The sequence below is a fragment of the Callithrix jacchus genome, chromosome 11, assembly GCF_049354715.1.
Source record: "Callithrix jacchus isolate 240 chromosome 11, calJac240_pri, whole genome shotgun sequence".
In the NCBI taxonomy this organism is placed as follows: domain Eukaryota; kingdom Metazoa; phylum Chordata; class Mammalia; order Primates; family Cebidae; genus Callithrix; species Callithrix jacchus.
In genome coordinates this window covers 69,268,715-69,557,072 of record NC_133512.1, presented here as the reverse complement: position 1 = coordinate 69,557,072, position 288,358 = coordinate 69,268,715, and the positions used below count along the sequence as shown (strand labels likewise).

The window sequence follows — 288,358 nt, the reverse complement described above, 5'->3', positions numbered from 1 at the left end:
GGAAATTAAATCATAAATTTTGTGTTTAATATTCCTTTGCTTTGCTTTTTGACTTTTACCATATATCCATGCCAAAACAGCATATTGTTTAATTTTTGCATAGTTTTAGTAGAAATTACATTGCATGCAATTATGTATTATTTGCTTTTTAATTTTATTACACATCATGTTCCTGAAATTCCTTCATATTGTTGTTTGAGGGCAAACACATTTATTCTCACTGTTGTCTAGTGTCAACACAATGTGAATATACCAAAATCTTTTTATTTATTCCTTTCCTAATGTATACTTACATTAGCAAAAGCTACTTCTGTAACTATTCAATTCTATTATAAATATTTTTGTTCAAATGAACATGTTTTCGAAGCTCTCTAGGGTAAATACTCACATGTTGAATTACTAAGTTACAAGTTCAGCTTTGTTAAAGAATATAAATTTGTTTTTCATGCTTGAAGCAATTGACATTCACATAGTTGTTTTAGAAAAGTTTTATTCACATCACATCTTACTAACCCTTAATATTGTTAGACTTTTATAGTTGTCAATTTTGTGAATCTGGAAATGTATTTCATGGTTATTTCAATTTTCATTTCCCCAAGTAATGTTTAGGTTGAATGTAATTTTATATGTGTATTTGTTTTTCATGACTCCTTTTCTGTGACATACCTTTTCATGGCTTCTGCTGCCCCTTTCTATTAGGGTGTATGGTCTTTTAATAGACAATATTTCTTCATGTATTTTGGATGCTTCTTCCTCTTCTTTCTCTCAGTTCGTGACTTGTGTTTTACTTTATCAATGTTATCTTTTGATGCCATAAAATTGAATTAATCATTTCCTGTGTGTGTGACTTTTTGCATCTTATTTATCTTTCCCTAACCGACAACATAAAGATAAATTTCATATTATCGTTTAAAAGTTTCATAGCTTATATTCCACATTTCTTAGACAACTAATAGTTTTAAATATAATGTAAGAGTTTAATTTTTCACCTTTATAACAGTAAACAGTAGTCCCAGTACCATTTATCGAAAACTCCTTTTTCACTAACCTGTAATGCCAGTTATGTTATAAACCAAGTTTCTGAAAATGTGTGGGACTCTTTTCTCTGGAGGGGAGAAAAGGAATGTCTGTACTGTTCAATTGGTTTACACCTCCAATACTAGGTTATCTTAATTACTACAAACTTTATATTACATCTCAACGCATGGTATAAAGAAATTTTCCCCACATTTTTATCTTCTTTAACAGTATTTTACCTATTCTTGGGTCTTTGTACTTCCATATACATTTTTTATTCAGCCTTGAAAATTCCAAAAGAATAATCTTTTGGAAGGTTGACTGACTCTGGTTTCAAACTATTGATCAATTTCAGAAGAATTTATATCTCTACAATATTAAGATTCTGAATTCATTTCTTCAGACTGTATAAAGACTATACAAAGTGTACAGTCTTTAGGCTGAATAAAGTCAAAAATTCAGACTGTATAAAGACTGCATATTCTTTATACAGTCTTGTGCCACACAGTGACATTTCAGTCAATGATGGACTGTATATATCATCATGGCCCAATAAGTTTGTAATAATGTATTTGTACTGTACCTTTTTAATGTTTAGATACACTTAGATACAAAAATACTTAGTATTGTATTGCAATTGCCTTTAGTATTCCATACAGTAACAGACTTCTATCCTAGGAACAAGAGCTTATCACATAAAGCGTAAGCGTGCAGTAGGCTATACCATCTAGGTTTGTGTATGTTTGCTCTATGATGTTTGCCTAATGATAAAATCGCCTGACTGCACATTTCCCAGAACATATATCCGTGTTGTTAAGTGGTGCATGACTTTATCTTGGGTTTTTAAATGTCTTTCAGATGATTATGTAACTTTGTTGATAAAGATTTTATAACTTTGCTAAAGTTTTACTATGTATTTCACATTTTTAATATTATAAACAAAAATTACACTTTTAAAATAATGGAGTATAGTTTTTAGAACACTGTTAGATTTACAGAGAAACTGACTAGATAATAGAGAATTTCCATCTACCTCATCCTCACTCCACAGTTTTCCCAGTCATGAACATCTTACATTAGTGTCGTACATTTGTTCCCATTAATGAGCCAATATTGATATAGCAGTATTAACATATCAAATGAAATCTGAATAAAAGATGATACTTCCCCTTTTATTCGAATTTCATTTGATTTCACCTAATGTTCTTTTTCTGTTTCAGGATCCCACGGAAGACACCATGTTACATTCAGTCATCATGTCTTTATAGGCTCCTCTTAACTATGATACTTTCCCAGACTTTCCTTGCTGTTGATGACTGTGGCTATTTAGAGGATTACTTATTGGTCAGGTATTTTGCAGAGCGTTCTGCAGATAAAGTTCATCTGAGGTTTTTTTCTCATGAATAGACTGGGGTTGTGAATTTGAGGGAGGAAGACCACAGGGGTAAAGAGTCATTTTCATCACGTCATATCACAGATACTTACCTTACTCTCTGCATGATTTGTAACTGTTGGTATAACATCTATCTGAAGTAGTGTTTGCCCTTTTTATCCATTGTAAAATTATCCTCTCTTCCTCTGACCCATCATTTTGTACTTTTAGAAGGAATTCACTATACATAACCCATACTTCAGGATGGCGAGTGATGCTGCCTCTAAAATTACATTTTCCTTTCTTTGAGACAGGGAAGGAAAGCCTGGCTGAGTGCAGTCATGCAATCATGGATCACTGTAGCCTTGACCTCCCAGGCCCAACCAATCCTCCTGCCCCAGCCTCCCAGGTAGCTTGGACCACAGGCATGTGGCACCACACCCAGCTAACTTTTTAAAGTTTTGTAGAGATGGGGTCTCTCCATGTTGCCCAGGCTGGTCTTGAATTCCTGGGCTCAAGCTTCTCAAAGTGCTGAGGTTATGGGTGTGAGTCACAGTGCCCAGGCCAAAATTACATTTTCTAAATTTTATTAATATGATTTTTTGCTGAACAGAAATTAGTATATTTATGTTTTATATAACCAGAAAAGTTGCTGAACTCTCTCATGATTAATGTTTCTTTCTTATGTGTTTTAATATAGACAATAACATCCTCTGCAAGTAGTATTAGTTTTGTTTCTTGCATTTTGATACTTCTTTTTTTTTTTTTTTTTTTGAGGCGGAGTTTCGCTCTTGTTACCCAGTCTGGAGTGCAATGGTATGATCTCGGCTCACCACAACCTCCGCCTCCTGGGTTCAGGCAATTCTCCTGCCTCAGTTTCCTGAGTAGCTGGGATTACAGGCACGCGCCACCATGCCCAGCTAATTTTTGTATTTTTAGTAGAGACGGGGTTTCACCATGTTGACCAGGATGGTCTCAATCTCTTGACCTAGTGATCCACCTGCCTCGGCCTCCCAAAGTGCTGGGATTACAGGTGATACTTACTTCTTTTTGTTGCTTTACTCTGCTGGCCAGATGCCCCAGTATAATTCTTAACAGGAATGTTGATATTGAATATCCTTGTATTTTTCCTGTTTCATCCATATATCTGCTTTAATTTAAAGTGTATCTTGGTTGATTGTGTCCTCAAGAAGCTTGCAAAAGCAAATTTGGGAAAACAGATTTTTTTAACCAAATGTGGTAGATTATATTATTTTGCAGTGATTAATTTCTTTTCAAAATTCAGCCTCAGTAGCATCAAGCTCCGGTTAAGTTACCTAAAACATAACTGCAGTTCAATTTTGTGGCACAGCTAGCAAGTATACACCTTCGTTTTTGTGCAGCTATCACCTCTCCTGCCCCCTGTGTATCCACAATACACTTTCTACTGTTTCATTTTCTCTTTTTAATTCCTAACATCCCTACCAAGATTCAAACCTGCCTTAATTCTATTTCTGCTCTGTAAACAGGCATCCTGTCAATTACATACTGAAGAATAAGACTGTTTTCAAAAATTGCAGCTCTAGTAATATTTTTTATCTTACTAAAACATCTTAAATGTGTTGCCTTAAAATTCTGACCCTGATGTTCAAAGGCGTCTTCAAATTAATGTCAATGTTTATTTTTTCAACGTGTATCAGCATTGCTCTCTTAAATTTCCAAAGATATATTTATTAAATTCACAGTATGACTTGATAGTAAGGTGGAATTTAAAATGAATTTTAACCTCATGCAAGGAATGTTTTTCAGAAAATAGATAGGATATCAGCCTTTTAAACGTTCTGCAGTAATGCATTAATCTGCTCACAATGTTTAACACAGTTATCCCACTAAGGGAAAACTGTTTTTTTAACCTGCTGCTGACCTATTGTACTCTCCTGTGAAAGTCCGCCTGTTCTTGTTTGCTTGCCTGTAAAACAGTAATCATAAAATGTTTAATTCTCGAGTATCAACAGGTGAATTATATTCATTGTGGATAACCTTGATTTAAAACCCTTTTTGGCTTAATTGCACAGAGTAGAGCGAACTATCTTTAGCTGAAATTATATACTAACTGCTGTTTACTTTCACTCTTTCTCCAAGCAATTTACTGCCCAGCAAGAAGCACCTTTTATGAAGAAATTAATATTTTCTTATTTTCAGCAATCTCTGAACAATTGTTTCTTAGTTATATTTTTAAGCTGATATATTTTGATTACTTTGAGAGGCAATGCTTATTATCTCTAGCTTGGTGTGAGGAGTAAGGATGAGAGGTGTCAAGAAAAAAAGATTAAGTAATGTTTTCTCATCTAATCAATAATTTTAGTTTTTAAAACAGAAGTGCCTTGATACTTAATGGTGGGCCTACCAAACTATACATATTGCCATGGGATAATTTCTAATTTAGTTTGAATGTGGATTACAGCTTTCCTATTTCTGTCACCTTGGTTATATGACTTAATCTCTCTCAACCTCTGCATGCTCATGTATAAAGTGCGTATTATACATTTTTGGTTTGTATGCAAAATACCTTAAATAATGACTATGGAGTGCTTAGCATTGTGGAGAAATACTGAATGTTTGTTCAAGTGTCAACTGTTACTATTTGCCTAATAAATTAAAGTTCCAGGCCATTAAACATACACATAATCTCATTTTTAGAAATACTCAATTTCTGTTGATTCTTTGAAGAGACAAAGGATGACAATTACTTCATTTTCCTTGGAAGGACTGTAAACCTCTGAAGTATGAAAGATTTTTGTTTCACCCAAACATATATATTATGTTTTATGTAAGGAATTGACTTCTAAAAATTCATGTACAAATTGGCATTTTTTACTTTTAAATGAATTTTAATAAATAGAAGATTTCACCATTTAAAAATGTTTTATTATACTATGTAGCCACACATCACTTAGAAGATGCATCAGACACGTGGACTAACATTTGGAATAGTCGGAGTTATAAAACATGAGACCAGAGCTTCTCAAGTGTGGTTCTCCAACTGCATCACCCTCATCATTTGGGGCCTTGTTAGAAATACCAAATCTTGGGCCCCATACGAGACCTACTGAATCAGAAACCCTGTGGTTGGAACCAACTGATCCGTGTGTTAACTCATCCTCCACAGGATTCTGACTCTGCTGCTTTCTGGGAACAATTTCATTAAATATAGAAAAAGATTAAGAACAACACTGGGGTGCAATTGTAGGAGAAAGGAAGGAGTGATCATATCTTCTTTGCTTGATGAAAATATGAGATAGACATTATTTTTGAGCTGGTAGTTTGTCCTTAAACTGAGAGGTAATGCAGAACAGAAACATTTAGTCTGGAAAAATTAGGATGTATTTCCAGAAAAACAAGGTGGGGATGAGAGTTAGGTCTCCACGTCGCTTTTAGGGAGTTGGGAGTTCTTCAGAATTCACAGAGCAGAAGACAAGAGAGAACTTCAATGTATTTAATTTAAAATATTTCTATAAATTTCTAGGCTACAGAGTTGGTTTTAAAAAAACTCAACAAGTCACTTTGTGGTTCACCATATAATTAGGAACTTTCCAGCACCTAATGTTTCAGTAGTGGGACTACATCATCAAAAAGCAGGTATAAAAAACTCAAGATGGGGTGGGGAATTGCTATTCTCAAGTCTTGGGATTTTTAAATTACTAATTAAAGTGAGATCAAGAAAAAGGTGAAGTCTACATCCTAACAATTAAGATAGGTGTAAATTTTTTAAACTCAGCAATTTATTATTCCTATCTCCTGATCACTAAATATGTATTCCAAACTGGGTGGATTAGAACTAACTTACTTTTAAGATATTGCTTTCTTGAATGAATTATGTGAAGGTCAGAATTTAAAACAAACAAAACCCCCAAAATGCTACTAACAGACAGCCCTGTGCATTTCAACCAGAATGTGCTGCTTGGATTCACTTAGCAAATTTGTGATTGCCCTGAGGCAAAGCAATTCCCTTTCACTCCTGACCCTTTGCTCTCAGCCCTGCTTTGCCTGCTATGAGGTTTTTTGGATTAGAAATATGTAATCCTGTACATATGTTTGGAAATAATATTATTCTGTCTTCAAGGCATAAATTCTGTTACTTAAATTGTCAACTTGAATGTGCATGTTAAGACAGAAAGGTCTAGGAAGTATTCCATCTCATTCAGCAGCCTGCTGACCTGTTCTGCTAACACTGTCACCTACTAAGGAGAAAACAAACCCAAGGTTTTGCTTTGGTTTTTAGTATATTTTTATCTTCTTCTTTTGTCTTTAGTAAGTATTCATCTTTCTAATCAGGGTCAGGGAAGTCACCAGGGTATAAGACCATTAAGATCTCGTTAAAGATTTGGGGCTTAAAAATATCTTAGATGTCAACATCAAATATAATCCTTGAACTGCATTAAAAATAGTTTTCCCCATCATTCATTTCTAAAAATTGTATTTGTCTGTTAGTTTTTTTCAACATTCTGTTTTTTTTTTAACTGTTTTTTAATCTCCTTACAGTTACGTGATTCTTCCACATTTTTTTCTCATTGATTTCACTCTTGAATTTCTTTGGGCTAACTTCTCACCATTTTCAAGCTCCTTACACCTTCTCTAGTAAACTGGCACTAATCCTTTTCATGATTACACCTGCTCCTCAGAGGCCCATCTTGTGGAGAATGCTCCTTCTCTCACCTTTCATGTGCCACAGAATCTTGAAACAAGGGTGGTGCTATGATTTGAATGTGTTCTCCAAAGTCCATGTCTTAAAAGAATAATTTCTAATGCAACTGTGTTAAGAGGTGGGACCTTTATGCAGTGATTAGGTCATAAGGACTCTAACCTTATAAAGGAATTCATGCCATTATTTCATGAGCAAGTTTGTGACACCATTTCAACTGGCAACTGGAACGCCTGGGAGACAGAGTCGCCCATTCAACTGAAAAAAGGGGGGCTGAAACAGGGAACCAGGTGATCTGGCTCAGTCAGTCCCACGCTCACAAAGACCAGCAATCTGAAACTCTCTGGATTGAGATTTTCACAGCAAGCACAACTGGACCTGGGATGATCCAGCTCTGTGGGGCAAAGGGCATCCACCATTACCGAGGCAGTCCACCATTACCAAGGCAGACCACCATTACAGAGATAGTCCACCATTACTGAGGCAGACTGCCATTACTGAGGCAGTTCTAACTATACTTCTATAAACAAAACTGCAAGGAAGTTCACACAGCAGCTAGGCAGAGCCCAAGGCAGCTCAGCAATGCCTCTGCTGGCAGACTGTGGCTAGGCTACCTCCTTGCTGGACAGGGCTTCTCTGAAAAAAGGCAGCAGCATGTCAGGAACTTATAAATAAAGCTCCACCATCCCAGGACAGAGTATCTAGGAAAAAAAGCTGGTAATGAGTTCTGTTGCAGCAGACTTAAAAGTACCTGCCCAGCAGCTCTGAACAGAACAATGGAGCTCACAGCTCAGCACTTGAGTTCCTATAAGGGACAGACTGTCACCTCAAGCAGCTCCCTGACCCCTGTATATCCAAAGAGTCACCTCATAAAAGAGAGCTCAGGCTGACATCTGGTGGGTATCCTTCTGGGACAAAGATGACAGAAGAAGAAACTGGCAGCAACCCTTACTGTTCTGCAGCCACTGCAGGTGATCCCCAGGCAAGCAGGGCTTGCAGTGGACCTCAGCAGTTCTACAGCAGAAGGGCCTGAGTGCTATAAGGAAAACTAAAAAACAGAAAGAAAGAACTTTATCATCAACAAAAAGGATGTCCACTCAGAGACCCCATCTGAAAGTCACCAACTAAAAAGACCACAGGTAGATAAATTCACAAAAGGGAAGAAACCAGTGCAAAAAGGATGAAAACACCCAAAACCAGAATGCCTCTCCTCCTCCAAGGGATCACAATTCCTCACCAGCAAGGAAACAAGGCTGGATGGAGAATGAGTCTGATGAATTGACAGAAACAGGCTTCAGAATATGGATAATAACAAACTTCTCTGAGCTAAAAGAACATGTTCTAACCCAATGCAAAGAAAATAAGAACGTTGAAAAAAGGTTTGATGAAATGCTAATGAGAATAAAAAGCTTAGAGAGGAATATAAATGAATTGATGAAGCTGAAAAACACAACACGAGAACTTTGCGAAGCATACACAAGTTTCAATAGCCAAATCGATCAAGCCGATGAAAGGATATCAGAGATTGAAGATCAACTCAATGAAATAAAATGAGAAGGCAAGATTAGAGAAAAAAGAGTAAAAAAAAGTGAAGAAAGCCTCCAAGAAATATGGGATTATGTGAAAAGACCCAATCTACATTTGATAGGTGTACCTGAATGTGACAGAGAGAATGTATCCAAGCTGGAAAACATTCTCAGGATATTATCCAGGAAAACTTTCCTAACCTAGCAAGGCAGGCCAATATTCAAGTCTAGGAAATACAGAGAACACCACAATGATATTCCTCAAGAAGAGCAACCCCAAGGCACATAATCATCAGATTCATGAGGGTTGAAATAAAGGAAAAAATGCTAAGGGCAGTCAGATAGAAAGGTTGGGTTACCCATAAAGAGAAGCCTATCAGACTCACAGTGGATCTCTCAGCAGAAACCCTACAAGCCAGAAGAGAGTGGGGGCCAATATTCAACATTCTTAAAGAAAAGAACTTTCAATCCAGAATTCATATCCAACCAAACTGAGCTTCATAAGTGGAGAAAGAAAATCCTTTACAAACAAGCAATTTCTCAGAGATTTTATCACCAACAGGCCTGCCTTACAAGAGCTCCTGAAAGAAGCACTAAACATAGAAAGGAACAACCAGTACCAGCTACTCCAAAAATATACCAAATGTTAAAGAGCATCAACACAGTGAAGAAACAGCCTCAACTAATGGGCAAAACAACCAGCTAGCATCAAAATGGCAGGATCAAATTCACACATAACAATATTAACCTTAAATGTAAATGGGCTAAAAGCCCCAATCAAAAGATAGAGACTGGCAAATTGGATAAAATGTCAAAACCCTTTGGTGTGCTGTATCCAGGAAACCCATCTCACATGCAAGGATACACACTGGCCCAAAATAAAGGGATGGAGAAAGATTTACCAAGCAAATGCAGAGGAAAAAAAAAAAAAAAGAAAAAGAAAAAAAAGAAAAAAGCAGGAGTTGCAATCCTAGTCTCTGATAAAATAGACTTTAAACCAACAAAGTTGAAAAGAGACAAAGAAGGGCATTACATAATGGTCAAAGGATCAATGCAGCAAGAAAAGCTACTGATCCTAAATATATGTGTACCCAATATAGGAGCACCCAGATAAACAAAGCAAGTTCTTAATGACCTACAAAGAGACTTAGACTCCCACGCAGTAATAGTGGGAGACTTTAACACTCTACTGTCAATATTAGACAGATCAATGGGACAGAAAATTAACAAGGATATCCAGGACTTGAACTCAGATCTGGACCAAGCAAATCTAATAGACATTTACAAAACTCTCCACCCCAAATCCACAGAATATACATTCTTCTCAGCACCACATTGTACCTACTCTAAAATTGACCACATAATTGGAAGTAAATCACTCCTCAGCAAGTGCAAAAGAATGGAAATCATAACAAACAGTCTCTTAGACCACAGTGCAATCAAATTAGAACTCAGAATTCAGAAACTAACTCAGAACCACACAGCTTCATGGAAACTGAACAACTTGCTCTTAAATGTTGACTGGATAAACAATGAAATAAAGGCAGAAATAGAGATGTTCTTCAAAACCAATGAGAACAAAGATACAACATACAAGAATCTCTGGGACACATTTAAAGCAGTCTCTAGAGGAAAATTTATAGCAATAAATGCCCACATGAGAAGCAAGAAAGGATTTGAAATTGACACCCTATCATCAAAATTGAAAGAGCTAGAGGAACAATATTAAAACTACTCAAAAGCTAGCAGATGACAGGAAATAACTAAGATCAGAGCAGAACTGAAGGAAATAGAGACATAAAAAAAAAACCCTTCAAAAGAGCAATAAATCCAGGAACTAGTTTTTTTTAAAAGATCAACAAAATACACAGACCACTAGCCAGATTAACAAAAAAGAAAAGGGAGAAGAATCAAATGGATGCAATAAAAAATGATAAAGGGGATACCAGCACAGATTCCACAGAAATACAAACCACCATCAGAGATTACTACAAAAAAACTCTATGCCCATAAACCAGTAAACCTGGAGGAAATGGATAAATTCCTGGACACTTGCATCCTCCCACATCTAAACCAGGAAGAAGTCGAAACCCTGAATAGACCAATAACAAGGGCTGAAGTTGAGGCAGCAATTAATAGCCTACCAACCAAAAAAAGCCCAGGTCCAGATGGGTTCAAAGCTGAATTCTACCAGACATACAAAGAGGAGCTGGTCCCACTTCTTCTGAAACTATTCCAAACAATCCAAAAACAGGGAATACTTCTCAAATCATTTTATGAGACCAACATCATCCTGTTACCAAAACCTGGCAGAGATTCAACAACAATAGAAAACTTCAGGCCAATATTTATGATGAACATAGGTGCAAAAATCTTCAATAAAATACTGGCAAACTGATTGCAACAGCACATCAAAAAGCTTGTCCATCACAAACGAGTAGGCTTCATCCTGGGGATGCAAGGCTGGTTCAACATACACAAGTCTATAAACGTAATTCGCCACATAAACAGAACCAAAGACAAAAACCACATGATTATCTCAATTGATGCAGAGAAGGCCTTCCACAAAATCCAACAGCCCTTCATGCTAAAAACTCTCAATAAACTAGGTATTGACAGGATGTACCTCAAAATAATAAAAGCTATTTACAACAAACCCACAGCCAATATCATACTGAATGGGCAAAAACTGGAAGCATTCCCTTTGAAATCTGGCACTAGATAAGAATGCCCTCTCTCACCACTCCTATTCAATATAGTTTTGGAAGTTCTAGCCAGAGCAATCAGGCAAGAAAAAGAAATAAAGCATAATCAATTAGGAAAAGAGGAAGTCAAATTGTCTCTGTTTGCAGAAGACATGATTGTATATTTAGAAGACCCCATCGTCTCAGCCCAAAATCTTCTGAAACTGATAAGTAACTTCAGCGAAGTCTCAGGATACAAAATCAATGTGCAGAAATCGCAAGCATTCCTATACACCAACAACAGACTTAAAGACAGCCAAATCAAGAACAAACTGCCATTCACAATTGCTACAAAGAGAATAAAAGATCTAGGAATACAACTAAAAAAGGATGTAAAGGACCTCTTCAAGGAGAGCTACAAACTACTGCTCAAGGAAATAAGAGAGGACACAAAGAGATGGAAAAACATTCCATGCTTATGGTTACGAAGAATCAATGTTGTGAAAATGGCCATACTGCCCACCGTAATTTATAGATTCAAAGCTATTCCCATCAAGCTACCTGTGACCCTCTTCACAGAACTGGAAAAAAACACCTTAAATTTTATATGAAACCAAAACAGAGCCCACATAGCCAAGTCAATTCTAAGCAAAAGGAACAAAGCTGGAGGCATCATGCTACCTGATGTCAAATTGTACTACAAGGCTACAGTGATCAAAACAGCATGGTATTGGTACCAAAACAGAGATACAGACCAACCGAACAGAACAGAGGCCTTGGAGGCAACGCCACACATCTACAACCATCAGATCTTTGACAAACCTGACAAAAACAAGCAGTGGGGAAAGGAGTCCTTGTTTAATAAATTGTGCAGAAAGCAGAAACTGGACCCCTTCCTGACACCTTACAGTAAAATTAACTCCAGATGGATTGAAGACTTAAACATAAGACCCAACACCATAAAAACCCTAGAAGAAAACCTAGGAAAAACCATTCAGGACATAGGCATAGGCAAGGACTTCATGACCAAAACAGCAAAAGCATTGGCAACAAAAGTCAAAATAGACAAATAGGATCTAATTAAACTCCAGAGCTTCTGCACAGCAAAAGAAACAATCATTAGAGTGAATCAACAACCAACAGAATGGGAAAAAATTTTTGCAATCTACCCATCTGACAAAGGACTTATATCCAGAATCTACAAAGAACTAAAACAGATTTACAAGAAAAAAGCAAACGACCCCATTCAAAAGTGGGCAAAGGACACGAACAGACACTTTTCCAAAGAAGACATATATGAGGCCAACAAACATATGAAAAAATGCTCATCATCACTGGTCATTAGAGAAATGCAAAACAAAACCACATTGAGATACCATCTTATACCCACTTAGAATGGCGATCATTAAAAAATCTCCAGCAGATGCTGGAGAGGATGTGGAGAAATAAGAACACTTTTACACTGTTGGTGGGAGTGTAAATTAGTTCAACCACTGTGGAAGACAGTGTGGCGATTCCTTAATGACCTAGAAATAGAAATTCCATTTGGCCCGGCAATCTCATTACTGGGTATATAGCCAAATGATTATAAATCGTTCTATTATAAGGACATATGCACATGTATGTTTATTGCAGCACTGTTTACAATAGCAAAGACTTGGAACCAACCCAAATGCCCATCGATAATAGCCTGGACAAGGAAAAAGTGGCACATATACCCAATGGAATACTATGTAGCCATATAAAATGATGAGTTTGTGTCCTTTGTAGGGACATGGGTGAACCTGGAAACCATCATTCTCAGCAAACTGACACAAGAACAGAAAATCATAGTCAGGTGCTGAACAATGAGAACACATGGACACAGGGAGGGAAGCATCACACACTGAGGTCTGTTGTGGGGGACTGGGGGGGACAGTGTGGAGTAGGGAATTGGGGAGGGATAACATGGGGAGAAATGTCAGATATAGGTGACAGGGATGGAGGCAGCAAACCACATTGCCATGTATGTACCTATGCAACAATCCTGCAGGTTTTTCACAGGTACCTCAGAAACTAAAATGCAATAAAAAATATTCCATTGGTCTATATCTCTGTTTTGGTACCAGTACCATGCTGTTTTGATTACTGTTCCTTTGTAGTATAGTTTGACATCAGGTAGTGTGATGCCTCCAGCTTTTTTCTTTTTACGTAGAATTGACTTGGCTATGTGGGCTCTCTTTTGGTTCCATATGAAGTTTAAGGTGGTTTTTCCCAGTTCTGTGAAGAAGGTCATTGGTAGCTTGATGGAGATAGCACTGAATCTATAAATCACTTTGGGCAGAATGGCCATTTTCACAACGTTGATTCTTCCTAACCATGAGCATGGTTTTACCTTCTGTTTGTGTCCTCTCTTATTTCCTTGAGCAGTGGTATGTAGTTCTCCTTGAAGATGTCCTTTACATTCCTTGTTAGTTGTATTCCTAGGTATTTTATTCTCTTTGTAGCAGTTGTGAATGGGAGTACGCTCTTGATTTGGCTCTCTTTAAGTCTGTTACTGGTGTATAGGAGTGCTTATGATTTCTGCACATTGATTTTGTATCGTGAGACTTTGTTGAAGTTACTTATCAGTTTCAGGAGATTTTCAGGCTGAGATGATGGGGTCTTCTAAATACACAATCATGTCTTCTGCAAATAGAGACAATTTGACTTCCTCCTTTCCTACTATGAATACCCTTTATTTCTTTTTCTTGCCTGATTGCTCTGGCTAGAACTTCCAAAACTGTATTGAATAGGGGTGATGAGAAAGGTCATCCTTGTCTAGTGCCAGATTTCAAAGGGAATGCTTCCAGTTTTTGACCATTCAGTATGACATTGGCTGTGGGTTTGTTGTAAATAGCTTTTATTATTTTGAGATACGTTCCATCAATACCTAGTTATTGAGAGTTTTTAGCATGAAGGGCTGTTGGATTTTGTGGAAAGCCTTCTCTGCATCTATTGAGATAATCATGTGGTTTTTGTCTTTGGTTTTGTTTATGTGGCTGATTATGTTTATAGACTTGTGTATGTTGAACCAGCCTTGCATCCCCAGGTTGAAGCCTACTTGTTTGTGATGGATAAGCTTTTTGATGTGCTGTTGCAATCAGTTTGACAGTATTTTATTGAAGATTTTTTTCATCTGTGTTCATCATGGATATTGGCCTGAAGTTTTCTATTGTTGTTGAATCTCTGCCAGGTTTTAGTAACAGGATGATGTTATAATTTTTATATAATAGGGCAGTTCAGTTGCATGGTGTAATGGTTAAGGGCAGCAGCTGAAGAATCTGACTGGCTGTGTGAAAATCAGGGCCCAGCTTCATATTACCTGTGGAATTTGGGGAAAGTTATATAAGTTAAATATGACTCACCTTTCAAATGTGTAAAATTGGGACATTCATTGCACTTATCTCATAGGTTGTTATAATTTTTTTAAATTAAGCTTTTCCATAATGCTAGGATCATGTTTTGGTACCAAGTAATCTTTCAAAATTATTCTGCTTATGAGTCACATGATTAATTATTAAGGAATAATTAATAAATTTACATTAATTAAATACTATTACATTAAAGATATTTGAAATTCCAGCTAATCTAAAAGATGATCAAGCATTCTATCTTATAAGAGTCATTTATTTTTGTTAACTAGGAATCTCTTTCACAACATCTCTTACAGAAGGTAAGAAGAAACTGAAATATCAAAATCCGTATATGACTGGAATGAAAATGTATTAGTCAGTTTTCACACTGCTAATAAAGACATAAGTGAGACCAGGTAATTTATAAAAGAAAGAAGTTCAATGGTCTCACAGTTCCACATGGTTGGCCGTGCAATCATGCAGGAAGACAAAGGAGAAATAAAAGCATCTCTTACATGGTGGCAGGCAAGAGAGAGCTTGTGGAGGGAATGCCCATTTATAAAATCATTAGATCTCGTGAGACTTATTCACTACCAAAAGAACAGTATGGGAAAAACTGCCCCTGATTCAGTTATCTCCGCTTCGCCCCACCCTTGACATGTGGGGATTATTACAATTCAAGGTGAGATTTGGGTGGGTTCACAGCCAAACCTTATCAGAGAATAATTCCAGATTCCTAGAATCAAAGTTGTTAATATATGTTATATAGACATTTCCTTTTTATCATTATTATTCTTTTATGGTTATTTCACTACTACCTAATACATAAAAATTAGTGTAACAAACCAAATTTAAACCTCTGTTGCCAGTATTCAAGATCACAAGAAGCCATATTAGCATATGTAACAGGATGACATAAGCAAACCCCAGCATCTAGAGTAGTTCAGGGAAGCATGGACGACTGATTGATTTTTGAAAAATTAAGGATAAAATGTTGGGAAAGTAGAGCAAGGAGAGTATGCATGCCTTAAAACAGGTGGGATTGATTTAGAATGCCTTCCAAAAGGAAGTGTTGATTAGAAACGAAATTCTTTTAATGTCCAAATCTGGTGGTAGCTTGTTTTTAAAACTGATTCTTTTAGAAAGCAACATGATCTAACTGACAGAAAAATAATGAGTTGGCAGCCCATTCAAATGAAAAAATTTTGTTAATCAAAAATTTTTTTTCTTATTTAACACATAGCAAAATCTTGCTGCAATGTATTTTTCTGTCTGTTCAACTAAAAATAAAATCAGGATGGAGACTGCAGTTAGTTTTTTCTGTGTATAATCTGAATCTTTAGATTCTAAAATACTGTAGCTTTATTTCTGCCATCTGGTGGTAGAAAATATTGATGTTATTGCAGTCTGTGAAGCTATATTAATTCTACGTACACATGTATTATATACATTGCTTCCAAAGGAATAATTTGTCATAACTGAAATCAGCATGCATTTTGGTATATTGCACATGGAAAAATAGAATACATTTTCTGTCTCTGAATTCTTCAGTCAAAATGTATGATGACTTATTTATTAAATTATTTGCACACAATTATATTTTACTTATATTAAATCCTATAAATAGATTTTTTTTAAAAAAATACAGCTTACAGAATAATTTAACATGCTCTAAGGCAGTGGGCCCCTACCTTTTTGGCACCAGGGACTGGATTCATGGAATACAATTTTTTCCATGGTTTGGGGTGGGGGTGAGGGGGATGGTTTCAGGATGAAACTGTTCCACCACAGATCATCAGGCATTTGTTAGATTTTAACAAGGAGTGCACAACCTAGACTCCTCACATGCACAGTTCACAGTGGGGTTCACACTCCTATGAGAATCTAATGCCACCACTGACCTTTCAGGAGGCGGAGCTCAGGCTGTAATGCTCCCTAGCCTGCTGCTCACCTCCTGCTGCGCAGCCCAGCTCCCAACAAGGCTGTGGACTGGTACTGGTCCACGGCCCAGAGTTTGGAAACCCCTGTTCAAAAAATATTTTTCTCCACATTCTTCTATGCAATGCATTTTCAGAACATCATGACATTTTCAAGTAGCTTTAGGATAAATTATTAATTTTGGTTAATGTTTATTCAAGAATGGGTAAGTAAAATGGAATGCAATATATAAAAGCAAAGTGCAGTTATCAGTGGAGTCAAAAACAAATAGCTGGAAGATCACTTTTGAGCATTTGGTACTTCCTTCACTTCTGCAAAGCCCAGTTTATTGTATACATTTCTGATTATACACAGCAGGTAATGCAGTGGGAGTGTATGTAGTAGCAAAGTGGGGAGTGAGAGATTACAGACATTCAAGTCATTGCAGTAGAAATAAACTTAGGTTAGCTCAGGCTATACAGTCTCCCCAGCTTCAGGTCAAATGTAACTGCTTATCTCTTCTAAGAACCTGACTGTGCTTATGACTGCCCTTAAAATGTTTTGCTCTTAGTAGGTTATTGGGAACCCCTACTGTTCTGTGGCTACCAAGAGGACTTTTCAATACTTCCTCTTAGAATGGTGTTAGTCCTGTGTGGCTTATTTCTTTGTTTAAACCTTTGCAACTACATATGCAAGAGGAGTGGTTCAGCCTAGACAAAACCATGTTCAATATTGACTAAGGGTTTATTTTCTGTTTCCTTTTAGGCCTGCAGATCATTTTTCTTTATTTATTTTATTTTAGTTTTTGGAAGGGTGGGGAAGAACATGGAATTGGAAGCAAACTACCTAGATTCTAGGCCTAGTTCCTTCTCTTACCTGATTTCATCGAATAATTTGAATCTTAGCAAATTCATCTGTAAAATGGGAATAATGATAACACATACCCTACCTGCATCAGTCATTTTTTTTGATGATCTATAAATATTCTTTTTCATAAAGATTTTTAAAATTAGATTATTAAAAAATGTAAACAATATTCTGTGTCAACATTTGTTCTATTCTACTTGCTTTTTTCTATCACTGGTTCCAGCCAGTTCAAAATGAAGGAAGCAATAATATTTATTATAGAAGGAGAATATTGTTTGCAAGAGAAAAATTTTCCACAAAGGCCAATTTACAAGGTAGCCTGAATATATGAGGAGCTACAGAATGTGCTTTGAGAATAACAACGATTCCCTTTCCAAATAACAGCCCCATCTATAGCTGCCAAACTCAAGTGCAAACGTGCAATTAATGATGTAAACTTTTTACATTTTCATGACACCTCCTCTTCAAAACATCTCTACCACAGCGAAAACACTTTATGGGGGTCCAGAATTATTAGTTATCAAAAGCATCTTGACAGAAATAGACATTGGGGTCTATGGGTCAGAGGCCAAGCAATGTGTGTTGGTAAGAAAAGGAGAAGAGATGCTTTTCCTTCACCTTCAACTTCTTATTAAATTTTCCCAAAGCCAAGCCCTATTTCCAAATTTTGTTTTCCAAAAAATTACACGGGTTCACTAGAACATAATTAAAATAAGTCTTCACCAGAGATACAGATGCTTAGATGTATTTTCCTTCAATATTTTCTAAACTTTCTCTGAGTTTAAATTTGTTTTCTAAAAATGTAGTTTTGAATTTGTACTGTGTGTAATTATCACTGTGGTAACCCTGGAAATAAAAATCTCCCTAGCACATACAATATATCTAAAAACATTTCTGTAGATAACCTTGATATGTTGGGGCTGGCACAGAAAATTTTCCATTCTCATTTAAGAAATCAGGGTGATAATTTTTGTCTTCCTAAAATTATTCCCCACCAAATATATTGTGTTCACCATCATAAAAATTATGTTTAGTATGGTGACAGGTTGTGATCACAATTTTCTCTGTGCCAAGGATAAATTTTTAAAAATACCAGTCTTGCAAGATTGCCAATTGTCATTTTACATTTCTTTCTCAATGTATTTTTGAGAACTAGGTCTACAAAATAGATAAGATAAAAAGGAAACAACTACACCTCAAATGATATTCTCTATGTAGTAAAGTCCTCTTAATCCTTGGTATTAGAAGGGCATACAAGTTACAAATATGATTCTTTGTTAAATATCAGTAGAATGTCAGTTCATTCATTCACTGCAAGATCTAAGCCAAGAATTGTGCTAGGTGCTAAATCTGAAAAATGAAATAAGTGGTAGGTGCAAAGATGCATAAGTTGCTAAGTGCTTTGTGATATGTATAAATATTCAACATGGACTCTGCCTTCAAGGAACTCATAATTTCAAGAGAATGTAGGGGAGATAGTTTACTATCCAGCATAATAAGAGCAATATGGCAGTAAAATCAGAAAGAATGACAAATTCTTCTGGAGAATAAGAATGAAGAAGGCTGCACAGAATAGGGAAAAAGATAAAGGCTGTACAGAATAGATAAAAATAGAAGCTGAGACTTTAATGAGAAAGAGCATGTATATTTTATTTACCAGGTAAATAAGGTGAGTAGAATGTGGGTAAGAATTGGCATTCTGAATACATAGGGTAACATATATAAGAGCTATGTATTACATAAACTAATATTTAAATAATAGATTCCAAAAGAATAGAAAATAGTGAATATGACATTATACATCTAATGACTCATTTAATATTTTTAAAATTCCCTCATTGGAGTAATATCTACAAATAAAGTGAAAGTATTGTAAAACTTAATCTGTAGCCATTTTATCTATTTTTTTCTGATCTAATATCTTAAGAGGTCAGTAAATCACACATGGTATAGTCATATTTAAGAATGTGTTTAAATGCTAAGGAAGCATATGAAAATTTCTGAATCTTATATTCTTTTCTCAAGATATGTTACTGTGTTATAAAATTAACTTTGATATTTTTATATTAAAGCATGAGACTATTTTAGTATTTCAATCATTTTGAAGTGTATTTTTTAAAATTTTATTTAGGTAAATATGAAGACTACAATGAGTAAAGATTTTGTAGATGAATAGTGACTACCACATATTGCACACAGTACTAAAAAGTCTAATTAATTAATTATTTATAATATTAAAATACTAAAACTAACCTCAATATTCAATAGTAGTGAAATTACTAAGTAGATTAAGGTATATCCATAAGCTGGAAATACTATGTAGCTACTAAATGCTGATTTTTAACAACAGCTTTTGGGAAAATTGTCAGGGTTAAATATAAAGTGTGAAAATTGAACAAAACAGTTAAAAAACTTATTTAAAAAAATCACTCTTTTGTTGTTGTTGTAGACACCAGATAACAAAAGAAGGAGCCTGAAATAGCATTTTACAGAGCTGAAACTCAGCTGACAGGTTGACTCCAGGGAGATGCTCTTAGCCACTATCCAACACTTCCTCCCTGGCAAATTACTAAAATGTTAGTGATCATACTATCTTAATGTACAATTATAGTTGCTTTTAACTTTTTCTTTTTCCTTCATATATTGGCTTAACTCTTTATAATTAATATGTATTAACAGTTTTACTATAATATACTTTATTATTTTTTGGATAAACAAAAGTATGACAGAGAAGTTCATACTGAATTTATCAACTAGACTAACTAAAAATTTCTCTTTGTCTTTCTTACCTATATTAGTTACTCTTGAAATAAACATGAGCGTTGATTGCTTCTATTCACATAACCGATAAAGATAGATGAAAGATATCTCATTAGTTAATTCATTCATTCATAGTGATAGCTAAAACTGTGGCCAGTGCATTTTCAATAGTTGTCTAGTGAATGATATAATAAGATTCTACTTTCAATGTACGTTTTTTGAAGAAAACATGCCCCTTGTTCTTGGTAGTATCCTTTCGAAGTGACACCATATTCTAACATACTGGGTTTAATAGTTTAAAAGCAGTTACATTTGGAATAGCTAACTGCAAAGTTAACCTAGGTATATGTTAACCACCAATGATTGAGAGTGATAAAACTATACCAACTTATGGAGTGCTAGTTGCACCTTAGACTTATTAATTTAATTTTATTCAAAACTCTAATTTTCACAGATAAATAAATTACAGCCCTAAGGCTTCTGTGAAACAATAATTCTAGCTAATTAGTAAAAAAATAATGATGAGATTCATTCATATTTAAAAACTTCCATATCAAATTCATTCCACTCTGTAATATTGTCTCCAATTATTCTGATGTTTTACATATTTGTTTGAAAATATTTTAATAATTTATTTTTCAGTCTTTTAATGAAGACATTAAAAATCTGAATGCAAATGTATTTGTTAAATGAAAAAAATCCTAATGAAACCTGTTCTGCTTTGAGTCATTTTGAGAGAATATAATGTTTTTACAGTCTGTATTATGTATTGTAAATATATTATGTATATGCTGAGTGAATTTACAAAGCTTCTCTGTGATATTAACATAAGTTATTTAAGATGCTTATGTGATAGAAGATATTAAACTATATACATAATTCTTAAATCGATATCAGTTTAAGGCCATTAACTGGAGACATCAAATGGAGAATGTGTTTCATGGGAATTTTTTTATAAAAAGGAAACTGAGTAGCTATTATTTAGAATAGGTCTGTATAGCTTTTGAAAATAAATCGTATATTTTTCTTCTTAATAATTTGAAGATTCTGTCATGTTATAATCTACCTCACTTTTTAAAACTGTGTTTCTCACCCACAGCATCCTTAAATTTAAAACTGTGAAAGTATGCTGGAACTATTTCTTATACTATGTCTCAATACAGACCAACCTATTATGCAAAAGAATGGTTCACTAAAAGCAATTTGGGAAAAGGGGGAAATAATAAGCAATTCAGGAATCCATGAGAATCATTAATGATCTGACATAATCCAAAGGTTAAATTTTTGAGAATCTATGAGAATACTGTATATCCCCTGGGTAGTATTCCGTAGTTATTGGTTTGTTCAACTGAGCATTGAAAAATATTTAACAATGGCGTATTTTATTTTTCTTCCTTACTGGTACATAGATTGCTAATTTTCTAGCTGCCAGTTATCTAAGTGAAATCATGTTGTAGCTTGATGGCTATAGAATACAGTTGTGTAATGCAGGATTGACTTCTGATATGGCTTGGGTCCATGTCATACCCAAATCTCATGTCAAATTGTAATTCAGAATGGTGGCAGTGGGGCCTGGTGGGAGGTGATTGGACCATAAGGGCAGATTTCCCCTTTGGTGCTGTGATAGTTAGAGACTTTTCACTAGATCTGGTTTTCTAAGTGTGTAGCTCCCTCTTCTCTTATTCCTGTTCTGGCCAGGTGAAGATGCGCCTGCTTCCCCTTTGCCTTCAGCCATGATTGTTTAAGTCTTCTGACACTTCCCCAGCCCTGCTTTCTGTACAGCCCGTGGAACCTTGAACCAATTAAATCTCTTTTCTTTGTAAATTACCCAGTCTCAGGTATTTCTTTATAGCAGTGCAAGAATGGACTAATATAACTTCTTATGGAAATTAAGTCCCTAACAAGGCTAAGTTTCTAAATAAAGTTTACCCTGTTTCTCCCAAGAGATGAGCCAGGTAGAGAATGAGATAAAGATGAAGAACTGACACTCATTGATTCACAGGTGCTATTAGAGCAGAGTTGATGGGATTATTCAGAGAAAGCCTGAAAAACAAAAACAGAAAAGTGCTACATGAAGTGTACTTAGAAGCCAGAAGTTATACAGGTAGCATGAACAGCAGAAAAAAAATCGTGCTTGGTAGTCAAGGATGAAAATATTTCAATAATAAATTGGAGGCCAGGTGCAGTAGCTCATACCTATAATCTCAGGACTTTGGGAAGCTTAGGTGAGTGATCACGAAGTCAGGAGTTCAAGACCAGACTGGCCAACATGATGAAACCCTGTGTCTACTAAAAATACAAAAATTAGCTGGGCATGGTGGCAGGTGCCTGTAGTCCCAGCCACTTGGAAGGCTGAGATAGGAGAGTCATTTGGACCTGGGTTGCGTTGGTTGCTGTGAGCAGAGACCACACCACTGCACTCCAGCCTGGGCAATAGAGCAAGACTCTGTCTCAAAAAAATAAAAAGTGAGAATGAATTGGCCTAAAATATAAAACGTAAAATGTCAAAGAGGAACCAAATGAGATTATACTGAAGGTTAGCTGTTATTTAGACAATTAGAATGTTACTGTTGACATTGTTTTTGACAAAGACAGATTGACCTGCACTTAGCACTACATGAGATATCAGAAGGTTCCCAGTCTTCAGAGAAGTCTGACTGGCAGATGATCTAGAGTGGATTTAGGATATAAGAAAAGAAAATATTTGTAGTCTCAAGAGGGGAGGGCTTTATAAAAACACAAAGATAGAGAAGATACTTGATGGAGCAAGTCCTGAGGAGGTGAAGGAGGATGAAATCAAGGCTACAAGTGAGAGTGTACTTACTAGAGAAAGTGTACTTCTAATCTTAGAAAATAGAGAGTGTACTTACTAGAGAAAGAATGGAGATTCTAACTACCAGATAAAGTAATAATAGTGGGCGTAAAATAAAGATTTGCAGATAGTGCTCAAGATTTTAAATAACTACTTAGAGATCAGAGTTTGGGGGGTTGATTAGAATAAATAACTACAGTTCTAAACAGATTATGGGCTTATTCAAAAGAAAAACATATCTTAGTAATCATGAGGAGATTCAAGGCTTTCTGATTCTCCCTAGGAATGCTTGGCAACCAAGGATTTGGAGTAGAGGAAGGAGACAGATTTTTATAGAAGTGGGATTATTAGGATAGTTGTGGTAGCAAGACAAATAGACCAAAGAGATAATTGAACTGAAGAACGAGGCTCTTTGGAAAATCTGAATGAAACTATAAGTATTGGGATGACAAACTAAAGATGGATTCACGAAATCTTTGGGACTCACAGTGTTGCTTCCAATTTATTTTCTATGTAGGTTTATCTCTAAATTTTTGTCAAAATTTACAACTGTAATAAGTTGAATGATTTGACCGCAATTACTTCAACTCTACTTATTTATTTATTGAGACAAAGTCTTGCTCTGTCACCTGGCTGGAGCACAGTGGCACCATCTCAGCTCACTGCAATCTCCACCTCTCAAGAGATACCCTGCCTCAGCCTCCTGAATAGCTGGGATTACAGGTGCACACCACCACGCCCAGCTAATTTTTTGTATTTTAGTAGAGACGGGATTTCACCATGTTGGCCAGGATGGTCTCAATCTCCTGACCTCCTGATCTGCCTGCCTCGGCCTCACAAAGTGCTGGAATTACAGGCATGATAATTATTTATTTTCTATAAACATAGGCCAAAGGGAGTAGAAAAATATCAAGCTCAAAATGGCATCCAGTAGTTCAAAACTTTTGCTAGTCTATACATATGGTTGATATTAAATAATGATGCAGAAGGCAACTTCATTATATAAGTATTCACCATGCAGTTGTAAAGCTTAATGAAATTACAATGAAACTTTATTAGAATGTGTAATTTAAATCCTAATTGCCTCTGAAAATGACAAGAGCCAGTTACTGTTGGTTAAGAATGCAGAATGATATTTGATACATTTTGTTTTTTCACAGTAGATTTCTTTCTACTCAGGGAGGCATAGAAGAAGTGATGAGATAAAATGACAAGTTAATATATTCAGCTCATTTTAGCCTTAAATGTGGCCTAGTGCCAGCTGGAAATGTTATTTTCTGGCTTTAGCCATTCCTTTATGTTTAATCAATGACATTTAGAAATGTATTTCTCCAAATAGGTCAATATTATACATCTCTCATTGAGAAAATTACTCATTAATTTACTTCTTGGTTATCTCACTTATTCTGAAAGGTATTATGTTATTATCATAGATTACAAATAGAAAAACCGTATCTTTTTCTCTCCTTAAAAAGCTAACATTTTCTGGGCACAGTTGCTCATGCCTATAATCCCATCACTTTGGGAGGCCAACAAAGGAGGACTGAGCTCAAGATCACAGACCAGTCTGAGCAACATAGTGAGAACTTGTCTCTACAAAAACGTTTTAAAATTCGCCAGGCATTGTGGTGTATGCCTGTAGTCCCAGCTACTCTGGAGGCTGAGGTGAAAGGATCACTTGAGCCCAGAATGTTGAGGCTGCAGTGAGCTATGTTCATGCCACTGCCCTCCAGCCTCAGTGACAGAGTATGACACTCTCTCAAAATAAATATATAAATAAATAATAGCATTTAAGAGTCTGGATTTTTGAACTCTGGAGTTGTTGTGAAGACTTAAGTCAGTCAAGAGGGTAAAGATAGGCTTTGATCTTTAAATATTAATCTTTATCAATTTTATCTTAAATGTGTGCATGAGGTGTTCTGGATAAAATACAGATTATTACTATTGATTTAAGAAGCAAATAATGATTATGTAATTCCCTTTACTCTGATTGCTACCCCTGGTCAATGTGATGAAACCTAATTTTAACTCAAAGAAATGCAAACTTCTATCATAAGAGAAAAAGGGAGACAAGCTGATTTCTCTGCTTCTGTATGGGCAAAAGAGATAGCTGCCTTCTCCTACCCTCCAAAAATAGTGGAGAAAAGTCTTTCCTTCTTAGGCATGGATAAAAAAGAACCCATATTAGAACCCGTGTTCTTTAATCTTTTGGAATGTAAATACATCTCTCCAAGGCCCCTGGATTTTGTGACAGCAAGATGTGTACATAATTTCACACATCTTTTTTTCCCCTTGAAATATAGATTCATACCTTTAGAATTTGGTCAGTCTCTGGAGTTCTTTTACTCTCTACAGTTGTAAATAAACTTCCCTAGTCTTGCTCTCATTTGAGATCCCAACTTTCAGCAAAATTTATTTAGAAGTTTCCACTCCCCAGAAACACAAAAACATTTTCTCTTTCTCCACAATAGATTATCTAGCGCAATTTTGGAAGAGGTGATAGGGAAATTGCAGTACAAGTTATAGGCAATATGCAGATGCCCATGACCACTTAGCTGGGATATCGGCTGGGGCAGTCCAGAGACAGATTCTCGGCAAAAGTCCTCATGTGAAAGAGGTCAGCATCAGGTATAAAATCTTGTAAGATAAACTTTGATTCAGAATTCAGAAAGATTTTTTGAAAATGTATAAATTGCAAGGGAGTAAAATCAAAAACAAAGTAGAGAAATAGGATAAAGTTGTATGTTGAGCAGGTATGTACAAACCTGTCCCCAAAGGTTGAGGGAGCTGGAAAGCCGAAGAAACAGGCTGACAAATTCAGTTTCTCAGTAAGAAATCTTTAATAGGGACTTAGGAACAAAGGAACTTCCAGATCAGCCACAAGATTGGATCTCTGTACCCACTCTCCATTAAGAACCCTTTAGTTAGCAAGCTTTTAGGGTTAAGACATGTGCAACTGGGCAAGGAGGGCAGTTAGATAAACATCGTTATGTGGGTTATCTATGCTCCAGGCGTTGCTTAGAGACGTTGCTGCAGAACAGCTTAGCATGCTGTTCAAATATTGGTTATCATAGCAGTTTTGCCTTTAGATGGTGTCATTCTTGCCTTGCAGCAGGCTGTTTTCCTGCAGATAAGAACTTGGTTCTTTGTTATGAAATTTCTAAATTATATACCTAGATGGGTCATTTTAAAATTTATTCTTTCAACTCTTGTATGCCCTTTCCTTTTGAAGACTCATGTCTGTGGTCTTCAGTCCTGGAAACTTTTCCTTCATTATTTTTTCAATAATTTATTTCTTTCTATATTTTCTATTCTCATTTTTTCAAATTTCTATTAATTAGGTGCCAGGTTTATTGGATTAATATTCTGCCTCCTCTTTTATTTTCTGTATTTGTTTTCTTGACTTTTGTTCTATATTCTGTAAGAAATCCTTGACTATTGTTCCCTTATTTCTAATATTATTAATTTATGCAAATATATATTTAAGTTATAAAACCTCATTATTATTCTATTTGTCATAGTTTAATGTTTTATTTTATGAATAAAATATCTTCACACATATCTGAGGGTAATATTTAGAATATTTCATTTTTTATCTTTCTTTTGATTATCTCTTTTCCCCAAGGTTATTTTTCCCTATGAGGAAAAAGAAAGGAACTCAGAGCTGTCTGAAGAATGTCAAGTATGAAAATTTACCAAACTCAGAGAGAAATGAGAATGAATCTTCAGTTATGAGGTTGGGGGAAACCCACCCAACCATGTCTCATTGAGGGGAATGTTTCAAGGCGATTTGTGTTTTCTTTACTTCCCTGTAGTTTCCATACTCACTGATAAATTACCTAAAATGCTATCACAAGTTGCACAATATGACCCTCATCCACTGTCTTCATGCTCCTGGAATTTGCAATGCAAAGAACAATGTATACGTAATCAATAGTTTATGTTCAACTTAAAAGCTGCCCCTTCATGTTTCTTTTAAAAGCCAACTTGTAACTGTTGCTAATCAGAGCATATAATCATGGCAATTTGAACCTGTCTCTCAAGTGGAAGGCCTCAAATTTGGCCCGAAGAAACCCTCTACTTATAATAACGTTGCCTTAGTTTCTTTCTTTAGGTTGATACCTGTTTGACTATGCTTTTACAATAAAGCTTTTTTTTTTATATATCATATGATCCATTATTATCTGGCCATATTTATCAATAAAAAGTGTAACTAAGGGCTTTGGAAAGTAGTTGAGACTTCCTAACAGACAACTTCAGTTTGGAGTGAATGTCATGGAGCCAGTAGTTCTGATGGTGAAGGTGCACCCTAAATGCCAAAAGGAAGGAGTTTCTGCTCCATGATGCTAACTTTCACATAAGTTTTCCTGGTTCTTCTAAGACACTTTTTATAAAAAGAAAGATTCCTGACAATTTTTGTTTAAACTTAACATGTGAGAGTAGGTCAAGTATTGAGGTATTCGGCAAAAGGATCTTCCTTATAGACTTCCAGTCAGTACAACTCTTCACTGCACCAACCCTCAGTCCAGCCCTTCTTCAATTTACACTCCAAGTTCGTAGTTTTTCTGGAATTCCCTTTTACTTTATGGCTTCTCCAGGTGTAGCACCCATTTATAATGCATTAGGTGAAGTTTCCTCTGCCCTTTGTCAGCTGACACTCTTCCCTCGGCTTTATGTATTCTGCAACTTTATTGTAAATTTGAACCTGCTAAGGCCCCCTTTCCTCCTGTTTGTATTGCTGTGATTGTAACCATTTTTATTAATTTTTAATCAATTTTTGTGTTACCAACATTCTGAATGTAAGCTCATGCACTTGGTCACAGGCTAGGCACTAAGGGCAAGGTCTAACCTCTATAGCTGAATAAAAATATTCCATGAGGTGCTTTGTTAAAGAATTCAGAGGGAGGAAGCAGAAATAAAGAAGCCAGATCCATGTTATCTATTTAAGCCTTAAACCAAATTTCATTGAGCCTGAACAATAAACAAAACCAAAATACACTCCAACAGGAAGAAAATGGGATGAAGCTGAATATAAAATCTTTAATATTCCATTAACAATGTGATAAATGTGAGTGTTTAACAACTAAAGATAAGTGAGGCAGTCAACAGATATGCTAACATAGTCTCTACTCTAGAAATATTCTGGCTATGAGACTCTTAGAGATTAATCCTGTTTCCTAGAAAGTAGCTACTTTGGATTTCACTGCTGAGTTTTGGTGATTATCCCACTTACACGCTTTCCTAATAGACCAACCATTCCTTGTAAACATCTGCATGCTACAGATGTTGTCTCTGATAATTCCATCAAATCAAATGGAACAAAGCACAGTAATAAAAACCAGGATTATTCTACATTTTATAGGATTTATTTCTTCCTAGCATCTGTGAGAAATCCTTAGATTAGGATAATGCTTTTATTATAGTCTCAAAAAAAGTGAATTATTACTGATTTGAATGAAAGTGCATTTAGGCACCTTGGGTGTCAACAATTAATGGTTTGGTTCTCTGCATGGTAAATCAATATGTACTTGGAATATATAATTGGTATTAAAAAATAAAATCTGTGGCTTCAATATATATTATAATTGAATTTTACACTTTTTGAAATGCTATCATTAACACAGAGTAGATTATTTTCTAATTGTGTGTATTAAGTCAAAAAAAGTACTTTGCAAAATAAGTAATACTTGGAACTATATCTAAAAGTTTTGCTTTAAAAAATCAAACAACCGTATAATTTTTAAGTCATAGTACTAAAGCAATTATAATAAAATATTTAATGAAGTTTAAAATAATGAATATTTATGTAGTGTTAAAATTCATAATGCTTAAAAGTTTATAATGAAAAATAGTGTTGCTTTCTTCTACATCCTCCAATATAATTCCCCTGGGGCACTTAACAAGCTAATACAGACATACATTAAATTTTTTATCCTAAAACACATATAGGCATATTCATTTTTAATGAGATAGATAGAATTCACAAAACTAACCAACCTAAAGTGTACAATTGAGGATTTTTAGTCTATTTGTACGTCTATCACATAGTTCAACAATCACCATTACCTAATTTCAGAACACTTTAATCACCTACCCCACCCACTAAAAAAACTCACATACCTATTAAGCAGTCATCTCTTTCTAGCTGAACAAAAATATTCTGAGATACATGTACAGAACGAGCAGGCTTACATAGGTATATATGTGCCATGGTGGTTTGCTCCAATTATCAACCATTCATCTAGGTTTTAAGTCCACATGCATTAGGTATTTGTCCTAATGCTCTCCGTCTCCTTGCCTCTAACCCGCTGACAGGCTCCTGTATGTGATGTTCCCCTTCTGGTGTCCATGTGTTTTCATTGTTCAACACCCACTTATGAGTGAGAACATGCAGTGTTTGGTTTTCTGTTCCTGTGTTAGTTTGCCGAGAATAATGGCTACCAGCTTTATCCATGTTCCTGCAAAGGCTGTGATGCCATTCTTTTTTATGGCTACATAGTATTCCATGGTATCTATATGCCACATTTTCTTAATCCAGTCTATCATTGATGGGCATTTGGGTTGGTTCCAAGTCTTAGGTATTATAAATAGTGTTGCAATAAACATACATGTACATGTACTTTTATAATATAATGATTTATAATCCTTTGGGTATATGCCCAGTAATGGGATTGCTGGGTCAAATGGTATTTCTAGTTTTGGATCCTTGAGGAATTGCCACATTGTCTTCCACAATGGTTGAACTAATTTACATTTCCACTAACAGTGTAAAAGCATTCCTATTTCTTCACATCCTCTCCAGTATTTGTTATTTCCAGACTTTTTAATGATCACCATTTTAACTGGCATGAGATGGTATCTCATTGTGGTTTTGATTTGCATTTCTCTAATGACCAGTGATGATGAGCTTTTTTTCATATGTTTGTTGGCCACATAAATATCCTGTTTTAGGAAGTGTCTGTTCACATCCTTTACCCACTTTGGGATGGGATTGTTTGTTTTTGTCTTGTAAATTTGTTTAAGTTCTCTGTAGATTCTGGATATTAGACTTTTGTTGAATGAATAGATTGCAAAAATATGTCTCATTCTGTAAGGTGTCTGTTCACTATGACAATAGTTTATTTTGCTGCACAGAAGCTCTTTAGTTTAATTAGATCCCATGTATCTATTTTGGCTTTTGTTGCTGTTGCTTTTGGTGTTTTAGTCATGAAGTCTTTGCCTGTGCCCATGTCCTGAAGGTACCGCCTAGGTTGTCTTCTAGAGTTTTTATGGTTTATGTTTTACATTTAAGTATTTAACCCATCTTGAGTTAATTTTTGTATTACATGTAAGGAAGGGGTCCAGTTTCTGCTTTCTGCATATGGCTAGTCAGTTCTTTTATCTTTCTTGATAGTGTTTGTCTATGCATGAAATTTTAAAATTTTGATGAAGTGTAATTTATTTATTTTTTCTTTGTTGCATGTGCTTTAGATGCCATATTTGAGAAACTTTTGTTTAATTCAAGCTCATAAACTCATACCTATTTTTGCTAAGAGTTTAAGTTTTAGCCCTTACATTAAAGCATTTGATTCATTTTGAGTTAATTTTTATACATGGTATGAGACAGGGGTACAACTTTATTCTTTTGTTCATGCCTAAGTAGTCATCTTAGCACCATTTGCTGAAAAGACTATTTTCCCCCATTTAATTTTCTTGGCCCCATTGTCAAAAATTAATTGATTCTGTATGAAGTTAGAGTTACTGGTTTAGTATCTTAGATTCTAGTAAAAAACTTCAGAAAGTCCTTATCACTTTTATTCTCTATCTTTTATATTTGATTTTGTTTTTCCTTTCTAGAAACTTTTAGAAATGTCTATTAATTCTAAATGTTTTGATATTTTACTATCAATTCATTGATGTAGGAAATTTTCAAATTCTCTATGCTAGACCTTTATTCTCACATTCAAACTGCAGCAGTTTTGAAACATGTCTAAAAATCTTTGACACTCCTCCACTCAACAGGTGGGATCTGTGTTCCATCTGCTTAAATCTCAGCTGAATGTCACGACTTCTTTATAACTAAGAAGATTAATTGGTGAGAATATTATGTGCCCTTCCACGGCAGGATCATTAAATATAATGAAGCTTCCATGTTGCATGGCTGGGACATTCACACCGGCTGCTTGAGCTTCCATGAAAGAAATTGCCTACCTTATAATCTCCATTTTATGTGCCCAGGTCACATGAAGATTTCAGACACAGTTCAAATGGCTTTAGCTAAGGTCATGATGAAAGTCAGCATTGGCCAGATGAAGTGGCTCACAACTGTAATTCCAACACTTTGTTAGGCCAACTCACTTGAGCTCAGGAGTTTGAGACCAGCCTGGGCAACATGGCACAACCCTGTCTCTACAGAAAAATTAGCCAGGCATAGCGGTGCACACTGGTCATGGCAGGCTGAAGTGGGTGGATCACTTGAGCCTGGGAAATGGAGGTTGCAGTGAGCTGTGATCTCATCACTGCATTCTAGCCTAGGTGATACAGTAAGACCCTGTCTGGAAAAAAAAAAAATCTAAGCATCAATCTCCAGGTAGATGAGCGAGGATGAATCTACATGATTTCAGTACCCTATCATTGAGTAACGTATGGCCATCGAGTGCTTCCAGCTGACAGTCCTGAAACTGTAACAGAATCAAGCCATTCTTCCTGGGACCGGTCCAAATTCTCAATTCCTTTAACCATGAGCATAAGATGAGTATTTAAAGAGCTAGATTTTAGAGTATCTTGTTACTTGGCAATTGTGACCAGAGCACCAGTCTTTCAATTTTGGACAATAATAATTTCCTCCCTCTCTTCTCTTTTCTGAAACTCCTTTTAGTTGGATGTTGGTCCACCTAGAATGATTCTCTGATGGGCTTATCTTTTGTTCTCCATGACCTCTTACTTTGTCTTTTTGTTGTTGTTTTCTGTGTGTGTGTGTGTGTGTGTGTGTGTAGGAGAAAGATTTTCCTGAATTTTTTCAAATTATTTTGTTAAATTTTAAAATCTTTATCATAGTATTAACTTACAATAATTTTTATTCTAGTGTTCTGCTACTTTTTATATATCCTACTTTTTTGACATGCATACATACAGTATCACATCCTCCTTCCCTGAAGATATTAATTTTGAAGTTTTTGTATTATATTTTCTCTGGCTCTTCTAGTTTCTTTTCTTCTGTTGCTTCCTTTGCCTTAGTTTTTTTTAATCTTGGAGGCATTCCTTAAATGCCCAGTGATCCTTGGCTATCTGTTCACATTTGAGTAAATTTGTAGCTACACATGAATGGTAAGTATTTGCTGACTTCCAGGCTTCATGTGAAATAAACCCAGGAGGCGGAGGTTGCGGTGAGCTGAGATCGCGCCATTGCACTCCAGCCTGGGTAACAAGAGGGAAACTCCGTCTCAAAAAAAAAAAAAATAAAATAAAATAAAATAAAATAAAGTTTTTATTTGTTTACTACCTAATCCCAGTATTTAAAAGTTATATTTTGTGAGGCCATTTCATTTTCCTAGGGAAGAATCTATGATCTCTTGCCTGTGGAAATAATTAGGTAATGTTCACTTGGCTGTAGTTCATACTAAAACTGGAATGGGGGCAGGCCCTTGGAGTTTCAACATTCATTTAATTCTCCAATCTTAGCCTCTTGCCCCCTGCTACTCTCCTGCTTCTCCTATACTAGTCTTAAACCAGTCTGACTCACTTATTCTAAACAATGAAACCTTAGGCTGTTTGGGGATCAGGAGGAATGTAATGATTCGGGCAGCAAATCTGGAAGCTAACTACAGTTAACGTAGCCCCTCATAAATCTCCTAGTGTCTGCTCTGTATTTGAAGTTGCCTTCTCCAAGACTTTGAATTCTCAAGAAATTATGGTTTCGTTTTTCATCAGAATAGTACTCTGATTGTAATCTTCTTTGCTCCCAAAGGTCGGGCATCGCCCATCTGTATGTTTTCAGTCATCAAAAACATGTTGCAATATTTTATCTGCTCTTATCTCCTTTTTCTCTCTGCTTTGTGATTGTGGTTTTATACTTTCTTTAAAAAATATTTTCTTTATTTTAGTGGAGTTTGGGAAAAATAGTTTTAGCCATGCCGAACTAATATTTTACAATTAGCTTTAAAAACCCTGCAAGTAAATTATCAGTTTTTATGAAGGAATATCTTTGTTTCAGTTATTTATTTTTTCAAGTTTATTTGTTTAAATTGACTGATAAAATTGTGTATATTTCTTGTATACAACACAATATTTAAGGTATATACTCATTGTTACATCTGTCTAATTAACATGGTTCCATCTGTCTAATTAACATATGCATTACCCCATATAGTTATCATTTGTGTGGTGAGAGCACTTATTCACAGTCTTAACATTTTTAAGGACACAGTATATCATCATTAGCTATAGTCACCATGCTGTATAACAGATCCCTTAAAATTTTTTCTCTTATCTAATGTAACTTTGTATCCTTTGACTAACATCCCCCAAATCCCCACCTGCTCCCCAACTAACCTAGCCTCTGGTAACCACCATTCTTTTGTCTACTCTATGAGGTCATCTTTCTTAGGTGCTACATGAGTGAGATCATCAGGTATTTGTCTTGCTGTGTCTGGCTTCTTTCACTCAACACAGTGTCTTTCAGAATTATCCACATTGTTGTATATGACAGGATTCCCGTAAAATGGCTGTACCTCAGTTTTTAGGACACAGCACATGCAACATAATGGGAATAATATGATCATATTAGTATAAGTGATGATATCAAAATATTTAATATAACTGAGCTATGACATCTAAAATTGCACTATACTATATAGAAGAACATTTGTTTTCTTTGCATTATATTCTTTGAAAATATATATATATGTACTTTATATAAACATACACCACAGTGTATGTTTCCAATTACATATGTATTTGTATTCCAGAATATGTGGAAGTAGTTTTTTGGTTTTTTCTTTTTCCTAGAGACATTGGAGTTTGGAACTTGATAAAGAGGAATTGTGCAATTCTTTTACTCAGAATGCATGGTTTTGACTGATAAATTAATTATGATACTTTCCATCTACTGTACACTTGGGGAATTTACTTAAATCTACTCTCAGAGCTGACTTCCCAAGAGAATACAAGTCAATTATGGTTCAGCTCTTCTTGTCTCATTAGCTACTTGAATAATAATACATTTGAATGATGGCACAGGAGACCAGCATTAGGAAGTGCTTGTCTCCGTCCCAGATGAGTTTCTTGGATAATCCTAAGTGTCGGTTATTAGTTCAAACTGTGCCACAAGACTGACTCAGTAGTGTTCTACTTACTTCCTGAAAAACTGGTGGGATATAGCTTTATCTGGTTTTAATATATAAAGATCCAATTGTACTAGACATCTGTAGTTTGGTGAATTATTTTTAAGTCATCAAAACTACTTCAAGAAAAGAACCTAGTAATATGTCAGTTTTGCTTATTTTCCACTTGTAAAATAGAAAAGTACATTGTTCCAAAAAGGATTGAGTGTTAAAGGTTTTTAAAAAAATTACTCTTTTCTAGGTAGCCAAAAATTACACCTAGCACAAATCATTTTATTATTCTCATGGCCAGCCATGTTTTGATGCTTGCAGTGAAAATAATCTATGGACCTGTCTATAAAATTTCACAAATAATTATGACTTGGGTCATTATTTAAGTAAGTCGTTTAAGAGAACTTATTACTTGGTAAATTGTTCCCAAAAGTTTGAAAAAGGAGGGCTAAGTACAACAAATACAGTATGATTGAAGTCAGAATTTGTTAAGAAAAAAAAAAAAGGAAAGAAAAGCAAACCATTAGTAACAATATAAACCACAGTCTCAGAAGAAATGTGCTGTTCCCTCATGAGGTATATTATTAAGTATCTATATGTGTAAAACTAGAAATAAAATCAATTGGCCTTTGAATTAATCCTTGTAACACTTTAGAGAAGGTGATATCAAAGAACAAAGCCCAGCAATGTTTTCCAGTGCCTGAGGGGAAGGTGTTTCCTATTTGATTTGTGCTTCATTTTGACGATGGATTTAGCTGAACTGGAACCATCATTTTACAGCACATCTTTCATCTTATAAAGTGCAGATCCTCACTATTTGGGACATTCACCCTTCTCAGAAACCCCAGAGTTTAGAGATAATGTGAATATAATTTTCCTCTAATTCTATCCAAGTTCTATATTATCGTTAAATCTTTCCATTATATGTTAACATAAAATCTCTTATACAGACATTATTACTGGAAAGTTCTGGATTTCCTATAAAGAGATTTCTGCTTACATTTATCTAGGGAATTCATAAATTCGTATATATGTTCATGCACATGCTCACACAAAGTATGTGCAATTGACTATATATTGGATGTTTTGAGTTGACAGATTGTTCCATGCATGTGAAATGACTAGTTTATAGGTGAGTTAACTTTCATATTGGCTTCTTTGTTGATAAATGAGGATTAACACATAAGTGGATACCTGTGGTGACTAATATTGATCAGCAAATGAATTATGAAATTTAGCATGCCTTTTGCAAATTACTCATCAACTGGAAACTTAATTTCAATTAACACATTTCATTTAAGCATAAAGACCCCAACTAAAATGGAGATGGGATTTTTTTAGAAGAGGTTAGTTAGCATCATCCTTATATGATGAAATATATTTAATTCATTTTGGTACATAATATTTATAAACAAATGTGGCCTGGGATTGAAAAACTTTCCTATAAAGTTTCAAATATTAAATAGATCCTTAATGTTAAACATTGCGACATAACAGATAGCCCCCCTCCTCCTGTCTGTTTCATGTTACAGCTTGAAAACAAATTATCTTGGTCTATGCAGATGAATGTTTTCTCATGCTAATGTAAGGATCTCACTGATCTCATTAAAGAAAAGAGCATGCTGAATGTATTATTATTCCTGTACTTCTCTGCTCAGTTGAGTACTCTGAAAGCATGCTGCCTGTTTATCAAAATATAGTGACAATTCTGTCTAATTGGGATTGGCAGTGACTATGGACTGAATGATGTCACCACAAAACACATATGTTGAAGCTTTACCCCACAATTTGTCTACATTTAGACATAAGGTCTTTAGGGAATAATTAAGGTTAAATGAGGTCAAGGGTAGGACCCTAATCGATAGGACTGATACCTTGTAAGAAGAGATTCTCTCTCGCTGTCTCTCTCTCTCTGTCTCTCTCACGAGAGAGCTTTCTCTCTCTCTCTCAAAGTGTATTTGTGGCTCTCTCTGTTTCTGCCATGTTGGACACAGCCATAAGCTGGCCATCTGCAAGCCAGGAAGAGGGCCCTCACGAGAAAAAGAACCCTGCTAAACCTTGATTTGGACTTCCCAGCCTCTGGAAATGTGATAAAATTATTTTTTGTTGAGCAGCCCCACGTATATTTTGTATAGCAGCCTGAGCTGACTAATATAACGGTTTACAATTAGGGTACTTTCATAGAAGGTCTGCTGTCACATTGAGCAAGATGCCTTACTTATTTAAAAACAAACTGACTGATTATAAATTGTAACAAATTAGACAACTGCTATAGAGAAAAATAGCACTTTTGCTTATAATTAAAGGATAAAAAATATCTTTTATAATTTCACTGCTGTATTTAACAAAAGTTCTAAAATACTATGGTAATTATATGTATGTCTGCAGGAATGTTGGAATATTTGGAACAGCAGTTACAAATCCCTAAGTTTTATAATTGTATAATAATATCAAAAATATATCGTATTTGTTGAGTACTTACTATGTTCTAAGAGACATAATTACATATGTTTTAAACTTAACACTATGAAGTAGATACTGTTATTTTTCCCATTTCACAGATGATGAAATTGACCACAGACATTCAAACAATGGGAACATAAAAATTTCATTAGAGAGTCTCAATGTCTTATTAAACCACAGTGCCCAGTGCTGCACCTTGGCCAGGAAGATGTGTGTGCAACATAAATCATAGGCTGGTATCTATGGGACAAGGCTGCCCTAAATAACTCTGGAGATAAGTTGTCAGTTTTTTCACTCTTGTCTCCATTTTTGCAGATGATGTTTAGACCATTTTTCTTTCTCAAGAACCCATTTTTTACTTTAGACGGAAAAATTTACCTAGACAAGAGCTTTCTCATTTGCCCTCACTTTCCAGTTTTGTATCCTTAAGCTTATACTCAGGATTAGTTTGATTGAATCTGAGGTGTTCTCAAACACTTATGACATCTCTTTCAAAGAGCTAAACTTATTCCTTACATTTTGAGCCTTTTAAAATTCATTCTCTGAGAGTAATCATAATTTCAATTTTGGAAATGTCTTATTTATATCCCTACTTACAGAGAAAAAGTAAAAAAGAGCATGGAAGGAGAGAAAGCTATCGGGCTCTTTGGAGCCCAAGACATTTTCAGAGCAAATAAACGGTCTCCCCTTTTCTTAGATTCTATCTTTTGTAGTGGGTCCAGGTCCAGTAAAAGTTTCTGAAAATTTTTGAGAGCCACCAAATAAGTAAACGAGTGATCCTTTTCAAGATAATGTCCTGTCTCTCCTGCTTTTCCTAGACCATTAAAATGAGAGAGAAAGGGGCACATATTCACCAGGAGAATTCTCTCATGAAGCTATGGAAAAGGGAAGCGAGTGAAACTGCTAATAGATACATCAGTAGGCAGCAAATGCATGTACTTTCCTCTGTTTCCTGCTGTGAATGTCTGTTGGGAGGATCAGTACCACCTGGTCCCTCATCAACTAGATAGGAGTTTCCCAGCCAAAGCAGATTGTTATCGCATTTTCCCCAAAGCCAGTGTTTAGTACATCACAGAAGAGGCATTAAACAAACACAAGCTCATTATGTAGTGAAATGGATGTATTTTAAATTATTGCTATTTGACATCATATATTCAATATATTAAAAATATTGCCATTTGATATCATATCAAATGTTACCAAAGACTACATTGAGGGAATACTTTTCTCTATGAGAAATAACTTCTTGTTCTTAAGAGTTGATTAAGAACTTGGTTGGCTAAACATTCTTTAAAAACACAGGAAATCTATCTAGTTGTCAAACAAGTGGCTACAGGGACAGCTGAATCAGAGAAGGCTTCCCAAGACTGATTTGTTGTGTGGATTTTGTCCATATGCCTAACACATGGCCATAATTATTGTGACCATCATAAAATAATTTATAAAATAAACTAAAATAGGCAAAAATATAAAAAATTGATACAAATTAATACATGGAAAGCAGACAGTTAAAAAAGGATTACAATGAGAAAAAATAAAATAGTTCAAAATAAATTAGTGTATTTTAAAAGAAGTGACATGTTTTTTTCAAAAAATGAGAGAATTGGAAATCAGAAAAATAAATGTTTAGGAGTAAAAAATAGAGATAAAATTACATATAAGATAAAAGAGATAAAATGCTAAAAGTAAAAAGTTTGTAACATGTAAAAACTTGCATAAAATATATCTCATACAAGGTGCAGTCATAAAAGCAGGTAGATTGTATAATGAGAATAAGAATTAAGGATTAAAAAAATTGAGTATGGATTATAATATAAAACTATGGAAATAAAAGCAATAAAAACACAAAATGAAAGTAATAATTATTAGACAATTAGTACAATTAAAAAGCTATAGGGCTGGGCGTAGTGGCTCACACCTGTAATCCAAGCACTTAGGGAGGCCAAGGCAGGTGAATCACCTGAGGTCAGGAGTTGAGACTAGCCTGGCCAACATGGTAAAACCTTGTCTCTACTAAAAATACAAAAAAATTAGCTAGGCATAGTGATGTGAGCCTGTAGCCCAGCTACTTGGGAGGCTGAGGCAGGAGAATGGTTTGAATCCAGAAGGTGGACATCACAGTGAACTGAGATTGTGCCACTGCACTCCAGCCTGGGTGACAGAGCTAGAATCCATCTTAAAAAAAAAAAAAAAAAGGACTATAAAAAGCAAGATGATTTTAAAAACTTTTTAAAAACATATCAAGATATGAATTTGGGTATTGCCAAGATGTGTGAAACCTTGACAAAGTTCTAACATGGATCAGCAAAGCCAATGTCAATGGGATGACCTTAGTATGGTGATAAAAATAATTCTTTAAAGTAGAAACTGCTAATTCTAAGGAAGAAGAAACTAGTTTATACTTATCTGAATGTGCTTATCTGTCTATATTTCAAAGATTAACATTTTGAACTACTTAGAAAAAAAACTTTATAAACTCTTGCAGTAGAGTAGAAAGAAAAACATTATTTCCACTTTAAAATAAACTGAAGTATAAGCACATGATTACCCATGTCAAGATAAACTATCTCAGTTTGGAAAAACTTTTTTATGATTCTCTTTTAGAAACTAAGAATAGGTTTCAAGAACTAAAATAATGAACTCTGTGAGTCAAACAAATGAGCATTTTTATTATGATATGACCTTTTATTCTATTTGGTCCTGATACTGATGTGACGTCCTTTTCTGGATAAAGAATAAATAGGTCAGCTCAGTAATTTCTGAATACCAAATTTAGCCTTCCTTTTGTTTTTAGCTCAACAGAGGAGAATGATATGGCAAACAGCCTTGGGAAGGTAGTATAATGAGTCTGTGTGCGTTATTAATACCTACATTATTTTGTCTATGCAGGAGTCAGACCCAAAGAGACAGAAGGAGGAGTAGTAGGTTGAATCACAAGGGAAGAGGCTTTGGGGTATAGTTGGGGACACAAAATGAACAGATGTCTGAAGGATGAGATGTGTGGATCCAGGAACTGGTCATCAGGAAACTTCAATGTTGCTCATAGAAAATGAAGAATTGTAGATGAGAATGCTTATTTTACACCTCACTTGTCCCCTCAGAACCTGTACCCTAGGGAGACTTCAGGATAGTACAGAGTGGCTTTGGCTTCACCCTGCTTTTCAGTAGCTGAGGTCTGTTTATAGCACTCTCCTCTCCCCTGCCTTGGTGCTCCATGACTTTTTACTGTCCAAAGCCTCCTGGCGCACCAAGAACCCACACACAACCACCTTCTCTGTTCCCTTCAAAGTACCATGTGCTAAATTTTTGATCTTGGCTCATATTCCCAGTTTTAAACTGAATCTGATGTCAACTGGATTGAAAAGAAAAGCAATTAGATTATACTAATTCATACCAGATGTGTGAATAACTGATAACCCCACCCACTTCCAATCACTTTGAGAAAAATTTGCATTGTAGAATAAGACATGTTAATTCTAATAAATATTCAATTAATAGTTCCGTCAATATGAGAAAGTGAAAAAAAGATAATAAAATGTCAGGGATTATGAAAAAAATTGTGAAGAGAACGAACATATTTAATGACTTCTAACTGTTTATGTACTTTATTTCTAAATTCTATTCTTGAATCTTGGGATATACTTTTTAGTGCCTGGACAAATATGGTCTGTGATTTTTCCACCTTTCTATATATTAATTAGTATAATGTTTTAGGCACGAGATCCATCTTGGTTACTGCCTTGACTAAAGTCTTAGTGCTTTTTGACAATACAAATTCTGAGTATAATCCTTGTCCTGCTCCAGTTTCTTTCTAAGTCATAAGAATTGAATTCCTAAAAAAAAAAAAAAATTAAAAAAAAAGAATTCCTACTCGTTAGAGCTATTGGTTATGTTTTACTTTTTGATAGAAAAAGTTCTATTTTGTTAAATGAATAGTTATAAACAAGGGTTAAATGACCTCTTTAGATGAAACAAACAAATGAAACTCAACAGAACTATCCCCCTCCTAAGAAAGACATATGCTTGTATACCTTTAATTGTCTGAAGGTTATAATATGCAAATCTCTAATACACATATTTATCTCTAATCTTTTCCATAATTTTGAACATCCCCCACTAAATTATGAAGAAACTCTAGTGTGCAGCAGAGGTCAGATGTTTCCTGCTGATATATCTTGTTTTCCAGGTTAGTCTTTTGCTAGGAATAAAGGCATAGTCTGGAGTGCCAAGTCCAAAGAAATGGATACAAACTTGGAAAGTTACTATATCTGAATTTGAAGTGCATTGGGAAAGATGCCCGGGAAAGAAAAGGTGACACTGGGCAAACAGGTATAGATGCAGTCGAAAAAGGATTCTGGGAGCAAAAGCTCTAGGTTGCAAGTGAATAAAGCAGTTTGTACTTTACAAGCCTACCTATTTCTTTCCTGCTTTTGTAAGTACATCAAAGAAAATAAGTATATTACCCACGAACTGAGTTTTAACTCTATTTCTTACTTGAATGTGACTTTAGACAAGTATGTTTAACTCTCTGCTCTAATTTTCTAATATGTAAAAATAATTTTAAATATGTTTACTCTGATTAATTTACATAGTCCTTGGAAGAATCAAATAAGATGATAGACATAAAAGTTCTTTTTTCTCTTTGACAACCGCTATGTTGGATGAAAAAGTTCTTTATACTGCTAACTTAAATTTAAGTCCAAGATTAACATTCCTTCATAGAATTTCTCTGAATAAACAAATATTCATAGCAGTACTATTTCAATTGTTAAATATTTATATCTGCTAGTGTGTTCACTTATATCTATAAGAACTGCCAAGTCAGGTGAACAATGATACAAATAAGAATATTTGGTTTTTTTAAATCAATATTTTTGTTTTTGGAGACAGGTCTCCCTCTGTCACCCAGGCTGGAGTGCAGCGGCATGATCTTGGCTCACTGCGACCTCCACCTTCTAGGTTCAAGTGATTCTCCTGCCTCAGCCTTCTGGGTAGCTGGGACTACAGGTACCTGCCACCATGCCCAGATAATTTTTTGTATTTTAGTAGAAATGAGGTTTCACCATGTTGCCCAGGGTGGTTTTGAACTCCTGAGCTCAGGCAATTCACCCGCCTCAGCCTCCCAAAGTGCTGGGATTACAGGCATGTGCCACCATGCCCAGCCCATCAATATCTCAATAAATAAACTGTTTTACTGAGTCTATATGTTGAACTAGTATGTGGCTATTCAATAAATGATACATTGCTTTTGTACTAATCAGAGAATATTTTCCAAATATAGTTTAATAATTTGCAGGAAAGTATATGTTATTGTTATGGACTGAATGTTTGTTCTCCCAACTCCAATTTATATGTTGAAGCCCTAACCTCCAAAACAGTTGTATGTAGAGATGGGATCTCTGGTAGGTAATTAGATTAAGATGAACTCATGAGGGTAGGGCCTTTACAAGAAGAGACAACAGAGAGCTTGCTCTCTTTCTTTCTCTCTCTATACATTCACAAGGAAGTCATGTGAGCTAACAGTAAGATAGAAGAATAGACCTCAATTTCCTAAAAATGGTTAGCATTAGAATTTAAGAATTCAGAGCTCTTCACATTTTTACACTATACATTTGTGTATTATAGTAATATTTTTAATGTGCATGTAATACCCTTGTGATTTAAAAAAGAAAAAAGATACTTTATGAAAGAAATAAGAATAAAATCTTAGAAAGAACATTTAAGTTTACAGTCAAATGACTGATATTTTTCTTGATCGTTTTACTTAAAAAATATATAGGCAAAAACTCTAGTTCCCTAAACCTCAGTCCCTTCATCTGTAAATTATATATAACAATATTTGCCATACCCAAGGTCTGCAAATTTTGTGGGGAAATTTTGTAAGAGATAAAGCATAAGAAACATTTTAAAAACCATGGAAGTACTTTTCATAACTTATCATAAATAGGTTAGTCATTAAATTTCTGAAGGAAACATTTCTGAATAAGAAAGAGAAAAAAACTTTAGACATGAGAACATTAAGAACTAGCTAGCAATACACAAAGATGCTTTTGAAAATGTTATTCATCCATATGAAAAGGAGTGAAAATGAAATTGTTAACATTGCTGACCATGTCCAGGAACAAAGAGAACCAGCCTATTATTCTGAGATGTCACATATTTCCAATGAGAAAGTTCTTTTTTTTAAAGCATTATTCTGATATTCTCTCTCTGTTAAGCTTATCTTTTTTCTTCTTTCCAATTTCTTTGCATTTCTGTCTTTAAATGTGTATTTCAGAAAATTGGGAGAGTTAACATCCTTAGCTCTGATCAGACTAGACTAATTCAAGGTCTGTATTTTTTCATCACTTTCAATAGTTCAGGAAGACCTATTGACCAAAAACAATACTCCAAATTTTCCTATGAAAAATAACATGTGCTATTAAAAACAAACAAATGACTCATTTCTGTCTGCTGCCTTGGTTGATGCTGAATTAACTTTAGCAGTGTCTGCAGTAAGATATTAAAACAAGCTAAGCTTGACGTTGAGCGGCTTCACTGTGTATTTGACAGATCATTCTCTTTGAAAAAAGTAGTTCCATTTTCCTGTCACTTACCTTCGCTGTATTGTTGGGAGTAAAAAGCTTGGTGAAACAAAGGTCATATATAGTATTACATTTAAATAAATCTGACATTGCTATCTTAGAGGACATGTTTTCCATGGAATGACTGGCAACCATGGTTAAAAATAAGTCTTTGGTGTCATCCTTTCCTCAACAAATAAATACATCACCTTGTTAGAGGTCTATGGTTACTCATATGTATACTCATATGTACATGATCACAAACATCTAACACTTCATATTTTCCATTTGTGGATTCGAAGAATAGAAACGTTCCAGTAAAGAAAATTTAATGCTACAGGCTTTGATTGTCATTCCAGTTTTTTATTTGTTTGTTTTTTGTCTGAGATGTAGTCTTTCCCTGGAGACTCCAGGCTGGAGTGCAGTGGTTGCTCACTGCAACCTCTGCCTCCCAGGTTCAAGTGATTTTCATGCCTCAGCCTACCAAACAACTGGTATTACAGGCATGCACCACCATGCCTAACTAATTTTTATATTTTTAATAGAGACGGGGTTTCACCATGTTGGCCAGGCTCATCTCAAACTCCTGACCTCAAGTGATCTGCCCGCCTTAGCCTACCAAAGTGCTGGATTACAGGTATGAGCAAATGCACCTGGCCTGCAGATTTAAAAAGAAGTATGTACTGTTTCACATTAAAGTATAAAGTTGATCTGGTATTCTATGAAATTTCCTTAGTCTATGTTTCTTTTAGAAGAAAGTAAATAAGGGCAGAATTCTCTCTAGGTTCTCTACATTCCAGATTAACCGCGAGTGCCAGATTAACTAGATAAAAAGTAAATATATAAAACACAGGAAGATGTGAATGTCTAAATTAATAACTTAGAAATAAAAATAGAGTTAAACCAGAGTAGCTATACTTTCAAAATAGTAATCTTTATTTTAAGAAAAATCAATTTTCTGAAAGATTATTTAAATACTTAGTGGATTTATTGTTTAATTTTATTTTGGTATTTGTATTGTGATGTAATTCACATACCAGATAATTCACCCATTTAAAGTGCACCATATCAGGCCAAGCCTGGTAGCTCATGCTTATAATCCTAACACTTAGGGAGCCTAAGGCAGAAGAATCATCTGGGGCCAGGAGTTCAAGACCAGCCTGGGCAAATAGTGAGACCCTAAAAAATTTTTTAAAATTAGCCAGATCTGATGTTGTGTACTTGTGTTCCCAGATACTCAGGAAGCTGAGGTGGGAGGATAGCTTGAACCCAGGAGGTTGAGGTTGCAGTGAGCCAACTTCATACCACTGCACTCCAGCCTGGGTGACAGAATGAGACCCTGTCTCAAAAAAACAAAAATTAAAACTGAAAAGTGTACAATTCAGTATTTTTTCATATATTAATGCTTTCACAACCATCATCACAATTTAATTTTAAGACATTTTCTTTCCTGCTAAAAGGAAGTGCCATACTTTACTGATCAATTCATCAGTTGACGGACATTGGCATTTTTTTCTACTTTTTGGCTATCGAGAATAATGCCGCTGTAAACTGCTGCCTATATCCACAATAGGCAAATCTATGGAGACAGAATGCAGATTAACAGTCAATCCTGCTAGAAGGTGGGAGTGGGTGATAATGCTGATTGGCTGCTAATCAGTGCAGGGTTTCTTTAAGCAGGGAAGAGAAAATATTCTAATATTAAATTGTGATACTGCTGTAAACATTAATACACAAGTTTTTGTGTTTGCTATTCTCTTGAGTATGTAAATAGGAGTGGAATTGTTGCATCATATAGTAACTCTATGTTTAATTCCCAAGGACTATCAAACCATTTTCCACAGTGGTTACATTATTTTACATTCCCACTAGCAGGGAATGAGGGTTCCACTTTGTACACTTCCTCATTAAAATAACGAGTTATTTTCTGTGTTTTTTATTATAGCCAGTCTAGTGAAGTACCATCTCAAAATGGTTTTGATTTTTATTTCTGTAATGACTAGTGATGTTGAGTATTTTTTCATGTGCTGCTGATTGATCATTTGTATATCTTTGGAAAAATATCCAAATTTTTTGCCCATTTTTAAATTAAATTGGGTTATCTTTTTTCTATTGAGTTTTAAATGTTCTTTATTCTGAATACAAGTCTCTTATCAGATAAATGATTTGCAAACACTTTCTTCCATTCTGTAGGTTGTCTTTTGTCTTTCTTGAAAGTGTCCTTTGATATACAAACATAAAATGTTGATTTAGTCTAATTTATCTATTTTGCTGTTGTTGTTGTCAGGTTTGCATTCAGTGTCATATCTGAGAAGTTATTGCCTAAGCCAAGGTCATGAAGATTACATATATGTTTTTCTAAGGGTTTAATAGTTTCAGTTCTTAAATTTTGGTCTATGATTTATTGTTAGATAATTTTTATGTATAATCTGAGTTAGAAGGACAACGTTATTTTTGCATGTTAATATCCATTTCTCATTAATATTGAATTAAAAATCTGAAAGCTTTCTTCAGTAGTCTTAACATTTTTTACTTTTTAAAGTCACCTAGCCATGTTCCTATTTTCTATTTTAAATAGTTTATAAATCTTATTTGTAAGAAATAGTCTATCATTCAACTGTTGATAAAATAGTATTTGGCAACTGTGAAGTAAAACAAAAAAGTTCTTCATGAATATGCAAATATAAACAGAATAATAAATGTCATAAAAGGTCTATGTCAGGACAAATATACTTAGCTACATATATTTGCATGGTAACTGACAACATATAATCAAAAACAAATATGATTATTTGAAAAATGTATGCTTGAAAATAGTCATGAATAAGCCAAAGTATGTCTCGGAATTGGTTGATTTTCTTTCTAGTTAGCATAAGTGAAACATTTTACCTCGTGAGAAAGCCTAATCCAGTTTTCAAGTTACCAAAAAAAAAAAAAAAAAAAAATCCAAACTGATGTAAGCAAAAGCTGAATGTGTTGATTCACATCAGTGGAATGTCCACGGGTAGGCCTTGCTTTAATTACAGCTGAATCCACAAGCACAGTAATGTCATCATGACTTACTCTTCTTCTCTCTCAATTCTGTTCCCTGTGCAAGGCCAATTTCCAGTCTGGCAAATGCTACCATGAGCTGTATGCTACACTTCAATGTCCCTAATCCATTTGATAAGTAAACTTTATTTTCATTAACATTTTTAACAAAATTTCTGTGCTTGTTTGTGACTTGGATTGGGTTTAATAGTCACCCCTAAACCAATTCCTATAGCTAGAAGGATGTGGTGACCTTTCTGTTATAGGACCAAGTCACAAACTGACTCTTGAAATCAAGTGGAGAGCCCGTTCTATACAAAGCTCACATAATGGTTAATTTTATCTGTCAACCTGGCTAGGCTATGGTCAAACAACAGTCTAAGGGTTTTGATGTGGTCTTTTTAGATGCATTTAGCAATTTAGTCAGTAGAATTTGAGTAAAGCAGATTGCCCTCATACTGTGAATGGGTCTTGTCTAATCAGTTGAGGGCTTTAAGAGCAAAGACGGGAGTTTACCCAAACAGGAAGGAATTCTGCATGAGTTTCCAGGCTTTGGACTCAAGACTGCAACACTGACTCAGACTTTTCAGCTTGCCAGCCTACTCTCAGATTTTCAACTTGACAGGCCCCACACTCATGTGAACCAATTTCTTAAATATCTCTGGGTATATATCCAGCCTCTTGACCTGTTTCTCTGGAGTCCTATCTAATATAACACATGATTTAAGATTGAGGGAGATGTGATTTCACACAAGACATCAAGGCTCTGGTAGAAAGGACAAGAAGTACAGAATATACTGTTCAGATAATGAAATCAATGTGGATACTACTAAAAATCTTCTAATGTTTTAATGTAATATTCAACTTGCTCCAAAAGGTTCACTTGCAGTGCCACTTGCTGTATTAATATACAACATAATAATCAAAGTTTTTTTTGTTTTTGTTTTGAGACAGGGTCTCACTTTGTCACCCAGGCTGGAGTGCAGTGGTGTGATCTAGGCTCACAGCAACCTCTGTTTCCTGGGTTCAAGTGATTCTCCTGCCTCAGTCTCTCTAGTAGCTGGGATTACAGGCACCTGCCACCACGCACAACTAATTTTTGTATTTTTTGTAGAGACAAGGTTTTGTCACGTTGGCCAGGCTGGTCTCAAATTCCTGACCTCTGGTGATCCTGCTGACTTGGCCCCCCACAGTGCTGGGATTGCAGGCGTAAGCAACCATGCCTGGCCAACACAAATATGTTTTTAAAGGTGGAGGAGAGCTCTGATGAATATATTATGTTTCTTTCTCTGCTCTATTAAGACATTATCAGCATCTATTAATTATTTTCCATCTTGGAATTTGTGAAGAAACACAGTCATTGGACAGAATAGAACCAATGTTTTAATGTATAAAATAATTATGGTATATGTCAGGTCTATGAGTCTGGGTATAAGCACTTCATAGATAATGCCTAGAACAGGAAGTCTGAGGTGGAAAGTAAATATAGGCATACAGAGAGAATCCTACAAGGAGCAGTCAAATATTTCTCTAATGCCAATCTCAGAAAGGTTTTCATTTATTTTATAGTTGTACAGATTCCCAAGGAATCCCAGGATTTGAATTTATTAGACATTGCAATAATTATCCTCTAAAAATTACTAGGAGTTTGTCTACTAAGTAACAGTATATATACATATACATAAACACACACACACATTTGATCTGAGTCTAATGGGAACTGGCAAGTGCTAGGTGAATATGTTCAGAAGCATTTCTAGAAGATACCAAGAAATTTGAAAATATCATAGGAATAATAAAGCATAGCATATAAACCTAAGCTAATGACAACAAATGTTATTAAATTCCCATCATGGGCAACACTTTGTGCTTGGCACTTAGGATAAAAAGGTACGGGCCGGGCACGGTGGCTCAAGCCCGTAATCACAGCTACTCAGGAGGCTGAGGCAGGAGCATTGCCTGAACCCAGGAGGCGGTGGTTGCGGTGAGCCGAGATCGCGCCATTGCACTCCAACCTGGGTAACAAGAGCGAAACTCCGTCTCAAAAAAAAAAAAAAAGTAAGTGAGACTGATGTCATTGCCCACAGATGTAAAGTCTTGTTGGAACAGACAACAGAAGCATCATTTCAGTTAGTATGTTTTACTCTATGAGTAGCCACACATCCAAATCACTTTGAGTTAAACAAAAAATAAATATATCACAATGTCACATCCTAAGGTCCTAAGGTAGGGAGGATAGGACAACTTAATCAGCAAGCCCTGCCTCTGCTTCCCTTGATTCTCTTGACTTTGTTTGTTCTCATGTTGCAGTGGTATGGACCTCATATCCAAGGTTTATGCTTTTTAAAGAAGGAGAACCTGATAATTCCAAGTGGTAGCCTTCCAAGTCAGAGTCTTGGATAGTACCTGTCCTTGAAACTAAAAACAATCCCTGAAACCACAAGGTTGCTATACAATAAAAAGGGAGAAGAATGAGTTACTATGGAAAAAGCATCAATTTTCTTAATAAATATAAAAGCACAAATTGCATGCCAAATTTAAGAAAGAAAACACAATTGTTACTACAATAGCTCAGAGAAAATAATTAACAGATTTGGAATTAATGAGAAGTCTTAATGGAAGATGTATGTGAAACTGTTACAGTAAAGGTAAGAGTTAGGAGAGAGAGTTTCAGACCAAAATATATGTATATATATTCTGAGCAAAGACACAGATACAGCTTTGTGTAGGTGTGCTTAAGAGACAATGAATAAACCCAGTTGTCTGAACTGAACACAATGTGTGGAGAGTTTCATAGAACCCAGATTATGAAAGATCTTAGGTACTAGTCTGAGGAATTAGTATTAATCTTTTGGCAGCAAATTATACAATTGTGCAGAAAAATCAACTGATGCCATCTGAGGCCTAAATTCTAGTTTGCTACTAATTTTGCAACTTCTGGCAAACTACTTAACATTGCCTAGATTTAAATTTTCTCATTAATAAAATGAGTAGGTTTGAATATGTGATTCCTATATTACTTTACAAACTTAATTTCCTTTTGACTCTTAAACACTCTGAAATGACATCAATGTGAAAGTTCTTGAGCAAAAGAGGAATATAGAAAGCACTGGGTTAGAAAGACAGGACTTAGGAAAGTGTTTGAACCACTTGGAATGAAGAGGATGTAGCTTCAGGGAGTTCAGGTAGGAGACAATTATTGTTTGGGATCAGGTGATAAGAACCCTAACTAGAACTGAAGCTCTGGGAATAGAAACAAAAGAAGAGTGGATTTTGAAAAGAAAAAATTTTTGGAGATTTAAGACTTTTGACAGGCTTGATGATAGAGAAGAGGAAGGTGAAATAAATCAAGATCAATCTAGGAACGTGAGCCTACGTAAGGTGCAAAACGTCAAATATTAAGAGCCGGAGACAGTTTGGGGAAGAGATATCATTGAGTTCTTTAAAAAAGATGGCCATCGGGCTTTAGAACACATGCTGAAATGTGGCTGAGAATAATGGATGTGAGACTCATTCACCGAGGGGCAGTGAGTGATAAGATAAAAAAGATAAGATCACAAACAACAGTACAGAACAAAATGGAAAAGGGAAATGATGATTCAAGGGTATGTCCATATTTAAGCAGTCAATGTGAAGGGGAAACTTAAGAAGGGAGGAAAAGATAGCTGTGTTCTGAAACTGAAGAAAACCATGTCAAGGCTGCAAATAGCTCATGGAGAGCAAGAATAGAGACATGGATATTAAATATGGCAAAGAGGAGACCAAACGTCGGTGACCTTGAAAATATGTGTTCCGGTAGGGTGAGAAAAGTAGTCCTATGTAACAAGGAGTAAGAGACATGCAGACTGGTATTTAGAAATTTTGGTTTTGAAAAAAAGAAAGGCTCTAATAGGTCTATATCTCAAAACAGAGGAGGATGTTTGTGTGCAGGGAGGAAAAGTCAGTATATAGAAAAATAAGGTTAAAAAGGGAGTCATTAATAGAGAGAAGTAGCAGGTGATGTGATAGAGCTTGAGACAAAGAACACACGTGTGAGTGGAGCGTTCTAGAGAACATGACACTGTTCTCATAGGTACATACTGAGGCAGGGAGGGAAGTTGCTTTTGGAGAATTTTCGTTTTGGTTGCAGAAAATATTGAGTTGCTAATTGAATTATTATTATTACTTTGTCACCCATTAAGCATGTATTATATTCCAGGAATCATGATAAGTGCTCTCTGCATGGAATTTAATTTTCACAGTAATCTTATGAGACTACCAATATTTTATGGTATAACTTACATTTATAGATGACAAAATGTAAGGCTTAATGTTTAGGCAACTTACCTCATATCGCGGAATAATCAAGGTATGATTTAAAGCCAGACCTATCTAACTCTGCTAAGAACAGAACACCATGTGTGGAGAGTTTGGTAGAACCCAGATCACAGAAGGTAAAGTTTAAGGTATCATTTAAAGCCAGACCTGTCTAACTCTGCTAAGGAGATGGTTTGGGGAAAAGATGTCATTGAGCTCGCTAAATAAAATGGCCATCAGGCTTTAGAACACATGCTGAAATGTGGCTGAGAATGATGGACATGGATACGTTAAGAACACAGTTAGACAGATCTAACTTTAAATCATACCTTAAACTTTAAATCATACTCTGTTCTTTTGTTATGTTGCCCTGAATCTTTTCCATAAATTAAAAGAGAACATCAGCTGGGTGTGGTGGCTCATGTCTGTAACCCCAGCATTTTGGGAGGCTAAGGTGAGAGGATCACTTGAACCTAAGAGTTAGAGACCAGCCTGGCCAACCTGGCAAAAACTTGTCCCTACAAAAATGATAAACGCATGTGCTTGTAGTTCAGCTGTGAGGGAGGCTAAGATGGATGGGAGAATTGGTTGAGCCCAGGGGATCCAGGCCACAGTGACCCATGATCATGCCATTGCATTGCAGCCCGGGGGGACAGTGAGAGCCTGTCTCAAAATGAATAAATAAATAAAGTAAAAGAGAACATCATTTGCTGACATTTAGAGTGAGTGTGGCATATGTTCGTGGACTATATTCGTAACCTATTTTAATACTTAGAACCATAGTCTGGCGGCGGGGGGAACATAAAATATGAAAGCTTAAATATGTCTGAGTCCTAAATTTCTATCTTGAACAGAGCTGGGTGAACAATGATATGAAGGCTTGGTGTTGCCTTACTCATGAATTTATGGCTGTGCCGTTCTCCAGTAGGGAGCAGCACTCAACCACCTATGCAACCATCTACTCTATTGCAAATAAAACAAGACGAAGAAAACCTTTTGAATACTAAGTAGTAAAGAAACAGAACCTGTGGTAATTGAGTCCTGCCTTCAGAAAGCATTTAATGAAATATGTAGATTATAGTTTTGCTCCCTATTATATTATATTATATACACATTAGTTAAAAGAGCTGTTTTATCAATTCTATTTAAGAATCATAAGAGAGCTGCTCAGAAATGCTCTTGATTATAGATTGATGTAAAGAGCAAATAAATTATATTTAATATTCTTAAAATATTATTCTTAACATTCAGAGTAATGAGAAAAGTATTGGAAGTTGATACATAAAAGGTATTTCAGCATGTAAAACTTTGGAGTACAAATAAGAAAGTACTATTTGTCATTGACTAAATGAAAGAGGACATAATACTATAAAACGAAGTTTTTCTTTTGTTTGTTAAAAGGCCCCTGGGCCATGTCACATTTTTGTTATAAATATAATACATCCTTTGTTTGTAATTTTATGAATTTGGTTCATAACACTGTTATTAGATTGCTTTGTTTTAAAAATTATTTTGGGGGTGTTGAACGTATAAGTATTAGCAAACAGAAGAAAATTATAGTTGTTTTCATTTCACACAGACCAGAAATGTAAAAATGGAAGAGAAATTCACATTATCTAGTGACCAAGCTTTTTGGTTAAAGATAAATATTGTTTCTGGGCAATGTTAAATTTTTTCACTAAGTAAACGTAACATTTTTAAATTCAATACACTAGTTCTAGCTTTAGAACGTTCAAAATTACCCCTAAGAAATAAGCTTTGTTGTGTAGGTGTCGAGGTCTTTGGCATTCTGAATTTTCAAAAATCCCTGACATGAGGCAGATTAATAGGAGAAAGGCACACACATTTATTTGGCCTGTATACACAGGAACCTTCAGAATGAAGACTCAACCCCCAAGCAAGGTACTGAAGCTTATATGCCACCTTGAGGTTGTGGAAAGACAGTTGGCTCAGAGCATGGGAAGAAACAGTTTATGTTGTTAAATCAGGTTTTTGTGGCAAGATAGGTGACAGGAGGGGCAGAATAGAAGGCTTGCCCAGTAAAGGTGGTCTTGTTATGTAGATGAAACTTACAGGAAAGGGGTCCCAATCCAGTCCCCAAGAGAGGGTTCTTGGCTCTCACATAAGAAAGACATCAGGGCAAGTCTGTAAAGTGAAGGGAAGTTTATTAAGAAAGTAAAGAAATAAAAGAATGGCTACTCCATAGACAAAGCAGCCCTGAAGCCTGCTGGTTTCCCATTTTTATGGTTATTTCTTGATGATATACTAAACAAGGGGTGGATTATTCATGCTTCCCTTTTTTAGACCATATAGAGTAACTTCCTGACATTGCCATGGCATTTGTAAACTGTCGTTGTGCTGGTGGAAGTGTAGCAGTGAGGACAACCAGAGGTCACTCTCCTGGCCATCTGGGTTTTGGCGGGTGTTAGCCGGCTTCTTTACTGCAACATGTTTTATCATCAAGGTCTTTACACCTGTGTGTAGTGCTGACCTCCTATCTCATCCTGTGACTTAGAATGCCTTAACTGTCTGGGAATGCAATCCAATAGGTTTCAGCCTCATTTTACCCAGCTCCTATTCAAGATGGAGTTGCTCTGGTTCATATGCCTCAGAGGTAGCAGCCCTCAGAGAGATTAGGTGGTGTCTCTTTTTGGAACATTAAAGGTATCAGACTCTCTCAGTTAATCTTTCCTAGATCCAGGAAAGGCCTAGAAAGGGATCTAGGAAAGATTAGCTGTATTAATGGAGATCCTCTACAGATGCAAATTTATGCCATGAAAGACTACTTCGCAGGGTCACATCAGTCTGATGACCCTGTGGCAGCCATTTCAAAATATGTCAAATAAATATATTTTGGGGTAACAAAGTATGACTTCCTTCAGTTCAGCAGCCAAACATGAGTTTTATGTATATTACTATTATAGTAGGTAGCTAGAACACAGCAGGAGAGGGACCAGGAATGTCGGGTGACCATCAGGTGATGGTGAAGTGGTTGTTAACTCTCTCTTTAAAATAATAATTGGTCACAGACAGCACCAGGAAAAGGCAGTCTCCCGATTAATATAAAAAACCTGAAATTTCTGATCAACATCTTCCCGATAAGACCTTAGGAGTTGGAATGAGTGGGTACAAGCATGCACAGTCAGAGGCAAAATGGTGGAGTTTAACTGATATATGGCCTTCTAGGGATATTCAGCTGGTAAGGGAAGAATGTCTCAAATGAGCATGCATGTAGCTTCACTAAACACACTGTGGATGCTCCTCTCCCAAGTACAGGCCACTGTGCATGTGGACAGCCCACCCCAAGGGAAGCATAAGGGGAGAAGGGACACATGACCGTAGATGTATGCCAATATATAAAACCCCAAGTCAAAGGTCATACAGGGCCCTCGACTCTCTCTAATCACCTGCTCGCTCTCTTTCCAGTGTAATGTCATTCCTTTTGTCCCTGCTCTAAACATTTTAATAAACTTTCACTCCTATTCTAAAACTTGCCTCAGTCTTTTTTTCTGCCTATGGCCCTCAGTCAAATTCTTTCTTCTGAGAAGGCAAGAACTGAGGTTGCTGCAGACCTGTATGGATTCACTGGTAATTGTTGATAAGTTCTTCTTACTACCTGTGAGTTAACCACTTTCTGTTGCTGAGGCTCTGATGCCTGGCCTGGCACCAGTGACACAGCCTCAGGAGGTTCTGACACGTGCTCAGCGTGACTGGGCTACAGCTTGGTTTTATACATTTTAGGGGAATATGAGACATCAATTAATACATGTAAGATGCATATCGGTTCAGTCCAGAAAGGCAAGACAACTCAAAGCAAAGGCTTCCAGGTCACAGGTGGATTCAAGAATTTTCTAATTGGCAATTGGTTGAAAACGTTAAGTTATCGTCTTAAATCAATAGGAAGGAATGTCTGGGCTAAGATAAGAGGTTATGGAGACCAAGGTTCCCATTATGCAGATAGAATCCCTAGAAGAGAATGTTTCTTACCAGGGAATGTTTCTTTCTTTCCTTTTTTTTTTTTTTTTTTTTTTGGAGATGGAGTGTCGCTCTTGTTACCCAGGCTGGAGTGCAATGACGCGATTTCGGCTCACTGCAACCTCCGCCTCCTGGGTTCCGGCAGTTCTCCTGCCTCAGCCTCATGAGTAGCTGGGATTACAGGCAAGCACCTCCTCAGTAGCTGGGATTACAGGCAAGCGCCACCATGCCAAGCTAAGTTTTTCTATTTTTAGTAGAGACGGGGTTTCACCATGTTGACCAGGATGGTCTCGATCTCTTGACCTCGTGATCCACCCGCCTCGGTCTCCCAAAGTGCTGGGATTACAGGCTTGAGCCACCACGCCCGGCCTGGAATGTTTCTTTCTTAAGGAGACTGTTCTATCAGTCTTAAGGTCTCTTTTTGCATGTTAATGTTGGTTAACTGTGCTTCAATGTCAAAGGTAGTAGGGTATAATGAGTCATGTCAGATCATCACTTCCCATCATGGCCTGAACTAGTTTTTCAAATTAACTTTAGAATGCCTTGGCTATGAGGAGGAGTCTGTTCAGTTAGTTGGGAGGCTTAGAATTTTATTTTTGGTTTATTTATAATACAGTTTTTGGATTTTTTTTTTTTTGAGACGGAGTTTCGCTGTTGTTACCCAGACTGGAGTGCAACGGCATGATCTCGGCTCACCACAACCTCCGCCTTCTGGGTTCAAGCAATTCTCCTGCCTCAGCCTCCCGAGTAGCTGGGACTACAGGCACACACCACCATGCCCAGCTACTTTTTTTTTTGTATTTTTAGTAGAGACGGGGTTTCACCTTGTTGACCAGGATGGTCTTGATCTCTTGACCTCGTGATCCACTCGCCTTGGCCTCCCAAAGTGCTGGGATTATAGGTGTGAGCCACTGCGCCCGGCCAATTTATGAATTTTTTATAATTTAGTTGAGGTATAATTGAAATGAAATAAGCTGCATATATTTAAAGTATATAATTTAGTTTGTTGTGACCTCACCTTAATGAGGATAACAGAAATTTCCGTAACTCTGAAAAGTTCCATTGTGCCCCTTGCAACTCATCCCGTCTTCCACTTTATCCCAAGGCAATCAGCAACTTGCTTTCAGTCATTACCACTTTCTTTCTTCCTTTTTTTAAAAAAAATTATTTTATTATACTTTAAGTTCTGGGGTATGTGTGCAGAACATGAAAGTTTTTTACTTAGTTATACATGTGCCATGGTGGTTTGCTTCATCCATCACCCTGTCATCTGTATTAGGTATTTTTCCTAATGCTATCCCTCCCCTAGCTGCACAACCCCCATCAGGCCCTGTGTATAATGTTCCCCTCCCTGTGTCCATGAGTTTTCATTGTTCAACTCCCACTTATAAATGAGAACATGTGGTGTTTGGTTTTATGTTCTTGTATTAGTTTGCTGAGAATGATGATTTCCAGCTTCTTCCACGTCCCTGAAAAGGACACAAACTCAACTTTTTATGGCTGCATAGTATTCCATGGTGTATATGTGCCACATTTTCTTTGTCCAGTCTATCACTGATGGGCATTTGAGTTGGTTTCAAGTCTTTGTTATTTTGAACAGTGCTGCAATAAACATGTGTGTATGTGTCTTTATAATAGAATAATTTATAATCCTTTGTGTATATACCCAGTAATGGGATTGCTGGGTCAAATTATATTTCTAGTTCTAGATCCTTGAGGAATTGCCACACTGTCTCCCACAATGCTTGAACTAATTTACACTCCCACCAACAGTGTAAAAGGATTCCTATTTCTCCACAACCTCTCCAGCATCTGTTGTCTTCTGACTTTTTAATGATCACCGTTCTAACTGACGTGGATGGTATCTCATTGTACCACTTTCTTTATGAGAATTTTTAAGTGAATGCATACAATTTGTAGGAGGTATAAGAATGGTGAATAAGCAGATGAAAAGTTCAATGATTATAGTTATCAGGGAAATGAAAATTAAAACTACAATGATACTAATATGTAACTTATTTGAATTAATAAAATTTAAAAGGTTGATGACCAAACCATGTGTTGGCAGGGTGAAGCAATTGAAATGTTTCTACATGGGTGTGGGAATATAAAATGGTACAGCCACTTTGGAAAACAGTTTGACCATCTGTTCAGAAGTTAGATACACCTGTCATATGACCCACTCACTCTACTCCAGGGCATTTACTCAAGATAAGTGAAAAACATGTCTTGTACAGGGATATTCATAGTGGCTTTATTTGTAATAGCCCCAAACTTGAAACAACTCAAATGTCCATCAGTAAACAAATTATGGCATATCAGTACAATGGAATATTACAGAGTGTTAAAAAGAATGAACTATTAACACATGCTGCAACAGGGCTGAATCCCAAAGGGTGTACATTTTTAAAGACACGTCCTTGCCTTTAAATCAGAGGCAAAAAAGGAAGAAGAGAGATCAGGGCTTATTGTAATCATGAAAAGACTTTTTCCCTAAATGTACACACATTCCCTAAATGATACACATGGGGTGTATCAGTCATAGAAAAACGAAAGGAATGCTAATATATTTGCAACTTCTTTCCCTGTCTGCCTTCCTCCATGCAAATGTCAAACATGGGCAAAGGGGAACTAGATATATTTAACTTTCTTGGCATGTCCTTTGTCAAACTACACAGCTCTCAGTGTTTCTTAGGCCAAATGAAACCTAGATATTGACAGCATGAAAATATCCATAATTTTTAAGTATTTCTCCAAAGTAGGTGAGACCTATGGTGAATGACAGATAGGAAACCCTCTTGAGCAAATAGAACTACTGGAATTTCCAGGCCCAAATAGAGACCAAGCAAACCTGAGAGCCACAGAACACTTTCTATTGGGTACTATTACTTCGTAGTTGTTCTAGGAAGTAATATTACCCAAAAAGAAAAAAGAAGCACATTATGAGTTAATGCAAAATCTGAGCTATCTAAGGGATAACAAAATCATTCTAGTCTTTTTATTAAGACTTTTTCTTCCTCATAGCCTAATTTCTTTATTAATTGGTCAACCCGATAGTGACAGGAAGGAACCAAATGCCTAGGCAGATAGGGGCAGGTACCCAGTGAAACCGACCTCTAAACTGAAGACAGTTTAAAGCCTGAAAGCCAAGACACAAGTTAAATCCTGGGACCAGATTGAAAACTTGTCCTCCTGCTTGGTATGCTTTCCTCTGATTGATCCCCAGCCTTCACCTGTTTTGCCTATACTACCCTTTCTTAATTGGCTTTCTATCCTCTTGTGCCCGCCTTTGAGTAGTGTTTTCACTTTACCTTTCTTTCTATACCACAAACCAATCAGCACACACTCCCCATCCTGGGCCTATAAAGACCCCAGACTTAGTCGGTAGAGGGAGAAATGAACTGACTTCAGGAAAACACAACCTGATTTTTGGGAAGATGACCGATATACCCTTCCTGTCCCTTCAGCCTCCCTCCTCTGAAAGCCATTGTTATTGGTCAGTAAAATTCTCTGCCTTCACCAACTTTCAACCGTCCATGTCACTTCAATCTTCTTGGATGCTGGATCAGAGCTCAGGGCCCACGGAGTGCGGGTACCCAGAAAGGCTGTCATACCAGCCCTTTGCCCTCATTGGAGGAGGGCAGCTGCCTCGTGTGATGAGGCAAAGGGCCAACTGAGCTGCTAACACACCACCATCCGTGGACAGCAGAACTAAAAAAGCACTGGAACACCCATTTCTGGGGCTTTGGGGTCACGGGCACCCTCACCTAGGTGTTGCTGCATTCCCCTTGAGGCAACGTGCCTAGTCTGGCCACAGGCTCTGCACAGAGCTTGTGTCTGTATCCGCACCCTGCGCAGCCACCCAGGTCCTGCACTCACTCAGTCTCAGGCTCCCTCCCACAAGGGGTTAAGTGCAGCAGGCCAAGTAGGGAGGATGCCCCTGCCTTGAGTCCAACAAAGGGACTGAGAAAAATCCTGATCTATCCTTTCATAAAGCTCCTTCAATTTCAGATATCCTCTCACTATATATTCAGTCCTAAGTTTTTTTGTTATTCATTCTGAATGAACGATTGCTGTTTTTGTTATTATTGAAAGTTCTTGAGTATGGATTTTGATGTGGTATGTGTGTCTTGCTCATGACTGCTGTGACCTTTACTTTTTCTCCCCAATAGCAGTCCCCCACTCATCTCAGGTTTGTAATTAGAGCCATTATAAAACCCATGCTTTTCTCTACCCTTTTCCTTTTTCCTTTTTATCTTTCATTGTTCCAATAAAGAAATCTGCTATTCTTATTTATCAAGTTGATAATATGGCACATATTCAGTGAATCCTATATCACTATATGACCTAGACAAGGGTCCCTGTCCTTCAAGCTGACCTTCCACATTTGCATGCATTCCCTGTGTCTTGTTTCTATATTTTTGTTTTCTCCAGATGTTTTATAATTGCTTCCATTGTCTCTCTTACAAAAGAAGACCCCCCCATAATAATATTAAAAGCAATCTTCTGCTTGGATCAGCTAGACCAACATATCACAAGCAAAACCTCTTAATAATAGGACCAGAATCTTCCTCCAAACTTGGAGAAGGCAGATTTTGGGGAAAATCATGATCGACATATATATATCAGAGACTGAAAGACATGTTAGTAATTGTAGAAATTTGAAGAAAAGTAGAGGGAAAACAAACAGCTCCATAAACTTCACAACAAATAAGAAGATAATTATATTTTGCATTTTTTTAAATACAGGAAGCATTTTAATCTTATTGAAGTATTTATTTCTGTAAAACATGCTATCAGAAGTTTATAATTTAGAGTTACAAATTAAGTTTTAAATATTTGTAATCAAATGCAATTAATGCAAAAAAAGTGATTTTTATGTATTAAACTAATATGTATCAATTATAGTAATTAATTAATTACCATTAATAGCCATAATGTCACAACCTTTCACAGAATCCAAAAATATAGATTCTAGTATTATTAGAATTCTATACATAGGAGACTGAAGCTCACAAAAGATAAAGTAAATTGCAAAATATGCACAAAGTAAAGCAAGGACAAAAATTCAGTGTGAGAGTATTCTTATGCAATTGAATGCATAACAATGCTAATCCCCTCCCAGAAGAAGAGAGAAATGTCTCTTACCTACTGTTCCGGAATGTTTCTGGGAAGAAAGATGTCTCTATCCATGGAAGTAAATGAAAGTATATAAATTTTCTTCAGAGGAAGTCTATCTCCATCTTTCCCTGGATCTCTGTTTATAAAAGCCTTCCTAAAAAGATGGTTGTAGAGCAAATTGGCTGTGCCTGAATGTGGAATAACAAGAGTCTCATTGAGAATTGTCTCTCAGTAAAAAGCAATTGGACAATCCTTAATGTATCTATAAAGGTGACTAAGTTCAGAAAATTAAGGATGTTATTAGAGTTTGTGATACAGTTTGATATTTGTCCCCAACCAAATCTCATGCTGAAATGTCTCCAGTGTTGGAGGCAGGGCTGTGTACGGGGTGTTTGGGTAATGCAGGCAGATCCTTCATGGTGGCTTGGGCCATCCCCTAGGTGAGCTCTTGCTCTGAGTTCACATGAGATCTGGTTGTTTAAAAGTATGTGGCTTCCTCCACCCCCACCTCCTTTCTTTCTTGTTCCTGCTTTTGCCATGTGATATGTCTGTTTCCTCCCACTTTGCCTTCCACTGTGATTAGAAGCTTAATGAGGTCTCCCTAGAAGCTGAGCAGATGCCAGCACCATGCTTCCTGTAAAGGTGCAGAACCGTGAGCCAATTAAACCTCTTTTTTAAATAAATTACCTAGTCTCAGGTACTTCTCTATAGCAATGCAAGCATGACCTAACATCATTTCAGTTATCTAGCTCAAGGTGCTAGTTCTGGTAATTTAGCAGGGCTACTTGCAGGACTTTAGAGTATAAGGAGATAGAAAGACCAGCTCAAGTGATACTGAGGCTATTGCTAGTTTTCAGATGTTACAAGAAGGGTAGGTATACCATGAAGCATAAGAGAACAAAATAAAACAAGAGAGGGAGGAGAAAGTAGAGGAAAAAGAAAGAGAAAGAGACAGAGAAGGAGAAAAGGTAGCGTAAATTTATGTAGTCACCCAATGGATTGATTTTGCCCACTGCCATGATTTATTAAGACAGGGAAATTGCAATGAAGAAAAAGTTTAATTCATTCAGGGCTGGCTGAACTCTTGGTGTTGTATATTCTATGTCTTTTGACAAATGAAAAACTTGTATCCGTGATTATAAAATACAGAGTCAGTTCCACTACCCTAAAAATCTGTGTTTTGTCCAGTCATCCTTCCCTCCCTTCAACCTGGCAACCATGGATTCTTTTACTGGTTCAAGTTTTGCCTTTTCCAGAATTCCATATACTTGGGATCATACTGAGTATAATCTTCTTAGATTGGCTTGTTTCACTTGGTAATATGGATTTAAGTTTCCTCCATGACCTATCATAGCTTTATGGCTTTATTTTTAAGAGCTGAATAATATTCCGTTGTACCTCAGTTTGCTTATTTATTTATCTGCTGAAGGATATCTTGGTTGCTTTCAAGTTTTGGCAATTATGAATAAAGCTGCTACAAACACTTGTCGATGGTAACTTATGCCCTCACTTAAAAGTACATTTGTGTACATGTACTTATGTCCACACATAAGAACGCTGATGAAAAACCAAATAACTAAATAAATAATGAGACGTTGCATGTTCATGGATAGGAGGACTCTATATAATCAATATTCAGTTCTTTCTAGCTTGCTTTGTGGATTGAACACAATTCCAATAAAAACTCGAGTAAGTTATTTTGTGGATAACAACAGATTCTAAAATGTATATGGAGAGGAAAAAGTCTCAGAATAGCCAACTGAAACTTTACTTCTTAGGGTAGAGTGACCTCATCTAAGCTCCTTCAATGTCAGACTGGAAACTGGAAGACTTTCAGAGGCTTTTCAGTGTAGTTTTTGCCACTTCTGTATTTGTAAAAAAGCTGCAGTCACAAAAATAACTAGTACCCATTTGATGTTTAATATGTACCAAACATTGTGTTATGTACTTGGTATACATTAGTATACTACTTATAATAAATCAGTAGATTAGAAAACCATTATTATGGCCATATTAACAACGAGGAAACCATGATGGCTCACACCTGTAATCCCAGTTGCTTTAGGAGGCCAAGGTAGGAGGATTGCTTGAGCCCGGGAGATTGAGACCAGCCTGGGCAACATGATGAGACATCCTCTTTACAAAATATTAAAACATTAACTGGGCATAGTGGTGTGTGCGTATGGTCCCAGCTACTCAGGAGGCTGAGGCAGGAGGATTGCTTGAGTCTGGAAGGTCAAGGCTTCAGTGAGCCATGTTTTTACCACGGCACTACAGCATGAGTGAAAGAGTGAGACCCTGTCTCAAACAAACAATAAGAAAACTGAAGGTCAGCATTTAAGTCACAGAGTTAGCAAGTAGTAGAGCTTGGGTTTGAACTCATAGTAGGGCCTGGGTTTGAACCCAGGGAGTCTGGCTTCAGATCTTACCTTCCTGAGGAATAGGCTGAGTTGATTCATATCACACAATATTACTTCTTTCAAAGGCAGCAGGTGAGAGAAGAAGGGAGGAGTAAATAACAGGATTTCTCTCACTTAGTGTCTATGATATCTCTCAGGATTTCACTGAATAAGGGCATCTCTCTTATAGAAAGTTGCAGTTTATTCATCATAAGCAGAATCTTATAATTTTTTATCCTTATGCTTATTTATATCATGTTGTACTAATCTGTAGAATATCAAAATTACCTTCATTTATTACTCCTGCCTCAACTTTCTTTTTCTTTTTTTTTTTTTTTAACTTTTTCTTACATTTTTTTTGTTAAAGAGATGGGGTCTCACTATGTTGCCCAGGCTGGAGTGCAGTGGGTATTCACAGGTGGGATCCCACTACTGATCAGCACAGGAGTTTTGACCTGCTCCGTTTTCGACCTGGGCTAGTTCACCTCTCCTTAGGCAACCTGGTGGTCCCCCACTCCCAGGAGGTCACCATATTGATGTCAAACACCAAATCGGCATAGCTCACTACAGCTCAGAACTCCTGGACTCAAGAGATCCTCCAGCCTCAGCCTCCCGAGTAGCTGGGACTACAGACTCGCACCACCATGCCCGGCAACATTTTTTTTCTGGAATTATTGCTTCCATCTTAGAAAACTTATAAATTTATAGCAAAAAATGAATGAGCATAAAAAGGGAAGTTTCTTTCATTCTATTTACTTTGCCAGGTCACCTCCTTCTTATTTAGTTCTGTTTGAGATATCAAAGACATATCCTCACAGCAATGCAAAAGGTTCACTGTGGGCTTTAAAATTCATGAATAAGTCTTTCCCCTCCTTTGGTATAATGGCTCTTGGATATTTGTCTTCTGTCATTCATCTATTCCTCCAGCTATATGCTGCTTTTCTCTTTTAATTAGCAAACTCAAAGAAGTGAGTCACAATTTTATCTCCTTTCTTATGTGTAAAATATTTTTGTTCATTCTTAATATAAAAAGTAAAAGTGATAAAGGCAAATTATAAACATGGATTGTTTTGCATCTCTCCTTGAAAAATTATTTCTAAACCCTTCTTAAATGAAAAATATCATGAACTAATTTAACACAGATGATTTTAAAGCCAGTACATTCAACCCTTCAGTAAATAATGATAGGAATGTTATTGCACGTTACTTGAATTAGTGTACCTTTACCTGGGTTAAAATAGCACACCTTGTATCTTCTTACAGTAATCTGATGGGGAAGATTATAAAGTTTAGAGCACTCTATCTTCATGATTTTGAGCTAACCTGAATTTCAATTCAAATGTTAATTTTCTCTCCTGGATTTTATGTCATTCTTATTAATTTTTACATGTAGATATGGAGTGGAAAGCCATTATGCTCAGATAAGTCACACTGAAATTTATTTGATAATCATTGATAATTGTGATGTTCAGGAACTCTAGTGAGCACTTTGAATTCACTGTTTCACTCAGCTTTCATGGAAATCCATGAAGGAAGGTATACTCTTCCATTTTAGTTGAGCAAATTTTGCTTTTTTAAAAAAAAGTTAAATTATTTATTGGAGGTTAAGTTTTTAACTAAATGGTTATAAACTATGATTGTTTTGCATCTCCCCTTGAAAAATTATTTTTAAACCCTCTTAAATGAAAAATATTATAAACTAATTTAACACAGAGATGATTTTAAAGCCAGTACACTCAACCTTTCAGTAAATAATGATAGGAATTCACCAGAGTGAATCATCTGGTGATATAAAGTCACATACTTATTGAACAGAGGGGAAAGGAGAGATACTGTCAACATGCTGTGATGATGGACAGGACTTCTGAAGTCTTGGTAGAGAGGTGTGTTAGAGCGGAGCTACTAGCTTCATTGACAGAGAAGCTCAGGGTGCATTTAACTGAAAATAAATAAATGTAAAAGAAATTTAAAAGGAAAAGAAAGTAGGAATGATCACTATTTTAAATTTGGGACATAGAATGTTGAAATGTTGAATGTCATTTGAAATCAACACTCCCTTTAGCTTTCTCATCTAAAAAAGAAAAGGTGCCACTCACTGCCACCATTATCCTCTTATTTCTTAATTAAATCATGACTGTTATTTTGCTGTCACTGTCAGCTGCATTGCTTTGTAAAGCTTTGTCAGTGACATCTGCATTATTAATTCCAATGTATATTTTCCAGACCTTATCTGAACTGACCTTTTTCCATATTTACTGTAATAAATTGCTCTTCTTTTGAAAAATTCTCCCATATTGTATCATTTCACATTTCCTAGTTCGAATCTTACTTTGTTATTGCTCTTTCCTTTTCAGTTTCCTTTGCAATATCCTCCTCTTTGCCAAATAACTATTACAGTTCTTCAAGGTTATATCCCATGCTCTTTTTGCTTTCTATTCTATATCCTTAGACAATTTCATTTGCACCAGTTTCTATTACTCTCCTCCTTTGATGATTCACAAATATCTGTCTCCAGTCCAGATTTCTCCTCTGAGCTCCAAACCAGAATTTCCAATGGCCTGCTCAACTCTACTAGGATATATTGAAGGCCTCTCAAATTAATCGTGTCCAAAACTACTCTCATGTGCTCTTCTCCCTTCCTCCAACAGGATCATTTTCTACTGTTCCCTGCCTTAGCACATCACAACCACCTCTGAAACAGCCCACCATCCCCTACCAGATTTTATGGTAATGAATCATCAATGAGATATGTTAATTTGGCCTCCAGAATACATCATACTTCTGTCTGCTTCTCTTATTCTCCTCCCTTAGTGCCCTCATTCAAGTTGTTATGTCCTTTAGAAGCATTTTGAATAGTTGCCCAGTCATACATACAATCACACTGTCTCCCTTTAGTCATTTTCCACAGTACCAAGTTATCTTCTCAAATTTCAAATTTTATTATGCTATCCCCTGACCGCTTGTTTTTAAGATAAAGACATTTCTAATGTATCTAAAAGACCCCGCATAGTCTAATCTTTCCAACTTAGCCTCACTCTATTCTCACTCTTCCTCTTTGAGCTCTAGCCATCTCTGATTTTTACATGCTCTGTGATTTTCCTCACATTAGGGCCTTTGCTCATGCATTTTATATACCCTTGAAGAGTTCTCCTCTTTGATGTCATAACTGAATCCTCATTCTCAATTCAAATTTACCTAAAGAAAATTTCCTAACCCCTCTGACTAGATCATCATTTACATGCCATGCACATGTAGGATAATATCTACTTCTTTCATAACTTGTACATTTTATATGTATTATGTTATTAATTTATGTAATGGCTTTCTCCCTGCTAGACTAGAAGTTCCGTGAAGGTTGAACTCATACGTGTTTCTGCTCACCACTGCAGCCCTGTAATTTGGCATGGTGCCTATTTTATAATAGGTGTGTAATGTATATTAAGTTTCTGAATGAATAATTGAATGACTTAACCTAGTCAAAGTTGGAAACATAACCTTTATCCTACGATTCAGCTTGAGATACATAGTGTATAACCTTTACTACAGTAACTATTTTAAAAACAGACACTAGTGTGATCCACTCGCATTTCCTGCAACTGTCTAAGTTTGAATATAGTAAGTGCTTTGTTCACAGGTAAACTGAAAAAATATAAGCGGCAATAAAACAACACAAATAAGCATTTTGTTTAGATGTTTAATGTTTAAAGCAATGTCTCCCTTACTGCCTAATCATTATTAGAATTACAAATTCTTGAATGTTCCTCAGAGCAATAGAATCGGGGTGGAAACCCAGTGATTCTGAAGCTGTAAATTTGAGAAACAGCAGTCTAATACTGCTAATGTATTTATATTAATACTAGACATATTGATCAGAAAAAATGACATTGCTCACACATGTCTTAAGGAAGCTATGTTCTTTTCTTCCTTATCTTCCTTTCTTTATTTTATCCATTAGTTTATATTGATTCAGTCCAAAAATCAAGTTTATTGATGATAGACTTACAAGTGTTCTCTTCTTATTTCCTGGTTCATAAGTACATTTTGTATTTTATCTTACCAGTTTTTTGCAAAGGGCAGAGACATGTTTGTCCTCCTATGTTATAAGGGAATTGTCACTTATGTCTCGAGTTAGGAGAGACACTAGTTAAGGTTGAATGTTGATGGTGTGGTTGTACCTAATAATATATGATTAATCCTTATCCACAATGGTGCAATTATGTCTCATACATTTCACTGCATATTGTTTTGGGAAATCTTAATCTAAGTGCTAACATTTTTCTAGGTTCAACTATGGGCTAAATTGTCTGGAAAGTAGTTAGGCTGAGGAAGCCATGTTAAGATTATTACAACAGCATTTTAGTGAAAAATTAGAGTGTCAAGGAAGAAATTTGCTCAGATGAATAACCTCATATTGATTTTTTTACAAAGAGACAAGTAGTTTCCTAGAGAAAGGGAGAAAGAATCTTGTATTTTGTTTGTCATGTTAAAATGATGATAAATCAGATTAAGAACATTCTAATGGCTCCAATTTTGGAACAATCAAGATTTCTGACTCTGTAGAATTTGGGTTTAAACATTACAATTTCATATTTTAAACATAGCCATCTTTATCTTTTATAACTTAAAGGTAGCTATCTTTATTTCATGATCAATTCACCATGTAGAGTCAAAATAAAAGTCAAGTCCCTGAAGAACTCCAAGGACTTCTTACCAGGTGCTTTTTTTATTTCCATAAAGAAAATGTCAGTACAAAATATCTTCCTATGTTATCTAAGTTCTGTTCAGGAAAGAAGAGGGCTAGCTGCTTGCCAGCAGCTAAGCCTATTATCCACAAGGTGGCCTTCCCAGGTTCAGGACAATACTCTCTCCGTGAACTGGCCTTAGTCAGTAATCAAAGCTGCCCTTTAATGTGAGAAAGTCTGTTTCCCATGTATCTGATCTATCTACAGGTATACAAATGGTCCCCCTATTTCATTGAAATTTAATTTGGGACCACTTTACGCTGAACAGAATTGAAAATGACGAAGTAGAAAAGTTCTTTTCCAAAAAGCATTCACAAAGTCCATGAGATAATGTTGTCAATGTTAACGTATGTAATATTTCCCAAATCAAATTTTCTAAAATAAGAGTTGTATAAATATGAGTTCAAAAAGGAAGGAGTTCTTATACTGTATTCCTTTCTTGAAGATGCATAGCAGTAAAGAAATATGTTGAACTTTATTTAACCTTGTACGTCAAAAATTGTTTGAAGAAATTAAACCCTTGAAGAGTACCACAGAATGGGTGGTTTATAAGGAGCAGAAGTTGATTTCTTATAGCTTCGGAGGCTGGGAAGTCCAAGATCAAGGTAGTGGCAGATTCGGTGTCTGGTAAGGGCCCATTTCCTGGTGTATACTAGGCTGCCTGCTCTCTGTGTCCTCACATGGTGGAAGGGGTGAGGAATCTCTCTGGGGCCTCTTTTATGGTAGCATTAATCCCATTCATGGAGGCTCCACCCTCATGACCTAATCACCTCCTAAAGACCTCACCTCCAAATACTGTTTCTGTGGGGATTTGGCTTCATCATATGAATTTCTGGGGAACACAAGCACTCAGTCTCCAGCATGTTAGGTTGAGTGTTGTCTCAGTATGAGAGGACAGATACCTCATATTGAATCTTAATCATTACATAGTAACTTTTAAGGTGCCCATTCATATTTGTTGAAAAATTGAATGAATAAATGAATAGATTAGTGGATGGGTGGATGGGTAGAGGATAGGTGAACAAATAAATTAATAAAAATAATCCATAGGCCTAACACATAAATATAATTATTAAATATAATTATGGCAAAGATGTAATAAGAGTTGCTAAAGTCAGATGTTACTGGTAAAATTAATATTTGCAATAGATACAAAAAATTCTGTCAGATCATCCTTTTAATCAATATGTTAACTTTTAGAGGATGCTTCTTCCGAATCTCTTTCCATTTTACCTCTATTTTCTTCAAATCCTTCCCCCTTCCCCAGCCAGGTCATCTGAATACTACAAAACCTCTTTATATTTTGGCTGGGAGTGATAGCCCATGCCTGTAATTCCAGCACTTTGGGAGGCCGAGATGGGCAGATAACCTGGGTTCAGGAGCTTCAGACCAGCCTGGATAACATGGAGAAACCCCATCTCTACTAAAAATACAAAACATCAGTTGGGTGTGGTGGTGTGCACTTGTAATCCCAACCACTTAGGAGGCTGAGGCACAAGAATTCCTTGAACCCAGGAAGCAGAGGTTGCAGAAAGCTGAGATCACATCACTAAGCTCCAGCCTGGGCAACAGAGCGAGACTCCATCTCAAAAAAAATTAAAATTAAAATTTAAAAAACCCCCACAATCCTCTTTACATTTTTAGCATATAACATTATAATTACATGTTAACTGCCCCTTACATTAATAATTATTAATTTCTACCATGTACCAGGTACTCTTCAAAGCATTCCACACATATTATCTCATTTCTTCCTATATTCTGATCTGTAGCTGTTATTATTTTCCTCATTTTATAGATGCAGATACTGAGGAGTTAAGGGCCTCACTCCAGGCTGCACAGCTAATAAGTGAGACCGCCGAGATATCATCTCAGATGTCTAACTGAAGACTCCTTACCTGGTGCTACTCTTCTCTATTTATATTCTCTCCACACTGGAAAGGATATTTCTCTTATTTTTTTGTCTTTAAGGCCAAGGGCTTTTCTGCTCCTGTTAACTAACATTAGCTCCTCATATACATAAGTTCTATAACAATGAATAAAATGAAACCCACATGCCTAAATTGAAACTCAGACTATCATTGCATTACATAGTAATTATTGTTCAACATAATGATTACAAGACACTAAGAAAGGAATAAACTGAGTTGAAAATATTCTGCCTCAGAAGACAGAATAGTCTATAATACAAGTCGAACTATTCATTATGATTTAAGATACCAGGGTTTAAAAGGAACAAATCCTCTTATAGTCTGAAAACACCCTATTTAGTAAAAAAATCCACATTCAGCCAGATGTTAAATAAGAGATAATGTTTGAGTTCTGGATCCCAGTTTTGTTATAGTCTGCTTACACAGCTTGCATATCTGCACTGAATTTTTACTGTCAGAGTTTATACTCAGTTGTACTTCCTCGCTTCGTGACATCTCCTGTTGGAATCTTAATAAAATATGGCCCTACATGAGCTACTTGATGAAGTGATTTGAACTAAAACATGTTCCCATGCAACCCTACCATCCTTCATCAGTTGATGGTTAGAGATTAATGTCACAATTAGCATGTGGGTATTTAATATTTCAACCTCCTGTGTTTGGAACACTCATAAAATGCTATGAGCTCAGCTGGGCATTTTGTTATCATAGATCACAAAGTAATATAAACAGACATCTGGGTCTCTGCCAAGACAGAGTTTGAAGATAGGCCTCTCATGGGGTGAGATTTTATTTAGCCTTAAGAAATAATAAAACTTTCAAAGTGGAAACATTATTTCAGCAGGTAAACATCACAATGCTTTTTGTAGACTATTAAATGATCATCAGAAATTCAAATTGTGTACATTCGACATTCATGTTCTGCATGTGTTTAATAAATTGCAAGCTGGTTGCAATTTGGTCTGGTCATTTTGCATGGGTAAAAATTTGCCTCTTTAAACCTCTTTTAAAATAGAAAGTGATACTGTCTATATTTTTGGAATTCAGATACAACTAAGAGATAGCACAGATGGAGTATAGAAACAGTAGAAATTTATTGATTCTGTCAAAAGTTTTAAATTCAATGTTTCAATAATGAAACTCCATGAATTGTGTACAAAAAAGGTACAATCCTCAATCAACTGGACTTAAATTTGTGAGCTTGAGAAGGACTAAGCAAATGGTAGTTTTTGCTAGTTAATTTTTTTAAAAACACTTCTATAACTATGTTTGGCAAAAGTGTTTTAGATTTTCTGGAAGCATGAGATGACGTAGTTGACTATATTCAGCAACTTGATGCTTTACAGCTAGAAGACAAAACCTTTAAAAAAATTGCTAGGCTTGATGAATTTATAAGTTTAAGGAAGGATAATAGAAGAAACTTGAAAATTTTACAATGACTTACCTAAGTTATACACACATGCATGGTGTGCACTCATACATACATATATCTACATGTATGTACATATATGTAATATTTTCAATAACAAAAATGATCATACTCTTCAGATACATACATCTAAAAATAGGTGCACAAGAAATTCTTATTGAACTTGATTTTTTTTACTTCTTTTAGCATGAATCCATGAATATTCATTCATAATTTTAGTATTAAAATCATAGTTGTTAAATTTCTTCCAGAGTCTATTGAATCTCAACAGAAATCTCTCATAAATGGCTAAATATATTCTTGTACATTTCATTGAGGGAAACTCTTTTATATAAAAATCTTTTAGGCCAGGCATGGTGGATCATGCCTGTCTGTAATCCCAGCACTTTGGGAGGCTGAGGTGGGTGGATCACTTGAGGTCAGCAGTTTGAGACCAGTCTGGCAAAAATGGTGAAACGTCTCTACAAAAAGAAAAAATACAAAAATTAGCCAGGCATGGTGGTGCACACCTATAGTCCCAGTTACTTGTGAGGCTGAGGCAGGAGATTTACTTGAACCTGGGAGGCGGAGGTTGCAATAAGCCTAGATCGCACCACTGCCCTCCAGCCTGGGTGACAAAGTGAGGCTCTGTCTAAAAAAAAATGCATAATATATGTATAATATGTATGATATAAATGTATATATTTGTTATATATGTATATAATCATATAATATATATTATACATGTATTATATGTTATATATAATATAAATGTGAGAAATTCAAAGGAAAACAAAATACATTCATATTATTAAAAGCTACAAATAAGAGTTCTCCTATTATCAACTTAAAACTAGACATTAGAAAGCCATTAACCTATTTATTAGTTATCCAAGTTATATTGCAAGATTTAAAATACAAGCAGTTTACAAAGCTCTGTGATAGAACTTTAATCAGATATATGCCTTGTTATCTCTTGGAATGTTACAGACAGTTGTCATTTATAGTAGAGGTTGTTACTAGCTCTAATTTAGTATAATATTTTCATGAAAATATGTTTTAGATTTGTAAAGTGGTTGGGTAAACAGTTCAGAATCTGTCCTGACGTTAAAGAGGCAAAGGCTGTCCTTGGAAGGCTCAGAGATAGTAAGGGAAAAAGACTATTAAAAATAAAGTAGTATATTTAAATAGGTTACACTGTACTTATTGTAAAAATAACATTTAAAAGTTATACATCAAAAAATTTAAGGATTTTGAAGGTCGATTCCTTTACTATTGTGTTTTGTTGCTATAAGGACAGTGTTTCATGTACCCTAATTCTGCTTTTGCAAGCAGTTAGTCTGAAAGAATGCTCCTCAACATAGTTCAAGATTCGTGTTTCTTATATAATAGACAGATAAATAGTTACAGACCTTTCTAATGTGCTGTGCTTTGTTATCAAAAGACTCAAAATCCATTTGATTTGCAAGTCTGCCCTCAGTTCAGCAATCTTACCTCAACCCTTCTGAGACACTGAGATGGATCTCTGTTTACAGAAACATCTATCAGGTGGCAAAGGCAAAGGTTGTGTTGCTTTCTTTAACATGGCTTTAGAATTCTATCATTATTTCCTTGAATAGTGAAGGGTCTGGTTTCCTCTCTAGAAACATGTATAACTCTTACACTAATGAAATTGGTAAATGGTTTTGGGATAACAGATATTGCTAACATTTATGTAGCTTTATTTGGAATATAAAATGCATGTGTAAAGCTTACCAATTGAAAATTTTACTAAATGCACTCAAGATTGTTTAAAAGTCTGAATTGGGTAGAAAAAAATGATGGCCTTTTACTCATAATACATCATTTTCTTTAGACAGTTTTATTATTTCTCCCTTTCCCACCAGGAGCATTAATACAGAACTGGAAAACTTAACACCTACATACATGCAAATGCTCTGCTACACACAGAGTAACAGAGTATACACATACTGTGCTTATTTAAATGTGGATTATCTATTATATGTTCTATTCACAGGGATTTACTTGACTCTGTTATAGTGATAAGGCTTCTGAAGAAGGAAGTACAAGTTGGTCAGAGGTCACATAGGACAGCCAGGCAGCCAAGAACTGGCAGGTGAAAGGAGCACTTCTTAAAAATGTAAAAACCTAAAGGTTGAGTGAGTGAGTCAGCCAACAGGGAGAAGAAGAATGTTCTGGGAGAGAGGGTGTTTCTCATTGTATTTATAAAGAAGATAAAAGATTGGGCTAGCAAGGTAAAGAGATGCCAGGTCATTAAGAACATTTAAACATTATGGCAGCTGGACATTGTTCTTATAGGCATTGGAGAACCATGGAAGCATCTGAAATTGTGGTGTGCAATCATTCTGCATTTTAGAAAGGGCATCTGGCAGTTGCATGAAAACATTGGAAATGGCAAGAGTGGAGCTTAAGAAGGTATTTCAGGAATCTCTGCAGGAGAGACGAGCAAGACAAGGGGCAGTGATGATAGAGAAAAGCAGATAATTTAAAAAATATTTAGAATGAGAATGTAGAATGAACAAAACATGTTGAATAATTTGAGATGTGAAAGAAAAGAATAGGTGAGGCTCAGTGGCTCCTGCCTGTAATCCCAGCACTTCGGGAGGCCAAGGTGGGTGAATCACTGGAGCCCAGGAGTTCAAGACCAGCCTGAAACAGAGTCTCTACTAAAAATACCAAAAAAAAAAAAAAAAAAAAAAGCCAGGCATGGTGGTGCGCACCTGTAGTCCCAGCTGTTTGGCAGACTGAGGTGAATCCCCTGAACCTGAGAAGCAGAGGCTGTCGAGGCTGCAGTAAGCAGTGACCATGCAGCTGAACTCCAGCCTGGGCAACAGGAGTAAAACCATCTCAATTTTTGAAAAAAGAAAGAAGGATAAAAGCTAATCCAGCTTGAATAACTGAGAGGAGGAATAGCCTTGGTGGAGCTAATAAATCATGGTTTTTTTTTGGTTTTGTTTTTGTTTTGGAAATGTTGAATTTTATTTGTCTACCTATGTTTGGAGAGCTACTTAAGTTAGGCACGTAGGGATCAGGAGACTAATCTTGCCAGGAACGAAAATGAAGCCATGAAAGACTTGAGATTTTTCAGAATGTATGGAATGAGAAGAGAAGATGGTCTAGTGAATGTAAATATTTTTAATAATACTAATATTTACATGATGATCAGGAAACCTGGAGGAAAAGAAACATGAGAGACAAGAGAAAAAACAGGAAAATATGGCATTCTGGAAGTCAAGAGTAATAAGGAAACTCTCCAGGAGAACTTGGTAAATAATCATTGGCTCATTGGTTTGTTCATTCACATTCATTCATGTTTCTACCTTGCGTAAAGAGCAGTTGGGAAAAACCCCTATCTGGTCTCTGCTCTCAGGGAGTGTGTAGTAAAATGGAGAAATAACTATAAGTTGAAAAATTACACACATAATATTTCTTAAACTTTAGGAAGCAGTAAAGAGTAAAATTATGGGCCAGATGTGGTGGTGGCTCACGCCTATAATCCCAGCATTTCGGGAGGCCTAGAGGGGCAGATCACTTGAGGCCAGGAGTTTGAGACCAGCCTGGCCAATATGGTGAAACCCCATCTCTACTAAAAATACTAAAATTGGCCAGGCATGATGGTACATGCCTGTGGTCCCAGCTACTTGGGAGACTGAGGCATGAGAATCACTGAATCCAGGAGGTAGAGGTTGCAATGAGCCAAGATCAGAACACTGCACTCCAACCTGAGTGACAGAGAAAGACTCCATCTTAAAAAAAAAAAAAGAGAAAAAGTAAAATTATGAAGACCTGTAGAAGTACATAAAGGTGAATGAACTTCTATTCCATGAAGTTTGAGAACCCTATCTTAAGATGTGAACTCTAACCTAAGATTTGAAAAATGAGTAGGTGCCAGCGGGGCTTGTGGAGAAGAGAGCAGTCCTGGCAGATAATCCTGCAAGTGGACTTCGATCCTGCAAAGGTCTGAACTTGTGAAATCAGGGCCACTTTCCCTGAGTACCTGCACTCCTGAAACTTAATTTTAACCTAGGAGTGATCTCAGCTTCTGCTAGTTTCAAAAAGTAAAACTTAACTATTACTTTTAGGCAACCAGCTACGCAGGAAGTGCAGACCTATATTGACAGGGATATTGAAGCTTGGAACATTTCCAGTTCAGGCTGAGAGGTCACTATGGGAAATATGGACTCATCATTTATTAATTTATCAAATACTTTTTAATTCTCTTACATAGGTGAGACATTATGGATATGAATGAATGCCATATTATTCCTTTAAAATCACCTTTATTTTTTTTCATTATGATTTTTTTGGAGCTAACATATATTGGCTCATTTTATGTATGCAGGTTGGTGATGTTTGGTAACTTACCAAGTTTTCATATTTTTCTTTAATAAAATTTTTATACCTTAATTCGTTGTCCCTCCCTTGGATGACAAGAGATGATCTACCAGGCTTAACAATGAAATGTTGGACTGTGAAATCTTTACTAGGAGCGATATTAGATATCTGGTTCTTTTCCTCAGGAATAAATAACACTTTTATGCCTTCAATTTAAACCTAAAATGGAAAGGGAATCACAATTTTTAAACATAAAAGTCATATTTTAAATGTTCATTGAAAATCTTTTGCATGCCGTTCCTCTTCTGCTTTTGTTTTCTTTTAGTAACTATTAAGCTTACTCTGGTATCCGTTTTCAAAAGAAATTGCTGACTCAGAAGCTGAGTTTATGTTGGTCTGTGGTGGTTGTTTAATCTACTCTGTTTATTCATGGGTAAGAAAAATGATCACCTAAGATAAACAACTGTTCAATGTCTCACAGCAGGTTGGTGCTCAAACTGAGATTTAAAATAAAGTCCTTAAACATAGCCCAGGCTTCCCTACAGTGACCATGTCACCTGTCCCAGGAGGGAAAATACAGTTCAGGAGAATTCTTTGCCACAGATTTACAGTGAAATACCATATTAGTGATTGCTGTTGGAATCTAAGTTTAATGAAGCCTTCTGGGAGTCCAGAGTCCAAAATATAAGTGTGTAGGTACGTCCACCACTATATTAAGGTAAAAACATCCTAGGAAAAACATAGCAAAACATCCTGGCTGTGGATTTAGATCATCAAGCAGTTGTAGGGGAGAAAAGCAGTATCTTTTCCTCATCTGTAGCTAGGTCCAAGGCTGAAACCCCCATAACAAAAGAAAAGCTAACAAGAGAAAGACATGCAAGTTCAGTACAAGATGTATGTGACACAGGAGTCTTCAGAAATTAAAACCCAAAGAAGCAGAGAAAGCTGTGTGTTTTAATTCCTAAATTGAATGAAGACTGGACAGTTGATATGGTTTGGCTGTGTCCCCACCCAAATCCCATCATAAATTGTAGCCCCCATAATCCCTACTGTGTCATGGGAGGGAGCCAGTGGGAGGTAATTGAATCATGGAGGTGGGTTTTTCCTGTGCTGTTCTCCTGATAGTAAACAAGTCTTATGAGATCTTATGGTTTTATAAAGGGCAGTTCCCCTGCCCACGCTCTTTTGCCTGCCACCATGGAAGACATATGTTTGCTCCTCCTTCACCTTCTTCCATGATTGTGAGGGAATGTGGAACTGTGAGTTCCAGCTATGTGGAACTGTGAGTCCGTTAAACCTCTTTCCCTTATAAATTACTCAATTGTGGGTATTTCTTCATAGCAGTATGAAAAATGGACTAGTAAAATAGCCATGTGAAAGGATGATTGAATGAAAGAGGGCATGATCTAATGGTAATAAGCTGGGGGGACATAAGCAAGGTCTGTTCAAATTCTTCTTGGTGTCCCTATGTCTTTCTTTCTTTCTTTTTGGTATAGAAAGTATCCCTTTGGAATGAGGGCTTTCTGGCCTACTTTAAAGGAAGGTCAGATAATTATTTTATGACCTGCTTCTGGGAAGAATGGTGAGAGAAAGTCAGAGAGACCTTCCTATTTAAGCTGTCTTCTCAAATGCCAAAGTGCTACATTTTGGGGTACATGTACTGAACCCTGTCACAGTGTTCCTTTTATATTTAAAAAAGAACACAATTGTGAAAATGAAATAAGCAGTTGTGTCTGTTTTTGATATATATATATATATTTTTTAAAGACAGGGTCTCACTCTGTTGCCTAGTCTGGAGTGCAGTGGCGTGATCATAGCTTACTGCAACCTCAAACTCCTGGGCTCAAGCTATCCTCCTGCCTCAGCCTCCCAAGTAGCTGGAGACAACAGTCACATTCCAACATGCTCCGCTAAGTTTTTGTATTTTTAATAGAGACAGTGTCTTGCTATGCTGCCCAGGCTGGTCTTGAACTCCTGGGCCTGGGCAATATTCTCACCTCAGTCTCACAAAGTTCTGGGATTATAAGTGTGTGCCATTGCACCTGGCCTATGTATGTTTTTATTATCAAATTCTCTAACTTTTGTCTCCAAAAGTATAGATGATTATGCTATTCTGCCACATGTGTCATTGAAGCGCACACCATATGTGGGAATAAAAATGTAAGTGATTATTTCTTGAATAGAGGCTAAGCATTTGTGGTTTCAGGTGGAGGGTCAAATTCACAGGCCTCTGATTTCCAGGGAAATGATTGTTTCTTTTGCTGGTAAATTATCTCACCTACCTTGTGCTTTATATAAATTTATGCTTGTATACCAATATTTTAAGTGTAATAAAATATTCAGACTTTTAATGAATAAGATAATTGTAGTCCAGATCATCTTTTTCTTTGGCATTTGGGATGGAATGGTTTATATGATGAACTTTCTAATGCTAATTCTAAATGAATCATCTACTTCTTTTCTCCCAGCTAAGCCTTTTAATGTATTAAATATAAATATTCTCCATCAATTTTGATATTGTACTGTAATTAATACTTGATCATTTTTCTTTTTCAGAAAAGAAAACTCACAGCAGTATAGTTTGAAAAAAAAGTTATTTTCAATCACATATGTGTGCTTGGTTTTGTTCCAATCTGACCACTTTAAAAATATTAATGTCTTTCACATAAAATACTGGCTTTGCCTGTGTCTCATATATTATTCCTTGTCTGAAAGGTGTAATCATTAGAAGGCCATTACTCTCCCCCATGAAGTAAATTAGGGTCTTTTTATTTCCTTTTTCTTTATTTGGCTCTATTTATTACTTAACTAGTGTGACAAATGTGGCTTAAAATAAAGATGGTGCTATTATTAATGAAAAACCTGTGGCTGCAGCAGCTGTGATAAAGAAATGTCACAGAGCACTGATTTTCTTCTTGATTTGGTGAAGTGGTCATTGGGAAAAAGTTGTAATAAACAGAATAATGGAATGGCTAATGTTTTAGTGGAATGGGATTTTACTATGATTTGCTAAAAAGATATACATTAATACACAATCAATTGATTAGAACTCACAAAACACAGTAGTTGTCAGGCATCAAATTATATTTCTCCTACTAGTCACTGTGAGCAAATCAAGATTTTAAACACAATACAGATCAATTGGCAAACACACTTTACAAAATTAATAGTTACTTAGATTAAAACAGCAGTTAGAAAATGACCAAAAAAGTAACAAGACCATGAAAAGAGCTTTGTGTCTTTGTAACACTGCAAATTTGGAGCGGCTTCAGTAGCTTCCTTAATTATAAACTTGACTAAAATGTTACATATTATGATTTTCAGAATGTTATCATATACTACTGAGTTAAAAGCAAAAAATATATGATTCATAACAAGATTTTATTATTTGTTTCATTAAAGTTATTGGTCATCTAGATGTATTGTTTTTAATAGTTGTAGGGAAAAAGCTGTGATGTAAGTGTGCCCCCAAGTGGCTAGAGATTAGTTGTAAGAACATCAGAAGGCATTAATGGAAATAGGACTTCAATTGGTTATATTAATATTATCTTGTTAACCTTTACTTCATCCCGAGCAGAGAGTTGTTTTCCTATTTTAAAGGTTTTCTAAGATAGAGGATTCTCAGTTTCTTCCATAATTCTTACAAGCATTTTATTTTTAGTACTCATACATTTTAACTAATGGGTCTGCTTCTAATTCTGAAGTGTATAATATAGTAAAGACACATAAATCATCATAAAAGATGTATTTTTTCTCATGTCTAAAGTGTTTGGTTGAGTCAAGTTTAAGTCATTCTCTGCAAGTGTTTAAAAACACATTTTGTAATTGAATAGGATGGTATCTGGTAGGAAATTTGTATTACGACAGGCCTATGGCCTGAGAAAATAGTTTGCCTATTTATGTGATATTTTAATAAGACTAATATTAAGTCTATTATTAAGAGTATTATTTGTTCATAACTTTTTTAACCGATAGGATATTGGATACCATAGTAAATGTTGGCGATTCCACAGAATTTGAAACCCCTTTTCTATACAGCATTTTTGTGGAGTTGCTGGCTTCCATACTGTGTGTGTGTGTGTGTGTGTGTGTGTGTGTATTATTATGATTTCTTTTTTTTTTAAGACAGAGTCTCACTCTGTTGCCCAGACTGGAGTGCAGTGGCACAATCTCAGCTCACTGCAACCTCCACCTCCTGGCTTTAAGTGATTCTCCTACCTTAGCCTCTTTAGTAGCTGGAATTACAGGTGTGTGTCACTATGCCCAGCTAAATTTTGAATATTTAGAGAAGGCGGGGTTTCACCATGTTGGCCAGGCTGGTTTGGAACTCCTGACCTCAGGTGATCTACCCGCCTCTGCCTCCCAGAGTGCTGGGATGACAGGCGTGAGCCACCGCTCCCAGTCACTGCCATAATATTTGACACAGAAGTCTATCTTTATTTAACTCTCTAGTGTCTAGTCCCAGGATCCAAAGTCTAATCTATTGGCCAGTTGATGCTTCTAGAAAATTGCTGTGAGGATTGGCTGTTAATGACCCTACTGTATATAAGTGCGCATCTTGTTTCTGAGGCAGTGCAGTGTGTTGGCATTATAATCATGTTTGACCGAGTTTGAGTGGCATTCTTTTTTTGTTTGTTTGAGCATGTGACTGAGCAGCAGCTGCCAAAAGCGAGAGCGCCGACTGCACAGGTAGGAGCCTGAGCTTCAGCTTGAAATGGATGTTTTCATTTTAACCAACATTACTGGTCTCAGGGTAAATGCAAATTTTTTCATAGCCCCAAATACTGTGCTACTACTCTAACTTTCTATATTAAACTTTTAAAAGTGAAATCTGAAATAATTAAATTTCAGGGTTGCAATCACTAAAGAATTAATGCAAACACATATTTAATTTTTTTCTTTACTAAAATTTCTCTTTCCTAATTTGAAATCACGTTTAGCATGGCAATATTTGTGATGATAAAAAAAACTTCTTAAGTAAAAACATAATTTTGGGAGGAGTTTTCTTTTTTAAAATTATTCAAGATAACTTCCGTTTTCATTTTGGTCATTTAACGTACTGTTTAATGTTCTCAGAGAACAATCTTTCAGAAATAAATATTGATGCCTGTCACTTTGCACAGGTCAAAATGAGTTATGTACTTTTGAAGGCAAATTGAACCATTTGAGACCCCACCCTTTCCACCTACGTTGTCTAAAAAATGAATCTTAAACTTAAGTCAGTAGCATTTCAAATGATATATTTTCCTTTATGGAAGACCCTCTTCACACTTATGGAAGAAAACAGGTTAAAATAGAGTGGGAAGGGAGGAAAGACAGAGCAATGGATGAAATATAGTATTTGTAATATTTATTTAAAATCTCATATTGAACGTTTCCTAGCAAAATGTTGAGTGGTTGCTGTACAGATAGTGGTTCTCAGCCAGAAAACTTTATGGAATTCCTCAACTAAATAATTTCTCATGCTTTCTTTCCTGTGTGATTGATATATTGGAATTTCAAATTAATTTTCAATATAATTTTTTAAATTTGACTGTATTTGTTGATAATTGCTTTGTGTTTGGGGAAAAAAGGCCGCAGGCACTTTAGTGAAGATTATTTATTGAGTTATGATTATCTTTATGTGTTTAGAAGTAAAACATGTCATAGATAAATGAAATAACAACACTGAGAGAGAGAGTTACCTAAATCCACCCAAATGAAGATTGGCAAATTGTTTATGTTCCCTACAACTCACCTAACTTATAAAACCTTAATTCAATATTTTTAAAAGAGTCATTATAAATCTAATATGCTGACCTAATATTGTGAGTGTGTATCACTTTCCAGAAGTATAGAAGGATAAATGATATTCAGACATGATTTTTTTTTCTTTTTTCTTTTTTGAGACAGTCTTGCTCTATTGCCAGGCTGAAGTCTGCAACTTCCACCTCCCGGGTTCAAGCAATTCTCCTGCCTCAGCCTTCCAAGTAGCTGGGACTACAGTTGCCCACCACCATGCCCAGCTAATTTTTGTATTTTTTAGTAGAAATGGGGTTTCACCATCTTGGCCAACTTGGTCTCAATCTTCTGACCTCGTGATCTGCCTGCCTCGGCCTCTCAAAGTGTTGAGATTACAGGCATGAGCCACCACACCTGGCCAAGACATGCTTTAAAAAGTATGTTTGCAAATGGTAGACAATTTATAAAAAGAAAAAACATCACCTTTATTCTTCATAATTAACATTATTTCATTTGTAAAGCACCAACTTGGTTTTTTAAAAAGTAGACGTTGACCATTATAAGAGAATATGATAGAATGGACCATATGGTACCAATGGAGGATCTCAATATTTATCTTCTAAAAATCTGTTTGTTTTTCCTTCCCACTTCTTATTCACAAAACACAAAACATACTAGTGCTAAAACATTAAATTATTTTTCTCTCCTGAAGTCCAGAGTTATCATCCCAAATTTATGTTCTAAAAATCTGCTCGTTTTTCCTTCCTACTTCTTATTCATAAAATACAAAACATACTAGTGCTAAAACATTAAGTTATTTTTCTCTCTTGAAGTCCAGAGTTATCATCCCAAAGCCCATGTGGTCATCACTTGTCATAATGTTCCATGCCAATCTGGAATAAAATGTGGGGAATGGGTGTTCCATTAAAAACGATTATTCACTTATAAAGCCTTACATTACATATTTGACCATACAATTCACCCTGTCTTCAACCAGAGTAGTATAAAAAAATAAATTATTGAAATTTCAACTCCAAGGGAAATTCAGCATTAATGATTTTTTTTAAAGAAAACAATGTAGGAGATAAAATTGAATATATTTATTTTGCAAATGTAATTTCCCATTAACAAAGAAATGTATAGAGAACGTTTCATTTGCAGCTGCCTAACAGATGGGGTAATTGACTAGTAAATGCCTCACACCCTTTTAAAGTAGTCTCTCTAGGCCAGGAGCCGTGGCTCATGCCTGTAATTCCAGAGGTTTGGGAGGCCCAGAAGAGAGGATCACTTGAGGCCAGGCGTTCTGGGCATGGTGGCATGCACCTATAGACCTAGCTACTCAGGAGGTTGTGGTGACAGGATCACTTGAGTTGAGGAGTTCGAGGCCATAGTGAGCTACAACTGTGCCACTGTACTCCAGTCTGGGCAATGCAATGAGACCCTGCCTCTTAAAAAAAAAAAAAAAAAAAAAAAAAAACCTCTACAGTACTAGCATGGTTACATTATCAACAAACATGAATGCTTCTCAAAATCTGGCCAATGGAAATAATAATGTTTCATATGTTTTCATTATCCTATGACTAAAAACAGTTCACAAGCAGAAGTTTATTTCCAAGAAAATTCAGTGTCATTGATATATACTGTAACCATTACCAGAATATATCAGTTTTTAGATATAAGGACATCAAAGGCACTCCCATTCCCCATGACCCAAAGAAATTTAAACTTATCCAGATACAGATGATAATACATAAATATTTTTGTGGGAAAACTTTTTGCTTTACCATGCTGCTTATATGTCTAGATAAATTAATGTCTATTCAAACTAAACACATCATACAGCACCTTTTCTTTTATATCTTGAAAAGCATACATGAGCAAGAGTGGAAGAAAAAATGGTTGATTAGAAAAGCCCACAGTCTTTCAGATTCTCTTTGATGATTATATCTGTAACTGCATCAAACACAAACTTGACATTTTGGGTATCAGTAGCACAGGTCATGTGGGAATAAATTTCCTTATCTTCTTTTTTTAAATTCAGGTCTAGAAACTGGTTCTTGATGTAGTTTCCTGCATCTTCAAATGTATTTGGCCCTTGTTAAACAAAATATTTTAAGAGGTAAAGATTAATTACATGTTAAAAAGAATAGGCTATAAATAATATCAGTAAGTTTTAGGATTTTACTTTGATATACTAAGTACTGCAAAATCATAAAGGCAAGGGTCAATTATCAGGGTGCTGGGAACTATGCTTGCCCGGTTGGGAGCTCCCAGTGGCTACAAGGTAAACTTTGTATCAAAAAGCTCACAATAGGCTGGGCACGGTGGCTCAAGCCTGTAATCCCAGCACTTTGGGAGGCCGAGGCGGGTGGATCATTAGGTCAACAGATCGAGACCATCCTGGTCAACATGGTGAAACCCCGTCTCTACTAAAAATTACAAAAAATTAGCTGGGCACTGTGGCACGTGCCTGTAATCCCAGCTACTCAGGAGGCTGAGGCAGGAGAATTGCCTGAACCCAGGAGGCGGAGGTTGCGGTGAGCCGAGATCGCGCCATTGCACCCCAGCCTGGGTAACAAGAGCGAAACTCCGTCTCAAAAAAAAAAAAAAGCTCACAATACAGTAGAAATGCCAAAATATTAATAAAAAAAGAGTGAGTGATACAAACATAAACCTCAAATACCTTGTGTGTGTTTGTGGGTATGGGCGTGAGTGTTTATACAAGCTAAGAAAGAAAAAGAATGGAAAAGCGAGATGACTAGGGTGCAGAGGAGTTGGTATTTGGGCTGGACGTTGAAAGGTAGCTATAACAGAGAAAAGTAAGTGAAAGCGAGAATTATACCCGTAGACTTGAGGGAAGGGAAGGGAAACAGATCGAGCTTTGAAGGATCTAGTTGGATAAAAATCAAAGATTTTTGTAGAGGAATTGTAGGAAATCAAGTAGAATAGATGCTATGGGCTAGATTATAGACTATTACTTATAAAACAAAGGAGTTAGGATGAGACATAAAAGGCTATAGAGAGGTAGTCTTGACTGATGTGTTATAAGCACTAACACAATGAAGGCTCTGCTTGAGAAAGTTTGGTCCAATAGCAGGTGCACAATGAATCAGCTGAGACAAGGCAGAAATATAATAAGTAGGCTAAAAAATACAGGACAACTAAAAATCATCTGTTAATGGGCTTTAAAATAGAATATGCTTTGTGGGGACTTGACACGGGATGGAGCAGTAGCATAAAGATTTTCTAAAGAAATAAGTCTTTGTTTCCTACTTTCTTGTTACTAGAAGCAAAACTCCATAAGGGACAAGCTTTAAAGCCATATAACCTGGCTAAAATCCAAAACACTGGCAGTACCAAATGCTGGTAAGGGTATGGACTTACAGGAGTTAATTGCTTGTGCAAATACAAAATACTACTGTCACTTTGAAAGGCAATTTGGCAGTTTCTTACAAAGCTAAAGATAGTCTTACTATACAATCTGGCAATCACACTTTTAGGCATTTACCTAGAAACTTACGTCTACACAGAATCCTGCACATGGATGTTTATAGCATGTTTTTCCATAATTTTCAAAAATTGGGAGCAACCAAGATGTCCTTCTGTAGCAGAAAGGATAAACTGTGGTTCGTTTAAGGAACAGAATATTAATTTAAAAATGAAAAAATAGCTATCAATCCATAAAAGACATGGAGGAAATTTAAAAATACATATTGTTAAGTGAAAGAAGACAGTAAGAAAATGCTACAGGTTATATAATTCCAGTTATATTGCATTCTGGAAAGGGCAAAAGGATAGAAACAGTAAAAAGATCAGTGGTTGCCAGGAGTGTGGGGAGGGAGGAAGCATGATTGGGGGACACGGGATTTTTAGGGCAGTGAAGCTGTTCTGTATAATACCGTAATGGTGGATACATGACCTGCATTTGTCAAAACGCACAGAACTATGCGACATAAAGAGTGAACCCTAATTAAATGATGGACTTGGCCGGGTGCTGCAGCTCGCACCTATAATCCCAACTATGCTGGTAACTCTGAGGAGGGTGGATCACCTGAGGTCAGGAATTCAAGACCAGCCTGACCAACATGGTGAAATCCCATCTCTACTAAAAATACAAAAATCAGCTAGTTGTGGTGGCACAGGCCTGTAATCCCAGCTACTCGGGAGGCTGAGACAGGAGAAAAGCTTGAACTTAGTAGGTGAAGGCTGCAGTGAGCCGAGATCACACCACTGCACTCCAGCTTAGGTGACAAAGTTAGACTCCTCAAAAAAAAAAAAAAAAAAAAAAGTACATGGGAACCCTTCATACTTTCTGTTGAAATATTTGTCTATAAACTAAAAACTGCTCTAAGATATAAATTCTATTATATATAAAATGTAAAACCTTTAATGAGTTTATATTTAATTAGTAATATTCAATATATGTGAATATTATTTGTAAAATGCAAAATGTATTTAGTCACACGATAAATGTGTGATATATTATAGATATTTATAATTACAGAAAAAAGATACAAGCCCTGATTGTAGACTGACCAACATATGTATCTGTTTTGACAGGATGCCTTGCTCCTAGTAACATCGGGTAACCTTACGTACCTAAGTGGTGAAACTGGATTTGTATTTTTGTTTAAATCATAAATATGGCTGGGTGACATGGCTCAGACTTATAATCCCAGCACTTTGGGAGGCTAAGGTGGACAGATCACTTGAGGTCAGGAGTTCGAGACCAGCCTGGCAAACATAGTGAAACCCCACTGCAACTGAAAATATAACAATTAACTGGGTGTGGTGGCATGTGCCAGTGGTTCCAGCTACTTGGGAGTCTGAGACAGGAGAATCGTTTGAACCCGGAAGGCAAAGGCTGCAGCCTGGGCAACAGAGGGAGGCCCCATCTCAAAAAAATAAAATAAATATTTTTTTCTTATATAATTTTATTACCAAGAGAGCATGCAACTATTTACAAACAACAACAACAAAAAATTCTTTCTGAAGGAGAAACAGTCATCCTGTGGAATGTCACATTTACAATGTCTGACTAACAAGATCAACACTAAAATCCTGGATCCAAGAAAACCAGAAAAAAATGAAGATGTCATTATTCATTCCCAAATTCATTCATGCTTTGTCTCTAGAAACAAGTCAGACATTGAAGAGCCTCTGAGATCTACTATAGCATTATAAGAGTTCGGTAGGAAGTACATTAAAAATGCCAATTTGGAATAACATTTGCATTCCTGTTATGATTTGAAGGCAGTTCAGTTTGCAATGTCATTTGACACATTCTATGGAGTAGCAACCCTGGTCCATCTAACCCCTTCAGGTTTATTTCATTAGGGCTTGGCTTTAATGTAGACAATGTAGAGAGGGTTCTTCTATATTTGTCAGTTTTTTTTCAGTTTGGACCTTAAACATGACTCAAAAATGATCATAAGCCTCAGCCTTGTAAGTATTAAATGCCATGATCCAGATAGGAAACATATGTTTATACAGAAATGTATTACTATGGAACTAAAAGAAAAGAATCTTACCAGTGTATTCTGGAAAGCAGATACTAAGATGCACCTTGGTTACTTTTTCTTGAAAGATATCCTTTTTGTTGAGGAACAGGACAATGGAGGTTGTTGAAAAATACTTGTGATTACAGATACTGTTGAACAGGTGAAGGCTTTCATGCATTCTATTCTGTTAGGTATCAGAAATGAGAATGGGTAGGATAATTATCTGCAAAATGTGAATATTGGGCATCATGAACAAGGATCTAAACTAACATCAATCTTTGGAAAACCCTCATGAGTTGGGCAATGTGATATTGTTTCTGAAAAGCACAAAGATTATTTTTAACCCTGGCTTTGTTTAGACTTACCACTTCTTCATCTTCCACGAGAACCATGTCATAGGCACTAAGCGCAGCACAAAATATAATGCATGTAACTCCTTCAAAGCAGTGAATCCACTTCTTTCTCTCAGATCTCTGTCCACCTACATCAAACATCCTTTAAGAAAACATCAAATGAATAATAAATCTTATCAGTATCTTCCAAAATGTGCCTTGAGGTTAGCATTTAGAGTTATAAATGAGTGATCCCATATCTTCAAAAGGTATTCCTTTGACTTTTCTTGATTATAAAATAAAATTTGGTCAAATGCCTATTCAAGGACTATAGAGAGAAAATATACTTTTAAAATGGTCTCCTTGCAAACTAGAGTGAAATAATTTACACACTTTGAGAAACTAGGAAACGTAAGAGAGTTTAGAGTTTTAGTAAAACATTCATTAGCCATAGAAGATTTTGATCAAAATTTAGACCAATTCTCTTGAATGAAAAGAAACTGCAAGAAGATTGGAAGTTACTGTAGCTCTGATGCTATGGTTCTTGCCTATTTTTTTTTAGATTTTCCTACATTCATTTACTCAAACAATTATTGTTTGCATTCTAGGTACTAGACACTGTGCTAGGTCTACTGGTACAGAAATGAAAAGATATGGTCCCTATCTTCAAAGAACCTTCTGTCTTATACAGAAAAAAAACAAGTAAGTTACTATAATATTATGTAAAAAATATTCTAATATGCAGGGAAAATGTGAGCATACAGGAAGCCTTACGTTAGTCTGAGGGATCATGACACTTAGAGAAGGTGTTTGAAAACTCAGCCTTTCTTCTACTTTTGTATTTTGGTAAAAGAGATCATTGTGGACAGAGGACTGAATTTTAAAAACTAGGAGTTAGGCGGCAAAAATTTAGGTTTATATCAAAGAAACTGTTTAATGTTTGCCATCTCAGGGCTTTTGCACTGTCTCTTTCCTTTTCCTGTGACAAAGATTTCTTTCTTCCTTACATGACTGCTTTTTTCTCAACTCTGAAGTCAGCATCAATAAAAAGAAGTCTCCTGGAGCATCCATGTAAATTGCACCTCTCTGTATACTCCATTTGTCTTCTATAATATCATTTTCTTTCCTTTATGGTAATCATCACAATCAATAATTCCAGGTTTAGTTATTGAGTTTTTATATGTGCAATATCTATCATTTTCCTAATACAATAACAGCCTCATGAGGTCAGGAACATTTTCTGTATTAGTAACTGCTGTATTCCTAGTTCCTGGCACTATGCCCAACATATAACAGGCACACAAAAAATGTTTGTTAAATAGATGAATAGATTCCATGTTAAGTGAATAGAGGCAGGAAACACAGCGAACATCCTATGTTCTCTCATGTAAGCAAGTAATTTATAGTTTTGGGAACATAAAGAGTAAGGTAGAAACATTGAGCTATATGGCCTAACAACTATCCATTTATTCACTCATTCATCCTTTATTCCACAAATATTTACTAAATACTTATAATATGCCAGGCACCAAAGATTCAGAAGAAGCTTTTAAACTAATGGTGGTGGTAGTGATTGGTGTGTGTGATTGAAATAGACTTTAGACATCCATATAGAAGATCTGATATGGATTCAAATATCCTATATAGATACCTGAAAGAGACCTTACATATCCATATAGGAATCTGATATGGATTCAGATATCCTGTGTAGATACCTGGAAATAGACTTAATATGAAATATCTACATGAAAATAGACTTCAGATATCCATATAGGAAGTGTAGGGAGTGGGTTGTAATTTGAAATGAAGTGATCAGAAACTGTAGAAGATGACAGATTTGTAAAAACCTAAGGAGATGAGGGGTTGAGGCAACTGGATATCTGGAGCAAACAATATTATAGGCACAGGTGACAGAGGAAACAGCAAGAGCAAAGGACTTCAGCTGGGAGCTGCACATATCAGCCAGCAGTGGATTTACTGGTCCTTTCTTGTTACATGAGAAATACAGATTTCATATTGCAGACAATAGAGGACTTTGGGTGATTTTTGTGTAGGGAATTGACATTTTTTGTCTGTCTATTGTTGTTACAGATCACTTCTATTGTTGTTACAGATCTGAGTCCGAAAGATGGACTTAATGAGGAAGAGATTAGAAGCAAAGAAATAAACTATGGGGCTATCATAATAGTTTAAACCCAAGGTATTAAGTACCAAAAAGCATCCAAGTTTTACAGACTTCAATGGTAATAGTTATACGTGGAGTAATAAATGTCAGCCGGTCTGCTTATTGAAAATAATCAAAAGTATAATATATTTTATATTTCACATATGAACCAAGTAAACATATATAGAACTAATATTCCTCAAATAATGTACCAATGCAAAATTGCTCCATTAAGCAGTAGATTAAAAGGTAGATTCTCACAGTATTGAAAATAATGGTTAAGAGTTCAGTAGTTAATGGTGTGGAAATTGAAATTTGGTGTTTATAAAGAATATTATATGTGCTTCTAATTACCAAATTGCAGTTTCAGGCATGTAAAATAAATGGAGGAAGGGGATCAAATTTTGGCTTTCAGGTTATACTATGTGAAAATTAACCAGTACATTTAATTTTTTAAAAAATTAAACAACATTCTCAAGGAAACAAGGATTACAAATATGCATTCAGACATTTAAATTGTTCAACAACTGTTTTGTTGATTCATAAAAACAACCTTAGTTTTATTCAGAATTTGTAAACTGGAGTTTTATCTATTTCTTTGTTGAAATTACTTTTAAAGTATAAATTACATTTAAACTATAAAATGTGATGGAAATGGAAATAGCTGAGATCATGACTTTCATGTTCTCCTTAGTTTTCCACATCCCCAGTTGTATTAATCTTAATTTAACACAGCTAATAAGAGTTTACTATTTGCTGGGCATATAAACACCTTACAGTGATTAACTCATTTAAACCTCTTCAGGAACTGACAAGGTAGGTACATTTAGCATTCTTATTTTTTCAGATGAACCCTTAAGCAAATTGGCTAAGACTTATTATTTCAACTAATATTTGTTGAGACTGCTATGCATCTGGCACCATGATAGGAACCATAGGTTCTGTGGGTATGATAGTTATGGCTGTGAAAGTTGTTAACTTGCTAAACCTAAGTCTATTTACTTACAACAGGTGCACAACTAGCGCTGGTGCCTTCAGTTAGCTCTCAGACCCTCACAAGCGGACTGAAATTGTCTTCACTGTGGAGTTTATCCTTCTCCTCCCAGGTCAGGCAGTACTTTTATGTTGTCAGACAGGTCACTGAGCAAAAGCTTTAATCTCCCTCCTTCTGGGAGGTTTTGTTCTTTTCTTTTAATGAAGATAGTCAGTTATCACCTTTCAGATGTACATATATGCTCCATTTGGTCATATATGAATATATTGTGGATCATTTGTCGGTAAGGAAATGTGATGCTGTGATTGAACAATGATGCTTAACTTGTGGATTTTGGTGAACTGAAGGTGGAGTATACAGTACTAGGTTTAAACTCCTGGTGGACTTTTCACACTGAAACCACCCTTCTTAACCCCACCCACTGGATTTTTCATTAGTCTGGATTTCTGTAGTCTTAATTTCTTTCACTCTTAATCCCTACCTCAGGGGAAAAATCCCCTTTCCATTGCTTAATGGAAAACCAGTCATGGAGCCAGGACAAAGGCTAATGGAATGTTTGTGCTAACGGAGCCCCATGTGCAATTGCCACAGCAGTGACGGTAGTGCTGTGGGAATCAAATTGTGGGAGGCTTACCTCAGGTCAGCCTTCTCCACTCAGCAGAACTTGCGTTAGTCCTGTCAACCTTTGCTTGTAGTCTCTTTTTCTCTGCTTTTATGCCAAATTATGCCACTTTCTTTCTTTCTGATGGATATTTTATTCTTTTAGTCACATTTTCAATTCCATTATATATTCAGTTAGAATCTATTCACATCTTAAAAGTTTGGGACACTCATCTTTTTAAGGTGACTTCGCAATTGCTCAGATTTCCTGCATAGTGAGCAAGTATTTTACCTCAGAGAAAACCATCTTATTTCTCGCATGTTAATAGTTTCATTTTTTTGTTTTTTGGTGTGTGTGGGGTTAATGATAAAAATTATAATAGGAATTATTAAGATATGGGAACTCTAACTTGTGGGTTCTATGGGGGACATAAACTCCCCAGGACGAGGGGAAAAAAGAAACCTTGTATATTTCCTACTTATTTATTTTCTACAGCATAATGTTCTCAAATGGGTTTTTCCCAAATCGGAAACATCTGAAGAATCTCTGAGATGAAAATCAGAGTAACAGCAAACTCACTGGCTATGTCTTAACTTTCTCTGATGACTCAACTTCTTTGCAGCTGACTAACAATGTGTTAACAGGTGTAAGAGATAGCTGTTCTCCTCTTCTGATAAATATGTACAACTGTGATAAATGAAAATTATGGGTTTAATACTTTACAGTTGAATAAAAGTCATATTGGAATTGTGTGCTTTCCCTGAAAAATGAATTCAAATCCATGGTTTTATTCGTTCCTCGTAACAGTTCTTCAAAGGGAAAATAATATTTACCCATTTCTTTACCAAAGTGAAGAAACTGGCCTTTGAGAAGCTAAGGTTGTTTGTTCCTAAACTCACAGTTAGTAAATGATAGAGCTTATGTAATATGACCCATAGCCCATGCTCTTTCGGCATATCATGCAGCTTCTAATAAACGTGTTTTAATTGGTTTAGCTTTCTCCCAAGGAAGAGAGGACAAAGATTGCTCAGTCTTAGCATTCTGAATCAATAAAATGGATTCTGAAAGTCTATCTTAGGTTGAAGGCTTATAATCTTCTCATTTTATGACTTGTTTGATAAACAATATTTGTGTGTGTGTGCAGATTGACGTAGGAGCCATAGGTCCAGGGAGCATTGAACATTTCTCTAATGCCATCTGCTATTATTGAACTGAAATGCTCATTAGCAAATCAGACCAATAGTCAGAGTTTTGTTTCTGTATTGATTCTCTTGGAAACTATTTTAGCTCTAAGAATAAGTTACATTTGTTTTGCTAATATTGTAGTCATTTATTTTTCATGCATCTCTTTTCAATTTTAGCTTTCCCCTAAATTTTAATTTACTCCTTATTTTATGGAGTTGTAAAGTATTACGACCTATGAAAGCAATTTGGAGATCCCCAAAGTGAAGTAATTGCTTTTGTTTTGGGCTGAAGAAATATTCTCCCTTATACATAAAAATCAAAACAAAACAAATAGCTTTATTGTGACTATTCTGTGAGAGACAAAATTAAAATCAGTGAAAATATGTGTATTTGCTGCCCGGAGTTTTGGATTGGTCAAATAGAATAGATTATTAATGAGAGAAATGGACATGCTTGAATACTCTTAATTCCCCAAAGAGTTAAAGTAACTGGAGCCTTAATGATGTTACATGGAATTTACAGGCTTCATTTGGGATTTTGGGTGGGTTTTTTGGTCTTGTTTATTTAGTGTTTTTAAGGAGGAATAATATGTATTTCATTGTTAAGTCTGACATTTGTTGGAATTCTTAAAGTTAAAAAAATTTAAATAACTAAAATTTATGATGTAACTAAAAATTGACAGGCCAGCCTTTTTTTTTTGAGATGGAGTCATACTCTGTCACCCAGGCTAGAGCAGTGGCACGATCTTGGCTCATTGCAACCTCCGCCTCCTGGGTTCAAACTAGTCTCCTGCCGCAGCCTCCTGAGTAGGTGGGATTTCGGGTGTCCACACCACGCCCTGCTAATTTTTGTATTTTTAGTAGAGACAGGGTTTCAGCATCTTGGCCAAATGGTCTTGAACTCCTAACCTTGCGATCCACCCACCTCAGAGTCCCAAAGTACAGGGATTATAGGCTTGAGCCCGGCGCCCGGTCGTAGGCCAGGCTTTTAAGTGACAGCTGAACACTGATTATTAGTTAAATTGTCCAAGGCATTAATATAGGGCAAACCACCAGAGTTTTGTGGCTTTATATTAAACAATTGAGTAAAGTAAACCATTGTGTTTTATAGTTCTAGTAAGCAGTTGGCAAAGCTTTGAGCTTCATGGTTTATGTTAAACCGTTGGCTAATAGTGGATCACATGAGATTATTCACATTTCATATCAGAATAGATTATTATAAACTAATATTCCCCTTATAATTCTTGTAAAATTATTATATAATCTAGAGTAGCTAAAAATCAACAAGGCTGCTGCAGCTAATTTATTTGTTAGATGTCTTTGCTTATCCTATAAGCCTGAACTTATCTCTGAAAAATCAGTTTCTGACATTCTCTAGTATGTATTTGATTACACAAAAATAAAATCCAATATGAGTAGGAATTTTAAAATATTCTATTGAATGGGATTTATTCAACATGTTAGTATCTATCACAGTTGTTAGAATTTCTCATGATGGCTACATAGGAGACCAGGTGGCTCTGTGTCTTTTCTACACAGCCATAGAAAATGGTCTTACCAATCGTTCCCTTGTGTCTGGTCCTAAAGATAGAGAAGGGTAGATACTTGCAGATGGGAAGGATATGCACAGACATCTTACTAAATCTCTTAAATACTCAGGATTAAAAAGGAGAACCAAAAGGATTTATAACTATAAGGAAGCCAGGGTCTCCAAATCATTGGAATCATAATACCACTATATACTTTCTACTGAATGTATGAATTTGAAACTTCAGATGCCCACTAGATAATTCTCTGATTATTTAATAATGTAGTTCATAAAGCCATTAAAATAAATTCTGTCACTAGAATCAATTAGACATCATATTTTATAACTTATTATTTTGGTAATACTAATCATGGACATGCCTGAAACAAATACATAGTATACTTGAGTTATTGCTCTATGAGACCTTATAGAGAGACTAGCAAAGCTAAATTGAGATGTAGCTGCTGGTTGGACAACCAGAGTCATTCCTAATCTGAGATGATGCATTATGCCACACAAATGACAACAATGAATATCATTCAATGTCATATCTCAGGAAAACTATAGTTTCTTTTATATCATAGATCTGCTCAAACATTCTATAAACAGTGATGGTCATTTATGAACTCTAAAGCTCTGTGTTGTAATAGTTGCTAACCTTTTTTCCTTAACTCCCATATAGTTTTAAGTCTTTTCAATTCTGTTTGCCGTCATGGAAAAATTAGGAAGTTTTTTTTTTTTTTCTCTATATTTGTTTGCTAAATTTCTGTAAATCTATTTCTAAGTTATTTGTTCTGAGGAATTATTCTGTAACAATAAAAGGGCTCACATTTGCACTGTATTTTTTTTCACTTACGTAGTACATTAATGTCTATAAAGATAATTTATCAGTTTGACAGTTGAAGTTCTGGTTTGATAAGAACTCTACAGTAATTTCCATTGAATTACATGATACACAATAATGATACAGTACATTGGCAGAAATAAATTTTCATTTTGGTGTTCCTATTTAAAATTCTAGAGTTCTCTAATTTAAAATGTAAATTGAGCCCTTGGTTTTAAATAGTCATAGGATGACTTATGTGATGTGAATACAAATCAATGCTAATGTAATATATTTTAATACCTGAGCACTTGCTGAAATAAAGTTGGAAGGTACATTATTTTTATACTTCCTATTTCGAAATACTACAGAATTGTGTACTTACTCCAAAACCCTGTGCACTTTTGGCCTATCCTATTTAGCACATGAAAGAAAAGCTATTTAACAGTGAGAAGTTATTAAAGGATTAATATATCTTAAGTGATCACCTTCCTATAAGACTTAAGATAGTGCAAAATCAACCATGAAACTACAAAAGGACAGAGGAAAATTTAAAACTGCATTTAAATGATTTTAAGTTGCTTCTCAAGAAAAAAAGATTTTAAACTATTTTTTAACAAAATTTAAATATTTTCCAAATTTTATTGTTTAAATAGACTTGTTTTTAGAAAAATTCCTTGCATTGGAGTAGGGAGGTACTGTGTCTTCCATCCTCTTCCTTATTGAAAATGCCTTTAATAACATTGTCTTGAGTCAGAGGAAAAGCAAAGGCTCTTAAGAAAACAATAAAGCTTGAAACCTGTTTTAGAATACAGCAAGGACATGGTAGTTACACGGTAAAGGGAATGTTCTTTTTTTTTTTTTCATGACAGAGTCTTGCTCTGTCACCTAGGCTGGAGTGCAGTGGCGCAAACTTGGCTCACTACAACCTCTGCCTTTAGGATTCAAGTGATGCTCCTGCCTCAGCCTCCTGTGTAACTGGGATTACTGGGGCACGCCACCATGCCTGGCTAATTTTTGTATTTTTAGCAGAGATGGGGTTTCACCATGTTGGCCAGGCTGGTCTGAACTCCTGACTTCAAGTGATCCACCCTCCTTGGCCTCTCAAAGTGCTGGGATTACAGGTGTGAGCCACCGTGCCAGGCCAAGAGAATTTTATATCAAAATAATTTCTAGCTGGGCTTCACAATCCAATTCACAAACCCCTTACATTTTAGCATTGATACTGTAATAGAGAATTAGCAAAACCTTCCTCATTGCTTCATAAGGATCAACAATATGTGAAAGCAGGGTAGATCACCTTCTTATATGACTTAAGATAGTGCTTCACAAAATCAACCACAAAACTACAAAGGGACAGAGGAATATGCCTATGTACTGAAGGGGGTCTGGAGACCTAATCTGGAGTCCTATTGTAAGAAAAATGTATTTTAAAATTAATATTTTATTGTAAAAATTAAGGCAATTGTTACATTCTACTCTGTGATGGTTAATACTGAGTGTCAACTGGATTGGATTGAAGGATACAAAGTATTGATTCTGGGTGTGTCTGTGAGGGTATCCCCAAAGGAGATTAACATTTGAGTCAGTGGGCTGGGAAAGGCAGCACCACCCTAAATCTGGGTGGGCACTATCTAATCAGCTGCCAGCACAGCTAGAATATAAGCAAGCAGAAAAATGTAAAATGAGAAACTGGCCTAGCCTCCCAGCCTACATCTTTCTATCTCTGGGTGGGCGGCTAAGGTGGTGGCAGTGCCAGCTGAGGGGCACCAAGGCAGGAGAAAGATGTAGGCTGGGAGGCTAGGCCAGTTTCTCTTTGCTTCTTGCTTACGTTCTAGCTGTGCTGGCAGCTGATTAGATCACACCCACCCAGATTAAGGGTGGGTCTGCCTTTCTCAGCCCACTGACTCAAATGTTAATCTCCTTTGGGGATACCCTCACAGACACACCCAGGATCAGTACTTTGCATCCTTCAGGCCAATTAAGTTGATAGTATTAACCATCACATACTCATAATTTAAGTTTCAAAACTTTATGATTGTTTATACTACTTGGTTCAGAGTGAAACAGATGTTCCATAAAATGACTATGATTTTCTGAGGGTTATGTGTTTATTGGCAGTTGTCTTGTAACCTGGTTTTAAAAGCACTGACTTATAAAGGACCACAGGATCCTCCCACTTAAAGATATTTCCCCAAGAAGCTGTCTTTTATCCTCCCTCCCGCCTTCTCTCTGAAAGGGATTATAAATGACCAACAACATAAAAAGACACATTTACACTACAGAAAAAAATGGTTTTCATCCCAATTTATCTGACAACACATTAGTGCCTGCCATACAGTGTAAGGAGTGTGGTCTTTGAAGACAGAATGATATGCACTTTAATTCCATGTCTAGCACGTCTGTGAAAGACCTTGGGGGAAATCTTTCATCTCAGTTTAGCCACCAGTTTTTGAGCTATCCACTTAGCTTCAGGATAACCAGGATTGCTTATCCTGAGTATGGATAGCAATACTCGGCTCATGATGCTACTGTGCAAATGTAAAGACTGTGTATGTAGAGTGCCTGGCAGAGTGCATTTACTCGTTCAGCAAAAATTACCTGCTTTCTCACTCTGTGCTAGCCACTATGATAAGCACTGAGGTGGAGCTCTAAACAGACATGGCCCCTGGCCTCCAGGAGCTCAGGCGCATATGAGATAGAAACAGAAACAAAAAGAGCATACTAATAAAGAAGTGAGACAATCTCATATATTAGTAATTAAGCAGTGTGATGTGTCAATGATGTAGTGGAGATGGATCACCCTGGCTTGGCTAATGAGAGCTATTTATTTGCATTTCTTCTCAACTCTGCATTTAGTGATGTCACCTTGGTTGACTGAAATTGGCTGTGGTGGGGTTGTTTGCACCAGAAAAATCATCCAGGGCTACAAATCAGCCAGCCCTCCATTGCCTTACTGTCCCAGAAAGCCTGCTGTTAAACGTTTGCCAGCATGCTGCAGGGTGTATGTGACAGGGATAAGCCTGGATGGTACATAGATAAGATGGTTATGCCTCCATGAGGAGACACATTTGGTATGAGAACTTAGTGATAAGGAGAAGTTTCTTGCAGATTCAGGAGCAGAGAGCACTTTAGGCAAATAGACTAGCAAAAGCAAAGGCTTGAAATGTTAAAGAACTGATATATAAACAAAATCATTTTTGAGAGTCATAATTTTTGAGACAGTACCAAATTGATTGGTGTTGTAGGGAGTGACTGGGGTCTTGAGCTTTTAGGTATTCAACAGGTAACATTAATTGTCAAAACTGGCTTTTGGTCCAGACAATCTAGAACCCAGAGAGTTCTACTGGCTTATGTAAGGTAAGCTACATCAAATTATAACTCTCTGCTTAGAACTTTACTTCATCTAATCTTTATAACAAACTTATTAGGCAAGTAAAGAAAAGGTTACCTGTGTTTCTTAACCCCTACAGCTAATTATTACATAGGCTGGAATTGGAACTTTAGTCTCGGCAGCCTCAAGGCTCACATTCAGTTCTAGTCTGTTTCAGTGAGACATTTGGAGAAAAGAAAGGAGAGTCAGACAGAAAAGGGACATGTCAAAAATGCTTTCACTGGGGTAGGGGGGAGCAGAGGGGGAGAAACAACTGGACTAAGGGTCCCAAAGGAAAACCCAGAAACTGGACCAAAGATGAGGAGTCTGAAGAAAGTAGTTGCCAAAAAGAACTATACAATAGTGAAACCAGGACTGACAACAGACTTCTCCTACATTTGCCAAGAGAGGATGTTGATCCCAATCTGTACAGTCCCTTTACCCTGGTTTAATCTTTGGCTCATCTTTCAGAAAATTAACTATTTGTGGGCCTAAAATTTAGGTGTGAATTTTGAAGAGTATTTTTTCCATATTAGTTGAAAATATACTTCTACTTGGATATTATATATAACACATACTTTCAAAAGTTTGAGGCTTTTATCTCACTAAAATAAATTTATGATGTTAATTACCATTTTCTTTTTCTTTTTTTTTTTTTGAGACAGAGTCTTGCTCTGTCACCAGGCACCAGGCTGGAGGACAGTGGCACAGTCTCGGCTCACTGCAATCTCTGCCTCCTGGGTTCAAGCAATTCTCCTGCCTTAGCCTCCCTAGTAGCTGGGACTACAGGCACATGCCACCACACCCAGCTAATTTTTATATTTTTTAGTAGAGTCAGGGTTTCACCATGTTGGCCAGGATGGTCTTGAACTCTTGACTTCGTGATCCGCCCACCTCAGCCTCCCAAAGTGCTGGGTTTACAGGCGTGAGCCACTGCGCCCAGCCGATTAATTACTATTTTCTTACCTTTTTCTCACAAGTGGATAGGAATAATTCATGCCGCTTTATCTCCAGTTTTTTATTCTTTAAGTTTATCCTCATTATTGGATGCATGAATAATCTTTAGTTATATTTTTATTGATTTTTTATTACTAAACAACACAGCTAGAACCTGCTATTAATGTTTAATATTCCATATTGTCCACAATCCATAAAAAAAGTATTGAAATATTGATGGATATTTTATAACATTATAGTATGGGTTTCCATTTTTTGGTACAATAAATGAGTGATTTTGCAGTAGAATTTCTAGGAAGCTCTTGATAATGTATAACAGCAGTGGAAATGATTTGTTTTCATACTCAAATCATGGCTATAAAATATGCTTTGTTATTGCAGTAAATAGTAACATATTCAAATAATTTTCTTCTTAGTAATTTGCATTTTTTTAAATTAGGAAAACAGATGTAACAGGAATATTTCAGGCAAATAGGAAAATAGAAAGGCAAAGGAAATAGGATTCCTGGCACCCATTTCTTGTATATTATTTAAATATATTTTCTTCTTTTTTTTTCTGCAAAGTACAGTGACAGATTTAAACATGAAGAAAGTAAAATCTAACCCCACCTGCTCAAGCCAGAAGCATTTTAGCCTGGAAGGAGGGATGAGGCTTGGGATGAGAGGTGGGGTGAGAGGCAATAGGAGGGAGGTGAAGGACAGTGGTTCTGAATGCACTAGTGAGTACATCCAAGGATTACTGAACCTGAACATGGGCTAGAGCTTTTCTCCATGAGGAAATAGTAAGCCTGATGCATACTCCTGTCCACAGTTAGAAAAGACATTTGATCATACCTGAAGTGCAAGTCTTTAAAGGAGAATTGGGTTTCAATAATTCCGGTCGTTTTCACTCGAGAATGAAGAACATCTTGTTCATTTGGCACATACCCAGATGCTGTTATTCTATCCAAATCATTAAGGTAGCTAACAAAGACAAAACAAAATTATATATGTGTATATAATATGTGTGTGTGTGTGTGTGTGTGTGTGTGTGTGTGTGTGTGTGTAAACTTTGCATTTGAAGAGACCAGGATTCAGTACAAATGAAATTTTAGTGTAGGGTTTATTAAAAATGATAAATTCTAGACTGGTGCTTTCCAAACTCTGCTCATCAGAATTAAAAGTTGGGCAGCTGGAATGCTGCAGAACCTCAGAGTGCTGAATGTGACACACAGCTGAACCCCCCCCCCCGCCCCGTGTCCTCCCTAAAGGCACCTAAATCAACACTCCCCTAAACTGTATTTTATGAGGTTTATGTGATAAATTTGTCTGCATATGGATAGGAGTATGAAATAAAATTTCTTTGTAGGACCTGAATCATTACAAAACTAAAAGCTGTCTTACAGTGCTAGTTGCTAGATTATCCTCAAAATTCTATAGTTTGAATTTAGGCATTTGGGTTTTATGAGAGTGATTGGTTTTAATGTCCCTATTTGAAGATTGAATGCATTTGCCTCATCAGAACTCAGCCATTTCCATTGAATGCTGTTGCAACATCTAGTTAGCACAATAAGAGAAGCACAGTTTGTCTCTCTTCCTGGTCTATGCTGGAAGTGACTCATGAATTTGCAGACCCACCCTGACCTGGCTCTCCTGGGGAGAGAAGGCTGAACTCACCCGCTGTCCCCACTCCCACCTCCTCTTCCATCAGTGCGTGGCTGTATCTTTACGCCTTCCAGAAGCTATATTAAAAATTCCTAGTATTATCAGGCTGAATGTTGTGTTTTTTCTCCTCACAGGATCTAGGTGTGGTGATGAACAGGAATAAGTCTAATTAAACTGTGTATGCTATAACTGTTCATTAGTCTGTCAAATTAGAGGAAAAAAACACCTGCTTTCAGCTTCCTAATCCTTGAAACCAGATGTCTTTATACTAAAAGTATTTTATTGTTATAAAAGTAATTTGAAAACCACTGGTCTAGACTTATGATACCAAGGCTTTAGTGGCTTAGCAATATCCCTATTTCTGTAGAAATTTTAAATACAAAGAGTAATAGCATGGAAATGCTTTTATGATGAATTTCACCATTACACTGAATCACATTATAGAAAGATAAGATTGGAGTGCTTCCGTCGAGGCAGAATTTGTGAGGTAGAATCCAGCTAAATGTCAGTGTTAAAAATTGTTTGTTCAATGATTAAATTGAGAAGCTGTTATGCCTTAGCACCTAGCACAAAGATTTTAAAAAACAAAACTTTTATTAAAAAAAATGCATTGTTAATATAGGTAATTTATTTTTGGAGGATCTTTTTCCTTTTAAGCTGAAACAAATTAAGGGTAGACAAGTGTCCCAAATGGATTTCGGCCAAGAGTAAAATCACACCTCAAGAAACACACAACATATATAATAGGAAAATGTATCACTATTGTTTTAGTCTAAAAAAGTTTAAGTTTTCTTTTTAAAAAAAGAATGACACATCAAGATATAAATGTATTGGAGAAAGTACTGTCAGAATTTGCTAATGTATTTATTTTCTATTTTGGCAAGCAAATCCCTTTGCCTACATATGTGGTAGGTATATCGTTGGTTAGTTCATGCAAGAGTAAAAAGAAAACAAAAAAACCAAAAGCATACCTACCAAAATAAAATTTAAATTCATTTCATGATGGCTAAATGAAAACTTTGGTAAGGACACATTTATTTGCATGTATAAATGATTTCAAGCAAAGCAGAAGCATTAGCAAACTGACAGATTTGCATTTAAAATGCTTGTTTAAATAAACAAATAAAGAAGTGGGTGTTAAAGCTTATGATCTAAAGCTTAGACCAAATAGAGACCCTCAATATATATGACTCTAATCATTTAAAAGTACTCAGTACTTTTCCAATCATTTAAACAAGTATTTTTCCTGATGAAGTCCATAATAATTCTTAAAGCACATGGAATTTAAAAGGCACACTAGATGGCTGCAATTAGTTAACAGTCAACTAAAATGTTTCCTCTGATTGTCCCTGCCATACCCCTCTTCTTTCAATTTGCTAAAACTGATGAGGCTGTTATGTTGCCAACTGTGATATTCTTTCCCCTTATTCTGATTATATTCACTTTTTTGTTAGTCTTAACTTGAAGGCTCTCTAGATTTGAGAAAACAAGAAATATCTTACTGTCACCAAAAATTAAAAATAAAAAAGTGTTAGAGACCTTGCTCTATATAATGTATATGAAATAGACTCACATTGTAGTACCAATCTCATTTTATATTTTGTTTTACAATGTAATTCAATATTTGAAAATTAAAATTCTGCTTTTAATTTTTGGAAGAAAGCAATGACCATTCAACTACCTTTCTCAGCAAGGTTTCCTTTTAAGGACACCTAAGAGCAGGAAAAAAACAAACAAACAAAAAAAAAACCCACTGAATTTATTTAATTATTTACTTATTTAGGTTTATGTATGAAATTCTCTGAGACACAGGGAAAATCAGCTTTTCTGTTATTATATTGCACCTGCAATAATCTGGGTAGTCAAAAACTATTACAATATGGGCAACATTTCCAAAATCAATGCAAATTGATACTGTTTAATTGTTTTCAGCTTGAAGAACAGATTTAAAAATTTACAATGAATGTATAAGGGAGTAGCTACTCCCAGTGTGAAACATACTTTAAGTATTTAAATTAAGGGAAAAGCTAAAATTAAAGACTAGAAAGTACAATAAACTGTCACTTATTTGCCCATTTTAACTATGTGGTTTGTACAAGACTAAATATATTAATGAACGCCCACTTTAATCTATCTTTCTCTCTGGCTCTCTCCCCAGAGCTTTACTAAACAAGATTTTATGGAATATTCTACAATTTAGCTTCTTACTCTTTGTGACTACCCTTACCAATGAATAGTACAGAAAAGCAATGTTTTACTACACTGCAGAGATCCCTTTTACTATTAAAATGTGGTAGGTGCTGAGATACTTAGGAAAAGTTATTCAAGTTAATATAATCACAAAACAAGACTCATTCTCTCCTTCATCAGAGAGCTAGGAGCAACTCTTTCCTTCAAAAGCAATGTGCCCTTTGAAATTGAGGTCTAAAATAAAGATGAATAAATAATTACAGAAGATTGTTTTCCCTAGAATTTATATAGCTTATTTTCTCTCCATAATCATTGTGTCCATCAGGGATTAAAAATCTGAAGGGTTGTCCAAGCTTCATTGTTCTGTCCTTAACTGATCTTTTCCATTTGTTTCATTTTTATGTTACTATTTTGTTTTTGTTTAATTAAATAATGCTAGCAGGTTCTGTTGGGGGAATGATTCATCAAAAGAACTATATTTACACTTTTTCACATATATGTATGAACAGAAATAGAAAATAAGTAATTAGATTGTATTAACATATGCACACATCTTGCAGGCATATAGTAGCAGGCTATGTTAGGAACCACTTGCTAAAAGAATTGTTTTAGGATGTTTTTTATTTTTTGTGACAGGGTCTTGCTCTGTTGCTCCAGCTGGAGTGCAGTGGTGCGATCTCTGCTCACTGCAGCCTTGACCTCCTGGGCTCAAGCAATTCTCCATCTCAGCTTCCCAAGTTGCTGGGACTACAGGCACATGCCACCATACCTGGCTAATTTTTGTGTTTTTTTGTAGCAATTTGGCTTTGCCAGGATGCCCAGGCTGGTCTCAAATTCTTGAGCTCAAGAAATCTTCCTGCCATGGCCTCCCAAAGTGCTGGGATTATGGGCATGAGCCTCTGTGCCTCACACTAAAAGAAAATTTTATATCACTTTGACAACGAAATTATAAATAGTGTCACAAGCTCCTAATTTCCTTATGGTTAATTAGTGCTAAATGGGTGATATAAGCAGTGAAATTTATACAATTTTTTCAGACTCCAAATGAATCCCCTGGTATACAAGTGTTTTAGAAATCAATTCATTAATTTCTTCTAGAATTTTGTATAATGGTCATCAACCCAATGAGTCAAGGCATGCGTCGTTAATAAAATTAATCTAGGAGATGATTTCACTAATATGAATAGAGATGAATGAATAGCCCAAAACCTCAGTGTACATGTCACCAATCTGTGTTAGTGTGGAATAATATGCATAATGGTAAATTCTTTTTAATCAGGAGACGATATTTGCAGCATATGTATCTTCTCAGGCAGAGTTTCAAACTTAGTTATTTAAAATGCTCCCCTGGTTATATATTTTTACATCTCAATAATCACCTTGTTCATTTTTATTTCTCTTCAATTCCTTTTTATTTTACTATAATAAAATGTAACACCATTTACTTTCCTCATTTGCATTTACAAATACAAAGTATGCAGAATTATAATTCTGAATTTTAAATGTTTTACCTTCAATTCCCCTTAAAGTGAGTTCACTTACTAAGCTGCCGAGTCATTGAGCTGATATTCAGATGCCCTTTCAAAGCAGGCCTGAATTCCCGGATCTCTCCACAGTCGTTTTATTACCTCAGCCAGTTGAGGCGTCATGCCACCATCTTCCAGGGAACTTGCCATTGCATAAAGTTGTCGTTGGTCCTCCTAGAACAGTGTTTTGGTAAGAATAAGAATGTATTATTTGGAATCACATATTCTGTTTTTCTAATAGAATATTTTAATGGGATGATTTTAATCTTATTCCTTTAGCTAATAATTCCCCCAAACATCTTTTCAAACTATATTGAGGTAAATAGAACTAAAGTTTCTCGTGGCTGAATGATGTCCCAAAGAGTTCTCCTTTGCAAAAACTATAAAATATTATGTGAAGCCATTAGCATATATATATATATTTTTTAAGACGGGGTTTCACCATGTGGGTCAGGCTGGTCTTGAACTCCCCACCTCAGGAGATCCACCTGCCTTGGCCTCCAAAGTGCTTGGATTACAGGTGTGAGCCACCGCGCCTGGCCGCCATTAGCATATTTTGGAATTTATCACTGACTTCTGAATATGATATCAAGAATGATAATAATACTTTGCCGTACTCATATTGAGTTTGTAGAAGGTCTACATGTTATACTAAGGTAAAAGAAAAATGGACCTTATCTAATCTGGTATTTTCTTTTTTTAATCATTTGCCATGAATTTTTCTTGAAAAATAAAAATAAAAATTAGAGTAGGCTGGACATGGTGGCCCATGCCTGTAATCCCAGCACTTTGGGAGGCTGAGGTGGGTGGGTCACTTAAATCCAGGAGTTTGAGACCAGCCTAGGCAACATGGCAAAATTCTTCTTTACTAAAAAATTCGTCAGGGATGATAGTGCATGTCTGTAGTCTCAGCTACTTGGGAGGCTAAGGTGGGAGAATTTCTTGATCCTGGGAGGCAGAGGTTGCAGTGAGCAGAAATTGCACCACTGCACTCCAGCCTAGGTGACAGAACCAGACCCTGTCTCCAAAAAAAAAAAAAAAAGTAAACATGGGAAATAAAATCATTATTCTAAAATTGTATTTTTTCAAAAACTTAGTACATAATAGTTTTTTGTCATCGGTACCTCTTCATAATCATATAAAGAAAGAATGGTGAACATTTGGGTCCACATAATATTTTGGAACATCCCTGTAGGTACTGTTGATTGCATGCCTTTGGAAAGAATCAGTAGGGCAGAAGTGATAATTTTTTACGCAAAGCAAGGAATTATGGTCTTAGTCCTGTTGGGATGAGATTTGGTGGTTACCAGGCAAGAAGGAAATAGAAGTTTATTGAGTAAATACTATAGTCTGCAATTTATTTAAACTAATAATCAAAACAGTTTTATGATAAATTTTTTTAAAGAGTTTGAGTTTGAGAGTAATTAAATTGACTGTGGTAATAGTCCAGGTAAATGGAGAAATCTGAGCTCGACCTTGTTGTCAGCTTTCGAATCCAATATCCTTTCAGCTCAGAATCCTCCTGGTGCATATTATTACAAAACTGCACATACAATATCTCACACAATCCTCACAACTGTGAGACAGACACTGTATTTTCTCCATTTTACATGTGAGGAATCTGAAACTCTCAGTTTTAGAAACCAGTAAACCAGAAAATACCATAAGCATCAGAAGAGGAGTGAAACACAAGCACATTTTGTGCCATGTCAGGCTGTTACTGTTACAGGAAAGGGGTCCCTCTCCAGATCCCAAGAGATGATTCTTGGATCTCACACAATGAAGAATTCAGGGCAAGTCCAGAGAGTAAAGTGAAAGCAAACTTATTCAGGAAGCAAAGGAGTAAAAGAATGGCTATTCCATATACAGAGCAGCCCTGAGGGCTGCTGGTTGCTCATTTTTATGGTTATTTCTTGATGTTATGCCAAACAGGGTGGATTATTCATGCCTCCCCTTGTTAGAGCATATAGGGCAACTTCCTGATGTTCATGGCCTTTGTAAACTGTCATGGTGCTGGTAGAAGTGTAACAGTGAGGATGAGCAGAGGTCATTCTCATGGCCATCTTGGTTTTGACAGGTTTGAGCCAGCTTCTTTACTGCAATCTGTTTATCAGCAAAGTTGTTACAGTCGGTACCTTGTGCTGACTTCCCATCTCACCCTGTAACTTAGAATGTCTTAACTCTCTGGGAATGCAGCCCAGTGGGTCTCAGCCTCATTTTTCTCAGCTCCTATTTAAGATGAAGTTGCTCTGGTTCAAATGCCTCTGACACTACGAATGAAATATGTTCAATAAGAACTTACTGCTTTTCTGATACAATTCAGCTTATTATTATTTGAATTGACTACAGTTTTTTATACTATTTTATCAAAAATTTCCTCTGTGTACAAAATAAGGGTATGTCACTAACTGTTAAAAGAGAGACACCGTTAAGGCAAAAAAAAAAAAAAAAAAAAAAAAAAAAACCTTATTCTGCCTTTCTTCACAATCAGATTTTATTGTTAAAAACTAAAATGATGAGATGATCACTGGCTCAAGTATTCAACGTGTAAACCAAAAACAAGATTCTAAGTCCCCCAAGCAACAGAATTCTAAGCCCCCAACCAATAGAAATCCCTCTTGGCCAAGGGAATTCCAAAGTAAACCTGAAAAGCTAGTTCAGGCCATGATGTTAAGGGTGGGGTCAAACATGCCTCATTATGTTCTCCTCCCTTTAGAATTCAGGTACAACTCACCAGCATTAACATTAACACAGAGATCTTAGGACTGATAAAAACAGACTATAGCAATAAGATTCCAATTTCAACCTGACTCCAGGATAGAGCAGGCGCTGAAATCATTTTACCCCCAAATATGTATTTTTTGACATATGTTGAAATGGCCCTGAAAAGCTGTCTTTTGTGTGGGAAATTCATATTGTGTAAAGAATCCCCTTCCCTTTTCAGGTCCTTTCCTGATCCTGGTGAGATTAGCTGAGAGTCTAGCACTTTTTAAAGGTGTTAATAGGAAATATTTGCCATCTATTGCCTCCAAGGATGCAATATGAGACTTTATCTACATAATAAGAACCTTGGTCTCCACAGCCTCTTATCTTAACCCAGAGACTCCTTTCTATTCATTCTAGGCCTTTGGACAATAACTTAACTCTTTCAACCGATTAGCAATCAGAAAATGTTTGAAAATGTTTGAATTTCAACAAAATGTTGAAAATGCATGACCGGAAGGTTCTGCTTCAAGTTGTCCTGGCTTTCTGGACCTTGCATGTATTGACTGATATCTTCCTGTAACTTTTGTCCCCATACAATGTATAAAATCAAGTAATAACTTAACTACCTTGGGCATATGTTCTCAGGACCTTCTGAGGCTGTGCCATGGGTCATGGTCCTCACACTTGGCTCAAAATAAATCTCTTCCAGTATTTTATGAAGTTTGGCTTTTTTTGTCAACAAATGGCCAAATCAAGGCTCCACCTGATTTTCTAGCATCGACACAGGATAGATTTTTAAAACCTCATTTCTCTACTAAATGGATGTGAAAGAGAACTGCAAGTCCAGCAAAATATGCTCTGGTCACTTTTGCTAGCATCATCCTATTTGTTCCATCCACTATGAAAGTGCTATTTAGAATGAATGATGCAATGAAACAACCACTACATGGTTTTATCCCTGAGGAGAAAAAGTTATACATCTTGTCAGCCTATCTTTATAAACCAAATAAATGTACTGTTTCATTTCTTTTAAAATATTCCATTTATCATTTAAATATACTTTTGTAGAGGTATCATAAATATAGTTTTACTTTAAACATTTAAATGTTACAAAGTCTTCCTTGACCACTTCAATCCTACTACCTCCCACAAAGGCAAATTATCCTATCTGGTAAGTTTTTGTTTCTCTAGACCTTTTACTTTTTAAATTTGTGCATGCATAGGTGGAGCCCATGGTGATGATTTTCAATCCAGGCTGCACATTATAAGCATATGGGGTACCCTTAAATATACTGATGGCAAAACTGTCACCCAAACAAAATGAATCAGAATCTCTGCATGTCAGGCCCTGCAAATAAAGATATTTTTTAAAAACTTCAGGGTAGGTGCAACTGTTCTGAGTTAAGAATCTGGCAATACACAGTTGTTATTTTTTTTTAACTACAAATAACACTTTATTGAACATAGTGTATTTCAGTTCTTGATGTTTTTCTGTGCTTATTAAAAAGCTCATGTAATTTCAAGAATTAAAATCTTTAAATTTTTAGAAGTAAAAAATTTTTTAAATTTAAAATTCTTTAATGTTTTTAAGAGATTGAGCCTACCCATCAAATGTTATATATTTAAAAAAATATATAACAACAAAATGTATAGATAATACGAAAAGTTATCACCAAAATGTATAGATAAAATGAAAAGTTATCTTCCTTATAGCAGCCTGATTGAACACTTAACTTCTACTATTTTATTGTCATATTTAAAGAACTCCAGTAAATTCTCACCAAACTCAAAACTGAAAATAAAACCCAAATCCCTTATCCCTTACTGTGACTCACAAAGCTCTACATGTTTTGACCCCCTCTTTCCCTGCCCCCTTTCTCTCCTGCCCCCAAGACTCAAGATGCATCAAACAATTTGCTGCTCCTTGAATTGACCAAGCCCCCATTTCAGCTCAAACGGGTTGTTCCCTCCATGTCCTTCCTGTGGTTTACTTCCTTTTTCACTCAAGTCTCTTCCCAGTATCACCTACTCAATAAAGCCTCTGATCACCCTTTCTGCCACATTTTTCAAACGTCACCCTGTGAATTAGAGTGAGATCCCTAAGAAGTTTTATTTCCCTTGAGGTATTTAGGAAAGCTTGGGAATTACAGTGGTCCTGGCATGGCTCATTCTCTCTCCTCTCTTTTTTTTAAAGAATATTTCTTTTATTTATTCATTTTTTATTTTACTTTAAGTTCTGGGATACATGTGCAGAATGTGCCAGTTTGTTACATAGGTATACATGTGCATTGGTTGTTTGCTGCACTTATCAGCCTGTAGTCATTCTCTTGAGATTGTGTAACTTTGGGACTACATTGTATAGAAAATAAAATATGTATTTTCCCTACAGATTACTCAAACCTTCATCATTAATATTAGGAATCCTAGGTGGTCTTAGAACTTTGCAGAACTCATTCTGAACTTCTGAACCCTAGAGTCATATTTCCAAAGATAATGAAAATAAATCAAAATGAAGGAAGGCTATTTAGTGTACCTAGTAATGGTGAGAAATGCTAAGTTAAAAATGCTACATTTTGTTGCTACTGGGTTTTCAGAATCTTTGAGTATTAATATTGGTTGAAAATTTCCAAGTTGTTATTGTATGCATATACACCAAACAGATTTGATCACAGAACTTTAATTGTAGAACATCTTGAGGAATCAGGGCTTTTTGGTTCATATTGTAGAGTTTACTTTGTAGGGTTCTGTGTCCAAGATGGTTACAACAGCACTCAAATCATGTAGTAAAAGTGTTACAACTTTCAGCATTCTTTTATGTCAGTTGAGTGGATTCTATATGCTCTAAAATAGGATATAATATTTAAAAGGACAAGTAGAAACTTACTAAATATCTTCATAATTTTTCCTTTCCTGTTTTTTAAGTTTAACCCTCTTTTCAAGTTCTATGCTTATGACATTATAAACCTATCAAATATTAAACCACAACCAATAAAAACAAGCCCCATTTAGCTGCTTCCCCTCTAACTACAGATCGCATCTCTCTCCTATCCCTTGGCTATGGGTCCTGAAAATATTGTCCTTAACTGTACTAATAGCCTATTCTCATTTCTCCACACACTCCACTGGAGTGTGGGTCCACCAGTCTTCTGAAACCTCTCTCACTGTATTCCCAATGGCTCCATATTTCTAAATCCAGTAGATTCTATTTCATAGTCTCCTTTCTTTACCTGTCAAGATCTTTCAATGTGGCTAGTTCCCTTTGGAACACTTCTCTTGAATTCTGTGATTTCATATACTTCTGATTTTCCTTTTACTCTTCTATCCTCTCCCCTGAAGTTTCCTTTTCCTAACAAATGAGCAGAATATATTGTTTGTTTGTTTGTTTTTAATACTTTTCCTTAGACTCCATTATCCCTGATACCCCTCTCTTCTTAACCTAAGGGCTTCACCTGTTCCATTCTACTTTCTTAGTATGAATTATATGCCATAGTGTAATGGCATGTCAGTAACACCTATATTTAGATCTCTAGACAAAGTATCCATTTTGGGCTTCAAATGCACATTTGTAATTGCTTACATATGTATATATCCCATAGAACTTACAAATGCATTTCTAAAACCAAATTAATTAGTTCTTTCCATCCTCATTTAATGTTGGTGTTCCTCTTCTTAGTAATTCTTTCTATAAGCAAGGATCGAGCTCCACGTTTAGCTGCACCGTCCTTTTGAAATCGCATATTATTTGTAGTTATTTGTTAAACATCTAGCTCTCCTTTCCTGATGACAATATTATTCCATCTCAGTGACTGCTGAGCTCTCTCTACAATCCCAGAATCCAACTGAATGTCTACCACATAAATAATAGTTTCATAAAAAATAATTATTTTCAAATGAATTTGGATGTGTATATTTTAATACATAAATTTTAATGATCGTATATTCAAATAAGTATTGAGAAATAAAAATACCTAATGTTTACTGGAAACATATTCTATTATTCTATAATACTCTATATTATAGTGGATTTCTTTCTTTCTTTCTTTTTCTTTTTTTTTTTTTTTTGGAGATGGAGTCTCACTGTGTTGCCCAGGCTGGAGTGCAATGGTGCGATCTCAGTTTACTGCAAACTCCAACTCCCGGGTTCAAGCGATTCTCCTGCCACAGCCTCCTGAGTAGCTGGGATTATAGGCAAGCATCACTATGCCTGGCTAATTTTTGTATTTTTAGTAGACATGGGGTTTCACCATGTTGATCAGTCTGGTCTCAAACTCCTGACCTCATGATCCATCTAACTCGGTCCCCCAAAGTGCTGGGATTACAGGTGTGAGCCACTGTGCCCAGCCTATAGTGTATTTCTTATGTTTTTGCTTCCATCTTTAAAGGTCATGGTAACTCAAGGAGGAAAGCCATAATATCCTGTGGAAGCAGACACTAAAGTTTAGAGAGGGTAACTTGTCCAAACTTACAGATCCAATTACTAATAAAGCTCATGTAATTTTTCTATCAGAACTTTCTCTCTTTGGCAATCTGTATGATCATGTGGAAATGGTTATGTAAAAGGTTATGCACTTGTATAAATAAATAGAGAGCTAATCAGAACTCCAAAAGTCACATGTTAGTAGTGGTTAGCAATCAATCTGTTAAATAAACAATTTTAAACAGGTAGAGAGTATATTAATCTCAAAATCAAATACTAGAATGCAGTTGAAACTGATCGAGTTTATATCACTTGAAATCCAAATAGGAACTATGTTGTCTCTGACAACTATGATGTTCTGATCGTTGAGGACATAGTTACTCCTGAGAAGTTATGACAGTGGCTAAGTGCTGCTAACGTTGCTCTATTTATACCATTCAATGTACAGTTTGAATAAACTGTACTTTTATTTTCTAATTAGCATGATGGCAGCAATGTGTACAGTGTATTATTTTCATTTCCCTATATGTCAAATAATTAAGACTTTTACTAATAAATCTCATGGTTTGTTTTTTTTTTTCCCCAAGACAGGGTCTTGCTCTGTTGCACAGGCTGGAGTACAGTGGCACCATTACAGTTCACTGCAACCTTGACCTCCCAGGCTCAAGGTAGCCTCACACCTCAGCCTCCCAAGTAGCTGGGACTACAGATATATGCCACCATGCCTAGCTAATTTTTTCTTCTTCTTCTTCTTTTGGTAGACACAGGGTTAGTTATATTGTTCAGACTGGTCTGAAACTCCTGGACTCAAGTGATCCTCTTGCCTCAGCCTCCCAAAGTGTTGAGATTATAGGCATGAGCCACCACATCCAGTCACTTCTCAGGTCTATAGTGATTAGGGTATCACAGTTTTACAAACTCTGGGCCATATGAAGGACACAGTATATTTAAATACGTAGCAATAGGCAAGGTTGTGATTTCCAACTTGTCTGATACAAATGCACGGAATATCATATTGTATCTATAAATTTAAACATCATTAAGGCATTCTCAAAGGAATTCAGAAGGTATATCTATTTTAGTACTATTATTGCCTAAGAGAAAAAAGTAAAATAAGTATTTGTAATCATTAAATCCTTTAATAGTGAAAAGCCACCATCATGGAATCCAGAAGTGGATTTTTGCCATAAACTCTAGCTACTTAATGTAAACCAACTAATCTTCTTTGAGCCTTTTTTTTTTTTTAAATTAAGGTGGTTATACTTGTTGTTTCTTAAGAGCCCATTTAAAATCCTAGGTTCTTAGGAAAAGCCAAGGTCAGATCCATAATTGAACTACACTTAAATAAGAACATTGTCACTAAGTCACAGAGATAAAGAATAAAAGGATCTTGGAGTTCAGCTCCTCCAAATTCCCTTTTACACATGAGAGGGAAACTGTAGCCAGAGAAATAGGTTGGAGCAGACTGGGGAGAAAGCTAGAAATGGGAATCAGTAAAATACCTGACTCCCTGCTTTATAAACTATCTGCCAGAAGGGCATACTTAGCATTTCCTTGTTCTTTGAAGAAAAGTGACAGGAGAAAAGGGGGATTTACCCCTTCCTTTAACGTTAAGAGCATGGAAAAGGCTTTGTTGTTTTCATCGTAATGATTTCCAGTGGTCATTTACAAGGTCCAGTGGCCATTTACCAGGTCCACTAAACTGAGTGAGGGAGTTCAAATGACTCCTCTTCCTTTATCCTTACTGTGCTTTTGCTCTCTATTTTTATTGTTCCTATAGCAAGGTTTCCAGGAATTACTTTGGTAGGAATTCAACTGGCATCCTTTGGAGGTAACCAAATGCCCAGCTGTTCCTGGAGGAGACATATGGAAATGAGTGAGTTCTTCTTGTAGATTCTACTCAGTTACTCTTTTTTTGGGTGGGGTCAATTTGGATAATACTGTCAGTTTTATTTGCCAAGTAATTCTATATGTTTGGATATAAACTTTCAAAATAAGTGGATTTCAAATATATTTTAATGTAAAAACTTATATAGCAAAATATAAAGTAGGGAGAAAATAAAATTATTTTGTTTCTACCTTACAAACAGAATTATGAGTACTTTGAATATACTTAATATACAAGCATTTGCTTACTTCTACAATTTGAATTCACTTTTTAAAAAAGCTTAGTGTTATAAAATAAACATTTCCCTGTTGCCACAGACTTGTAATCATCATCAAACATTAATCATAATTGTTGTGTTATTATTAAGCAACAACTAGTCTCTTTGAAATGACTCATAACTAAAAAAATTAATCTAGAGATATGGCAAATTGTGTTTATCCCATAACCCTTTTGTATTTAGCAAGCGCAAGCAATACTTTTATTTGTTATAGTGTATTATTTGATATTAAGTTTAATCCTCAGGAAAGCGACTAATGTTGAATAATATATTATTCAGTAAAAAAGTTTCACTTCAAGGAAAATGAGAAATCTTACATTAAATGGAATTAATGCTTCAAAATTCATATTTCATATTTTAAAATTTTGGATATAGATTAATACTATGAACTTATCAAGTCCTATTATTTTATGGCCCAACCTCTATTGTGGGACTTACAGTGGTTATTATTTGCATACTTACTGCACTTCTGGGATTTACATAATCAATCCCAAGGGTAGTCATGGCTTTCACAATAGCTAGGATGGATTGCAATGTGTTGCTGTAAATTACTGCTTTGAACTCCATGCATTCTTGCTCACTGTAACCATTCTTATGGATGATCCTATAATTTAAACATGAAAAGTTTTGTGAGTTGAATAATTGCTTGTAACACTAAAGCACATCAAAATAAATTGCTTGAGTAAAATTATAGTATATATCATTAAAAAGGAATTTTGACCATATGCATATGCTAAATCTGAACACTTTTATGCCTTTGGACTTCTATTATCATTGTCATTTATACAATGTTTTCTTTCTTGGCTATCCATGATAAATATAATAGGACATAGGAGTTGTTATTTAAAAATACTTATTAAAAATGGGTAAATCATAAGCATTATACTTTGAAAGCCCTTTTTTTTTTTAAGAGAAAAATTTCTAGATTCCCAGGACAAAGATATATACAGAGTTCTGAAAGTTGACCTTGTGTTTACAACCCGATGTCTAGAGGAAGTGAAGTCATTTAGATCATTCATGTCTTTTCCTATCATTCTGGAAAATAGGAGTGCCTGCTTTCTATTTACAGCATTAACAAAGGCATTTTTTTAGTACAGGTAATTGCCCTCTGTTAAATCTCTTGACAGTTCTCCATCTGTGTACGTGCCACTGAGTTATAAAAGTTGAAACGCTCGACATTTTATTTGGCTGAACTCTTCTCTACCTTCCACTCATTCAGTCAAAATCAAGATTTTACTAGCAGTTTTGGAATAATCACTTAAAATAGATTTACCTATCAAAAGCTAAAATCATTACATGTGCCAGTTATGTATTTTTGCATTTTTATTGTAGAATATGTTTTTGTTTCTTTTTGTTTTTTCTTATTGTTTTGAAGTGCTTTGTATTAATTAGGCATCTTTCTGGATGTCATCTTACCAAAGATTTATATTGTGTCTACACGTATAAAGGCTTTAGCATAGGGGGAAGAACACAAATGCATCTTTAATGTCTTTGAAGTTATTAGAACCTTCATATTCAAGAAATCTGAACTGAAAGGAGTAAAGGCAGGACCTATATTTATTACATGTTATTTTTTTATATTTGATTACCAATCATTTCTGAATTTCTACTTTAAACATGGCTATGTTTGTCCTGCTGCCTTAAACCATTAAGTAACTTAAATAAGTAAATAAATAAAACAGACAAAGGCTGTAGAAAAAAATGCAGTAAAATATCTTTATGGATAGATCAGGAATAAGCTTATTAAAGAAATCCCAGTTTTCTGTCAAATTGAACTTGGAAAATTATTTTAATTATTAAATTAAATAGGTGAGTAAACATGGATATTGATTTTCTTCATGAAACAAGTTCTGACTGTTATCAGAAGACAAGGAAGCATTTATCACAAAGCAAAATAATAAAAACAGATGAAAAGATGTCCAGTTGAAGTGGGACTTTAAACAAACATCATTTTTTCCAGGCGCTGCATATGTAAATTTCTGTGAGATAGAGCACTCCAACTCCTTAGATGCTTCCTAGGTCTGTTGAAATTAATAGGCTTTTACTGGGCATTTTCGGTGACATACTATGTTATGTGTTAAAGAGAATACATCATGTAAGTCCCTTCTTTCCAAAACCATAGACTGGAGCTCCACTGTATAATATATTAGTCACTGGCTGATTAATTAAAATTAAATAAAATTAAAAATTTAGTTTCTCAATCACACTGTCAACATTTCAAGTGGCTATTAAAGCCACATGTGGCTAGCAGTTGCCATATTTCAAGACAAAATAGAGAACTTTCCTATCACCACACAGAGTTCTGTTGAAGAGTACTGGTTATAAGAAGGCAGAGCATATAAAGAGATTTTTGAACATTATGATAATGTATAGGAAGAAACTCTGCAGGTAGTAAGATGCTATAGAAAAGAAAAAGTGACAAACTCTATTAGAAGTGGTTATAAAGATCAAAGAAGACATCCTGGAAGCAGTGATAATCAGCTGATTGTTCAAGGAGAGTTATTCCTAGATGATCAAAAGGAGAGAGAATCATCCTAGGCAGAAAGATCAGTATGAGCAAATAGATGCTTACAATTATCAAATGTTCAATATGTGTCAAGCCCTGTTGTATGTGCTTCATCTATCTTATCTTCTTATTTATCACAAAAGCCCTTTAAAGTAGATACAATTATGATCTATATTTTATAAATAAGAGATGTCAGCAATACCCCCAACCTATTCAGTTATTGTGTGTTACAGCTGGGCCACAAACACAATCTGATTTCAGCTCATGATCTTAGCCCCAAAGCTCAGCCTTCTACAGTGTGCTAGTCTACAGACTTAAAAAAGGTCAGCATTAGTGAAGCAGGAAGTAGGAGGGGAGAAATTACAGGACAGTAGAATAAAAACATCAGCAAGAATTGGACTCCAGTGCTTGTGTGCCAGGACAAGGCGACTGATCTTGATAACACGGGTGAAGAGCTGAATTCAGGAGATACAATCAGCTTTAAATGAATCAGTTCGTGGCAGTGTGGATAATGCAATGAAATGAAGGGAAGGGAGGTAGACGCTCCTTAGGAAGATACTGAAATAATCTAGGTCAGAAATGACGAGGTTTTGAAGTAAAGCAGTGAAGATAATTGGCGTGTTGGAGACAAATTATGTAGATGTGGCATGACTTAGTGAAAGGGTGAAGGGTTAGCATAAAGACACTGAGATTTATTGCATTGTAGGCTGGTGTTGTAATTAATGTTAGGGCAATAGAGTCCAGATGAGAGATAAGTTTGTTTATTCTGATTTGGACCTAGCCAGATAATATAGCAGTAGATGTATCCGCCGCTCTAGTTTAGACAAAATGTGTGAGTTTGAAAGAAATATTCTGAAACAGTTGGCTTGAAGATTCTAGTGAAAATCATAGAAATCCAGTAATTTTCATTTGATGAAGGTACAGAGTAAGAGAAGTACCAGTGTTTCCTGGCACATCAGATACACAAACATTTTAAATGTTCAGAACATTTTACACGAACATTTTAAATATTCTTCTATCTCGGATAGAAGAATAAAGGAGATAGAGTTAGCCAACCTGAGAAAGAGTTATAGAAGCTGAAGAAAAGTTTTTAAAGGGAAAAGTGATGTCATGTGGAATTAATGTAAGGACTTAAGAAGACTTCATATAAAATGGCTATTCAGAGATGATATAATAAATAATCTTTGTAAGGGCAACTTCTGCAACTTACCAGAGGCAAAAGTGTGATGCAAATAAGTAGAGAGAGTTAACTTCGATTATTCTTCTACTGAGAAAAGGAAAGATAAGGCAGAATGAGGAGACTTGCTCTTTTTACATAATAAGAGAAAGAAGTGCTCATTGTAGAAAATGTGAAAAGCCTAACAATATTAAAAGCAAAGGTGCTTTAAACTTTAAATTCTACTATTGAGAGAAAAATTATTTGAACACTGGTGTATGTTCTTTCATTTAAAAAGTATCTATTCAATCATACTTGAGATTAAGATGTTCATGCTCCAGGTGCAGTGGTTTACAGCTATAATCCCAGCACTTTGGGAGGCTGAGGCAGGTGGATCACTTGAAGTCAGGAGTTTGAGACCAGCCTGGCCAACATGGTGAAACCCCCATCTCTACTAAAAATACAAAAATCAAACAAAAAAATTTAACTGGGCATAATGGCAGACTCCTGTAATCCAAGCTACTTGGTAGGCTGAGGCAGGAGAATTGCTTGAATCTGAGAGGTGGAGGTTGCAGTAAGCCGAGATTGTGCCACTGCACTGCAGTCTGGGCGACAGAGCAAGACCATTTCTCAAATAAATAAAATAAAATATAAAATGTTCATGCAATTTTGTATCCCGGTTTTTTAGTTAACGGAGCATTTTCTCATATAAAAACCTTCTCAAATACATGAGATTAATACATGATTTGTAATAGTTATATAATATGGCTACTGAAGAATGAATAGTTCTATAACTTTGCAACCTAATTGCTTATGTTTCATTTTAATTTGTGGTACTTTATTCTATCCCATATTTTATTATCTTAAATAGTGATATAAGTCTTTATACAGGCTTTTATATTTTATATTTTGAATTACTTTATTTTCACACTTTTGCATATTGTTATTTTATTTTTGAGAATTATCAGAATCATATTTAGAAGATCAATAATTGCAATTTTCCCAGCTTACTATATATATTAAAACTATTTTTTTATAAATTTTCAGTAACATATAATTTTATAAGTAACAATTAACAATATGCAGTTCTCAAAACCTCATTCTTAGTAGGTAATATTATTTTTAAATTATTGTTTGTCAAATTTACTACAATGAAAAATTACCTCATTGATTGATTTTTAACTTTATAATTAATGAGGTTACCCTAAAATACATTATCTATTGAATTTTGGCATTTGTGAACTCTCTGTTCATAGCCTATCCCCATTTATGTATATTGGGAAGCTTATTGTTTTACTTAGCAATCTATGGAACTTTGTATACTAGTCACCAATTAATTATCTATCATATTTATTATAAAATTTTTTCTAGTTTTCTAATTTTGGTTTAATTTTTTATGGTTTACGATATTTAAAAGTTTTAATTTTTACATAGCCAAATAATGGGTATTTTTTTTTTTTAACTTAAGCTAGCAGAGAATGGAGAAATGAAAAAAGATAAGAGAGGTTCAAGCATGGTCATAGCCTGGGAGACAAGAGCAGGCAGACACTGTGATAATGTTATAAATGAATGCCAGATGACTTACTTGCAAGGATGGACCTGAAATCTCAAAAATAGTATAATCCCAGGGAAGAGAATAAAGGAGCTCTATTTTTCAGAGAAAGTAGGAAAGATCAAACGTTTGGTTGCAGATAAGTGAAGCTTAAATATTGGTTGATATGAAACTTACATTACATTATTACATAAAAGAAAAACAGTGGCTTAGACTGAGACCAGTTCCATTATTGACTGGCAGACATAAAGTATGTCCCTCATAAAGTATGTCCCAAAGAACAAGATCCTTTAATACATAACTTAAAAATATACTCAAAAATGGTCCTCCTTTTCTCCATCCTCCCTTTTTCTCCTCCTCTTCCCTCCTCCTCCTCTTCCATCTTCCTCTTCCCTCCTCCTCCTCCTCCCTTCTCCTTCCCTTTCTTCCTTCTCCTTCTGCTGCTATTACTGCTGCTTCTGTTTCTTCTTTTACTTCTTGTTAGCAACAATTATCCTTTAAAATTCTCTAGCAGTAACAGAGCCAGGAGGTTTCACCCATTTACCTTTACTTATCAATTACCATTGTGTTCAGGTGGACATTGCATTCTTGAGTTATGGCATTTTTGTTTTTATTATTTTCATATTAAGGAATTCAGGTCTAGTTATTTCATTTTAAAAAGGAAAAAGAGAAAGGAAATGCAAAAATACCTCAAAATTCATGATTGTAATTAAGCATTTAATTCTCAGCTAGGCAAAATGCCAATGAGATTAAAAACAATGTTTTCTCAATGATTCAGGTGGATCATTGATTGACATATTTTTAAATATTTACAGTTAATACTCACATTATAAAGTCCTTGATATTCCCAGATTAATATAACCAAAATATAATGCTTCAAACATTTGTCTTGTTGAGAGCCACATTTTTTAAAAATGGAAATTATAATATTATTCATCTGCAACATTTTCTGCTAAAGAATGCAAGGTATATTTGCACAGGAACTATGACCACTCTGCTATGACCCATGATTTAGAAAAGACTGTCAATCAGCATTTGCAAAAGCATGTATTTTAAGAATGGTCAAATACATGGACAGACATCAAATATTAAACATTTGAGACAGTTGTGTACCTACTTCATTTGTTTAACAATAGTACTTTTCCCAGATTCTCCCGCTCCTGCAACATAAAAAGAGAATATTATTAACTGATATACCAAATTTGTATAGATATTAAAAGCTAACTATCACTTTTCATAGAGAATCTTTAAAATTTTTTTTGTAGGCTTAGGGGGTACACGTGGAGTTTTGTTACATGCATATACTGTGTGGTGGTGAAGTCTAGTCTTTTAACGTACCCATCATCTGAATGTGTACATTGTACCCAACAGGTAATTTTTCATTCCTCACCCCCTCGCATGCTCCCACCTTTACAAGTCTCCAGTGTTTATTATTCTACTCCGTATGTCCATGTGTATGCATTGTTTAGTTCCCACTTATAAGTGAGAACATGTGGTATTTGACCTTCTGCTTCTGAACTGTTTTACTTAAGATAGTGGTCTCCAGTTTCATCCACTTGCTGCCAAAGACATGATTTTGTTCTTTTTCATGGCTGAGTAGTATTCCATGGTGTGTGTGTGTGTGTGTGTGTGTGTGTGTGTGTGTGTGTGTGTTTGTGTCCAGTTTTCTATTTATGGGCACTTAGGTCGATTCCATGACTTTGCTATTATAAATATTGCTGCAATAAACATACAAGCTCAAGTGTCTTTTAATAATAATATGGGCTGGGCATGGTAGATCATGCTTGTAATCTCAGCACTTTGGGAGGCCAAAGCAGGTGGATCACCTGGGGTCAGGAGTTTGAGAACCACCTGACCAACATGGAGAAACCCGTCTCTACTAAAAATACAAAATTAGCTGGACGTGGTGGTGCATGCCTGTAATTCCAGTGACTAGGGAGGCTAAGGCAGGAGAATCACTTGAATCCAGGAGGTGGAGGATGTGGTGAGCTGAGATTGTGCCATTGTACTCCAGCCCAGGCATCAAGAGTGAAATTCCATCTCAAAAAATAATAATAACAATACATTTTCCTTTGAGTAGATATCCAGTAGTGGGATTGCTGGATCAAATGGTTGTCCTATTTTTAACGCTGAGAAATATCCATACTGCTTTTCCATAGAGGTTGTATACTAAGTTACATGCCACCAACAGGGTATACGCATTCCCTTTTCTTGACATCCCTGCTATTATCTGTTGTTTTGTGACTTTTTAATAACAGCCATTTTGACTTTGTGTAAGGTGATCTCTCACTGCAGTTTTAATTTACATTTCTCTGATGATTAGTCTTAGTGAACGTTTTCTTACGTGATTGTTAGCCATTGGTATGTCTTCTTTGAAAAATGTCTGTTCATGCCCGCTTTTTGATGGGTGATTTGCTTTTTTCTTGTTGAGTTTGAATTCCTTGTAGATTCTGGATATTAGTCCTTTGTTCGATGAGCATAGTTTGCAAATGTTTTCTCTCATTCTGTAGGTTGTCTGTTTACTCTGTTGATTATTTATGTGCAGAGCTTTTTAGTTTATCCCATTTGCCTATTTTTGTTTGTTACATTTGCTTTTGAAATCTTAGTCACAAATTATTTGCCTAGGCCAATATCCAGAAGAGTTTTTCTTCTAGGATTTTTACCATTTCTGGTCTTAAGTCTTTAAATCATCTTGAGCTAATTTTTGTATGTGGTGAGAGATATAGGTCTAGTTTCATTTTTCTGTATATGGCTAATTTTTTATTATGGAAAACCTTTAACAGATACTCTCCTGGTGTATCTTCAAAAGCAAACATTATATACTGTCAAGGAAAATAATATATTACTGCATTTGAATATAATTTGGGAAGCTTGTATCTCCTGGCTTTGCAACCCCCCAAAAATTGGTCCTCAACTTCATAGTCTCTAGATTACTCTCATTCTCCCAGAATGTCTTCTCATATACACTATTGATTGAATAGCAAGAAAAAATACCCAACAACTAGGTAATAACCTTTGATTTTTCAGAATAGTACAAAGTCTATTGTCATTGGAGGATGGGAACTTGTCTCCAGCATCCCATTTACCTTGGTATATAGATGGTATCATGGCTTCAGTTTTAACAAAGGAATGTGGCTAATAACACTAAGTAATTCTAAGGAGCCTGCAGGTAAGAATCAATATGGGAGTATTTAAAAATGAGAAGGAGCAGGGCCTGGGCAAAGGAGGAGCTGGCAGTAATATTATAGAAAAACGTGTTGCATTTATCTGGAACAGCTGTTTTAGTTGATGATATGTAATATAACACTTTATTTTGTTATCTAGTGAACTTTATAAACATCATGTACAGGAATACAAATTGCACATTATGAAAGATAAAACATAAATTTCTCGTGAAAAATCAGTGGTTGCTTCATGCTATGCCTCAAGTTGTTTTCAGGACATTACTTGAGTCTACTTTGTTATTAAGGCATTTTTTTAATTTTTAAAAGTTTTTTGGAAATGAAAACTACAAAGTACTGAAGTAAAGTGTAATGATCTAGGCTTAAGTGTTTTTTCTGTCCTTGTATGTGTGGGTGAGTGCATGTGCGTGCATGCGTGTGTGTGTGTGTGTGTGTGTAATATCTTTAGTAAATCTTTTAACTCCTTAATTTCCTCACCTATTAGCTAAGAATCTCTACTTCACAAGATTATTAGAATACTCTCGACATCATAAGCATATAATTGTTTGCAAACTACAGTGCAAAATCAAACATAAAACAATGTTAATTGAGAACACAGCATCCAAAACACTTTGCCTTTTTTCATGAAGAGAAATCTAATGTTATTGTAGATACGCTACACGTATTCAGCAAATGATGCTGGAGCAATTGAATATCTACATGAAAAAAGAATACTGACTCACATCACAATATACTAAAAATTAATTTGAAATGGCTTATAAACTTATATATAAAAACTAAAGCCATGAAAGTTCTAGAGAAATAGTTGAAATATCTTTGCAACCTTGAATTCACCAAAATTCTCTTAGATAATGTATAAAACACTGAACCAACAAAAAGTAAAAATATAACAAATTGGACTTGATCAAAATAAAATGAAAAAGGACAAGCCACTGACGAGGAGAAAACATAAATTACATGTTTATCAGACACAGGCTAGGGACCCAGTAGCATAAATGCAATGGGGCTTGGGAGGATTAATATAGAGATGTTTCAAATGATTAATAGTGCAGGAATGTGGCTGGGTGCAGCAGTGGCTCACACCTGTAATCCCAGCACTTCGGGAGGCTGATGCTGGTGGATCATGAGGTCAGATCAAGACCACTTTTGTCAACATGGTGAAAGCTTGTATCTACTAAAAATACAAAAAATTAGCTGGGTGTGGTAGCCTGTGCCTGTAATCTCAGCTATTGGGAGACTGACTCAGGAGAATTGCTTGAACAAGGGAGTCAGAGATTGCAGTGAGCCAAGATTGTGCCAATGCACTCCAGCCTGGGTGACAGAGCGAGACTATGTCTACAAATAAATAAATAAATAAATAATTTTAGAAAGAGTGAAGAAATGCCATATGAAAACACTAAAAATAACTATGACTCAAGAATTAAAAAGTGAATTCGATGAAAATTACTGCAATATGTAAGGTATGGAAAGAATTAAAACAAATCTTAAAATTTTGACTTATCTATGAATCTTAGATGTGGGATGTGGGGGAGGAGTAAATTCAGGCAACTTGAAGTTTGAAAGTTCTGGATTTACAGGCAGTAGAAAAGCAGGAATTCACCAAAAGTGGCTAAGATCTGATAATAAAAGTTAGTTCATAACAATTTTAGATAAAATAAGTTATAAATATCTAAAGTGTTATTGCAGGAAAATGCAGTATTTTATAATTGATATGAAATCATATCTTTAGAATGTGTCTTCAGGCTACAACCAAAACTTACCAGCAGAAATATGATCTTGACCTACATTGACCAAGGGCCTAATCTAAAATAATGGTTTTTGAGAACAAATTTTTATGTCTGTAGAAGAAGCAAAGGTCTTCATGTATTACTGGCAGTTCCAAAAATTAAGTCACAGGACATCTTTGACGTCTCAAGGTATCTTGGACAGATTTTAAATTAACACAATTAAGGCAATTTGGAGATTCCCCAGGAAAATCCCAAATTCAGTAAAACTGGTAGGCATAGACATATCCTTGACTACTCATTGTAGTCAACAGCCTCATTTTACTAAAACTAGCAAAATTTTATGTAAGCCAAAGTAGTATAACTTTTGGTAACCCCAAGTCCCCACTTTTCTTTGTTGTTTTGATATTTGTTTTTTGAGACGGAGTCTCGCTCTGTCACCCATGCTGGAGTGCAGTGGCAGAATCTCGGCTCATTGCAACCTCCATTTCCTGGGTTCAAGCCATTCTCCTGCCTCAGCCTCCTAAGCAGCTGAGATTGGCATGCACCACCACACTCGGCTAATTTTTATGTTTTTAGTAGAGATGGGGTTTCACCATGTTGCCCAGGCTGGTCTTAAACTTTTGGCCTCAAGTGATCTGCCTGCCTCAGGCTCCCAAACTGCTAGGAATACAGGTGTGAGCCACCCCACATGACCCAAACTATTTAAATTTCTAACTCAACTCTTGCCCACTCGGCCTTCATTTCCATATTCGACCATTACTTTTTTTTAAACTCTTTTCTTCTTCTACATGCTTATGAATATTTCATATATCATTTACATTTTGTATATCATTTAGAACATCTTTCATCACTGCAAGATTAATTTCACATTGCAAAGAATCTTTGTTTCATTCACTGATTTAGCCAAAGCACCTAGAACAGTGCCTAACTCAATAGTAGAATCTTAAAAAAAGCAAATGAATTCTTTGACTCATGCTTCAGAAATGAGATTTTGTCCTTTGCACTATATATCATTTTTTTCTCACTGAAGCGTTTCTTTTCTTAAGCCTTGATGAACAGATATAGCTACATCTAAATTTAATTCTATTCAGGACAATCTTTTTTTTTTTTTTTTTTTTTGGCCATAGCATACATTTACATACATATGTAAATGTATCTAGTTTCTGCAGTTGTCTGAAACAGCTGTCCACCTTATGTGATAGTGAGGAAAAAGGAGTGGTAAACCCATGGGAAATAATGTTTCATTGCCTGGTGATGATATATAGATTCTTTCCCTCGGATAAACCTTGAGAAGACACCTCTCCATGATTTTATGCTAGTCGGCTCTCCACCATAGATAGTGAAATATGACCATAAAGTTGATAGATACAAAAATCAAAGTAACTTGCTAAAATTTCTTTACATAATCAAACACAAAGTGACAGATTGGTCATAACAATCTCTTTTAATAGAAGGCTGTGATGCGCAAGAATGAAACAGTTGGGAATAAAATAAAATCACCTTGCCCGTTTTCAAAAGACAAATTACTATATCATTTTGCATGACATGACTGAGAGTTATTTGTTTGTGAGAGTGGCAACAGTAAATCAATGAGGTTTGCACAATAGTCTGGTTTACTGGCTTTAAATAACTCACTATTTTGCTGTAGGAAGTTCATCACTTTGAAAAAAAAGTCATCTAATACTATAAAACTGTACTGGATAGGTTTTGTTTCACAATCTCTAACAACAGAACCGAATATTAGAAAATGTATCATTATCCTGTATAAATGACAGAATATCTCATTTCTCACTGTCTTAAATTACAGAGCAATGGGATGTCAAAGAAAAGTCACTGGGCTCAGTAGGAACTCCAATACTTGCTCATGCTGGTGTATTTAATGTTGTATTTTGTTCAACCAGAGTGTTCAACTAGACATGAGAAAAAAGTCTTGTTTCTGAATGTCAATTAAATTTACGTAAATGATGATATAATATCTACAATTTCTACAATGAAGTGAAAATAATTTGGAGCACTTTCTTATAAATGACTTATCTACCTTGAGATATTAAGCCTAATGAGAAAAAGTATGTCAGTGATTTTTCAGAATAGTACCAGCATAAGTATTATAGATAAATGTTTTATCAATTAAAAACCACCTTTGGATAGATTAAAAAATCACAACCAAATTTTATTTTATTCACTCTGTATTATTGACTAGTTAGAAATTTATCAAAAATATGTGGAAAAAGTGACTTTTAGACTGTGTCAGAATTAGTGTACATTCAGAATGGTCTTCTGTACTTCATAAATATGGCCATTTGGTAATCATACCGATGACACTAAGTTGTGGCATTTCAAAAGTGTTTCTAAGGCTCCAGGGTATGTTAGTGTATAACAATTCTTTGTAACTTAGCTGGTAATTCATGCTATGTTTAAGGTAAGCAGAGTAGTCAATCACTTTTTTAAAAATAGCATGTACTTTTAAATGAAACGACATATTGAAAGTTAATATTTTCCCTTGAAAGTCTTTAAAAAAGTATCTGTACTATCCTTGCTCTATGTGGTGACTTCAGTCTTCTGTGTAAAGGTCTAGTATAGTCAACTTCAGCATTAACGGGAAGATTCCTAAAGAAAAGCCTATCTACTTAAAACCTCATTTAGTGTTTGGAACTCTATTGCAAAGTTATTTCAAAAATAAATTATTAAGTCCTATTCTCACAATGATTCTAGGTTGTAGTTCACAATAACTATTTCAGTCTTGTAAGATTAGATGATGTTACAGAGCCAAATTTAGACATTATAACAATGTGTTTGCATATGCTGATGGTGTCCTGAAATAATCTCTTCCTTCCAAATTGTGGTCATCACTAATATTAGTTTCTGGGTCAAAGGATACCAAGAGAATATTAACAAGATATGCATTTGTTTCTTTGAAATAGTTAATGTTTCAAATAATTAAATATTTATATTTATACTTAATTCATACTTAGATACTCATGAATTAATTTTTAATAACAATAAGGAATCCTCTTCCACATTTTTAAATGTGAAAATATTAAAAAGAATTTTAAATCTACCCAATATCTATACCTATTACTAAACTTCGAGGACACACAAGGCTTAATTGCTCATTTGGGTTAACTTGTTCAAACAAGCAAAATGAGATTACAACATTCTGCCTTGAAATCACACGTAAGATTTTTTTTTTTATAGGTGGTCTTAAAAATCACATAATTGTACAGTAGAAAGAAACCTTAGAAATCAACCAGCTATGCATATCTCTTCAGTCTATCCTTGAGATAAATGAATCTAATAGAGATTATAATAATCATCCAAAGTTTCAGATCTGTCTTAAAGAAACTACATATTCTGACTCTTCTTTTTAAGTAGGCACTGATAAATAGGAAAATGGTTTCAACACTTTATAAATTATTTTAAATATATTTATTGTAAATTAATATGACAGCAGGGTACTTTTTTTTTTTTTTTTTTTTTTTGAGACAGAATCCAGCTCTGTTGCCCAGGCTGGAATGCGGTATCATGTTCATGGCTCACTGCTGCCTTGGCCTCCTGGGCTCAACCAATCCTCCTGTCTCAGTCTCCCAACGTTCTAGAATTACAAGCATGAGCCACTGCACTTGGCCTTGAAAGCAGTGTACTTCCATATGCATATGTAAAGACATATTGGTATTGCTGTGTCAGCTTGTCATTCATAGGTAGACTGTTGGCTTAAAAGACTTTTAAGGTAGTCTCTTTTGAACCAACTTAATTTTGTTCTACTTAATATTTTCCTTTTCATGGAGGAACACCAAAATTCTCTGTCCCGTCCACATGACAGCTCCTCACACAGCTGGATTCATGGTAGGAAAAGGGGATGGGCATAGTCATGCTTTGGAGCTAAATTTGAGCTTGTACTCATCTCTGACTGACTAAGTGTCTTGATCAAATTCGGTCTCTCTGAAAATCAGTTTCCTCTATTATAAAATTGGGTTAAGACATAGGAGGATTAGATTACAAACATAAATTACTTAGAACATAATCTAATATATAGTGAATTCTAAGTACTTTCTATTCGAAGAATGTGCTCATATCTGTTTAAAGAAATACTCCAAATATAATATGATCCACTTCTTTACTCCTTTCTTGTGGAACATGATTTTTAGAGTATTTATCTTCTGAATCACGCCCCATAGAAGAGCCAATGTCTTTCTGAAATGTGGTACTGAAAATTGTGCTGTAGATATCAGATTTACGAATAATAAGGATATTCTGCCAGCTAGATCTGCCTCACTTCTGGTGCTTGTTTATAAATAAATAATTTTTTAAATAGAGATCATGATTAGTTTGCTTCACTTCTTTCTTTTCTTTTCTTGTCTTTCTTTTTTTTTTTTTTTATAGCTTTATCAGCTTTTTAAATTTTTGGCCTATATTTAGCTTGTAAAGTTTTTCTACTTTTTTTCACATCTGCTCTTAACAAACAGATTCTCCCACAAACCACATGTATGTAATTGATTTTGAACCTCAATAAAGATATTTATTAAATTCCATTTTGCTTATTTGCAGCAAGCATTTCTGCTAGTTGAGGTCATTTAGAATTCTGACTTTGTTTTGTCACCATATCCTTCCAAACTGAATCTCGAGTTTGAAATGCCTGCTCTATCCACCTTCACCCAAATCCCTGATAGGATTATTGAAGAGAACAAGGTCAAGGACAGGAAACTGTGTCATTCTTTAGAGTCTGTTCTGTTAACAGGAAACCCGTTAATCAGCACAAGTCCTTGTTCACTATCTGTAGTCAACAATGCTAAATATTTCCCGATAGGTATGATAATTATTGAAGGTTTTTGTACCGACAGTTTATGTGGCTAAGGAAATTCTCTTCTATTTCTACTTTAATTGGTGTTTTTTAAATCAGGAATTGATAAAAGAATTTTATTTAATTATTTTTTGACTTCTCCTGACATTGTTATGATTTTTCTTTTAATTTGATCTTGTGGTGAGTAATGTTAATTGATGTTGTAATAGTATTTCAAGCATGCATTCTTGGGATAATCCCTCTTCCCCCCAAACTCCCTCCAACTTTTTTCCTTTTTGCATTTTATATATTGCTGACATCAGTTTGCTGATATTTTGCTTTCATTTTTATATTTATGTCTGTGAGGATGATTGACCTGCCATTGTCTTTATCAAATTTTGTTGTCAAGGTTGTTAAATAATAAATTGAAAAGAATTTTCTAAAAATGTTTATGTAATTTTGGAATGTTCTGCCCATGGGCTATTTGATAAAATTTTTTTATAAAGCACTATGAATACATTTGCAGATAAATTTGCACATTTTCTTTTGTCAAAAAATAACACATTTGTTTATTTTTCTTAAACTTTTTATTTTGATAATTAATTTAAAATCCTACAGTGGTTCAAGAATATAATACTATAGAAGACTGCATTTTATACCTTTCACCTTTAAGAATTAATGCTTTGTCCTGTTTGCTTTCCCTCTAATATATATGTGTAAATTTACATATGCATATGTAAACATATTTTTATGTTTTGTTTTGCTGAATCTTTATGAGATGTTTCACCCACAAATATTTCAAAATGTGTCTTCCAAGAATAAGGCAATTTTTCTACAAACTGAAATACCATTTCCATGCATAAAAGAATTTATATTAATTCAAAATGTTATACTATGTACTCCATATTCAAATTTATCTGATAGGTCCAAAAAATGTTTCCCATACCTTTTTTTATTTCTTATATTTATCATCTAGTCAAGTTTCACACTCTCTTTTGTCATTATGCTATTTAAACTCTTTTAATTTATAACATTTCCCTTGTAATATTTTTGTTATTTTGTTTTGTTGATCTTGGCATTTTTCTAAAGTCTAAGATAATTTTCAAAATATAATATACAATTATCTGTATTCTCTGATAACTAGATTCAATGTAACTATTATAGATGAATGCTATATAAATAATATTGTGGACTTTCAGTGTGTCATATCAGTAAACATATGGTGTCAGATATACTTATCTGACTATAAGTACCTATTTTCTGTGAGATAGAAAAAATAAGCATCGTGAATCTGTAAAATTCCTCATCAGCCAAACTAAGTATATTTCATTTATGAGAAAAATATTGTGGCTAGGTACTATCTTTTCTTTGTAATGATCTTTTATTTAGATATTCTAACTTCCAATTTTATACTTATTTTTAAATTATCAGATAATATTTATAGGAGGCACTAATATAAATATACCAACACTGTACTGTATACTTAAAAATTTGCTAACAGGGTAGATCTCATGTTAAGTGTTCTTATCATATAATAATTATAGTAATAAGAAGATAGGAAACAACTTTTATAGGTGACAAAGAAGTTTACTGTGTGGATTGTGATTATTTCATGGGTGTATACTACTTATCTCTAATCTTATCAAGTTACATTAAATATATATAGCATATGCATTAAGCTATACATTAAATATGTATAGCTTTTAGGCTAAAAATGATAACACTAAAGTACAGAATTGCATGATTTTTCCCACACAGGTCTGTTGTATATAGATATTTGTTTACGTATTCAGTAATTGTGTGAATAGTCATGTATACTATTTTTAGTATGAATACAATTGCAACAATGATTTTAAAAAGATATTAGGAAACCAAACTATATTCTGAAGTTGTCATTTTCTTCTTATCTATATCATGAAAGTAATATCTATTTCATAGCATTTTCTTGTAGATTAAAGCAATAATAGAAGCAATGAATAAAGAGAAAAATATGAGATTTATGCCAGTAGAGATAGAACTAAAACTAAATATTGTGACAGCATTGACCTTCGGACAATGGAGAGGGAATAGTCATAAAGAAAGGGGCTAAGGAGGATTGAAATATCAAGTGGATATAATAGGAAAGAACCTAACAAGGCACCTCATGGAAAACATAAAGATAAATGGGCAGCAAGTAAACTTGGGAAATTATTTTGAGTTCTCCCAAAGTGGGATCAGGTCACTGACAGATACAAAAAATTTTGTAAATATGGGTCAACAAATTGAGCAAAAGAAAGAATTTTAAAATCATATCAGTTAAATCCTGGTATGAGGTCCTCAAAAGAGAATATAGACTAAAACCCATAAAGTTTCAAGTACAAACTGGGAAATGAATCCACTTATGGATGGAAAGAAGAAGCAAGCGTCAATGAAGACAGGAATACAGCGATATAAAAAAATGAGGACTGTTTAGTTCAAACTTAGTTTAAAAGAAGAGAGATTTAAGTTACTGTTGGAGGTAGAGGCTCAAGCCTGTAATTCCTGCACTTTGGGAGACCGAGACAGGCAGATCTCTTGAGCCCAGGAATTTGAGACCAGCCTAAGCAACATGGTGAAACTCTGTCTCTACAAAAAAATATAAAAATTAGCCAGGTGTGGTTGGACGTGCCTGTAGTACCAGCTACTGTGGACTCTGAGGTGGGAGGATCACCTGAGCCCAGGAGGTTGTGGCTGCAGTGAGATGTAATTCCAGCACTGCACTTCAGCCTGGGTGACAAGACCCTGTCGTAAAAAAAAAAAAAAAAGGAAAAAGTTACTGAGATGTGAATTTTGTGAACTGGCCATTATCAGTGCTCTGTGACAGATAATTTTTTAATAGAGAAGAGCATATATACAATTTACATTGCAATTAATGAGAGATACTATAGAATATAAGAAAATAGAAGCAGTGAGCACAGCATCCTTTGAGAAGTATTTCAATATAAAAACATTTGAAAAGGTATCTTTATAAGGTGAATTCAAGGGTTCATTGAAGTCAAATAAAGTTTTTTAGGCTGAAGAGAAGAAACATCTGTATTTGCTGTGAAGAAAGAGCCAGTAGAGAATTTTGAAGATGACAAAGTGAAAAATAATTGATGGAACAAAATTTTTGAGATGTGAAAGGTGATAGAATTTATAGCACAGGCCCGGGCATGGTGGCTCAAGCCTGTAATCCCAGCACTTTGGGAGGCCGAGGCGAGTGGATCACGAGGACAAGAGGTCGAGACCAACCTGGTCAACATGGTGAAAGCCCGTCTCTACTAAAAATACAAAAAATTAGCTGGGCATAATGGTGCGTGCCTGTAATCATAGCTACTCAGGAGGCTGAGGCAGGAGAACTGCCTGAACCCAGGAGGCGGAGGTTGTGGTGAGCCGAGATCGCGCCATTGCACTCCAGCCTGGGTAACAAGAGCGCAACTTCGTCTCAAAAAAAGAAAAGAATTTATAGCACAAAGGCTGAAACTAATCTGAAATGAAAATGAAATACTGCTTCTTTAAAACTAGTGAAACTATAAGAATACATGAATGTTTAGTGAGATTTGGAGATGATGATTGATAATTGTTTTGTTGTACATTAGTAGTCTTCGAGGGTGAAGTGAAGGGGAAATTAGAGATGAAAGTGGCCAAGCCTGTAATCCCAGCACTTTGGGAGGCCGAGGCGGGTGGATCACGAGGTCAACAGATCGAGACCATCCTGGTCAACATGGTGAAACCCCGTCTCTACTAAAAATTACAAAAAATTAGCTGGGCGTGGTGGCGCGTGCCTGTAATCCCAGCTACCCAAGAGGCTGAGGCAGGAGAATTGCCTGAACCCAGGGGGCGGAGGTTGCGGTGAGCCGAGATCGCGCCATTGCACTCCAGCCTGGGTAACAAGAGCAAAACTCCGTCTCAAAAAAAGAAAGAAAGTGGCGTTGGAAATGTGGGACTAGCTGCCATTCGAGGATTTCAGCAGAAAATAAAGAATAAGTAAAATAATGATTGACTCAGCTAAATTTAAAACATGATATGTGTCAGCCAGGAGACTGAAAATTATAGATTGTTTTATTCTACAACATCTGAGAATGAAAGAAATGAAGAATTATTTACAGAGGGATCAGGGTTAGTTAGATCAGCACTAAGAGCTGAACAAGCTGTTAAACAGCATTACTTTCAAGAAAATCAGTTGGAAGAAGTGTATTACAATAATGGTAAATGGAGAACTTTGAGAGGTTATCCAGGGTTGAGGGTATGAATGTCAATTAAGGTAGAAGATTAAGGAGGGGAAATATTCCTGAATTTTAGGAGAAGCACAGCTGAAATGGCTGGTCCTGGTAAAAAGGAAGTAGATTAAATCAGACAACTAATTCATTAAATATGGAAAAGTACGAGATAATAGAATATAAAATTTTGGTTAGGGAGTGAAATTTATAGATCTCTTTTAAAAAATTCTAAGTAGTAAATTTATTCTATTGGAGTGTAAAATACTGAGGCAGGAAGGAAACCCATGACTTCCACTTCTTTTATTAGCAGTGGATCTTGTAATAAATAGAATGGATTTTTAAATATCTTATTCAAGTTTCACCTTGAATCCTACTTTTTGAGGTTCAAATTCCACATTGATGTATTTGCACACCAGTATTTCGAGGAAAATTATTAAAAGTAATGGCAAAAACCGCAATTACTTTTGCACCAATAATAATAAATTAGGAGTATGGATTTTGAACTTGAGTCTAATACCTTAAATGGAGGTATTTATTTTATTTTATATAAAACTGATCATGGAGTCCTTACGCTATCAAATGTTTCACCACTTTTCCTTTCTAACAATGTGGAGAAGTAAATAAGTTTTGTTAACTGCTCATGTTACTTATATAAATATTTTTAAAGGTACAATGTTTGTCTTGAGTCAATAATTCAGGCTTGAATGAAAATATGTGAATATAAATATGTTCTGTGATATTATTAGAGAGCTCGTTAAACTATAGTTAGCAAAAGTCATTATCAGCAATACAGAATTTTCAATCTCCTTACAAATACTATCATTTGGCTAAGCGTAGAATGTTTTGCTAAATGGCTTGCCGCTTTTATGTGAGTGCCTTATGAGCCTGTTTTTAAAAAGTACTGATCAATAGAGATGAATACATCTGAAACAATCAGTCAAATATACACAAATTATTTGTCTGAGTGCATGTGATTGTTGGGAAAGAGGGACATTATTGAAAGCTATTTGATGCTACCATGGGCCATTCTTATAGATAAATGAAACATTGTAAACATTTGGCAACTATTTAATAAATTGTAAATATCCAGAACTTTCACATTGTTGTAGTGGGAAAAGTCCATTGCATTTTGGAGAAAAATTGAAACTCTCCAAGTAGGTCTTTTCTGCCTAAAGTTTTCTTTCCACTTCACTGAGAAGTAGTTTTAACCATTTGCATTAAGAATATTCATACATTCCCAAAGGTTGGACACCTCTACAAACATAAAATAAATAAATAAATAATTTATTTAAGTTGGCAGAGAAAATAATACGTATTTGTTGTGTACAACTTGATGTTTTGAAATATATATACATTTTGAAACAGTTAAATCTAGCTAATTAACATATGCATTACCCTACATAGTTATTTTTGCGGTGAGAACACTTATTCACTCTCAGCATTTTTCAAGAATACAATATAATGTCATTAACTGTAACCATTATGCCATACAAAAATAAATTATTTTATAATGTTTATAAATACGTTTAAAATAAAAATGTACTCTTGTTGGAGGAAGGAAAAACTGGTTTTAATTTGAATAAACAAAACAAAACAAAATGTTGAAAATACCATTGGGAATACATTTTACATGTTAAGAAGATTCTTCTTTTATTACCAGTGGTCAGAAGGAGACTTACTGGTTAATCCTAATGTAATTATTCCAAAGAATGTGTTTATCTGCTCCTATCCATAGACAGGCATGGGCTGTGTTAGTGTAATAAAATTAAGAGTTGATGAACTTATAATCTAATCAGTAACTCAGAAACAACTCTAGTTTCCTGGAATCTCTCCCACTCATATCTAGGGATAATTAAAAAAAAAAAAAAGACCTATTAAAAAGCACACATAGAATAAAAATAGTCACTTAAATTTAACCCAAGTATTGAGTCCTCAGTTCTCTTAGTTACATGTAAAAAAAAGACAAACTAAGAATAATGATACACATTTATTGAGTTTTAATTTTTTCAGATTTGGGAATCTATTATGCCAAAGAATAAACCACATTTGTCTAGATCTTTACAAGTTACAAAACACTTGGCATCCATTATTTCTCTGAGTTTATGTGGCTAGCCTATGGTCACTCTGGGAAGTATAAAAACATTATACTGGATGAAGATATTAATAAATCAATTTCTAACTCAGATGGTTTAAAAACACATTCTGTTCTAGTATTAAATTGTATTCTCCTCATTCTGCTCTGTGGTTAAACCTATTTAGTTTATTCTGTTGTGTAAGTTTTATTTTACCAATTATTTTGTACCAAGCCTTTAGATAGCGTCAAAATCATTATAAGTCTCCTACTACGTACCTTCCAAAATGTCTATTTGTTGAATAAGTGAAACCATTTGAAAAGTTTGAAAATGTTAGCTATAATAAATATACTACATTTGAAAATAGTTTTTGATCTCTAGACTCCATCCCTATTCATGTTTCTAAAAGCCAGATTGGTGGAATAGTATTTTCAAACAGTAAAGCTCAGATGACATCATTAAAATAATAATAGTATGGTGCTTACAATGTAGCACAAAGAAAAATTAGAAATAAAATATTTTAAAACGAAAAAAAAATCTATGATAAATTTTCCATGGTATTCTTCGAAATTACTAGCTGAAAGTGAAAAATTGTAGAATAAATGTTAATTATTTATAGCACAGGGTGTTTTGAATATGAAGAAGAAGGAAGGCTAGTTGTTTCCCTATACTTTCCATGGTGTTTTAAATCTAAACAACCCATGTGATGAAAATTTGCCAAAACACAAAGGAAACTGATGCAGCAAAATCAACTCAGACTGAAATTTGACACAATAAGCATGAAGAGAAGAGAAAAGAAAAATGGAAACATGGCCCGTATTGAGTTTACAATTAAATAATAGGTATTATTTTGAATAAAATACCATTGAATGAAACATTGATAAAACTTTCAAAATGAATTTAGATAAAAATGAGAATATTCATTAGAGTTTGTTTTTTTTTTTAATGTGCTCTTTCTGGAATATCTTTGCAAGTGAATTTTTTAAAAAGCATATGACATGATTGTCTTGATTGCAGTTATCTATTGTGCTCAGCAAGGTATGAATCATCACCAGTGTTTTCTAAAAGCCTACTTTTTGCTAAAATAAAACACAGATTTGGCATCTGTTCCATGATTTTACTGAAGGTCTAAAAAGTGTAATAAAAAGGCATCTGTCTGTGAGATGATCCTTTAATTGTAAAGTAGCACTTTGATAGCTCTTCAGACTCAGTGAAATCTTGTGTTCGATGATACCAAATGGTTACAATTGCTTTACAGTACATGTTAAATTTGGAAAGTTGCTGTTATGCTGAAAGCTTCTAGAAATTCATTAGATGAAGATCAACATACAGAAAAAAAGTCTGTCAAAAGTGGTTTTAGATTTCTTATTTTTGTAAATGTAGTTATTGACTTGGTTTGGTCACTACTAAGTTTAAACTGATTAGCCCCATGTGACATACACTCATTGTGAAACTTAAAACTTATCCAGATCACACTGATGAATGAGAGCACCATTTCAATGATGGGAAAATTAAATAGATTTCACTGGTGAGGAGATTTGAGGTGGGAGAGTGGAAAGCTTTGGTTTCGTTCAACTGAACACTTTTCTAATGTCTTAATGAGGTCACCTTGAATATAAAAATTATAGTTTTGAGAATTTGAATTCAGTCCAAAAATATGAGAATGAAGTAGAGTTATATGACTGTTAGGAATTTGATAACTATATTATCATATATAGTATTCAGATGAAATCCAGAATGGAAACTTAGTCAATTGTTTGTAATATAATTGAAATATAAACAACTTAAGAGAATTTAATTTATTTTGTATAAATAAAATGTGACAAAGGGGTTTAGGGCACATACTGTTAGAACCAAATAAATCCAAATATTTTACTTAGTAATGATGAAACTAAATGTATAAAATTGTAATCACGTTGGGAAAGTAAAACATATAAGAGTCCCACTAATTATTCTTTTATACTTCTGGTACAAATGTTGCTCTTTCTTCTTGATTTAACCACCACTTAAGTCTATACATAATTTATATAATTTATTTTTCATTTGATAGCATTGCATACAATAAGTTGGGTCTCAGTCAATGGCTCTGTGGAGTTGTGAAATTTACTAATTCTGGAAGCCCATCTTTATCAGTAGTCTGTTGATTTTCAGTTCCAAATTAAAAAAAAGAATCTTCCTTTTGTCCATGTTCCATTAACCCTTTTTGATTCAATTTTCAATAATCTATTTTTAGTCATCTATACGTATTCTTTTTAAACATTTTTATTTTCTTAATCGACAACATTGCATGCTTCTATTGTGTACAACATGGTATGTTAAAGTACAAATACACTGTAGAATGGTTAAATCTTGCTAATTAACAAATGTATTACTTCACAGTTATCATTTTTGTGATAAATGCACATAACACCCACTCTCTTTACATTTTTCAAGAATACACTATATCATAATTAACTATAGTCACCTTGCTGTACAATAGATCTCTTGAAATTTATTCCTCCTATTTAACTGTGATTTTTTTAAAATCTTTAAGCAACAACTCCATTTCCCCTTGTTCGCCCCAACCACCCTAGCCCCTAGAAACCACCACTCTTCCTTGTTGTTTTCCATTACAACTGAATCTCCAGTTGACTGGCTGCTCTGATATGCTTATCTCAAGAGTAATTGCTTTTAGCATGTTTAATAGTTTTTATCTTAATCTAAATTGTGATATTAGCCCTTTCATTTTTTTTGGTTTTCCATTTGCAATTTTACAAAATAAGAGAATATATAAAAAACAGACATTTGGTATATTAAAAACACACATCTATTGAAATGTTATTTAAATATGGGGATTTTGAATGCATTTTATCACCATTCTTATTCCATTGATCTTAGTATAAGAGGAATATAAAAATGCATTTGTAGGAATGCTTGTCTTTCTCTTTCACCTTTCATTTGCTTTTCCTATGTCCATATTACTTTCAGTCTGATCAGAAACTAACAGAATTCTCTGATGTGTTAGGAAGCATATATTTCCTGGTGTCGTAAGCACATAACCCACATCTTTCTAAGTCACCGACATCTGGATGGTTATTGACAAGTGCTGTGGGCCTGTGTGCAGGCACAGAACCTGTGTAAGGGGCAAGAGCTGGGAATCCCACAGTTGGCGTCTGAAACACTCTTGCTACTGAGAGCAAATTAGACACAATGAAGGAATACTTAAATAAATTTAAGAATTTAATGCATTTTATATTATTAAGTATTTAAGTGTTTAAATACTTGAAATATGAGGAAATTTGTTATGTGAAGTATGCACAATTCTGAAATAAAATGAAGTCCTTTTATGTATAATCAAAATCAGGGAGAACGTACAACTTACTATAATTCAATCAGAATTAAGCACTTATTTTGTATTCTTCTTTATAGAGGTCATTATTTTATTTCAAAACCATATTTGTGTTTCAGTGACAACTGCATGTAAAATGTTTATTCTTCATATAAAATATTTTATGCTTTATAGAAAAAAATCTGCATACAGGTTATTTTTATTTTTTCAATTAATTGAACATTATTGAATTTAGAGTCAAAGTAAAACACTGTGTTGAGTTTTGAGGAAAGGAAAAATATAAAAGAGACATAAATACTGACCTGAATGAATATATAATTGCACCAAAAGGATTTAGATAGAGTATTTTTCAAGCATACAAGTAATGTCACAGGCAGTATTAAGGAGCCTAAGTAATAGTATCAATATAATTTAAAGTACCTTATCATTACTCTCTAAATAACTTGACTAATTGATTTTAACAACACAAGTAAATTACTAACATCAACTTCAGCATCAAACAACTCAACATATTTCTGTTTAAACAAAATAATGTAACTCCTTATGACTTTTAATTAAAGGATTGCTTTCAGTATTAAAAGGCTGACATTCAGAAAATAATTAGAATGTAATAAAGTAAATATATCTGATTTTTCTTTTATTAATAGTAAATCATATTATTGACAGAGAAATTAGCTGATAAATATTTACCTCTTTGCTAACGAAAAAACATGTAATAAAACACTAAACAGAAAAATTATTAAATATTGATAAAGTGCTAGTAAATCTGCTTAAGTTTCCAAATACATTTTCATAATAAATTTCCCACATGATAATACACTCAAAATTAAAGTTTGAGAAAAGTAAATGTATCCCAGTTAAAAAAAAGTCAGGTTTTTGAGAGCAAAAGGGAAAAGAAATTACCTAATAGGAGCAGCTTTACAGTTCTTGCATCTCGCTCAGCATCCTCCTGAAGCTTTTTCTCCAGTTCTTTCGATCTTTTGGCTGACTCCTTGCTCTCTGAACTAATTCCACTTCCCATCTTGTGGTAGTAGATACGTGTCGGTTTATTTGTTCCAACTTCAAATGCTGAGCACAGCTGTGGTTTGGACATAGGATGCAAGAGCAATGCTCTCCTGAAGTACCCAGCAGTCCATTCCCTAGGGCTCTAAGATTCTGCTTTGACTAAGAAGATGCTTTCTCATCTGTCAGCTGATCAAGTGGTAAAACCATACCACCCTCATGGAGGCTAAAGAGGAAATTCATTATGCTTGCAAATTAAACGACTGATTTGGGCACATCTTTGAAAATATGCTTATCTGCCTTAAAGAATAGTATAAAATAATGTAGAAAGTTGTCAGATTCTATACACTAGAGATGATCTACAATAAGCAATTCAAATAGAATGTTTCTCATTACAGGGGAATTTTTATTACTGTGATTAAAAGTTATTACTAATCAGTGATGCTTGCATCCCATTTTCAGATATTTGGATCTTTGATTTATTTATAGTCAGTCCTATATCACAATCAGAATATATACATTAAGTTATCCAACTTTTATGGTCTCCTATGCTTAGATTATTATTTAAGGCTACTGAGCATCTATTAGCATCTGTCAGTGAACAAAAAATATTGTTTTCAACAAGGGATACAAATACATATAGTTTTTATATCTGTACATAATATATTGCTACAAATAAAGAATTCAACGCAATTTTCTTAAATTATTGATTTTAGTCTCATAGGATCCATCTCTATAAACTGAGCTTTTACCGCCTGTGAGAAAGTCAATCCATAAACACTAATTGAGGGCCCACTTGGTGTAGACACTGAACTGTGTTCAATTTAGGCAGCACATTAACTCTTTAGGGCCATTAAGCAATAGCCGCTGTGCTGGAGGGACTTTTATTGATTTTGTACCAAGGGAATAAAAACCAATGTTCTTTGAAACAGCAGGTAATTTGATTTTTCCTACAAACTAAAAACAGTAATTACACCCAAATATGTTCCATATCCTTCAGCTACTCCAAAAGATACCATGTACTTCTTGTAAATATTCAGGATTGAGGGCAGAGATGATGCAGCACAATTTTTTATTTACATGAAGCATAAAGCACTTGGTAGGTAGTCAATCAATATTTTCCTTATAAATCGAGTTGGATGCCTGTGGCAGCAGATAAGTCTTTCAATGTGCATTTTGGGATTTGTGAATGTGTTTAACCAGAAAATGCTCGAATACAGTCCATCCATCCACCTGTCAGTGCCGCTCTTCTTGTGGGATCATGTGCAAAGTTTGAACAGGTGGGTTTTTACATATTCATACAATAAGAAAATAGGCTGTCAGATTAAATACATATTCCTGCTTTGTTTACTTTTGCCACATTAAAAATATTAGGCTGAAGATATATAAACATAGTCAAAACTTCCTGAGTTCCATTCCTCCAAAGCCATATTATGATAGTATGAAGATGTGCAATGGTAGGTAGACAAGGATTTGTGCAAATGATGTGGTGTTGCTTTTACAATGCAAAGAGCCTGTCCCAAAGGAAGGAGATTTCTACTGCCTACTGCTCACCTGTGAACACAAAGTCCAAGCTGAAAGCAATGTTTAGCACATTTAATCTCCTTTTGCCTATTGCTTTTATAAAGAATTTGAATATAATAATAAACAGAATTCTTGCATGTTCCATAGCAGCAATGAACTGACAGGCTACATCATATAATTTGCATTCAAGTATAAATATACCTCATAGCTTTTTGGCAGAGATATACCCTGGTTTTAAGAACATATGTGTTTTACTAAGGCTTCCTCATTGGATCACTAACTAAAACTGGCCAACTCTTTCAGGAGTAGAAGTATATATTTTCTGCACTGTATAAAACGATGAAATTCTACTTTTCTGTTGTAACCAGTAATGTTCATCAACTTTATGAAATTGTCATGTTATATTTTTCATCAGTGATTAAAGTATTCTTGACATGAAATTCTAGTTATGTCTGTGTTACAGAGAGGGAGAGCTAGAGAGAAAAAGACTCCTTTCTCAGACTTCTCCCCTGGATGCCTGGGACACAGCATCATTAATGAGTTGGGCTTAATACAGCTGTTAGTTCATATTGCTTCACTTAGGCATATAACTTTCTATACATAAAGAAGTGAGGAAAATCAAAATAGTGAACTCCTCTGGAGTGGTGATAATATCTCTTTTTTTTGAGATGGAATTTCGCTCTTGTTACCCAGGCTGGAGTGCAATGGCGCGGTCTTGGCTCACCGCAACCTCCGCCTCCTGGGTTCAGCCAATTCTCCTGCCTCAGCCTCCTGAGTAGCTGGGATTACAAGCACATGCCACCATGCCCAGCTAATTTTTTGTATTTTTAGTAGAGACGGGGTTTCACCATGTTGACCAGGATGGTCTTGATCTCTTGACCTCGTGATCCACCCGCCTCGGCCTCCCAAAGTGCTGGGATTACAGGATTGAGCCACTGTGCCTGGCCGATAATATCTTCCTAGCTTGAATGGTCTATAGGATATATGGCACAGTACTAATCCAAAATTATTTCTTGCTAACAAATTGATAAAGGCCTGGAGTCCTTTTTTTTTCTAGTGCTTAGTGACCGTATGGTTAGGATTTTTTTTCTAAAATTTTAGAGTGACTAAAAAAAAATCAATAAAAAGCCCAATTTTAGTTTTAAATAGTATCAGGATGTACAATTGTAGCTATTAGTCCAACAGTCACACATTTGGTTCCTCAGTCTTAAAACTAATAGCAACATGCTTCTTTTCGATCATTAAACCCTGTTCCATGATGACAGAAAACTGATAAAAGAGGACAACAGAAAAAAAGAACTAAATTTCATGCTGTGACCATAAATTTTGTTTGTTCTTGGAAACAAGAAATGTGACGCTAGCCAAAACACCAACATCATGTTAGAGTTTTATGCACATATACGTACACACACACACACACACACACAAACACACATATATAAGGTTGGTACAAAAGTAATTACAAAGACTGCAATTACTTTTGCACTAACTTAATATATGTTCCAGCTATGAGAGATGATTATCCTGTATACACACACTTGCACACAAAGACACGCATGCACAAGCCCATGCACACACAGGAAGAGCAAGAGATTGTGTTGGAGTGCTGTGGTCTTTTAGAAAAATGTTTGTATAATGTTTATAAACAATGTTTAAGAACATTGCTTCTTTATTGTGTCACAGTAATATTGATTTGAGAACAAATACAGAGAGTGAACCACACTTAAGCTCCAAAAGTCACTGAAATACCACAAGCATGGACGATGAGAATAAATTTTCTCTTGCTGTTTTTGGTTAGGATCTCTGTGGAATCTTCAGAGAGGAACAGTAGCCTTTAAAAAGTTTGAGTAATCACTATTTTACATTGATGATTAAACATACAGCTTGAAGTGACATGCAGTTATTTGCTACCTGCTTTTAATAACCAGATTTCAATCCATGTTTTTGGAGATGACTCTTGCCAATATTGCCTGTGTTTCTACAGTCATCAAGCTGAATTTCTCGTGGAGATGTTACATGTGGCTCACTTCAATGAGTTGGGGATGTTACAGCTTGGGGATGTTACAGCTTAGGGATGTCTCATTGGCTCAGCTCCTGCTGGAAATTGCCAAAACAGGCTGTTATCTGTGTTACTCTTTATTTTGTTTCCAATCTTATAGGAGGTGTTGATTTCAGGCATTGTATCCTTAGGTGGTTTGAGTCATGGCTGCCTTAGCAATGCCCTTTATCCTTGTATATTCCCATGAAAGTTGAGGCAAACCATCTCTCCTTGGCTAATGGTACTCAAATGTGCACTTCAGGGAGCTCCAAGCATAGTATTTCTTCTAGAGAGTTCATGCCTTTTGGGGCTTCCTAAGAGCAATCTTTTGACTTTGAGGGAATAAAGCAAACCTCACTCTTTCAAGTTAGTACATTCAGATGGTGCAATAAGTTTACATTGCCAAATTAAACAGCTTTTATATATTAATAGGTGACATAAATGTGTATTTTTATTCATTGAAGTTGATTTCTACCTTTCCACATGTTTTTATGAATTAGGACAGAATTTTACATATGATTATTGGATGAGAGTCACAGTTGTTTCCAGGGTGCGTTTTCTTGTGTCAAATTGTCTCTTTTATGAGTTTTAAAATATTGCTCTTTAACACATTTCTGTTACTAACTCCCATAATCATATTTCTCAGCGATTTCAGCCCTGATTATTGCAGTAGCCTCTCACTTAGGTTTCTTTATTCTGGGCTCCACTCTAACCCAGTCCAATCTGTCTGATTGTGCCAGGCTAAATTACCTCAAAGGCAAGTTTAATTATTACTCTTTTCTGGCTAGAAAAAACAAATGTTTCTATATTTGCTGCTTCCTCCTGTTTTACTCCTGATGCCATGTACTCAATAATATAGTTAGCACAATCTAACTGTCCAGATGTATTTCCCAAGCACAGGCTGACCTCAAGGATATTGCAGATTCTGTCTCAGATTACCGCAATAAAGTGAATATCACAGTAAAGTGAGTCACACAAATGTTTTAGTTTCCCAGGGCACAGAGAAATTATGTTTATATTAAACTGTAGTCTATTAAGTATGCAATAGCCTTGTGTCTAAAAGGCAATATGCATACCTTAACAAAAAATACTTTATTGTTAAAAATGCTAATAATCATCTGAGCCTTTAGCAATTTATAACCTTTTATAAATCACTGTAAATATTAAAGAAATAAATGTTTACAGATAAACACAATATATTAAACATCAAGAGGTATAATTTCATTGGCCATTGAATATGGTTTTAATACTTTTTAAAATTATATTATAAGTATATTGATTACTTGGAAAACAACATAACACTGATTTTTATATAAAACCTAATGACTTCAAGAAAATAGTTACTACTTTTTGTTGTCCTTGTTCTGTAACTTCTTAGGAGTATTTATATAGTAATATATAAATAGTAATCTCTTTGTACATCTTCATCAGAGCTCGGGTGACCAGGTGCATTGTCAACTTCAGTATTTCAAAAAGAATCTTCTCTTTTGAGCAGTAAGTCTCAATACTAGTCTTAGAATATTCAATAAACCAGGCTATAAACAAATGTGCTATCATCCAAGCTTTGTTTTTCCATTTATAGAACACAGACAGAGCAGTTTCACTTTTAAGGACCCTAGGATTTTTGAAATTAGTATTGGCTTCAACTTAAAGTCACCAGATCCATTAGCCCCAAACAAGAGTGTCAGCCTGTCCGTTGAATCTCCGAAGCCAGACATTAACTTCCCTCTCTATCTTGGAAAGTCCTAGGTGGCATCTTCTTGTAATAGGACTACTTAATGACCTTGAAAATCTGTGTTTAGTGTAGCCACCTTCATCGATCTTAGCTAGATCTTCTGGAAATTTGCCACAGTTTCTATATCAGAACTTGTTTCACTTTGCACTTTTATCTTATGGAAATGGCTTCTTTTCTTAAATATCATGAACCAACCTCTACTAGCTTCTAACTTTTCTTCTGCAGCTTCCTCACCTCTTTCAGCCTTCATAGAATTGAAGAGAGTTAGAGCCTTACTCTGGATAAGGCTTTATCTTAAGGGAATGTTGTGGTCCTTTTGATCTTTTATCCATAGCTGCTCAAACTTTCTCCATATCAGCAATAAGCCTGTTTCATTTTCTTATCATTTGTGTGTTCACTGGAGTGGCACTTTTAATTTCTTTCAAGAAGTTTTCCTTTATATTCACAACTTGACTAACTGTTCCAAGAGGCCTAGCTTTCAGCTTATCATCTCCTCTTTCGAAATGCCTTCTTCACTAAGCTTAATCATTTCCAGATTTTGATTTAAAGTGAGAAACACATGAGTCTTCCTTTCACTCGAGAACCTACAGGCCATTATGAATGACCTAATTTCAACATTGCTTTGTGTCAGTGCAGAAGGAGAGGGAGAGAGAGGGGAACAGCCAGTTGGTGGAGCAGTCAGAACACACATTTATTACGTTTGTTGTCTTATATGGACACTGTTCGTGGTGCCCCAAAACCATGACTAGAGTAATATCAAACAGCACTGATCACAGAGCACCATAATAGATATAACAATAATTGTAGGTTTGAAATGTCGAGAGAGTTACCAAAATGTGATACACAGACACAAAGTAAGTACATGCTGTTGCAAAAATGGTGCTGATAGGCTTGCTCAAAGCAGGGCTGCCAAAAGCCTTTAATTGGTTAAAAAAAAAAGTCATATTTGCAAAGCACAACAAGTGAAGCACAGGAAAATGAGTTATGCCTGTACTTCTCTTTTTTTTTTCAGAGGTTACCAAATGGTAGCAGGTTGGATCTATTCCATAGATTCGTGTGTGTGTCTGTGTGTCCCACACAATGTTCAAGAAATGTGAACAGAATGGGCATGGTGGCTTATGCCTATAATCCTGGCACTTTAGGAGGCTGAGGCAGGAGGATTGCTTGAGCCCAGGAGTTTGAGATCAGCCTGGGCAACATGACCAAACCCCGTCAGTACAAAAAATTAGCTGGACATGGAGGAGTGCGCCTGTAGTCCCAGCTACTTGGGAGGCTGAAGTGGCAGGATCACTTAAGCCCTGGAGGTCGAGGCTGCAGTGAGCCAAGATCACGTCACTGTACTTTAGCCTGGGTGACAAAGACCCTGTCCAAAAAAAAGTGTGAAAAAACACCTGGGTTAACGTTGAACAAGTGAAAGATTTGACAGCATCTAGGCTCACATTTACACAGAAAACTAGTAAGAAGGAAAACAGCCAAATAAGAGCTGCTCCCTGCAGACAGTCTCGTGTTTGCAGTTTAACCTGATGCCCGCCATTGCCTAGAGAATCACCAGCACTGAGGCTGTCACTTCTCATTTGTCTTTGTGCTTTCTTTTTTTTTTTTTTAGAAAGAAAGCGAAAGAGAAAAGAGGGAGAGAGAACAGGAGTCTTGCTCTATTGCCCAGGCTGGAATGCAATCTAAAAATAGGTATTAAAAACCTCTTTTATGCTGATAATTGTGCTTAACAGCGGAAACAGGAAGGAATAAGGAAAGAAAAAAACAAACAGCCAACCAGTATTTCATTTAAGTCTGTGAAATGCTGTGCAAATGATTTGCTTCCATGTATTTGGTCACTTTCAAAATAGGTGTAATGTGATACTAAAAAAATGTATGTTCTGTGGACCTGGGGTGAAGAATTCTATAAATATTCACTGAGTTTACTTATTCCAGGTCTGAGTTCAAATCATAAATGTCCCTGATAATTTTCTATCTCATTGATCCGTCGAATATTAACAATGTGGTGTCAAAGTCTCCCGCTATTATTGTGCGGGAGTCCAAGTCTCTTTATAAGTCTTTGAAAACTTGTCTTATGTATTTGAGTACCCCTATATTGAGCGCATATATATTTATGATCATTGACTCCTATTGTTGCATTGATCTTTTTATCATTATGTAATGTCCTTCTTTGTTTCTTTTAGTCTTTGTTACTATTGTAGTCTATTTGTCAAAGACGGAAGTTACAACTCCTGTTTTTTTTTTTTGTTGTTTTTGTTTTGTTTTTTTCTCTCCATTTGATTGGTGAGTCTTCCTTCAAACTTTTGTTTTAAGTCTTCGTGTGTCCTTGCTTATGAGATGGATCTGGATACAGAGTGCCGATGTGTTTTGACTTTTTATTCACTTTGTATGTCTGTGTCTTTGATTGAGGTGTTTAATCCATTTAAATTCAGGATTAATATTGATATTTGTGAGTTTAATATTGTCATTTAATGCTGGCTGGCTATTTTGCCCATGAGTTGATATAGATTCTTCATTATGGAGATACTCTTTACCTTTTGGTAAGTTTCTGGGATGACTGATACTGGTTGTTCCTTTTTGTGTGTAGTGCTTCTTTTAGAAGCTCTTGTAAAGCAGGCCTGGTGGTGATGAAATCTCTGAGTGCTTGCTTGTTCACGAAAAATTTTATTTTTCCTTCATTTATAAAGCTTAGTCTGGCTGGATATGATATTCTGGGTTGAAAATTCTTTTCTTTGAGGATATTGAATATTGACCCCCTACTCTCTTCTAGTTTGTAGGGTTTCTGTTGAGAGATCTGCTGTAGGTCTGATAGGCTTCCCTTTCTGGGTAACCTGACCTTTCTCTCTAGCTGCCCTTAGAATTTTCTCCTTTGTTTCAACCCTGGTGAATCTAACAATTATGTGTCTTGGCGTTGCTCTACTTGAGGAATATCTTTGTGGTGTTCTCTGTATTACCTGGAGTTGAGTATTGTCCTGCCTTACTAGGTTAGGAAAGTTTTCCTGAATAATATCCTGAAGGATATTTTCCAGCTTGGATTCATTCTCTTCATGACATTGAGGTACACCTATCAAACGTAAATTAGGTCTTTTCACATAGTCCCATATTTCTTGGAGACTTTGCTCATTCCTTTTTACTTTTTCTTCTCTAATCTTGTCTTCTCATTTCATTTCATTAAGTTGGTCTTTGACTTCTGATATCCTTTCTTCTGCTTGATCAATTCAAGTGTTAAAACCTGTGCATACTTCTTGGAGTTCTCATATTGTATTCTTAAGTTCCATTAATTCACTTGTATTTCTCTTATAGTATATGCCTGTACTTCTCATAACTTATAGTATATGCCTGTACTCCTCTTATAGTATATGCCTGTACTTCTCATAACATTCTCTATAATAGGTGGGCTTTTACTCGTTCCTAACTAGGAGTCCCATTTTAGTTTTCACTCATTCTTCTTTTCCTCACTAGGAATATCTTGCTCTTCCACAGATGACTTTTTTTGCATAGTGCTCATTCACTAAGAATGAACCTATCATTATACTTCACATCTACTAATATCCATCAGCTGATCTTTTATTTTTTCTTTTCTTTTCTTTTTTAGACAGGGTCTTGCTCTGTCACCCAGGCTATAGTGCTGGCACAATCACAGCTCACTTATAGCCTTGACCTCCTAGGTTCAAGTGAACCTCCTACCCCAGCCTCCCAAGTAGCTGGGACTACAGGCATATTCCACCACACTTGGCTAATTTTTAAATTTTTTATTATCTTTTTGTGAGACAAGGTACTGTTCTGTCACCCAGAGTGGAGTACAGTGGCACAATCACAGCTCACTGCAGCCTTGACTTCCCAGGCTCCAGTGATCCTCCCACCTCAGCCTCCCAAGTAGGTGGTACCACAGGTGTGTACCACAATGCCTGGATACTCTTTGTGTATGTTTGGTAGAGATGAGGTTTTGCCATATTGCCCAGTCTGTTCTCAAACTCCTGAGCTCAAGCAACCCACCCACCTCAGCCTCCCAAAGTGCTGGGATTATAGGCATAAGCCACCGCACTCTACCTAATTTTTAAATTTTTTCATAGAGACATGGTCTCACTGTATTGCCTAGGCTGGTCTCAAACTCCTGGGATCCTACTGTCTTGGCCTCTCAAAATGCTGGTATTATAGGTGTGAGCCACTGGGCCTAGCCTGGGTGATTCTTGACTTTTCAAATTTATAGAGGAATCTGCTGCAATTGATTTGTCCTTCCTCATTAACCAGACAGTACACTTTCCAGTGACCATGCTCTCTAGTTTTTCTCTTTGGTTTGTGGGCTCTAAGCTGGTAGTACATAAAATAAGATTTTGTTTATTGAAATCATTGGTGAATGATAGGAGATCAATAGATATATAATATTAATGAACTCTACTCTGTATTAAAATGGCATAATTCTCCTTCCTAAGTGATTTCAAGTATGAAATTTTAGTCCTGGAATTTTAGGAATCTGTTTACCTAACAATAATCTCCTATTATGAGTCAGGAATGAGAGTTTCATCAGTAAACAAAATAGACACATGCTTTCATAGAGCTTAGTTTCTAGTATTTGTGTACTTGTGTATGTACATATCTGTGAGGTTAGAGTTTACACAGACAATAAGATGGTGACAATTGCCAAGAAAAACCAAACCAACAGAGAACCGAGGAAAAGAGCATAGGGATGGAGGGGAAGATGAAAGATTAGAATATCATAATGTGTTCAGAAAAAAAGCTCACTAAAAAATAATTGTATTAAAGTACATTCTCTGAAAATCGACTGTGAGATTAAAAATGCATACAGGAATTTTATTAGAAAGTGTTCTTTGAAACCACCCTTATACGTGAGTAAGGGGAGCAATACTGGAAGCGGGAGAAGTTGGATACACAGTAGTTGCAACAGAGAACTCAGCCAATCTTGTGGGGAGCTCTGAAGCTGATAGTGGTACAGATTTATATTAAAAAGAGACAAGAAGACTAGACTGTTGTATCTCTTTAAAGAAACAGAAATTGAATGTGTATTTGCCCTGGAGTGAGGGTAAGACTGATCCTTTTCTCTAAGGGTGATTTCTGAGCAAGGCCTAAACTGTGACCTGTTAGCCAGGAGAGTTATTTCTGGGGTCTCTGTTAGGGGGGTGGCTAGGGGAAGGATAGTGAGGGGTGGGGAGGTTGGGGAGAGTTACCATGGGGAGAAATGCCAGATATAGGTGACCAGGGGATGGAGGCAGCAAACCACCTTGTCATGTGTGTACCTATGCAACAATCCTGTATGATCTGCACTACATGTACCCCAGAACCTAAAGTACAACTTTAAAAAAAAAGAGAAGGAAAAAAAAGACTGGTATAATTTACAGTTTAATAGGACCCTTATTGTGTACCTGATGGAAGGATTGCCCTTCTGGAAACCAAAACTAGATCCCACAAAGTCTAATGTTGTACACACAGGAAGCACAGATTCCCCACATGGGACACTCGGAAAGATGGTAAGTGAGGTCACTTCTACTTTCATTCCATAATTCTCAGGTGTGTCCCTTGTGACCTTAGGGACATAAGCACTGTATCATTTTTAAAAAATACATCTAGAATGTATATTGTATTCTTAGGGCTGTCATTTCCAAGCTGACAGATTCCAGGTGGAATTTCCAGTTGGAGAATCATGAACTAAATAAACATATTTTCTTTATAAATTGCTTGGTTTGTGGTATTCAGTTATAGCAAGAGAAAATGGACTAAGACAGAAAATCAAGACCTCAATTTTAAATATAATATGTTTGAAATAATTATTAGCCAAATTAAGTGTTCAAGCAGGCTATCTCACATATGAGACTAGAGTTCAGAATCATGGCTAGAATATAATTTGGGAGGCACCAGCAATTGATGGCCTTTGAAGCTACAAAAGTAACTGAGAGCCTCAAGAGATTATTTAAAAATAAAAATAAAAGAATTCCAAAGACCGTGTCCAAGATAACTTAAAGGAGCTTAAGAAGTTCTAGCTAATATGAAAATTAAAAATCCAGGAGAATATACAGGTCTCCTAGAAGCCAAGTAACAAAAAGGTTTTAAGAGAAGGGAGTGATTCACTCTGTCAAATACTAGTGATTGGTCAATTAAAAAATATATTGAAAATTAATTATTGAATCCAGCCAGGCCTATAACTAACATTTTCAGCTAGAATATCATTTGAGGAACATGGACTACATGTCTAAATATTTATTAATCAAGTGAACAAACTATTAATGAAATATATTTTTTTCTCTTACTTAGAAAAAGTAACTTCATAATGCTGTGAAAAGCCATGTTGAAATTTAGCACTCTTTCACCTTTAGAGTTCTATACTGAAGTGTGAAACTGCAAAGATCCTGGCCCATTCTTCCCTTGTAGGAATTGCCAACAGCAGCTGTTTGCTAACTAGCTTGTATAAGAGTTCCATTGTGGCAAAGCACAGAATTGATAAAAGAAGGGGGCGTTGGCCTATTATTTGAGCTGGAACAGCAATCTTTTCCTGCTCTCAGTACTCCTGGTTCTTAGACCTTCAGACTCTCTAGAATCTACACCATTGGCTTTTTGGCTCTGATGCCTACAAACTACATCACTGGCTTTTCTGGGTTTCCACTGTGCAGGCAACAGATTGTAGGCCTTCTTAGTCTCCAGAATGGAGTGACTCAATACCCAACAATAAATCTGTGTAATGGTTTATTGCAATTATTTAAATTATGTATGTATCCATTTATCACCCATAGTAATTGATAAACTGGTTTGGAACCAGAAAAATCTGATTGTACTCCTGGTTACATTGTTAGTTATAAGTGGCTAGTAAATACGTGCACCATGCTATAGTTCAAATGTGTTCCTGCCTGAATTCAGGTTTGGCCAATGGGATAGTATTAAGAGTCAGGCCCTTTATGAGGTTGATATGGTTTGGCTCAGTGTCCCCACCCAAATCTCATCTTGTAGTTCCCATAATTCTCATGTGTTGTGGGAGGGACCTGGTGGGAGATAACTGAATCATGGGGGTGAGTCTTTCTCATGCTGTTCTTGTGATTGTCTTATGAGGTCTGATGGTTTTAAAAATGGGAGTCTCCCTAAACAAGTTCTCTCTTTGCTTGTCATCATCCACATAAGATGTGACTTGTTCTTCCTTGTCTTCCACCATGATTGTGAGGCCTTCCAAGCCATGTAGTGCTGTGAGTCCAGTCAAACTTCTTTTTTTTTGTGAATTACCAAGTCTCAGGTATGTCTTTATCAGCAGTGTGAAAATGGACTAATATAGTAAATTGGTACGAGTAGAATGGGCATTGCTGAAAACATACCCCAAAATGTGGAAGCAACTTTGGAACTCGGTAACAGGCAGAGGTTGGAAGAGTTTGCAGGGCTCAGGAAAAGACAGGAAAATGTAGGAAGGTTTGGAATTTCCTAGAGACTTGTTGAATGGCTTACCCAAAATGCTGATAGTGATATGGGCAATAAAGTCCAGGGTGAGGTAGTCTCAGATGGGGGTGAGAAGTTTGTTGGGAACTGGAGCAAAAGTAACTCGTTTTGTCTTAGCAAAGAGACTAGTGGCATTTTGCCACTGCCCTATAAATTTGTCAGTGAGTGAGGCCCCCAAAACCACAGTTGAACTTGAGAGGAATGATTTAGAGTATCTGAAAGAAGAAGTTTCTAAGCAGCAATGCACTCAAGAGGTGACTTGGGTGCTGTTAAAGGCATTAGTTCTATAAGGGAAGCAGAGCATTAATGTTTGGAAAATTTGTAGCCTGATAATGCAGTAGAAAAGAAAATTTCATTTTCTGAGGAGAAATCCAAGCTGACTGCAGAAATTTGCATAAGTAATGAAGAGTCAAATGTTAATCCCCAAAACAATAGGGAAAAGGTCTCCAGAGCATGTCAGAGGTCTTCTCGTTAGCCACTGCTATCATAGGTCTGGAGGCCTAGAAAAAAACTGTGGTTTTGGGGACCTCACTCAGGGTCTCCATGCTGGGGGAAGCCTAGGGACTTGGTGTCCTGTGTCCCAGCTGTAATCTTGTGATAATTTTTATTTTCCTTCATTATAAAATGAGAGAGTTACAAAGCTCTTTTGAAAATTAGAAACTGCTAGTATGGTTCCTGGAAAACCAATATAGAGCAGCATTTATTATTTTTCTAGTTGAAGAAAACTGCATGTTCTGAGATCTGGAGGCAGCAATTTCCACAGAAATAGGTGAGATTGAGAGACAATATAGTGAATTACCATGAACAGATCGGTTTGGTTTGAGAATTGTGTGTGTAGAAGAGCAATGTAAGACAAATGCGTATTTAAACAATGGATTCAAATAGAAGTTTTGTTGGCATCTAATTCCAAGGTAACAGATTATGATATGGGCTGGAAGGAGCTAATAGATATTTTTGAGTAAGGGAGAGGCCAAGTAGAAGCAGCATTTTAAGAATAGAAATATACCAGTGCCATATTACATAGGTTGACAGAAAAGAAAATAGAAGTAGGTCGGGCGCAGTGGCTCAAGCCTGTAATCCCAGCACTTTGGGAGGCCGAGGCGAGTGGATCACGAGGACAACAGATCGAGACCATCCTGGTCAACATGGTGAAACCCCGTCTCTACTAAAAATTACAAAAAATTAGCTGGGCATGTTGGCGTGTGCCTGTAATCCCAGCTACTCAGGAGGCTGAGGCAGGAGAATTGCCTGAACCCAGGGGGCGGAGGTTGCGGTGAGCCGAGATCGTGCCATTGCACTCCAGCCTGGGTAACAAGAGCGAAACTCGGTCTCAAAAAAAAAAAAAAAAAAAAAAAGAAAATAGAAGTAAAGAACTAAGCAAGGATCCTATTACAGGTCAGGTGTGCTGGCTCACACATGTAATCCTAGTACTTTGCGAGGCTGAGGTGGGCAGATCACAAGGTCAGGAAATCAAGACCATCCTGGCCAACATGGTGAAACCCCATCTCTACTAAAAGACAAAAATTAACCAGGCCTGGTGGCTCATGCCTGTAGACCCAGCTACTTGGGAGGCTGAGGCAGGGGAATTGCTTGAACCCAGGAGGCAGACGTTGCAGTGAGCTGAGATTGTGCCACTGCACTCTAGCCTGGGTGACAGAGTGAGACTCCATCTTAAAAAAAAATTCTATTACAATATTTAAAACATTAGAAAATAAAGATGAGAATTAGGGTACTGAACTGAACATGGAAAAAATACATAAATAGCAGAAATCTTATCAAGAAAAAGATAATAATAGATGCTTGATGGGAAAACAACATGGAATGAAAATTTGGTGCTGTGAAAGGAACACTATTTTTAAAGTCAGAGAATCTTGCGCTCAAATTCTGTCTTCCCTGGTTTTGTGTCTTTAATGATATACTCAGTTCATCTGTAAAACAAAAGTAATCATGCCAGTGAATTTGCTATAGTATTGCAATATAATAAAATAGTAAGGCATTTGTTTTTATCTAAATTGGGATAGTGTTAATATAAATGAACAAGATTGGGGGTAAAGGAAAACACTTGAAATACAAAATAATAAGGCTAATTTGTTTGATTTGATGTGATGGCAGGATCTCCATAAGAAAACATATAATAGCATTTAAAAATTCATGACTAATACTCAAGGGAGAGACCATTATTTTATTTTAAATGTTTTAGAAGTATGGGGAGAGAATTTGGGGCTGGAGTGACACCAAATTGCGAGGTATATGAATATGTAATACTTTATTTTCAAGTTCAGACCATGACGAACTCTATTTAGATCATGGTAATACTTTTTCTAGCCAGCGGCTGTCACTTTTCCCATTCAGTCTCTATAATATGGCTAAGGATATTTTCCTTTGCCCCATTTAAAAACCTCCATGGTTTGGAGGTTGACATTCTCATCTCTCTGCTATATGAATCTAATAGACCCTTCTTATCGTATGTCTTATCTCATTTCCATTATGTTCTTTTCTCTTCTAGGCAAAATCCCAGGACTTTTGAATTACTTATCGAAACATATTCTTTGTCCTAAAATGTGAAATGTCATCATAAATCTCATGCATTTTCAGGATTTCAGAGTGTATTTATTTTAAAATTGAAAATTTGTGCTGGGTAAAATAGAACATTCCTTCTAGGTGTACAGGAATCTAGCAGTCAGTTACATTTATATTGGTTTATTTGATGACTCAAACAATTTGAGTCAGATGCAAAATAGGTAAGAATCAGATTGACCTTCCTTTGTTTTAGTTTCAAGAAGTAGTGCAAACCCAACCTTTTCCTATGATGGGCAATAATGAACCATTGGGAGAATGCAGAGAAAGTCTTTGTTATCCTCCATGGTGTTTGCTTAGGACATTGCTGCATAATAATTGACTTACTTTTATTTTACCTGAAACTAATTCCTTTTAAGAGAGAGTTACCCTAACATGAAGTGAGTAAAATTATTATTTGCACCATGCTTCCTTACTTTTAAGAGTTTATTTCTTCTCCTCTCTCTTGACACATTCTTTCTTAAAACTCAGAGGCCTCCCAGAACTTCCTTTTTTTTCCCCCTGGGACAGAGTTTCACTCCTATCGCTTAGGCTGGAGTGCAATGGCGCAATCTTGGCTCACTGCAACCTCCTCCTCCCGGGTTCGAGCCATTCTCCTGCCTCAGCCTACGGATTAGCTGGGATTACGGGTGTCCGCCACCACACCTACCTAATTTTTTGTATTTTTAGTAGAGACAGGGTTTCATCATGTTGGCGAGGCTGGTCTTAACCTCCTGACCTCAGGTGGTCCACCTGCCCCAGCCTCTGAAATTGCTGGAATTACAGATATGAACCACTGCACCTGGCAGAACTTCCCATTTTCAAAATACATTTCATCCAAACTCTTCCACTAAACATGACACCATAATTCAGACCTATTCTACCCATAGAAGAGGGAAGTTATCAAAGCTTTCTTAGTAAGCAACATGAGGTGATAGAAAGTCAAACAGAACTTGCTGGGCTTAGGTTTTCTTATCTTCACATGACGATTTCAAAATCAGTTGTCACAAGTGAGTGAACTGGCACATGGCAGTTGATCAAAATTGTATTCTTTCTTGTCCTGTTTGAAAAAGACTTGTTCTGATAGCATCTGCCTAAATAATTAATGATGATTACATCTCCAACACAGTTCTTTATGTTGAGTAGCCTAATGACAGGTTTATTAGACTTTCCCATCAGTATCCTGTTATGGATGCTGTGCCCAGCCACGGAAGACTGGACTTACTCCCCTGGTTGCTAGAATGCTAATAGCAGAGAGCTGTCATTTCTCTCCAGAAATTTCTCTCAGCCAGAAGTGTCTACCTTACCCATGGTCACACACTTCTGTGAGAAATAGCCTACATCCAATGACTGATGCCTCAAATTTGGATAAATCTGAAGGTCCAGGGATGAGCCTTCAGATTTATCCAAATAGAACTCCCTGTAGAGTTGGCTGAGACTTTGTTACTACTGCACTGTAGCCCATTTGTAGCTTCTCTGTGCATAATTCTGCTAGTCATTTTCCCAATAGGTGTTGACCTGTTAGCCTATTTTAGAGTCAGCTTCCCAGAGAACCATATCAGAAGCATACATTAAGCCAAGTATGTCCAAAGCAGGCAACCACCACCATCACCACTACCACCTCCAGCAAACCTGTTCACACCTCATTTATGGGTTAAATAGTATTATCTTTGACTCAATTGCCCAGTGTATCCTATTCACTCTCACTTCATTGCCACATTCAAGAAAACAGTCTTGCGATTTTGAACTCTACAATTTCTCTCTAACCTATGGCTCATTCCCATTCATATTTCTACTGCTTTTGTTCAGACACTTAGTTCATCCCTGACTTACTATAGTAACATATTGACTGGTTTCATATTTTTCTTATAGTTCCTGTTCAATATGTTTCAACTATATTACTACAGATTCACATAGATTATTTAGCACACAGTGATTTCACTGAGGCTCACATGAACACACTTGTGATTTAAAATCATTTTGAGGACAGAAGATTATTAGATTGTCTGTTCAGAGGATCACCATTTCCTCCACACACACAAAAATTAAGATATTGAGAAATATAAACTTTTAAATAACCTTAGAGAAGTTTCCCAATGAGTGTTGTACTCCCAGAAACCAAGGTCATTTGTGTTGTTATTATTCTTTCCACTTTGCAGTGAATGGGTTGAAGATCACTTTCTAAAAGCGGGTCTTGTTAAAAATTAGAGAAGAAGACCATAAGGACTTAGTAGCATGCAAAGGATATGGAAAGAAGGACACCAAATTGGAGCAATTTGGAAGAAGAATAAACTGGTGTCACAATTGACAACAGTGAATGTCCAGTTTACTGAGAATTGGCCTTCCTACCACTCATTTTCTTCTGAAACTGATTGATCTTATTTATTGTTACACTCTTCTCATCATCTTCCTTCACTATGATACTCCTTGAGTGTCCTTGGAGAAAAATACATCTATGGTTTTGCTTGCATTGAGAGTTTTCCAAGTAACTCCCAAGTAAAGAATAATATAAGTTAACTGCACCTGTTCAGACACATGCCCTGGGGGAGTCACACACAAACACACACATATACGCAGTCATTCACTCAGGCTGCCAGGTCGAAAGCTTGCTTGACTTGGCTATTCAATTCAACAAGCAATGGCAGCTATTGACCTCATATTACATATTGCATTATCCTGTTCTTGCATAACTTCTAGTCTCTATTCAGGTCACTGTCCCAAAGCTTCTTGCAGGGTTGACTGAGGACTTAGAATTCTCTGTAAGTATGCTGTTGTGACACTATTAGGAAATTCTAATACCACACTCCCTCTCTAGTCATACCAAGCATCTTCGCCTCACAGACAGACATTTTACTCTGCACTCTAGGATACTGCAAAAACTGTTCCTATGCCTTGTACTTCCTTGCTGCCTTAAATTCCTCCAATTTGGACAGCTCTTTCTAATCTTTCAAGTGGCAACTTTGACTTCTTATTCTCTTAAAATAAAAATTTAAAACACTCTCTACTACCCTAGACTATTTCACATATTCTCTTAGGTTTTCCCCTAAAACTCTTGGCTTACCTTGCTAATAACATTCATTAATACATAAAACTGAGTAATTTAATTTTCAACTCTTCAAACTTAGGCTCCAAAAGGACTAGAATGTTAATTATTATTCACCATTGTAGTGGTAAGTCTTGACATAATCCCTGACATATCAGAGGAGATTCAAAATTTGTTAATGAATGAGTGTTTTCTGTGTTGGAATGAGTATTCTTTTTATTCTCTTGAAAAAATAAAATTGTTGCTTTGAATGTGGTTAAACATAGTTCTAAGATATGAACATTATGTTTTTGGAATGTTTTTCTCTTGAAATTATGGATTTAATAGAATCATATGGCTCTGCATCTGTCAAACTAAAACAAGTTGTACTTGTATTAACAAACAATGCCAAAACTCAGTGACTTGAAATAATGATTTAGTTCTTGCTCACTGGTATAGTCTAAATATTTATTTACCCCAAAATTTATATGTTGAAACCTAATCCCCAAAGCCAAGAGTATTTGGAGTTGGAAACTTGGGAGGTATTTAGATCATGAGGGTGGAGTGTTCATGAATGGCCTTAGTGCCCTTACAAAAGAGGCTCCGGAGTGATTCTTTGCCTCTATTACGAGGTGAAGACACAGCAAGAAGGGATCTTTTAAGAGGAATTGGCCTTACCAGACACCAAATCCACCAGTTCCTCGATCTTGAGGTCCCCAGCTTTCAGAACTGTGAGGATTAAATGTTTGTTATTTATGAATCTACCAGTTTTTGGTATTTGTTATAGCAACTAGAATGGATTAAGACACATTATACGTGAATCCAATTACATGGAGAGTATTCATAGAATGAGGAGCACAGAATGCTGATGATAGAGTTTTGGGGAATATTTAAAAAGCAAATTAATTATCTGTATTTAATGTAATTACATGATAATAATCATTTATGTCAGTTTCTGCTGCACAGGAATGCATTTATATACAGTTATGTGAACAAAAGTAAATAATTGGGTGTTTCAGAATATTTAGATTTCCAAGCTATTACCATTAATGCAATTTTTCTACAAAACTAAGTAATTTCTATTTTGCATTAGTTAACTCTTTTCTCAAAAGAAGTGATTATTTAAATTTTCAGTGATCATCTAGAATAAACTCATATGAAAGGATATTGTCTTTTAATGCGTATGCATTAGTGAAAATGGAAGTCTTTCTCACAGCAGACTTTGATGACAGTTTGTAAATTGTTTGCAAGTTACTATATTTCTGTCAGGTTTTATTTTTTTAGATTAATCCCAGTCAAATTCTACGACCTCATTTTTTTGAAACGTTTTGTTATACCAGTTATTCCAGATATTTGTGGAATTGTTGTCTTCCTAACTGATATGCTAGTATTCTCTAGACTATTTTTCACAAGTACAGAGAAAGTCTTACTTTCAATATTTTATTGTTAATGCTTTTTACTACTGAGAATGCAGTTTATGTCATGGTGTTAAATGACAATATAAATCACCTCCTACTATTGCTCAATTTTTTTTTAGTTTAGTCATTGACTTTCTTCTTCTGTAGGTGATATTCCCAAATCAGGACCGATTCTGCTAATGAGCAGAATAGGCAGATTGACACATGTCTGATAGAATTTAAGTGATTTCAGATTTCTCCACACATTCATCCCCGTGTCTCACATTCCTTTTTAAAAATTAGCTATTTTGGCATTTTTATAAAGTTAACTCATTAAATAAATTTGTTTATTTGGTTTCTCTATGTTGTTGGTTTGTCTATGTTGTTTCCCCGTTTGTTTGTGTATGTTTGTCTATGTTGTTCCCCGTTTTCACTTTTCATTTCTCAGAATTTTAAAGAACAGTGTCAAATTGTTGAGCAATTTTAAAACTGTAAATAGAACGAAAAGGAAGAGAGAGGCTTCAGTCACAGGCCAAAAACTTAGCACAGCTGAATTCAATCACTGTCTTACTTGTTTCATAGGAATTACTACTCAAGGGACAATCAGAAAGGGTCAAGGAAAGCTATTTTTTCTTCCCACGATTTGAAAATACATCTTCTTTCGTATGAAGAAAAGGATGTGGTGTGTGTGTGTGTGTGTGTGTGTGTGTGTGTGTGTGTGTTTATACACACATATATGTATAAGATAAAAGGTAAATGGTGGTAAAGTCACTCTATTCCATTAAAATTATTGCCACACTGCTTGGGCAAGATTGTATGTCTCCTGAATTGACCTGAGGAGTGTCTTCCCAAGTAGAGTGATTCTATTTTTTAAAACCTGGCACACCACGGCCTTCAATAAGTCTTATTAGAGTAATGGATGGATATATGAATTGATGAGAATACTTGAAACATTATATGATTGTTAAAGAGATTTCTAAAAGCAAATCACAGAAAATCTGTTTCCTTGAGTGGTTTTAAAGATTTAAAATTGATTTCCCAATAAATGGGTGGTTCAAAATATTCAGATAAATTCACAAGATTGTTGTGAGTAATCAAGAAGGTAATAATTAATAAAATTAAACAATAAGCAACAAAAATAAATATTTTTAAAGTAATAAATGTTTTAATATAGGTTAACAAAGTATTTCTCTGGGAAAGAAACAAGGTGCTCAATGAATGAACTACCCTTAAAAAAGGTGTTTTCCAAGAGCCTCTCTACAAATAAGCCATGATATACCAATTATAAAGGACAGATAATCTGCTGACCAATTACATCAAGTGAATCACATCCACATCAATCCAAGCAGGTCATGATGGTGCCACCAAAAATCTTATATGGGGAAATTAATCACACTTTATGGAAGGTGTTTTTGTATAAAGATTAATATTAGGTTTTCTGTTTTTGAAGGGACATCATAGTAGCTTGAACATTATATGATTAATGAGTTTCCCACTGAATCCACATTGGATCTGCCAGATTATTTAATTTGTTTTTATTCCTCTGTTCAACTACTTCATTAACATGACTGTATCTAGTCTTAACTGTCCTCAATTCATCAACTCTGGATCCCTTAAACATGGTTGAAATTATCTTTGTAAACAAATGCAAAAAATATTTATGAACATGCTCTTTAGCTTTTCGTCAAAAACATAAAAAACCCTTACCCTCCAGACTAGTATTAGATCTCTAAGAGAAAAATGCAAAGGAATCACATGAAAGATAATATTTAATTAAAATTTCAAAGTTTTGTTTAGGAAACCAAAGTATACAAAAACAAGCTAATTCACTCTCAATCAGTGATTTAGTCATTCTTATATAAATAGTTGTAGACAGATAAGAATAAAAATGATTATATTTTTGTTAACATTTGCTTGAAGTTTTTACAGAGAAATCCCAAGTTGTTCATTATATACTTTTGAATACTCCTTACAGTAAATTTTCTTGCATGTTATTCTCTTATTAGGCAATGGACATGCAGAGCACAGTAATTGGGCATTGTTGGACTGATAGGAATCTGTAAAACATTTTTGTCCTTGATGAAATATGTAATTTGCCTATAGCCTGATTTCCTTAAGACTTTTGCCTATTGACTCATCTTTGACAACCAGCCAAAAGGAACTTCAAGACAAATACAAAGAGTCACTGTCAGCTTTTTCCATACTCTTCGGAAAGCCTTTCTGGGTAAAAAGCTTTTCTTGATTTTGTTTAGCTAAAAATCCCAGCTAAAATCCGTAGAAAAATGTATGGAATGGAAAATTTTGAGGTTTTGGGTTATAAGTTTTTTGAAACCCATTACATCTTTCTAAGGTTATAATTTCTGCTAGACCTACCCTTTCTGTACTTCCTTTTCCCTCCCACTGGATTCCAAGAATCTTTTCTTTCTTTTCTACTTCTCAAATAACAAACTGTGGAAGCCTGGCCACTTACCTGGAAGATCCTTCTGAACAGAAAATATGTTTAATTTTAATTTATTTTATTTTATTTTTTGATACAGGGTCTTGCTTTGTCACCCAGGCTGGATTGCAGTGACACACTCACAGCTCACTGCAGCCTGGACCTCCTGGGCTCAAGTGATTCTTCTACCTCAACCTCCCTAGTACCTGAGACTACAGGGTTGCACCACCATGGCCAGCTAATTTTTGTATTTTTTGTAAAGACAGGGTTATGCCGTGTTGCCCAGGATGGTCACGAACTCTTGAGCTGAAGCAATCCACCTGCCTCAGCCTTCTCTAAGTGTTGGGATTAAAACAGTGAGCTGCCATGCCCATCCTGACATGGTCTTTAAAAATAGTTAAAATACTTTTAAAATCTTTCTTTCTTCTAGAGTCTCTAAGGAGATCCTTAAAGCATATTTATTGGCTATCTGACTGCACTCCTAAATAAAGGTCAATATCAGTGAGAAAATAAATGAATGAATGAGCAAGCATATTTATTGCTACAGATAATTTCCTATCTTGCCGCTCTTATATTCTTGCCAGTTATTTTAAGAAAATCATCATAGTAATTGGCTATTTGCTTATTCTTCACTGTATTTTACATTTTTAAAAATTATTCTTAACAGTATTTTAATTTATAACTTTAATTAAGAATTCTTAATTTAAACACCTTAAATTGAAGACTAGGTTAAAAAATAAATAAAACTGTTACCAAAATACTTGGGATTTGGTCTAGGTCCTGCTGCTCACCACATAGAAAGCCAATCACTGAGACAATGAGTATTGCCAGGGAAGAAGGCTTTTGCTGGGTGCTGTGGCTAAGGAGATGGGAGGTCAGTCTCAAATCCATCTCCCCCAATGACTAAAATCGGAGGTTTATATAGCAGGGAAGACATGAAACCATATATAGGAAAATGAAAATTAAAGATGGGCTAGGCAGAGAAGCTGGCCAACTGACAGCAGATGGTGCAGTCATGTTGGGTGAAAAGTCTGGTATCTCTTTGTCTAGGTGCATTGACCTGGTAAGTTTCAGCCCTGTGGTATAATGTGGGAGGCCTGATGGCCAGTTTCCTGAGAAGGTAACTCAGGTAAGACAAATGTATCTTTCAAGTTTTGAGACTGGGAAGATTAATTTCTACGTTTATTCAAAAAAGCCATAAATATCAGTTCTATGGAACAGTTGGTCTTCTTTCAAAACTAGTATGCTCTCATAAATATTTGAAACCAACATTGTTTTCTTTTTCTCTCTTTTTCTCTCCTTTCCTTTGTGCTTTGGAAATATTAAGCTGAAAGAAAACACAATTTATTTAAGTCAAGGAAGTATTTTTCATAGAGAGTAGAGCACAGTTTCTTATGATTCTTCATTTGCTCCTATAAGGCTTTCGTGAAGGACCATCCAGAAATTGTAAGCCTTAAACAATTGAGCAATGCCTTAATTTGCTTTCTGTCTTATATAAGGTCTATAAATTCAGTTATAAGAAGAAGGAATTAAATACTAGGTAATTGATACAGTTTGGCTCTGTGTCCCCACTCAGATCTCATCTTGTAGTTCTCACAATTCTTACATGTTTTGGGAGGGACCTGTTGGGAGGTGATTGAATCATGGAGCCGGTCTTCCTCGTGCTGTTCTTGTGATAGTGAATGGATCTCATGAGATCTGATGGTGGTTTTAAAAACAGGAGTTTCTCTGTACAAGCTCTCTCTTCACCTGCTGCCATCCACTTAAGATGTGACTTGGTCCTCCTTGCTTTCCACCACAATTGTGAGGCCTCCGCAGCCATGTGGAACTGTAAGTCCAATAAACCTCTTTCTTTTGTAAAGTGCTCAGTCTCATCTCAGGTATGTCTTTATCAGCACCGTGAAAATGGACTAATACAGTAAATTGATGGCAGTAGAATTGGGCATTACTGAAAAGACACTCAAAAATGTGGAAGCGGCCGGGCACGGTGGCTCACGCCTGTAATCCCAGCACTTTGGGGGGCCGAGGCGGGTGGATCACAAGGTCAAGAGATCGAGACCATCCTGGTCAAAATGGTGAAACCCCGTCTCTACTAAAAATACAAAAAAATTAGCTGGGCATGGTGGTGCGTGCCTGTAATCCCAGCTACTCAGGAGGCTGAGGCAGGAGAATTGCCTGAACCCAGGAGGTGGAGGTTGCGGTGAGCCGAGGTCGCGCCATTGCACTCCAGCCTGGGTAACAAGAGCGAAACTCCGTCTGAAAAAAAAAAAATGTGGAAGCAACTTTGGAACTGGGTAACAGGCAGAGGTTGAAACAGTTTGGAGGGCTCAGAAGAAGACAGAAAAGTGTGGGAAAATTTGGAACTTCCTAGAGACTTGGTGAATGGCTTTGACAAAAATGCTGATAGTGATATGAACAATAAGGTACAAGCTGAGGTGGTCTCAGATGGAGATGAGGAACTTCTTGGGAACTGAAGCAAAGACAAAACTCTTGTTATGTCTTAGCAAAGAGACTGGTGGCATTTCGCCCTGCCCTAGAGATTTGTGGAACTTTTAACTTGAGAGAGATGATTTAGGGAATCTGGTGGAAAAAATTTCTAAGCAACAAAATATTCAAGGGGTGATTTGGGTTCTATTAAAGGCATTCAGTTTCAAAAGGGAAATACAGCATAAAAGTTTGGAGAATTTTCAGCCTGATAGTGCAACAGAAAAGAAAATCTCATCTTCTGAGGAGAAATTCAAGCCAGTTGCAAAAATTTGCATAAGTAATGAGAAACCAAATATTAATCCTGAAGGCAATGGGGAAAAATGTCTCTGTGCTATGTGCAGCCTAGGGACTTGGTGCTCTGCATCCCAGCTGCTCCAGCTATGGCTGAAAGAGGTCAATGTAGGGCTCGGGCTGTGGCTTCAAAGGGTGCAAGCCTCAAGCCTTGGCAGCTTGTACATGGTGTTGAACCTGTGAGTGCATAGAAGTCAAGAATTGAGGTTTGGCAAACTCTTTCTAAATTTCAGAAGATCCAGGGAAATGGGTAAATGCCCAGGCAGAAATTTGATGTAAGGGTGGGGTCCTCATGGAGAACCTCTGCCTAAGGCAGCAAAGAAGGGAAATGTGGAGTGGGAGGCCCCACACAGAGTCCCTACTGGGGCACTGCCTAGTGGAGCTGTGAGAAGAGGGGCACTATCCTCCTGATTCTAGAATGGTAGATCCACTGTCAGCTTGCCTCATGGGTCTGCAAAAACCACAGACACTCCACGTCAGCTCATGAAGGCAGCTGGGAGGAAGGCTATACCATACAAAGCAACAGGTTCAGAACTTCCCAAGACTATGGGATCCTGCCTCTGACATCAGTGTGACCTGGTTGTGAGACATGGAGTCAAAGAGATCATTTTGGAGCTTTAAGATTTGATTGTCCTGATGGATTTCACACTTAAATGAGGCCTGTAGTACCTTTGTTTTGTCCAATTTCTCTCTTTTGGAATTTACCCAATGCATGTGTCCCCATTATATCTATCTAGGAAGTAACTAAGTTGCTTTTGATTTTAAAGGCTCATAGGCTAAAGAGACTTGCCTTGTCTCACATGAAACTTTGGACTGCAGACTTTTGAATTAATGCTGAAATGAGTTGAGACTTTGGGGGACTGTTGGGAAGGCATGATTGATTTTGAAATGTGGCAATATGAGATTTGGGAGGGGCCGGGGGTCAAATGGTATAATTTAGATCTGTGTCCACACCCAAATCTCATCTTGTAGCTCCCATAATTTCAGGTGTTGTGGGAGGGACCCAGTGAGAGATGATTAAATCATGGAGGTGGGTCTTTCTCCTGCTGTTCTTGTGATAGTGATTGGGTCTCATGAGATCTGACAGTTTTAAAAATGGTAGTTTCTCTGCACAGGCTCTCTCTTTGCCTCATCCACATAGGATGTGACTTTGTCCTTCTTGCCTTCACAATGATTGTGTGGCCTCCTCAGCCATTTAGAACTGTAAGTCCAGTAAACCTTTCTTTTGTAAATTGCCCAGTCTCAGATATGTCTATCAGCAGTGTGAAAATGGACTTATATAGTAAATACATTTGTCAGGGGTATTTACTGTATGATTCCATTTTCTGGATTCATACAGTAAATACTCATACATATTTACTATATGAGTCCACAAATTTTAAAATATGAAATCTAGAGGATATAATGTTAAGTGAAATAAGCCAGGCACAAAAAGACAAATACTACATTATCTCACTCATATGTAGTATATGAAAAAGATTATATCAGAGAAGCAGAGGGTAATGGTGTTACCAGGGGCTGGGGCAATTGAGGGAAGGGTTCTGGGGAGATATTCGTCAAAGGATATAAAAGTCAGTTATACAGGAGGAATAAGTTCAAGAGCTTTATTGTGATACTATTATGTATTACATTATGGTGATTACTAATATACTGAATTCTTGAAAAATGCTTAGAGAGATGTTAAGAGTTCTCACTACAAAAATTATAACTATGTGAATGAATGCAAATGATAATTAACTAGATTTAGTCATTTCACAATGTATACCACTTTGAAACATGTTGTACATGATACTACATACAATTTTATCTGACAATTTGTAAAAATTGACAAAAATATAAAAAGAAGTAATAAAATAGAACTGTAAGAACTATACTATAAGGTGAAGGAACAAAATGCAGATAAAGATATTGTGAAGTAAGGTGTTAAAAATTAATGGTGTAAATGTCTGAGAAAAGCCTGGAGGTTTGATGAAATGTGCAGAAAATTAGAAGCTTAAAGTTTTTATATGTAGAGATATTTAGAAATTATGTAAAAGTACCTATAAACATTTTTATGTCATGAATCACAAATCTGAATATTTTGTTCAAATAAATCAGCAAATTTAGGGCCAAGACAAAATTAGAATCTAGGTTTTCCTACTTCAAGTATATTGGAAGATCACTTTAAAAATATCCATTAATATAAACTTTCTGACTACAAAGATTTTGTTACCTTCACTGTGGTATCTCTAGAGTCTATAACTAAACCTGACCCCTGTATTGGGCACTCAGCTAATGTTAGCAAGATACATGAATCAGCACTAAATACATTGATTCATTAAGACCTAATTTTTGAAGGGTCTGTGATAAAGCTCACATGTTAAATAATTAAGGTCCAGAGTGTAAAAGCCCTATAATATGTAATGTTATTTTCTTTAAATACTCATAAAATTTTAGTAGCTAGATTGAAACATATGTTAACTACTGATATTTGAATATGTGTGACCTATGAAAATGATAATTTCTTGCTTCAATTTAAAAATCACTGATATGACTTTAATAACAAATAATTCTGAGAATAGAAGGTAATCATAATGCTATATCCTATTAGGAAAATAATCTATAAACTATCCTATTGATCTCTGATAATGGCCAAAGGGTCCTTTCATTTGATTAGGCTGGATAGTTTAGCATATGAATCCTCCAGAGACCTTGTTAAAATAGAGATTTCTGAATCCCTACCAATTGAGATTCTGGCCTAGAAAATCAAGCCTAACTCCTTGGCCTGGCATTCAGGCCCCTTATATCAAGGCTTAGCTTTTCTGTCCAGCACCATCTTTTCACCAGCTCATTCTGTCCCCTGCTCTCCCAATCAAACATTTTTGCATTCTTAAGTCTCCTAATTCTATCTGAAATGTGGCACCAGTTTGTCAAATTAATAAACTATCAGCCCTTTCTTTGTGAATGTATTTATTTATTTATTATCCATCTCCCCCACTAGCTAGTAAAACCCTTTGTGTCAGTACCATTGCACTGGCATCAACCAAGACCCTGGTACATTTTCCTGGTAAATAGAACATGATCAATAATTATTGTTAATATGCATAATTGAATGTCATTTGTCCACTTATATAAACATGAAACAGAAATGCATATTCTGTGCAAAGGAACTGCAGAGAGTAGATTTGTTTGTTCTACAAGGATGAGGGGTATTTTTAGAAAAGGTGTTATCGAAATGGTATCAGGTCAGGTTTGAGCCTATGACTGAAGGCTAGGAATTTTGTCCAGAAGTAAGAACTCACTGAGGTTCTTAGCTTTAGTTCTTTCTCTCATTCTTACTCTCAAAATGGTACATGTTGTAAATACTTTTTTCAATAACTTCTCAACTATTATTGTTTGTTACTATCTGCCCCTTATCATTGTACAATGGCTCATTTTTTTTTCCTTAAGTGGTAGTTCTGTCTGTTCACTTGTTCCTTTAACACAACTAGTTTACTGTGATGCGTGTTCTTTTCCTTCTTAATGAATTCCTATTAGTTGTCCATAATTATCCCGGAATCTGTGCTCAGTATAAGAGGGAGTTGTCTTTTGGAAGCATCCCAGAATTTTGACTTAATGATTTATAGCATTTACGTAGTGACACAAAGAAAACAAACAAAAGCACATTTTTAATAACCCCAGCAACTTTCCCCATTAACATCTAATTTTAGATTTTTTCAGTTCCTGCTATGGAAGGTCTTCGAGGCTACCAGTTCACACAGGGTTTTCACATTTACAGGACAAGGCAAGGAGAACATATGGGACCAAAGTTCTGTTTTTCATATTCTCCATTTTAACCTTTCCCTTTAATATTTAATCAACATGAAAGGAAATAAACACTTTTTGTCTTCTTTGTTCAATGGGAATGATACCCTCCTCCATTTCCCCCGTGATAGTCAGGTTCCAGATAGCTGCCTTTAATGGCAAAATTTAAATCGAGTTGACTCCTACAAGCAACTTGGCAAGCAATTTTCACCAAGCAGAGGACAACTGTTTCTAAGATAGAGCCAAATGGCCAAACAATTCTTTAGGGCTAATCATAGGATTCACAATTGAACTTTGGAATAAAACAGCTGTGACAAAGAACTATTTGACATTTCCCCTGCAAGGTAACCCAGAAGAAAAAATTACACAAAGAAGACTGGAATTCATGGAACATTTTTTAGCTGTCAAAAACTGGGATTTGCACTGCAGAATATTTTCTGAACAATTATGAAGATATTAAATTGGAAAGAGAAGTGAACAGAGAATTGTAAGAAACTCACTAATTTTTCTGAGCTGTTTCTCCCGTTTCCTGGGAGAATAAGAAAGAAGGACTTCTGAAAATCTATAAATCTAAAAAGTTTACTCATTTTCTTTTTTTTTTTTTTTTTTTGAGACGGAGTTTCACTCTTGTTACCCAGGCTGGAGTGCAATGGCGCAATCTCAGCTCACCGCAACCTCTGCCTCCTGGGTTCAGGCAATTCTCCTGCCTCAGCCTCCCAAGTAGCTGGGACTACAGGCGCACGCCACCATGCCCAGCTAATTTTTTTTTTTTCTGTATTTTTAGTAGAGATGGGGTTTCACCTTGTTGACCAGGATGGTCTCGCTCCCTTGACCTTGTGATCCACCCGCCTTGGCCTCCCAAAGTTAATTTGTTAAAAAAACAAAAATTATTAAGTATCTATTGCTCTATTCTGATTATGTGTGAAATTGAGTTGTCTAGATATTTATTCCCTATAGTGTTTACCCTTAATCGTTCTACATTTTACTGACATCAAAATTAAACACAAAGATTTTCATTTTTTAACCTTAAAAGGGGAAAAAACTGTTAAATCTATGAGAAGGTAGTTTTACCTTTCTATGATTCTATGATTTTAATGAGTAATCTCTTTTGAGTCTCTCTGTATTTTTCTTCAAGGAAGACTTGACAAATTTATATCAATTCCTAGTTCAGTAAGTCTTAAGGCAGATACAATTATTGTTTTCATTAATTATTTGTTGAGATATTTTCATTCTATCCAAATGTCTTGTCACTGGTCACATTCTCTTTCCAAATAATTTTGGCGATTAGATTACTGCATCGTTTAAGAAACTTTTCTTCCCTACATAATGTAAAATACATAGATGTTACTTTAAGTAGCAATTGTTCTTATTTATTGAGATCCACTTGTGTATAAAATACTATGCTAAGTACTTTGCATATACTATCCTCAACTTAGAGTTTTCTCATGCAAAAAGTGGGTAATACTAGTATTTACCTCATTATTTTGTTCTGTGAAATAAAGAAAGCATTTTGAACAGTACTGACCATATAGTAATTTTTATGCATTAAATATTACTAAAATTATACATCAATATATTACTTAGTAGAATTGTCCCATGAGATAGGTAATTCTTCACATTTAAATACTGAGGAAATTGAAGCTAAGCAGTTTAAGTAACTTGCTCAATTTTACAAAATAAGTAGAGGAGCCAAAATTAGAATTCGTGTCTCTCTAACTCCAAAGCCCAAGTTTGTAATCTGTGTCTTCTTTTGCTTCAGTATTCTTCACCCCACGTACTGTCTCCCGGCATATACAACATGAATGTGAGGAAGACAATACACCTTAACACATGAAGCACTTGTCTTCATGGGATGTTTCATGCCATTTTGTGTTTAGTGGACGCTACACCTCCTTTCAAGTCTCACTTCTGTTTTTGGTTTGTTGTTTTCTGACTCTCCTGAGCTGTTCTCCTTCTTATTGCATCTTTCAACTGCAAGCTTAGAGAAGGAAGGATACTCTTTTAAAGGAAAGCCATCCAGTCTCTCATAGTGAAAACCATAGCGTTTTCCCTCTACAACTTCACAGGCATGGCACAATGCTTGCTTCATGTAGTCTCAAAACCCCTTCTTAATTTTAGTTTGCAATTTTAAGAGAGATTAGGAATACCTCAAATGGCTCTAAAAAGATTTATATCTTTTTAAGGCTTTCTTAAGCTACTGTGTAAATTTATGTAGAAGAAATGAGACACTAAAGCATTTTTAGTGAATCTGGTGCTCAGAATCAAGCAACACATGATTACCAATGAAGAGGAAGGCCTCATCCCTCCACAGAACAGCTGACAGAAAAGTATTTCATTTCACTGCTGGATGCATCACATGAACTTTGTAAAAGTAAAACCAGGCAGAAAGGTATAATTTGTAGGCAAAACCCCACAAATCAGGGAGAGATTTTTTTAAAAAGCTCCTTTGAGTATTAATTTTCATCTTTGGTGATATAGAAATATTTTCTTATATAGGTAAAGAGACCATTCTGAATCTTTAATGAACAACAGAACAACTTGTAAACATGTAACTACTGGGATAAAAATCAAGAGGAAAAGTCACCCTGCTACGTCCTGCCTTTCAATCAGGAATGTAGACAGACCTTCTGTTTCTCTTCCTGTTCTCTTAAGAATTAGCCTTCATCCCACTGGCCCAGAGATAACTTTCCCTAATAATAAATTCTTCCAGCAAGAATAATTCAGTAACAATTTCTCCTATAGAGGCTGAGTTGCTATGGAAATAGGGGCTACTGGGTTGATATTTCTAAAGATGCTACTCTAACATGCTTACTTTCAATAGTTTAATGTTTTAAATATGTTAAGTCTATCAGTACATATAATTTATATTTATAATGTTATAAGACATCCAGAAATCGATATGGTTCTATAATAAAGTGAGATGTCTGTTTTCCCTGCTTTTACAAACTCTGGGTCACAAATTCTTCAATGATTTCATCAGATCAAGCTGACTGACTTGAGACTGATTGAAGGAGTCAATTATTTTTTCAGAGTGACTGAGCACTTAGTTTGAGATAAGCATTTCGTAGAACTTAGGAACCGTTTTTATGCATACCGAAGTACAAAAATAAAGTTCTGATTCAACTTCAAGTACTCCTTCCATGATAACTTTTATGTATGAGACCAAATGTCTCCCTATATGTCTTAGTAATTCATCTCAACACTCCTTTCCCTATGCATCCTTGTCTCTTCTGTTCAGCCAATTTCCACATCTCCAATAAAAACTTTTTGTTTTGCTCAGTTTACCAAATGTTATGACCTTCAATTCTCTGCATATGACTCAGAGTCCTATGAGATGCACATGTTTAAACATGTGATCTGTGTGGCTTTGGAATTTGAGGATGTATAAATGTTGATTCCACTTGGCTGAAAACTCAGATTCAAATCTCAATAGGTATTTTTTTGGATAAAAAATAATCTGCTAGGGAACAATGCTAACTGCCAAATTCAATAATTTGTGAAAATTTTTCATTTTCCTTTCCAGTTTTTTCACTTGTTTCTCATGTTGAAAAATATTTTCTGATAGTGTCATATTTTTGCTTTTGCTGTTGTTTACTAATGATTTTATTTAGCTTCACTAATTCTTTTTTTTTTCTTTTTATTATTTTATTTCTATGTCAATAGCTTTAGGGGTTTTGGTTACATGGGTTAATTGTATAGTGCTACAGTTTGAAATTTTAGTGCATCCCTCACCTAAATAATGTACATTGTACCATATATATATATAATTGCACTTTAGGTTCTGGGGTACATTTGCAGAACATGCAGGATTGTTGCATAGGTACATACATGGCAATGTGGTTTGCTGCCTTTATCCCCCCCTCGCCTATATCTGGCATTTCTCCCCATGTTATCCCTCCCCAACCTCCCTATCCTCCGCTGTCCCTCCCCTGTTCCCCCTGCAACAGACCCCAGTGTGTGATGCTCCCCTCCCTGTGTCCATGTGTTCTCATTGTTCAATACCTGCCTATGAGTGAGAACATGTGGTATTTGATTTTCTGTTCTTGTGTCAGTTTGCTGAGAATGATGGTTTCCAGATTCATCCATGTCCCTACAAAGGACACAAACTCATTGTTTTTTATGGCTGCATAGTATTCTGTGGTGTATATCTGCCACATTTTCCTTGTCCAGTCTATCATTGATGGACATTTGGGTTGGTTCCAGGTCTTTGCTATTGTAAACAGTGCTGCAATGAATATACATGTGCATGTGTCTTTATAATAGAACAATTTATAATTCTTTGGATATATACCCAGTAATGGGATTGCTTGGTCAAATGGAATTTCTATTTCTAGGTCCTTGAGGAATTGCCACACTGTCTTCCACAATGGTTGAACTATTTTACACTCCCACCAGCAGTGTAAAAGTGTTCCTATTTCTCCACATCCTCTCCAGCATCTGTTGTCTCCAGGTTTTTTAATGATCACCATTCTAACTGATGTGAGATGGTATCAGATGATTTGCATTTCTCTAATGACCAGTGATGATGAGCATTTTATCATACGTTTGTTGGCCTCATAAATGTCTTCTTTTGAAAAGTGTGTGTTCATATCCTTCATCCACTTTTGAATGGGTTTGGTTGTTTTTTCTTATTAATCTGTTTTAGTTCTTAGTAGATTCTGGATACTAGCCCTTTGTCAGATGGGTATATTGCAAACATTTTTTCCCATTCTGTTGGTTGCCAATTCACTCTAATGATTGTTTCTTTTGCTGTGCAGAAGATCTAGAGTTTAATTAGATCTGATTTGTCTATTTTGGCATTTGTTGCCAGTGCTTTTGGTGTTTCAGTCATGAAATCCTTGCCTATGCCTACCTATGTCCTGAATGGTTTTGTGTAGTGTAGGTTTTTTTCTAGGGTTTCTATGGTGTTAGGTCTTATGTATAAGTCTTTAATCCATCTGGAGTTAATTTTAGTTTAAGGCGTCAGGAAGGGGTCCAGTTTCTGCTTTCTGCACATGTCTAGCCAGTTTTCCCAACACCATTTATTAAACAGGAATCCTTTCCCCATTGCTTGTTTGTGTCAGGTTTATCAAAAATCACATGGTTGTAGATCCCCAGAACCAAAGACAAAAACCTTATGATTGTCTCAGTATATGCAGAGAAGGCCTTCGACAAAATTCAACAGCTGTTTATGCTAAAAACTCTCTATAAACTAGGTATCGATGGAACATATCTCAAAATAATAAAAGCTATTTATGACAAACCAACAGCCAAAATCATACTGAATGGGCAAAAACTAGAAGCATTCCCTTTGAAATCTGGCACTAGGCAAGGATGCCCTCTCTTACCACTCCTACTCAATATAGTATTGGAAGTTCTAGCCAAAGCAATCAGGCAAGAAAAAGAAATAAAGGGTATTAAAATAGGAAAGGAGGAAGTCATATTGTCCCTATTTGCAGACAATATGATTGTATATTTAGAAGACCCCATTGTCTCAGCCCAAAATCTCCTAAACCTAATAAGCAACTTCAGCAAAGTCTCAGCATACAAAATCAATGTGCAGAAATCATAAGCATTCCTAAACACCAATAACAGTCATAGAGAGAGCTAAATCAAGAATGAACTGCTATTCACAATTGCTACAAAGAGAAGAAAATACCTAGGAATACAACTAACAAAGGTTGTAAAGGACCTCTTCAAGGAGAACTACATACCACTGCTCAAAGAAATAAGAGAGGACACAAACAGATGGAAAAACATTCCATGCTCATGGTAAGGAAGAATCAATATCATGAAAATTGACATACTGCCCAAAGTAATTTATAGATTCAATGCTATCCCCATCAAGCTACCAATGACCTTCTTCACAGAACTGGAAAAAACCACCTTAAACTTCATATGGAACCAAAAGAGAGCCCACGTAGCCAAGTCAATTCTAAGCAAAAAGACAAAGCTGGAGGCATCATGCTACTTGACTTCAAACTATACTAAAAGGCTACAGTAATCAAAACAGCATAGTACTGGTACCAAAACAGACCAGTGGAACAGAACAGAGGCCTTGGAGGCAATGCCAATATATCATTTTTAATCTTCATCCTTCTCCCACCTTTCCCCCTTTTGAGTCTCCAATGTCCATTATACCACTTTGTATGCCTTCATGTACCCCTAGCTTAGCTCCTGCTTATAAATGAAAACATACAGTATTTGGTTTTCCATTCCTGAGTTATTTCACTTAGAATAATGACCTCCAGTTCCATTCACGTTGCTGCAAAAGACATGATTTTTTAACTTTATGTCTAAATAATATTGCACTGTGTATATATACCATATTTTCTTTATCATTCATCAGTTGTTGGGCACTTAGATTAGTTCCATATCTTTGCAATTGTGCATTGTCCTTTGATAATATTTGCATGCAGGTGTCTTTTTGATATAATAACTTCTTTTCCTTTGGGTAGATACCCAGTTGTAGGATTGCTGGGTAGATTATATGGTTTGGCTCTGTGTCGCCACCCAAATGTCATCTCAAATTGTAATCCCCACACGTCGAGGAGGGAATGGGTGAAGGTGATCATGGGGGGTAGTTTCCTCCATGCTGTTCTCCAGATAGTGAGTTCTCATGAGATCTGATGGTTTAAAAGTGTGGTACTTCCTTTCTCTAACTCTTGCTGCCATGTAAGAGCTGCCTTGCTTTTCCTTTGCCTTCTGCCATGATTGTGAGTTTCCTGAGGCCTCCCCAGTTATGTAGAAATGTGAGTCAATTAAACATCTTTTCTTTATAAATTACCCATCTCAGGTATTTATAGCAGTGTGAAAATGGACTCATACAGTGGATCTCCTTTTAGTTCTTTGAGAAATCACCATGCTGTTTTCCATGGAGATTGTACTAATTTACATTCACAATAGCAGTGGATAACCATTCCCTTTTGACCACATATATGCCAACATCTATTGTTTTTTGACTTTTTAATAATGGCCATTCTGCCTGGGGTAAGGTGGTATCTCATATTGGTTTTAATGTGCATTCCCCGATGATTAGTGATGATGAGTATTTTTTCATGTTTGTTTACTATTTGAAATTCTTCTTTTGAGAACTGTCTATTCGTGTATTTGGCCACTTTTTAATTAAACTTTTCACTTTATTCTTGCTAATTTCTTTGAGTTCCTTGTAGATACTGGATATTGGTCCTTTTTTCAGATGCTTAGTTTAGAAATATTGTCTCCCGTTCTGTGAGTTGTCTGTTTACTCTGATGATTATTCATTTTGTTGTGCAGAGGCTTTTTAGTTTAATTAGGTCCCATTTATTTATTTATTTTTGGTTTTGTTGCTTTTGCTTTTGAGTTCTCAGTCATAAATTATTTGCCTAGTCTAATGTCCATGAGAGTTTTTTTCTAGGTTTTCTTCCAGAATTTTTGTGGTTTCAGGTATTAGATTTAAGTTTTTAATCCATTTTGATTTGATTTCTGTATTTGGTAAGAAATAGGGATCTAGTTTCATTCTTCTACATGTGACTATTCTGTTTTCCCAATACCTTTTATGGACTAAGATAAAAGTCCATAAATTTTCTGCAATTTATGTTTCCATATGACTTGTTGAAGATTGGTTAGTTGTGAGTATTTGGCTTTATTTCTGTGTTTTCTATTCTGTTTCATTGGTCTATGTCTCTACTTTACACAAGTACTATGGTGTTTTGATAACTATAACCTTCTAGTGTAATTTGAAGTTAGGTTCTGTGATGCCTACAGATTTGTTCTTTTTGCTTATAATTGCTTTGGTTATTCCAACTCTTTGTTGGTTTCATATTAATTTTAAGATTGTTTTATGTAATTGTGTGAAAAATGATGTTGGTATTTTGTATTTTGTTAGGAATTGCTCTGAATATGTAGATTGCTTTAGGTGGTATGATCATTTTTATGATATTAATTCTTCCAATTCATGAGCATGGGGTACATTTCTATTTGTTTGTGTCATCTATGATTTCTTCCAACTGTGTTTAGTAGTTCTCCTTATAGAGATTTATTACCTCCTTGGTTAAGTATATTCCTAGTTATCTTTTTTAGCTATTGTAAAAATGATTGAGTTCTTGATTTGATTCTCAGCTTGGTCATTATTCGTGTATAGCAGTGCTACTGACTTGTGTCCTTGGATTTTGTAACAATAGTTTACAGAATTCATTTATCAAATGTGGGAGTCTTTTGGAGGAGTTTTCAGGGTTTTCTAGGTGTATAATCATATCATCAGTAAACAGAGACAGTTTAAGACTTCCTCTTTTCCAATTTGACTGCCTTTTATTTCTTTCTCTTGCCTCATTTCTCTGCCTAGAACTTCCAGTACCATGTTGAATAGAAGTGGTTAAAGTGGGCACTTATGTTCATTTCATGTTTTTCTTATTGTCAATAGTGTTTCAGTGAATATATACTTGCATGTGTCTTTATAATAGAATGATTTATATTTTTTGATATATACCCAGTAATATGATTGCTGGGTCAAATGATATTTTTGTCTTTAGATCTTTGAGGAATCACCATACTGTCTTCCACAAGGCTAAACTGATTTACTCTCCCACCAACAATGTATAATCATTACTTCTTCTCCACAACTTTGCTGGTGTGTATTATTTTTTGACTTTTTGATAATGGCCATTCTGACTGGTGTGAGATGATATCTGATTGTTTTGATTTGGATTTCTTTCATGATTATTTTTCACATATATGTCTTCTTTTGAAAAGTGCCTGTTCATGTCATTTTTAATTGTGTGGTTTCTTTTTTTTAATTGTGTGGTTTCTTTTTTCCTGTAAATTTAAATTCCTTATAGATATTGACTATTAATAATAGACCTTCATTGGATACATAGTTTGCAAAAATTTTCTCCCAGTCTGTAGGTTGTTTGTTTATTCTGTTGGTCATTTTTTTTGCTGTGCAGAAACTCTTTAGTTTAATTAGATCATGTGTCCATTTTTGCTTTTGTTGTAATTGCTTTTGGCGTTTTTGTCATAAAATCTTTGCCCATGCCTATGTTTTGAATGGTATTGCCTAGGCTGTCTTCCCAGGTTTTTATAGTTTTCAGTTTTACATTTAAGTCTTTAATCCATTTTGAGTTCAGTTTTGTATATGGTGTAAGGAAGGGGTCTAGTTTCAGTCTTCTGCATATGGCTAGCCAGTTATCTCAGCACCGTTTATTGAATAGGGAATCCTTTTCCCATTGTTTGTTTTTGTCAGGTTTGTCAAAGATCAGACAGTTGTAGGAGTGTGGTCTTATTTCTGGGTTCTCTATTCTATTCCATTGGACTTCGTGTCTGTTTTGTACCAGGATCATGCTATTTTGGTTACTGTAGCCTTGTAGTATAGTTTGAAGTCTAGTAGTATGATGCCTCCAGCTTTGTTCTTTTTGCTTAACATTGCTTTGGCTATTCAGGCTTGTTTTTAGTTGTTGTTCCATATGAATTTTAAAATAGCTTTTTCTAGTTCTGTGAAGAAAGTTAATGATAGTTTAATAGGCCTAGCATTGAATCTATGAATTATTTTGGGTGGTAGGGCCACTGTAATGATATTAATTCTTCCTACACATGAGCATGGAATGTTTTTCCATTTGTTTCTTTTCATCCCTGATTTATTTGAGCAGTGGTTTGTAGTTCTCATTGTAAAGATCTTTCACCTCCCTAGGTTTTCTAGGCATTTTATTCTTTTTGTGTGTGTGTGGCAATTGTGAATGGGAGTTTGTTTCTGATATGCCTTTCAACTTGACTATTGTTTTTGTATAGAAATGTTAGAGATTTTTGCACATTGATTTTATATCCTGAGATTTTTCTGAAGTTGCTTATCAGCTTAAGAAACTTTTGGGCTGATACTGTGGGTTTTTCTAGATATAGGATTATGTCATCTGCAAACAGGGATAATTTGACTTCTGTCTTTCTTTTTGGATCTCCTTTATTTTTTTCTTTTGCCTGATTGCCCTGGGCAGAACTTCCAATACGATGTTGAATAGGAGCAGTGAGAGAGGACATCTTTGTCTTGTGACAGTTTTCAATGGGAATGCTTCCAGTTTTTGCCCATTCAGCATAATGCTGGCTGTGGCCTTGTCATATATTGCTCTTATTATTTGGAGGTATGTTCCTTTAATTTCAAGTTTATTGAGAGTTTTTAACATGAATAACTGTTGACTTTTATAAAAAGCCTTTTCCGCATGTATTGAGACAATCAGGTAGCTTTTGTCTTCAGTTCTGTTTCTGTGATGAATCACATTCATTGATTTGTGTATGTTAAACCACCCAGGGATAAAGCCTACTTGCTTGTGATAGATAAGTTTTTTGATGTGTGGCTGGATTCAGTTTGAAACATTTTGTTGAACACTTTTGCATTGATGTTCATCAAGGATATTGGCCTGAAGTTTTCCTTTGTTGTGTCTCTGCCAGTTCTTGGCTTAAGGATGATGCTGGCCTCACAGAATGAGTTAGGGAGAAATCCCTCCTCCTCAATTTTTTGTAATGGTTTCAGTAGGTACCACCTCTTCTTTGTACATCTGAATTTATCAGCTGTGAATCTGTATTGTCCTCAGCTTTTTTTGGTAGGTAGGTTATTTATTCATAGCTCTCTGTTGTTCTGTTCAGGGATTCAGTTTTCTTCTGGTTCAGTCTTAGGAGGGTGGATATGTCCAGGAATTTATCTATTACTTCTAAATTTTCTAGTTTATATGCATAGAAGTATTCATAATATTCTCTGATGGTTGTTTTATTTCCATGGGATCAGTGTTAATAATATCCCTTTTGTTGTTTCTGATTGTGTTTATTTAAATCTTCTCCATTTTCTTCATTTGTTAGTGTAGTTAGCAGTCTATTTTATTAATTTTTGCAAAATAAAAAAGACCACTCCTGGATTCATTGATCTTTTTAATTTTTTATTGTTGTTGTTTGTCTTTATCTCCTTCTGTTCAGCTCTGATTTTGGTTATTTCCTGTCTTCTAGCTTTGAGATTTGCTTGTTCTTGGTTCTTCAGTTCCTTTAGTTGTGATGTTAAATTGCTAACTTGAGATAGTTCTTTTTGATGTGGGCATTTAGGGCTGTAAATTTCCCTTTTAACACTGCCTTAGCTGTGTCCCAGAGATTCTGGTATGTTGGATCTTTGTTCTCATTTGTTTCAAAGAACTTCTTGATTTCCGCCTTCATTTCATTATTTACTTAAAAGTTATTTAGAATTAATCTGGTGTGGTGGCACTTGCCTGTAATCCCAGCTACTCAGGAGGCTGTCAGGAAAATTGCTTGAACCCATGGGGAGGAGGTTACAGTGAGACAAGATTGCACCACTGCATCCCAGCCTAGGCAACAGAGCAAGACCCTGTCTCAAAACAACACAAACAAACAAAAACAAAAGTCATTCAGAAGCAGGTCATTTAATTTTCATGTAATTGTATGGTTTAGTGTGAATTTCTTAGTCTTGATTTCTATTTTGATTGTGCTGTCCAGGAGACGGTTTGTCATGATTTCAGTTCTTTTGCATTTGCTGAGGAATGTTTTACTTTTGATGATGTGATTGATTTTAAAGTATGTGCCATTGGCAATGAGAAGAATGTGTATTCTGTTGTTTTGGGGTAGTGAGTTCTGTGTGAATCCATAGTTCCTTTTGATCTAGAGCTGAGTTCAGGTCCTGAATATCTTTGTTAACTTTTTCTCTCACTAATCTGTTTAATATTGTCAGTGGGGTATTAAAGTCTCCTACTATAATTATGTGGAAGTTGAAGTCTTTTTGATGGTCTCTGAGAACTTGCTTTGTGTATCTGGGTGCTCCAGTGTGGGTGCACACATACTTAGGATGGTTAGAGTTTCCTGTCGAGTAGGACCCTTTAACATTATTTAATACCCTTCGTTGTCTTTTTTTTTTTTTGTCTTTTTTTTATGTTGTTTGTTTGTTTAAATTCCATTTTGTCAGAAACTAGGATTGCAATCCTGCTTTTTTCTGTTTTTCATTTGCTTGGTAAATTTTTCTCCATCCTTTTATTTTGAACCTATGTGTATCATTGCATGTGAGATGGGTCTCTTGAAGACATCATACCAATGGGTCTTAGCTCTTTATTCAGTTTGCCACTTTGTGTCTTTTAGTTGGGACATTTAGCCCATTTACATTTAAGGTTAGTATTGATATGTGTGGATTTAAACCTGTCATCACGATGTTAGCTGGTTATTTTGCAGACTTGTTTATGTGGTTGCTTTAGAGTGTCACTAGTCTTTGTACTTCAGTGTGTTTTTATAGCGGCTGGTAAAGGTCTTTCCTTTCCATATTTAGTGCTTCCTTCAGGAGCTCTTGCAAGGGAGGCCTGGTGGTGATGAATTCTTTCAGCATTTGCTTATCTAAAAAGGATCTTATTTCTTCTGCACTTATGAAGCTTAGTTTGGCCACATAAGAAATTCTGGATTGGAATTTCTTTTCTTTTAGAATGTTGAGTATTAGACCCCAATTTCTTCTGGTTTGTGGGGTTATGGCTGAGAGGTCTGCTGTTAGTCTGACAGGCTTACCTTTGTAGATGACCTAGCCTTTCTCTCTAGCTGTCTTTTAACATTTTTTCTTTCATTTTGACCATTAAGAATTTGATGATTATGTGTCTTGGGGATTATCTTCTTGTGGAGTATTTTACTGGGGATCTCTGCATTTCCTGAATTTGGAGGTTGGCCTTTCTAGCTATGTTGGGGACGTTCTCATGGATGATATCCCAAAATATGATTTCCAAGTTGGTTCTATTCTCCCATCTCTTTCAGGTATGCTGATCAGTCATAGATTCAGTTTTGTTCATTCCTCAGTTTTGTTCATTCCTTTTCACTCTTTTTTCCCTATTCTTGTTTGCCTGTCTTATGTCAGAAGGATAGTCTTCAAGCTCTGGGGTTCTTTCCTGCTCTTGTTCTATTTTGCTATTAATACTTGTGATTGAATTATGAAATTCTTGTATTTTTCAGCTCTATCAGGCTATTTTTTTCTCTATACTGGCTATTTGTCTGCCAACTCCTGCAATATTTAATCATATCTTTCACTTTCTTGCACTGGGTTACAGTATACTCCTGTAGCTCAGTAAACTTTGTTCCTATCCACATTCTGAATTCTACTGCTGTTATTTCAGCCATCTCAGCCTCAGCCCAGTTTTGAACTCTTGCTGGAGGTGATGGAGTCATTTGGATGAAAGAAGGCACTCTGGCTTTATTAGTTTTCAGTGTTCTTATTCTGATTCTTTCTCTTCTCTGTGGGCTTATCTACCTTCAAACTTGGAGGTTGCTGACCTTTGGGTGGTTTCTGTTTGATGATCTTAAGAGCTTGATTGTGATATAAGGTGGATTCAGCTATCTGGCTTCATTTCTGGGGATTTTAGGGAGTGAACTTTCAGCTCCCAACTTCTGGACTGTGTGCTGTAACTCTGGAGGACTTGTATTGAGCCCTGACTTTGTTCTCTGGCTCCTTGAGGTTTGAAGTCTACTATACCAGGGGAACCAAGGTGCAGCAGCTATAGCCAAGTGCCAGTGGATGTAGGGATTCCTGCCTCCCTGTGGGAATTCACCACAGTGGCAGACACAAGGCAGTTGGAGAGGGAGTGGGTAGTGCCCCTGATGAAGACTGTGTATGCTGTTGCACAGGATGTGTTGGTTTGGGATGGGGTGCTGGGCACCTGTGTGGGAGGATCCCCTGTTCTCTGTGCAGCATTCACACAAAAGCAGGGTGCTGACAGAAGTGGGGCTTACTGGCTTTATGCTCACCAATGCTTCATTTGCAATGGCAGTCTGCAGGGGTCAGAGGAAATATTGCACTCCCACATACTGGTGGGGCAATTAAAGCAAAACCTGCCTGTGCAAACAAATGCTGGCAAAGTGATGTGGGGAAATGCCATGGGCACAGGGGACGCTGCAGTATAGGGAGAAAGTGTGAGGGCTGGTCCATGGCCTTAGCCATTACCTTGCTGGAACTCTTCATTGCTTGGGCATGGTCCACTGGCACAGAAGCTATGGTATGGGACCCCAGGCAGCCCAAGACTTCCCTGTAAGCAGGTGTGGCCAGGCTGGGGCCCCAAAAGAGGCCAGCAGACTAAGGAATTCTCAGGTTGGACCAGCCCTATCTGATGTACAAGACTGCCCTGCAGAGATCAGGTTTGATAATTCCCCAAGGGTTATTATCTTTTATGGAGCAAGTTGAGCCTTGAAAGATGGCCATCCCTGACCATTTATCTACTACAGACCCTCCTGCACCAAACCCTCTGTGCGCAACATGAACTGGCCTGCTGATCCATTACTTTACTTGTCTCCTGGGGGCTCAATCCCAGAAAGATGTGGGTCAACAATCGCTCAATATAATCAGCCCTGGTTTGTGCTGTGGGCCCAAGCCAGGGTTTCCCTTTCTGGTGACAAGAATTGGGAGATATGGGACCCTATTGTGGGAAATGGATTTGCCTTCTCTCCTTGGGTTGACTGCAGCTTGTTGGAGGTGTGGATAAGGTACACAGAGTCTTTGCTCCTTTGTTAGACCAAGGGTAGCAAGGATCTCTCCACTGCAGAAGCAGTGGCAGAGAGGCTTTCACTTGCCCCTAAAGGCTCTGTCCAGGGAGTTATTGAGTTGCTGCTGGCTCCATCACTCTGGCAGGGAGTGGCTGGAAGGTCAGACCTGGAGGACCTGCCTGGTGAGGAGACAGGGGAACAGTTACCTAGATAACAGTCTGGTCACTTTTCCTTAGGGCTGCTGTGCTATGCTTTGGGTCCACGCTAGACCCTAGTCACCTCAGATTTTCTAGTACCTGGAGATTTCACCAGTGAAGACTGTGAAACAGGGAAGATGGCATCCTGTCCCTTCCTCTGGGAGCTCTGTCCCAGGGAGTGTTTTGGTGGGGGTAGATGGAGGCCCCGACTTGGAGATCCCACCTGGTAAGGAGGAATGGGATTGTGAACCCACTTAATGAAGCAGTCTGGCCATGTTTTGATAGAGCAGCTGTGCTGTGCTGGGGGATCCCTTTTGCCTCCTGTTGATTTGGACTCTCCAACCCCCAAAGGCCATAATGGCTAAATCACCCCAACAGCAGAGATCGGTGGTCTGCCCCAGCCCCTGGTAGCTCAGTCCCAGGGAAGTGCAATGCTGTTACCAATGGCTGCCTGGAATTCCAAGCCAGTGGGTCTTATCCCGTTACATGCTGTGGAAGCAGAGCCTGCAAACCATCACTGCTCAGCTCCTTGGATTCATCCTTTTTCCTAGGGGTATATATGGGGTTCAAATCTCCCACTTTGCCAAAGTTGCAGCTAATTTTACTGGGATGCCCGGAGAGCCAGAGTATCTAAATCTCCTGGGTCTCTATGCATGCATGAGTGGCTGCTTTGCTGAGACAGGTCTGTGTGTCAAACTGAAGGCCCTGGTGGGGTTGGTTCATGAGGAGGTCCCCTGACCTAAGGGTTGCAAAGATCCATGGGAGAAGCATGGGTTTCCAGGATTGCACATCCATTTCCTGCTTCTCTGGGCAGGGGAGCTTCTCTTCGGCTCCCTGGGTGGGCCTTCACCCGGCCTTGTTTTTCTCCATTCTCCTTGTGCTGAAATGTTTCCTTGATTAGCTTCAATGTAAGTACCTGGATGTTTCAGTTGAAGGTGCTGTATTTACTCACCCCTTCCATTCTTCTCCATGAGAACCACACACAGTAACTACTTCCAGTCAGACTAGCCTTTGTGGCCATTCTCCCCCAACCCCACTATTATTATGTTGCTGTCTATCTCTTTTCTTGGGTCTAGTAGTAATTGTTTTATGAATCTGAGAACTCCAGTTAGATGAATGTATATTTAGGATTATTATTTCTTCTTGTTGGATTGATCCTTTTATTATTATAAAATGACCTTCTTTGTCTCTTTTTTACTGTTGTTGCTTTGAAGTCTGTTTTATCTGACATAAAAATAGTGAGTCCTGCTCAATTTTGGTTTCCATTTATATGGGATATCTTTTTCCATCCCTTTACCTTGAGTCTATAAGAATCCATATCTGTGGTGTGTCTTTTGAAGACAGGAGGTATTTGGTTTGTGATTTTTAAAATCCATTCTGGCAATCTGTATCTTTGAAGTGGAACATTTAAACCATTTAATATTGAGATGTGAGGTACTATCCTAGTCATCAGGTTGATTGTTCCCTAGCAGCTTTGTTTTCTTCATTATGTTATTGCTTTATAGGCCCTATGAATTTTATGCTTTCAAGAGGTTCTATTTTGGGCTGTATTGACCTTTTGTTTCAAGATTTAGAATTCCTTTTAACATTTCTTGTCGGGCTGGTCTGGTAGTGACAAATTCTTTCAACATTTGCTTTTCTGAGAAAGAAATACTTTATGCTTCTTTACAAAACTTAATTTTGCTGGATATGAAATTTTTGGCTTACCGTTATTCTGTATAAGGAGGATAAAAATAGGACCACAATCCCTGTGGCTCGTAAGGTTTCTGCTGAGAAGTCTGCTGTTAATCTGATAGGTTGTCCTTTATAGGTTATAATTTTGTCTCACTGCTCTTAAAATTATTTATTTCATGTTGACTTTAGATAGCCTGATGACTATATGCCTTGGTGATGACCTTTTTACAGTGTATCTCTTAGGAGTACTTTCAGCTTCTTGTATTTGGGTATCTAAATCTCCAGCAAGCCAGGGAAATTTTTGCCAATTATTTTCTCAAATAAAATTTTTAAACTTTTTGCTTTATCTTCTCCCTCAGGAACACCAATGATTCTTAGGTTTGGAAATTTTGTATAATCATATGTTTCTTGGAGACTTTATTTATTTCTTCTGATTCTCTTTTCATTATTTTTTCTGATTGGGTTAATTCAAAAGCCTACTCTTTGACCTCTTAAATTTTTTTTTCTACTTAATCTAATCTACTGTTAAAACTTTCCAATGAATTTTGTCATTTCTTAAATGTGTCTCTCACTTCTAGAAGTTCTGATTGGTTTTTCCTTAAAACATCTATCTGTTTAGAAAATGTTTTGTTTATATCTTGAATTTTTAAATAAATTTCCTTATGTTGGTTTTCACTCTTGTTTTGTATCTTCTTGAGTAACTGGTATTTCAAATATTTCACCTTGGTTTGGATCTATTGATGGAGAGCTAGTGTTATCTTTTGGAGATGTTATAATACTGTTTTTTCATATTGCCAGATTTGTTTTTCTGGTTCCTTCTCATTTGGGTAAATTTAAAAGCTAACAATTGAAATGATATACAGCACAATCTAAAGAGTTTGTAAGGGCCTCATTGAATAATGAAGTTTATGATGGCTTTAGCGAAACAAAATAAACCTACAGGCAACAATAAAATAATTTTCAAGTTATTCCATATAAATAGGAGAATACCTCAGCCACCCATGAATAACATCTTAAAAGCTCATGCTTCCATTAAAATAGAAAACATTCCAATATGTGTGGGTCTTCAGATAATATGGGTTAAAATAATTAAAATATAAGTGATATGTAACTCTCAAATGAGAACTGAATGTCTTAGTTAATAGAAAGTAAGTAAAATCAAATTTAAACTATACAAAATTAATTTACCCCTTCAAATCAAGGATATGTAATTGATAATATACTATTGAGAAGTGTAAGGCAAATATACAATTTTTACTGAAAGTAGTTCTCCTACCCCTGTTCCTGCCTTGGCCCCATTCCCACTTATACAGAACTTTAAAAAATTTTTCCTGGATTTGGGCCTGGGCTGCAACAGGCTTTACATATTAGACAACTCAAGGAAATCTGAATGCAGAGTGTAGAGTGACATTGTGTCTTCTGTGTGACTATTTTCCTTCTCTGCATTATAACTCTAGCTCTGTTCTTTCCTGCTTTGAAATCTTACCTTTCCAGCTTCTTCCCACACAGGTCTCTTTGACCACTTTTTTTTGCCATCAATACCTGATCCTAGACCCTTTTGTCTTCCTTTGAATTGAGCAGCGTAGTGCTATAATAATTTAAAACGTGGCTTTAGCTATGAAATAAAGAGAGCCCTTTCTTCAAATAAAACAGAGCCTTAACATACTCACATCCCTATGACCCATGATTAAGTTTTGCCTACCATACAAATTAAATAAACAGTGTAGGTGTATCTTTTCAAAAGAAAGACAAAAGGGAACAACTCAAGAGCTCCTGGTTATGGGAGAGGGGAAAGAAAGGCCGATAGTAAAATAGTGAAATTTCACAAGAATGGGAGGTAAGGAAGTCGAAATAGACTTCCATTTATTTCAGATTTTTGCCCAGGAAGAGCCCTGGGTGTTTGAGTCTTGCAAGGCTTTCAATCTGGGTGTTCACAGCTGTACTGAGCTCCTGCTTGGTCCCAAGCTTTGTTACAGGCACTAGGCCATGCCACAGTGAACAACAAGGCTGCAAGATCAGCAGGCCTTTACAGAAAAGAGAACCCAGGGAGCTTGCACAAGTGATGTTCCTGAGGTTCTTTGGGATGGTTTTGACAGAACTGTGTCAAGAATGAACTTGTCTTCTGACAGCATAGATAAATCTGGAGAGAATTGTTAAGTAAAATAAGCCAGACACCGAAAGACCAATATCGCACAATCTCACTTACATGTGGAATCTTAAAAAGTTAAACTCAGAAGTAGAGAAAGTAGAATGGTGGTTACTAGGGCGTTGGCAACCCTCTTGGGTGGTTACCAAGGGGTTGGGGAGTCTTGGGTTAAAAAATATTAAGTGTCAGTTAGATGGGGGGAATGTTTGGGAAATATGCAGCATGTGGACTATAGTTAATAACAATGTATTGCATTTTTGAAAACTGTAAAGAGAGTAGATTTTGAGGGTTCTCACCACAAAAAATTGATAAGTATGTACAGTGATGGGTATGTTAACAGGCCAGATTTAATCATTCCATGACGTATGAATATATCAAAACATTATACCTTATGAATATATAAAATCAAAAATAAATATTTCACTGTATACAACACAAAATATGATTCAGAGTTTCTCATTGCTCTCTGTGAACTGTAACTATAATTTAGACTTTAGACATGATTTGTATGAGGAATTGTCATAGTTTCTTCCATCCTGTGTCCATTTGTCTTCGCTTTTGTTACTACAATATTGTACTTCACCATTTTTATCTGTCCTTTCTTCTATTTTCAAGCAACTTTTGCACTTTGCACTGATATTGTATGTTTTGCTCAATCATTTAAAATACGTAGACCCAGTCATAAATTCCCATGATAATCTCTACCCTAACCATGTTGACCATGATGCCAGGAAGGCAGGAGGTGTGCCAGCACATTGCGTAAGTGCCTTGATCATGTGATCAGATACTGTGGCAGAGGACAAAGTGAAGAGAGGAAGCCCAGGGTACAAGGCAAAGTAAAGGGGAAAAGGAGAAATCACAGAACAGCTAGTGCATTGCACTGGAAGCCAAATAGATACAACCATGCTGTTATAGTTTGCTGGTAGAAAGAGGTTTCAATAAAACTCTGAATCTAATCATGTTGAAGTTATTAGAGCACATGATCCATGATCAAAAGCAAGAAATAGACACATATTTTGCAACACAGAGCATGCACCCTGAATTTAGGATCTCCGTAGAGGAGCAAGGATATACAAAGCTGCAGTGTATGTGTGTGCACGCATGTGCGTATGGCGAGGGAGGCTGTATGGTGAACTGATTGATGTTCGTACTTCATTTTTATCCAAAATTCATTGCAGGTTTTGTTCCAAACAATTATAGGATGTTCTTTCATACAGTCTCTGAATTAACCCTTTTAAAAAATTGAAAGGAAAGGGATTCCCCATTCATGTTGAATTTTTCCTATTTTACACACCATTGTCTTCTGATCACCTTCAAAATTACTTTCAATTATCTTCACATATTTGGCAAAAAATGAGCGCTCAGTACACTACTTCAGTACAGTACAACAAACATTAGAAAATGACTGTGGTAAGGGATACTTGAAAAACTAAAGTCTCTTATCTGTTTCTCCTCAAAGAGTCTGAAGATCACAATATTTTAAAATATCATCTCTGTTGTCAGAAGCTTTAATATTATCAATTATCTGTACCCACGACTTTGTAAATAGTGTTAGTATTACAAAAAGAACATTCTGGGAATGAGATATTCAAACAATGTCAGGATTTAGGATATAAACAGATTCTGTTTATTTGCAGCTTGATTTCTCTAGGAAGGAAATGTGTTCTCTTTTTCATTTACAGAATCTTCCAGATAAAGACAGTTGTTCATAAGCCATTCTACTTGCTCTCTCCATCAAGTTCTTGGGCTTGAAAACTTTAACAGTTGTACTTCCCAAATTCATCATAATAGTCTGATCCTCTTCATTCATTTACCTTTGCTTCTGCTGGATTCACTTTTTTATTTGATTGAGGGAGAATTTTTCTGATGTTCCAAATACCTTTTACTCTATTGCATTTTGTCTACTATTCCTGGATATTGATGATAGCAAAGATGATAGCAAATATCTGCAGAGCATAGTGAAAAATCTTTGATTAGAATTTCAGGCCTTTTGTGCATCTCAAGTTCAAATTTATATAGTGAGGAGTTCAAGACCAAGTTTAAAATCCATATAGATACAATCTAACCTTTCAGGGCCCAGGATTCTAACACCTTTCATTCATATATGAGCAAATGTGAATTTGGTGGTGTGGGTCACACCTGTAATCCCAGTGACATGGGAGGCTGAGGCAGGAAGGGCTTGAGCCTAGGAGTTGGAGACCAGCCTGGGCAGCATAGTGAGACCCCATCTTTATAAGAAAGTAAAAATTAAAAAAACTTAGTTGAGCATGGTGGTGCATTACGTCTGTAATTTCAGTGATGGGAGTCTGAGATGGGAGGATCACTTTAGCCTAAAAGGTCAAGGCTACCGTGAGCTTGGATTGCACCACTGCACTTTAGCCTGGGTGGCAGAGTGAACCCCATCTCACAAAAAATGTGATCTTTGTCTCAAATGTTAATTAAGGAAGCTGAGCATTGAGAAGTCATTTGAGTGACAGTGTTTGGAAAATAACTGACAGTGTATGACAGATTCATGGATAATCTGTTAGACAATTATTCCCCATTCAGAACTGAAGTTGTAAGAGTAAAAACAACTGACTACCAGGATAAGGAAAGATATTATAATCAAACTAAATTTTGACACTTGGCATTAGTTGGTCTAGGAACAAGGATAAAGAATAATGCCTGGATGATAAATAAGATAGCTTCCTCATCTAGCCAATAATCTGCACTGTAGTGCTCTTTACATGAGAGAGTTAATGAGGCTTAAGTGAAATGGTTAATGTGTTAGCTCTTTGACTGCCAATCAAATATATTATTGGGCACTTACTCCTAAACACAGTGATGACTGCAAAGCCATACTCATTTCTCTCCAGGGGCTTCTAAGTTAGTGGCTAATAATAACTACAAGGTGTAATGGAGGCGTCGAAGTAGTACTGGTACAAGACTAGGCATAAACTGCATGTTGAGGGAACATAAGCCCTAAGTTATGCTTTGGACATAAAAACTCAATGTGGTCAAAAGACCAGGAGTCTGATGAAGTCAGCTTCCAATTTCTGTTGAATCCAGAGCAAAGCATTTAACTTTGTGTGACTTGAGGTGGCTATATTAATTTGCATTTGTTTTGAATTAATTTATGCATGTGTCAGTCTCATTTTTATAATCACAACTCATCCAAAGGTTTTCTCAAATGTTAGCCTTATCTAGAAAATCTGTACCAAAGAAGTCACAAAGAATGGCTCTACATTGGAGAGGATGCTGCGATCTAATGGAAAAGATACAACAGATCATAAGAAATTATTATGAACAACTGTATGCTAGCAACCTAAAGGAAATGGATACATTACTGGACATGTGCAATCTACTAAGATTGAATTATTAAGAAATAGAAAATCTGAACACATCTGTCTCTCAGTTGCCTGTACTGGTACCTAAAAACACATTTCACTGCATTACATACTGAAACAATTTATTCAGTCAATTTCATGGAAAGCCTTCTATGTGACATGCCCTAAGATGACCAAGGGTAAACTGGCTAACACTGACTCATGACCTACAAATAGCTATGCCAAACCTCCAAGGGAATTTGTATTGTAATATGGCAAAGCTTCTATTTAGCATTAAGGCAATGAAATAGGGTTCTTATTTGAGCTACCATCAAGAAAAGTAGAGGTGACCGTTTTGAACTCAGTGTTGATATGATCTCTTTGATCCTGCAGATATTTTAATAGTACAACTAGCACATAGTAGCTAAATAAATCCCATCAGTTTCTTCTGGGTTGTGAATTGGTGTGCATGTAATACAAACATAAAATTTATTGACTGTTTTTTCCTAGTGACTTCTGACCTTGGTCATTGCAATTCTTATCTAATCTCTGATTTAGCCTCCAACTTCCAATATTCAAATACGTGTTTATTTTGTGTCTGTCCTCTATGTTAAGGCTTTTAGGCTGAATATATAAAAGTGACTTACTGCCCAAATAGCAAAATGTGGATAAACACTGAAGCTGGGGTATGATCACCTGGGCTCATTATCTCTATTTTCTAAAATATCCACAATATAAAGTCAAAAGACCAAAAAAACCCAATAAAATATATTTTTAGATATGGTCTTTATGAACAGAATAAGTATAAAGTTGACTTTTAACTGTACAGGAAGAAAAGTTTACAGAAAGACCGAGCAGGCCTAACTGCTTCTGCTGTCCCTTAAAAAACACAAATATTATAAGTATTTTCTGCTTTATGACTTTTGCTTGCATTTAATTTTTTACGTGAAAGACAATCAGTCTCCTTTATTTATAAGTTTCCTGGAAGAAGCAATGTCATCTAAACTTTCATCAAGACTTAGACCTTGAAATCTTTGCTTCTTAATTCACCCATTTCTATATTGTGGTCATTGTTATTAACTTAAAATGTAAAAGGTCTGTGTTTCATTTTTAGTATATCACTTCTGGTAGGTACCAGATGTTTCCTTTAGACTGGGTTACAGCTTCTTATTTGCTTTCTTTTTTCTCTTAAAATATGTACCTACCAATAGCTTCCATGTGGTCGTTTGCAGGACATTACAGTATAGTCCTTGAACTGGCAGCTTGGAATAATGTCTCAAGGACAAGGAAGGAAACTCTAAGGGAAAAGTGTGGAAAGGGAAAGAGGAGAAGACAAAGTATATGGAGATACCAGATGAAGCTAAGAAAAAATTACGCAGCACACACCGACTTGCTTTACTGTGATCTCCGTGCAAAAAAAAAAAAGTCTTATTGGGGAAACATTTCAATTTGCACTGAAAGTGTAGCTTAGTATTCAGGTAAACTTTTAATAATTGTCTTATTAATATAAGACAACATTAATATAGCTGATATTTCCATGGCTTAATATTCTCCTTGTACTATCAAATTTTTCTGTTATGTATCATTTAAGAGGAAAAGCAAAAACACTGACAGTGTTATTCACTGTACTTCTGTGTACACTGATATAAACAAAACAAAATGTATGACTTCTAGATAAAAAGCAAACTAAAAATATTAGTGAAATTCCCCAACCCTAATTGTAAGAGCTTCCAGAATTGCTTACAAGTGTGTTCTGAAATGCAAAAGATGTTCAAGTTTATGGATCAATTAAGAAATTAGGATAACAAATCAGAATTATAAACAAGTATAGTGTATAATTTACATACTAATTTTGGTTAGAAACATTCCATCAAAGATAAAAATTCTGTATCACATCTACAGACAGAAAGGCAAGGTTAATGTCACTAACTGAGCTCACTTATTTCAGGGATCTATAACTATGGTCCCTAATTCTGATAATATATCAAACAAGTATAAAGAGACAATATATAAATTTTCTTTATCATCTAAGAGATATAGCAATGAGTTATTCAATGACTATTTGAAATGTATCTTACACACAAATATAAAAATATATTATTAAGTCTTAGGCTTTAAGCTAAATATGTTTCAATTTTGATAGAGATGAAATCTCTTCTCCTATACCCTCATAATTATGACTAATTTCTGGCTATATGTTATTTCAGCTCCTGAACCATGGACATGACCACTGATTATAATCTGAATTCAGTAATAGCATACATAAACTTGACTTGGCCCCCTCCCCTTGTCTTTCTCTAATTGTGAATTGTTGTAAAGAATATACAATATTTGCTAAAATAAAAGTATTTCTTAGAGGTACCTAGATCCTACTCCCAAAATCGTATGGCAAAACATATTCAATTTATTACCTTAGAGTTCCAGGGTAAAGTATACAAATCTGGCAATTTAATGCTATTTTGTTAATAAGGAAATGGGAGATCATGGAAAATAAGGAATTGCAAATTCAAAATAATAATAATAATAGAAACATCAAGGCAAAAGGTAGCAGAGGTACTTTGAATATCATTCTAAGGTTGTTTTTTTACAAATCTGAGACACTTAAATGTTCAAGGAGAGTTGAAAATAGCAAAGCAAGGACGGGGCATGGTGGCTCAAGCCTGTAATTCCAACACTTTGGGAGGCCGAGACGGGTGGATCATGAGGTCAAGAGATCGAGACCATTCTGGTCAAATGGTGAAACCCCATCTCTATTAAAAATACAAAAAATTAGCTGGGCATGGTGGCACGTGCCTGTAATCCCAGCTACTCAGGAGGCTGAGGCAGGAGAATTGCCTGAACCCAGGAGGCGGAGGTTGTGGTGAGCCGAGATCACACCATTGCACTCCAGCCTGGGTAACAAGAGCGGAATTCTGTCTCAAAAAAAAAAAAAAAAAAAAATAGCAAAGCAAAGCAAAGAGCAGTTATAAGCCAAGATATGCCAAATATGAAGAGAATGAACCTTTGCACCAACCTTTCATACCTTGTCAATATCTCCCCAATTCCTACTGAATGGATACCTTGGCCAAGCATTTAACATTTTCTGTGATATTTCCTCAGTTTTCTTTTTCATTTTTCCCAAATTTGATGACCGTTTCCTACTTCTTGACTTGGCAGAGTAAACTGAATGCCAATTTGTCAGGCAGATTGAATGCCTGTCTATTTCCTGTGTGTATCCCTTATGTTTGAGGGCCTCTAAGTCTGTTTTAAAACTCTTTCCTCTGCCTAGGAGCTCATTTCTTTCTCTTTCCACATGTTCAAATACTATCAATTTTGCAAAACTTTACATAATATCCTGTTATCTCTGCATTTCCCGATCTCCTTCTGCGATCTCTAGGCAAATTATTTATGCCTATCTTATGGTTTAATAATTAGCTACTTTGTATTATAACTATCATCCATCTATTATTGTAATACAGTTTTTCCCAACCACTGGTTTCCAATATCAGGGATGAACAATAACAAAAATGGTAAATGTATCTGTTTCCATTTCTATTTTAAAATCAATTTGGACTCTAACTGCTTAAAAAGGAAATCAGCAATTTGAGATCCTCTTAGCGGTTGTCAAATGAGCATACATTCGACTTATCAAAATGAACACTCTTAGTATAAGGAGACCTTCAAACTTGATTCAATTTTAAATCTTTATTATTATTATTTTTAAAGATCGTTGGTTAAAGGTATTGACCAATTAGATGTACGTTGGTTTAAGTACATTGAAAACCACAGATGAAAGTAGAGCAATCTCTCTCTATCTGGGACTTTTCAACACCATCTTTATTGGATTTGAAAATTACATTCAGTTGATTAGTATTCCAACAGAGCAATAAGTGTTGTTTCTGGTATTTCAAAACCAATTATCAAAATTAAAATGTAGTATATATATATATATATATATATATATATACTATATTTTAATGTTTTATTTATTGCTATAAAAATTCACATGATGGAGAAGTATGTTTATTAAGCAGACTGCACTGTCTTTCTTTCTTCATAATTAAGAAATTACTACAAATATAAAAAACAAAATAATATGATTTAAGGTATGAAATATAAAAATTCAAATAGCAATTAATGAAAGAAGTGTTTATCTATTTTTGATGACCAAAAAGGTAGTTACATTTCAGCTTACTTTACACTGTATATTTGGCACCAAAACACACTACATTATACTTTGTGTTTAGAACTATAAAATAATTAGCTAATAAAAGCATAATTTGTTAACACATAATTTATTAACACTATATACTTTGTTCTAAAACACAATATGTTCATGTATAGTGTTAATAAATTATGTGTTAACAAATTATGCTTTTATTAGCAAATTATAGTAAAATTTATTTGTTAATATGAAAAAGTCAAATTTAGCTCTTCATTATGGGCATCATTAAAGAATACGTAATCCTTAACAATTTACTAATATAATTAAAAATCTAACTTTATTTATAATATTAAAAATGAATAACATTTTTTAAGCACTAGAGCATTTATATATAATTATAAAAATGGGCCATAAGTCAGAAAATGTTTGGAAATATTAGTTGATAGTAAGAATAACTAAAAACTAAATATAATAAATGCTTTACACTTACTGAGAAATGTAATATGTCAGTCAATAAATGGCTAAATAACTACATGAAATTAAAGGAGAAAATAGCCTGGGAGGTCGCCCTCTAGAAGGACGACATCTGAATAGCAGCCAGCAGGGAAGAAGAACCTCAGTCTTAGTACTGTAAGGAACTCCATTCTGTCAACAATCTTGTGAGCTTAAAAGAGGACCCTAACTGCCAAATCAGAATTCAACTTAACCAAAACTTTCATTTTAGTCTTATGAGACACTGAGAAGAGAATCCAGCCATTCCATGCCCAACTTCTGACACAGAGAACTATGAAGTAGCTCATGGGTAAGACTTTAAACCACTCAGTTTGTGGTAATTTGTTATTCAGCACAGGAAATGAATACATTAAGGGTACTTTTTTTTTGTTTGGCTATTCATTCCTATCATTTTGTGTATCATAACAAATAATTTGAAACTATATATTAGACTGTAGATTTTTCATTCTTCACAGATATTAGTTCATAGAATTAAGGTTCGTTATTAAACTCTAAACATTTTTTATTGTGAATTAATGTGATAAGTAAATGTATGAGAAATAGTTTACTCAACTGGCCAACAGATATTGCTGGTGTGTTTTCTGTGTGCTGAGCGGTCTTCTAAGCAGTGTGGATATGGCAGGATATGGCAGTGAACAAGACAGTAAAACTTCCCTGGCCTCAAGGAGCTTACATTTTCATGTGAAATACAGATATTAAAGATTTTTAAAATGCCAAACAAACTAATGTGCAAGAAAATCAGGTAACATAAACAAATAAATGCAGTAAAGTAGGTTAGATGATTGGGTATGATGTGAGCTTATTTGAAATAGTGGCTAAGTGAAGACAGGGAGCAGAACCAGCACACAAATGTCTGGGGCAAAGGGTTCTAAGTAGACTGAACAGCCAGTGCAAGGTTCACAGGTGGAATACAGTTTGGCATTTTCCAGAAGGGGCAGTGTATTTTGGTAGAGTGCATAAAGTGAAATATGGTAAGAGATCAGGATGGAGGACTAGTCAAGGGCCAAATCATGGGAGGTGTTACAGGTTCTGAATATCTTAAGATAATCTCTACTTCTGAATCCTTTATTAGAATGCTTTGATGACATTGCATATTTTAATATTCGTCTTTTTTTTTTTTTTTTTGAGACACTCTGTTGCCCAGGCGAAGTGCAGTGACACAATCATAGCTCACTGCAGCATTGACTTCTGAGGCTCTAGTGATTCTCCCACCTCAGCCTCCCAAGTATCTGGTACTACAGGCACATGCCACCACATCTGGCGAATTTTATTTTTTGTAAATCCAGGGTCTTGTTATGTTGCTGGGGCTGGTTTCAAACTCCTAGGCTCAAGAAATCCTCCCACCTTAGCTTCCCAAGGTGCTGGGATTACAGGTGTGGGCCATTGCACCCTGGCATAATGTTGAACTTTTATAAAGATCTACTTAAGGAAGTTATCTTAGAGTTTAGTGCATGAAGAAATATGATGTCTTTAGAAGGACTGCTACATTTTCTTGTATCTGATGAGAGCTTTCAAACACAATGCAGTTCCTTTGTGGTCCTGGCTGCCAGGAGACACCAAACTTGAGCTCCCATGAACTAACAGTCTTTAGCTAAGGTTCTGGGAAAAATTTATCTCCCCTCCTTCATGACTATTTTCTTTGTTATTTTTCTATGTCACCATTGATTTTATGTTGTTCACTGCTATTTAAAATGCCTTTGGAAATAAGTATAATTTTTAAAAAATCAATAAAATCACCACATTTGCCAATCTGGAATATTTCTTTTTAAAACTATGATTCATATGAAATCTATTTATTAAATAATTGTTTCATCTCTGGGAACTACCTGTTAAATTAAATGAATAAGCTCTCAATTATACCAATGAGGTTAAATATGTTGCTAAGTATGATCAAATAAGGTTTAAATGGACAGGTAAATAAAGATTGATATATAATATTATGGAAGGTCAATAGAGAAGGGTATTTGCTGGCTAAGGGGAAATGAAGAAGACAGCACAGAGATAAGGTGCCTCCACTGCGTCTTAAAGTAAGACCGCTGTGTGCTGCTAAATACGGTAATGCTTGCTGTACACTGCACAAAACTAAAGGGTGTCATCCATATTACATATTATCAGATCTTATACAATTTGATACAATTTATTATCAAATATACAATATTGTACAGCAAACATACTTATAAATATATATCACCTATGATACATCATATATATGCAGTAATTTTTAAACATGGAAATATACATTAATTTAGATTTGATTTGGCCAGGTTGGATATCGGACATGTTATTATTTTTCAATGCTTCAAGTATACACACCTTGTTAAGAATCACTGAATTTAAAGAGTAACATTTAGTGGAGAATGGAAAATTCTAGATATAAGAACTATTTGAAGCAATGAGAGATGAAAAGTGAGAATGCAGGGACAATTTCATTGAAGAACAGATGATTCAAAACAGAAACAGTAGGTGACGGCCTTAAATACTCATCTGAGGAGTTTGAAGCCCATTATCTGGGCAATGAGGGTTATTAATGTTTTATCTTAAATAAATCAAAGAGTCTAATTTGTGACTTAGAAAGATTAATCTGATAAACAAGAAGGGAGCAGATCTTCATGCAGGAAGATCAAGTAGGGCATGAAGGCAATGGTCAATGTGGTGGTGATTGAAACCTGACTTAAGTAGAGGCGGTGAAAAATAAAACACAGGAGACGAATAGAAAAAAATATATGGTGAAGTTAAAAGTGTTAGAAATTGGAAGATAATTGGGTGTATGGGTGACAGTTTCAAGCTGAGCGACAGTAAATATGGTGATGAAATGTATGGAGACTGAGAACACAGTCTTACAGATAGGGAGGAGGAGATGTGTGTTTAAGACACCTGAGTGGAGACATCCACAGAAGGTTGACATGCAGTTACACACAGAGAGTCAGTCATGCCAGAGTGTCCAAGAGTTCAAGGCCCAGATCCATGGAGATCTAGGTCCAAGTCTGGCCATGTGAGGCACCCTGACAGTGAAGTAAATTACTTAACTTTTCTAAGCCTCTATTTAAATTGTAAAGCAGTAAATATTAGTATCACCCCCAAGAGTTAAAATAAATTAAGATAATAGACCCTGGACTAGTATGTAGAAAAGCCTTAACAATGCTAACTAATTTTATGATTAGAATAAAATTTAAGGGTCAAAAATTAAAATTTGGAATTAATTGTGCAGAGGTACTAAACTAGGCTCACAGGGAAAAATGCATTTTCAAGGAAGAGAAGATGTAGGAAGAAAAGAAAAAATATAGCCTAGACCTTGATAGGTACCTATAACTTAGAATGCAGGTAGAGCAATGGGAACCCAGAGATAGACAAGGAAACAACAGCCAAGAAGGTACCTTTCTAATCTTTACATTCATAAATAGCCAAAAGCGAAGGAGTGATATATGAAGTGTGGTATAGGGTCTGGAGGTCTCAACTGCAGAGCTTTGCTAGAACTTTTCAATCCACCTCAGAACCATCATACTTAATCCTTTCATGTTTTTCTCTAAGAAAGAAGACGGAGCTACAATTCACTAGAAGCAGCTTTGTACAGTGGTTGTCAAAAAATTACATTAATCATTGTTTGACTCTTGCTGATTACTATATAACATCAAAACAAAGTTTCATACACATAAAGTGCTACAGCATGGAAGTAATAATGATAACAAATCAAGGCTCTGTGTCTGATTTAAAAAGCAGTGGGACATATGCTTGGCTGCCACCATAATTGGCTATGAGCCTGTTGTTTTTTTGCACTGGAAGAGGGACTTTATGTCCTGTGGATATTATTTCTTGGTCCACAGGGACCCAAGTTTCCAGTAGATTACAAGCTCTATGCACATAGCCAGATGTGTCCAAGACTCTTTCTTAAATTAGGCTATTTCTGTAAATTATGCTTAACTTTTTTTCTTTTAGTATTGGGTTTTTTTAAAAATTTCTTTTGGTTCTTTCTCCATGAGAATTAACTAGTATCTCCCTGGACTCACAGTGTCTGTGGTGTCACTTGGGATGTTGTAACAATCCCTGCCATAGCTGTGAAAACCTCCTATGATAACCAAACTAAACAGATACATTGATGTTTCAGTATCACTGTTCACTTGTGTTCACATTGGATTTGGTTTTATTCACTCATTCATTTATTCTTTCATTCAGAAAATATCTTTTCAGCACTGCTATAAACCAATCATTTAGCTAGGTGTGTTCTCATGTGTTATCCAAGGAATGAGTGTTCTGGTAGGGTTTAAAATGATTTCGAGAATAGTTCTCGTTTAAAGACTTCTTCAATTCATCTCATTCTTGTTTCCTCATGCGATACCACTGCCACTAAACCTGTTGATGTTACTTTCTTTTTTTTATTGTTTAGAAATTATTTTTTAAAATATATATTATATTGCCTTTTAGGTTTTGGGATATATGTGAAGAACATTCAAGATTGTTGCATAGGTACATACATGGCAATGTGGTTTGCTGCCTTCCTTCCCATCACCTATATCTGGCATTTCTCCTCATGTTAAATATGTCTTAAATACATCCTCTTTTTCTCCACTTTCTGTGTCATTTTTAGGCCATATTACCCTTACAGCCAATCATAATTACCTGACTGATTTCTCCACCTGAATTCTTATCACTCTTCAATCCACTGTTGGAGACTTTTTCTTTTCAATGTAATTCACATTCAATCATGAATCTTTCCAGATTAAAATACTTCAAAGGCTTCTTATTGTTCCTGGGGTAAATCCTTACAAATTCCTGTGCTATCTAGCCCACCTCTAAACCTCCTGCATCATCTCGTATTTTCCCTGTTCTCTGTTATCCAGGGGCATTGGCTTTCTGCTTTCTCCTTTCAGTTGTCTAAACCTGCTATGCTCCTAGCTGTCCCTGGCAGACTTATTGCAGTTGCTGCTTCCTTACCTTTCAATGCTTTCCTTAATTCTTTGCCAATTGAAACTTACTCATTTTTGGATATTAGTTTATTTAGCACAATGTATATTGAGCTTGAATCTTGTATGTATATGGAAATGTATGTATACATATGTGTTTATATATGTATATATGTATGTATATATTTGTGTGTATATGTATATGTACATGTTTACATATACATATATGTACATATGCAGATACATACATATGCATATACAAATATATACATACATTCCCATATACATATAATATGTGTACATATCAATATAATCTAAAAAAATCTAAAAATCTTGTAAGTATATGGGAATATATGTATACATATTTTTGTGTGTATGCATGTATATATGTATGTATATATATTTGTATGTATATACATATATGTATATACATGCATATATGTATATACATACATATATACATACAAATATATATGTACATTTCCATACATGTCTACACAATATTCATACATAGGCATATATTTACATATAAACATCCATATGCACACATATATGTACAACATACATGCATGCATGTATATGTGTATGTATATGTATATATGTATGCATCTATTAGAAAAGCCTCTCTGATCTCTCAGTTTAGCTTGTCACATTGCAACTTTGTTTTCCTTCACTAAACAATAGCATACCTAAGAGCACAAATTTAGGCTCTTTACCATTTTTTCCCCAAAGGAGAAGCACAATACGTGATATAAACAAAATCTCAACATACCTTGCTTTTGAATGAAAAATGAGTAATGATAACCCAACCATCTTAAAAGGGAAGTATGTTGCTTTGGGGAAGCATTCCTTGGGGAAGTACTGTCTCCTGCAAATTCTTGATGAGGCTTTTATAATTCATGAAGATGACATTAGAATGAAGAAAATAAATAAGGATATTAATTTAGCAATAATATTTGGCTTCAAAGGTTTGAAACATTATTAAATTATTTTAATAGCATATATTTCTATTGGTTTTCATTATTTTTGAAGACCAAACACAGAGTATACATTCTTCCCTAAAGTCAGCTTTTTCAAACACACATAATGTTATTGTATTTTTAAATTGGCAGATAAAATTGTGTGTATTTATTGTGTAAAACATGATGTGTTTTGAAGTATACATCGATTGTAGCTAATTAACAATATAAATTACCTCATATAGTTGTCACAGACATATGTGGTACAGACACTTAAAATTCACTCTCTTAGCATTTTTCAAGAGAATAACATATATATTGAAGTCAGTTATAAGCAACAATGGCAATAAGAACTTTACCTTAATCTGATGCTTAGAATAAAGACATTCCACATATGCTGTATTAGAGAAAAGCAAGTTAAGCTGAGAAGATTAATATTAAACCTTTGTCACAGCTCTCCTGTAGAAAAATGCTTCTAATGAAGAAGATGTGTTTGGGTGAAATTGTTTATTCCATGCTAACAAACAAACAAGCAAACAAAAATCCATGGCAAGAATAGTGTGCTAATAGAAATTACACAAATTAGCCTTCAAATATCTTTCAGAGTCTGCATTTGTAATTTAGGCAAGCTGATAATTATACAAGGGCATTTTTTCAAATACGTTTTTCATAAACACAAGTTAGCAAGGTTAATATGTAAGTATCTTGTTGAATAATAGTATTGTTTTCAAGTGGGCAGAGGGGTTTATGCCAAAATTTTTCTAGAAGGCCACAAACTGTTCCTTCCCAGTTGTGTTACAGAGGGGTTCAAGAACAGTTCAGTGTTAACGCAATGGATGAAATATACAAATGAGGAGCAAATCTTTGATTTAAAATTTGAATTTTTAAGCATCATATTATTAATTTTAAAAGTCCTAAACACATTCAGCATTACATATGCAGGATGAATTAAATGTCATTAATAATACTTGAAGCACACTGGATGATGGCGATAGAATAGAGAAGAAAATGATCTGAAAGTGGACTAGCACTTGGAAGACATCAGAGAAACAGGGTGTGGGAACTGCTGGGTAGGAGTGAAAACATGATTCTACTACTGCCTCTATGTATGATGCTTTGCATATGTACAGATAAATATAACTACTTGTTTTGAGAAAAAGATGTTCATACTGAAATGGGAAATTCCATGATATTATCTTGTGAAGGACTTTCTGTCAACAGCTGGAAACAGCTGCTATTAGCAACAGGATTGTAGGTGCAACTTTAATGGCTTAAAGTTAGGCCAGACAACAAACTGGAAAAAAAAAAATAAGTCCTAAGTTTCAATTGAAAGTCTGTGATGAAATGTTCAGGTTTGAAGATGGTATAGAAAACTTCTGGGGATTACCTAGATGGAGGGAGTCAGTGGTCTTTCTCAGTGATTTACCACAGAGCCATCATCCATTTTAACACAATCCACCACTACTTTTCCCCTCCTTCACCACCTATCCCTATCAGCTCATGCCCAACAGGGAGTAAACAATTTAATGATAATGCAAATATAATTTGTGGAAAAGAAATACAGGATTTCCTATTCTTACTTGTGGGACATAATCCATATTTGAAGATAATAGTGCTTATAATGTCAGAGGCAGTCTATGATATTTACTGTGTTCATAGGAAATATGCATAGCTGTGTTCACTGAATTTTTAACATGGCTTCTTGTTTCTTTGATAAAATAATTTGTTTAAAAGTTCCTAGTTCAAATAATAGAAAAACCCTTTACACACAGGGAACAACATTTTTTTTTTCCTTAGTGATAAAGGTCGCATTCTGTAATATTTGGAGATATGTGATCCTACTTTTCATGCAAAAACCATCTGACCTAAAGGACCAACTCCTTGCCACCTGGTGTTCCCTCTCTATGTCACATATCAGACCTCTGGCTGAGAAGCGGCCATCAGGGCTGGCCCTCCAGGATCTGGAAGATCAAAGTGTGCACATACACACTGGCAAGGAGAACATGAAACACGTAAATGCAAGAAATGACAAACCTCCCTGGCTGTAGTGGTGGCTTACGGATCTTCTTTTTCCTGCGTTAGAGACATAATGCTTCTGGGAATGTCTTGGTGTCATAGCAGTACTCTTTAGGGACCATTTCTGTGCTTTCTCTAACTTTGTTTAAGCAACAAAAAAGTAAAAGAAGCTTTGGAATTGCTCATAGGGTGGCTAATCTGATACAGATAAAGGATAGATGAAACTCATTTTTAGCCTGTAACAATATTGTAGGATGGAAAAGAATACTTGCTTTTGAGTCAAAATTGGGTGGGTTAGACTCTCAAATGAGTCAGTTATTTACCATGTGTCCATCGTCAAAACTTATCCTGTTAGTTGCAGTTTCTTCTCTGGAACATGAGCCTGAAATATTAATTTGAAAGGTTTTTGGGATTAGAGAAGGAGAATGAATTTGATGGTATCTACCTCACAACGTGTCAGGCACAGGAACAGTGCTCAATACATAGGACCTGTTATTAAAATATGATGAAAATACTGGTTATGGTAATTTGACAAAATAACCTTTCTTTGTGGCTAGTGGTTACTACTCAATACAGAATAGATTTATTTAGAGTGGTAGCTCTAGTCTATCATTTTCCTTTAATGTCATTGTGCAAAATAAATTTTAATTGAAAATATTTAAACATAAGGAGAGCAATATGACTCTTTTCTAGTTTCTCTGTTCACTTTGCTTTAATATAGAATTAGGGATTTTTAGCACATAAATCCTAGAAAGTAATTTAGAAATCTTGTCATTATATCTTCAGAGTAATAACTTTCATCACAGCGGCTGTTTGGGCTGAGTAGAGCTTTATTCATGTTTACCAGAAGTCCTAAGCAAAATTTATTTCAAACCAAATATATTCTACAACTGTTCAAAAAGATTCATAAAACAATAATTTAAACCAAAGAACTCTGGCAGTGCATGGCACTTTCTGCCTCATTAATTTAGGCAAACAAAAAAAGTGACCAAATGACTACTGAAAACACAGAGGAGAAAAAATACTAAGAAAGTTTACAGGGACTCACCTGCAAAAGTTACTGAAACAAAAATCTGTTGACTAAATAGTAATGAATATTCACTTTTATGTTGTTTTATACTTAAGAAAGGAAAACCTGAGCCTTTCTCTGTACTATCAGAGCAGATGGCAACCATGAAGTGAAGCACACTGACTATTAATGATTGATCACTTGAATTTCTATGTTTTATAAGTACAGCTTCCATCTGTTAAGGGGAATAACAGGTTCTAGCAAGGAAAGGATTAAGGGCTTTATTTTCCTCAACTGAAGCCCAAAATGAGTGAGCTTTTTCAAGTTAACGTTTATTTCATTTGGCTCAGGTGTCAAGGATCTATATTTATCTGGTGTTAGGCGTGTGTCTGAAGTGCTGGAAGTCTCAGAATGTCAATGGCTTTCAGATGTCGAGATAACCTTAAGGATAGATGAAGGGTTGAGAGGCTGTGCCTCATTTCTGAGTCCTCAGCTGCTATGCCGTGGAAATCCTGTTTATTTTCTGCGTCTCCTCCTGCAAGAGTCTCTCTGGAGCCAGTCTTGAGGTCCTACAACTGCGGAAGCAAGCTCTTCTAGAAGTTGGTGAGCAGAATGCTTTTTGTTTAGAACTAGGCTATAAATGTATTTGTAGTTGATGCACTATCATCTAGTAAGTAACTATTTTGAGCTCTCTAAAACATAGTTTAGTCTGTGATGCTTCTTTCAGCATATTTGCAAGTTTTAACCAAAGGGTTAAAGAAATTTGCTTTTTAAGCCTTAAAACTTGCATTTCCACAAGTCTCTAAATTCCATAGGATGCTATGGATTTCCAGTTGCCTATTTCATGTTTTTTACTTAGAAAGCATCAGAAAACCTAAACTTCTCGTGATTTCAACAAGTGTAATTTTACTTGAAACTTTTTTCTTTAGATTTCTTATTTTATTTCTGTATTCTGATACGTTTAGAAGAAGATTAAATTTTTCAAAAGGATACTCTAAAAATCTGACCAATTTGATTATCCTTTTCCAACTTGGAAAAATATTTATTTCAAATGAGACTAGAATTTGAATCACCGCCTTTAGTGGGACTCTGAAAATGTTTTTTGGCCTGCTGTCGCAACTGACAAATATATTGAAGAAATAACCTAAAAGACCAATATTAACAATTTGACTTCTAGACCGAAGAAAACAAAAGCCTTTTATACATAAAACTTACTAATCATTAGTGATCGTAGAAGATTTCTTGAGTGTGGGCCTCACAGATCCTGTTTGTGGGGTGGGGGAAGATTTTGTGACATAGCAGAAATTTTGTTATATGGTGTGTTTCATAATATGGCTACATAAGATCAGGCAACAATGCCAAGAATGACAGTCATTACTTATACAGAAAGTCAAGTTAGGCATATTTTGAGACAAAATTAAAGGTTGATAGAAAAAGAAAAAAAGCAATTCCTTCTGTTTCTCCATGTTTATTTTACAAACCTTGGAAATGAATTAGATAGGCTTCTTTGCCGTTATGAAAAGGTCACCTTCTTTTATTATTTGAGGAATGGTTGCTTGGTGCTAGACTGAATTCTGGGGAACTACTCAGGGCTAATACTTACAAAGGGATAAACTTCTTATTAACACTCCTTGAGAGAACTCACAACTCAGATGAGCTCTGTATCTCAGATGAACAGGCACGCTGTCTTGCTTTCAGATATACCTGACTGAATAATAAAAGTGGATTTGTGGAGGAATGTATGTCAGGGTGACTCACCTCATCCTGACAAGAGGAAAGAAAAAATATTTACAAATAATGTACTGCACAAATAGTAATTATTTGGAATCTGATCCTTTTGTAAAGAATAATGACAACTTGGTAATTAAATATTCTAAGAGTTCAAGAAAACAAACACCTGAGGATAATAAAACAATTTTCACCTGGGAAAAAGATAAGCTCTGGAACTCAAGAATTCTAGTCAGGCAAAAACAAAACAAAGCTTTTAAACTGCTGACAAATCATTGAAAATCACTGCTTAAGGCTGCGGAGTGTGATGATTAAATGAAAGGAAATGTTTCTCTCAGAGCAAAGAAATATATAATAATATTAAGTATTGGTGTGACTGTGGCTCATTCCGCTTTTGGTACAAATTACTAATTAAGATGACTAAGGAATTTAATCTGATATGCTTAGGATTTATAAACTCATAAAGCTTCAGGTTAAAATGAGTGAAAATGAAAACTGTATTGGTCTGATGTTTATGGTTTTCCTAAAGATTGCATTTTAGATTAAAATTGTGAACTGCATCATCACTTTATTGCAATCTATGAGGAACAACAGGTCCTGGAGGAGGGGGAAGGAGACTATTTCCATATCACGTGACTAGAATCTTCAGTCACGTCTAATTCACAGCTATTCAATCACAAGCAATAAAGACTCATCAGGAAAAGGAAATGAACTAAAACAAATATAAGTATGTAAGAAATACAAAAAGAACACAATTGAGTAAATAGTTTTAGTGTTTTGTTGTATGTAGAAGTACAGTAATTGGCTAAACCACTGGAAAGCTTGTTTGTTTGGTTTTTGTTTGTTTTTACAAAGTATGCAGTTGGTTCCACTACAAACTTTCAAGTCATTTCTTAATGGAAAAGGTAAAGTGAATTCTGATTGTGCCTTCTAACAAATTAAACCATGAGGAGACGAAGTACCACTTTTAGATACATGCTGTCGGTACCCTGCTAAATAGCTGAAGATGTTTTGAAATATGCCCAGAGACCTTTGTCACACAGACACTATTGTACAAAGAAGGAAATGACAGAAAATTGGCAAGTATTCGAGGGGACATAGGAGACAGCTTGGCTCATTCACCAAGGACTCTGGGCTGTGCTCAAATGGAAAAGAATTGTTTGCCCTTCAGTACTTGTGATGTTTAAAGGTGAAATTAGGATAGTTTTTAAAAATAAATTATTATTAGTTTCATCTCTTAATGCTGTTCCTTCTCATTAAGTCTTCTAAATATAAATATTACTTTTCTCATTTGAATTTTTGGAAAGTCATAAAAAAATTAGTAGTCATGTTTTACAACCACGACTTAGTAAGAAAATCTCAATCTATTTCCCCATTCAGTATGATACTAGCTGTAAATATGTCCTATGTGGCTTTTATTATGAAATTCATTTGGAGGTTCCTTTGGTCTCATGTTGGGACATCATTCTAACTTTATTTAAAAAGTACCAAATGCCGTTACAAGATCAGCTTCTTGTATTTCATTCCGGTAAGTTTTAGAAATGAAGTAGTAAACATTAGTGTGTTCAGTACAGTGGTCTCATAAAATAGAACTCAAAGCATACTATCTTTTTAGAGCAGATATAAAATTTTAAGTAAACTAGATACTTAAGACTGAGCCCTAAAACATGAAATAACTATTTTGGTTGAATACATGATGGAGTTGCTGTCTTTCAAATTCCTTTATTCATTGACATACTGTTTCAGAAATATTTAATGAATGCCTACACTGCTTTAGGAAACGCTATTAGAAACAATATTGTGCTGATCATTGATAAGAATCTAGGATTATTTTACAGGTGATTTTCTGAACCTTGTTCATATATAATGAAACTTTCGATGAAGTTTAAAACATAAGAACTGTTTACTTAGTAAATGGTGAAAGCATATTCATCATTTTATGGACACTTATTCTCATGACCCCACAACAACAGCTCCATTAAAGTGTTTTCGCCCAGTCTCTGGGAAGGAAGATACTGGCAGAGTTGTTCCTATTGCTTGCTCTAAGCTTCTGGTTGTTGTATCATTCACTCTTAAAATGCTAAGTAATTTCACACAATGTTGGAAGCCTCTCCAGAATAAAATAACTGTAGTATGGACTCTAAGCTTTAGAATTGATAACTTCCTAAAATTATTTCTTTTTGAACTATTTCATCTGAAATGGAGAATAAATACTACTATTAATTTTATCTTGGTCTCTTGGGGAGACCTCTAGTTTCTATTGGCTCCATCCTTTTCAGAGCTGGTTGGGCAATAGGTACATCTAAGCAGATGCATAGACAAGGAATTACAATGCAGTAACGTATGAGCTGTGATAAGCGTAATATACAGGAATAAGAGCATTGCTTACAGACCTTTGCTATTGCCTAGAGTTGGAACATCTTGCCTGCATACAGACTCCATAAAGGTAATGGAGCTATTCCATTTGTAGCGTCTTGTGTTAGTATCAGCAATGTCCCAGTGCCTGACTCACATGTAATAAGCTCATAATTTCTCAAAAGAGAGATTGTATTCATTTATTGAAAATATTGTCTAAATATTTCCTAAATCAAAATATTTACATTTTACTAAGGACTATGACTAAAATTTTAAAAATTTTTGAATCATGTAAATAGCTTAGATACATTTCTTTTTTATGTTTAGCATTTTTCAAAAAAATATCCAAATTGACAGAGATCTGTACTGTAACATAATACATAGATCTGTGCAAATATTTTTGTATTAAATCCTCAGGTAGGTAGTTTTATGGAACATTACTACCACTGTTCCTGTCAGCAGGTCTGGCTGGTTTAGTTTACTTTTATAATATAAGGCAGATCCTCTACCCATAAAATGAATTATGAAATTTAATATAGAAATATTCCATAATTTACAAGACACTAAATATGTAAACTCACAGATGCTGAGAATGTCTCAGTGAACCAGTTCATGAAGCTCACTCATTTCACCTGATGCCTCTCACTGATGTCCTAGTCCTTTTCCCCAATCTGCATGCAAAACTTAGATGAGCTTGCTACTGTGTTCTGACCCTTAGATGTCTTTGTCTCATGTACTGAGTTTGGGATGAAGCCAGAAAGAAATATTTAGCTCAGTCAGTTTCACTCTGGGTCCAGTGGTCTTGGAGATTTGCTAATCTTTCCTCCAAAAAAGGATTGTGATTTCTCCACTTTTCTCTTCTTGAACACCACAGCATGCAGAGTACAGTTCTTTGCTAGCCTAGTCATGTATCCTCTCAATACCCTCTCTGAATTTGGGGGATGGTGGCCAGCTGGTGGTAAAGATACAGGCATCACCCATTTCCTTTCTCCATCCCTTAGTTCCTTTCTGACCTAGATGGCTGCTTGAAAGTTCCTTCCCCTTCAATCTTCCAATCTTTGTGTATTGCATCCTTGTACTGCAGTCCTGTTATAATAGTTCAACAAAATTCCACATGGTTTACCAGCTGAAGTCAGGAAATACAGGATTAAGCAAGGGAAAAATAAATCCTAGTATTTAGAGGCAAACAGAGAGGAAGCTTACTATAATTCCTCCCATTATCTTCTCTACCCCATTAATATTCCTCTTGAGTATTAAAGGTAGCATTTTGTTCTCTCAAATCTCCCATGCAAAACTTCTGTACATAGTAACAGCAAGAGTTTCTGAAGCTGAAATCCTGTAGAGTAAAAGCAACTGAAACAATCTGAATGGTCTTTTGAAAAAAAAAAAAAAGAAAAGAAAAAGAAAAGCACTTAATTATTTACCATGGCAAAGCAACAGCTATGAAGCTTGCCTTTTTTTTTTCTTTGTGAGGCTTAGGGCTGGACGTCTACTTTCAGCAGCTCTCCCAATGTTTAAATTTTTTTCATAGCAAAAGCTACGAACATAAGAAGTGGGGATACTTCTTAGCACAATCTTAAACTAAGATGACTGACTTTTACAAATAAGGCTGTGGAGGCTTGTAGAAGTTAAGTGACATTTAATATCCTTTTCTAGCCATATTGCTTTCCTCAGTTTCAATTTCTGCAGATTTTCTAGTTTCCCATTCCCCCATCTGCCACTTTTTTTTTCTTTTTTCTTTTTTTTTTTTTTTTTTTTTTGAGATGGAGTCTCGCACTGTTGCCTGGGCTGGAGTGCAATGGTGTGTTCTTGGCTCACTGCAACCTCCACCTCCCAGGTTCAAGAGATTCTCCTGCCTCAGCCTCCTGTGTAACTGGGATTACAGGTGCCTGACAACACACCCACCTAATTTTTTGTGTTTTTAGTAGAGACGGGGTTTCACTATGTTGGCCAGGCTGGTCTCAAACTCCTGACCTCGTGGTCTGCCCCATCCCCCACTTTCTAAGTGATTTTATCAATTTTCATGACTTAGCCTGCACTCTGTATGTTGAGGAGACCCAAATCTACATGTTATGATTCCAAACACTCTTCTCAACTTCAGACCCATATATCTCCATGCCAGTAGGTCAAATTCTTGAGTTGAAAGTATCTAAACTCTTTTTTTTTTTTTTTTTTTTTTGAGATGGATTCTCAGTCTGTCACCCAGGCTTGAGTAGAGTAGCACAGTCTCAGCTCACTACAACATCTGCTTCCTGGATACAAGTGATGCTCCTACCTCGGTCTTCCAAGTACCTGGGAGTACAGGTGTGTGCCACCATCCCCAGCCAATTGTTGGTAATTTTAGTAGAGATGGGGTTTCACTGTGTTAGCCAGGATGATCTCCATCTCCTGACCCTCTTGATCCACCCTTCTCGGCCTCCCAAAGTGCTGGGATTACAGGCGTGAGCCTTAGAACATTGCTACTGTGTTCTGATTCAAACTGTATATATTTATGTTCCAAATTAAATTATCCTCAAATGAGTGTCTTTTACTATGCTTGAATTTATCCCAGCATTCAATAATATATATGCATATAACGTATCCTCTGCAAATTGTTTTTAAATAAATGTGTTAAGATTTAATAGATATTTATTACCTATGTGGCACCTGCAAAGCACTCTAATGATAATTATGCAAAGTGCCTAGTATTTCATGAGAAGTAAATTATTGGTTGAGGCATACTCTGTAGTGTTAGATTGTATGTGTTTGAAACTTAGATCTCCACCTTCCCAGCTCTGTGACTCTGTCAAGTTAGTAGACTTCTTTTTACTTCTGCTTCCCTATCTGTAACACATGGAAAATAAACATACCTACCTCATAGGGTAATTATTCAAGATAAGCAAGTTATACATATAAATTACTCATACAACTGTCTTGCAAAATGTAAGTGCTATAGAAGGGTTAACTATTATTTAAGTTTTACAATAATGTAAAAGTAGATAGTGTTATCCCCATTTTACAAATGAGTAAACAAACCTGGAAAGATTTAAAAAATTGTCTCAGGATCTTGCAGCCTTAGTGTAAATGCCAATATTAAACCCAGATAGGACTAACCCCAGTCCACCCCACCCCTAAATCTGATCCTGTATTTCCCCTTCAGGTTAATAGAACCTCTTTTGTCTTGTTACTCAAGTGTAAAACCTGAAACTTACTCATTATTTTTTCATCTCTACCTAGCTAATTACTCACCAAGCCTTAGCTATTTATGCTACCTTCTACATATATTCCATATTCACTAAATATTTCTGAAATCCTTCCCACCTTTCCCACTCCCACCCCCATAGTTACCTTTTTTTGTTTTCTGAGGTGGAGTCTCGCTCTAGCACCCAGGCTAGAGTGCAATGGCATGATCTTGGCTCACTGCAACCTCTGCCTCCTAGGTTCAAGTGATTCTCCTGCCTCAGCCTCCCAAATAGCTGGGACTACAGGTGCTGCTACGATGCCTGGCTACATTTTGTATTTTTAGTAGAGTTGGGGTTTCACATATTATCCAGGCTGGTCTTGAACTCCTGACCTTGTGATCCACTCGCCTTGACTCCCAGAGTGCTGGGATTACAGGCGTGAGGCACTGTTTCCAGCCCCCATAGTCCCTTTTTAAGTCCAACTACATAGTTTCCTATCTAGATTATTTTAATAGGCTTCTGCTGGCCTTCCCTCCAATCCATTCTCCATGCTGATGCCAAGGCCATCTCTTAAACCCAAATTTTATCATGCCCTTCTTCCCTAAAATCCTTGAATAGTCCTATATTGCTTTCAAGATAAACCCCCAAAAGAATGAATTCCAGGTAAATCAAGGCACACATGTAACATACAGTTTGGTATATTACATGTTACATTAGGGCTTCATGTTTGTGGTCATTTGTGCCTGCTTTTCTGGTGTCTTGTCTTGTTCTTCCAAAACTCATGCACTGTACCGAGCCTTACTGAAATATATTTTCCCAGTTGTTTGTTTATTCTTTAGTATGTTTCTTAATGTATCTCTCTTTGGGGAAATGCCTGTGATCCACTATAACCTGTCCCACTCTACCCGGATCTGTATAATGCAGTCCTTGGGTGAGGTACCACTTCCTCCACCACTGTCCTTTAACGCCTTCTCTTCCTCACCATTCACTCTTCCCACCTACACTCAGGTAGGTCACAGCCTATTACAATTGTTTGTTTATGAATGTGCCTTCCTAGACCTGCTGGGAGCTACTTGAGGGGAGGTGTCAGGTTTACATTTTGTTGATTCTCACATTTTATCCCAATTAGAAGTCCAAACTAAGAATACTTTAGTATTGTATTTAAATTTACTCTTGCAAGGGCTACTGATTGATAAAATATTTGCCAACATCATTGGGGTAATAAATCATATATAAATATAACAAAGCTGATGATTCAAACTATGGTAGTAGAGTAATTTCACATGTAGCCTGAGGATTTCAACAACAAGAGTTTGATAGGAGACATAATACAGTACTAGAGTTAGAAAAATTAGTCACAAGCCTGGAGTTAGTATTTGCCTGTCTTCTGGCTTGTGATCTTTTAGTGAAGGGAGCCAGATCAGAGTTTGGTTCAGGTTACAAGCATGATCACCCAGGAGGGACTTGCTATGTAGGCAAAGGGTTGAGGGCAAGATAAGATTAGGAAAGGACATGCACTGTGAGGACTGAGCCAAGCTCTGGTTCTCAACCAGTTCAAAATCTTTCCATGGAGAAGAGGGACTGGCAAGTGAATCCTGGAAACCGAAGAGTGAGCAGTATTATCTAAAAGCACACAGCTCACTTTTAACAGCTAATTAAATGAGACTAGATTTATCACGGTAGTTCTCAAAAATTGGTGCATGAAAGCAATAAACAATGCTTAACCTGATACCCACAATGCCTTTTTAAAAATTGATTGTTACTGTATTGTCACTGTAATTATCACTACTCTTAATGTTTTCCTGATCTACATTTGTACCCTGTATGTCCCACCTCAGACTACCTAAGATTTTCAATCCCTTCTGGAACTTATTTAAATTCAACTACTTTTATTTTGGTAGCCATTTACTGGGAGTATAATTTAGCTTCTTAATAATATGCTATTATTGTTATCTTTTGCAGATACAAGAATAGTATACCTTCAATGTAGTCTTTTGTTTAGTGAAGTTTTAGTGATAAAGACAGAATTTTCCTCTACTTTTGAATAGATTTTACTTTTATTTTTTGAGATGGATGCTCACTCTGTCGCCAGGCTGCAGTGCAGTGGCACGATTTCAGCTTACTGCAACCTCTGCCTCCCGGGTTCAAGCGGTTTTCCTGTCTCAGCCTCTCGAATAGCTGAGAATATAGTCATGCGCCACCATGCCTGGCTAAATTTTTGTATTTTTAGTAGAGACGGGGTTTCACCATGTTGGCCTGGATGGTCTCAAACTCCTAACCTCATGATCCACCCTCCTCAGCCTCCCAAAGTGCTGGGATTACAGGTGTGAGTCATCATGGCTGGCCAGATTTTTTTTATTTTTTTTATAGACAAGTTCTAGCTCTGTAAGTCAGGCTGGAGTACAGTGGTACAATCAGAGCTCACTATAACCTCAAACTCCTGGCTTCAAGAAATCTTCCCACCTCAGTCAGCCTCCCAAGAAGCTGGGATTACAGGCACACACCACCATGCCCAGCTAATTTTTTGGTTGTTTCTTTTTGTAGGGGCAGGGTCTTCTTACGTTGCCCAAGCAGGTCTCAAACTCCTGGCCTCAAGCAATCCTCCTTCTGGTCCCTGCAAACCACTGGGATTATAGGCATGAGCCACTGCACCCTGCCTTGAACAGAATTATAATAAAGCTCTTGGGTGTTTAATGGCCTTTCAGGGGATGTTCTGCCCCCCTGCTGTGACCTGGCCATGTATCTTGTCTTGGCCTGCTTTTTTCTCCCATACTGGACACAGAGGCGCTAACCTCAGAATCATTGTCCTGTGTCATTTTGCACACTCATGATAATCTCTCCTGTTTCTCATCACTGTGGCATCTTTTAATTTTTCTTCTTTGAGGTTCTCTTTAGTTGTATTGAAAATTCTAAGAGATTGTGCTTGGAATACGTCAGAGCCTCTTGATAGCACTGGGGTTAGGAGCCAAGTTTCTTAGGAGCTTTATTACTGCCAATGTCCTGTCTTGAACCAAAGACCAACAGGAAGACACCTGTAGTGAGACAAGTTCATTACTCATTGCAAAGAGAGAGAAGTGTACCATAGGGAACTGACAGTGATCCAGTAAGAAGATGTTAGGAAAAATCTACTCTAGAATTCGGACTTTGGTTGGTTGATGTGGGAGGGCTCAGGGGTGGTGCTGAAGGAAGTCGAGGTTTGCTCTGAATTGGATGTTGTGAGGAGGCAAGGTAAGTTTATGATTGGGTGTCTTAATCTTATCTAGGAGGAGGGAAGACTAGACTGAAGCTAAAGCTGTAATTGATAAAGAAGCAGTCGCATAGTCCTACGTAGTAAGTGGGAAGGGAATGTGTAGTGTCTGTGGCTTGGACAGTGCTCATGATCGTTCTGGGTTCAGACGTAATTATAAAGGGATCTCACTTTGTCTTGACTCATCATGATCACAGAATGGTTTTATCCAAAGTAAAAGTCCTATGAATTGTTTGTGTTCATCAGGAGAACAAACACCAGGGCCAAGTAGTGAGTGCTAGGCCTACGTCCAAAAACCACAAGACCTAACTCATAGCACCAGGCCGGCTCCTGGATGTTGGGCTGTTTTCTCTTTACCATAACGAAGTTCTTTTTCACTTCAGTGATTAAACGTACACACATGAAATCTAATTTCCACTACTTTGATAACTGTTGAAATAAGATTCTAGTAAAATTCTTTTGAATGTCCTCCTTAAGCTCTATAATGTGCTCAGTATGTTAAGTAATTTAATACAAAATATCATTCCTGTTATGTTAGCAACCTGAAAAACCACAAGAGATTAGTCAGTGTATAATAATGATAATGTGCACAAATTGTTTAGGGAATGGATTCTTTATTTTTGTACATACACCATAACAACTAATTTGTTATATAAATGAAAAATTATGCCATTGGCACATATAAAATATGAAATTAAATTTTAATTGCTCAAAGCTTCTTATGAAGAAATTAAGGGGTCTTTCTACTTACTGTATAGATGAATATCATGCTAATCAGATTGTAGAATCTTGCAGTTGGGAATTATCTTAAAATGTATTTCTTAAAATATGCACCTCTGTGGAATTTATGTAAATGTGGTTAAATATACATATTCAACTTTCTATTTAGATATTCCAGATACCACCTGAAATAGAAGAGATAATCTGACTTCTTCTGTTATACAACCATAGACTTCTTTTGTCATTTTTATTTCTTTAAATTTAATTTTCCACATTAACACATATAATTGTATGTATTCACTGCAAGCAACAGGAGGTCTTCAATGTATAAACATTGTGGAATGACTCAGTCTAGCTATTTAGCATGCATGTAATATCACACAGTTATTATTTTTGTGGTGAGAGCACTTTATATCCACTAAGCATTTTTTAAGAATTTGGACAGACTTTCATCATCATAAGCTGTGTTTAAATGAAAAAATCTGTTAAGTGATTCAAGTCTGTGATTGAATAATATTCAATATATTTAGGTAGTATATGGATTCAAAATTAGTGGAAATATTGACAAACATTCCATGCTGATTACTTTGTAACTTCTCATAATCTGTAGAGGGAGTATTGGTAGAGAGAGGTGGGAAGATAAGGCTGTAAATAAACTTGATTCTACAAGTCACACAAGGAAAACGCGTATTTTCTTTATGGTAATGTAATATTTAAGACATTTATAATATTCATAAGTGCAATACTTTCTTTATACACATGTGCTTTTTAGACATGAGCTGCACAATAAATTCAAAGTTTCAGTGCCATATGTAAAACTAAGTTTCTCTCTTTTTTACAGGGAGGTGGGGGTTTGTCTTAAAATATGATACAGGCAATATAAGAGAAATAGTGTGTTTTGACCTCTGCTGTATTTATCATAGTATTTTTTTAATAAGCTATTTTGATTTTACATTATAGAGTTTGTCCTTTAGTTACTCTTATCTAAACCAAGAAAGATGTTCATTCTTCACTTTCTCCACAAGGTTTGTCTTTTCACAAGATCTTGTTTCATCTTTCCTATCTTGGAATAAAACATGCAGCTCTGTTTTATGTGAGCCAGAAATAATAATTTACTGAACAGGGAACTGTAGTTAAGAAGTAAAAATCCCAGTTAAAAATTTTAACTGTTAATTGAACAAAGAGGCTTAAGTCTTTTACAGATGAGAGATACCTCTCATGGGTCTAAGACGTGGTTTATTTAAGTCTAGTCAGCACGTTTGATTCTTAAATTAGAATAGTTCAAAAAGTTAAATTAGAGTACAACCATGACAACCAAGTTGATAATAAAAGCCAAATACTATAAATAAATATAAAATATCCACTAGTTACTTAGGAAGTTAAGACAGTACTTTTGGAGTCTGTTTTATGCAGAGCCAAATGCATATAATTAGCTAATGTGCTTTTGGATGTCTATGTTCTGTAATATTACTGTCTGAAAAGTTGTTACAGATAAACATTTATTATTTTTCTGAAAATCAAAGGGATATTTTATATGCCCAGTTTAGCAGTTGTCTATTAGCAGACTCTTGAATAAAAACGAAAATAAAAGAACATTAACACCAATCATCTTTCTTACTAGAAATATCCCTATACTTGATGTTTTTCCACAAACTCTCAACACATCACAGATATTCTTAAACTACTTGTATAAATTATACCAGAATAAAATGAGCATTATTCTCTTTTTTGCTTATATTGAATCCTAGATTCTCCAGAGCACATCACCATTGGAGACAAACAATGGTGATTGTTTTTAATTGCAAGAACTACCCAGATTATTTCTTGGAGAGCCTCCTTGTTTTCCACTAGGTGTAGTCATAGGTTCTCTTTCACTCTTTATCCTATATTTTTAGACTGTCATAATAGATTTACATTTTATACACCCACTGGCCAACAAGAAAATCTATAAATACATTCACCAAAAAGCAGGTTGATACAATTAGTTTACTCATTGCTTCTTCCTGATGAGGTTCTTCTTTGAGTCCAGTTCCTGACTGCTGAATAAAAATCAAATTATCAACTTCCCTTGTACATTGGTCTATGGTTTGTTTTGCAGGGGAGCTCTCTGTGCCTTACTTCATCTTTGCTTCCTTTCTTCACCCTCCATCTTTCTTCAAATTCCCCACCATGACACTGAAGTTCTTCCCCAATTGTGCCCATTCTTGGAAACCAAATTTGGGTTCCTGACCCCAATTCCAATACACCAGTTCATAATGTGAAATGGGAAATTGGGGGATTAAATATTTCCCAATATCAGTTGAAAACTGTGGGTGCCCTTGTTATTTGCTCTGCTACTTGTTAGCTTTATACTGTATTTGTCACTTCAACTAATGCCATTATAAAAGAAATGCTAAATCCTTTGTTCCTTTGACTTAGTGTTTTTTCCCCTCTGCTTGCATAGGGAGTATCCAATTTTCTTTACTTCTTTATCTACCCCTGCTGTTACTTTCCAGAATGCCATCAAGATAAAAGCTAACCAAAAGTATTTCTCCCCCTTGTGATCATGACTCTTAGGGCTTACTTTTCAATTTTACAGCCCTCTTTGCCATGGCTGCCACTATAAACTGCAAGCCTGTTCCATTAATCCAAACTCTGCCTAGAATGAGACCACATTCCCTTCATTAGGCTGAATACAAGTTTTAGTTCGAGGTCTTGTGTCTTTCCAGCATTCATTTATCAGTCATCTAGCTAAATTTCTCAACCTAATTTATTGCTTTTCATGTGACCTTTTAAAAGTGCAGACTCGAATCCTGTCACTTTCCCAACTTATAACTACTTAATTGTTCTATTCCGCTTCCAGAATAAAGTTCAAGCTCCTTAGAATATGATGCAGAGGGCTTCAAGGTCTGGTATCCACCCATTTTCCTCACTTTTTGCCACTTTCCTGAAAACAACTTTTGTACTTTTGCAAACATATCACTTCCTTTTTGCCTCTGAATTTATGCATGCTGTCCTTTCTGCTTCTATTGACTTTTTCCATCTTCTGTGATTAGAAAATGTCTATTCATGCATTGAAGCCCTTCTGTTATTTTACAACCTATCTCCTCGCAACAAAATTACAATCTATTCAAGACCATATTTTATTCATCTTTGTATGCCAGTGCCATGCCCAAAGCCTGGGGTATGATTAAAGGTCAGTTCGTGTTTGAATGAATAGGTTAGTTCTTTAGCACATTTCCTTTCTCTTAACTCATAGTTTGGAATAATTGTATTCTTTACTTTCCATAATTTCTCCCTAAAAAAATCTAAGTTGGGAAAGCTTCATGAAAACTCTTGGAATTTTCTCTAATAATCTTGCCAAAATAAATGGAAGACTCTTTCTTGGTTTTCTTTATAGCTTTCCTTTGGTTCAGATTGGTTAACGATATTTCAATTTTCCTTTGTCAGGATAATTTTGTTTTTTGGAAGGATAGAAGCTTGAACTTAATTTTATTTTGAATTTTGATTTAGTTTTGATTTGATTCTAAAGACTTAATAGATAACATTTTCTTCCTTTAAAGAAATCTCTTTCTAGGCAATAGGAGATCTTATGATATTTCTTTGTTCTTTATTTTGGGTTGATTGTACAGATAACTCCTTGACTTTATGTTATATAACCTTATGTTAAGGTTATATCCGAGTGATCTACTGTAAATTAAAAACATGAAAATATCATTGTAAAATTGCATTTAATACACCTAATCTGAATATCATAGCTTAGACTAGCCTATCTTAAATGTGCTCAGAACACTTACTTAAGCCTACATTTGGGCAAAGTCATCTAATACAGAGCATATTTTATAATAAAGTATTAAATATATCATGTAATTTATCAAATCTGGTATTGAATTAGGGTTTCTACTGAATGTGTATTGCTTTTGCACCACTGTGAAGGTGAAAGATTGTAAGTTGAGTAGTTGTATGTTGGGGACCATCTGTGTGTGTGTCTGTGTGTGCATGCATATGAACACACAGACACACACACATACACACACACACATATGCAATTTGAGCCAATATTTGTGTTATTAAGATGGTATGACAGCCCAATACTTTAAAGTGATTAGAGAAACATTAGCATTTTGGAAGCTGATAACTATTTTCTAATATTTATTATTTGACAAATACTGGGAAAATAAATCTCAAACATTGTCTTAAATCTACGGTTGTTATCAGCTGGCATGATTGTGCCTGCAGGTAACAAAATAATCAAATGAAGCAGTTCAAAACATAGGAAACTTTTTTTTCATGTAATAAGGAGTCAACAGACGGGATGATTCCAAGCTGCTTAATTCATAGACTCACTGATAATAATTCACTGGGCTCTAGGTTGGTTTTTCTTACTATTATGTTACAAAGTAGCTATAGCAATTTTAAGGATCATGTCTTTATATAACAATGGCTAAAGGCTGTAAGAAACAAGTATGTCTTGTTTTAGTCTTTTAAAACAGAAAACTGTCACTGTAGCTCTGTAGCTGACTTGTTTTTATGCCTCAATGTCAGCATTTTGTTATATGCTTGGCATACATTTTATTATCAAGGAGAATTATGGCTTAGACTAATCAATATTCAACCTCTGTAGCTTGGGAGAGGTTTTATAATCACATGGACATGAAATATCTATAATACAGAATCAGAGCTCGGTGAAGACAGATGAGGCGGAAAAGTGGAAGTAACTTTGTCACAGTAGGTCCTATTCTAATTTACATGAGTTCAATTTTTGAAAATTAAAATATATGTGTCCTCAAAGAGGGGAACAACACACACTGGGGCATTTCAGAAGGTGAACAGTGGAGGGAGAGAATTAGGAAAAATTTCTTATTTTATTTTATTGCATTTTAGGTTTTGGGGTGCATGTGAAGAACATGCAAGATTGTTGCATAGGTACACACATGGCAGAGTGATTTGCTGCCTTCCTCCCCATCACCTATATCTGGCATTTCTCCCCATGCTATCTCTCCCCAACTCCCCACCCGCCACTGTCCCTCCCCTATTTTCCACCAACAGACCTCAGTGTGTGATGCTCCCCTCCCTGTGTCCATATGTTCTCATTGTTCAATACCCACCTATGAGTGAGAACATGTGGTGTTTGATTTTCTATTCTTATGTCAGTATGCTGAGAATGATGGTTTCCAGGTTCATCCATGTCCCTATAGAGGACACAAACTCATCATTTTTGATAGCTGCATAATATTCCATGGGGTATGTGTGCCACATTTTCCCTGTCCAGTATATCATCAATGGGCATTTAGGTTGGTTTCAGGTCTTTGCTATTGTAAACTGTGCTGCAGTGAACATTCATGCGCATGTGTCCTTATAGTAGAACGATTTATAATCCTTTGTATATATACCCAGTAATGGGATTGCTGGGTCAAATGGAATTTCTATTTCTAAGGCCTTGAGGAATCGCCACACTGTCTTCCACAATAGTTGAACTAATTTATACTCCCACCAGCAGTGTAAAAGTGTTCCTATTTCTCCACATCCTCACCAACATCTGTTTTCTCCAGATTTTTAAATGATCATCATTCTAACTGGCGTGAGATGGTATCTCAATGTAGTTTTGATTTGCATTTCTCTAATGACCAGTGATGATGAGCATTTTTTCATGTTTGTTGGCTTCATGTATGCCTTCTTTTGTAAAGTGTCTGTTCATATCCTTCTCCCACTTTTGAATGGGCTTGTTTTTTTCTTGTAAATCTGTTTTAGTTCTTTGTAGATTCTGGATATCAGCCCTTTGTCAGATGGGTAAACTGCAAAATTTTTTCCCATTCTGTTGGTTGCTGATTCACTCTAATGAGCATTTCTTTTGCCATGCAGAAGCTGTGGATTTTGATTAGGTCCCATTTGTCTATTTTGGCTTTTGTTGCCAGTGCTTTTGGTGTTTTGGTCATGAAGTCATTGCCTATGCCTATGTCCTGAATGTTTTTGCCTAGATTTTCTTCTAGGGTTTTTATGGTGTTAGGTCTTATGTTTAAGTCTTTCATCCATCTGGAGTTAATTTTAGTGTAAGGTGTCAGGAAGGGGTCCAGTTTCTGCTTTCTGCACATGGCTAGCCAGTTTTCCCAACACTATTAAGCAGGGAATCCTTTCCCCATTGCTTGTTTTTGTCAGGTTTGTCAAAGAATAGATGGTTGTAGATGTGTGGTGTTGCCTCCAAGGCCTCTTCTCTGTTCCATTGGTCTCTATCTCTGTTTTGGTACCAGTACCATGCTGTTTTGATTACTGTAGCCTTGTAGTTTAGTTTGAAGTTCAGTAGTGTGATGCCTTCAGCTTTGTTCTTTTTGCTTTGAATTGACTTGGCTATGCGGGCTCTCTTTTGGTTCCATATGAAGTTTAAGGTGTATTTTTTCAGTTCTGTGAAGAAGGTCATTGGTAGCTTGATGGGGATAGCACTGAATCTATAAATTACTTTGGGCAGTATGGTCATTTTCATATTGATTCTTTCTAACCATGAATATGAAATGTTTCTCCATCTATTTGTGTCCTCTCTTATTTCGTTGAGCAGTGGTTCATAGTTCTCCTTGAAGAGGTCCTTTACATTCCTTGTTAGTTGTATTTTTAGGTATTTTATTCTCTTGATAGCAATTGTGAATGGCAGTTCATTCTTGATTTGGTTCTCTTTCAGTCTGTTATTGGTGTATAGGAATGCTTGTGATTTTTGCACATTGATTTTGTATCCTGAGACTTTGCTGAAGTTGCTTATCAGTTTCAGGAGATTTTGGGTTGAGACGATGGGGTCTTCTAGATATACTATCATGTCATCTGCAAATAAAGACAATTTCACTTTCTCCTTTCCTGTTTGAATACCCTTTATTTATTTTTCTTGACTGACTGCTCTGGCTAGAACTTCCAGTACTATATTGAATAGGAGTGGTGATAGAGGGCATCCTTGTCTAGTGTCAGATTTCAAAGGGAATGCTTCCAGTCTTTGCCCATTCAGTATGATATTGGCTGTTAGTTTGTCGTAAATAGCTCTTATTATTTTGAGATACATTCGGCCAATACCTAGTTTATTGAGGCTTTTTCGCATAAAGGGCTGTTGAATTTTATCAAAGGCCTTCTCTGCATCAGTTGAGGTAATCATGTGGTTTTCGTCTTTGGTTCTGTTTACGTGGTGAATTACATTTATAGACTTGCATATGTTGAACCAGCCCTGCATCCCTGGGATGAATCCTACTTGATCATGTTGGATAAGCTTTTTGATGTGCGGTTGCAATCGGTTTGCCAGTATTTTATTGAAGATTTTTGCATCTATGTTCATCATGGAGATTGGCCTGAAGTTTTCTTTTCTTTCTGAGTCTCTGCCAAGTTTTGGTATCAGGATGATGTTGGTCTCATAAAATGATTTGGGAAGGATTCCCTCTTTTTGGATTGTTTGGAACAGTTTCTGAAGGAATGGTACCAGCTCCTCTTTGTATGTCTGGTAGAATTCGGCTGTGAAGCCATCTGGACCTGGGCTTGTTTTGGGTGGTAGGCTCTTAATGGCTGGCTCAACTTCAGACCTTGTTATTGGTCTATTCAGGGTTTCGACTTCTTCCTGGTTTAGGCTTGGGAGGATGCAAGTGTCCAGGAATTTATCAATTTCTTCCAGGTTTACTAATTTATGTGCATAGAGTTGTTTGTAATAATCTCTGATGATGGTTTGAATTTCTGTGGAATCTGTGGTGATATCCCCTTTATCATTTTTTATTGCGTCTATTTGATTTTTCTCTTTTCTTTTTTATTAATCTGGCTAGTGGTCTATTTTGTTGATCTTTTCAAAAACCAACTCCTGGATTTATTGATTTTTTTTGAATGGTTTTTTTTTTGTCTCTGTCTCCTTCAGTTCTGCTCTGATCTTAGTTATTACTTGTCTTCTGCTAGGTTTTGAGGTTTTTTTTGGTCTTGCTCCTTTAGCTCTTTTAATTTTGATCATAGGGTGTCTATTTTAGATCTCTCCTTGCTTCTCATGTGGGCATTTATTGCTATATATTTTCCTCTAGAGACTGCTTTAAATGTGTCCCAGAGATTCTGGTATATTGTGTCTTCCTTCTTGTTGGTTTTGAAGAACACCTTTATATGTGCCTTCATTTCATTGTTTATGCAGTCAACATTCAAGAGCCAATTGTTCAGTTTCCATGAAGCTGTGCGGTTCTGAGTCAGTTTCTGAATTCTGAGTTCTAAATTGATTGCACTGTGGTCTGCGAGATGAATTAGGAAAAATTTCTAATGGGTACTAGGCTTAATACCTGGGTGACAAAAATAAACTGTAGAACAAGCCTCCATGACACAGTTTACCTATGTAACAAAACCTGCACATATACTCCTGAACTTAAAAGTTAAAAAAAAGAATTAAAAACTAAAATACATGCATCCTCTCAAAATAATTTTTAAAAAGTAAAATTTCTGTGAAGGCCAGGCGCCGTGGCTCACACCTGTAATCCCAGCACTTGGGAGGCTGAGGTGAGTGGATCATCTTAAGTCAGGAGTTTGAAACCAGCCTGGCCAACATGGCAAAAACCCATCTCTAGTAAAAATTTAAAAAAATTATCCAGGTGTGGTGGCAGGTGCCTGTAGTCTCAGCTACTCATGAGGCTGAGGCAAGAGAATTGCTTAAGCCTATAAGGTAAAGGTTGCCCAGTGAGCTCAGATTGTGCCACTGTACTCCAGTCTGAGCAACAGAGCAAGACTCCATCTCAAAAAAAAAAAAAATTGCTGAGAAAAACAAACTCTTCAAATGTCCATTGGATGCTGAAGTTTCTGTTTCTCACTTGGCTATGATATTCTTTTCAATTATATCTGTGTTGTGGTCTTCTAGGGTGTTGTTGTTAGAGAAATGTCAGACTAATAAGACATTAAAGTGCCAACAGTTGGTGCCTAAATTCATTGCAAAATTACTTGATTTAGGGCAGAATTTTATTCCATTTATGTAAAGATTACTATTTTCTGTCATGCACAATACATATTCTGTCATGAATATTGTTAGGAGAAATGATATAAGTTTCATAAATGCTTTTGGTTTTTTTACATTGTTTCATGTGGTTGGTAATAGATTATAGTGTGATGATATATTTAGACTCTGCATTCAGGGTCTGAATGCAGTAGCCAACATTTAACTCTTAGCTCAACAAGTTTGATCTTGAGCAATTTAGCTAACCTCACAGGGCTTGATTTTTGTCATTTGTAATACTGTGAAAATAGCGACACTTAACTCAAAGAATGTTGTGAAATTAAATTGAGATGGTCCTGTAATGTTTTCAGAATAGTGTCTGGTCTGCAGTAAACACTTTCAGCACTAGCCACTAGCATAAGAGAAGCATATTTCAATAAATACGCTTCTGAGAAGATTATTATTATTTCACAAATTAAATATGAAGCAGTATTACAAGGAATAAAAAAGATAATGTGACTATTAAAAAAGTCAATCAATACACAACGAAACTATGTCACCTGTCCGCCAATCAGATTCTGCACCTAAGTGCAACGACTTTAAAAGCAGTCTCCAGGCTGGGCATGGTGGCTCATGCCTATAATAGCAGCACTTTGGGATGCCAAGGCGGGAGGGTCACCTGAGATCTGAGGTTTGAGACCAGTCTGGCCAACGTGGTGAAACCCCATCTCTACTAAAAATACAACCAAAAAAAGTTAGCTGGGCATGGTGGCACACACCTGTAGTCCCAGCTACTCGGGAGGCTGAGGCAAGAGAATTGCTTGAACCCAGGTGACAGAGATTGGCAGTGAGCTGAGATTACACTATGGCACTCTAGCCTGGGTGACAGAGTGAGATTCTGTCTCAATTAATAAAAAAAAATAAAAATTAAAACAAAAAAGCTCTCACCAGAAACAGCCTCGGTTCTACTTAGCCCAAAGAAGGAAGGGGAACAAGATACCATTTAGGTGGAATTTGCAATTAAATTTAAATAATTACTTCCCCAGTGGCCTCATTCTAGGAGGTTGCTCAAATACCTGAATGTTTAGTCATGTGTTTAAACATTGAAACTCAAGTAAGTTCAGAGCAAAAGGAGTCTAGTCCCTGGGCCAGAGATCTTGGGAATCACTTATTCGGCAGGGGAGAGCAAGAGCTCTTTATTCTTTCCTAACCAAGTGAGTGGGTTACACATAGAGGGAGTGGGCTGCCCTCCCTCTGGCTTCTGCTCCTGGTAAAGGTAGTAGAGCTTAGAAACAAAAGTCAACAGAAAGCATTGTATTTATGTGGCATTTGAGAAATAGATTTTAAAATGAGCGATATGGGATTGCCAAAAGACACTTAAAGTGAGGAAAATTAAGGAGATTAGAAGAAAACACTTCTGAAAAGCGAATTTGCATGACACTGTGCTACAATATAAATTATCTATATTTTAGGAATGTTTTAGAATGAAAAAGAAAATTTTATTTAAAATATTTTCATCTTTGCTTTCAAAGGGAAAACAATCTTTTGTATTTAATTCCTTTAAGAATGTATTACCTTTTTTATTGTGAATTATTATTTATACAGTCTTGGGTTTTTCATTTTCTCAGGCATGAATATAAGTGTTTGATTTTTCTAACATTCACAGTAAGATGATACGTATTTATCCATAGTAAAAGGCATTGAAATATACTAAGATCTTTGTAATGTTTACATTACTTAAAAAAAGAGTAAGCAAATTCATAACTGCCATAAATACTTCCTAATATTTTTAGCTTGAATAGTTTTAGATTTAAAAATCATTAAATTGCTTCCAAAATTATATATAGACTTTTAACTTTGCATTCATTATTTTCAAATTAAACTTGGATATGTTTATATAACAAGTCAGCTCTGAAGTTAGCAAACAATGAGGATGTTATAAAACGCATCAGTAAGTTCTTCACTTTATAGCATTAGGCAAAATTTTTATGCTCTGAAGCAGAATTTTTAGTCTCTATTTGTGCTTCTTCATATAAGTCAACATAGAACTTCTAGCAGTTTTAAACCAATTGCTTTTGAATTGTAAGATGAAAACTACACCTTTTTTCCTAATAATGCCTGAAGGTAGCAGAAGCTCAGTTAATTTGAAATGATTTATTTATTTTGAAGTTGCTATGATAACTTTTTAATATTTTTTTCTCAAAGTCCATGGCTTCTGGTAAAAATTGCTAAATCTTTCTATGAATGGGGAAATATTTTCTGCCTTTATCCCTCCTCTGCATTGGCCAATAGATGGTAATTGATCTCTGACTTATGTTTGAGAAAAAGGCTGGAATATCATTTTCTCTATGGAGCTTGTCATCTCTCCTAAAACTTTCTCCCTTTGTAGGTTGTGCTATAAACCTTCCATTATAGTATCTATTATGCTAGCTTATAATTTTCTGAATGTCAGTCTAAGCTTATTACCATGAAGCTAGGGTTTTATTGATTTTATTATATTCTCTGGACCCAGAAATATCTGGTTTCAAGAATTAGTTTAATAAAATAAATGACCATGTGAATAAATGTTTTAACTGAAACCTGTATTTGGAAATAATGAAAATAATTTTAAAACATCAAACTTGTATCGATAAATGCATCTGTTGAGAGATTTATATTGATAAAATCTTATATTGATGCATGATAAAAATGCTTGTATTTTATCATGCATCCTGTCTTAGCCTGCTTTATGTTCCTATAAGAAAATACCTGAGGCTGGGTAATTTATAAAGAAAAGAGGTTTATTTGTGGCTCATAGTTCTGCAGGCTGTACAAGAAACATGGCACCAGCATCTGCTTCTGATGGCAACTTCGGGAAGCTTCCACCCATGAAAGAAGGGGAAGAAGAGCAGGGGTTACATGGAGAGAGAGGGAAGGAAGGTGCCAGACTCTTTTTAACAATCAGATCTCATGGGAACTATTTAATAATAGAGTAAGAATTCATTCAATACCAGGAGAACATCACCATGACAAAAAGTGTGGGGGTTTTCCACACACACCAAGCAGCGAACACCAGCTGGATGTTCTCCAACTCAGTTCCAACACTGTCTACATGGGGATAGTTAGATCCCACAGGTTGGGGGCTTAGTCCCCAAAACTGCCCCCTTTTTTTGAAACTAGTCTCAAGGACAAGCCTCCAGGACTACCGACCAGCTTCAAGTTGGGGTTCTCATGACCCCCCTCTTTGGGTTTGATTAATTTGTTTGAAATAGCTCATAGAAAGGGAAATGCTTACTTATATTCACTCGTTTATTATAAAGGATACATATGAAGAGATACATCTGGTGAGGTGTGGGGGAAGATGTGCAGAGCTTCCATGCCCTCCCTGGAACCTCCGAGAGTTCAGCTATCCAGAAGCTCACCAAACCGAGTCCTCTTGAGTTATTATTTTGTTTTTTTTTGAGACAGAGTTTCGCTGTTGTTACTCAGGTTGGAGTGCAATGGCGCGATCTGGGCTCACCGCAACCTCCGCCTCCTGGGTTCAGGCAATTCTCCTGCCCCAGCCTCCCGAGTAGCTGGGATTACAGGCACGCGCCACCATACGCAGCTAATTTTTCATGTTTTTAGTAGAGACGGGGTTTCACCATGTTGACCAGGATGGTCTCGATCTCTTGACCTCATGATCCACCCGCCTCGACTTTGGGAGCAAAGTGCTGGGATTACAGGCGTGAGCCACCGCGTCCGGCCCCTCTTGAGTTTTTATGGAAGCTTGCTGACTTCAGCATTCCTTCCCCCAAGATATAGGGTGGGACCCTCTCTGGGGAGAGTCTTGAGACTCACAATCAGAAGGGAGAAGAAAGATTAGGGTCCTGCCTTGGGGCAAGTGAAAGGAGGGCTGGAGGGAGATTCTGTTTTCTGAAGCCTAATATACAGAATAACAAAAAGTCTGTAACTAGGGCTATGGGAATTCTGAACCAGGAAAGGTGGACAAAAGGTATATATCAGAACACCACACGACAACAAAGAATTTAGAATGTTACATAAAGTTGGTTGATGAAGCGGTGGCAAGGTTTGAGAGGATTGTCCCAGTTTTAGAAGTTCTATTGTGAGTAAAATGCTATCAAACAGCATCGCATGCTATAGAATAACAATTTTGCTAAGCGATGCGGCAAACTTTATTATTATCTCATTTTAAGAAATTGCCACAGCCACCCAGACCTTCAGCAACCACCACCTAGATCAGTCAGCAGCCAACAACATCCAGGGAGGATTCTTCACCAGCAAAAAGATTGTTATAATTGTTAGCATTTTTTAGCAATAAGTATTTTTAAGTTAAGGTACGTACTTTTTTTAATGGTATGGCATACTTAATCGGATACAGTATGGTGTAAACATACTTTTATATACAGTAGGAAACAAAATTTGTGCAACTCAGTTTATTGTGATACTCACTTTATTACATTGGTCTGAAACCAAACTTCCAGTATCTGTAGAGGGTGCCTATATTCTGGGCATGTTTATATTTATCTAATTTTCTTAATATTTTCTTGTGTCATCTGTAAACATGTGACTGGCAATAATTTATAGAATACTTTGGGACAAATAATACATGAAAGCATTTAACATGATAGCTGACTCATGGTTAGTATGTGAACAAATATTTGTCTTCTTCCATATACTCTAATAGAATTTTTCAAGTTGTCCCATATGTGAGGGAAGAATTAAATAAGTATATTAGAACAAAAATAAGATATTACATTTAATAATTTAAATTCAAGGTTATGCATATATTTTTTTAAAAAATCCAAAGAACACTAGAGGATCAAAATAATCATAAAAATTAACTTCATACTAGTAACAGGGCACTAGTAACAGTGTATGGAAATGAAAAAGAGGTATAAATTATTCCAGTTATCTTGGCACTTAACATTAAGTTAACTAGTAAGAAGGGCAGGCGGCAGCTGAATGCCTAGGCATAGAGCGGCAGGTCCCCACTGGACTCCCACCTCCAAGCCAAAGACAGTTTAAAGCCTGAAAGCCAAGCTGTAAGTTAAATCCTCAGACTGTATTGAGAACTTGTCTTCCTGTTTCACATGCTTTCCTCTGATTGATGCTCACCCTTCACCTATTTTACATATACCTTCCCTTTCCAAATTGGTTTTCTACACTGTCATGCCCACCTTTGAGTGGTGCCTTTGCTTTACCTTTCTTAAAGCCAGCACACACTCCCCATTCTGAATCCATAAGAGGCCCTGGACCCAGCCACGTCAGGGACTTTCCCACCTTCAGTTAGGGGGACCACCTTCGCATCCCCTCTCTGCTGAAAACTCTCATCACTCAGTAAAAGTCTTCTCTGTCCTCCTCACCCTTTGATATTCAGCATATCCTCATTCTTCTGGAGCTTAGGACAAGAGCTTGGGAACCATTGAATGCTGCTGATGCTGCTGTGAGCTGGGACATGCCAGTGTGGCTAGGAGAGGCCCAAGTGCAGCGTGGCTGCCCAAGGATCCCTGGCTTACAAAGTGAACAAAAAGAAAAATCCTATATCACTAGCATTACTGAAGGAGAACAAAGAAGAATAATGGCATACACCAAAAATTAAAGCAATACTGTATCAAAAATCACAGCAGAACTTAGAGAAAGATGTTAAAAAGAGGTAACAAGTGGAGAAAAATAGAAAAAAGAGCAAAACAAAGCAATATACTAGTTCTGTTTTTTTAAAATAATCATTAGGAAGATTTACAAGTGTTTGTAACTCTAGGAGTCTCTGAGCTCACATTTGTTAAATGATCAGGACTAGATGTCTGTAGTGAGAAAATCAGAAAGGAAATAAGACATGTATTCTACATAGAAGTAGGTGAAAGTTCCTTGAACCATGAGTCACCGTTATTAATATCTGAACAAATGTGGATTTCCTATTAGTCCAGGAGATTTTGTGGTCTTCTACCTATGCATTTATATGCAGAATGGTCTTCTGTGTATATGCTGCATCTCCAGAATGTGAACTCCTTGAAACTACCTAGCAACACTTAATTACCTAGGCCAATTTGGACAGACAGTATTATTGGATTGTCTTGGTAAATACTGGTAACTTCAAAAACCAAAAATGCTCTAAAATTTGTAGGTAGATACTAGGCAATCTCTGAACTAAACTTTAGACAGCAGTCCTTGGTCAATTTTTTTTACTCTGTTATGTAAAAGTAGACACCTAGTAGTAATTCTAGCTAGCTTATAAATCTCTGATATTATTAATTTCTCTATTGAAATCTCATTGTTAGTATTTCTTATGTCAATCTTCTGTTCTAAAGAGAGAAAAAATAACTAAATTGTGGACTTCTATTAAAGGCTAGGGACCAGCTCTAGAATGAATGTTCTCAACCAGGATAACTGCCCACTTCATGAAAGTACACTAAAAGTACTAAACTCTCATATACATACAATAATATATATCTAAGTATTTGAAGTACATTACATATATCCTCAAGGAAGGAGTCACATTTTCTTCTACTTTGTGGCAGAGTTCTGAGCACATAGTGACCATGTGATAAATATTCATTCAGCATGTGAGTGTATGAGAATGTACGTCATCAACATTAATCCTCAGAGAATGACTACCTTAAGTGATCTTGGAAAAAGCTGTATTTTTGGTCTCATTTAGAATATACGGTGATTAATACTTATTTTTAGAGTGTATTTCCTTTTGTTTTAATTTATTTGATATATATCGCATATATAATATAGTACTCATCAAATATTGCTTAATTCCCTTTGCAACAAAACAGTTATTATCAGCCTGAACTTGTTAGTCTTGCAGGGCCCTGCCCAACATTTCCCTCATCTCCAGCTTTCCACAAACTGGAATATTCGCTGATGCTCTGTTTCTTCTCCCAGACCAGTATACATGTTGTTACGTGGTTCCTGGGAGGACTGTAAAGTCCTCTTACAAAGGCACAGGATGGAGTGAGTCAAGGGAGTTACTATGAGAAAGTAGGCATATCCCTGGAGAGGGGAATGCTTCTGTGTGCTTTTAGACGTCACAGAGTAATTGTTTCTTTTTTTAAAGGCAAGAACCAGGGTGAAGAGCAGCTCATTTTTAAGCTAGAGAGGTTAACAAACACTGGCGGCAGAATTTGCTTTGATTTAGGAATACCACTGTCTCACAGAAGTGTCAATCAGAATTCCACAGCCATTCTTGGACACTAGGAGGTGGGACTGACTGATGTACAGCAGTGATTTGACCCAGCACTTGGGGCAAACACAACCAGAGTCTGCGGTGCTAATTCCCTGGTCTTCCCAACTAGCGTTTTGAAAGTGCATTAAACATTTGTGGCCTTGAACTCTTTCGTCGGACTTCTAATGGTAAATATTCCTGTGTAATCACAGTAAAGTTACCTCATCTAAATATGTAAGATTCCACACTTTGCTTGCAATGCTTAAAATTTCCTACTTTGATCTGACTTTTGCTTTGTTCTTGTTCAGTTTAAGATATATTCGCATTTCTCTCTCTTCTCGCAGGGAGTAGAATTCATGGGGCATTGTAGGCATATAGGCAGCCTGTTTCAAACTTATAGATGCGAGGTTGTATCTAAAAGAAAGTGGAGAAAGTGGGTCAAATGTTTTTTACTATGAGTTGTCAGTAATTATTTCATTAGTAAGTGGTAAGAGGGCATTCAAAAGATATTTGAAATAATCTAATCCCTCCAACATGCACATGCTTCTACGCATGCAATAGTGGAGGAATATCTGAATAGGGCAAATTCATGTGCAGCCATCTTCTATTCTTAGGAATATGTATACATCCTGCCGGGCATAGTAATCTCAGCACTTGGAGGCCAGAAGGTCGAGACCAGCCTGGAAAACATGGCAAAACCCTGTCTTTACCAAAAATACAGTAATGCAATACTAGGATATAGTTCCTAGTATAACCTAGGAAGACTGTTAAGTTATAGATAGTCATTTTTTAGCCAAAAATGTATTATAATAAATGTCCTTATAAAAATTTGGATTCTCTTATATTAATATTGTAAGACAGAGTAGTGACTTCTCAATGTTGGAGCAAGCGGAATCTATCCTCCCCTGCTTTTGATTTCAATAGTGACAAGTAGAGATCACAAGTAGTCTCTGCTGCTGGCATTCCTGGCATGGTCACAGTAGTCAACAGTGACTACTGTGACTTGTTTGAGAGGTGACTTTGAATGTTTATTTTACTTTCACGTTAGAGGATTTAGTCATTGTATTGTTTGGCATGGGCTACTGAACCTCTGATGCAATAGCCAATAGGATATATGAAGTAGTGTTTTTAAAAATTAACCATTAAAGACAGTTTTCAATTTGCAAACAATTTCTAAGATATTTTCCATGGTAAGAATTAGCTACCCAGAATAATGGGAAATGTAGAAAAATGGGGGGTACTGGAACTAGCTAAAATTTTGCAGATTATGGGATAATTGTTTTGATGGTCACAAATGATTATTTCTATTGGTCTTATTTTATTTGGACTTGCATTGTGATATGTTGTTCTATAGAAACAAGCCATACGCCTTAACTTTATTGTGATTATCTAAAACAGTTGGAAACTGAGCCTGATGTATTAAAAGAGAGGGCAGGAGACCATGGTTTGCCTCAGTGAGCATTGTGTGAAGATAAGGAACTGAAGGTGTTTATAGATAGACATGGGAAATGCTAATGCATGCTCATTCAAAACAATCATAACCTTGCTTGTACTTCAGGTCTATGCAATTCTATTTGTCATTTGGGTGGTTAATATTGTGAGTCAAGTATTCAAGACAAGCTGCAATTAAATATTTCAACAGAAGACCTCAAGGAATTACTGATTTACAATGACCCATGTTACCTATGCTACAATAATTAGAAACAAAGAAATTGAAGTGACATACTATATAGTAATGCTACTAAACAAACACGTTCTTCTTAAAAGGCAAGGAATTTATGATGGCTAGTATTATGCAAATGTCTCTAAAGAGTTGGATGATGTATGACATTTTGTTCACTGATTCAACAAATATTTGTCTGCTCAACACATACCAGGTACTGACCATTTTCTATAACTAATTTCATCCACTTAGCACTGTGAATAATCCAATAATTCCCCAGGACAAATATTATTATTCAGTAAACTGAGTATCAATACAGGGGTGTATTGTATGGAGATCACGGCTCTCCTGGGTAATCAGGGGGTCTGCCATTGAGTTTGGCCCTACAAGTTTTTGTATTTTTTCCTTAAGAGATGATGAAAGATCAGCGACTCCTAACTATCTGCAGTCTGTGGAGTCTCATGTTGCTTAGAAACTCAGTGACTATGGGCTTGCTATGGCAACCCAATTTATCAGTGACTGCAAAACTAACTTAGCTGGCCTGGTGGCAAATCTCCATATTTTGCTGGTAAGAATATTCAGATAAGTTCTTTATCATACTAGTATTTTTATTATTTATACTATTGAGCTAAATTTTGTAACCTATCAAATTTTGAAAATAATAAATTATGATTTATAATGGTTTAAAACTACATGTAAATGAAGCTCAAATTCTGAATGTATTTTTAGATGTGAAATGTATACTGTCTGCCAGTTACCAGGCCATTGCCTAAGCTTAAATCTATGGTATGTGATTTGTGATTTGTACTATATTAAAAGCATGAGAAAACAAAACTAGTATAGTCTATTATCTATGTGCCAACTCTGCAAATTTAGCTTTTATTAATACTTCTATCCAAATAATAAATAAATTTATGCACATATAGTATAATTTAATAATTTCAGTTTACATTACAAATTCCCTATTCATATGTAAAAGATGTTACAGTAGTATTTATTTTTTAAATCTTATGTCCTAAATAATAGACCTTGAAATCTGATATACAAATGTATTAGAAAAGCAATTTACTTGAAGAGCACATTTTTTCAATCATGGGAAAGACATTAAGGAACATATTTTCATCCTTTGTTTGAACATTTGTTCCCTGGAGTACATTTACAAAAATGTTGCCCTTCCTGATTTTAGTCATGCTGTTAGATTTTAATAACAGGTTCTATTGTTTCACACTATAAATAAGCTACAATCTTCTCTGTACCTCTTCATATGTGAGTATTGCATTTATCTTATCTCCCTATTGATTCCAACTTTTGTTTTTAGCACAGTCAATAGCAAAAGTAGAGCCAGCATGCTCCCTTGAGACAGACTATTACAAGGTTCTATTTACTGTCCTTTTCTCCTGGGTTTTGGCATTTATGCATTTTGTTTTGATATTTAAGACTTCATCATATTAAAGGTTCTCTTGAGAGTGAATCAGTCTGACTCAGGTTTTTACAGAACAATGTTACATATGATTATATTTAAAATTTTTCTTTATATTTTATCCATTGCCACGTAATTCTGCAAGTAATGAAATTATTTTTGAATCCTCTAGTACCTCAGTTCAACCAGGCTATGCCCCTGTGGATGGTGATATTTCTCATCTCACAGATGGAAACAAGTACAAAGACAGAACTTAGGTTATTTTCTTGCAATTAATTCTCATTGGAATAGAAAAGCCAATTCCCAGGGGTCCTTGCTTAAGGCTTCAGTTAGTACACCATATTGACCCCCTCCCTTACAAAGGGGCATATTTTTAGTTAGACTACAGGCCCACTGCTCTTTAACAAAATAAATGAGCAGTCCAGAACACTAAACAACCCAAAGGAATCAAACTCTCGTCACGGGATCATATGTGTTAGTCTTTAAGAAAATAATAGATTGGCATATAAAAAATATTAGGTGGTAGATTACAAATATTCATAAGACTTGGAGAGTCTTCAATAGGCAAAAGCAAATCAATACAACTATTTAATGATACACATTTAATGTTTAATCATGCTTTTTGGTGTGATTGAATTATTTTAATAAATTTTACAAAACTTAATTTTAATCAATACATGTGTTTCTGCCAATGGATACATAAACACAACTGGTACACTGAATCATTAAAAATGTTTGGGAAAAGCTCATTGTGTGGAAGCACATCATTCAATTTTGTATTATAGTTAAAACTTATGAAAGGAAAGAATTAAAGCCTTTTATAAGAATATTTGCTAATATGGAACAATCAAACCTGTTTATTAAGTTGAGATTTTGGCGTGAAGAAGAGTACATCTGTTCTTTATTCCATTTCATGCCTGGTGTCTATTTTTATTAAACATAAAAAATGCACATCTGGAAAATCATCAGTGCATTTAAACTTGGTCAGATACTTGGATAAATAAAGGTACCTCTTCTCCTACAAAAGTATTTAACAACATGCATACCTTTAAATAGATCTGTGCTTTGATACCTAGACTTATAGTTTATTCAGCATCAATTCAGCAAACATTTGAGTACCTATTGTGTATCAGGCACTATTTAAAACTCTGGAATATAATGCTAACCACTGCCAACATGATTTCCAGTAATACGTTTTAGGGAGCTTCATTGTGACCTACTCTCTTGCTACTTATGAATGAACAAATGATGAATAGAGCTATTTGGAATCCTTTCTATAAGTGGAACACTAAACATTCTAAAGCTATATAGACGAGTAAAATATAGTCACATGGTATATGTGCTTTATGTTATATTAATATCTACATTTGTTACATAGAGTATAGAAAACCATTTTGCAGAAATATTTTTTTTTTGCTTTCTCCTACTTTAAGAGACCCACTGGGTAAGCCATGCTTCTTGACTGCACTTATGAGCCAGAAGTTTATTAAAATATCTATTATTTTAACCCATGTTTTAAACAGAATCACAAGGTATCAGTTTGGGTGCTTTCAGCCCGCAAACTCCAAATATATGAGACAGATCTCAGTTAAGTTAGAAAGTTTATTTTGCCAAGGTTGAGGACACATGCCTATGGCACAGCCTCAGGAGTCCTGACAACATGTACCCATGATGGTTCAAGTTTTATGCATTTTAGGGAGACCTAAGACATCAATCAACATCTGTAAGATGAAAACTGGTTCGGTCTGGAAAGGCAGGACAACACAAAGCAAAAACATGGGACAACTGGAATTGGGGAGGGGGTTCCAGGTCATAGGTAGGTAAGAGACAAATGGCAGCACTCTTCTGCGTTTCTGATTAGCCTCTCCAAAGGAGACCATCAGATAGGCTTTTAGCTTAGTGAGCAGAGAAGTGACTTTGATTAGAATGGGAGGCAGGTTTGCCCTAGCAATTCCCAGATTGACTCTTCCTTTTAGCTTGGTGATTTGGGGGCCCCAAGATTTGTTTTCCTTTCACAAACCTAAATTAGATGAATCCATATGAGGACAGGATTGCCCATATAATTGAAAACTCCAGTGTTAGCACTCTTCTGGCACAGGTGGATCAAATTATTGCTGCCTCTTCTTTTTTTTTTTTTTTTTTTTTTTTTTTGAGACGAAGTTTCGCTCTTGTTATCCAGGCTGGAGTGCAATGGCGCGATCTCGGCTCACCGCAACCTCCGCCTCCTGGGTTCAGGCAATTCTGCTGCCTCAGCCTCCTGATTAGCTGGGACTACAGGCGTGCACCACCATGCCCAGCTAATTTTGTTGTATTTTTAGTAGAGACGGGGGTTTCACCATGTTGACCAGGATGGTCTCGATCTCTTGACCTCGTGATCCACCCGCCTCGGCCTCCCAAAGTGCTGAGATTATAGGCGTGAGCCACTGCGCCCAGCCCAATTGCTACCTCTTCTTAACTTTCTCTGCTCTCTCTGGTTTGACACAGTCTGGCTTTCCTTGAGGGCCTCCAGCAGCATGGCTCTATGCTTCCTCCTTCTTATACATAGGCAGTGGGAATTGGAATAGAGAATAGATGATGATAGAAAAATCAATTCCCACTGCTGTGGAAAAAAGGAGTACACTTTCATGAGTTTTGGGGGAATAGGTATGTTCCTATAATGCTCCCTATTTAATTAAATAAGAATATTAAATAGTACCTTGATATTTTTAGAGACAATACCATATTAATATTTTCACATCAATATATGGAGAAACTTTTGAATATTTCTCTCTGAACTTAGTGTTAAAGGGCATCTCTGGAAACTAACCAGCCAAGACTTTCTGGAACACAGATGCTCCTTATTACACAAGATAAAATTATAGATCTGGAGTTGAGAAGTCTTGAAATGTTGCTTTCTTTTCTCTGGAAAATGCTTATGTATATTGATAACCCTTGGCGATTATAATTCAGTTAACTGAGATGGCTGAATTTTGTCCTTTATTCATTGTGCTTTATGTGTACAAACAAGCAAATCCCTCAACATACACCCTAATACTCAGAGATGTATTATTTCCTGTGTGGTTTTTTTTAAAATATATATATTTTTGTATGCTTCTTAGAAACTTCACCCCACAAGCTTTAAAAAAATGTAATCAGGGAGGCTTCTGTGTTCTGTGTGTACACATACATCTCTTTATTGGATTATTTTAAAGTAGACATTGCCTATTTTTAATCTTACTCACCCAGAATGGGATGAGGATTTTTCTGGAGACTGATATATTCAACAGTAGCTTTTACATATATATATTCATTTATAGCTTTTTTTCTGGTATCCTAAAACTTTTCTAGGTAATTAATTTGCATCAAAAGACTTAAAAAGAAACTCACTGCTCTATTTCTTTTATTTTTCCCCTAACCTGGCAGATAAGCCAGGGAAAAATTAGTAAATAGCACAAATTTTATCTTCATTTTTTGAATTTTGATAGTTTGAAAAATTAAAATATTTAATACCTAGGGTGCTAAATGTGAAGTTGAGATGAAGTGGCAGAAAAGGTTTAGTTTTGACTGAAATATTTTTTGATGATATTTGCAGACTCACTATTGCATATCAAACTGTCATTGGGGCAGTATGCTCATCAAAACAAGTATCTTATAAGTGGATCAAATGAGCACATTCATAAAAGGAGAAGAAGAGCTAGTGAACTTATAATTTCTTCTAATTTAGAAATATTTATGTTTTTCTTTGTGAAATTTTATGAAGTTGATCTGGAGACAGTTATAAATTTACATACCTAAAACTAGGTGCCATTTTGAAAGAAAATCAAGATAAAAATGCAATGTCAATAGTCAAAAATCAACCAGAACAGACAAATGTGGGACAATCAAAGAAGAAAAAATTAAGAGAAAAGTCTATACTGAAAGCTTATTATTAATAACCAGTCTTTTGGGATGTGCTTCTATATAGCATGGGAAATACTTGATGCATTTAATTGGGATTGCAGAAATGGTGTGGTTTCCGTGTTTTTATGGATTTTTTTCACCTCAAATTTTTGTTCACTGCAGGCTCCTTTCCTCCTGCCTATTGTGATTACTCAGTTTTCCCAGAGGGGAAACTGAGAGGAAAACAGCCTTGCAATTATCTTGGATCATGTCCAGAAAATGTTTTTAGTCCTTGGAATACATGGAGGATGTCACTCCAAGCCTTGTAAATGCTGCTTGGTAAAATAAATATACTTAGAATATTCACTCTGAATACGAAAGCACTGTGTGGTTAACAAAAGGAGTATTGCAGAGTACACAGAAACATGGGAAACATAAAATTTCAGTTTATATTTGTGTCTTTACCTGTGAACTGGGGCACTGTAGAACAGGACAGTTTGCACACCTACATACCACAACCAAGAGACCTTGGGTTCCAAAAGCCAATAAAACATCATGTCCTAGAAGTCTCTGAGGATCTAAGTACAAATTGAACACTGCAGAAGTAGCAGGACTAGTGGTGTCTTTTGAGGGAGACATTCCACAGCAATTAAGATTCCATACCTACTATTGTTTACTTAAGTCACAACCCCAGAACAAAAAAAGAACAGTGACATTTAGAATCTGAAAGGGGATGATCACAGTAAACATGTTTTGAGTCCTTCCTTGTTTGCTGGAGAACAGTGAGGATGATAGACACTTTCATAATGACAGGGTCCATGATACCTCAACCTACCTAGTAGAGTTAGAAGGATGAAAGATTTCCCTCTGCATAACCACAAGATGCAGTATTTTATTAAGTCCATTGTCATTGCTTCATAGTGTGAAGCAAATTTAAATGCTGCTACTAAAGTCTCAGGGCTAAAATGAAGTTTAATAGGTAAGTCAGAGTTCTCAATTATTCAAAATTTAAGTGTGGAAATTCCGAAGTGAAGGTTTTATTCTACTGCTGATAAGTTTGGAATTTTTTTTAATTCAAGAAGATAACCAGCTATCACAAAGAGACATCCAGGACATTTGCAGGGTTTCAGTGTTTCTGAATGATTCTGAATATCTAAGATATTTGTCTCATGTATCACGGAATAACAGTTTGCCACTTTTAAATGTCTGAATTCTAATATTTTCTAGACTATACTCATGTAAATATGATATAAACAAAGTGATTTAAATAATTCACAACATTTCCAGAAAAACATTTCTGGAAGTTTTATATATATATACACACACACACACACACACACACACACACATACATACACACCCATAAATATATAAATGTATAAAACACACCTATATGTATTTGCTTTTTACAAAGTATTACGTTTTGTTAAAACTCAAAAATGCATTTAGTGTAAGATGTTCCCACTTTTAATCCTATAGATTCTTAGAAATCTTAAGAATATGTGTCAAGTTATTGCAAGGGATTCATTTGCAAATTAGCACTCCAAACTAAATCTGTTAGTCTCTTGGAAGACAGAAAACTGAAGCTTGTCCCAGAGCAAAACCTTCCCTTAAGGTTTTTGAGAACCAAGCTGGAAAACGACTTTATGACTTCACTATAGGATTTGATAGGTTGTTTTATATTCCTTTGAAACTATTAGCAGAAGCTGCCATGCCACTCAGCTGCGGGGTTTGTGCCAAATAATTCTGTGAAGTCTCAGGGCAGAAAGATCACTTCTCCACTCATAAAACAAACAAGCAAACAAAAAGAACAAGAAAGGCATCAGAGATGTTTATTTCCTGTGTGTTCTCTTAATTAAAAAATTTTTATATGCTTCTTAGAAACTTTACCCCACAAGCTTTAAAATAAATGTAATGAGGTATGCTTCTGTGTCCCTGTGTGTATACATGCATGTCTGTATATGTATTTTAGTCTTTTAGGAAGCTAATGCCCAAGTGTGCTGTATCTTTAAACTTGTGGTAACAGATGGTCAGTTAATGCTAATGTTAATATCATTTTTTAAAAAATAGACTTGTCAGTGTGGTTTAGGGTGTTTATTAAATGGAACAAAAATGATTTTATGTCATCTTTCACTTGATTTCTTTATATTTTTCTGTTTTAATATATTCATCATGCTGATCAATTTTTTATTGTTTAAACAAAATAAGAAAAACCCAATATCATTTTAAAACACATCATTATGGCCAAGCCTAGAGCCAATGCAAAGTTAAATTATTTCTCTGAACCCTCTCAAAATTATTTTATTAGTTTATATTTAAGATTCCACTTTAGGGACTACCTTTTCAGTCCAGGGCTATTATATTTCTCAGAACTACAATTTGTTGTACCCTTAATTACAGTGAAGTTTTTTATCTTTCTGCCTGGTGAAATTCCAAATTAATTGCTATTTTTTTATCAACATTTATAAAATTTGGTGCTCATCAACCAAATGCTTGTTTTGGCTATGAATTATTAATTTTTTTCCTGCTATTTCAGCACACTATGCTTTGAGGCCTAGTTATTCTTTTACCCGAATTATTTCTATTTTTTCCTTAAATAATTAGTTTCCATATGAACACAATTTACCTAACTATGCTGATCATGACATTTTCTTGTTTCTTAGCATCATTTAAATGTTGACCAATTTTTTTCCTACTTAGAGAATTATTTTTGTGAACTGTTCAAGTAAGAATTAGGTTTGCCAGTATTTTGAGATGGCCTGTGAAATTTACATACTGATTTGGCCTTGCCCACATGAGATCTATACAGAGGTGTTCTCTCTCTTTAATTGGTGATTCTAGCATGACTTCTATTAAACGTATAGGTAAGATTATTTTCTATTTTTAATGCAATATGCTTCTTTCTGTCCTGGCTTTCAATTTATTAGGTCATGTGGTTTAAGTCTAAATTATTCTGATACTCCGAATTTCACCTTTAATTATGTTCTTGAAATTTTCTTTTAAAGGTGATATTAGAAATCTCCATTTCAGTTTTCAACATTTCACCGGCATTACATGATGCTCTTGTCTTTTGTAATTTAATATTCCTTTTAAATTACATAGATTTTTTTATTACTGCATGTGAAGTTCTTCCTCAACTTATAAAACAGGTAGAACATACTAAAACTTTAATACTCTATAAGTAATGAGCTAGCAGCTGAAAAGTAAGTGTTCATATATTATATATATATATATATATATGCATAAGTGTGTATAATGTGCCCATTGTCATGTATAAATCTCCATGATTAGTATTCCCTAAAGATTAAAGTGAAGAAACAAATGCTGCCCAGTTTTACATTGGTAACTAATGTTATGAGTCCTTCATAGGTCATTAGAATGAAAGTTTATGTTTTATTTAATCTAAAATAATTCTGTTGATTGTCACTTACAGAAAATGTTCACTGTTCATTGCCTGACTGTGTTGTGTCTAGATGTTATTTTGCTCTTAATGTAATATCAGGCCAAAATTACTATTCAATTTGTACAAAGATTTTGAGAGGAATATGTAAAAGTGTATAGGTCCTTCAGTCATATATAACAACTGCTTGAGTTATAGCCCTTGTTCTGGCGAGTACTAGCTATGCGAACTCAGCTAGTCATCTAAAGAGCTTAGTAAGGTGGTATAATTAGTCAGTCAGCAAGGTAATATATGAGAAATACTTAGCTCAACACCTGGCAGGCAGTAAGCTCCCACTATGTGTTACCTGTCTTATTATATGATCATCTTTGTAATTTATAAGTCTTTGTTTACCCATTCAATCTAGTATTACAATGCAAGTTATACTAAAATACTTTTCATTTGCTGAACTGTAAAAAAAACAATTTTAAATGGTATCTACTACTGTAAAATATTCTTGTATCTGCATGTAACTCTACATTTTAAAGTTTGATTTGATCTTCAGCTTAAAGGGTAGGTATATTTTATAGGTTACCCCATTTAACAAAAAAAAGGACAACAGTAATACACTGATTATGTCTTTCCTAGTGCACAATTCCTACTAATAAGGCAGTGAGCAGTACTTGGGTCATGTGATTCTTCTTCCAAAACTCTTATTACACAGCTGTCATTTGCTTCTCAAATATGTTGCAATATTTGTTACTTAATTTACTGTACTCTTCCTCTTTTATTTCACAAGCGTTGAATTCCATGAATTGGCTTTTTCAAAAGTACTGATAAAAGGACTTTTTTTAACTGTAAAAATGCTAAAAGAAAGTTTATTTTTTGTATTCTCAAACTGGAAAAAGGCTTTCAAAGCATGACACAATCCTCAAAATGAAATGACTCAAAGTTTATAGAATAAAAATGTAAACATTTTTGTAAGTTATACAAAATGCAACTTGTAAGTTACAACCAAAAATGTCAAATTGTAAAAAAAATTTCCAATGTCAGAAGACTATTTTCCTACTAATTAATAAAGACACAAGCCGATTTATGGGGGGGAAAGGTGAAAAAGGATATTGTTACAAATGTTTTGAAATAAAAATGGCTAATATACTTCAGGAAATTATGAAATTACTGGGGGAAGGTTAACACACACATTTGTTACTTCTGAGGAATAGAATTGGGGATTGAGGCTTCTCATTTTATACTTTTCTATAATTTTCAGTATTTCTTTCTCTCCATACTTAATACATTTTCTAAAATAAAATTTTGCAAAATAGCCAATGATAACTGTAGCAATTATTTGTTGTATTTTGTTTTTGTTTTTTTTTTGAGACAGAGTCACACTCTATTGCCCAGGCTAGAATGTAGTGGCTCAGTCTCAGTTCACTGCAATCTCTGCCTCCGGGTTCAAGCGATTTTCCTGTCTCAGCCTCCTGAGTAGCTGGGATTACAGACAAGGATCACCACACCTAGCTAACTTTTATTTTTTTGGTAGAGATGAAGATTCACCATGTTGGCCCAGCTGGTCTCAAACTCCTGAACTCAAATGATCCGCCCATCTCAGCCTTCCAAAGTGCTGATGTAAGCCACCAAGCCTAGCAATAATTATTTGTTAAACAAAAACTATGTCAGGCTCTGTGCCACAACTTTCACATTATCATTTTTAATCTCCACAGCAGTTCTGTGAGGAAGATATTTCTACTATGTTTAAGAGAGGTAAAGTAGTTCGCAACAAGTCATACAGTTAGGAAGTGATGAATACCAAATTCACACTCAGATTCCATTTGTTTTTTTAGCAGATGTTCTTAATCTGTATCAAACCATTAAACATCCATGGTATGAACAAGCAGCATAATAGCCTCTCATTTCCACTCATTCTCACGATTTTTAAAGTATTATTATGGTTATAATATTCAGTGTGTGTGTCCATTTATTCAACTTATTAGCAACCATGAGCTTGTTCTATGCTATGGGAGTTCAGTAGTGAATTAAACAGACAAGCATCCCCCTCTTCAAAAAAACAACAGTCTAGCAGGTGCAAAGACAGGACAAAAACAAAAGTCAATTGGCAGAACTTCTTTGATGGTGATAAATGACCTGTGGAAAATAAAGCAGAGAAGGGAGAGGGGAGGAGGCTTGTAGGAAGTGGGAGTGATGAAAAGGGTAGGGGTGATGAAAAGGGGAGTGTTGTTTGAGTGCCTACTAATTGTCAGGCTCCTGTCAAGTATTGTATACTACTCATCTCTTAGCTCTTATTATTATTCTTTTATTTAGTTTTCTCTGTTCTTTGATTATAAAAATAAGAGTAATTAATATGTTAATTAACTTGATTATGGCAATCATTTTACAGTGCATACACATGTCAAAATGATTCATACCTTGATAAATTGGGAAAAAGAAGAGCAAGCAGTTAACTTCCAATTGCAAGTCAATATAACTAGGTAGCCTGAGGATTTAAATTACATTCTTCGGATTTCTAACCCTACGAGTTCTCTTGCAAACAATTCCAGAGAATTGTGCCTAAACTGACTTAAGTAGATTGGAAATTATATCCTGTCATTCTAATAATCTAGTGTTATAGTGGATTCACATAAAGCCCGGTATATCCTCATATAAAACACATCCCTTCAGAATATGGTGGGAACATAGTCTTTTAAAAAATGAAGACCCCAACACTCTTTACTCTAAAATGGGTATAGAATTTTGCTGCATTATTGTTTAAGATACATATTTTCCTTAAAATCCATGGTTGCAGATTTGACTCAGTTGTATGCTTTTGGGTCTTATGTGCTAAGCTACTCAGGAACTGTTGTCTATGGGATTGAATGCTTAACAGCTGTCTCTGGGAATATAAATTTCATTCTTTGGACTGCGCATGGGACTGTGTGACATTTTCCTCTCCAGTGACAGAAGATTTGGATCGCCTTAAACTACTGATTAAATAATACCCATGTAAGTTCCATGTCAACTTAGGCATCTATTTTTTCTGTAATATCCTTCTCTAATTGTGATATTTTCATTATAATTTAACTATTCCTTTAATATGTTTAAAATATGCTCTTTTAAATAGGTCTTATCTGAACGCTTGTGTTGGTAAGCTGTTTCTGAATTGACCTATTGGAGTGCTAATGTGTGAGAATTAAGGTTGAGAAATATATCCAAGTAGCTTAAATACAAAATAGCTATCTACAAAGTACATATTCTTAACCAAAATAATATTAGTCTTTATACTACCATTTTATATCATGCAACCAAGATAAAAGGTCACAGTTATTTAAGGGATTTGCCTTCTTAAAAATTATGAAATCTCTGTAAGTTATTCTTTTCTAATTTTAAGCATTAATTATAAAGAGGGTGCACACAGTCATTTCTACTTTATCCTGATTAAGTGGTTTGAGATTTGAAAGAAAAGTAATAGACTTACAATATTTTTATGACTTGTTATTAATTTTTAAATAATGTGTCAATAAGAAATACCCTGGGAAAAAAACCAAAAAGCAATGCTTGAGGAAAAAACAGTGTTTGGGGTTGTGTTTCAGTTGTATGGCACTGCTTACAAGTGAAAGGATTCATTGTGTACCTCACATGCCCAGAAAAGACAGCACAAGCATTCTAACTATAAGGACTGGTTTAAATATGATCTAATGAACTAAATATATTTCTGCCTGTTATTCTTAGGTTGCTTTATTTCTAAGATTGTTTGAATGCATTTATCCAGCTGTTCTATCAAATACATGCTAGGTTAACCCTGTGAAGGTTTTCCTATATGATTCTGAGAATTTCTTTGTAAGAACAGGGTCTTAATAATGAAGGTCCTTTGCCCAAAATGTAAGGCCTTCTATTTTGATTCAATATCAACATAATGCTTTTTTTTTTAAAGTGACTTAAGTACTTTTTTAAATTAAAAGATTATCCTCAGTAGTAATTCTACTTAAATAGACATATTTCAGTTGCAGAAATTTAAGGAATTTATGTTTTGTAGAAGTACTGTGCTGTGCTCATGAAATTTTTGTAAAACTAACAGAAAATGATAAATAGTTAAGAACTTCTAGCTAGAACAATAGGCCATTTCCTTTTTTAAAGTCAGTTAATCATCTTTGCTGATCGACAGTCTCCAGTTGTTTTCCAAATTATTAGGCTCAAAGTATTTCAGAATTATGCTGTATAAAAAGTACACTTAATTTAACCTTAATGAAATAAGTTTTGCAAGCTCAGTCAAGACAGGGAAGTGAGAATATGATTATTCTTCCCAGCTTACTGTTTCCGCCCCCTGTCTCAGTTCAGCATCTGGGGATATGTTAGGGGAGGCTCAGCAAGTCAGTTCCTTTTGTTTCTCTGGCCTCTGACTTATTTGGATGGGAAAATGGCCAAAAAAAGTACTGTCGAATATCTCAGATATAGGTAATGGGTCTTCATCAGAACATAAAAATAGACCCTTAGCCATATCAGTAATGTGCTATGTGAGGGATTTTTTTTTTTTTCTTTCAATTCCTCTGGCAATAAACCACACACTGGGATCTGACATTGTAGAGTGGATTTTTTTTTTTTCCTTTTTGGGAGGGAGGTGTGGTTGCATATTTAAACTCTCACACATTTATGTAATGAGGACTGCAGTGTAGAACCTTTATGCAGAATACCATTTGATTCTATTAAGAATTGTCTGTTCAAATGTTGGAGCATTTGATTGAAAACTCCTTCTTAGCCATTTTAAAGGTAAGTCGTATGATACTTGTTTAAAAAAGATCAAGGGATTTTCCCATCACCCAGATGATGGGAGATGACACTACTGTGTAAATAACTGTGTAAATAACTAAAACTGTGTAAACTACTGTGTAAATAAGTTATATAACAAAGAAAGGATAAAAGGTAGTAACTGTTTTCTTAGTCACTAGAAATCAGGTTTGCATTATTTTCAAGTTATCAATCTTTATTTTATGCTTAAAAAGTATTAAAACCATGTCCAATGGCATTTCACATTGTATCTATAAGTTAATATTTAAAGTGATTTGCAATTCCATTTGGATTATTATAAAACTCTCATTTTATACTTAGGCAATTTATACATGATGTTTAATTTAAATGATGAAGATCATTATAATGTCAACCAATATAATGAGATTAGATATTATAAATGACTTACAGCTCTTATGTCAACATATTCTCTAATATGCAATTGTTAACTCTGTATTGCTTTGCAGAGTCATTAGCTTATTTAATTTTCTATCTGAATTACATAGCTTTTTGTGTACCTGACTTGCTCTAGATGATCAAATGCAATGTGTATTTTGGATATGTGATTTTTAAGTGCTTTTCTGTAATGAACAAAGATATTGTTACTAGAAATAGCAAAGTATATTACTTTTAAATAATCTGAAATTTAATTAATGTAAATTAGTAGAATAAAATAAATCAAAATTAATGTCCTTTTTTCAATTCAGAAAGCTTATTACAAATATTACTGAATTATTTTCTTAGATGATGGTACCAACTTGAAGTAATATAATTGGGAAGAATTAACTAAAAGCTTCAATTATATTAACTAAAATTATGAATAACTGTAAATGGCATAAATTCCCTAGAATACATCTCAGTTTCTGGAATCATCAAGTAGCATATTGAAATCCGTTTTGTAAAGATTTGCATGTACTTTTTAGTCTTTTCTTCTGTGGTTTTAAGTCAGTAATGTGTTTGAAACTAAGAAAATGTTGCTCTAAATATTGGTTCACAAGGAAACTAAAATGAAATATTTAAAAATGTTTGTTATATAGAAAGTCCAGTGGTCCTTTGGAATTTATGAGAGAGATAAGAAAGAAAGAAAAAATCTTTTAATTTATCAGGCTCATTATTGAATCTGAACAATACCAAATAGAGAACCATCAGATAATGGGTTAGCCTGAGGGGAGTATTAATTACAATTGAGGTACTTGAACAGAGTGTACTGAATTTGAAATTTACCTCGGAAGTTACAGTTGCCACCCTATTTTTTTTAGGAATTTTTTTTTACCTTGTTTATTTCAATACATTTGAAACCTGTATGTGTGTGTATTTCCTGCAATAGAAAGTTTAAGATAATTCTGTAACTATCTTCAAATCTAATCACAAGATGTTTTTGTTCAGTGTCCAAAGATGTGGCTAAAGTTTCAAGTAGCATTGTTCTAAAGTAGTAGCTGTCTTTCGATTTGCACATTTTATTTTCATACATATGTGATCACATTTCACTAGAATTTAACTGTTTTGCAAATAATCACTTCTAGTTTTATAAACTATACACATTTCTTAGATTTTAAAAATTCTTGTCCAATATGAAATCGTATTTTACTGTTATGGTTTGAAATGACACTATAATAATATTTCAAAATAACATCTATCTACAATAGAAATATTTATACATTGTTTTACTTCATTTAATACTTGTAACCTTAATTTGATGTAAATAAATTCATTTTAGAGAAAACTGTATTACAGACAAACTTCAATACACCCAGAACTGAATCTACATTTCTTGACTTCAAGGCCCAGAATTTTAGTCATTACAAATCTTATAGTTTCTTTCTGTTTATAGTAGAATTTGGGTATGGAAAAAAGACATTAGCATTATTGTGTGAGCTTCAAAAATTAAGAATGTTTCTAGATAATACTCTTTAAGTCAGTATGAACTTAAGAGAATAATTTCAAACCTGTACTAATCCCTGGTTCATAAGTATTTTTTTTTTTTTGAGACGGAGTTTTGCTCTTGTTAACCAGGCTGGAGTGCAATGGTGCGATCTCGGCTCACCACAACCTCTGCCTCCTGGGTTCAGGCAATTCTCCTGCCTCAGCCTCCTGAGTAGCTAGGATTACAAGCACGCGCCACCATGCCCAGCTAATTTTTTGTATTTTTAGTAGGGAAGGGTTTTCACCATGTTGACCAGGATGGTCTCGATCTCTTGACCTCGTGATCCACCCGCTCGGCCTCCCAAAGTGCTGGGATTACAGGCGTGAGCCACCGCGCCCGGCTCATAAGTATTTAAAAGATGGGACTTGTGTCTAGAAGGATCCCAAGTATAATATGTAAAGTCCAATGTATTTATTGCATTAATTTTTTAAGACTACCATCAAAACAAGTTTCAAAATGCAATATTTGAGAAGTATATAATTATTTTACCTTACAGATGTCTACAAAGATTTTTTCCATTGTACTTTTTGCCTTTATATATTTGATAGGATGGAAATGGACATGAGATAACTTCAGTAAGACAAGATGTTGGAGATCTTCTACTCCAGTTATTTGAAAATTATTTGTGCAGCCCTTGAGTTCTTTGGAGATGACTCAGAACCCAAGTGAAGTGTGACTGGAAAAGGGAAGAGGCACAGTTTCTGCTTCTTCCTTTTACCAAATAGCTCTTCTCTGAACTATCTTTGTTTATTGGTATCGTCCATAAAATTAACCTTGAAAGGAGAATTCTATCTTTAAATATGATTTTATAAAGACTGACCTAATGGCCTTATGTTCATGAACATAATTATAGTTAAATGACTGATTTGCACCCATTTATACTACCATGAATTTGAATCTACATTTTTACTCATGTCTAGGGAACCATGTCTTTATAAACATACATAGTTATGATAAGAATGTGAAAAAAGAGTTTAATTTTAAAAACTAACTTCTATACTCACTTAAACTGTTGAATTAATTCCCTCAACTTCTCCAAAAACTAGATTTTATGGACCGATTCTGTATTTTTAAGATAAGGAAAACTCTCTATCAAAAGAATGCAAAAGAGTGTGGTCTGGTTTTCTAGCCTAAGAAAAAGTGGGAGGAAGGCTTATACACAGAAAAAAGGAAATTTTTGCTATCTACTGATCAGTTAAAAAAATGTCATTTAGGCTGGGCACGATGGCTCACGCCTGTAATCACAGCACTTTGGGAGGCTGAGGCGGGTGGATCACAAGGTCAAGAGATCGAGACCATCCTGGTCAACATGGTGAAAACCCATCTCTACTAAAAATACAAAAAATTAGCTGGGCATGGTGGCGCGTGCCTGTAATCCCATCTACTCAGGAGGCTGAGGCAGGAGAATTACCTGAACCCAGGAGGTGGAGGTTGCGGTGAGCCGAGATCACGCCATTGCACTCCAGCCTGGGTAACAAGAGCAAAACTCCATCTCAAAAAAAAAAAAAAAAAAATGTCATTTAGGTCTGACAGTTATTTATGGTACAAGTACCCTGGAAATCTAAAACATTTTTCAAATTTCGTAGTTTACATCCCAGCAGATGTTACTTCTGGACCATGCCTTTTCTGGGTGGAATTTCCCAGGGAACACAACTTACAAACACAAGGGATTAATTATAGATTCTCTGGGGATTTGCTCTAATATTCTGAACTCTTTACTGAAGAGGCTTCTTACATCTCAGTCTAGCGGGTTTTGCAAAAAGCTTATTCTCTGTTTCTACTGAGTTCCCGATATAGTGGAAGGATATTTTGCTTTAAAGTTCATTATAGAAACACTGTTGACCTGATAATCAAAAAAAAATTTTAGAGTTATATTTTTCCTCTCTTTCAAAGATGACCCAGTGGAATAGAGTCCACTCATGAAGTCTACAAAAAAAAATAGGATTCATAATCTATAAACTGGACAGAAGGCAACTGAGCTACCTATAGAATCAAGAAAGGCATGTAATTAGTTGCCTATAAAAACATGTCTTCTTATTTTCCCTTCTTTACACAAATCTCAGTTGGTTTTCTGTATCTTGGCTTTCTAAGTTTAAGTTCTTTAAGCAAGAAGTGAATTATTACAGATATAGTATCAATATCTTGTCTGTTTCTTATAAAGGACAAATAACAGTAAAAAATAAAATTTAATTACAATTTGCAAATAAAATTAATTACCTATTTTAATATATAAGGCGTTGTGTTATTTAAAAAATGGAGTAAGCATGACCCAAATTTTAAATGCTCTAGACAGTTAAATTTGGTGGAATGGTGGAGAAAAACTATATTTTTTCTTTGAAGATAAATATGGATGCAAAAGCTGTTGACTGCAGTGTGGTATTTAACCTGAATTTTCTCTTTGTATTTGGTGCGTGTCTTATGTAATACATTTGGTTCTCCTTTGCCTCAGGTGAATAAAACTAATTAGAATTTTGTCATATGCAACTTAAGGATAGAGTATGATTATAATAACAATACTTTATTACTCATGCTGTCAGGTCACTGAGTGATCATAAATGAACCCAACTAGTGTCACGTATTTTGCCTATTCTCAGGGAAAAGGTATAAACTTAAAGTAATAAGAGGGAATCAATCAGTTGAGAATTTGAACAAGTAGACAATTTCAGTTTCTGTCTCTCTGTCTAGCTCTTTTTTCAAAATATTAGCACATAGATGAAGTTCTGTTAGATTAATACTTGTAATTTTGCTTATATGCCATCCAAACTGAGGCTAGATTCAGAACTGTCTAACCATAGAATTCAACAGAATAAATTACTTGATACTTCTGTTTTCTAGTGTATGTGACTTTACAGCAGTGGGGATGTGTACACTATCTTACTTCTGTTTCAAGTTCACAGCAGAGCTAGGTAGTACCCAGGCCTGTCCATTGCTCAACATATCTGGGCTCAGAGTCCATAGAAGTCATAATAATTAGTTTCAGGTTTAGGGAGGCATTGGAAAGCATGCACTACTCCCTGGGTTCTCCGGTGATTACTGTCAGAACTCTTTACCCCTTGAAGAAACTTCTCTGTAGTGCATGGAACTACTTGATTAGAGAAGAATGATTTTGGAAAAGGCCAGATAGATTCACAACTAGGTTGTGGCATAGAATCTGGAGAAGGGCAAATATATGCACATATAGCTATTCTAACAGCAATATCATTTATACTTTTAAATCATTTTGTATCACATTTGTCAGAGTTGCAAATGACATTAATATTGAATGAGTAATTTTGAGTGAAGTTTATGTGGAACATAAAATAACTTTCCTAGAGAGAGAATCTTTGAATTATGTATGTTTTAAATAGATTCATACTATATTCACAAAACTGGAGTATGACACTGGGAGTTTCCTGCTGCATTTTTTTTTTTATGTGCTCATAAAGCTGTGGGTTTCTACAGAGGTTTTCCTAGAGCTTCCTAACAGTGAGAATAGAGTGTCAGGTGGGAATAGGAAGACCAAGTTAGGAAAAACAGTCTCTGGGTTCCAACCACTGTTGTGTAATCAGTCATTTTTACATAATGGACTTCCATGTAAGAATTGAAGAACTGCTTCAGCTGTGTAAATCAAAAACTGCTTATCTCATTTTATCATCTCATTTTACACATGAGGAAATTGAGGTGCAGAGAGATTAAGTGGCTTGCCTATTTTCATTTAGCAAGACACTGACGAATCAGTCTTTGATTTAATCTTGTTCCCTAATCTCAATTGAACCAGTGTGGATTCCTATATTTGAATTGCTTCCTTAAGTATAACTTGCAGAAAATAGTTGGGGTTGGTCTATGACATGGGAATTCAGTAAAGTATTATGTACTTAATAAGCTATCTTATATCTGATGACCAGTCCACAGCATACAAGCAATTACTATTGTTGCTTAAAAAATTGTTCCAAGAAAAGTTTCAAGTGCTTTACATTTATGCATTGCAAAGGAAATTCTATTTGACAATATTCAGTCCTAATTACCAGCATTAAATTACTCGCATTATGACAGCCATGGACAAAACCTTATGAGGTAGCATGGTACATGATTTCCAAGGGCAGAGAAAGCTATCGTTACCACTCCAACCCTGAACAATTAATAAAAGTCCAGCCCTACTTGCTCAGTAAGACATAAAATTCCACAGGAAAAACAAATCATTTGTTTAGACTTACATGCCTTCCCTTCACATTGGAGAAAAAAACAACTTGAAACCAGTGAACTATTCAATCTTCTTAATCACCAAGACCTCGATGTAGATGAAGTTTATTGCATCCTATGGTTGATACTGGAAAGTACCTTATGTATAAGGGAGTAGGAAGAAAATCTCCAAGAGGAAGGGAATATATATAAATAATAAAACTGCCAAGAAAAAATATTGCAAAATTTCTTTCTATGTTTTTGAGGGAAATGTCATTTTTTTATTTTCTTAGATCTACAAGTAATATTTTTGAAAAGGTATATAATTATTAAAGTGGAAATAAATAATAATAAAATCATAAAAGTGGTACATCTGTTGCAATAGAGCTGTGGAGGGATATCATAACAAACCACAATTATTAACACACTTACAACGGTGACAACAATATCTTATGTGCCTTTTTTGACTGTAGCCTTCATTCTGTTGGCATTTATGTTTATTTTTTCGCTATGAGCATTTCAAAGTTGAGAATAATTTTTTCTAAGCCATAAAGCACATTCTGATTATGTATAAATGACAGAATGACCCCATTAATATGTGTTTTCAAATACTAATTAGAATTAATTCTTATTATTACAATAGAATCCACTCATTTCACAAATTGTATTCTTCCAATCTTTATATAATGACCACATGGTATATGAAGATACTAAAAATAAGACTGACAAATATATACTAAAATAAACTACTTGATTTTAACACACTTAGCATGAATCAATTGCAAATGATGAAATAAACTATCCTGTAGTTGAATATGTAGGGAAAAAGTTATTTGAGGTTAGTAAGAAAACAATGCCATTGTTGAAACAAAACACCTTCTACATTTTATATTTTTGTCAAATTCTTTACACCTGTAGTCTATCCAAAAGTCATTAATAATAGAATAAATAAGATACACTTATTTAAAATAATTCCATGTTTTAAACAGTTTATAGAAAAAGCAATTCAGGCCTGAACTAAGTATTCATGAAAATTAGACTTTCTTTTAACAGTTGTTATAATTACAATCATATTAGAGTGTCCCAGTATCAGTTTCTGAGAATCTATTATTTTCTATTTACCCATGCTTTTTCATTTTAACAGATAGCTTTCAAATGATTAGAAGAATTTATTCTTTCTGAGACTCATCAGTTCATTTCCTGTAAAATTCATGTCTTGCTGTTGATTTGTGAATAAGGTATAGTAAATAAAACATCTGTTCCCATACTTGCTTAGCATTTAGATGGAGAACATTATCAGTCAACCCACATTCAGTTTGCAGGAGAATTCCAGAGGGTGTGGAAGGTTGGTGGATAACCCAGATAAAGAGTGAGGATGCAACTAAGTTGCTGAAACTGAGGGAAGAGAGATGAGAGTGAGAGTTCTCCTTACGTAAGATTTCAATATGTTAATCATGGGTAGAAAGAAAAAAGGAGGATTTTGAAGAAATTCAAATATGACATTATTAGTTCTGCCACTGGTAGGCAGGCAAATAGAAGCAAGAAAAGGGAGGTGGACCAAGTGACAAAGTGAAAAGGGAGGTGGACAAAGTGAATTCCTGTCACTTTGGGAAAGAAAAAGAAAAGCATTTGTTTATTTGTAACTGGCAAAATGATGTTTCAGTAGGTGTTTTCTTTGTACTTTGATCTTTTTGTCCTGATATTTAAGCTTCTGTTTTATGATCTCTTTCTAAAGATAGAACCAGACGTTGTAGAAAACACCTTAATCATATCCAGGAGTTTGCAAGAAACAGGTGCTTAACACGAATTCATCTCCTGAACAAGAAAAATGGGCTGTGATCGGAACTGTGGGCTCATTGCTGGGGCTGTCACTGGTGCCATCCTGGCTGTGTTTGGAGGTATTCTAATGCCAGTTGGAGACTTGCTCATTGAGAAGACAATTAAAAAGGTACAAGTACTCTAAGGATACACCTTGTCATTTTGATGCATTCTATCTTCTCTTTTTTGCTTTCTATTTACCTGCTTTATATTTGATGGTAAGTGCTAATTTTGTATCTTTGATATGAAGGTAGTTAGGAACCACTGGAACGCTATATGATGAGACTGTATGTGAAATGTTATAAGCATAATGTATTTTAAACATGACTCAATTGTTAAATACAAATACCTATATTTTGTTAAAAGCTGTCTACAGGTATGCATGTTAATAGAAATAATTGTTTTAAATTATGCCCACAGAGCATGCTGGCATGCTTTTGAATAGGAAATAAGTGAGGATATTTTGTAAAAGCACACTTATAAAAGAAGTTGCACTTTAGTTAATACTGAGAAAAGTAAAACTGTGTGTGTGTGTGTAATGTGTTTAATATTGAAACAGAAATCCTTATTAAACTGTTAGGCAAACTTATAATACACTGTTTAATAATCCACTATTCTTTATAGTATCTATAATAATCTCATTAGCTCATAAATATTTCCTATTTATGAAGCTTCACATTTGGACCTTAGAAAATATTTTCAGAAATATGTAGAACATATCTCATTACATAACAAATTGACTTTAGTGTGAAAAAAACAGAATGACTGAATAGATGGGCTTTGCACAACAAGCTAGAATTCATTTCCCACCCATTAGCTACATATTCACTCATCAGAAGCTCTGATTGATAGAGGGAAGAAAAGAGTAAGGGAAGCAGGTCTGCTGAAGTTCTAAGTCAAGGTTATCCAATTTAAATGGCTTCAAGAGTCTGGATACAGGGGTTAGACAAAATTTAAGGTGCCAAGAACAACATAAAATGAAGAACAGGGACTACTATGAACTAGAGTGTGTGTTTCCTGCCTGAAGGTATAAATGTTCATTTTATTAAACATAATACTGGCCAAATAAAACATGAATGCTGCCTTCAACTCTTTACCCGCTTAGGATGGTAGTGACCTAGACAAAGGGATAGTAGCATAGTGCACAATGGAAAACAGCAGGAATTAAATTGTTATTAAATTTTTATTGCTATACTATTACTATTTTTAATATTTTTTAATCCATGGTTGGTTGACTCTGCAGATGTGAAACCCGTGAATACAGAGGGCTGACTGTATTGTGTTTATTGCTAATATGTTGCAGAACTTCAGTCTCATGCATTTAACTGAAATAGATATATAAATTAAATAGTTTCCCCTGTCTTGAAATTCTTAGTTTTCTTTACAGTATTTTTGATATAGGCCAGTGACAGTGAGGTATGGGGCTTAACTAATAGTGACATGGAGTGGCCATTGATCAGACCTCCTTCCTACTCTATAAACTGGGTTCTCACCCAGATCTTTTGCAGAAAAAGGACAAGATCAGTGTCTGTGTTAACATACAGACTCTAACATCATTTGGAAAAGTTTTCCAGATTAAAAATCACAATAATCTTCTAATGCCCAGCAATTTAGACTATTTTTTTGCTGATACATAATTAATGGTCAATAGATTAGTATTGATCATTTAATTTTTTGCTTTGTCATGCAACAAAACTAGTATATGTAGATTATTTTGGATAGCGTGTGAGGTGCTAGCATTTATTTTAAGTTAATTCTTTAATATTTATACTCATAATCATTAACTATGAGAAAGTAAGTTTTCTGACATCAAAATGTGCTTTTGTATCAGGACTAAGAGAATAACATAAATAATCTTGACTACTTTAAGCTATAACCAGGGGAAGGTATATTATAATAAAAAAACTGACCTATAGGACTCTAGAATTGAATTGGAAAAGTAAATGCTGTAATACTTTGAAAGAGGAATCTCTGAGTATTTCAAGAAACTTCAGGTAAAAGGTAGGACTTGATTCAGATTTTAAAGAAGTATAGAATTTTGCAAGTCCCAAACAACTGCGGTAACCATGTCAAAGGACTGATGGATAGTATGAAACATCCTGTGAAAATGCAACCAAATGCAGTGATGATGGAAAGAAGAAGGGAGAGACTATGCCCAGAATACTGGATTAACAGGAGAAAATATTAGAAGGTAACACGGGGTTGGAGTTAGGAAGCAAGCTTAGAACATCAGGCAGAAAAATAAATTAACTGATGATGTGATGCACAATAGTAATCGATATATGTTTTTTAGTAAGTGTAGGACGTAATAAAACCTGCATTTAGAGATTAAATGGCCAACATTTAGTTGTTCCTAAGAGTTTCCTATATACTAGTTCACTTAATCTTCAAAAACATCTGTGACAGGGTTACTCTTATCTTACCCATTTTACAGATGCAAGTCCTTAAATCAGCTTGCCAACTCACCTAGCCGGTAGGAAAAGAAGTCTTTCTCCAAACAAACGATCTGCAGGAAGAGGCTGGATGAAAAACCTAGCCTTGTACAATATTCTACAGCAGAAAGGTTGCAAAGTGAAGATACCAGACACAGAAAACCAAACAAAATACTGTGCAGGATATGACCATTTTCAAGGATAATATAAGATTTCCTTTTAGAAAGATCTTTGCATAATCTGCACATTGTATAACAAAAGGCACATTGGTCTGATGTGGTTGAGTATATAGAAAAAAACCTGATTAATAATAGGATGCAATGGAAGCTTGGAGAGACAGATTAAATTAGAGAGATGAGGAAAGGCATCAAACTCGATATGTCCAGTGAGTTACTGATAGAAGTTATGTATGTACCTTAGGAAATGATAGGTGATTTGTTATGAACATCAATCTGTGTTTCACAGGTCAGAGTTCACATAGATTTGATCATTGCTATAGAGATTACAAACTAACCAGTAGATTTACTTTTAGAGAGTATGAATGGAGAGAGAAAAACAGAAGAATTACTAGAGAATTTTTATATAATTCAGAGGCAGGAAGACAAAAGTAGAAAAGGAAAACAATGATCTTATATAAAGAAATAGAAACAAAAGAATACAATCCTAGAAGTTAAAAAGAGGCCAGAACTCATGGAAAGAACAGCACGGTCACCATAGCAAGTCTTCTCTAAAAGTCAATAGCAAGAGCTGCCGTGAATGTAGAAACTACCAAAACACTTTGGAAAAGGGGCGAAATTCTGCTGCCATTTACAAGATAATTTATCACGTGACATTAACAATGTCACATGTTAAAATGTTTAGTGAATATTGTATAACATTACACAGATAGTTGTATGCTAAGCAAGTTAATGCAGGAGCAGAAAACCAAATACTGCAGGTTCTCACTTATAAGTAGGAGGTAAATATTGAATACACATGGACATAAAGAAGGGAACAATAGACACCTGGGGCTAATCGGTGCTGGGCCGGGGAGGAGGGAGAGGATTAAAAAACTACCTATCGTGTACTATGCTTATTACCACGTGATGAAATAATCCATACACCAAACCTCCATGACACACAATTTACCTGGGTAACAGACTTGCACATGTACCTCTGAATCTAAAATAAAAGTTGGAAGTAAAAAATTAAAATTTAAATAAATTTTAATTTAATTTCCCTATGAAACTATAGAACACCAAACACCAAAAAGGAATTACAGGATTCTTTGTTCCTATTAAAGAACTAATATTAAATATCATCATTCAAATATACCATTATTTCCTTCTCCCAGTCTTGAAAACAATGATCTTTCCATAGCTTGTAAGAAATTACTTCAGACAAAATAAATTGAAATAATAATGATTCATTAAAATGGCTATACTTAGCTGTGCAAGGTGGTGCATGCCTGTAATCCTACTTTTCGAGGCTGAGACCGGTGGATCACTTGAGCTCCAGAGTTTGAGACCAGCCCAGGCAACATGGCAAACCCCATCTCTACAAAAAATACAAAAAACTTACTTGGGCATGGTGGCACATGCCTGTAGTCCTAGCTTTTGTAGGGCTGAGGTGGGAGGATCACTTGAGCCCAGGAGGTTGAGGCTGCAGTGAGCTAAGATCACACCTCTGCACTCTAGCCTGGGTGACAAAGTGAGACCCTGTCTCTCTCTCTCTCTCTCTCTCTCTCTCTCTCTCACACACACACACACACACAATATTTTTAAATAGTCCATATTTTAATTATATAATTTGTTTATATTAACTTCATAATGTATGCTTCTAGTATTACCAGATATAATAAAATAATTTGAATTTTTTCATAGTATTTAAAGGCTCAAAAAGAAATGACTGAAATATTAGTTTTTAAAGATGGTAAAGTTTGTTTTATGTTTAATAACATGAAAACAAGAAACAACCCAAAATGTTTACATTAAAATAGTGGTATAAAAACTAATTAAACACGATGTATATAGCTGTAATAACAAATGTCACTTAAAGACGATGTTTCAAGAGATAGCAGATAAGCATATATATATTTCTTTCTCTAATCTAATTTAATATCAATATAGGTTACTTTTCATGCCAAACACAAAATCTTCCATTTTAGATACTTATATAAATTCTTGGAGGCTAATTTCTGGGTTTCAGAAATATATTAAAGCTTACTACTCCAGTATATCTCACCAGATGTTATTTTGGGATTTAGTTGATGATGGTCTGAAAGTAAAGCCTTTTTCAGATTCTCAGCACAATTGTTGCTAAAATTCTGATTCATTCTCTTCTCAACTTACACACACTTACATAATGCAAAAACATGAGAATTTCTTTAAACATGGGGAAATGATTCTCTTTAGGCCCAGTCACAAGCAAATGGTAAGCAGTGAGTGGGTAGGATGGAAGCTATTTTTGGTATGCTTCTGGTTTTTAAGGAAGTTTTTACTTGTAAGAGAAATATTAAGATGATTAAATAATAGAAAAATAATTGTCACAGGATATAACATAAGTTATTGGCACATGACTGGCTTAGTAAATGCTGTGAACCAAACAATTGAACCAAACAATTAAAGCAATATGGGAAGTAAATGGTATGAGAATTCGTCCTTGAAAGAATGGATAGAATTTGTGAAATAATATTAGCTGACATTTATTGAATGTCTGGTTTGTGCTAACACTGTTCTAAGTGCTCACATTTATTAATCCCCATAACAACCTATGAGGATAAATATTTAAGCCATATGAAAATGTCAAAATTCAACTTTTTTTTAACTTTTAAAAATACTGTTTATATGATTCAATCAATATTACTGTTAAAATTTCACAGGTAAGGAAACTGAGGTACAAAGAAATTAACCTGCTCAAACTTAAATGATGATGATTATTATTAAGTGATCAAATTCATAGTATCTAATTTCACTGTTGGCCACTACAGTCTATGCTTTAGGGAAGAAGCCACTATACTTTGTTAGGGTGGGGACAAATTAAGAAAATATAACTCATAGATTAAAATCTTCTAAACATACTTCTGTCTCTTGGTAGTACCTTGTAAAGTCCTTAAAAAGTGAAACAAGATGTTTTTTCCATTTGTACTCTACTCCATGCATAGTAAGGTATGAAGGGCATTTTAATAATTCAAGTTGTCAGTCATGTAGATGATTATTGCTGTTGCATGAAACAATGTTCAAGTATGTGCCCACATATAGGATATTACGGTCCCAACAAACATCTGTTTTCAACTTAATGTAGCAGAATAGAAGTTTCAAGGTCAGTGCTTTCAACCTAGCTATAGACCATGCTATGTGAGAGTTACCAGGCTGAAATCCATTTGTTATTGGGGCTGGGTAGTCAGGGACAAATACTTAGGTACATATTAGCCAAGTGAGAAAACCTTAAATTATATTACTTTTTCTGTGTGCATACTTTTCAGCTCTGTACTTCAAATTGAGTAAAATATTTGCAAAATAGGCTAGACAGTCCAAATCAAATGTAAAATCAAGTTCTTTTAAATTTACAAAGGACATAACATCTTTTGTTTCTTGTGACGTATTTAGTCTTGGTACTCAAGGAGTGACTCCATAGAGTAGTGGCAGCATCAGAAGCATTGTATTCCTACCTTGACTTCCACTTCAATAGAGAAATGAGGTCCTTCCATTTCAGTATCTTTCTCTGTCTCTAAACAAATCATGGTGTTATGGAAACTATACAAAATTGAAGTGGAAGGACCTGATTTCTCTATTATCTGCTAGTAATTTTGTCACATAACATTGAATCAGACATCTCTTTTCTCTAGAACCCAATTTTCACCTCTAAAAATAATGGTTGGGGTTAGATGGTCCTGATTCTAACAGTTGAAAATCCAACACACTCATTTAAACCTTTGGGTTTCTCCTTTGCCTTACTTGTTGCTGGAGATATCTTTCAATGAAAAAGTGATTTATGGCCTTTAGAAAAAAGGTCTCATACATGTAGAATGTCTTTTTTTGTTTAGATGCACACTTATTGTAGAGTTAGGAAGGCATTCAGTTCTGTCAAGCACATTCTGTCACAGACTCTTCAATTCTGTAATAATTGAGTTTCTTAAAAGATATTAGGTTGGTGCAAAAGTAATTTTGAGTTTTGTCATCAAAATTGCAAAAACCGTAACTACTTATACAAATCTAATATGTACCTTAAGAGGCACTTGATAAATAACAGGTTCAGAATTTTGAGCACTAAGGTTCTAATACTGTAAGGATAATAATGTGTGTGTGTGTGTGTGTGTGTTCTCCTTTCTTTTGTGTCTTGAAATGGAGAAATTAACCATTTTCAGCTTCTATTTAGCTTAGAGCTTCAACATCCTTATCAAACATATTTACATTTAGAAGAATATCCATTATACTTTAAGCAATTTTGTTTTACTATTAGACTTAGTGTGGAAATAAGCGTTTTGGGGAGCAAATAAGTTTTTCTAGGACAATTTGTTGCAAAAAGTAATAAAGATTCGATCACTCTAGCAGGTCCGATGTACCCATTTATAAGTGGATTACAGCAGCGTAGGATTTTGTAATTCCATTTTAACTTGGTGCCCAGTTCTTCTCTAAGGAATTCTGTTATTCTCTGCATTGAGCAATAAGGAAAATATCTTGAAGATAAAAAACTTAATTTGACTTCTACCAAGTAAGTGCAGAGGGTGATAAGAAAAAAACACCATAATAGCATGGGGTAAAGGAGGACGAGTGTAAGGGTCAGGTACTATTTGCCTAGGCTGTCCTTCCGCCAGCCACCTGGTTTCTCAGAGCCTCAGTGTGCTGTACTGGAAAATGTGATAATGTTCATTGTCCTTTCCTAATTGGTCATTGTGTGAAGTGATGCTTCCAGGAAACAAATAGGTCAGAATGTTCCTGTGGTCATGGTTCTCTTAGGCTCATTTTCCATGAAATAGTTGTATTCCTCTTCCTCTAGCACACTGAGGTTAAGTTGGAGCTCTTTAACCTGGGCATTCTTCCCAAAACTTCATTGGAAATACTGTCATCACCTTTGTTTGCACTGTCCTATAGCATGATAGACTTCTGGCTCAGAGAGTGAAAGCTGTGGAAGGAGACTAGAAGAATATGTATGTTCATTCCTTGATTTTACTAACAGTGAAATTGACCCTGGGGAAGTTTGGTGACTCCACTCGGTCTCAAAGCTCCTAAAGCAAGAAATCAAGTTCCTAATATAGGATTTTTAATTCTCTTATTTGTATATTTTCGACTTGTCTATTTTTAGCAAAAGAGGCATCAGTGATTTTTAGTGGATTTCACAAAGGAGTAATAGAATAGCTTCCTTGTCCTGTTTTTTTTTCTTTAAAAACTACAACCCGATAATGATGAGTTAGGCTGTTGTAATTTTTGGAAACATATGCTAATGGGTTGTTGCAAATATAGAGAAAGTTAGGGGCGGGATGCAGTGGCTCATACCTGTAATTCCATCCTTTTGGGAAGCCAGGTCAGGTGGATTGCTTCAGCTCAGGAGTTCAAGATCAGCCAATATGGTAAAACCATGTTTCTACTAAAACAACAAAAACTGCTGGGCATGGTGCCACACACCTGTAGTCCCAGCTACTCTGGAGGCTGAGGTGGGAGGATCACCTGAGTCTGGGAGGTTGAGGCTGCAATGAGCCTAGATTGTACCACTGTACTCCAGTCTGGGTGACAGAGCAAGACTCTGTCTCAAAAAAAGAAAAAAGTTAGGGAAGCCAGATTGAGCAGGATTTTTAAGATGACACGTCAAGTTTGTGTTTTTCACATAGATCTTTTTATTTTCTTAATGTAGTAAGTGTTAAGTATCATCTCCTGAAGTGTTCAACTCTTAAAGGAAAAGGGAAAGCTTACAATACCACTAGATTTTTCACTCAGTTTTGTGTTTTGTTTCATCAATCTAACATAGGGGCAGAGAAGTTAATGTTCAACTCAGTAAGAACTTTGCTGAACTTCGGAAAAATTGCTTAATAAATTGTGTTACTGACTGTTGCAGTACTTTCAAAGGGTTACTCTTAAGTTTGCCTTAAAATCAATAGTCATGTCTTCAGTATTACACCCTGATTCTCTCGGTTAAAGGCTAACAAGGCTGCTGTAATAACAATTTGCTGAAAACGTTTCTGCTCCAAGTGTATGGCAAGGTTGCAAAGGTTCACAGGAATGAGGTACTCGAGCTTTATCCTTCTATTCTGGCTGACTTGAGGCTATAAACAATCTCCCAGAAGTGCCTGTCCTTACTACAAAGACATAACCCAAACTTATTTTCTTTTTCATAGGAAGTTGTCCTTGAAGAAGGTACAATTGCTTTTAAAAATTGGGTTAAAACAGGCACAGAAGTTTACAGACAGTTTTGGATCTTTGATGTGCAAAATCCACAGGAAGTGATGATGAACAGCAGCAACATTAAAGTTGAGCAAAAAGGTCCTTATACGTACAGGTGAGTGAGTCCCCACAAATACGAAGCACTCTTACCTTGAACATGTATTGCTGAGAAGTCTTCTGCTTGACAAATGCCCTTGTATTGAAATGTACTTATTATTTTCTTATCAATAATACACTTTAAAATATTTTTCCTATTTGTATAGAATCCTCATCTGAGAAATTAATGATAAGATATTTATTTTGAATAAATGGGATATTTACATTATCCAAATATTTATTAGCCGGGATATAGGAAAGACATACAGATTTTTATTATAAACTTACCAGTATCAAATAAATTTCCTATGTTTAAGAAGTTAGTGTTTTATTATTGTGACGTGTATTCTCAACAACTTTGAAATATTCCTGCTGAGCAAAAAAATGTTTTCACATCTTAAAAGTTAAAGCATATTTTAACAGCAGTTCTCAAAGTGTAGCTGGGCCACAGCAAAGTGCTGGGACAGCTGCATCAGCATAAACAGGGAATTGGGAAACATGCAAATCCCCACACCCCACCCCAGACCAAATCAATGAAAGATTCTTGAGTTCAGGCCCACTTAAGAGTTTCACAAACCCTGGGTGATTCAGACACACAATTCCAAGAACCACAGTGCGAAATTCGTTTTATCTAACTGCAGTACCTACTGAAGATTTATATTCAAATTAACTTCCAGGTCATATGGATGTTTACATTGATTTAGAAGTTTCTTATATTTTTTCTAGTGTTGAGACTGAATATTTTATATCTTTCATCTGCCTTCCCTAATAGTTTAACACTTTGGAACAGGATCTTAGAATATTAGAACTAGAGGAAATGATCAGCCAGAATCTGTCAATTTGTGAATGAAAAATGCCTGACCCAATGGATGTGAGGTCACTTGTCCCTGTTCACACAGATGTAGGTACTGGTAACTTGGATTTTTATATACATTTTCTCCTATTTTGATTATAGACTCTATGTCTTTTTCACTAAAAAGGGAAAAATGGGGGAGATTGAGGTGCTAAAAACCACCTTAACCAAGGATTAGGGATATATTTATGGTATTTATCCCTAACGGAAACATAGTTATGTTCTGCTACAGAATTTGTTACCTAAATGTGTATTTTCCTTCAGGAAGAATCACAACTAGTTATGCATCATGATTAGTTCTTATCACAAAATTTTATATTTTTAATGATTTCTTATAATTTATAGTTTTAGTATCTTATCTGTTTTGGTTATTCAATGATTGTATAATTTTCCTTCCTCTCCAAAGCATTACTATGCTTCCAGATTGAAAACTGACACCCAAAATAAAATGAAATAACAGGCATGGTGAGGGCAGTGCCTACTACCATAGCACATGACATATAAGTCACAGAGGGCCTTGGTACGTGTCCTGTTTTAGCAGTTTTACCTGAATCTCCTGTATCTGTGCACTTCTGTGACAATCATGATTTTGTCAATGAAGACTGTTTTTGTTGCTATAAAAAAATCTTAGAGAATTTTTTTATGGTCATAAAGTTTTTATATTATTAGCAAGAGTCTATACAAATATCTTGTAAAGAATATTATTTGGTGTACCTAATATATTTATATATTCATAGGTGTATATATATATATGTATATATATTCATAGGTATACATATTATACATATATCTATTCCTAGGTATATCTACCTCTGAAAATCTAGAATGCACATATGACCTAATGAGAGTCTCAGCATAATTGTTTAAGAAATGGAACCTAAGTGAACTGAGTAAATGTGAGGAAAGAAAATAATTAGTAGAATTTGAGAACTCATCATTTTTTCTGTCTTTTTCTTTGTTTAGGGGAGGTCATATTTTTCACTTTTTGATTTATTTTTTGAGTCAAGGTCTTGCTCTGTCACTCATGCTAGAGTGCAATGGTACTATCTCAGCTCACTGCATCCTCAGCCTCCCAGCTCAAGTGACCCTGCCACCTCAGCGTCCCGAGTAGCTGGGACCACAGGCACATGTCACTATGCCCATTTTTATGGGGTTTGTTTGTTTCATTTTGTTTTTGTTTTTTTGTAGAGACAGGGTTTCACCATGTTGCCCAGGCTGGCCTCAAACTCCTGGGCTCAAGCAATCCACGTGGCTTGGCCTCGCAAAGTGCTGGGATTACAAGTGTGAGCCACCATGCCTGGCGATATTTTTCACTTTTAAATATGTTACTTGGGATATGAGAGACCATACCATTGAAATAGTTCTCTGGTAGTTGGCAGCTAATATACGTTTTATTCTTAGAGCCTTTAACCTATCTCTCTAAGGGACAAAAAAGGGGATGTGTTAGATATTCTTGATTTGCTTAGAGAGGCAATGGAGGAAAGGTTGGAGAAGGAAAGTTGCATTTACAGCTGAATATTATAATCCATAAACAGCTCTTTCTATAACAATTTTAAAGAGATTCCTGAGTAAGTACAGGTTATCTTGTCTCATGTAACCAAAACAGTCTTATTGTTTGCGTGAATGCCTTAAATAATGGAAAAACAACCAGCACCTTTTAGAAAAAAGTGAATACTTTGATAGTGTTTGTGTTGAGCTAAAACATGTTTTTCATAGTTAATTATACCCTAAGACCCTATGGCATTGGAAGTATGTGAGAATGTCCTCCCTCAAGTAGAATCGCAGGCTTTACTTGGCCAGTGACTGCTAAAGAAGGCTTGATGACACTTTGACTAGATATGACCTGAATCAAAGCATGAAAATTGCTTGGGTTTAGATTTGATGTATGATTCTACCTACACCATTTCGATGAAGATGCTGTAATTCCTTCAGAATATTCTTAGACCCATAATTCATTTCTTAAGTTACTTTGCTTTGTAAAGAATACAAAGAAAGTAATCTTGAGAAAAAGCATAAAATAAATTGCTTCCCTTGGCCTTACAAACACATTCTAAAACTTCCATACAATCTAACTTTTAAAGAAAAAAATCAGTATTTATGTTCCCCTTTTAAAACCACTTTCTAAAGGCAGGGCTCAGTTTTAAGGATTTTTCTTTTAGTGACTGCCATCTACTGGTATAATGTTGTAAGTACATGTTAGGTAATATTTGGTTGACAATTTTGCTATTTTTTAAATATATGTGCATATTTCTGAAAATTAGAGTATTTTGATTTGAAACATTAGTAATATGCACACTAATTTAAAATACAACTGTCCCAAGTGCTGTTTCAGATTGATATTCTTTGTCTGTAGTACTTCAAGAATAGTTTTAATAAAATTATATTAAAGATATATTTCTAGACAACTTTGAATCCTCTTTTTAAAGAATCTGAGACATGTATTTAGTAAATATATTTATTGAGAACTAGTTCTATACCAGGAATGCTTAGAGATACAAAACACTTATAAACCCCTACCTATAGGAATTTACATTTTTATTATAATTGAATGAAATGTGTTTTTAAAAAATTCAGTCCAATTTTTTAAGTATTTATCTTGGCTATCTACTCACTTCACAGACATTCAAATATGACAGTGCAATTATGATGTATATCTAATTTCTTAATGCGTGTCTTCCACTTGTGAAATGTATTTTTCTGGTAATAATCACCCTTTACTACATTGATAAAATGTAGTTGGTACTTTGCAGCCTAGATATGTTAGAGTCAGGAGATTAGAACTAACAAAAGTATTCGATGTACTTGAGTGTTGGGGAGGTTATTCTATAACCCTTAAAAATGGAAATTACATTCTCTTATTTCTAATTATCATTGAAGTACTGAAAAAGATGGAAAAAACAGTGCTGAATAGGCTATGTATTTTGACAATTCTAATATAAGAAAATATGCTCTAAATATTCCCCTGCGGAAGCCCTTGTACTTTTTCCTCCTTGCCTTTGGGAGAAATTCTGTCACTTGGGTATTGGATGCAACTTTTATGTTTGAGATCTTGCTTATTTCAGTTACTTTCTTCCTGCTATTCTCCTTTCTTCTTACTCTGTAATCCAACCACACTCAAATATCCGCATTTCCCCAAATATGTTGTGTTCTTTCTTATGCATGCTACTATCTGCCCTACTCTACCTAACTAAACTTCTGTTTGTTACAAAGACCACTTACGTGGACTTAGTTAAGGTCCTACTTTGGGGTTAACCCTCACCCCTACCTTGACCAATCTAAATCTGTATCTGTTTTGTGTTTTCCAATGTAGTTTTCATTATAAAAATATTCCTTCTCCCTATTTTAATTTCCAGTTCGACAGTTTAAGACCCCTTCTGATTAGTTTGCTAGAGACCCTGGCTATTTATCATTTAAACACCATTGCTTACATATATCTGCTATATTCTATATGTTCAAAATTATTTGTTGAATGACATTTGAGATCTAACGTTAACATGACAAATGTTTTGAATTTTGTTTACTTCTGTTTCTTTAGAGTTCGTTATCTAGCCAAGGAAAATGTAACCCAGGACCCTGAGGACAATACAGTCTCTTTCCTACAGCCCAATGGCGCCATCTTTGAGCCTTCACTATCGGTTGGAACAGAAAATGACAACTTCACGGTTCTCAATCTGGCTGTGGCAGTGAGTAGGCAAAAAACAACGTTATTTATTTTAAAATACCTTAGTAGTTGCTGTAATTAATCCTATCATTAGGATTATTAGGTTTTACTTATTTTTCCATTGTTTAAAAAATGTATTCCTATATCATTATTTTGAATGGAGGTATATGGTCATTTGGAAAGGGACAAAATTATAAGAATCAAATGCATTAGAAGACCACTTTATTTTTTTTTTGTTGAAACATTATTTAATTTCAGTTTTATAATAGATTACAGGAAGATGCTTATGAAACAAGTACAACTTTGTTTCATTGTCTTTAAATGATAGACTTATAAGCATGTAAACAACTATATAATAAAGAAACTTACAAATGCTTCCTGTAAGAAATCAGGCAAATTTTAACATAAACAATAAACCATTCCAAACTTTCCAGTCTCTATACATGCACCAGCGTGAATATGCTTTAGCCAAACAAAACAAAGCAAAACGGGGGAGAGAAAAGCGTATATAAGCGTGATGGAATCACAACAGTCAACATAAATTTAAGAGAAAATAAAGTCAGTAAGGTTGATGGCGTCTACTGCTTGGAAAGTCAAATTCTGCTGTTTGCTTGGGACTCTGGACACCGCACCACTGAAAAAAAATGTAAAACTCCGCAGTCTCGCTGTCTGCCAACAGGGGTGCCCTCCAAACTCATGGCAAATAAATGGCATTTGGTACTCACCATCCACAACAGGAGAGCGTTTTATGTGGATGAAGTACAGTTTCTTCAGCAAACTCAGCAAAAACTGTTAAGGGGCAAAAATGAACTCTGCATTTAAAGAAAAATAGAAAATGAAAACACAAAATCCTAAAAAGTATATAAAGGCTGTGCGTGAGCACACTGGTATCAAACCACACATGCACAGCACGTCCTAATCCTACGTGAAACAGCCCTTGCTTATCGGAGGTAAATATCTAAATTCAGTAGCCTACCACTATCTTCTTGGAAGTAGGCCAAAAAGAAACAGAAAACCCATATATTTTTTTTAAAGTTTATTTTCCCTAAACATTTTCCTGAAGCTGAATTTGAAGTAGAGGAGGTCAGTGCTCCTCGTCGTTCTCATTAAAGACGTCGTAGTCCTCTTTGTCCTCCCTGACCTGGGACACCGGGGTCTCCACCCTGGAGCTGGGGGCCAGCATCCCATCTGCACCTTTGGTCAGGTACCTGGCAGACAGCCTGGCGCCATTAGACGTGGAACCTACCGTCGTGATGAACATGCCTGCAACAGTTCACTGAGCCATTTCTGTCACCTACGGCTCCAGAGCCTTTGGGACCAGACTTCTGGCTTTTTTTTTTTTTTAAGTTCTGGGATACATGTGCTGAACATACAGGTTTGTTACATAGGTATACATGTGTCATGGTGGTTTGCTGCAGCTATCAACCCATTCTCTAGGTTTTCAGCCCCACATGCATTAATGCATTAGGTATTTGAAAAGACCACTTTAAGTGTATCATTACAGAAATTGAGCTTAACTTGGAATGTCGTCTTCTTGTGGCTGGCACTGAGGCAGAGGAGTAATCATCTAGGAATTAGACAAATGGCACTTTGAGTTTTGGCAGGATTTGGCAGTAATTGTAAAGATATGCTTTAAAAAGTTTTGTATTAAGACTAATATTGGTCTTCAGTCTATGTGTTTGTTAAAATGTAATATTGCATTCTTGTCTTAAACAGTGATTTTTTTTTTTTTGGTAGGCTGCAGCCCATGTCTATCAAAATGCATTTGTTCAGGTGGTACTCAATTCACTTATTAAAAAGTCAAAATCTTCTATGTTCCAAACCAGAAGTTTGAAGGAACTGTTATGGGGCTATACAGATCCATTTTTGAGTTTGGTTCCATACCCTGTTACTACCACAGTTGGTCTATTTTATCCTGTAAGTACCAAATATGAATGGCACTATTATAATATTTTAATTCAATTAATTGGCAAGGCATAATTTTATAATTTAGCTCATTCGTCTTATTGCTGATCTGGAGATATATATCCTAACTTTTAAAAAAGTTCCTTCTCATGATAGCTTCAGCTTTCCTAGTTGGAAAATTTATCTGAATTTCACAATTAAATTTAAACCTGAGAAACAGATTTAATCAGGTTTCTACTCATTTATAAATATACAATTCGTTTTAAATTAGCTCGTAAGCTAGTCTGTAAATCTTTGATCAAAAGTCAAAAGTTTTTGACTTTTATTTCCCTTTTCACATAAGTTTAATACCATATTTTTATTTGTTTTAAATATACTCATCATTCCTCCTTTTCAGACCCCTTACAAATTTGCTTAATTTATATTTAAAAGCTTGATTTACACATCTCAGTGGTATTGATAAGCTGACAGACTTCATTTTAATCGGATTTGTAAATAAGAATTTTTAGTAGTTCCCAATGTCATGAAATGGCAGCTGGAAGATTAAGGAAAATGTGAACCTCATTACAGCCTAATGTTTTGAATGACAATAGGATAAGCTAACTATTGAATTGGAAGTTTGACTATAATTTTACTTGGCACTACATGTGAATATTATGTTCTCTAGTTTATTGTTACTGTTTTACTTTTAGATACTGTTAGGATTACAAGGTTACATATCAAATATGAATGTAGAAAGCCACAATGAATCAAATGCGTTCTCATTTTAACTCAATACTCATCCTTTGGCTAATGCTTTAAATTTTGGATGCTCATTTTATCATTTTAGTGACCACTTATTAATGATCATAACATTTAGAATACCTGTAGAAATCATTGTTCTTATAGGTTTGCTCAACGTCCCTCACCTCAACATAGTAAGAATAGTGATCAAAATGTACTTATTGGCTTAATTGTGACAAGGAGTGTTAAAGTTCACCTCTTGTCAGCTTCTGATATGTATCTTCTTTGTCTCAACATTTAGTACTTATTTCTAGGAACCTCACAAAAAAATTCTAAGGCCAGTTTAAAAACTGTATTGCAGATATACTTCAAGTCATATGAGTAACCAGTGATTGAGAAATGTGAAAGTGAGTTATATATTTTATAGCTTTGACAATGACTTGTTCTATAAGTAAGTTTTCCCCATATGTATCTTTTCAGTACAACAATACTGCAGATGGAGTTTATAAAGTTTTCAATGGAAAAGATAACATAAACAAAGTTGCCGTAATTGACACTTATAAAGGTAAAAGGTAAGTATTCAGGTAAGACGTGCGTGTATGTTACTAGGGTACTCTTAAGCAGGAATGGTATTCATTTAACACCTTATAAGACAGAGACATCAACCTATAGAACAGACCTAGTTATATTTCAGCTCTGGAAACTCCTGTTCTACTAGGTATTAACCCTTTTGTTGTGGCAACTGGTGCGTTCACACCAGTGCATCGCTGCTGACTATCAGCTCTACTTTAGGGTTTGGTTTACCTTTCTGCACAGGTTATTTTACATAAAGAAAACCCCAAAGGGACCACTTTTTCATCTCTGCTACATATCCAGCATTACAGTACAATTATTCTTACAATCAGATAACAATAAATGAAAATGGGAAAAAAAAACTCAGCACATCAACTGATTGCCTAGTAGATAGAAACTTTTTCATTTTTAAATTGAGCATATCAAATTTTAGATTCCAATGGCATGACCTAAATAGCTATAAAGATGGGAGCTTAATGAATCCAAGCAAGTGCTTTCATGACATTCACCCTACAGTCTTTAAATAATGTTCCATATTAATAACTGTTTTAATGTTCATCAATGCAAAAATTGAATGAATATTTCAAGTACAGTTCTACAATGTACATACAAAATGGGAAAATAAAGAATATGCCACTTTTGAAGTGGTAAAATAACAAATCAACTTCATAAGCCATTATTTCCGTTTTTTCCCCTAACTCCAGCCTATTCATCTAAAGGATTTATAATTTATCACATGTTTAAACTAGGAAGAACCCTGATAAATATCAAGGGAGCAAGCTTTCCTCTCCATCAAGTTAACAATTGTGTCTTAGACCAGTTATTTCTGAAAAAGAATAAGGTGATCAAAACTTAAAGAGACGAAATGTTTTTATTAATATAAGTAACCCCTACCTCAAACTGAGTCTATCTGTTAATTGCATTTAACAGCTAAATATTAGTGGAGTACTTTTACTTCTGAAGAGTCCACATTACATATTTCTGTAGAAAAATCAGAGAGAAAGAAAAACACTTCTAAGTATTCATTTAAGAGGAAATCACAGTGATTTTTTATATTGAGGAAAAGCAAGCATTTCACTCTATTTTAATTTTACAGAGGGATGCGGAGGGGAGTTGCTAAGCACTCCTAATTAGAGTAAGAATTTCACATTACTTTGAGATTATGATAAGGTTGATTTAACTCATCATGGCAAGACTGACCGTGATTCATCATTTATTTTGTTAATAAGTAAACGACGGCTTGTCTTAATATGTTACTGTTTGTTAGGAGTGGGAAAATAAGTTTCTCCTTCACCAAAAAGTGGTTGAGGATGCAGGGAAACTACATTGTTTTTATCACTTTCAGATAAATATAGCTTATTTATATGCCAAAGTATAAATTAATAAACTCTTTCGTACTTTAATACAAGTCCATGTGAGAATTAAATGCGGGAAGGGGCAGGAATGTAAATTAATAATCTACATGTTTGCTGATCCAAACATCTGCTGCTTTCTTCCCCACTTCTGCCTGCCCTATACCGAGCTTACATCAGTTACTGACTTAACACTTTCTTTCTATTCATTCTGAACGCTTATATTACTGAGTAATTCATATATCCCACTGGAAAAAAATTCTCCCCTACGTAAAAATCTAAGTTTCTGATAAATGTTTTTAATTTTTTTCTTATTCCAAGATATTTCTAATTAACACTTCGCAGTTTTTATTTCATGATCTGGCCACCTAATGGCATCAGGCACTTTGCAATAACATAAAAGGTTCAAACAGAACATTTAAAGAATTAGAAAATGTCTTAAACTTAGTACTTGTCACATCTGAATGTATCATATTAACAGAGGTATTGAATTATACTGGGAAAAGTAATATAAGAAAGGTGTTCTTTAAATGAGAATGTTTATTTTTTTTTTCCTAAGGAATCTCTCCTATTGGGAAAGTTATTGTGACATGATTAATGGTACAGGTAAGAATATTTGTTCTGTGGTCAGCACAATGAATCCACCTCCCTTTCCCATAAACCCACCATTATGTCGACAGTGTTCTGAAAGTTGAGGGTGTGTGTTTACTTGCCTTTATATTCCCAAAACATAGTTCAGAGTCACTATTTGTATATAGGCTTAGTAAATGTCTGTTCAATGTGATGGGATTTGTAAAGATTAATCATAAGGAATTAGCCCTTACTGCATGACTCAGAGAAATATTTGTTTTATAAAAACCTTATTTAATTAACTGCCATCCGGGCAACAGAAGTAAATGGTGAAAAAAAAAGAGACAAAAACAAAGCAAAAAACACTTAAGTAGTTCCTATTCAAATCTGTTATTCTTTCAATTCTAATTTATGTGTACACCGTTTATAAAAGAAAACTAATTGCAAAAGAAGAAACATCTCTAAGCACAGGCTACTAGCTGAGGTAGAAAAGTTGCAAGACAGAAACATCTACTTTTTGATAAGGTGGTCAGAGAAAGAGAGAAAACAGTAACAAGGTCAGATGTTTACTTGACTGTGAAAAATAAATGTAAAAAATGAGCATTCCAAGTTAGAATTGGGGAAAAAAGAACTATAAACTTCGATTTAAGGTATAGTTAGATCAGCTTATTCTCCTTCAGAAAAAACAAAGTACAAATATACCTATTAGTATAAGAATGAAGATTTTAAAAAAGCAATGGGAGGCAGGTCACAGTGGCCCATGCCTATAATCCCAGCACTTTGGGAGACCAAGACAGGCTAATTGCTTGTGCCCAGGAGGTCAAGACCGGCCTGGGCAACATGGCAAAATCCCATCTCTATAAAAAAATACAAATATTAGCTGTCCATGGTGGCACATGCCTATAGTCCAGCTACTTGGGAGAGTGAGGCAGGACGATCACTTTGGCCTAGGGGGTGGAGGCTGTAGTGACCTAAAATTGTGCCTCTGCACTCTAGCCTGGGCAACAGTGCAAGACCTTGTCTCAAAAAACAAGTGGTAAAAATCAAATTCTATGAAGTAATTAATACCAGGGACAAGCTTTCAACTACTAGGAAACAAAAGCATGAAGTTTACAAAATTGGCGAATATCCCATAGGAAAATGACATGATAAAGATAGTTAAGTGAAAATGAGGCACAGAGATTGTTTACTTTGCTAAAGGTATGATTATTGACTTCATATGCATATTTAATTCTATCATTGCCTTGTAGGAAACAACAACAACAATAATAAAAAAACAGCAAAAACACTGTTGGATTTGCTTTTCAGGGTTTTGAGCCTTAGGGGTGGCTCAAAATAAAGAAATTATTTTCTAAGTAAAGCATTTCTGGAAATAAATTTAAGTCCTCAATACTACCAATGTTAGTAGTTGTATAAGTAGAATACTTAGTCCTTAGATGCAGACATAAATATACTATGTACTCCTAGTAAAGGATTCTTTCTGAGTTTCAGGAGAAAACCTTTAAAAAGAAGATTCATTAATGACAATAATACAAATGCATGAGCATCAGGCATGAAGTTAAAAATATCTACGGGGAGAATAGACATGAAACAAACTAGGAACTGAGGTTGGACCGAGCAGGGGATGATCCCCTGTGAGAGAGATTCTTGTTTATGACACTAGGGAAAAGAAAGTAATGAAACAGTGAGATTCTAACGTGTTTTCATTGTAATTTAGAAATGCATCCTCTTTACCTTCAATAAGATTGAAAAAACTTAAAATGAAAGTATTGGTATACATTTAGAATATTTCTTTTGGAAGAAAAAAAAAAAGCCCCCGCAAATATCAGCTATGTTGCAGTCATTGTCTATAGTAGTTGCTGGGTAGAATTAGGACATAATCTTCAACCATATTTCAGATAACGATCTTAAAAGCTTATCTTCTCAATGCATTTTTCTTTAGTTATTAAGGAACTAGGAAAACAGTTGTTGGTAATGCCTGTATGGGGGCTTATATCGAGACTTTAAGCTAGATTTAAATATCCAGGTGTCTCAATAGCAGGATCAAGCAGTAATGACAAGTTCAGTGTGATCTTGTGTTATGTTTCACTTGCCACAAGAGTGTAAAGTAATGAAAACAAGGTCACAAGGTCGACACACTTGCCAGAGAAAGAACCTGCAATGCATAATCAAAGGATGAGACTTACCATTGAAAACTTAACCGATGATGGTTTGTATTAGTGATACTCATCTGAGAAGTCCATGGAGGAGTTAACGAATTATTTCTTCATATATCCAATGTTTGCCATGGATCATACCTGTAGCAAAAATTCAGTAAATTCAATAAATGACTTTTTTTATATACTTTCAAAGCATTTGAAGTTCTGTTTAGTCAGAGAACTTTAGTAAATACTTTTCAAAGTATTAATCAGCCATCAGGACCAATGAAAAAAAAAAGACTAAAAATAAGAAACGTGGATGTGGCAGGAGTGCTAAATGAACTTCACTGTAAAGAAGTGCCACTCCACTGTTGGGGTGGGGCGTTGTAAAAATCAAACACAATGTTGGCATTAACATTTCATTTTATGTTTATTTTGTACCATTAAATATGTATAGTATGTAGATTTGTTGACTATAGCAGCCACTAGCCACATGTAACTGTTAAGGACTCAAAATGTGGCTAGTATGATTTGAAATGTGCTGCAAATATAAAATGCACAGTGGATTTTGAGATTTTAAAAATTTAAAATATAATGGTTACATGTTAAAATATTTTGGATATAATTAAATAAAAAAATGTATGTATGTATATTTTTTTGAGATGAAGTTTCACCCTTCTCAACTAGCCTGGAGTGCAATGGCCCGATCTTGGCTCACTGCAACCATCGTTGCCTGGGTTCAAGCGATTCTCCTGCCTCAGCCTCCCAAGTAGCTGGGATTACAGGCACCCACCAACACACCCAGCTAATTTTTTGTATTTTTAGTAGATATGGGGTTTCACTATGTTGGCCGGCTGGTCTCAAACTCCTGACCTCAGGTGATCCTCAGCTTTCTAAAGTGCTGGGAATATAGGCATGAGACACTGCACCCAGCCATTTATTTATTTATTTATTTTTTACCTTTTTAAAAAGTGGCTACTAGATAAATTACTTAGGTAGATTGAATGATGTTTCCATTGACTACACTGGAGGAGAGATATCTAGATTTGTTTCTAGAACACATATTACATCTAATCATTTGCCACTCGATTTTTAAACAGATGCAGCCTCGTTTCCACCTTTTGTTGAGAAGAGCCAGGTTTTGCAGTTCTTTTCTTCTGACATTTGCAGGTAAGACAAATACAGAAGTATGTCTGAGTCAGACCCCAGGTGACAAAATGCAGACCAAGAAACTTTAATAATCATTTGAGAAAAATAAGAATAAACACAGCATAGGAAATTCATGTTTAACTCTTTGCAAATTATCCTTCTACGTCCTCCAATTTTTAATACTGCACATTATTCTTTTTTTTTTCGCCATTTCTACCTAAGCAAGAACCATTTTGCCTTTTTAAAACTAAACTAGTAATAATGATCAAGTCTACAAGGGCATGCACAATCTTTCTAAAGATATACAGAGAAGATGACACAAACATAATAGAACTGTGTTAATTAATGTGCTCTGCTCAAATTTGTGGGGCCCAGTAGATAACACGCAAGCACTAGAGCCTTTCTGCCCTTGACCCCAAGCTCTGCCCTTAAAGACTGTATGATTGTGGGTAAGCATTTAACATCTCTGAACTTTTTTCTTATCTGTACAATTTAAGAATTTAAGACAGCACTATTTCTTATAGGGGTATCTGGTGATTAGAAAAAAAAAATGTGTATTGAGCCCTATAACCTTGGTAAATGATGGAAATGTACCAGGTATATATCCAGCATGTATATGCACATACTCCAGTGAGTGATCTTTCTCTCCAGGATTAATTAATCTGTGAAAAAAAACAAACTTCATTTAAACGGAGCACAAAAAAGTATTTGAGGGAAGTCCCATCAATATTTACTCTATAGGAGAAATTACCTGTGAGAAATGACTTTGGTATAAACATGGTACTTCACAAAGAAGAACAGTTCATACTTGGGTATTAAGTTCTAGTATGTGTTACGATTTCCCAATAACTTTATTTTCTAAGAATGAAACAAGATTTTAAGAGTATATGATGTTTCTAAGTTAAAGCAAGGCTAAGTAAAATGAATCTCCAGAATGCAAGAGCAGTTTCCTGGAATACAGCTCTTTTTTCTCTGTATTTAGGTCAATCTATGCTGTATTTGAATCCGAAATTGACCTGAAAGGAATCCCTGTGTACAGATTTGTTCTTCCACCCAAAGCCTTTGCCTCTCCACTTCAAAACCCAGACAACCATTGTTTCTGCACAGAAAATATTATCTCAAAAAATTGTACATCATATGGTGTGCTAGACATCAGCAAATGCAAAGAAGGTGAGTAAATATCCTCAGTCCACAATGCATATCATAATTTGTGATATTCTTTAAAATAAGACCTTTACCACAATCTCTTTGCAACCAAAATTTAAAATTTAAGAAAGAAATTAGGGCAGAAGAGTGGTGGCAGAAAATTTCAGTGCTGATTTTGTATTTTGGGAGGGTCCCACTTGTGTTTCAGTGTTGTCAAATTTAGTTAAATCAGAGTCAGTATTTCCTTGTGGCTGCTTTTAGATTTAGGGTGAAATGAAAATGATTCCCAGAACACTTTGAACACCCCGTTATCTATCATTGCTCTAACTTTTTTCACTAGGAAATGGTAAGTAAAGGTAAATGTATTTTCAGTATGTATCTAAAGCAAGAGTTCAACACAAAATTTGGAGTCTAGCTTATCTGGTAAATATTTATCATACTAATATGGATGTGGAAGGGGAAAGAAAAAATTAGTGTTCAATGAAATAAATGATTAGTCCATAGACCTATTACTGCCCAAAAGCTGAACCTGTTGAAATATTTCAACATTTGAAACTGTTCACCAACAAAATTTTACATATTGACAATATTGAAGAAGTGTATAGGAGACATTAACTGACATAATTCTTCCCTACCTTTATCTCCGCCATCAGTTTTAAAAATCAAATATGTATTATTTTTAATTTAAGAAACTTACTTATGTGAAAATATTTTCTGAATTATATGTGAAATGAAGAAAGTCATTAATTCCAACTGACTGACTCTTAAAACTTGTCTTCAGGGAGACCTGTGTACATTTCACTTCCTCATTTTCTACATGCAAGTCCTGATGTTTCAGAACCTATTGATGGCTTAAACCCAAATGAAGAAGAACATAGGACATACTTGGATATTGAACCTGTAAGAAAACACATTACTGATCTGATTTGGTTGATATTTTAAAAAATACAATTGAAAGAAAAATGATCTTGTCAATAACACTAACTGATCATATTTATTGAATCACATTCTTAAAAGTTACTGAAACTTACCAGTGAAAATTATATTGATTTCTTCCTATTATTGCTTAGGAAATTATTCTAATTGGCTTAAAATAATTTTATGTAATTTTTTTATGCTTATATGAGGAGTCATTGAATATGTGAGTTTGGGGCAAGTTCTATATAGAATTGTTACAGCACAACAGTTTTAATTTCTATATTTTCCACATCAAATATATATCTATATTTTCTGTATCAGTGAAATTCTAGAATTTTAGTAGTCACGTTTTAGTGTGACAGTAGTATTATAACTAATGATACATGGATTCTAACTGAATATATATTTAATCAGGGATTAAATGATCTGGGATCCTATATTTTGTTGTTGATTTCCTTAAAACCACTTCAAGTAAATCACAGATCTAATGAAATCCTTGACATTAGATTGGACCAAGAAATTGTGTGTATCCACGTAGATACACATATAAAAACATGTAACTATATATACAGTTATATATAATATATTCAATAAGTCTAATTAATTTGTAACTTTTAAAAGTTTCAAGTGTTCCTTTGCACCTTACGTTCTATATTACCTTCTCTCCTGTTGTAAGAAAAATAACTTTTGAGTAGTATAGAATAGTATAAAAGAATGTTTTAAAAAGAAATTGGAAATTATTTTAGTTATTCTCTTTCTAGATAACTGGATTCACTTTACAATTTGCAAAACGACTGCAGGTCAACCTATTGGTCAAGCCATCAAAAAAAATTGAGTGAGTCTCTTGAAAAAGGTTATTTTGATATGATTTGTATTATCTTCTTGTAAGAACATGAGCATATCTTTGTACGTAAATGAAAAGAACATCTGATATCAACTTATCTTTAGCTTAATGTCACCAAATAATAATTATTAAATTCTCATGACAAATTTCACCTATGCCTTAGAATCATATATTGTGTTTATTGAAATGGTGCTCGAGCAGATTTTGGAATGGTTTTTATTTGAGCATTTGATGGCATCTCTCATGTTGTTCGCTGCCCAAATAGTTCTATGGCAATTATTGTTAGAATTCATATTTTAGTTCCCTGAGTAGAATTTATTGAAAGGGAAAATCTGCACTTGAGGAAAAAATCAATGTGATTAGAAGACATAAGAGCAAATGAAGTCTGAGAAACAACTATATTAAAATTTAAATGATTCATTACAGGAACAAAATCAAATTAGCAACAGCAACTAATTTCTGAACATTTAAAACAGTTTGTCATATATAAATATTAGTTTATATGTTCATAATTATTTTCAATGTATATTACAGAGCATTAAAGCGTTTGAAGAGGAACTATATTGTCCCTATTATTTGGCTTAATGAGGTTTGTATTTTAAGCTATTAGTCATTAAAACAAGAAACTTTGTATATAAGCTCTTGATGTTACAAGAAAATGTATAGTATTTAAAGCTACATGTATTTCCATTGCCCATATGGATGAGTACACATTTGAGATAACTTAATTGCACAAAAATATCAAGTTTGTGTTAGTTTTCAATTTTTATTTTTAAAAAACATTTCCTATCATTTAAGATTTTCTTTAAAAATGAGATAACTTAATTGCACAAAAATATCAAGTTTGTGTTAGTTTTCAATTTTTATTTTTAAAAAACATTTCCTATCATTTAAGATTTTCTTTAAAAATGCTATTAAACACTTTTTCTTGTTGTATTACTTGTCTTAGGGAAGAGGCACATACATGTAATTATAGGTAAATCAAGACTCACTGAATATTACAGTGCTAATAAAAGCCAACTAAAGTCCCAGTTAGCATAGTCATAGACAGTCTATCCTATTGCCTCACAAGGTGTTTTTCATATCATTGATTAGCTATAAACATAGGAAAAACATTGAATAACACTCTGGAGCAAGTGGAACTGTTGACCTTTTGGGAAACTGTGAAATTAGTCTGAGACAGTTCTGAAGAGCAAATGAGTCCTAGTACACTCTGTCTGCCACTTAATTGCCTTTCCTGATGTGCAAAAGGAATGCCATTGACTTGACTTGGAGATATTAATGGCTAACACCAGTAGAGGTTTTAGAAGAAAGGGCGACATGCAATTGAAGGGTTTGAGTATTTTCCTTTACTAATGTACCCAAATAATGTTGATTATTAACTTGATTACAGACTGGGACCATTGGTAATGAGAAGGCAAACATGTTCAGAAGTAAAGTTACTGGAAAAATCAACCTCCTTGGCCTGATAGAAATGATCTTACTTAGTGTTGGTGTGGTGATGTTTGTTGCTTTCATGATTTTATATTGCGCATGCAGATCAAAAACAATAAAATAAGTAAGTATATACCAAAAATATTGCTTCAGTAACATTAGCTTATAAATTACTTGTTTTCATTTTATGAAAGAGAAGTTATTATTAGGCCATATATATTTCTAGACATTCCTAGCCCAACAACCATTTTATTTTGAAGTATTTAATGTAAATTAAGACACAAATAAGTAAATAAAATCTATAAATATTAGGCAGATCACTATAGTATCTAATTCTGGGAGAAATGATAAAAGATGTCATTGTGACCATTGTAACAATAGCACAAATATAGTACTTGTCCAAAATTGGTTCATTTCTCAGTTATATAGTTAATTATTTTTTTAAATCAGATAATTTGTAATGGACTAGGAAAAGGTGTCATAAGAACAGGATTGCTGCATGTAGACATGCTGGCCATGCAATTTCCAAATAAACAATTAAAAGACCTGAACTAAAATTTGAATATAATAGTATCAGGAAATAGGAGAGAATAGTATTCAACATAGTAAAACCAAGTACTCAGAGTTTAGAGGAAAAGAAAGATAAAATGTGAACAACAGTTTTGACACAAATGTTGAAACACTTTAAGCCTCTATGCTTCAAATATTAGTGTCCATGTCCTCTATACATAAAGAGTTATGAATGCTTGACCTTTCCTAAAGGAAAACCTTTTTTCTAGTGTTGATAGTAGCATTGGTGTTACCTGAAGGGGAGAAATTTCTGCTTTCTCCAGCCTACCCTTCTCAAACCACATCAAAATAAAGCAATGTAAATAAAAGCAGAATGTGTGCTATGATAACTTTTGAGTTGTTTACTATGTGCCAGCACCATGTTAAACATTTTGTATCACATCTAATTCTTAATTACAGTTTCATGATTTTCCAATAGCCTGGATTCATCAGCATCCATTCTGTCTTCTAGAGATGTTCCATGAAATCAAATTTTAATTGTCTATTACCAAAGCATAAATCAGTTACATTGATGATTTTTTAAAATATAAAGTGGAATTTAGGGACCAATAATTATGTTTAAGATGACAACCTAATTTTTGGTTCTAATCACTTCTACCACTATTTAGTCACCAAAAAGACAATAATTCTGCCTATAAACTATATGGACAGAATGTCTTCAAAATGCTAACCTAAAATGTTCACATGATAAAAAATGAAATATTACCTTTAATACCTTTCATTAGCCTGATGACAAATTATGACTAACCAAAGGTATTTATATGACCATGTAATAGAAAAGATGTTTAACAAAAAACTTGTCCTAATGGGAAAGCATGCTTAATAAAAGGAAATGTAGAAGTTATAAACATGTTTTCTAAGTATTCAGAATTAAAATTATGTGATGCATTTGATCACTGCTTAATGATTCCTGCACATAAGATTCCTTGTGTCCATTTGTAGCTAAATTCTAATGAAAAAAATCAAGACTTGTTGTAGCAACTTTGTCAACATATATTAGTTTTGCTCATACATTTGATTTTTATAAGGAAAAATTACTTCCCCCTCCCCTTTTTTTTTTTACAAGCAGAGAAGAGACGGTTGATTACTTGATTTACTAGATTTAGAAGAATCACCAAAGATGTAGATTTTCTTAAGCAAAATTCAGCTTTTAGTATCATAATTATAACTTTGGACAGATTTGTGAACAATAGGAACAAGTAGGAAGATAGGTATTTGAGAGGGAGTTAATGTGTGGTTTTACTCAGGGGTTTACAAGGAAAATAACCCAATGGTCATTTTTAAAGTAGTACATACACCTTTAAATGGAAGTTGGTCCGAAGGGTGTGGAAATGCTGGTCTAGGGTAGATGTACTTTAGCTACCATTCCTTGTCTGATGTGTGCTGGTCTTGAGGGTTGGGAAGCACCCTTTTTATGTGCCTTTCTGGAATGGGAATATGTTTTGCCTTATGGGTAAAGTCCATTAGAGAACACTTCTCACTGTAGCTAGAGAAATCAAACTGATTAATGAAAAGTATACCTTAGATATATAAAATTTAAGCATTATTTGTTGTAATATTCCACTGCTTTCTGATAAGTGGTAACATTTCCTCTGCTTTACAGGCAGCAAATGATGCTTCACATTTATGCAACAGCTGTGTCATGACCTTTGGTAATACCGACCTACAGGATGAAGATTGGATATGCTTCAATTTTACAAAACACACCTTTTCTTTTAGTTGAAGAAATGGTGGCATTATATTTGTTTTTTGCACTAAGCAACAGCACATTTTGAAAGGATTGAGATGTTATGAAAATCTCTACCATGCACAAAAAACCCCAGCACCTTTTAAAATTCATCATTTTCACAACCGAATTGATTTCAGTTTCTATAGACCTGGCTCAAGCACGAACCAATTTCTTTTTGTTGTTCTGATTCAATGATTGGTTTCTGGGTGGCCAATTCAGTAGAATAATGGACATTCTCAACAAATCCTAGGCCCTGCGTTCCTGTCTTCCTCATCCAGGGGAGAACACTATCACCCTAGCAGCTGTACTATTCAACTGCAACAGTCTCCAGGCGCATCAGCATATTGCATTTCCTGCACACCAAATATTGTGAAAGACATTTATAAATGATTGGCTTATGACTCATTAATTATGTATTTCTCCGTGAATTCCTTTATACAATAACAGCAGGTATCATAACCCTTTTTTTTTACTTTATAAAAGTATGGTCTTACATCTTTTGTCACTGATCATGCAAATGGACATCATTTTAGTACACTTTAGCGTTTATATTTTAAATACTTTGTCATTTTCTATGTTCTGTGACTCTTCTGGAAATATGAGTAAATTTTGCTTTTTTTTACTCAGTTGCAACTTAGGCTTGGCATCTTCAGAATGCTTTTCTAGCACTGAGATGTAAATGATGAAGGAATTATTGTATGAAATATTACAAAGAGTAGAAATGCATTGTTGTAATATTTTTGGCCATCATAATCACCTCATAAGGACTGGTTTCAACCATTAAAATATGTTTTCCCTTAAATTCCTGTGCTTTTTCTAGTTCTTGTTGTGTCATAAAATGTTTATCCTAATTTTCTGCCCAAAGTATATTATCTGAATCCACATTTTTTATAAATCCATAGTTCTTGCTGAAATGTGCTTTCTAAATTTGACCACTTTTTTCTAGGCTAATGTTTTATGCTAAATGGATAAAGAAAAAAAAAGACATTTGGTTTTATCCTTTACAGCAGTAGGATGGGTATAAAGGTTTTTCCTGTTTCATAAGGAGACACATTAGTAGGTAACCCTGCTTTCTTTAGCAGGAGTTCACTTATTTCAGAGAGCTTTTCTTAAAAAAAATCCCAGGATAGAAAGGAAGACAAACCAAATTCTATCTTGTGTTTTACCCACAGAAGGATGCAGGACAAAGGAGTAGTAACTGGCCTGTTTGGATACTAAAATTGAAAATAACTTAGCCTCCTGATGATAACTGCCTGGGGAAATGTTTAACATTCCGTATAAAAAAGCCACAAACCAAGATTCTGTTTGTGTTTGAAAAGATCTTTGAATCTCTGAAGGTGCTTAAAGCATATTAATAAGTGCATTTCCTTTTAACTGGGAAGATAAAAGCATATTAATAAGTGCCTTGCCTTTCAGCTGGGAGGATAAAAGTATCTGTCCAAGATATTAATATGTAAGATAACATTGTACCACATGTTCTTCTGATAATACAAGGTTTATTCTATTTTCATGAGGTTATTTGTGGATATGTCCATCTAAGATAAATATAAACAAAAGTTTTTAAATTGTAGAGACCCTTAGGACTGAGTTATATAATGTACAAATGTCTAAAAATAACTGAATGAGAAAATACATATTGACCTCCTGTATATTATGACTAATCATGACTCAAATCTTAATATCTTCCTATAGGAATGATCTCATGGCATTTAGATATCAGAAAAGATTTTGACCTGTATGTCTTTAATATTGTTTGAATACATGTATATTATAATCTTTATCATTCCTCAGTATTTTATTTCTCATTCTGTAAAAGGAATACAAGAGGAAAGATAATTCACTCACAAAGACGACCAGATTAAAAATATGCTTCAGGGGGCCCAGGCAGGTGGATCACCCAAAGTCGGGAGCATGAGACCAGCCTGACCAACATGGAGAAACCCCGTCTCTACCAAAAATACAAAATTAGCTGGGCATGGTGGGGTATGGTGGCACATGCCTGTAACCTCAGCTACTTGGGAGGCTGAGGCAGGAGAATTGCTTGAACCCAGGAGGCAGAGTTGTGGTGAGCTGAGATGGCACCATTGTACTCCAGCCTGGACAACAAGAGTGAAACTCCATCTCAAAAAAAGAAAAAAAAACACTAAAAGAAAAAATAACATGCAGTAAAAAAAATAATTAAAGAAGGGGAGATTTTTTTTTTTTACATGCAATCTGGGGAGCGTGTGTGTGTGTGTGTGTGTGTGTGTGTGTGTGTGCTCATGCACTGTGGTAGGAGACGGGCAATGTGGGGAATATATTACACGTGTGACTCTTTGTTTTGCCCTGGTGAAGTGAATGTTGCTCAGAAAGATAAATTACTTCCAATTACTCAAAGACAATTTTATATCTTTTAGTCATAAAAAAGTTGTACCCTTTGGTAGAGGCACATTTTTTCATCCCAAAGTTGGTTATTCACGACAGAACTATAGTGGTTATTCATAAGTTTGAAAATCAATAGCATCTACAAATGGGTTAACAGATTAGAGAATCAACGGCATCTGAAAATAGGTTAATGCATATTGCTTCTAACAAGTACATGAAGAAATGGAACAAGCTATGTAGCTTTCAGTTCTGAAAGAAAGGAATAAAGGCGGGTATGGTTTCAAGAAAAATATATAGCTATGCACATGGTTATCTCTGAAAATATTTGTATTAAGATGTATACATATACACATTTCTTAACCTGTTATCAGTATCTGAGCTACATGATTATCTTTCTAGTTGGAATTTGTTTTAGGTGTGTACCAATTGACAGTTCAGTTTTTCTGTTTGAAGTCCAATGTATTAGTGACACTGTGGCTGCTCTCTTTGTCTGCCTCTTGTGGCCTGTCTACAATTCTAAATGGATTTTGAACTCAAATAACGTCCATTCTGGTTTCCTGCATATACCAACAGCATTATCTATGACTGGTTTTTCCAGAGTTATTTTCACTGAGCTGAGCTAATGAAATATAACTGAGTTATGTTTTATATTTGTATCAAATACACAAAAGAAACACTCTGCTTTTCCCTTTTGTGGCTCAAAAATAGTTGCACTTTAAAATATTTGTGAAAATAAATGCTTTTGTTATTAGAAACATGATTTTGCTTTTTATTTTTACTTTTGAATGTAGTTGACTTTCATACTGTTTGATATTGTTACTATACTTTTATATGAGCTATTCTCTTTACATGACTTATTTACATATCACTCCTATTTTCTTTTTCCAAGAGTTCCCAGATTCTAGTAGCTTAATCTGCATATTGTAACATTTCATTCTACATAGTCATGAAGGGCTCTGTGACATAGCTAGGATAAATATAAATAGTTTAAAATTTTGCTTTAATTACGTGAATCTTAGACAAACAGCCTCAACATCACCAGGGAACTTGTTAAAAATGCAGAATGTCTGGTCCTACCTCAGACCCACTGAATCAGAATCCACAGTTTAATAGGATCTTTCAGAGATTCACAGATACATGAATTTTGAAAAAGCCCTGATTTAAGTCACTGAAGTTTGACTAGCTGTAAGAGTTTTATTTGACCTGGTATTAGTTTGATGTATTAACAGAAGGACGTAAGTGATTAAAGCTACATAAGCATATTGAGATGAGGGGGAAGTTCATCAGACCTGAAAATGTTGCTATAAATATCCCACTAAGTTTTAAATTTGTTTTGTTGAGCTTGTAAATGATACTTTCAAACAGTAATAAAGCTAATCTATATGACAGAGTAGGGACTTAGTGGTATTGAACCTGATAGACCTTTGATTTGCTGGGATGTGTTATTTGATCTACCTGACAGTATTAATGACAAATATATTTACTACATGTAAAGTAGGGACTAGGTTAGGAGCAGGTAAGTGATAAGAAAATTGGAGACAGGTCCCAGACTTTAAATGAGATAAAAATTATCCATCTGGCTTCTTTTTGGCTGGAACCGCCATCTTCCAGTAATTCGCCAAAATGACGAGCACAAAGGGAAAGAGGAGAGGCACTCCATACATGTTCTCTAGGCCTTTTAGAAAACATGGAGTTGTTCCTTTGGCCACATATATGCGAATCTATAAGAAAGGTGATATTGTAGACATCAAGGGAATGGGTACTGTTCAAAAAGGAATGCCCCACAAATGTTATCATGGCAAAACTGGAAGAGTCTACAATGTTACCCAGCATGCTGTTGGCATTGTTGTAAACAAACAAGTTAAGGGCAAGATTCTTGCCAAGAGAATTAATGTGCGTACTGAGCACATCAAGCACTCTAAGGGCCCAGATAGCTTCCTAAAACGTGTGAAGGAAAATGATCAGAAAAAGAAGGAAGCCAAAGAGAAAGGTACCTGGGTCCAACTGAAGAGACAGCCTGCTCCACCCAGAGAAGCACACTTTGTGAGAACCAATGGGAAGGAGCCTGAGCTGCTGGAACCTATTCCCTATGAATTCATGGCATAATATAGGTGTTAAAAAAATAAATAAAAGACTTCTGGACTGTAAAAAAAAAAAAAAAATTATCCATCTGAATAAAGAGATTCTTCAGGATCCAGTAGCTTTCTGTTTTATAAATGTACACTGAATATAATAAGAGCTATAGAGTTTTACTATGAGCAAAAAAATGGCTAGATTGCCACATGGCCTGCTTGCTGCATGTTTGCAGTGGAGTAGGGAGCAGGGGCAAGGGAGAGGATAAAGAGAAGAAAATTCAAAGAGTATTTAAGATGGAGAAAGTCTATATGATTGTATGAAAGTGAATGAGGAAGGCTGGGCACAGTGTCTCATGTATGTAATCCAGCTCCATGTTGGGAGCCCATGGTGGGAGTGTGGCTTGAGGCCAGGAGTTTGTGATCAGCCTGGGCAACATAGCAATACTGTATCTCTACCAAAAAATTAAAACTTAGCTGCATGTGATGTCATATACCTGTAGTCCCAGCTGCTGGGGAGGCTGAGGTGGGAGGATCCCTTGAGTTCAGGAATTTAGGGCTGTTGTGAGCTATGATCACACCACTGCATTCCACCCTGGGCAACAGAGTGAGACCTTGTCTCTAAAACAGAGTGAATGAGGCCAGTGTGAGAGAGCTGAGCTTGGAACTACGTAGGCTTAAAGTGCCAGTTTGGCAGCTGTTGCTCAGCCCTAATTTTATCTTCATTCTACACAGTTGAGGACTAGGACATTAATTTTTTGCTCTTTATAGCTTTATGATAAGTTTGGTAAATTCAGTTAACAACATTAAATTCATGTTTTCCAGAAGGCTTCTGAGAGCCTTTACTGTACTATAAATCTCTAAGAGGAAAAGTTAGTATTCAGTGTTTATTAAAGTTTTATGACCATGGATTCTTTTTCCTCAAGAATAATGACTTAGGAAGGCAGGGTACATTTTTTAAAAACCAATCTTGGCTGTTACTATTTTTCTTGATTCTCATAATGTATTTCCTGACTTCTTTTTAATCACTGTAAGATAACCACACATGTGTTCAATGCATGAATATAAAGTGCCTATGTCAATAAGGAGTACATGTGAAATCCCCAGTATTTGAAATGCCGATGGTGTTCCCTATTGTGTGGCTTCCACTGACATGCTTACCTTGATCATCTGACCACAGTAGTGACTGCATTGTTTTAACTTTGTGTGCCACATGACACATTCCTGGACTACACAGATACTATTTGCAAGCACAACACCAATAATTTCTTCAATTTCCTGCTATAATATTCTAACATTCTTCTCTCACTTTTACATGTCAGATATCTTACTATTTAATCTTCCTTTATATTCAATACTTCATTCTCTGGCAAACTATTCAACATCTTAAAATATTGGTGTTAATCTATCATTATTTACAGGAGTCATGTGTTAATACCATGAAACCTCTGTTCATAAAAATAATTTAAGGAGCACTGTTAACTGTGGCAGAGACAGCAGTGGTCCTTAAACATCTTTTATGGACCTGCCCATATTTCAGGTCCATAAATATGCATATTTCAGACGCTTACAATTAAAAGGAGTAATGCAATAAATTCTGGCCAATTTTCTGTAGACAGAAGTGTTAGGCAATGAACCTCAGGAGCATTGAAGAGCTTTCACATCTTTGTCAACTGTTGAAATAACTGACAGTTCAGAAGAGATCACAGACTGCCATCAGCTTGGCTTCTTGAGTGACTGTGTAGAGGGCAATGCCAGATCACAAATTTGAGACATGAGATACGAGAAGAACAACTTTCTTAAGTTACACTATTGCAAAAAGTGTATCGGGTTTACCATAGTTTAAATAATATAAGATCCTCCCCAAAACTGAAAGGTTTTCAGGTTGTCTTTGGAGCTACTAACAGCCTATGTAAAACCTGTGTTCATAAACTTTGAAACGTTGTAGATCCTGATATTTGAGAATTAAAAATATCCAGTAGCAATGTTTACTAAATGGTATCCTTTAGAACACTAATTTTGGAATATAACGTACTTTATGGAAAATTTTGTCCACTGGTGAAATATTTGGGTGGGTTGCTACATATATAAACATGATAAATGTTCCAATGCATCATTATTCTTTTAATCCAATGTTTCTAAAATTAAGGATGGAACATTTTTTTTTTCTATTAGCTATTTCAAGTGGTGACTTACAGTATTTGGGAAATGCCAAAACAGAGAAAAGTTTCCTACTTCTCAGAAGGGCTGCCATGTGGTAGGAAGGATTCTACATATTCCATATAGTTTAAGAATTCTAGGAAACACGAGTACAATACAAAGTAGATAAATCTGAATCTTAAATTCTGAATCATGGCAATAAATTCTGCTACATATAAAATTTTGAAGTGGCAAAAGGAAGAGAAATACAAAACACCTTATATATACATGCACATATATACATTCAAATGCATACATATGTACACACATACATATATACATGCACATATATCTAGAAATGAATGTCTTACCCTATGGAAGCCACTCTTGAGAGTTTGGAAGAGATGACTCTTTCCAGATATACAGACATTAACAGAGACAAAAAAAGAAGCAAGCAGGAAACATGACACCACCTAAGGAACACATTAATTCTTCAGTAACTGACCCAAAATAAATGGAAATTTATGAATTGCCCAAGAAGGCATTCAAAACAATAATCTTAAGGAAATTCAGCAATATGTAAGAGAATATATAGTCAAGGAAATCATAAAACAATTCATGATCTGAATGAGAAACTCAACAAAAAGATAACATAAAAAGCAAACAGAAATATTGGAGATGAAGAATTCAATCAATGAAAGAGAGACAATTAATAGCTTCAACAGCAGACTGGATCAATCTTTAAAAAAAAAGAATCTGAATTTGAAAATACATCTCTTGAAATGAGTCAGGAAAAAAGGAAAAAAACAAAAAGGAGTAACAACACCTATGGGACTTAGGGAACACCATTAAGCAAACACATAGTCATATTATGAGAGTTCAAGAAGCAGAAGAGTAAAAAAAATGGACAGTCAGATTATTTAATGAAATAATTGCTGAAAAGTTTGGAGAGGTAGGGCACACCCAGATCCATGAAACTCAAAGGTGTCTGAATAGATTTAACACAAAGCAGTCCTCTCTGAGACACATAATCAAATGTCAAAAGTGAATCACAAAGAGAATTCTAAAAGCATCAATAGAAAAGTATCAAATCTAATGGAGTCTCCAATAGACTATAAGTAAATTTCTCAGC

General features: G+C 35.4%; 2 protein-coding genes, 1 long non-coding RNA gene and 1 pseudogene across 18 annotated transcripts; 2 read left to right on the top strand and 2 right to left on the bottom strand.

Annotated features, from left to right (window-relative positions):
- Positions 1–81,405: 81,405 nt before the first annotated feature.
- Positions 81,406–138,098, bottom strand: GNAT3 (G protein subunit alpha transducin 3). The gene is made up of 8 exons (XM_002751660.7): positions 137,853–138,098; positions 118,764–118,806; positions 112,895–113,036; positions 103,161–103,318; positions 98,619–98,747; positions 86,194–86,323; positions 85,859–86,012; positions 81,406–82,421 (listed from the first exon to the last, which is right to left on the bottom strand). The coding sequence occupies exons 1-8, from the start codon at positions 138,040–138,042 to the stop codon at positions 82,231–82,233; spliced, it is 1,137 nt and encodes a 378-aa protein (XP_002751706.1). The 5' UTR covers positions 138,043–138,098; the 3' UTR covers positions 81,406–82,230.
- Positions 138,099–156,871: 18,773 nt separating this feature from the next.
- Positions 156,872–283,770, top strand: CD36 (CD36 molecule (CD36 blood group)). 16 transcript variants are annotated; one of them, XM_078343005.1, is made up of 16 exons: positions 202,495–202,552; positions 208,215–208,336; positions 251,529–251,622; positions 252,124–252,332; positions 260,945–261,105; positions 265,475–265,622; positions 267,338–267,517; positions 268,709–268,800; positions 270,713–270,759; positions 273,962–274,031; positions 274,993–275,180; positions 275,938–276,056; positions 276,836–276,909; positions 277,453–277,507; positions 278,312–278,476; positions 280,526–283,770. In XM_078343005.1, exons 4-15 carry the CDS (start codon positions 252,213–252,215, stop codon positions 278,474–278,476), a joined length of 1,419 nt encoding a protein of 472 aa, XP_078199131.1. In that variant the 5' UTR covers positions 202,495–202,552; positions 208,215–208,336; positions 251,529–251,622; positions 252,124–252,212; the 3' UTR covers positions 280,526–283,770. The 16 variants fall into 16 exon arrangements, with proteins under 16 accessions (XP_035109875.3, XP_078199131.1, XP_078199125.1 ...); XM_078342999.1 differs by having other exon boundaries at positions 252,120–252,332; XM_078343003.1 differs by lacking the exons at positions 202,495–202,552; positions 208,215–208,336 and adding exons at positions 229,296–229,391; positions 242,367–242,523.
- LOC103794872 (uncharacterized) lies at positions 186,710–198,853 on the bottom strand. Its single transcript, XR_622345.5, has 2 exons — positions 198,738–198,853; positions 186,710–187,051 (listed from the first exon to the last, which is right to left on the bottom strand). It is a non-coding gene; the product is annotated as an uncharacterized LOC103794872 (long non-coding RNA).
- An 824-nt stretch (positions 283,771–284,594) lies between the features above and the next one.
- Positions 284,595–285,136, top strand: LOC144578384 (large ribosomal subunit protein eL21 pseudogene; annotated as a pseudogene).
- The last annotated feature ends 3,222 nt before the right edge of the window (positions 285,137–288,358 follow it).

What these genes read in the sequence shown, in the direction of transcription:
- CD36 (XM_035253984.3), top strand. Translation starts at nt 252,213, where the DNA reads ATGGGCTGTGATCGGAACTGTGGGCTCATTGCTGGGGCTGTCACTGGT. An exon ending in CAGTTGGTCTATTTTATCCT is followed by an intron (nt 267,518 to 268,708) that starts GTAAGTACCAAA and finishes GTATCTTTTCAG; the next exon opens with TACAACAATACTGCAGATGG. An exon ending in GACACTTATAAAGGTAAAAG is followed by an intron (nt 268,801 to 270,712) that starts GTAAGTATTCAG and finishes TTTTTTCCTAAG; the next exon opens with GAATCTCTCCTATTGGGAAA.
- GNAT3 (XM_002751660.7), bottom strand. Translation starts at nt 138,042, where the DNA reads ATGTCCAAACCACAGCTGTGCTCAGCATTTGAAGTTGGAACAAATAAA. An exon ending in TGTAAAGCTGCTCCTATTAG is followed by an intron (nt 118,807 to 137,852) that starts GTAATTTCTTTT and finishes TTTATGTTGCAG; the next exon opens with GAGCGGGAGAATCTGGGAAA. An exon ending in CTCAATGACTCGGCAGCTTA is followed by an intron (nt 98,748 to 103,160) that starts GTAAGTGAACTC and finishes TGTCTTTGTTAG; the next exon opens with CTACCTTAATGATTTGGATA.